Here is a 288,358-nt window from a genome sequence, read left to right on the forward strand (position 1 = left end):
CTTTGACTGACTCGCCAGGCATCTGTGCTGAAAACCTTGAAGTCCAGTGCCCAGCAGCAGCTCAGTCCAACCCAAGAGCACGACCTTCACCCCTGGGGGTTTCCAAGACCCAAGGAAAGGCCTGAACAGGCTGCTCTGATCCCAGAGCTGGCCCTGCCTTGGGCAAGGGCTTGGACTGGAGATATCCCAGGTTTACCTGCCACCTAAATTATCCACAGTGCTCTGAGAGCTTTTCTGAGTGCCAAGGATGGCAGTGGAGGCTGCTCCTGCACCTGGCTGTGGTGGGGACAGAGCTGGCTGGGTGCTGCGGGAAAGAGATGAGTTGATTCCTAAGGCATTTTATCTCAAGTGCAGTTGTCCTTCAACTGACAGGCATAGCCCAGGGCAGGGCAACCTGGGATGATTTTCCAACACTGGGCTATATTTGCCCTCTGTCTCTATTTATTGGTCTGTAAAAGACTGATAAATTATACTTGCCTGCATTAGAAGTGAAGGGTTATTATTAAATTGCTATATAATGTATCTTTAATGAGATATTTAAAAAGAAGGGCAGAGATAAGCTCAACATAAATGCAGGGTAGGAGTGTTTACTCCATCCCACAAATATTTGTGTTTTCGCCTGTCTACATCAAAGCCAACTGACACTGAGAAAATGAGAGCTACCAGCACAGCAACCCTGAGCCTGGGGCTTTCCAAATAGCCTGGTGGTGCCACCTGAAATCCTGCTGGGACAGGATCCCTCCAGAAAGCCCAGTACTGAAGGCATCCAGACTATGGGTGCTCAACCACATCAGAAAGGAGACCAGGCTGACGGAACAGCAAGAGGGCTGGATGCTGATCTGCACATGCAGGGCTCCCTGCCAGTGTCTGGGGACAAGTTTGAACATGAATCTATATCACACGTCCCTGAGCGAGGCTGAGCACTCCTCCCAGGCTGCTCACCACTGTGCGGTAGGGCAGAAGTGGAGCGAAGGACCAGGATGCCCATCCTGCAGCATGTGGAAACAACAGAATGGGATACCAACGCTGATTAGATCCTTTTCTCTTTCCTTAAAATTACAGATGTGGCAAATCTCTGTGTGGCACCCCACGTGAAAGATAACTGATCAATGAGCCAAGGCTGCACGCTGGGATGCTGATGTTATCCGCTATTTGTACTACTCGGAGCGATAACTTCAGAGGCTCACGTTCTTGATTCGCTGAGTTTGTAGCTGCATTACAAGTCTGTTCACGTTTTTCCAGTTAAACTAAATGACTATTATTTCCTCCTCCTCCCTCCCCCACCCGGCTGTTGTTGTTTAATTAACCATAACATGCTGCTCTTCAGTGGGTGTTTGTTTATAGCTAGATAAATGTCAGTAATATGCTGTAGTGTAAAGTCTTTTAACTGGGAATAGTCAATTTTTTTAACTACTACTACCACTGTAAATAGGAAAAGTTGCCTTAAAATCTATTTTTCTGATGACTTTTCTTAATATTTTAATTATTGTTTTAAAAGAAATGTGCAGTTCAAATTGGTTGTGAAACTTTAATCCCAAACTGAAACCATATGTGACAAGAAAAGAAGATTATGTGGATTTCTTGTAGCATTTTATCAAGAAGTTTAGTTCCTTAGAAATTCAGATCACATCTGCATTTCTCAGCTTTTTATTTTCCCTCTTTTACTTTCTTTTTAAGCCTCTGAGAAGACATAGGCAAAACAAGCTCATGCCCAGAAACAGACAGAGAATACAGATATAGGCTGATTACTTTGATTTCTGATACCTGTGTTCAGTTCCCCCAAGGTATGTTAAATATCTTGAATAACAAAGAATTTACTTTGCCAGAAGTGCCATTGGAGCACATCCAAAAGCCGGTCCCTAAGTGTTTTGCAATCATTTCTCCAAAACCATCTTTATTTTAATAGTCTTTCATGTAAGAAACACCTGAATTCACTTTGTGTTTGTGGAATGCCGTAGATAGTTGACAGACATTTGGGACACAAGGTATTCTAGCACATGCCCTTACCTGGTCAGGAGTAACAGTACAATGGAAGAGGTTTGGAGATTCCCCTTCCACTAGGTTGCAGAGACCTGGGACACAGATCCTGAGGGTGCAGCTTAGTCCAGTGTTTAGAATACAAATATTCCCGCTTAAAGAAAATTAAAAAATAAGAATAAAAAAAAAAAAAAGGAAGAAAAGGAGAAGAAAAAAACAAATAAGAGTGAGAAACAGAGAGGAAGGTTGAAAGCAATGGCAAAGACAGAATGGGATTATAATGGTCAAGGACACTGAACTACATTTTACCCTACGGTAAATCAATAGACTTCTCCAGGCTGCCCAAAGTGCTGCTGGCAGTCTTTCCCCATCACATACACTGCGCCTGTCTCCTGCGGCTCCCTGTTTGTGGCCAGGTCAAAAGCCAGGCTGAAAGCAGTCCTAGCCTGAAAAGCACCTCCAGAGGCAGCAGATTTGTCAGTCCGAATCCCAAGCTACATCATTTTATTCACAGTAATGGCAATGACTAGTTAGAAATCAGCCGGGGTGCGAGCGCGCATCGAGGGGGGCTGCTCTGCTGGGAATATGGCCCAGATGTGGCTGGGCTGCGGTGTCCCTGCCTGCAGCCTGGCAGCGGGGCTGCTCATCGCTACATCATGTAGGCTGTGTGCCTGAGAGCATGGCCAGGACAGGGCTGCAGCCAGACAAACCTCACGGGGATTGTTCCGATCTGAGCTGTGTTGGCAGGGTTGGTAGCTAGGTCGCGGATGAAGCATCTCCAAGTGCAGGCTTTCCAATGTTCCCTTTTTTCTCAACTTGTTAAAAAATTGAATTTTCTACCGTGCGTTTGTTCCTGTTGAGGAATGAAGGCAATTGCTACGTCTCCTTATAAGCTTTCAGCCTGTTTTGCTGTTGTTTTTTTTCTGTCTTACTAGGCAGTATTGAAGAACTGAGGAATATGGGCACCAAAATCAATTCGTCTGAACAAGACATCTCTAATTGTTCTGTAGTGCTTATCCAGGCTCATTCCCTCTCGTGAAAACATGCTGAGGGCATTTCTGCCTTGCTGAATGGCCACAGAGCAGCATCCTGTGACAACATTGCCGTGGGGTGCTATGGGGCCAGGCTGCCTCAAAGTTGGTTCAGGGACCTGCCGTGCTGTACCAAACTATGGGGTCTGGATCACCTTCTGGCTGCCTGAAAAGCTGCTATGTTTTGTGGATATTTTGTATTTTACATAAACATAACACTGTTCTACTAGTTGTAGATTAAATCTGGAAGATTTATTGTCTGCATTGTCTCCCCGAATCCCTATGCTGAGATTAGATATTTTCATCTTTTTTTTTGTCCCCAATCCCCATTTTATCAACAGAAGCCATAGATGTTCACCTTGGGGGAGACATTCTTTTTCTTAAAACCATAAAATTTAAATGGGGAAAAGAATGCAGAACAGCAAAAACAAGCTATCATTACTATCAGATGTCACAGGAAGAAAACATCACTTGCCCAGTGTCATTTGGAAAACATGTGGTATAGCTTGCTGTTCAATCCAAATCTATCATGTGATTTTCAGCTTTTCACAATAACCTTTTTCTTTGCCTTTTTTTGTTTGTTTGTTTGTTTGTTTTACTTGGTGGCAATCTGCATGTTTTGAAACTAGAGAGGAAAAGTATATTCGTGATTTATTTTATAATAGTATAGAGTCTGTAAATACAAGCTATTGCCTTCATGCACATTTATATTTATTGGCTGTATGAAGTTTAACATGTCCCAGATTATAGCTGTAGCAGCCACTGAGAATGATCTTGGTCCTAAAAAAGTGTGAAAAGTAGAAAGGCAAGAGCTGGCAGATAACACGCAAGGATTTCCATTGGGAAATACACTCTGTTTTCTATCACTTACTTCTATTGAAACTATCTCAGGCCAGAAAGAGTTGTTTTTCCAACATAATAATTTCTAGTCATTTTTGTTTTCATTGCATGAAAAAGCTCTGCTGAGACTAGGGAAATACCAGCAAACCCCACCGACAGCATTGCCCGAGCCTGGCTAAAGTACTCCCAAGTAAGAGGGAAGCCACCTCTGCTGCTCTCCTCCTCAGAAGCGCCGGCCGATTGCACTGCTCTGACCTCCTGGAGTCACCTCCATGAGTAACATACAGGCCAGAACCTGAGCTCCCTGACAGTTTTGTTATTTTTAGGTTAAGGAAGGTTTTTCTTTCTGGTAGCTACCATAGAATCATAGAATATCCCAAGTTGGAAGGGACCCATAACGATCATTGAGTCCAACTCCTGGCACCACACAGGTCTACCCAAAATTTTAGACCATGTGACTAAGTGCACAGTCCAAATGCTTCTTAAACTCCGACAGACTTGGTGCAGGGACTGCTTCCCTGGGGAGCCTGTTCCAGTGTGTGACCACCCTCTCAGTGAAGAACCTCTTCCTGATGTCTAGCCTAAGCCTCCCTTGCCTCAGCTTGACACCATTCCCACGGGTCCTATCGCTGGTCACTAAAGAGAATAGCCTGCCCCTCCACTGCCCCTCGTGAGGAAGCTGTAGGCCGCAATGAGGTCTCCCCTCAGCCTCCTCTTCTCCAGGCTGAACAGGCCCAGTGACCTCAGCCGCTCCTCATACGTCTTCCCCTCTAGGCCCTTCACCTTCTTCGTAGCCCTCCTCTGGACACTCTCCAACAGTTTTACATCCTTTTTGTACTGTGGTGCCCAGAACTGCACACAGTGCTCGAGGTGAGGCCGCACCAGCGCAGAGTAGAGCGGGACAATCACCTCCCTCGACCGACTAGCAATGCCGTGCTTGATGCACCCCAGGACACGGTTGGCCCTCCTCGCTGCCAGGGCACACTGCTGGCTCATGCTCTATCGACAGAGCAGGGGCTGATGAGTCTGAAGGCCATGCCATACACCAGATGTGCAACTTTCTAGCAAAAAGAATGCTCCACATTGTAGGAGATGAAATGCTACTACCATCCATGCCGCTGCTCACAGACATAAAGCTGCAAGGAAGATGGGGAAGAAAAAAAGTTGTTCTCATTGCAGGATGACAAAATCTGTTTCTCCCTCTTTTGTTGTTGTTGTTGTTGTTGTTGTTGTTGTTGCTGTTTGTGTAATGATTTAAGGCTGGGCAAAGGCATTTTACAAGGCGTTTGCCATGGGGTTGGGGCATACCTGCAACCAGCCCTTCTGCACCGCTGATGAATTACGAGTCACCATGCAAAGATGGTTGGGACTGAACAGACAAGCTGTGAGAGGACATCATCATGGGGACATGTTGTGGCAGAAGCTTCTGAAGATGATGACCCCCAAAAGAAGCAGAAGGTGAAGGCAAGGGTCTGGTCAAGGTGTCTGCCCTGCAATGGATGGTTTGTGGCCTCAAGCTCTTCTTTGTTCTTCTGTTTTCCACCTGAAAAAAAGGTGAAGACCAACCTGCATTTCATGGGAGCACTATGGCAGGAGCCATTTTGTGTCCTAAATTCCTCTGTCCCACCACATCCCAAAGCAAAGGAGGAAAAAAAAAAAAAAAAAAAAGGTTGAGTGCTCTCAATTCCAGTTTTTTTTTTCTTTTTTTTCTTACCAAAATAAGAATTTCATATGTATGAAACAAAATATTTTGTGTCCCTTTACAAAAATCAACTCAGATATCTTTTTAAAGTCATCTTATAAAGAAAGCAAAAAATAATTTGGAAGGTGTCTAAATGACTTTGCTTCTTGAAATTTTGCCTTTCCTACACTAGCCAAAGTTAAAGAAATATTCATTTGAAACCAAAATGCATTTTTGATGACCGAACTCCACACAGGAAAATGGAGAGTGATCCATTAAAAGGATTCAGATGGTAGGATAAGGAGTCTCATATGAATAATGTAGACAGATTGGTCTTTAAGAGACACATTACCTTCTAATTTTTGAAGCAGAGTTTCAGTCACTGAGTTATAGGATGAAATCTCTCTTTTCCCAGCATCTTTGTACCCATAAACAGGAGATTTATCCTCCCAAATGGTGAAGTGTCCTCCCAAGTGCTGCTCAATTTTAACATAAAGGACTCCCCATTAATATTTTGGGAGGAGAGTTAGTGGGTTTTTTTTGATATTGGGAGGAGAGTTAGTGTTTTATTGGATATCATGAGCTAAGAACATTAGCCAGGTGGGGCTTGGGAACAGACATGATATCTTTTATTAGACAAACTGGTACAGTTGGGAAAAATAAAAATGTTTTCTGGCACACACTGGCTGAAATGAAAGCAGCAAGTTTCAAAGTGAAATACAGAGTGGGAACAGTTGCTCTGAGTTTAACTGGTTGTCTTGGTGGTTAGGCTGTCTGAGAGAGAAGGTAAAAAGCAAGGAGTAAGGGAGGATTTTGGTACTAGGAAATGCAGCTAAGGACAGAGGAGGAAGAAGGAGTTACCACTTGTAGAGCCCAGAGGGGCTAAGGAGTGACTGCTGAGCTCTAATGTTTTCTGAAATCACAGCAATAGAGTGGTCTCTCAAGGAATCAAATACTTTTATCTTACAAGAAAGTACAAGAAACTATTGATTTTTTTTTCTTTTACATTTTTGGATTTCTTTTTCTTCTGTTTTCTGCCTTTCCTTAGCTTTCCTTCGCTTCTGTCAGGCCTTTCAAAGTACCGAAAATGAACGATGCCTACAAATTCTCCCCGGTGTTTAGAAAAGTTCTTATCCCTTCCTACCTCTTTCTCACCCATACCTCTTTAAAAACTCTCTGTTCCCAGAAACATTATTGGCACAAGGTAGAAATTTGGAAAAGAGAGAGAGCGAGAGAGTAGTTTTTAAATTAAATTTCTTTGAATAGTTTTGTTTTTTTTTTTTAGCAGCTGGAAAAATATATAATCAAAATAGTTGGTTTTAAGAGCTAAGCTAATGCTGCTATAAAAGTAGAAGTAGGGAGCTAAAGGCACTGATAGCAAAGAGAAGCACATGCATGTTTAGAGCCACATATGTGCACACTGGCTGTGTGTCTCACGTCTGACTCATCACCATCACGTTCCAGCACAGATCACTCACATGTGGGGCGGCATTTAATTAACCTTTCTTCTGGGGGCTGTTCTTTTATTGGAAGGTGAAATGACAATTATATAGGGTAAAGCCTACATGAAATTTCTCCCCCAGACTGGTTAGTCTGTCCAAATGACAGCAGCCCCCCTGTCCCTTGCTGCTGCAGTGACCCCAGCAACCAGGCAGGCTGGGGGCTGTGGACATAGCCCTGCACAGTGCCATGGCAGCACCAGGGGGACACATCTTCACACCATGTGCACGCACTAAAACACCCACGCACACGTGTGCTGCCATCTCTCATCTTCCATCCTGGCAGGGGGAGCGGATCCACTTGTCAGGCACATCGCTCTGCGAGCATCCCCACTCTGGTTCTGCGTGCCTAATCTGTCTTGTCGAATGGGCACTTCATAATTTTAAGTAAGGTCTGCTAACAGATACGATACTCTTTAGGAGGGATTCATGTACTCCATCACTTTTGAAGAAGAGGGTGCTGCTTAGTGTAAATAAGAGTGATGGTAGATGTTTTTTCAGACCTGTGCTGCTCATCTATTTGTTTACAGAAGCATCAATCTAAACTAGAGGACTTCGCTGATGGATGTAGCACAACCATGCCTGTCTATATGATACAAATTATATATGATACAGACTTTATTTAGCGTATATCTATTTTCTTTGGGCATGTTAGCTATGCTCTTCTCTTTATTTAAGGATTTAAATGAGAAGACAAATGAGTTTGGACAGTCCTGTGAGACTTTTCTGTTCTTAACTTTGGTTCTTGGCTCTGCCACAGATCTCTTATGTGACCTTGATCAAATTGCTTAACACCTCTGAAACGGGTTACTCTCTGTAAATTAGTGATAATAGATTTATCTCTGCTTTCACTTTCAGCTTCTATTTTAATTGGATGGGAAGTGTCCTCTGCTTACTTTGGTTCTGTATTTTACTCAGAAGCAGTGTTTAGAGTAATGTGAGCTGACTTCAGCTGAAGTCTTCGGTAGTCTTACACTACTAAGACTGGGGACTAGTCAGTTCAGTTTAAATGATGTAAATGACAAGTGCTTGAAAATTTGATATGAGTGACAATTACATTTTAATTCTCTTTGAGAAGGATTTTTTTTATGCATGCCTATTTTAATAAAAAATTGTAAATTCATGCATCTGCCTAAGCTGGAGAACTATTCGGGTTTGAAGTGCCAAATTTCTAAGAGGCTATTATCAATCACAGCCTTTCTGATCTTGCCAAAGCCAGACAGAAAAATCTCAGGAGTAACCCCTCTTTCATGAAATTTGTAGACCAGTTTTTCAGCCTCTAAGAGGTTATGGCAAACTGCATGTCTAGCAATAACTATTACCTCTGAGACTTTTATATAACTGCAGGAACTCACAGTGCTCCATTTGCTATTTTAGGAATAGTTTAGGGTCTTTCTTGGGTCATTAGTTGAGTTGTGAAATCATATAGTTTTTTGCAGTCACTTTATGTGTTTATATTACTGGGAAAAAAAATACTTGAAACCTCCTTTTCTTTTTCCTACATGACGGTGTTGCAGACTTGTTTAGTATCCTCAGTTGCTCAATAGTGAAGAGCCCAAAGGTCACTTTGACATGTGGAGCTAGACATGGAAAGGGCAGGATTTGAGTAATAATGAAGATTTCTTGTCTTGTTCAGAAATTTACTGCATGCATCTGTGCTTCTATCTGCAATATATTTTGCAATCAAAAATAAGGCTGAAATGCTTTTTTTTTTGGGGGGGGGGGGGGAGGAAAGCAGTGATAACTGCTTCCATATATTGCTTTTCATAAGCAGCTTGAGGTTGATATTATCTTTGTTCCCATGGACCTTCCTTATCTTATGGGATTAAATTTCTGACCCAGGCACCCTATTTCTTTTCCTTTACCCATGATTTCATCAGCTATTGATCTAATCAACATAATAATTATAATAACAACAACAATAAAATTTTCTTGTTGTTATATCCTAAAGAAAACCCTTAGAAAACCCTTAATGTTCATAGTTCTCCTGAGAAAGGGGAGTGCCCTGAGGCATTTAGGTTTCTCTTTGTCTGGAGGAATTAAAGATCAACATTTGTCAGGAATATGAGGATGTCTGTAGCTCTGCTTTGGTGCAGGGGAACTAAATGACCTCTCAAGACTCTTTCTAGTTCAATTTTCTGTCTCCACTACATAGCATTGCAATATGTCTAGAAAGAGCAGAAAAGAACCTGCATATAAATATCCCATTACAGTACTCTTTTTTCAATAACACTTGAAAGGTCATATTTGAAGGGAAAATCCCCATGCAACATGTAACTACTGTGTTGCTATTGATACATTAATCTCCTATATATTTTTTTAAAAGATAACAACAAAGAAAAAGAAGAAAAAAAAAGCAGATGTACAATAGTTGCATGAGGAACCTTGGAAATATGTTTCACCAAGGGCAGAAATTTAAGGATTTTGAAAAAAAGAAAAAAAAGAGTCTTACCCTGTAGAAGTACTTCATAGACAGGAAAACTCTATTTATGCTTGGAATCACCTGGAAGTACATGGAACCATTGAAGTATGGATAACAGGTGTGGGTCAATGGTCATAAAGCCAAACATGCAAAAGAACAAATGCATACAATTTCTTGTGTGCATACAAAGCAAAAGTTTCTCTCCTTTCAACCAGTGCTGCATGCTATAATATTTCTTCAGATGGTATAGCTGGGAGTAAGTCTAGCAGGCACTGCAGAATTGGTTGTCTCCATCTGCTCTTTCATCTCAGTGGTTAACCTTAATCTCAGAAATGCCCATTTTTTAATATTTTTTTTCCTAGTTTCAAATGAAAAATAATATTAGCCCTTAACTACCATGGTATGTAGCTACCTACAGAGATGATGGATTTCTTAAATAAATATAGAAGTCCATTCATTTATTAAAAAAACACTGGCTAAATTGAATAAACATTGATCATCTATTAATATTAAGAATGACGTGTCTTGCTAATGTTTTGGCTATGGATTGGCATCATTGTTTACTGACATTTCGAAACAGCATTGCAGAATGGATGATGCTCAAATCTGTATCTGAAAAACCCACCATAATCTTTCTGCAGAGAACTTCAGGGGTGAGGAAAACAGAAAAAGAAAGAATGAAGAGCTATAAGACGAGACTTGTGCAGCAAGTTCAGCAACTCATTTTACCTACTTTATATGCATTTTGTATAAATCAAAGGTCACACTTTGAGTCTATGTTAAATCATCAAATAGCTGCTTTCAAAATGTCAGCAATTCATTGCACAAATAGTCTGCCAAATAATAGTTAATCAAGTATAAATGGCATGCAGATTCTCATGTAAACTTTGGGAAAATTGTTAACCTCAGCTAAATGTAGATAATATTTTTCATGGAAGTCACTTCATACACTTGCCTTGGCTGATTTAGTCTGGGCATAGCTCTGCTGTAAATCATTTCAGAAATGTGGATTATACTGAAAAGACATGTTTGATCTTATTAACATAACTGTACCTTCTATCCTCTATCTGGGAGTTTCTTGCTACATAAAAGCAGCCTCTTCACAGATCCATGTCACGAGTTTAGAGAATAATTTGGGTCAAACCTGTAAAGAGAAAGTATTTGTGTAATGACCATAAGCCTGGATTTTCCCCCATATTTCACTGTAGGCAGAATGACATACAAAGGAGTTGACAGATTCTCCGGTTACTTCAAAACACAGCCCTTAAGCTCTTGACAAGACCAGCTTTCCTTTTTTCCCTTTTGCACTGAGATTAGCTGTTGTGCCACCTGTCCCCTTTCCTTCTTCCCTTTTTCTTGCCAGTGTGTCAGCTCCCTTCTCCTTCACTTCCCTACCACATCGGTTCTGTCAAGGCCACTTCATTTTCACTCAGTTTTCTTTATAGCCAGTTGCCCCCCCATCCCAGCCCAATTCAGCCCAGGGCTGAAGAGACATGTAAAGGGAAATCCAGCCACCCCTCCTCTTCAAGGATGCGGGATGAAGGCTGGATGAAAAGTATGGTGCTGAGCCATCTTTACCCACAGACCACGTCCCATTTCTTTTCTCATGACTGGATTTTTTTCTGAGGGAGAAAGAAAGATTAAGAATAGGCTTGGAGCTCACTTACTGGAAATGCCCATTGCTTTCTGGTGCAAAGGCAGCGGAGCATGGACTCGCCTTGATGCACTCATGGTGCTTGTTCTTTCTCTGACAGATATTCTGCTCTCTCAAGCCAACTTGCTTCATGCCTTTCTTTGCTTGGCAGCCCTGCCCAGTGCTATGTGTCTCCAATTCTCCATGCATGGCAAGCTTGTTTCTCACCATTTTAAGGAAAATTCCCTTGCGCTCTGTTGGGGTTTGGAGTCATAATGTCTTTTCAGTCCATTTTTCCTGTCACAGTTGTGCCCCATATCTGCACTGTGAACCTCTACCATGATTTATACATGGCCTAATTTATGGTCATTAGTTAGCTATCAGCACGAGCCACTTTTACTTCAGACCATGGCTCTGTGATGTAAGTGGTCAGGATCGAAGAGTTGCTGAGGTACATTATCCATGCTTTCTAGCACTTGAGATACAGTTCATCTCTTCTTGTTGATTGTAGGAACTTGCAGTGTGCTATGAGCTGTGTACAACTAACTAAATAAGTTCTGGCGTGTCTCTGGTTGTCCACATCACTTGCCCTTTCCCTTTCCCTGGCTTGCTCAGCCCTTGGATGAGGTCTCCTTCCCCTCTGTAGAGGTCAGGTGAGGGACCGGAGGTGGGGCTGAGCCAGGCCCTTCCTCTGGGTGCTGGGAGAGAGGAGGCCTGGTGCCCAGCTGGGGGCTGTTCAGGTGTCTGTGTTTGAGAGGGGATCACTTCACTACCATAGTGGCATTTCAGAGTGACAGACATTAGTAAAAGCAGAAGCAGAGGGGCTCAGGCGGTAGCTGGGTGCAGCAATGCCCTGGGGGGCTGCATGCCATCCCAGGCTGACAGGGGAAAGTTGGTCCTAGCTGTGTGCCAGGCAGAGCTGTCAGCTCGGGAAATGTGTCATGTGAGTGGTGTGTTTAGAGGCCATTTGCCCTCCTCAAGGCAGGTTCACCTTGACCAAGGCCATCCTGAGAGGTCTGGCCTGTTTAATTTAGGCCTCTTCTGTCCTTTCCAGGCCACCTGTACCAGTGCCTCTGTGTCAGTAATATCCTCTTCCTTGATGAAGTCTGACTGTCTTCCTTCCTGTCCCTGTGCTGCAGGCAGAGGACAGTATTTCCTCTCTAGAGGAACCTTGGATATATTTGAATATCATCTTATTTCCCCTCAGTCATTGCTGGACTAAATAACTTTAGTTCTTTCATCTGCCCACCCAGGTGACTCTTTTGGGGCAGTTTTTTTCTGCTCTCCTCTAATTTCTGCCCCCATTAATCTTGAAGCACAGTCCCCCCGGCCGGGTACAATACTCCAGCTGGGCTCTTACTGGAGCCAAGCACCCTAACTAGAGAGGTGCCAGTGTCTCTCTTGCACATGCACTGCCACGTGTCCAGCCCGGTATGTTTGCCTTCTCACACAGCAGTATGAGCACAGTCAGTTGTAATCCCCTGATCCTCTGCTGAGGGAACACTGCACACACATTTGTTCTCTGTAGGCAACTGGTTATTCATATGCTAGGGTGGTGCTTTACATTTGTCCTTAATGAATTGCATTCAACCGGTGTCATAGGAACTTTCCAACCTAGCAAGATCCCTCTGAATTATGACCGTGCCCTCCAGAGAGTTTGTTGATACTCCAGAGTTGGGCAACTCTGCAAATAAGTTTATTATCTTTCACCATTCACATTATTTATGGAAAAGGTGAATTGATAATAAAATGCTGAATATCCGTTTTGACATTTTGTTCAGCATCATACATTCCCAAAGAACTGGTTCCTTGGGATTGCAAAGGAGATGCAACCAGTCTTGCATCAGACATATAACCCATTAGGTGTATGAATGAGTTTGTTCTTCATTGACTAAAAATAATTTATCCATAAGCTTTTTGCCTGCTGTGCCACTGTGGCATACAAAAGTGGTTCAGTAATGTGTGTCATCTTGATGAACTTACAAAATGAATGTGTTGGTGTAAGTTTACCGTCTTTCTTAAAATCACATCATGTCATTATAAAAAATTTTGGACCCATTATCAGCTACTTTATCTTCAAGCATTTTTGTAGAACAGCTGAATATGTGCCATCCAGGCAGTCTGCATAGTGTAGAAACAATTTATATTTTACTTATCAGACTTAACAGTCCACCTCCCAGAAGTCTATTGAATTTCAATCCTATAAGATGTATTTCAAGTAATTAAAGTTGGTTAAGCCTTGCTGGAAATCAGTACTGGGTAGGAAAGGTATATGTCTATCCTGCAAAATAGTCACATGTAGAAACAAACAAGCTAAGCTGGTGTCTCTGCATAATTCAGCACAGTTTAGATATGTTAGCCCTAGCAGTAGTATAAAGATTTGAAATTGCCTCCAGTTGTGGTGCTAGTAAGTTCTATAGTGGCATGTGCATCCTTCTCCAGTGGCCCTGCTGAATGCCTTAAGTTTGCCTTCTTGGGTCCTTACCCCCAAAGGACAGTCCAAGAGCAAAAGCCTCTTCAGCCTCACTACTCTCTACTTTGCAGCAGGAAGTACCCTAAACTGCTGTTATGAATATTTGTTTTCAGGATGGTATTTCCTCCTGTGCTAGACCAGTGTGTTTTCCACTGTTTTTCCAGATTTTTCCAGCTTTTAAATTTTTTAAAAAGTCATCTGTGTAAGCTGGGTATATTGGTGATACCCTGGTAAGTATCTGCAGAGATAAAGCTGAAAGCAATATAAATAATTGTTTTTCTCCTGTTGAATGTCTCTTACTTAGCATTAGCTGTCATTAAAACCAATAGAAGGGATACAGACCAGAATGAGTTACATTTACTGAATTTAGCCTTTAGATAACTGTCAAATAGGTCGTGCTAATTAGGTGTTGCATTAAGACAATTTTGATTATGGCAACTGTCACTAAGGGCTGTTGTCAGGGATTGTCTTCCAGCTCATTTTTCTTTATAGGCAAGCATGTCTCAACATTAAAAATACCACTGTGCTGGCTCTTAGGTGTACAGCAAGCTTTGTGTGGGTTTGTAGAGATGTGGGTACTTTGCATGCTAAGAACAGAAACTGGAAAAGATAATTTAGACATCAATAATTGGACAAGTTTGCTGTCTTTAATTAAACAGTCAGATAAAGCTTTATATCTGACTTTATATCACTGCACTATCTGGGGGGCCTTCTAAATGGATTGCAGTTATTGTGCTCCAGATATACCCTGAAATGAGTAGATAACTTAGACATCTAGAGGATAACGAAGATTACCTTGCAGGGTTCAGTCTCTGACTGGGGTGATGTTTTTTATAGGAAGAAAGAGAGATAATAGTTTGGGAAGAGAAGGGACAGTAACAGCATGCTGGAAAAGCTTTTCTCACGCTTCAGAGACTCTCAGACTCTGATTTAATCATCACAGGAAGATTATTTAATCTATCATTAACCTGGGTTTAAGTTTTTAAAAAATAAGCACTCCATTTATTTTGAAAGGGGAGTTGGGAAAGCAGAAAACAAGCGTGTCTGTAAAGAAAGCTATCTTTTCTGGGTGACATCTTTTTGACAAGAGAAGCATCAGTCAAATGTATGGGAAACTTGATCCTTGTACTTTCTCTTCCCTCTCAGAAAAAGCAAAAACCACATCACTTTTGTTGTTCTTGTGAAGATGCAGATTCACCAGTGTGCACAATGACTTTTTAAATGACTGGCAGCCTGCTCAACTCCTCCGAGTGGGAAATCCTCTGGGAGGATTTGCAGGATACAGATGTCCTCTCCATCCTTCTGCCCCTGCCTGTGAGGGACCGATACCCAGCCTCCGTGAGCAGGCCATTAATCTGACATGCAATCTGATTGAATGAAAGGGTAAATCCCTGTTGGATAACAAAATGCTAGATTAGCAGTTAGCAAACCTTGTGATTAGAGAGATTAACTGCTAAAGACATCATTCTTTCAGATGTAAAGCCTCCATTTTCATTTAGAGTTGGTAGTCCATGAAAAACTACTGTGCTAGCAATTAAGAAACTGTAAACGTGCTGACCTGCAGAAGGGTGAATGAAACCTAAGGTAACTTTGGTAGCAGTATTTCTTGCTGTTTCCTTGTTAGGCACCCCATTTTTCTTCCTCTGGGCATTTAAAGCTGTGTCCTCTCAAGAGACACTGTTTTCTTTGAAGAGAATGTGATTCAGTGTTGGCTACAAGGAGCAGAATTCATTCTTTTTGTCATTAGGTTTGTTTCGTTAGGTATGGGACAACAGCTTTAAAGCAAGGACGTGCAAATGGCTGCAAAGATCAAAGGCTTCCCCACAATTTTCTGAGCTGCCTCCTGGAAATCTACCACCGGACATTAAAGGTTACAGTGGTCTCCCCTAGTGGCACTTGCAAACTCTATAATTTAAAAAATAATCATTGAAATATGATATGCACTTTAATAGGCACCATTAAATTAGTCGGCTAGTTTAATTCAATATGGACATGATATTTAGTTTATGCTTTGAGATGGCAAGCAGGAGCTTTACAAAACATACTATACATTTTTTTTTTCAACAGTGCTGCATCTCTTTCTAAGTGTCAGTGGAGAGTCCAGTGTTCTTCTGCTCTAAGCACATCTGCATAAAACCTGAAAATCTGATAAGTACCAAATGGAAAGGGAATACCAGTATTTTGTCAAAACCTGAAATGAAAGCTTTTGGGGATACTAGTGTTTATATCAAATTCCCTTTCTTCTCAGAATAAAGATGATTAAAAATGAAAAGAGGAAATGCAGATTAGGAAAAAAAACATAGGAAATGTATTACGGATACATTTAACAGGTAGCTTTAAATGTGATCTCTCACATTTCTCCCTTTCCAGAGACATGATAGGTAAGTAATTAGAGTTAAGCTAAATCATACAAAGAGGTGTCCTTTTGGGGTTAAAATAAATAAATAAATAAATATCTTGATTTAAGCAACTGCTTTTGAATATTCTGCTAGGATCAAACTGCATCTTTGGGCATCCAAATCCTTTAAAAAATGTGGCTCATACTTGATGCAATGAAGGGAGACTCACTAGATTACCTTCCATGCTCAGACCCGCTGAAACTAACACATCTTTTCCCCTGCGCAAACAGGAAGACTTAACGTTCCATACAGTGTGACTAAAGCCCTCTGGACAACACTCAGAGTAGTTTCTCTAGTCGGTATTTTCAGCAGTCTGGTGCTTTGTGCATGAGTAAAAGCCCACGGGAGGAAGTTTCAACCCCATCTGTGGATAATTCATTAAAAATTTTCCATTCTTGCTGCTTGGGAATGAAGGAGCTCGCTACCAGCTTGCCAGAACAAAGCTTTCAAAGTCTTTGTCACTTCCATTGTCATCCTGCACCAAACAGAAACCCATCTCCCTGCAACATGTTTTTTCTCCCTCCACTTGTGCTAGTTTGCTGCACCCCTTCAGAAGGTTAAAATATCATCCACAGTGCTCTCATCTGGTCCTGCCTCGCTGGTTTTTTAGATCAGAATATTTCTTTAGCCTTGTAGTTTCCAGGAAGAGATGGTAGGCAGCTCAAATATAAAAATCCATGTTTGCTTTTAGGATATCTTAATTAATCACTTGAAAACACCTGAACACTTTTGCAGCAGCGTTGTTTTTTCTCACAATTTTCAGAAACAATATGGTGCTTTTCTGGGGGTAGAAGATTTTCAGCAGAAAACCAAGCACCAAAACCACAAAAAAGGATGTGGCAGCTTTGCATGCTGTTGCTTTGTAGAAAACTCAACGTTGGAAAAAAATAATAAATAAATCCAGGCCTCTTACAGTGTCTCCGTTAGTATATACTTTGTAAGTAAAGGAGTATGATGTCAGTTGTGGGCAGAACACAAAGGAGGTATAATGAGTCAACTTATGAGTAACTGGGTTATGTGAATTGTTCATCAGTCTGGATAACAACTCACCAGGCTGGAGCTCACTTGCAAGTAGACGGCAGACCAGCTAGCCTTGTAAATGTGTGCCATCTTATTCTGCAAAGCTCAGTAACATCCCAGCTTTTAGCACTTTATCCATTCCTGGTAATTCCCCTTATAGTTTTCAAGATGAGGAGTCCCCCCTTCTGTAAATATTTTTGGGCTATTGATAGAAAAATTCTCATTTGATCTTGGAGGTCTTTTCCCACCTTAATGACTCTATGGTTCCTGTAGCAGGATTTTTTCCAGCTGTAGTTTGTATAAATGCAGTTTGCTGATTGGGTTGCCCCAAATTGGCTAAAATTTGTGGGTGCTGTCCCCTTGGAGGGCCTCTGCCCTGAGCTATGTTAATCTGGGGAGAGCTCCAGGCTTCCTGAGAGTCTGGCTTCTGGAAAATATACCCAAGCCCCCCTTTGCTTTTGAAAATCTTGGCTAAAGATGAGTAACGCATAAAGCAATGTGGGTCTTTGTGAAGCAAAAAACTAACTGCTTCCAAGCAGTACCTTATCTGAAACCACTGGGGAGTGGAGAAGTGTTTTGGGCTGCTGCACACTTGTATGCGTTTCAGAGAGGACGAGCACAGCGTTATCTGGTTCAGGTGTTTCTGTAATTGTGATTCATTAGGATAACACACAGCGTTCAGTGTCTAGCACCTGCGTGCTCCTGCTGGGCTGGTGTCAGTGCTCTCTGCTGTGATATGAAATGTACGGCTCTACTGGCTAGTTCAAGATATTTTTCTCCTCTAGTAGTCTCCTTTCAATGTATTTCTTCACCTCTGCTGCTCTGAAGGTGCAGTTGCAAGTAGCCTTTAAATGATCCGGGAGCACAAGCAGAGTGCTGAGCTTTATCCATCCTCCCAGAGAGGGATTGCCCACATGTTCCCAATGGCACATGACTGTCCCTCTCTTACCGAGGAGCCATTTCTCCTCCACTGTGAGGGAAGGGGAGGAATAAGGGCACTCAGCCCAGCTTGCCACAGGGTGACAACTATAAAAGGTGCATAAGGGCTAGACATTTTTTAAGGTGGCTTTCTGTGTTTGAAAGCTTATAGGGAGGATGGAGGAGTGAGGTGCCTGCTCCTTCTCTTGGCACTTGTAGGACTGATATGTGCTCGGCGTTACACACTGTGGGTGAGCATCCTTATTTGCTGTATTCACAGCTACCTGCAAGAGCAGATGCAGTGCCCAGGGCTCAATGGGCAATTTGTGGAATTTGAGGTCTTTATATCTGCGGTTTTCATTATTCAGAGTCAGGCTGGAAACCCAGCTTTCCCCCAGACCTCAGCTTGTCTGAGCTGAAAGCTGCTACATGTGTAAGGTTGCCCCATGTTACCAGCTCCAAGGGGCTGGGCACATCGTGAATGGTTGGCCCAGGCATGGGTCTCATCTCCCAGGCTGTGCAACTGCTGTCAAAATCTAGAAATGCAAGGGTGAGCTTCGTGTTTTCACACTGATAGCTAGATAACGATTGTGCTAATGATAACAAAGCTTGAATTGGGGGAGGTTACAAGAGGCAAATGGGAATCAGAATGCATCAGCAGGAAAAAAATATGCATCTCTATCAATCGATTGAGTTGAAATAAAATTGCAGTTGTTTGACAGCTGTAAGTGATTTATCTTTAAATAGCAGCAGCTCTGATCCCTGAGAAATCGTGACTCCTGCAAACCTGGCAGAGAGTAATTAGGGGACAAGCTCAGCAGTCAATAAATGCCCCATGGGATTACATGTTCACAGCAGACCCACAAGATGCAGTCCTCTGATAAAGGATTCAAAAGGTAATAAGCTGATCCTCATTTGTTTTGCAGTAGCTTATCAATCATAATATTGGGCTGGGTCCTGTGCACACAACTTAAACAGTTGCTTACATATTTCCAATATTATTTCTTTTCCACTGAGCATGCCTTCCCACTTTCTCAAGAAAGTTGATGGATGTTAAATTACCCTTACTAAGACCACAGACTGGTGGTGGGTAGTGATATGGGAAAGATCACTTGACATTAAAACAAGGCCATTTCTGGAGTGAAACACATTAAAGCTATTCAACAGCATCAGTCTATATTGTATTTCTCTTTTATAAACAATGAGGATGTATGCCTGCTGCTGCCAAGACAGAGATCTGATGAGGATATTTGCTTTCCTAGTGGATAATCTCTAATCAGGCTTCCCTTGTACTGCATGCTGCCATGCAGGAAAATAAGCAGGAAAAAGTATTTGTTGGGATATGGTGAAAAGGTCACAGTAATCATATTTGCTACCATGTCGATATTTAAGATTGCCCTGTGCTCGTCCCCTCTCCCTCAGGACAAAATAACTTTCTCAGTCATGGCATGAATTTACAAGCAGCATCTGAAGCCAAGGAAAATGTTTCTAGTGACACAGGTTCTTTAAAAAGGTATTTTTTGTTTGTTTGTTTTATACAGAAAACGAGAAGAGCAGTATGGCTGTGAATGGACTGTTTGTGCCTGTATGTGGAGCTGGGACCTGTCTGTGAGTGGCATTCGAGCAGCCTAACCAGTGACCTGAAGATGTTTTTGAGGAGGGTGGAAAAGGTCACAGCTCCAAATGAGAAGAGCACTTGGCTGAATCCTTAAATACCACTGGGATTTAAACGGATCCCTAAGCCTCTTCCCCAGCTGCAATTTTAACTTGCTGAAATATCAAATATTCTGTTGAATCAAGGTGAGAGATGTGGTGGTCTCAAGCTCCTGTGCATGTGTCCTTCAGGTCCAGAGGTGGAGCCAGGACAAGATCACCACTGGCCTGAGTCAGGAGCAAACACTGAGAGCAGGTGTCCCTCAAATTCCTTCACTGTCTCGTGTTAATCCTTTCTGTAGTTTCTCAAAAGAAAGCCAATTAGTGATGGAGTAACAGGCCATGACAGTAGTGCCATAAGAAGGTCAAGAGAGGAAACAGAGCAAGGGGTTGGGTGAGTGGTCTGTAAGTGCTTGGAGGTTTGGGGGAGCCCACATCTCATCAGGTAGTTCACACCTCAAATCCACCCAGGCTTTGAGGAAAACTTATACTGGAGGAGACTTTATAACCCATCATAAACCTGCATTCCAGGAGATGGAAGGGAAGGGCACAGGCACACATAGTGATGTGTTGCTTCATGAAATCATGGCAGGCTAGTTAGCTCCTTTACTGTAACTATAGTTTGTTAAGCTGCCATCCGAGATTAACACAGAAACTTCCTGATACACTGACTCTTTCAAGCTACTAAAAAGGAAAAAAAGGAAATTAAAGGATTAAATATGCTCTATTTATTGTTTCCCCACTACCACATATTTCTTCACAGACAGCAAAGACAATCTCTCTTTTTTTTTTTCCCCACCATCTTTTTTAAGGGGTGGGCCACAAGTGGAAAAGATGAAATTTAAAAGCAACTAACCAAAATACTGTCTCTTGGTTTCAAGAAAACATGAGTGTTTTTTTTTTTTTTTTTTCAGATGGAAGTTGGAATTCTTTAACCTCAAGATCTAAGGCACAGAAGAGTGTTCCTTAAAAAAAAAAAAAAAAAAAGGCCTGATCATAAATCTGTTATCACTTTGAACCTATTCATTTAAAAATATCTTAGCTAAAGGCTGTGGATGGCAGAGTGATAGAGTTACTCAGACTGAAAAATAATAACTTGCTTTTCAATCATGTTATTAGGACATTACTGGTGGTCTGAAGAGCCTGCTTGTAACCTGAAGATGACATAAATAAAAGAAACTACCTTCAGAAGGATGAAGACACCTTATCATAAGATCCTCTGTGAGCTCTCAGGGCCAGGGGCTGTTTTTCTTAACTATTGCTTATCAACCCAACATGTTACTGCAGTAGGCAACAGACCAAGGTTCCCAAAAGCAAGAATTGATTTGAGAGTTTTCTACTGTTGTCACTGAAAAAGAGACTATTCTCCTTGCTTTCTCAGGGGCTGACTGCTCTGAACCCTCTGAGACAAACTCAGGGAGGACAGATACAGTCCAGGGGAAATGCTGGAAAACAACAATAATAATTCCTGTCTTCAGCAGAAGGAGAAGAATAATCTAAGGAGTTTGGGGCCAGGCAGCTTAACTCCAGGTGCCTGGCAAACACTGGCTTATACTTCATAAATAATTGGTTGGAAATGAGCAAGAGTTAATATGAATGTGTCAATCCTAAATCTTGTTAATCTGACGAATTTCCTTTAGCAGTCTAAGGGGCCCTGTGGGTGAGGGAAGGGCTTCTCCATCTCAGTTTTAATAAGCCTTTGATTCTGTCCTGTGTGACATTTTCATAAACAAGTAGGGCAATAGGCCAGATGACATATTCTGTCTGGTAGCCAGGAGTGCAAAACTGTCCTATTAACTGTCAGAGCCTCCCTGTCAAAATAGGAGGGGGATCTTCAGGCGTCTGTCCAGCATATCTGGGTCTTCTTTAAGGTTGGTCTTTAGTCAGTGTATTTGCTAAATCTGCAGGTACCACCAAGCTGGTTAAGGCAAAAAGCATGGCTGGGGACAAATTGATCTTGACAAACTGAAACAGTGGGGAAACTTTTTTTTTTTTTTTTTTTTTTTTAAAAAGTGCAATTGCAAATGGGCATGGCCCTATACTTGTGCTGAAATCATCACTGCCTGTATTGCAGAGGGCTCACTCGCTTTACCCAGTTCAAGCAAGGCAAACCTCATCACAAGGTGTGAGCAATGGTGCTGCCTTCAAGGAACATGAAAGAGTTTTTCTGCCCAGCTTCACACGGGTAAGACTTTAGGTGGAAGAGCACATCTAGTTTTGTGCATTCTGTTTTGAGAAGGATATGGACTAAGAGAGCATTGGGCAAAGCAATGGTAATAGTGTGAGTTTTAGAAAAACTGACCCCTGTGAAAAGGCTAAGTGAACAGAGGTGTCTTCTAGCCTATAGTAATAATATCAAAATGTATCACTTCTGAAGTAGGGCTTTAGTAAGAAATACCATTTTCTTTCAGATTGACCTTGCCATGCAAGATCACCAGGGGCTGCACAGGGCAATGGTGTGAGGCAAAAGTGGAAGAGGGATTTCTGCACTCAACAGTTTCCATGTTACTTTCTGCTTTTGCAGAGTAAATGGCCATGGATACAAGGCAAAAGTAATCAGTGGTAAGCAGTATGTTCCCTGGGGGAATACAAGAAGGACAATAAAACTTAACACTTTGCTGAAGCACCTGCGTAATGAACATCACCACAATTAGAAGCAAACACTGTTGACATGACTGGGGCTCACCCAGTCCCACATGCTGTGCAGAAAAGCAGTCAGTGGCTCCGGTCCTCTGGTTCCCCTTTTCCAGCCTTGCATTATGACTAGGGATGGTTGTAGTGTTGGGACCACCCTGGGCAGACCATACCCTTACTCAACCCAGCATTTGGATGGCAAGGTTCTGCTGCCCATCCACAAGGCACAAGGGGACCCATCCCCTACACCCACCCTCATCCCTTGCAGGGCATGTATGGGAGCACCTGAATTTCTCAGGTTTTCTTCTGCAGGCAGCCTCAGAGCTAAGCAGCTGGCACTAAAAAAAGCCCCAGGAGCAACAGAATTAATTGCAAGGAAAACATAATAAATATAAACGTACTTCACCTTACTCTAATATAGCACTGCTATATGGAGGAAGGATGGGGGAACCTGCTGCTAATGCATCAGTGCTCCTAAGACAGATTTTTTTCATTAAAAAAAAAAGAAAAAAAGACTTAATTTCTTCTTCGCAGCTAAAACGTTTTGCTGGTGCCCCAAGCTGCAAAAATGGCTTCAAGTCCTGAGCATTCACTGTATCTCTGTCAGATGTGTTATCTTTCTGGTCAAGGTTTGTTAGAAATTGGATATTGTGGGCTCTAATTTCTAAAGTGATTTTTATTTTGAAGTCAAGAATCAATTTATTGGTATTGGAGCTGGAAAATACAGCACCATGACAATCTCAGGGTTGCCTTCACCTGTTCACTGATAATTACCTTTGTGACTTTATTTTTGCCTTTTGAACATCTAGCACCCGGAGACACAGCATTACCAAATAATCTCATTTTAAAATAAATGAAAAAGGAAGAAGATAAGGGAAAAACAAGTTTGTCACAGATGAGAACCTGAAGAGTGTTCTTTACAACATCAGGTAAAAGTAAAAATAACTCACTGTATATACCTTAGTATTAAATACATTTTTGTACTCATTGTTTATGAGTTAATTGTATGAATTTTTATTTTGGTTGTCTAGACCCCAGTTTCTAAACAAGTGTGCTTAGTAGAACTGCAATCTTTTCTTCAAAAGAAATAAAAAGATTCCACTCCCAGATTATTGGAAAAAAGATCCCTGTCTCTTGTTTGTTTATTTATTTAGAAAGCACATACAGCGATGCATGGGGAGGGGAAGAGAGATGCAAAACAGGTGAGCATACAAATCCATCTCAGAAGAAATAGTGAGACACTTCCCAGGTGATTAGTAGTACATCAGTCTATGTGAGCATTTAAACTGTTGTACCTCTAGATTAAAAAAAAGAAACCACAGAGAATTTCTGAAGAACAAGGTAAATGTCTATATTTCAGAAATCCCACCACAATCAACTTGTAGGCAACAAAGTTTTTGTTCTGTTTTTGTTCCTGATTTTTCCTCCGAAGGGTCTCTCCTGCTCACGCTATGGTTTCTTTCCTCAGTGTCCTCCTCTGGTGACAAGTAAGGATACTTGTGAATGAAGACTTCCCCTTAGTTCTTGACCTTTTCTTTAACTTCTTCTGATGCTTGAGTGAAATGCCAAGCTCCTCCATTATAGCATTGAAAGAAAGACACTGGTGGAACATGAAAATTGCATTAGACACTTTTCATTGAAGACAGAGTTTGACCATACCCTCTAACCAAATTGTGGCTCTTAGAAACAAGGACCTCATCTCTTACAGGCAGGATCAGAAAGCTTCTCCAGTGAATTCTGCCAGCCTTTTTTAAGTCTCTAATGTATAGTAGGTGAAGTCTATAAGTCAGTTTTCTTGCCTAACTTGACTTCCACTGAAATTAATTTAACTTTGGTTTAGCTAAAGCTGATTACGAATGCTGCTGAAATTCTACACAGATGCCTTTGTGATATTTCGGTGGCTTCACATCATAAAACTTATCCTTTTTTTCAGCAGGTAAATTTCCTCCTGACCTTAAAAGCAAAAAGAGTTTCTTTTTAAAATCCTTAGCCACCCCTAGATTATGAATACTAAAGAAGAAAAACAAATATTTCCTTGTGGTTTAATTATTTTCTCTTCATGAAATTAATAAGCAATTCCAAAATACAGCACATTCCACAATACTTTTTCCTCTTTGGAAAGAATCTTTTTCAAATATTGTGTATCAGAGAAAGAAGAGAAATTACCACAAGAATGAGGTAGCTGAATAGTTTAGAAAGCAAAGAGAAATCTTTTTTTCTTTCCACTATTACAACATTAACAAAAACATTTTGGATAAATGGAAAAATCAGTTAAAATCTATTGCTGGGATAATTACTTGTAACACAAAAAGCACAAAGAATCTTTTAAGTGGAAGTATCTAGTAAGGCAAAAGATTGTTCCATGCAAATATGTATAAATAGATTATTTATACATAAAATGAAGTGATGGTAGCAGTGTGAAACAAAGCTATAGCCACCTTACCTCCACCACACTAAATAAATCCTCCTACAGGACCCTTTCTAGAACAGTAGAATTGCTCAGTTTTAACACAGCTGGCTAAAAAAACAGTTCAACAGTCCTTGTCAACAAATGAGAGCAACAGCACACAGACACGGTTCTTTGCATCGAATACAAATTCCCTTCTACGATGATACCAATGCAAGGAGAGTAGTGTTCAGTCCTTAACCACTAATAACTCAATGGTGATCTCAGCTATGCAGGCTGATTAAAAAAAAAAAAAAATGGAGAAGAGAGAGAAAAGGGTAAAAAATTGATATGTTATTGAAGAGGAGAAGATCCAGGCTTTCTACCATCCAGCTGAATTCCAGTGGAATATTTGCAAATGCAAAAGAGAGTATGAGGGTAACCTGGATAAAGGTTAGGTCATTTGTGTAAGGTAGCAAAGGGATTCCTGAGTAGTGAACTCCACACACTGTGCTTCTTCCTGTCAAGTAGAAACCCTCTGGGCGGAGTGTGTATCCTTGATTCTGCACATGAGACCAACACATCTGTGCATCAGTGTGTCTGTGGTTTAAATGTATATGATCATGCAGGCATCATCATGTCCATTTGTGGGATGAGCTGCATACAGACATATGCTTTTTCTTTGAGATGCTTAATTTTTGCTCATCTGACGTTCTTAAGTATACAAGAATCAAACTACTATAGATTCATGCCAGACCCAAAGTGTAAAAGGCATGGTCTGGGACACTGTGCTACTTTATTTATATATATATATTTCATATTAATATCTGGTAATAGACAGGACTTTACTGGTGCAATTATAATTTAAATAGCTCCTTTGGCAATGTAATATACGAATTCCAGTGTTACTGGAGTTAGAGTCAAGTGTCTGCTGCAGCCTCATGCCCTCTGGAAGCAGCAGGTGAATGAAGCAGGTATCATCCTAATACAGAATTATTTGTGTATTGCTTCAGGCTTTCTTTAGAGCATAGCACCACTTATTTCCAAACTAAAAAAAAGTATATGCTCTAACTAGATGATTTAGCATGTATAATTTATCTCTACTGTTTTAGTTTTAACTGAGCTTTCAACATCTAAATTACGAAGTGATTCCAGAACTCCATGGCAAATGAGGAAGGGACCATATTAATAATTTGTAGGATTGATCAGGCTTATTTTTCTTTTCCTGTTGTTCGTACCAAGTTGTATGCTGTGTATGTGCTGCTGCATTGTGCATGCAGGGATTGTTTCTGTAGAAGAAAGAGTACACTTTACTGCCTTGTTAATATGCCTATATTTGAATTTTCCAAATGGATTTGTATTATTCAGACTATGTAATGATCATAATGTCTTTTAATTTCATATCACCAAAATAGTCCCATGAAGATCATTTTACATTTGCACATAGATATTTGAAACATATAACTGACATTCTATATATGAAGTTTTTAACTTCTGAGGATATGAACTGTGAAGTGCTCAACTGGTTCCACTTTCAACTCTGCTTTGAAATTCTAAAAATTATTTTCGAGATACAAGCTTTTTAATAGAAATATTACTAGAAATAGTTCAATAGTTCAAGTTCATTTTTAGGACTAGGTCTGATGTTTAGATTGTGTCTCTAAGAATTGAACTTTTGCCTAAAGGTTCATTGGTACCAGCTGCACTTAAAACTGAATGTAAAAACATTACTACTCTTGTGTTTCCTGCAAACTGATCATGTTTATTCACCCAACAAAGTATGGAACTAGGTCATTTAAAAATCTGAAAGGCTCTGTCTGTTGAGACTCTCTCCTCTCCCGTCCTGACAGTACAAGTCCCCAGTGGGCCGATCCCACTGTCCAAAAGTAGTCCAAGAGTAGTCAAAACACATGCTCAACACATGTAGGAATGGGCTCAGCCATCCTACAGAAACAGCAGTCTGGGAGAGGGGAAGGAGGACAGTTTACAGTGACAGCTCCCTGAGTCTTACATCTTGTAGATCCTCTTCCTGGCTTCATAAAAGCACAAAAGCAGATTTACTTTTACTGTTATATTACACTTAGTTTTGAGGGACTTAAAACACCATTGATATGAGTTTTGTCAAGCTGAAGCAATGAATTAAAGATAGATTTAAGATCTTGTACTGATCTGTCAAAGATATTCCAAAGGTTATGGTCATAATTGCAAGTCTGATCAACTTTATGCGTATTCTTCTACCTGAAATCCTGCCACCTTTGAGTAAACCTGCTGGAGGTGGCAAAGAGAATTAAAAGCCTGGGATACACAGGGCCATTTAAAAGAGCAATCTGAGACAATACTTTGAACTTTCAGGGGTTTGGTTAATCGTTCAGAAGGGCAGTTATAACATGAGCTTTCTTTTGAGCCCTGGAAACATAGCTCAAAATCCTGTTTATCTCCAAGCTTGTTCATACAATCAGGAAACTGAACAGATGTTTGAAAACTGGGATTCCCCTGAACTCTTCAAGCAGCAGAGAACTGTGATACAGAGTGAGTACAAACTCAGCCAAAGTGCCTTAGGAGTGACTTGAACTTGAACTTGAACTTGAACTTGAGTGAATTGTGGACAAGATACACTATCTGTAGGGACTCCCAAGATGGCCCTCTGAATAACACTGTGTCTGCTGTACAATTGCAGTAGCCTTTAAAAAGGGGATGGTGACATTCAAATTTCATTTGAAAGGGTAATATATTGTTCTTTTAATCTCATATTCAGATAGCCAGACCAAAAGGGCTTCTTTAAAGAGCTGCTTTTTTTTTTTTTTTTTTAATACATGCTGTTAAGTCCACTTTAGAGAGCTCTCTGAGAATGAGGGTGAAGTAGGAACACAGCAATACATTTAAAAACAGAGTAATATGTTTAACATTATGCTTTTTGTCAGCTTGACTTTCTTATTCTAGCAGTGCCAAACTGCTGCAGCACATGGCTTGTGAGGGTTAAAGAAAATCCTTTAAAAACAGAATGAATTTGGGCCTCTTTGTGCTTTGAGACTCTTCCTTTTTGCCCTTTGGTCACTTTCAGCAGGATGTAGTAGCTTGTTCAAGAAGGTCTCAAATCTTTCCTTCCACTTCCATACAGAAGACTGTATTAAGTGTCAGGATAATTCTAAATTCATTATTTAAAGAATAACATAAAATAAGCTAGAAATGACTGAAAAAAGTTCTGTAGTTAGGCTTTATCAGTCTGCTGCTTATGTTGCGGGGCTACCGCTGGGGACAAAACTTTTCTATTGCTTTTTAACACCTTGTGGAAAAAACCAAAAACAAACAAAAAAAGCGAAACAAAATAGCCAAACAAACAAACAAAAAACAGCGTGCTGTGCTGGAGATCTGAAAACTATGGATGTCAGAGGATGTAGCCTAAATTTTATTTTGGGAGAGCACCTGACCAGCTCAGACACAGAGGAAGAAGAACAGGATTTTTCTCCTGCTGTGCCTTCCCCAGCATGAAACACCTATACCTGGGACACTGACATATGTCTTCTGCTGAAGGAAAAGTGATTTGCTTTTTCCTAGTGCACTGAAGAAAAAATATCCAAAATAGTTTCTCCTAGTGAGTAAACTGCTGTTGCAGCACATTAAGAATCTGTTTGAGTATTCTATCACTGATGGCTAATTGCATGAGGAGATCACTAAATGAAGGATTTTGAACTGTCAGAGTTCATTGAACAATGACTGTCAGAACAATATCACAATAATCCATGGATTAATTTAACTGTTCCTCAGTTACATAAACTGCTCATCAGTTTCCTGTTTACAAGAAAAAAATCAGTAAAGCTGCTTGCTGATATCAGAAACTGTCTTATGCAAACAGGGCTGCCCAGTGAAGGCACAGCTGGCCACAGTTGTGTTTGGAGGTGGGGTTACAGCCTGCAAATGGATGGGCTCAGGTTGGTGTTTGAAGAGGAGAGAGTATTTATAGACTTAACAACTGCACAAAAAATTATTTTTTGCAAGAACCTAGACAGGGATTTTTTTCCTTCTCCCCCTTCTCCCCCTTTGTTCCAAAAAAGCTAAAGATTTGAAGCTTCAAAGCTTTGATCCAAGAGAGATGGAACAAGGACATGAAACCATGGCAGTACTTTGAGGAAATATCAGTCCAGATGCGTAAATCATTACTGGTGTTCTTGTTCTAGCTCTGCGGTGCAGGTACATTACTAATCCACCCTGATCCTAGCTCTCTGAAATGGTGATCATACATCACACTGCCTTTGTTTCTCTTTCTTCTCCTGTCTCATCCTTTCTCCCTCCTCTCTCCCTGCATCTTTGTCTAATTGGATTGCAGACTGTGTGATGAGGGCAGCAACTGGCACTAAATAAAGGTAGGCACATTGATCCCAGCCAAATCAACCTGGCAATGGACTGGGACTCGCTTATTCATGGCCTCTTTGCTTTCAAAGGTTGGTGGCTTCTATGTGTCAAAGCGTGTGCTGTTTTTTTTTGTTGTTGTTGTTTGTTTGTTTGTTTATTTTTTTTGGAGATCTGGGCAAACACCAACCATGTGAAGTTTAACAAAAGCAAGTGCCGGGTCCTGCACCTGGGACGGGGCAACCCTGGCTATACATACAGAACGGGTGATGAGACACTGGGGAGCAGCCTCACAGAGAGGGATCTGGGGGTTGTGCTTGACAGCAAGTTGAATATGAGTCAGCAGTGTGCCCTGGCAGCCAGGAGGGCCAACCGTGTCCTGGGGTGCATCAAGCACAGCATTGTTATTCGGATGAGGGAAGTGATTGTCCCGCTCTACTCTGCGCTGGTGCGGCCTCACCTCGAGCACTGTGTGCAGCTCTGGGCACCACAGCACAAAAAGGACATTAAACTGTTGGAGAGTGTCCAGAGGAGGGCGACGAAGATGGTGAAGGGCCTAGAGGGGAAGACATATGAGGAGCGGCTGAAGTCACTGGGCCTGTTCAGCCTGAAGAAGAGGAGGCTGAGCGGGGACCTCATCGCGGCTTACAGCTTCCTCACGAGGGGGAGTGGAGAGGCAGGTGACCTATTCTCCGTTATCACCAGTGACAGGACCCATGGGAACGGTGTCAGGCTGAGGCAGGGGAAGTTTAGGCTGGACATCAGGAAGAGGTTCTTCACCAAAAGGGTGGTTGCACACTGGAACAGGCTCCCCAGGGAAGTAGTCACTGCACCAAGCCTGTCTGAATTTAAGAAGAGATTGGACTGTGCACTTAGTCACATGCTCTAAACTTTTGGGCAGACCTGTGCGGTACCAAGAGTTGGACTTGATGATCCTTATGGGTCCCTTCCAACTTGGGATATTCTATGATTCTATGATTCTATGGTTTTCTTTTCAGATATTATTTTGAATAGTCTGGGAGCTCTGAGCAAATTGCAGCAATAGCAAAATAAAAAATACTATAAAACAACATATGGGTATATGTTTATAGCCATTTTTCTCCCCATATATTTCTGGTTTAAGCTTTCCTTGTACTGCAGTGCCAGAGCTGATGGAGTCTGCTGTGGCTCATCCATCACAGGCAGAGCTGTTAACTCAGTGTTGACACATAGCCTGGAGAGGATCTGGTCTGACCATCAGGTCCTGGGAGCAGTTGCAAGGTTGCAAATGAGGAAGATGCAATGGTAACAATCTGTGTTTGTAAAAGGAGTACTGTTTTGTGGCCAGATTTCAAAGTTTAACAGCTGTAGATGCTGAGTTTTTTAAGGCTTCATCACTTTTCAAAACTTATTACGTCTTTGCCCACAGGTGCCATGCACTTCACAGGAGATGCCATGGGCTGTGGCTTCACTGAACTTCACTGTTAACGTGAAGGCACCTAACTTTTTCTAGAGCCATGGCAAACCTTGTAAAAGCTGTATTTACAAGTGTAGATTTATTAGTTCCCAGATGGCATGCCTCCTCTTCACCACTTCAACTGCTGGTGTAACTGCTAAGGAGCAAGTCAGGCTTTTTAATAACTTTATGGTAGTTAGATATGAAGCCCTATTTGGGAAAGGAGGAGTTGCTTTGTAGTGCCCACCAGCAAGCTGAAGTCTGTGAGGTTGCCTGTGGGGACACCTACATGGGGAAAATGATCACTTTTACTAACAATGTGACTATTTCCTTGACAGGTGTGAAAATATTTACCCAAAAAGTGACAGAAAGTTTCAGAATTCTGCATTCATTTAAACAGTGATTAGAAAAATAGTAGAAACTGCAACACCAAGGAGTTTTTGTGCAGAGCAATGATGAAGATAAGCCCATTAGTAATTTTCCTTCCTGAGAATTCAGAACGGGTTTAAATTAGTTTTAAGCTTCTTCAACTGGGAAACTGCAGACATGAGTGCATTTTTTTTTTTTAAATCAGGGATAAGGAAGATCTAATTCAGGTCTTCAATTCTAGGAAGGTTCATTTTATGAAGAGCCAAAGTTTTCAAGGCTCTATTCAAACAAGTTAAAATTCCAGATTGAGCAAGACAAATTCTTGCAGCATCTGGAGTAGAACATAAATACTCATGTACACAGATGAACACTGGCAGAGAAGAGGTGGTATAGCCTAGCCATGAGCATCTTCATCAAAAACCAAACAATCAAAAAAAAAACAACCTTGAGCCTACTGCCACTATAAATAGTGCTGACTAAAAATTGTAAAATGAATGGGAGGAAAACACAGGTCACTGTATGCACCGGCTTTTCTTGGGAGCCAGGTGCAAGATTCAAGAGGAGAGCAGAGCTTTGCTGGAGCACTTTGGTGATTGAGCATGAAGGCATCCACTCAAACAAGTTTTCTAATTGCAGCAGAGCCCAGAAATGGCCCCTCAATAAAACAGATCATTAAGTTGTTTGACAAGGAGGAACTGCAGTGTGCAAGAAAACATAAAGTAGGTGTGAGGGGTAGAAAATGAATTCATGAAACTAGAGGTAAGCCAGGATTTAATGAAATTCAGATAAAACGTAATTGAGTTTTGAAAATGTGGTTGTTTGCCATGGTTCATGACATCCTACGAGCTGGCATTTCTCTATATTTTGTGTATCTATCCCAAATTGTTGTCATATACTTTTCTGTGGCAAAAACAGATCCAGTTTCCAGCAGATCTCCTCCTGCTGGGACAGCCCCCACACAAGCGGAGGACTGGAGGAAATCAAATTGATATCCTTCCAGGATATAGTAAAACATCCAGTACCAGCTTCCTATAAAACAGCTTCCTTCTCTGTTTCAATATGCAAAACAATGCCAAGCTATACAGTTCAATATAAATTGTTATCATGATTTTTACTGGCAGTTATGTCATAAAGGACTTCCCTATGTCACAAAGCCTTACAACAATGAACATCACGAATTGCTCAAGCCAAGTCAACAGTTATGCTATGAAAGGTATATGCTAGAAGTGCCTGAGGGTGCTTTTGCTGAATATGTTCTTAAATGTTAATGGTTACATGGCATAAAATTTAACTGATAGATATGATCTTGTGCTATGATAGTTACTAGGAGGTTTTGTCTAATGAATTTTAAATGGATGAATTAAAATTCATTAAATATTGACACTGGAAAAAATATATGCCAACTAAAAATCTCCGGCTGTTTATAATAGGGGTTCAGGAAGTTAATGGAGCCTGCAGGTTATTTTCTGAGGTTTATAGAGAAGTGTCTGTCCCACTTGCTGAACGCTTCAGCACAGACCAAGGAAAACATTTCTCCATGCTTTCAGTAATGAGACTGTCATGAGTTTACTCAAGTTCTGTTGAAAATGAAAGAGAGGTAAATAATTTTTCTTACCTGAAAAAGGCAAATTACCCCATGAAATGACAAGATGACAATTGTCATATTTCTTAAAAACTGCTACAGTCTGTTGCTCTCACCCTTCTTTGTAGGTGTAATTATTTTCTGTGATATGCATTTAAACTGCCCAAATTTCCAGGACTTTCACAATTTGCATTAGATAAGCTTATCTCCTGCTGAAGTGAGAGGCACTTTGAAGACATTAACTACGTGTTGGTGAGTACAACCTTTGTCATTATGTGCACTGTTTAAGTTTAATGTTTTCATTGGACACACCTTTTTTCTTTCCTGACTATACAGTGTGAATTGAGGGCTGAGTTCGAATCCCTCGTTCCTCTCGGATTAACTTGCCACAGTCTAACTCCGTAGATAAGGTGGTGCCAGAGGTGGAGTTGGACGGATGGGTTTGCTTACACTGTAGTCCGTAAAAGAAACAAAAGGCCTTGCATGCAAGAAAAAAAAAATGGAGAAAATGAATAAATGAAAGAAGTAAAATTAAAAACAGACATGAGAATGAGATTCAAAACTGTTTAAATCAAAAGAGATTCTATTTATGGAAACAGAAAAGTCATAGATTGTATGCAACTCATGCTGTGGATTAGCTTAGTGATAACATACACTGTATAGAATTTTCCATATAAGCTTCTTATATCAGCAGAATAAAAATAAGACAGAGTGAGAGAAATCAAAAAGTAACACTGAAATTCACAGTATTCTCCTCCTGTTCCCCAGGATAAATCTGTGAAAGTCATATGATGTTGTCATGTTAACTCACTTGAAGATTTTTGTTATTGTAATCAGTGACACATTGCTGTGAAACAGTAGTAGAGTTCCACCATATACAGAAACTGTACATGTACTCATGTATCCATGAACATTTTTTTATTCACCCAACAAATTGCTAATTAAATTAACAGTCCAGCATGATGTAAAGCTTTAGGTCTATTTTAATTATGACTTCAGGTATACGTTGCCTTTTCCAGACTCCTCAAGATTTTCTAAAGTATTCTGCACTATATTAATACTTCTACTAAACATTTTAACTGCAATAGTTCTCCAAAACTTATTTGAATAATAAAAAAGTTCCGTGGTCTTGAATCAAATTAAGATCTCAATATATTCTTTACACATTTTGTGGTAAAACTGTTCTATAGAGCTAATGTGTTAATCAGAAAGCTACAATGTGTGCAAAAAGCATCCATCATCTCTATCTGATTTACTTCAAAACAGGAACACCTTGATTACTAAGGCCTGAAGAATTGCCCCACGTGCTGCTTCTGCTGTTCATTATATGGTGCCATTGCCTTTGGTGAGGGCTTACTCAGGTGCACACAGAGAAGTCTGCACAGTCAGGAGCTTCCTTCTTCTGCAGCATACTGTGAAGACCAAGTCCACTGACACTGGCATTAGGTCCCACGGACCCTCAGTCTGTGTCAGTTGGAAAGTGAAGATGCCTGGTAGGATTCAGCTCACTTTTTTCCAGCTGTCTGAACAGCAGGCATGTAAACTTAGCTTTGTGTGACCCCATAGCGGCAGCAAGGAGCTAGAGGCATGGCTGCACAGTGCTTCATTCCACCCAGAACCTGATGTCTGCAAGTGAGGCACTGTCCTCTCAAGGCCCTCAGCCCTGGCTGCTTGATGTGACTCCGGTGTCAATCCCTCTCATGGCCCAGCATCAAAACAATGTAAATCGCATCTCTGAGACTGAGTTCAAAGTGTTCTCCTTCTCATCCCTGCTGCCTTCGTTAAGGTTACTTTTCTTGACAGATATTTCTGGCTTTTATATTATCATCCTTGTAGGACTACACCTTGGATGGAGAGGATGAACTGCCCACTGAAAAGGTCATGCCTTTCCCATCTGAGTGGAAACTGAGCTTAACAACTCATTTAGAAGTAGATGACTGATAACTAGAAACCTGAAGTTAGGGGATATGAACCCACCTCTTGGTGACTGCCACAGGGGCCACCAAGCCTGCAGAGCAATGTGACCCTCATCCCTATGATATGTCGAGTTGAAATGAACAGGATATTAACGTCTTTAGCAGTTGAGCCAAACAGGACTAAAATAGGGTCTAGGACATGGCCAGCAGCATACCAGGACCAGGGAAGGCAGCCAGAGGGAAAGGGTTAGCAGAATAGACTGTGAGTGACTGCCCATGTCTTGTTTCTTTTACAGTGTTTGGTGGCCCAGAAAATGGGTGTTTACATATTATTTTAATGATTGATTCTGTTTCCCAAACTGCTGTAATATTCAAAGCACAATTTATACACAACACTTTCTTTGTTTTCCCTCTGACCTTTCAAATTGCTTGTTACACTTCAGTGGAGCTATATCCAGAATTTCTTTGGCTCCATAATCTTACCTTGCTGTGGCATCCATCACCTTTCAGCAGGTTTCCCTGCTCTGAAGTGTATGCACAGAGTGTGTAAACCTCTGGCTGTGAAAGAAATGCTTTCTAGAGCAAGAGAAAAATTACACTGGGGATTTGGAAGTACATTCCTGTTGTTACTCAAAGGGCTGATGCTAATGCTAAAAAATAAAAAAATAACATAAAATAAATAAAAAAATCCACTTGCATTTTATTCCTTTCTAAGGTAATTTATACTTGAAATCTTAAAGATCATGCAGAAACTGCTTGATAAATTAATTGCTCTTGTTCTACATTGCCATACTAAGCAGCACTATTTGGACTACGGATGAGGTACTTCCCTATTCTTATTAATAAATTATTTGTCTTTAGTGCTAGAAACACATGGTGAGAGTTCAGCAATACAAGAACTGCACTCCCGCAAAGAGACTCATAATGCAGTCACCTCCACATCTGCAAACCCCAGCCTCCCAGGAACATAAGCAAACTGGAAAAGGATGACTCACCTGCTCAATATCACTGTTTTTCCTTGATTTATATATAAATTCACCAATGGCTACGAACACTGAAAGAACAAGCCCTGCAGCGAGCACTATGAAGATGCCCCCAATATTCTCCACCCCGAGAGCACTGGCTTCTTTGCTGTCCTCCTCAGGGCAGCCATTGCCTCGCCACCACTTTTCTTTCATCATGTGGAGCTTCCCCTCCTCCTGGAGCTGGAGGATGGCAATGGTGATCTTGTCCCTGTAAGGAGACCCTGCAAGGTAAGAGCAAGACCCGTCAGTGCTGGTTGTAGCAAAGGGAGGAAGGCAGGGAGGAAGCATGTTGCTGCTATCTATCTGCAGAAAAACAGCTTCCTTATCACAAGACCAATTATTCCAGCTAGAAGGTCTTGGTTTCTCTTCAGCTGGAAGGGGAAAGAGAACTATGTGTTGGTATCTGCCCTAGGAAAACAGAAGGCTCCTTTGGTGTGGTTGTTTGTTTGGGAATTCATGATAATTTCTAGGGTCTCCTGCTGAGGTTTATTCAAGCCTTGGCAGTGGGTTTTCTTGCTAAATAATCCCTCTATATCATGTTTGAATATTGCTTTGAGCATCCTTTGAGACTTTCCACTTTGTATCTCTTCTATTTACTTCAACATCTGTTTATTTTTCCTACTGCATGTAAAATGAGTAGCTGCCTAAGAAAACACACCATCAGTCACATATATTCTCTTCTCATTTATACCTGCATATGCCCACAACTCCAATTCAGCTTATAAGAACACAAGCTGGCCTAGCCTTTTATTTCTGTGACTTGCAACAATATTGGCATTGAAAGCTGAAAATAGCAACTATTTAATGCTTTTTATTTTCAGGCCAACAGCTTGCTAAATGATGCATCTTCAGGCTCAACAGCATTAATGGCTCTGTACAGTATCTGGCAAATGGCAGGGTCACATTGGGTAGTTCAATCTGTTTAGGTTTGCTTCTCATGCGCTGTTCTGGCTGTCCACCTTCCAAAATCTCTGTTGCCTGTGATTCATTTCAGCCAGAAGCTCTTTCAGATGCACAAGTCTGTAGCCCCAAAGGGGGAAAACGGGAGAGATTTTCCCTTCAGCCTGCTTTTGCAGCAGAGCATAGTTAAGGGGAAATTGCTACCAATTAACTTTTTCCATGCTGCCAGTAGCTGAAGTTATCAACAATGATAGCAGCAATCCTTTATTAATTATAATAGATAAGCAAAAGTTGGTTTTCACATTGTGAGGAAGACTTTTGTTTACGGGACGAGGATATTATGATAGCAAGCAGGAGAGGGTTACAAGAAAGGCAGTTTGGTTCTAAATATATATGTATATATGTATATATGTATATATATATACACACACATGCACCCAAACCCTGCCATGCTGTATTCACTGAAATTGGAATGTTTTAGTGTCTGGGCTGAAATACAGGCAATGTGGCCAATCTCTCATCCATGTACCTAACTGCCATCCACCCTTTCCTCTCCTTTAGCACATTAGTGAGACTATTCCTTGTAGCTGCAATTTCACAGGTGCATATTAAAGCCATTGCAATTCTTGATCTGATCAAGATAAACAAACTTTAAGGCAGAAGGCTTGCCAGGGTTTCAGCGGTAGCAGGTTGCATGTAGGTGTGGACATTTGTGGAAAGTGTGGAAAATCTCACGAGGCACCACTTTTGTGTCTTCATGCATCTAAATAGCCTTGGAAATTTGGCCTCAGCTTCACCTTTCCTACACTGTTGTGCAGGACACTATTAACACTAATTGTACCATGAATGCAAGTCTCTGTCTCTCTTTCCATTTCCTCTAGCCCGCAGCATTGTCTGAGGAGCGTCAGTGTGAAAAACATGGCAGCTCCTCAGTTGTTGCGCCAACACTCAGCTATTTTTCAGTGTATCCTACTGCCAACAATAGGACATGCTGTGACCACAGATGCCAAGAGACATGTGTCAGATTATACAACGTCCATCTGGGAAGCCAGCACTCAGCAGCCACTGCTTTGGGTAGCCAGCTTTGAAAGGAAAATATACTGGCTGTAAGAATGGATGACTTCTATGCATGCTATTAAAGAACCAAAAATAAGCACAACAGAAAATGAAACTGAAACACCTTCAAAAATGTCTAACACAGAGAAGTGAATTATTACCACTGAAAACAGGAACGCCTCCCAGAAGGAAAAGCAGAATTGTTTCTACCTTAGAAGTGGTTTGTTGCCCTGATGGCTGGAGTTTGTTATATTGTAGGACTCATCTATTTTCCCTCGACTGAAAGGACAGAGCTGTTAGGCAAAGTGAAGCATCCTGAGTCACAGCACAGGATTTGTGGGGATGTTCATTCTTCCTTGTGATGTTTTTGTTGCCAGCAGGATTATCACAATTCATCCTGAGGGTAACAGGTACATCTATATTTCTATGCGTGCTTTTAAAGTTTGTCAAGTGTGCCTGAAGTGCTGGATTGGTGGTGTTTTATCAGTGAGCACTAAAACTGCACACAAATCCATCTCAACACCTCTTTGAATATTCAGTACATCATTTATGGCCACTGAGCTATTAACAACCTACCTCTCAGGCCAAGAAATACATCCATCTACTTTCTTAGCAGGCTCCCAAGTAACTGGTAATAGCTTTCGTGTCAGAATTACTTGCATCAGCACTTGGAGTGATGCTGGAAGTAATACCTATCCTGATACCTAAAACAGCATTGCTTTCTTCAGCCAGATTCCTCCCAGGGTGACATTTTGCACAGCTTTTGTTTAGAGGTGCCTCTGTTACAGCCGTGCTTCCAGGCTCACCATCAACCATCGCTGCAGATTTTCCATCAGTAATGTTCTTAGCCAAGGATCTAAAGAAAACCCTCGTCCCTGTGACCCATGTGCTCAGTAATAAACACAAATAGAGATGTTTGTTGATACACCTGAATCCTGATCATCCTACCTCAGCAAAATGGAGAAGGAAGACAGAATATATCTGTATTTTTTTTTTTTTCACTTGCAGAGGTTGCTCTGATAAATAAGGTGAAATTCCCTGTGGATTCATAGACGAATTGTTTCCTTGGGAACCAAGTGTTGATGGTATTCAGCTCATTCACTGGAAATTTTGGAGTGTAAGGCGTACTTTGGCTGCTGCAAACTATAGCCACGTGGTTGCATATTCTCCTGAAGGAACGAATGCAGACTCAGACTTGCTGAAACTTTGGTGTTAAGGATCACAGACAAGTCTTGTTTTCCATACAGCTTCATGCTATGGGAGAATAACAGGCTTTGGGGTCTATGTGAATATTAGAAAGGTCTCCACGGCTTCATTTGTCTATGAAATTAACTTCTTGAAATTTTAAAATGCCTGATGATACCGCATTATTGCTTGGAGGTTTGTTTTTTTTTGATTTTTTGCTGGTTTTCCTTAAGAAAAAAAAATTAAGGCACATTTATCATACAAGAAACATCTTATAAATATATTTCACAGCTGTATTTCCAATGGATGCACTCTCTCTTAGGATTACCATCTGTTCCAATTATTCTGTCATTGTTCTTGGTTTCAAGTGTGGCAGCTTTATATCTGCAATGAAACTCTTGCCATGCATTTGTCTTTATTTGGGGATATTTTAGCTTTTGTACTATTTTCCTCAGGGAGAAAGGCTGTTCTCACACAGACAGCGTGGAAGAATATACTTAAAATATTATCTGTATGATAATCTGAGGTGCCCAGCAGCATAAGGAACCACATTTCAAAGTGCAGTGTTTTTCCTCTCTTATTTATATCTGATCTGCCAAGCAACTGATGGACCAAATACTTCACCTGTTATACCTGTATAACATAGTAAATTCTCCTGAAGCCAATAGAATTGCATAGCTATTAGCAGAGTGTGGCATGGTAAATGTATATAGGAGCAGTATGGAGAGGTATATCATAGAAGAAAAAGATCCGTCTGCATAGTACCAGTTATTCACAAGAACCTAGAGTAAAATAAAAACAAAAACAATACAAAACAATCTAAAACCAAACCAAAACAAACAAAACAAAATACAAACCTGACACTTTCTAATTCTCTACAGTTGGAAAATTCTTGAAAAGGACACTGGATATGCTAGAAAAGGTCTGCTGGAAAGAGTTCCCAGAGACTGAGAATCTCTGCTTAGTTTGAAACACTGAAGTCCCTGGTGCAGATGCAGAACTTTTCAATTGCTTTTCATTGTACTCATATATTGATTCACAAAACGGAACAGAACTCAGTCTCCCATCACGTAGCTTTCTTGCAGATGCGTATGTTGGATGTAACATTTATTATGCCCACTACCATTTTCCCAGAGACACTACCTGACTCCTCAAAGTAAGATGAAATTCGGTAGAACAACTTGGACCTCGAGCAGCACAGGAACACCCTGTTTGTAACACTTGGGATGCTCCATAAGGCAAGCAGGCTACTTAACTTTGCTCTGCAGTTGTAGCCTGCACTGCTATGTTCTCTCCTGCCTGCGGAGTCTGCTTGCAGACAAGTGGAGGCAAGAGGAGGTATTTTGCCTTAAAGGAAGCTCCTGGGGCCTCTTTTGCTGAGAAAATTTTCTAAGGTACTAGGGCATAATTCAGATGGCCATCAATGCGTTTGAATAGGACATTGCTGGGTGTGTTCCACAGCACCTGTGCTGGAAAGCATCTTACCAATAGGGGTTCCCACGCCGTAGCCTTTCGAGTCGATAAGCCCCCCAATCTGGGTGAGGTTGCAGTTTCTCTGGGTCACGTACTCGATGCTGGTTGACTCCATCAGCAGCGCGTAGTCCGTTGTGAGCACACGCTGGATTCCCTCGTCGTTGTTCTTCACCAGCGCTGTCTGCTGCCTGCTGCTCATGAACGCCCACATCTTCTCATACGTGGATATCTTGGATTTCTAAGGAGGGAAAACGAGGACATAGAATCATATCAGCATCCAGATTACACTTGTAAAATTTTCCTCTGCCTTTTGTTGTGAATGATGCCAATAGCTTATCTTGAATGAAAGGGAATTTGTAGAATGGTTTTCCTTCCCGCAGCCTTTTTCTCTTGCTGTGTTTTATGCTGAGAAATCTTTTTTTTTTTTTTTTTTGCGCTTCCTTTGCAGTGCCAGGAACTTCATTACTGGCACAACTGTGAAGTGCTTTGAAGTTTTTTGGGCTAATGCTGTTACATGGATTACAGCAAATGACTACACAGAGCCCAGCTAAATTAGTGCAGCTGGATACTGTTGCACTCAGAAGCAGTGTTTCTGCCTGTCAGGGCAAATGCACTGTTCCAAAAGCCTGATGATGAATAAAGTACTGCCTCTTCTGTATTGATATCATTTGCCTAGAAATCATGTACTTCAAGGATAAAGCCTGAGAAAAAAACCCAAAGCGACTTCTGAGTAAACTTCTGCTTTCAGCTTCCCACTGCAATCAGCCTTAAGGACCTAATCCTTCTCCCACTGAAGTTTAGGAGGATTTTTACCACTGGCCTCAGTAGGAGCATACACGTGGCCTGTGTCAATACCCAGCTGGAGAGGGAAGAGGGAGGCCAGCAGCCCCAGCCACCTCCACTTAGTGCTGTGCATCCCTTTCCCCACTCCTCTCCCTGTGCTATGGGAGCACCCTGCAGGGAAGGACTGTTGAAGGGGATGGAAAGACAAACTGAACCTGCTTAGGGACTTCTCAGGGGTGCTGTGCCTGCTGCCCTCAAGATGTGCTATCTACAACCCAAAAACCTTCAAGCTAGTGCTAACACAATTAAGCCTCCCTCTTCCCCTGTATGCTGTCCAAAACCTCTGAGCACACAATGCCACTTTTGGATGAAATACCATGTTAGGCCTACGGGCAGTTGGACCATCAGACACTGTTTGTCTCAAGATGGCATAGTCAACCATTGCTGAACTACACTGTGCCACAACCTAGCATGAGCCAGCCACCCACAAAACAACTTTGAGATGTACATACAAGCCCCTATACACTTATGCTCTCCCAGTGCTAGGGGAGCATATCCTCCCCTCCTTCATGGGCCCTATCTGTGGTTTGTAGCCATCAGAGCTGATTTTAGGCTCAAAATGTGGAGACCCTAAGTGCTCATTACAGACAGGTGTCTGGGGGATTCCTGTGAGAAGCTGATTTTCTGGTTCTCTGAGCTTTAAATGTTAACTCGCTTTTCCTGTGAATTCAATACCTGTGAATTTCACCTAAATTTCACCCAAGTTTGTTAAGCCACTGGATACCACTACACTTTGAATATAGTTAAGTGGCCCTTTACAAGAAGAAGCCATTTGTACTGCTCAGCTGGGAACACTTTTTGAAATTGATGATACATTTATGCAGTAGATTGAATCCAATATTGAATTTACTGGAAAGATGTATTCCTTATTCAGATGAGTTTGAAAAAAAGATCTCAGCTTCTCAACTTACTGACTTGCTTTTTTTTTTTTTTTCAGGACATATAATGTGCTGTACTCTGGCCTTTGGATTCTCATTGATTTCAGTGGAAACATGTCTGCACATCAGCAGGTAGGAGCTGGCAAGACTTGCAATGTGAGATTAAGATCTATTATCACAGAAGGGCAAGAAAGCAATGGAAGATATATAGACGTGTTGGAAACAGAGCAGGACAGCACTCTGGAGAAATATGTTCTTGTCGTGATTTGCAGGTGTGAAACATCTTGCCTCCATTTAGATTTTGCCTAAATTTGGACATTCACACGTGGTGAATGCTGCCTGAGCTCTCACTGCTTTGTCTGCCTGGAGCCCCATCACCTCTCTGGGGTGCTCCTTAGCTCTCCATGCCCTGTTTTCAGGGTATTTTCCTCTGCTATGGTCAGGTTTGTCAGACCAGTGGCTCCAGGATTAGCATACAGGGAGGAGGCTGACTCCAGGGCTCCTTCAAAGCCAGGACTCTTGTCTCCCAGAAGTAATTTCAGTTGGTTTTGTTTTCATTCCTACTACTACCTGGTTAGAAGGCATAGCCACTGCAGCAAATTTCTTGAAACTATTGCCTCTCTAGTAAGATGTTGTCTAGGGAGACTATTCACAACAGGGATACTAGCGTAAGGCATTTAGAATTAGTGGAAAACCACAGCTGTTTGTATTGGCATTATAAGCAAGACTAAATAAAAAGAGCCATGCAAGTTTGTATAAGCACAAGCACAGTTTTCAGAAAAGCCATGGAAATACTTTGCTTTTCTCACATGATTGCTAACCTGCATCCCATCCAGTAAACACCTTGTGTGAAGTCTCGTTGCAGGGGCTTGCCTCTGCCACTTCAAGCAGAAAATCTTAGACCAAAGTTCTTCAGAGTTTACTTTGTGCCTGGATCACTTGATGCTTTCAGAAATCCCTTTTCTGTGTGTGTCATGTGCAGACTTGAAAATCAGCCCCATCTGATCATGTACTACGTGTCAGGCACTGTGTCCTTTCTCTCTCCTCTGTGGTGAGGCGCGGACAGCGTGTAATGGTTTTGCTTTAAAAAAAGCGTTGTTCTGAAGGAGTCTATTGTTTCTCATTACATGCCTTAAGTACTAGGTAAAGCTCAGGGGTGAGTCAAATCCTGGAATATAGGAAGCACTCACTTCTATGGCACATCTTTGCTGCCATTAACCTAGTGGCAATGCTGCTCCCTCTCCCTTTCCCTTTCCCTCTCCCTTTCCCCTTCCCTTTCCCACAGAAACCCTTACTCCTGCCATTTCCTCATTCTGAATATTGGGTTTTACATCTTCCCAGGTCTCTCGCTGCTGTGTGTGTGTGCTTGCTTAGCTCCAGAAGTATGTGCATTGTTTTACAGGACAAAGGAGGCAAAGTCATGCCCTCACAGGGCACAGTCTTCCTTTTGCATACATAAGTATCCATAGTATTTATTGTTCAAAGGCCCACACTGTGATATTTTTGAAGTTTTGGCCAGTGTAAGGAAATCATAATATTGTGAGGGTCTTGAAAGGCTTCTATAATAAAAATAACAGCATTTTTATATAGCATTGTATGCTCACAAGTGTGTCACTGGTTTACAAGTGTATTAAACTGTATTTTCCATGCATCTTTCACTATGTCACCTTCACTTTGCTAGCTTATCCATCTCCATTCTGTAAAAAAAAAGTGTCCTTTCACTTGTGTTTGTGTACACACATATTTCAGGCACAAATAAGCTAGCATGTATTGCCTATAAATATTTAATCACCTTGTCTGAAACGTTATTGTTATTAAATTTAAGGGGTTTGCATTCTTTTAAGCCTACATATTTTACTCATAAGGATTAATTGTGAAACAAAAGAAAACAAAACACAAGAGTGTTGGAAAAAGCTCTAGAAATTTGTTTTGAACTTCTTGTAATGAAATTACAAATTATTTCCACTGAAAGATCATGGAAGCAACAGGTTTTGAAGATTTCTGTCTTTGGTGCTGAATCTGACTTCAGAATAACAATGATGTTGTGTGTCTTTAGGCAGTGAGGAGCTCTTAGACCAAGGGAATGTCCCAGAGCACTCCACAGGCTGCTTCCTGCTGCCTTGCATTCTTTACTGGGGTCCTTATGTATTTTCCAGGAATATCTCAAGATGGGTTTCCCAGCATATCTTAACAGAAATGTCAGCTCATCCTTTCAAGAACTGACTGTAATGAGGCTCTGAAAAGTACTGTATTTTGTGCCTTTCTTTCAGCACAGAACATTTCTGCTCAGCACGGAGAGCCATTACAGGAGGAGTTCACCCCTGACAGCTCCGTCAGGGATAGCCTACCATCAGCTCTACTACATAATTGAAATGACCTCGGTGAACACTGCTAGTTTTGAGAGATGACCCAAATACTGTAGCCAAGATCCCTTTTGTGCGTGTGGAAATGCTCACTTTGCCTCAGGTGGGAACATGAGGGGTTGCAGTTAAAGCAGGGCAGGGAGATGCAGACTGGAGTACCAGGGGAGAGGGCTCTTAGCTCAGGGGTTGAGGCTTCTCATGCAGACACGAGTGTTACTTTGTCCCACATGCTTCTTACTGGGGTGTCTCATCCTCAAAGGCACCACATATTTGACTGTCTATAAACATCAATCTCAGATGTTACAGTGAAAAGCACGATACCAATTCATTCAGTGTTTAACTTCCCTGCTGAGACTACCGATGAAGCTGCTAATTAATTCTAATTGTCACAGGATTTTTGTGCATATATCCTATATTTATAGCTTGTTGGCTTTTACGTTGACATTTTATGAGATTAACCCATTTTGTATGTAATTAATACTAATAATGAGAAAAAAGAAAAAAAAACATTTATCTTTAAAGCAATTAGCCACAGAAAATGACCTTTTACTTACGATGTGTTTATGTGCATACGTGGCCCGTATATTAATATTATACATGTTGACCATGAACCATTTTAAGAAAGGGACAAACCAGCTTGCATTTTGACTACCTGCAGTAATTTTCCAGTGCATATGTGACCTTCGGAATCGATCTTAGCCAAGTGCTTGTAAGAAGCTGAGGTCCTGCCTTGACAAACAACCCAGGGGATAACATCCCCAGAACCGTGCCCTGGTTCCCTTCAGTTTCTCCTATCAAAGGCATGGGTCTACCCCCTCACAGCCAAAGGCCACTAATCGGCCGCAAGTTGGTCTGACCACTCAGAGATGGCTGATGTCATCTTACCTTGAAGAAGGTCATTGTGGATCCATCTCTAACAGCCCCGTACTCTATCTTGGTTTGTTTTGCCAGATCGTCAGCTGAATCGATGGGGGATTCCATCCTCTCTACTGTCAGGAAGGCAGCCAGGTTGGCAGTATAAGATGAGATTATGATTAAGGTGAAAAACCACCATATTCCTCCAACTATTCTGGTGGAAAGAGCTTTGGGCATCAGCTCTGATCCTGTTACAATATTATCAAAACAATCATATTAAAATGATGCTTAGAGATACCTTTCCTGATACGAAAGACTATTTTTAGGCACAGAATGCTTTTATGAGCCATAATACAATAAAATGATTTAAACAGTAATCTCACAGATGCACATCTAACATTTATAATGATAACACACTGTGAAGGGGATGTATGCCATGATACACGACAAATGGAATTATCCTTGGGTCTAAACCCCATTACCTCTCTGAGCTAACGTGCAGTGGGCCATTAACCTTTTACATCCCTAACAAGTTGTATTAGTATTTTTTATCTGCTTCCTGAATTCCTCTTTGCCAGAATACTGCAATTGATATTTTCAACCCGAGCTCTTTAGCAGAAACCTGTTCTACTTATAAGCTGTCTAGGAAAAACGCCTTACAAGAGACAGATGTCTGGTGTTCCTCCTATCCACATACCTAAATAGAAACAGGGCAATCAATATGGTTCCAGTGAATTTATAAGCCTGTGTGAACCTGAGCTCAAAATGCAGAACACGTCTTGCTACAAACATGTGATTTACGTTTTAAAATTCAGAGGGTGAATGGAACTACCCTTTGGATGTACAGGGCAATGCAAAGTTTTGGACACTGTATTTAACACTAATTATGGCTGAAAAGGTTTTAGCAGATCTGCCTGCATGTCACGCCAACAAGTACCAAAGTGATCTGCCATAGTCATAAAAATCTCACAGAAGAGCATGTTCCCAGATTGGGTGTTAAGTGCACTTAAATGGCGTCTTAGCAGCTCAAACCAAATGTAAGCAACATAGGTACTCAGATTTCCAAACATTCTTGTGTAAGCTTTATGCTTTTTTTTTTTTGCTTTTTTTTTTTTTTTCTCTAGAGGTCTCTCCACTGAACTTAGCTTGTTATGGTGGGATTTGGGATATAGTTCACTTAGACATCCACGTGAATACTTTTGACTTCAAACTTAAGCATTGGCATAATTATTTTGTTGATGAAGGATGGACTTAAAAAATTACTCCAGTGTTTGACATAACAAACACTTCTACTACCAGAAAAACATGTTGATAATATGTTATCTCTCTACAACTAATAGATGATTTCTGTAAGAAATTTAAGCAGGTTACAGAGAATATTTTCAGACTTTGCTGAAACTCTGAATGTGACTTCTGGGGCAAAGACTGAAAGCTTAACAACTTTCCAAACAGCTAGCAAACAGATTTAACTCAGCTTTGTAAACAAGTAGACATGTCTCTTAAAGGTCAATGCTGAGCATAGCCCTAGGGTTTCAGTAGGCTGACAGAATTGCCAAACTGCAAGAGCAGATGCTCTGCCTGTGCAGCCCTGGTGCTGCACGGATTTCAAATTAGGTCAGCATTCTAAAAGCAAAAGCTCTCACTTAAAATTTGAGGCCAAATCTACCCATTTCAAAAGCTGTAGCACTGTCTGGGTTTATGTTTGTGTACTTTCCTTGTTTTTCAGATAAGTCTTTTTTTTTTTTTTTTTTTTTTTTAAAAACCGTGAAATCTTTTTCTTCTTGCATTGCTGCTTTCAGGAAAGGTGTGTGTTTAGTTATAAGCTGGAGTTGACCTGCAAAGGCTGGCTTCTAGGAGAGCTGATCCAGGTTATCCTGAAGGTTTAATTTTTTTAAAGCTTATGCAGCTACTCACGTGCAAATGCTACGCTTGGGCCCTGATGCAACACCTAGCTCCAATGTATACAGACACATAATGCATAATAGCCAGCTACCTTGCAGAGATCCTAATAAGCAACCACGAAATCTGCCACCATGTGCAGCCATATGGCAGCACAAGTGGGTAGGCGGAGAAGCCCTGTATGTTGAATCTGTGGGGTGAGATGCCAAACCTCCTGTGATTTTCCCTACCAAAATGTTATTTGTGGAGAAGCAGCAAAATACATTCAGTTCAATTAAGCTCAAGATTCCCAGCCTATTAATTATGCAGTGTGCTTCGATTTTGTTTCTGGGAGGTGCTGAGCACACTCTGCTCCCAGCTGAACCAATCAGGCCCGGCATCTCTTTTGATCAGTCCCATGATTATTTCAGTGTTCACCTTTCTGAGGGCCCTGACTGCAGCAAAGAGCATTAGTACATGCTTCATGCCCCCTTCACCCCAAGCGCTCTCCTGAACTGGGTGCTGCTGCTCTGCCCATCGTCTGGCTGGAGAGGGGCTCTGGCAGATAATTTGCCTTCCTGAAAGCAGTGGTTTCTCTGAATGAATTTGATGGAATGTGCCCTGTTTGGATGCTTTCAGAGTATGCATAACATGTCTGAGACTTTCAGGGGGAAAAAACAGTGGAAAAAACATCTAAATAGAAATGTTGCTAGCAAGACTGAGGGTCGGGGACAATACTTGCTGAAGTCTCTCTAGTGCCTTTTTATGGCAGACATGACAGCCAATCCTGATCCAGACTTTGCTCACGCTCTGTAGAAAAGAGAAAGTCTGATCATCACATTTTAAAATTTAATAACAAGTGGCTTCCAATCAAGCATGGCAAGCAGCTGCTGTCAACAAGAAAGAGTGTAACAGTAGATGCAGAGTCTCACAACCATTCACTTCATGTTCAAGCTCTTCACATTAACAATGATGCACTTACAGTCACACGCACCACAAGTTTGTACATGGAAACATTTGTGTTGCCTTACAAATGTTTTTTTCTTTCTTTCTCTCTTTCTTTCTCTCATTTGTTTTGTTTTTAGGCTTCTTGAAAGACAAGCAGAGTCTGGTTGGGGCTGACTGTCATGTACCCAAGGTAGTGGTAACGAGCAGACACTGCATCCCACAGTTTGCTGTGGATGATGGTAAACTCCAAAAAAAGGCAGTACATTGAAACACATAATCCTGGGGCACTTTCACACACACGGCAGTCACAGTTAGGTACACACACCTGCCTGATACTGTAAAACCTCAGCCTGTGTTTCACTGATCACTTGGAAGGACAATAAAACAAAAAAGCAAAACAGAAGAGCTCCTCCTTCACGCAGCTGCCTTCAAAGCCATGTCTGTGAGGAAGCTCCATAACCTGTCAATGCATTGGTGCACCAATAAAAGCAAGGGTATCCTAGGTACAAGACAAACTTTACTCTCTACCATGTCTAGTAAATCCTCCTAATGGCTCTTTTACTGCTACTCATGTCTGTTAAAGAGGGAAGAATAAACTGTACCTGGATGAGTGTAGAGATGGTTTTACATTCCTTACTTAAATGTTTAGGAATTTAATACCGAAGCAATCTGGGATTTCTTCTGGATTGCCTTTTTGGTTGTTGTCGTGGGGTGGGTTTTTTTGTTCAGCATTGATTCAACTGGAAATGTTTGTCAGAAAATATTTTCATCCCTTTCAGTGGACCCCAGTTTTGGTGAACAGTGATTTAATTGGAAACCTTGGAATATACATGCCATAACCAAATGTGATTAGTACGCATATCTGTTTTACTTCGCATATGGAGTGAGCTTCACTGCCCTTCCTTGTCAATTGAGTATAATGTCAGCTGTTTCCAAAATCATCAGCAACAGGGACTTGTGACTGTGTTAAGTTAATGCTTCTAGGGTTGGATGCGTTTACAGAAGGATGGGACTCATACCTGCAGAAAAGCCATAAAAAAAATGTTTGGTTTTGGTTTTAAACAAAGCGTTTGACAAGTGCCAACAAACTTAACAATCCTTCTGAAGAAAGAGCATCATCTTTTTGGTTTGGCAGTGAAAATAATTTTCGTAGGCTGTTACTGTTTCTACTGGGATGGAGCCCAATTGAGAAGATATTTTCCTGTTGCCAAACCTCTAAAATCAACAGACTCAACTTCAGCACAAAGAACATCATATCCTTCTAGTGAATATTTTCTATTTTAGCTCCAGCAGCTCCGATGCGGCCCTGTCCGCTTGCCTCTCTCCCGGATGTTTCCTCTCCTTGCTCCTGCTGCAGCCCTATTTGTGGACTCTGCAGGTTCCCCTCCTCTGCCTTCTTCCAGATCCAGAGACTTGTTGCTTTCTTCCTTTCCTACATCACCTGGGTTCTGAGATAGGGTTTTACAGTATAAGTTGTAATTACAGAGGGTGGAGTTTACCAGCACAGAAGCCCTTGAGCAGACTGTGGGACGTGTGCAATAACGAAGTGTAACCGGTGTACCTTGCTGCATGAGAGCTCCAACTCCAAACCAGAAACTATTTAGTAAAGTAAAATTGTTTTCCACCACATCTGAGTCTGGGTTGCACGGGTGGGGGTTATACCATTCATAGGGTGTAAACCTGTGGCAGTTAACAGAAACAATCTGTAAACATCAAGTAGAGTACACACAGTGGCAGCAGACCTGCTGAACAACACACAAAATGAGGAGATTAATGAAGAAAACACAAGAAAAGGAAACCTTAGTGGAAAGGCTGTCCGCGGGACGTCTAGCAGCTGCCTCACGCAAGATGTGGAGCAGCACTGCCACGCCAGAAGCAGTTTCCACAGCCTTGCTGTTAGCACAGGGACTGCGTCCTTACTCCTGCTGCTCTTTGGTTACTGCCCTCATGGCTGGGGCTGCTGGAACGGCCCAAATCCCCCAGGGCTTTGCTGCCCGTGCCACTCCCAGGCAGACGTTTGAAGGGGTGGGGACGGCTGGAAGCCCTCTTGCTGCTGCATGGCAAGGCATTTGGAGAACAATGAAGGAGGAGCACCCTCTCAAGGCAACCCGTTTTAGCTGCCGGTGGTCAAGACACTCGATGCTGAATGCCTTCACCCTTCACGAAGCTGCCCTGGCAGCAGGGAAAAAAGCTGGCGGTGGCTGGAAGACATGGGGGAGCGGCTGCAGCGCCTGAAAGCCACAGGGCCATGCTGTCAGCAGTGTGTGGGAAGAATTACGCAGGCGATTGCCTTGAACAGAGGAATTCTGCTCTATTCCCCATGCACCGTGCCACAAATGGAAATCGTACCCCTTCTGGTCTGCAAAACACTTGGCAGAGTTACTTTAAAGACCGTTCCTCCCCAAGGTACCTTGCCTGCTGTTGCTTCCCACTGCTGCATGGCTTGCTACATACTTTCTCATGAAGTTTATGAATATAGTTTTAATTGACAATGTCATGCCAATACATTTTAATTACTGTTTCAACAATATAATTAAGCACTGAATTTACGCACGGTTGCAAGCAGAGTGCCTTGCTCAGCTGAAGTAATGAACTCTGATAGTAATGAACCCGCTAATTGAAACAGTATGTAGCTTAGGATGCCGTTAGCTGAACAATATTACCATTACTAGTACCACAGTGGTTAAAAATTATAACAAAAGACGCAGTTTTCGGATTCAAGATACAACAGTTCTGCATATACCAGTTAGAAGAAAAACAATCACCAAGTTATATGTTTCAGAAAGTCTTTCAGTAGCAATGAAATGGTTCCCAGCGCAGTTTGTGCACATGTGGGTAAACACACCCTGAACAAGAGACTCAGCATTAAGAAATGTACACAGCCTGGACACCCAACAGACAGGAAAGTGAAGCAGTCCCACGCTGTGAGTTCAACCACAGGTATGGGAGTGCTACTACGGGACAGTAAGAAGATGTACGAACAGCTCTGTGGGACCTGACTGGGAAGCCCAAAGCTGGGATGGGACAAACATCTCCATCACACATGGTTTGATTTTTGGGTGGTCCTGTGTGGAGCCAGGAGCTGGACTTGATGATCCCTGTGGATCCCTTCCAACTCAGTATGTCTATGATTCTATGATACCACAGCCACTGAAACAGACAAACTGCAGTTGTTGGAAAGTGGCAATGAGATTCTGGCAGCAAAACTCTTTCTGCTAGACTGGAAAGATTTTTTATCACAACGGATATATATTTTAACATGGCACTAGGGCTTATATTACTTTTCCACCTTAAAATAAAAGCTGGTTTTCTTCTTGTGTTTCTATTGCTGTGCTAAGCTCCAAGAAGAGAATGGGTTACAGTTCCACTCTGTGTCAGCGCTCACTCAGGTCTTCTGTTTACCTGGTCATTTACCTTTAGTTTTCTCCAGTTTTCAGTGGTAGCTACACTGAGGTTTCTGCTATGGATGAGATGTTCAAGCTTACCTAAGCACCTTTTTCTATAGGTCACGTGCAAACTTATTCACCTTGTATGACTGATGGTTATCTCAGCTGCCTAGTTCTAACATCATTGACATCAACAGCACAGTGGGTATGACATTAGCAATAAGCAGAAATGTTGGCAGTAAATGCCTTCTTCATTCACTGCCAGTATACTTGGGAAAAGAGCTTTGTCAGTCTGTAACCTTTAGCAGTGACAAAAACTTCAGTGTTTGAATTTCAGAATTAATGTAACAATGACAAGGCTGCATGATTCTCAAAGAGAAACAAGAAATGGTTCAGCTGCTGAAAAATCTGAAGAAAAATAACAGCAAAATTACCCCAGTCCATGAAAATTATTCCAAGTTTTTGTCTTCTGCGAAATTATGTCAAAATACCAATAACTGTTTAATTTGCTATGGCATTGTTAAAGTGGTTGATTCCAGAGATTCTTAAAAAATATATATCTTTTGTTTTTTACTGAAAACCAGATTGCCAAATATTTACTGACACATTTGTCAAATCTTACAGAAATCATGGCATATCTGAAGACATGAACAGTCCTAGATGTGGACATTAAGGATGGCTTAGCTTCTTGGAGTAAATTAAAATGTATAAACTCTGGAGTAAATTAAGACCACATGTGAGCACAGTTTCATGTATTTCTTCAGCCTATATAGTCATGATCTAACTAGGCACTGGTTTTCAGCATAAGTTAAAAAAAATAATAATATTTCAGAAAAGTGCATAAATTCAGAAAATTATCTTAACTATTTTGCTTAACTAGCATGTTCTCCTCTTTCCCTAGAATAGGGGTAAGTTAAGAGGGTGATATACAAGCTTGATATATTTAAGTTGTTGCAAGTCGGGTTTTGTGTATTGTTGCAAGTCGGCTGTGTACTATAAATGTTAGTGGATCTATACCTTTAACGACATTTAAGCCTTTTAGCCACATTTGACAAATAGGTAGAGGCTTTAAAGGTTATTATGCTCTGCAAGTTTTGTGAAATGTTGCAGCGGTAGCCCCACTAGGGGAGAAGCTGCAAGATGATCTCCCAGCATGTTCCACAGCAATTAATGCACATAGGAAAGATCTCCTACAAATCCTTCAGCTGCAGGGAAAGTAAACAAGCAAACAAACACACTTCAATTGGTGATCACGATCCACCATGAGACACAGATCTGTAGGGAAATCAGGCTTCATTAGTTACACAGCTCCTGGAACTACTGCCTTTTAGAAAGGTTTAGGAAACAAAACATAGCACAGTTACACAGGCCAAAGCTACGGATTTACCCAAACACTGCACTGTGGTTTGGAGCAATATTTAGCAGCCAGGAGAATAAGGCAGACAGGTTTCACAGCTGATGATCTGTGAGCACTGTGCATTTCCATTCGGTTTATTCCTGGCCATGCATCTGCGTGTAGGCAGCTCTGCAAGCAGGCGAGGGACCCCGATGCTTATTTACTCTTGCAGCCTTGATGCTGTTTTTCATTTTTATTTTTTATTTTTTATTTAAAAAAAAAAAAAAGAAAACAGAAGAGCTGAGGATAACTTGGGTTTTGTTTTCCCTTCTGCCTGTTCTGAGGTGGAGAGGACTGTGGTATGTTTTCAGTCTCGGCACACAACTGCAGAAAAGTCAATCTGTCATGGTTGAGCAGATTTAATATTAGTCATGAGTGAGATCATGATTTGCGTACAGTAAGAGCAGTTATTTATGGTACAGTGAGCCACTGCGAGAGCTTGTGGGAAGCCATGACTAATTGTGTACAGTCTCGTTACTGCTAGGGAGGGATGAACTCTCTCTTTTACCAGGGGCCAACACTAATAAGTTAACCTATGACCTCTCCTACTCAAATTCCCTCCTCCCTCTTCATGTTCTCAGAAACTTAAAGGAAAAAGTAAATCCCACAAACTTCTGTACTTTGGCACTGGTATAGAAGCATGAAAACAAGTGAAGCTTTCACATAGGTTGACCTCCTGGAGCTAGGTTTGTTCAGTAGACCACACAGAAATGTATGCCTGAGGCCAACCACTCTCAGCTGAACTGCTCCTGTGAATAAAGGTTTTAAAGGGTGTGTCTTTTGATTACAAAAAAAAAAAAAAGAGGAGTAAACTGTAGAAAAAGCAGCAAGAGCTCCACTTGACTTGGCTCACACGCATGTGGAAGTCAGGCAGAATGTATCAGAATTAATGATTCAGATTACTATGATTTTTGTCATGTTTGAATCAGGGTTATGGATGCATATTTTGGAAAATATACATTATTGCTGATTCTTTAAAGTAGAATGTCATCATTTGCAATAAAAACTGTAGCATTTCCATGTTACCTTTGCTGTGATGGGAAAGGGTTCTATTTCAATGATACACAACTACAGTTCTTATATTTCATAGTATAAATATTTTCTCAGACCATTTTCCCATGTTAACGTGTAACACATTGCTGTATATGCGAAACAATGCATAATGGAAGTGGAGGAAGCATTAGGGATCCTTAGTAAAATGCTCCAAAACATGAATCTCTGTGAAGTACTAATAAAAATATCTATGTTTTAAATTGTGAAAAGGAAAAAAAATGAAGGATATGATGAGATCAAGTAAACAGAGTTGAAAATGAAATTCCGATGCCATTATTTGAAGAAAGTGACAATAACTATGCCAGTTCACAGAGCCCACAGTTATTGAAGAGTATAGAAAAAAAAATATGCCTCAAATGACCAATTTCCTCTGACAAGTTTCTCAGTTCATCTTCTTTCATGCTTGGTTTTCCCTTGCTCAAAATAACACAGCAACTGACTCCAAAACCATGGTCCATGGTCTCTGAGGCCAAGACATGTGGCTTGTAGCTGGCTTGTGAAACCATATCAGTTGTCTAGAATTTTTAAGGCAAAGTTTGATGTTAAGGGTGAAGAGTGCTCTGCTGTGGTCCACTTGTTGAGAAAATGTGGCACACCTGCTTTTGAGATCATCATGAGCTTTAGGATCTTTTGGAAAAGTAGTGTGTATGTGCTTTTTTCCTACTGTTTTGGCATTGGGACTTCACTGGGAACCTGTCACTGACAGTCAGGCTGCACCTCAGGACAGTGCTGGGAGAGAGCCTTGGTTATGCACCACCTTGCAGATTGTCCCCTTGGGATCCCAGGCATGGTATCTTGTGTTTCCAAAGGGAAGTGAGCTGAGCTAATTAGCATCCATCAGCAACAATATGCTCACAACCTCTCTCCTACCTTTTATATGTACTGTTAGTAGGAAAAAAAAAAAAAAAAGTGCTTACATACGAGTAATATCAACTGTTTTTCAACATGTAGTTAGCGTGCTGAGGTGCTGTGCTCTGACAGAGGAAGGCTGACACATTTCATCAGATATTTCTCTCCATTCTGCCCTTAAGGAAAGTTAAATCTCATCACATTGCAATATATAAAAGTGATAGCAGTGTTGATGTGAAAATACCAAGAGACCTTCTAGAACATTATGTTTTAGGGCTGGATAAAATCCTTAGAACAGTATTATACTATAGCTACTTTGCAAAACCAATGTAACACCTGTGAGATGAGAGGTAGTGGATGCATCTGAAACTATGTGTTTGTCTTACCTTGCAATGACAAAGAGGACACAACTGACTCCAAGGCAGGCTAGGAGAACATACATCCAAATATCAGGAGAAAGAGGGTTTAAAAATGAGAAAACACCAGGGTTTGTGCCATTGGGCTTCCGGTACAAGATACTGATTCCCAGCGTCATGAAGGGCTTGGAAAAATCAATTACTTTCTCTCTTACATAGGTAATAGTGAGAGGAGCAACTGCCAGATCAGCTTTCTGAAAACACAAAGGGGAAAATACTCATTCTTTGTCATGTTTTCATGCATACACAATACTATTCCTTCCATTTCTTCCCCTGAGTAATAAAGCTAAACCCAAACTGACTATAAATACAAACTGCGCAACAAAACTTAACAGTGCTAGGGTATTACTGGGTACCTGACATCCTTTTTCTGCAGGTGAGGGATCCTCGTGGCTTTTGTGTGTGGAAGGTCTGACCAGGGTCAGGGGGCTTGGTCCTCTGGGGGGCTCAGCCCTGTGGGGCTCTGTCCCCAAGGAGGACTACATTCACAGACCAGAGGCTGCCGCAGGGCCGAGTTGAGTTCTGCCTTTGCATCTGGAGCTTGTAGCCAGGGGTGACAGGATCCGTGTGAGCTCAGTGCCCATTGCCCCCCAACACCCAGGTACGGCTAGTTCAGACGTAATGCCGTGACCTCCTACTCTAGCAAGAGCAGACAGAGCAGTGGCTCTAAAAAACTGTAGACTAGTGCGAACATCTCATGTGGGCTGGCTTCACATAAAACACTGTAGGTGAAAGGAGAATAAAGAATGATTCAATCTTACATGATCTATGAGCTCTTTGACCATCCCATTCCACTCTCCTTTGTCATTCTGGGCTCCATATTTACCGTCAGAAACTAGTTTGACCTCATAGATGAAGCCCAAAATATTTGACAGCTCCTTTAGCAAATCCAGGCAATAACCCTCGAATCTGTCATTTCCGTACAAGGGCTTGTCAGACTTCTTGTACATAACATAGGGATCTTCCTACAGAAAAACACAGCAGATGTAGCAACAGAAATGAAGTTTGTTTCAGATTATATCAGTTTCTTTAAATTATGTGATTATTTTATTAATGGATTGCAATTAGTTGGATACCAGTAATTTATGATGTCCATTAAAAGCTGCTCTAGGTGTGTTAACAAATTCACCGAATCAATTAGTGATAACCATAAGGGCCCTAATTGTTAGTGGAACAGACCATTTACAGCTCCCATGGGCTTTAATTAAGGTAGTGCTTAGCAGCCTGAAAATAAGATCCAAGATTTGTACTCTAGGTTGTCCCACCCTGAGGGACAGGAAGGAATATTGGAGAAGAAGCCTAAATACCAGGAAAAGAATCATAAGCAGAACCTAAAATTTTATATTCTACAAGAAATAAATCTCTATTGAAAAAATCTCTAATGTGTAATATAGCTGTGAGCTGATCAGGTACTTACAGGAGAAAACGAAGAACAGCATAGGTAGATTGCAAATTACTTAGTTGCTTTTCTTTTTAAAGGATTTTTTGTAGAAGACAGTCTGGGCAAGCACATTGCTGCAAGTTAGTGCAGCAAAAGACCTCTGGCAACAGAAGAGGAGGGTAGAGGGAGCCTTTGAGCTCTTTCCCTTCCCCTGAGGAGTTAGGCAGAAAAATTGAAAAAAAGAAAAAAAAAAAAAAAAAAGGGGGTGGGGTGGGGTCGTTATTGGCCAGGGAGAACATATGAGCAAAACAACTGGATGAACACCCATTTCCACATTTTCTGTTCATCGTAGGAAGGACATATCTCAATCTGTCTGTCTACTGTTTGCTGCTTTCTTTCATTCCTCTTCATCTCACTTTCAGTAAACAGAAAAGATGTATAAATAGTGACTACAAAACCGAGCATCTGTGTATGTTAATTCTTTTGGGAAGAATAGTATGCAGGGTGCACCTCTGGAATTTTGACATAAGCGAAACAGTTTTGGAGACAAAGGTTCCCCAGAGTCTTTCATTGGCAGTGGGGGTATTTTGAGTCCACGTTATGGATGGATAAAAAATTATGCTGGTTCTGAGTCTATAGCCAGAAATTAGTTTGAAAACAGAGTAGTTTACCAAAACATGTCTTAGTATGGAGGAAATCAGCAGTGAAGACACATCAGCCATGCCTGCAACCTGCTCCATGGATGGAGAACCACGTAGACTTACCAAAATGGTTGTGACAATCAGCGTCCGGTTAGCCAAGGAGTCGGTGATGTTGGTCGACCTGTCCTTGTTGCTGTCCGTCATGTTAAGGCCGCTGTAGGAGTTCCAGACGCCGATCTACACAGAACAGAGTGGGTGAGAGCCTGCCTGTCCGTGGCACGCTGGCTGGGGGAAATACAGGGTTTCCCTAAATGCTCACAGCCTGGGAAGAGTGCATTGGCTCTAGTCACCACAAAAAGAGACACCAGAAGTACAAGATGCTAGAGAAGGGAAACAGCTGTAGATCTGAATAAGGCAACGACATCGAATGGTTGATTGTCACATTTAGAAAACACAGGGAACGTACTGCTCTTTCAAAAGCAGGCTGAAATTGTTTAGCTGTAAGAGTATAAGGCATGTCAATACAGTGGTGTACTAGCCAATTTGCTACAAAAGTGGAATATGTTGACTTCCTTTCCTGCTAAAAAATGTCAAATGTCTATTTTTATGGATTTTTTGCTTTGTAAATGGTAGAGTTGAAACATAAACCTAGACCTCTCTTTTCCAATGCAACAGATTAAAAGCTTGAATAAATATGTTGAAGCAGATTGATGGATGCACTGGCCTTTTGGTTCTGCTGTGCCTTCACCAGGTTTAGTAAAGATTATTCTGTCATTTCTTATTACTATATATGACAGAGTGAACAAGGTGAAGTCATTTCACCTACTGATCAGTATTTGCTCAGTAAATATAAGCGACCAAAGGCAAAACCAATTTTTGATTCTTTTCTAGCTCCAAAGATAGTGAAGAATTGTGGCATTTAATGCCAAATCTGAAGCCTAAAGGCATGATTTCAGTGGATCTGGATCTATACCTTATGATGGCAGAAATTACAACCATGGAGTTGATCTATTCAAATAAATATCTACTTAACATCAATGCAGTCTGAAAGCATTTTTTTTTTTAATTTGGTGTACATATACTGTGTGGTTGAGGGCTGGTGTGAGAAAACCTCAGGCAAGTAGCTTGCTCAGTTTGGTTTGTATTTTGGACATTTGTGGAGAGCACCAGATGGGTGGCTTGGGGGACTGGTATTGTCCATTCACAGAACTGTCTGCGTTGCTGTGCCACTCTGTCAGTAGGTTTCAGCTCTACCTGGGAGGAATCAACTTTCAGATCCTCCCTTCTAGGACTGCCAGCAAAGCTGCCAAGTGAGTCTAAGAAAAAACCTGTTGACTTGTCCTGTGTACTGAAGGTCTGTAACCGCCATCAGATTCTCAGTCACCAGACCCATGCAGGACCCTTTTTCTGTGGCTCTTAACTGATGCAGAGACAGACCCACCTTTGTACCAAACCCAGCAGATTAATTTGTGCCTGCTGATAGTCAATTCAGGGTAATAACTGTATAATGTCATACAAATTTTGGGTTTGTGTCCATGGGTGCCATTGCTCTTGTGTTTCATATACGTTTTCTCCAAAATATGCTTAATGGGGATAGTCGTGCCATTTTTTTATTTTTTTTATTTTTACTTTTTGAAGAGTTAATCAGGCATTCCCTTTGTTTCCAAAATTAGATCAGGTTGAGAAACTGATCTGGAAACTATACACAGAATAAGATGTTGGATATTATGATAGTCTGTGCCAGGAATATAGTAAATAACCAGTGTCCTTGAATTTGCACCACAGTGGCCCAGTTAATCAAAAGCCGTTCTGCTCATTGTTACTGACTTGATTCACTTTTATCAGCTGGCAGCATGGAAGAGGAGAACAACCATGAAGAACATGTAACAACACAGTCACAGGGCATACAAAATACACCAGGAGACCACTCTACATCTGAAGATAAGGATGACACTACAGGTCAACCTTGATTAGAGCAATGGAAGAGGTCGGAGGGGCACTGGAAGAATGAGGTCAAGGTAGTACATCACTATGGTGAATCCAGGAGATTTATTGCAGTTTAGTGACAAGTCTGAGAGGTGTCACATGCCCTTCTCAGCAAGCCTGTGTTTTGAACCAATTGTAATTTGGTTTAAATCAATTCAGCATAACACGAAGTGCCTAGAATCAAAAGCCAGATCAGTTCAATCGCGTTCTGCACGTCAGGTAGGATGATCTATTCACCAGTAATGAGGGAAATTGAGCCCTTTGTGCCTTTGCCTGATTCACTGATATTAAAACAAGGTTATTAAGTACGTCCTTTATAAGAACAAGAAAAGAGTGCTGTAGGATGCTTTACACTGGTCTACTCTGTAGCATTAAAAAACACAAAACCAGAACCTTTTTAATTGTGTGTGTGGGAGGGGTGGGAAATAATAAGAGCTGTGCAAAAGATATACAAAAATATAATTCTAAGTGCTATAAGAAATTTTCAACTTGTGAATCCAAAACACTTTCAACGTGGTAAATGCAGTTGTTATCTTCTCCTTACAGAATAGCAAGTGTGTAGTACAGAAAACTGTGGGTTGTACCTCCAGCAGGGAACAGCACATGGAGCTGGTCTGATTCCCACTTCGGTGCCTTATCCACCAGACAGAGACATCCTATGTTAAAAGAGGACTGAGATTCCTGAGGTGCTTTATAAACAAGCTTAGTTCCAATTCCCATATGTTAGTGAATGACAGCATCCACTTAATCAACTATATTATTTTCTGTAAGGAGCTAATAACACACCCGTCAAAATTTTGAGTCAACAATGCTAGAACATTGCCCGCACAGTACACATTCTGTGGAAGGAAAAAAATAATGAAAGAAATAAAAAAAAAAGCCTGCACATTAAAACAGTCCTGCTGCTGATGCTCATAAACATTTGAAATGGTACAAATTTACAAGTCATGGTAAATCTTAGGTGAATCAGGAAGGATAGCAAATAAGAAAAGGAGAGATTTTGCTGCAGCCAGGAGCCTCTGCTCAAAGAGGGAAAAGGCACAGCTCCCAAGAAATAGCATAACAATTATGATGAAAGAAGATTTTGATGAAAAAGCTGAATCCTGCCAAAGATTATTTAGAGTTATAGTGTTTCAAGTTGGGACAATACTTAGCCTACTACAAAAATTCACATTCTCGGATAGACTATTGTCTCTAAACTGCAATTTGAGAGTCACCATCAAAACCCAAAGGATAAGTCTGATGACCCAACCCAAAGGTTTTTGCATCACCTGTCTGTGTACAAACCTTCTTCCACACTTTATATAAATGATTAGAAACCTCGCCAGCAGCCTTGGTATAGAGAAAAATAAACAAAGTGCTTCATTAAAAATGAAGAGAACCAGTCTGGAGAGCTGTGTGGGAGCAATTGCATTTACAGTCTCAATTAACCTGTCAGCAATTATTATGCAGAGTCAAGCCAGTGTACACAGAGCACAGGACAACACAGCCTTGGGCTGACGCAAGCTGGTGATGTTACCCACATTGGGGATTTTTGGACACCTGCACCAGCCTCCTCCTGCAATGCCTGTCGGAGCCTGTGCTGGCTGGCTGAGAGCTGGGGCAAGGCCATCCCACTTCCCTTCAGGACACCCCGAGCCCCCCTGTTGTCCAACACGGTCCCTGGCTGGCGGTGTTGGGGCATGTTTTCCTGAACTTCCTTAAGTAATGTGAACTTTTTTTGTCTTTTGTTTGAAAGCAGAACCAGTTTCTGAGATGGCATCGTGCAGAACTTACTATTTTTAAACAAAGATAATGCAGCTAATTTAGTCTCCTGTTCAGCACAACTTATGATAAGCAGTTAGGGATGTGAGGGCAAAAGAACTGGTCATGTTCAAAAACATGAAGGACTTTTAACATCTCAACTATTTTTGAGGCTATTACTCAAACATCTGCTCTTCTCTCTCCCTTGTGTCACACCTGTTAAAAGCAGTACACGTAAATCTAAGTTTTATACGTATATATACATATATGCATACATGTATATAATCTTACCACACTAAGTTACAGTGGCAAGAAGAGAAGATAACGTGCACTTAGAAGCCATTCAGATAATTAGCACCAGTTTCAAGTTCCTATCCAATGTCTCAAAATGCAAGATAGACATTGTAAAACAATCTTAGTAGCTCTGTTTAAGTAATCTTGACAGTGTATTTTAGCCCAACCACAGGAAATACAAGCTGAGGAGAATAGACTTTCCTATGCCACTGCCAAATCAGCTTCCCATCATTATGTTACAAAAGATCTGGTTACCTTTTCTGTTCCTTCTTCTTTGAGACTAATAATGTCCAAATCAAAATCCTTTCGTAAGCCATCAGTTTTGTTGAAGGTTATGCGCCCTGTCAGGCCATCCCACCGTGCCTGTGTAAATACAAAAAAAACACCTTTCCATGTAATGGTTAGTAAGAACTACTCGAAAACCGTGACAAATATTGTATTTCAAATTAGTCATAGCATTCAAGCACTTATAAATGCTTTTTAAAAAATATGCTGCTTTGTTACTTTGATTAAAAATAGCTTCTTCAATTTTTTGTCACCCAGTTTCTCTTCAATATATTTTATATTTTATAATCAGGCACAAGTTTTTGACAGTTTATATATATTGATTTGTATATGTATTGTATACTGTAGATAAAGAAAATCCACTGAAAAGAAAGAATGAAGTATGTATTACATGTGCCCGATGACAGAGCAGTTTTGCATTGCATAAGAGTTCACCAAGAAAGTTAGAAATGTTTGTCCAAACTTTGGGGCTGAATCTTGGAGTAAAGCAATCTAAATCTACCAGCCTCTCTGAAATGATCCTGCTTACCCCAGCCCAGGATCTTTTAAGTTTTCCATGAGGAAGGGTTAATCAATGGCGACTGCTGCTGAATGGGATCCCTGGGAGGTCTTCCATGAAGGAAGGCTGGTAAATATCCCAAATCACCAAAGCTTTCTAAATACTTTAGTTATGCATTTCATAGTCTTGATGTTGTCTCTGCTACTCAGGGAGTCCAGAAACCTGGATTTTTCCAGGAAGAGATAAATTAATGAAGGGCTTTTGTCATTCTTCTTCAGTTTCTTGGACAGTATATGGTTAAATCTCCCCCATCAGCAGTGGACTCCTAATATCCTTGGACTGCTGAATTGTTTCACTAATCCCTACTCAGTTTGCATTACCAGTGAAGAAGGCCCAAGTTCCCAAGTAAGCAAATGAGGCGTATCATTTCTAATAGAAATACTGCCACTGCCTGTGCTCACAGATGCTGATGGCATGAAGAGGATGACTCTAAAAGCAGGCTTTCAGGAAAAATTCACACAGTCACAGAGAGCTAATAAACACTTTGTAGTGTAACATACACACAAGTCTTATGTATGGATTTGAATTATAGCACAGAAATTACACATGACTAGTTCTGGTCCAGATAGCATTTTACTGTTCTGTCGTAACAAAGTGAATTTATATTTTCCTTATTTTAAACATTAGCATCAGGAGTAAATTAAAGTGGTGGTCTTTGTACTTCAGCCTGTAAAGCTATGATGTTTCCCTGTGCTGTGGAATGCTTCTTCAGTGTGGCAGGATCAATGTCCAGAACTAACTTCTTCTGCAATTGAAGTTTTCTGTTATCTTGTAGGCTTCCCAGCAAGCTCACTTTCTTTTAACTGAGATCTATCTGTCTCTCACATAGTCCCCCTTTTTCCCCAGAGCTGATGCGTATCTACAAAGGAAAGAAAGTGATGGATTTCAAGCTCAAGATTATTTTTATAATCTATTTTTGGGACGTCCTATGTTAGATTAAATTCCTCAAAGGTAAAAGAAAAGCTGATAATAAACGATGAGATAATTTTTTCATGTGTGTCAACTATATAATTCTTAAATTACAAGTTTTTTCCGCTGCATATTGTTATTTGCTTCATTTAATTTGTTACAGAGAAGTGACATAAGGAAAGATGCAATAAAAATCATCAGATTTACAGAACAGCATCTCCTCTTCTTGTTAAATCTAAATTCTAGTTCTGAGTCTCTAGGATTTAATCTCAGAGGCTGAAGCACTATATGTACTTGTCTCAGACAAGTCTTGAACCTAGACGAATCTAGAATTTTGTGTAAATAGGTAGGATTTCTAAATGTGGTTAAGTAATGTAAGAGTACAAAACCATGAGGGGAATGAACTTTCTATGAGACTTTCCACCCTAATGACATGGGAACATGAAAATCTCAGCTATAAACAGTGAAACACTTGTGGATTTTGTATGCTGTTATGATAAAGATAGCAGGAGGGTAGACATAGGAATGCATTTTGTTATATAATATCTCTTCTCCACTCTTTATTACTCTGACATGGCCCTCATCTCCTATTCGCAAAGACGGAACGTTTTAAAAAATATGGTCTTTAGTGATCAATTCCTCCTTGGAGGGCAATTTGCTTCTGTGAAATGCTCACACTTATCGATTACATATCTGAAGCTCCGCTTCTCTGCTAAAGTGATATGATCTTGAATAAAGGAATAAAGTAGCTAATACATTATGTTTGGAAATGGTATCAGAAGCCTAAATCTCAGTTCTATATGGTGAAATGTGACTTTTGAAAAAGGTGTCAGGTGGCCAAGAAGGCCAACAACATCCTGGCTTGTATAAGAAGCAGTGTGGCCAGCAGGGCTAGGGAAGTGATTGTCCCCCTGTACTCAGCTCTGGTGAGGCCGCACCTCGAGTACTGTGTTCAGTTTTGGGCCCCTCGCTACAGGAAGGAAATGGAGGTGCTCGAGAGGGTCCAGACAAGGCAACGAAGCTGTTGAGGGGTCTGGAGAACAAGTCTTATGAGGAGCGGCTGAGGGAGCTGGGCTTGTTCAGCCTGGAGAAGAGGAGGCTCAGGGGAGACCTTATCGCTCTCTATAGGTACCTTAAAGGAGGCTGTAGCGAGGTGGGGGTTGGTCTGTTCTCCCACGTGCCTGGTGACAGGACGAGGGGGAATGGGCTAAAGTTGCACCAGGGGAGGTTTAGGTTGGATATTTGGAAGAACTTCTTTACTGAAAGGGTTGTTAGGCATTGGAATGGGCTGCCCAGGGAGGTGGTTGAGTCACCATCCCTGGAGGTCTTTAAAAGACGTTTAGATGTAGAGCTTAGCGATATGGTTTAGTGGAGGACTTGTTAGTGATAGGTCAGAGGTTGGACTAGATGATCTTGGAGGTCTCTTCCAACCTAGACAATTCTGTGATTCTGTGATTCTGTTTTTACATATTTCTATCCCCGTATAAAACAAATGGAATCAAAAGATGTTACGAGCTGCATAGATGTATGCTTAAATTTCAAGGTAGTAGGTAAGTGCATACAGCCTTCATCTACCTTAAGTGCCAGTTATGTCATTAAATAATGACACAGATGCGACCTAAATTATAAACAGGAGTCAGAGAGTGTTTCTCAGAAGAGTTAATCTTCAATGTTGAAGGTGTTCTTCAGACCCTGTTTTGTGAGGTACAGCCCTCAAATAGCATTTAAATTCTATTCTTTTTAAAAGCGCATTTATTTTATTTATTCTAAATAAAAGCAAGACATTTGGCTTTGAGTCCATTTAGCGTAATTTAGTTTCAGACTTTGAGACAGCTGTGGTGCCTCTACGTACATGTCCAGATAGATAGGTGATGTTTCTTCCCTGACCAGAAAATCAAGTTTTCTCCAAGAGCTGCTGGGAAGGATGAGCTAAGAACTTGCAGTAGATTCTAGGCCTTCTGCAGTCTACGACAAAACTTCCCAGCTGTTAATATGGTTTGCCTCCTATAGCACACTTGCCTGATGTATGCAAACGAACTGAAATGTATCATTGCTAGGAAAATATATTTGTATGCCACTTCTAGGTGCCTGACAGGTAAATTGAGGATACGAGTGCCTATTAGTCATCATGTTCTGGCAAACAGAATGAGCAGCAGTTGCACAGTTCTCAGATGCAATTAATGACCAGAAATGAAGCAGAACTTTCTGAATAGTCAGAAACCACATGACTATTGAACACAGCAATGAGAATTCATACTTTTATATGCAAGATTTATAGCAATTTTAATGTTTCTAGTGTCACTCCATGTTAAATGTTACAGGATATAATAAAAATTGAATCGGAACCTAATCATGTAATTCATCAAAAGAAATTGCTTTTTTTCACTCTGTCCTTGCTTTAATATTGGAGGAACTAAGGGCACAATTTGATACTCTTACAGAGAGAATGTATTTTTGTTTCGTTGGTATAATTTTGAGTATACCCTGCAGCTTAATTAAAAAACGTGATTTTCAGTAGCTTTCATTTGTAACATCCTTTTGCTTGTCTTTATCCTGCTTTGTAAAGGTTGCAGGCTGCCTCTGACAAGAGAACAGTGATGAGATGCTGCTCATTCAGCAGTTTGGTTTGCAGGAGTAGACCAGTACAATGTTCAAAATAAGACCTCTCTGTCTTCAATACTGTATTTTATCAGATAATTATAGTTCCTACTGCTGAGATGTAAATATTTGATGACTTCTTCCTGCTTATTAAACAAAATGGGGACTTAATCCAATATACTGGTTTCAACTATCCATTGAGAAGCAAATTGTACAGGACCTTCAGCTATTCAGACACTTTCTTTCCAAACATTGAAAAGACAGTAGATAGAAGAGATTACAGATAAATCTTCAGTCCTCTCTGAAGGCTGTCAGGTACCTGATACGGCAAAACTACACAAAGAAACCTAACTAAAACTGTGAAATTTTCTATTTCTATTTATTTACTTTAAAAGATTAAGATTGCAGGTTAACTACAAAACAACGTCTGGGTTAAGTGTACAAATCACAGTATTGGTTTCTATATAAATATACTGATGGAAAATTGTAATAACTGTAAAATGAAGCTGACTCAGCTTCTGAGAGCAAACACTCCAGAAGCTTGCTATCTATTCACACTACCGTCATATGGTCTTTATATTAATTTCCCCTTCATCATCTTGAGTTAATGACTATAACAGCCTATATCATAATGCATAGTGTGTATAATGCATGGACTGAATAAATATCCAGCTTTATGATATAGCCATAATGGGACATCGCCAATTTTTTATAGCAGATACTGTATTGCAGTACTGCACACAATAAATATCAATCTTTCTCAGACAAATTGATTGCCTTTTTATTATCTATTTGTTTTTTCCTACTCAATAGATGTTTACCAAATATTTTAGTTAACTGTTTATCTGCCTACGGCGTATTTACTCTTTCCAAGTCCAGTGTTGAAATAATAGCTACTGGTTAATTATGTTTCAGATTAGATAATTTTGATTTTTTTCAAGGTCATTTTAAAGTGTTCAAAGCATCCTGATAATACAAAAATGCAAAGGCACGATTGTTTTAACTTTTTAAACTATTATGTTTAATAATGTTTAATAATGTGCATCCATTTTTTCCTTTCTATTAATAATCCATTTATTCCAATGACCTGTGAAATAAAACAGTTTTTCTGAACCTGTTCTTTTGTAATTAATCAAGCAATCTCTTTTGAGTTTCAGACTCAAGTTCTAACCTTTTAATATGATTTAATTTCAAGTTTAAATACTGAAACTGTTCAGAAAATAAGATTCCCCCCCCATTTCAAAGATATCTCTGGAACTAATGTTAGAAGAAAGTATCTGAGACACATATATGCACCCCATAAATGCAAATAAAACTGTGACTATATCACTTACAAAATATGTGTACATAATACATGTACAATAAATTGTATAAGGAGAAACAATTATAACAAATTTTGAACTATGTAGACAAAGGAAGTTGATAAAACTTCTGAGTGAAAAGCTATTTTAGCACAGTATTACTGCAGAAAATTATCTGTTCTGTTTTTCAGCTCCAAAAAAACTGCGTAATTCCATTGTCTTTGTGCAAAATATTCTGACACTTTGCATCTGCCACTGAAACCTGAATTATTGTTTAATATGAAATTATATTAAATATACGATAAATAACATCGTATGTGAACATTATCTTTGGATACAAATGTGGTGCTAAATGACAGCCTTTTTCATTCAAAAGACTTACTGATTCATCCAGGCACATAAAAAGACTACTTTTTATTTCTCAAGTATTTTATTATTTCTCAAGTAATTGACTTGAGAAATTCCCACAAATTCCCACAGTAGACAATGGACCATATTTAGATATTTAGGTATTTATTATCCGAAACAGGCTCTGTATTCTCTCTCTCTCTCTCTCTCTCTCTCTCTCTCGCTCTCGCTCTCTCCTCTTGCTGTTCATGTATAACAAGCTTTTTGAAACCTTATCTTAAAGGCATGCAATCAGTAGAGTTTTTCTATGCATTTAATGGGAGCTTGGAACAGGAATTGATTAGTTGGACTCTTCAGTATCAGAGAAGTACATTCAGAAGCCAGAGTGAAGTCCAGTAAAAGATATGGATATTACCCTATCTACTTAGTTTTGTCAATGGAATTACCTTGAGCCTTGGTTGGTAGCTTTCCCAACTATCTTAAAGGTAACCTACAAAGGCAAATAATTGAACTGCATTTTTATGCTGAATATATAGTCCAAGAATACTTGTATTTTTATAAATTTTGGCATTGTTTGGTGTATATTTATTATTATAAGTTTCTAGGCAAAAATTAATATCTGTTACTGATTTAATGTACATTTCTAAATAACTGCAGTTATGAAGTAGAAGGTATTAGCTGAATTCACTATCATGTAATTGTTTAGAAAACAATAACAACTTACTGGCAATCATCTGGCCTGGAATTCAGGAAGAGAATATACTTGTTTTCAACTCCACAAATTATGTTTGCTCATTTACCTTTGCACAGTGGCAGAGATGTGCTAGCAACTTAGTCTTTTTGGACCTATACATACTCCAGAATAACTGTGTAAGGTGTTTGGACTACAATTAGGAAATTCTTTTCAGTTCTGTGCTGGTCTACCAAAATGAGGCTCTTGAAAGCAAATCAGTTCTGTGTTGAAGAGACACAGAACTTCATATTATATTATAATTTCCTTTAGCCACCATCTCACTAGAACATTTTACCTCAGATAAACATTATCAAAGTACAGTGAGTGAGGGTGTAGCAGCCTCTGTACATAGTGACACCATGCCGTTTCAGGTACAGCATCCTTCAGATTTTAACAACAGGTGGCAGATGAGTACATACAGGGATCTCAAAGACATATCAAGATTACTAGAGTGATAGACCTGTTGTGCTTGGTCAGTATTACTTGTTTATAAAGAAAGTGAAAAACTACTTTAGCTATGAACTGCTAATCCAAAATGTCTGATGAGGACTATTGTGCTAACTGCCATCCAAATGCAGAGGTGGATGATGGTGTCTCCTCCAATGGGTCTTAGACTTATTAACAGAGCGGATTCTGATCGTTACAGAATCATTGTTGATGACTAATGCACATATACATAGCATATGAATTGTGTTGCTTGATGGCAAGAGACGAGGTCGTGAGTGAGCTCCTTTTCTCATGTTTTTTCCCTACTTGAAACTTACACTTCTGGACTACAAAATCAGATATCTGAAAAATTTGTAAAACAGTAGGTTTAAGTACATCTAGATTGTGGCCATGTACTGACAATACTACAGCTCGCTTTTCTACAACTAAATCTTCCAACTCAGTAAATAACATAGCCACAATGTCCTAATCAAAATGCTAATGACAAGGAAAAAATTCCTTTAATTCTCTTGTTGTTTCTTTCCTTTTGGAGGAGAAAGCTTCTGCTTTATTAGAATTGCAGAAACAGTTGATAGATTTAAGAGATTGTGCTATTGCTACTAGTTACAGTGGAAATCATAATAAATGTGCTCTGAGCCACACATCAACTTATCAGCTCTTACAATTAATCCTCTTTTTAAAAGAGATTCTTAAGGATTAAGGAATATAGTGAGTTAGTGTATGACTTTTCTATTTCCAAATCCAGCATAACAGATGTAATAAAAAGAGTTTCAGCATTCACCATTACAGGGTTTTATCTGCCCCACTGAAAATCAAGATGTTTCATAGTCTCATTACTCCAGGACTGATACTATCCTGGGCTTCTAATAAACAGCACTGATGAAAAAGAGGAGGTGTAGGGAGGCTTGTTCTTAGGAAGGTGTTTAGGCAGCTATTATAAGGTTGAGCACACCCCTGTCTTGAAACAGGAAAGAGAAATAGTGGGTGAATAGAGAAGGAGGATTTCTTAGGGAAGAAAGGCTTTTCTGTGAACTGCTCAAGAGTGCTTGTTTCCAGAGCAGTGGTTGAGCTTAATGACTTTCAGGTAATCACACTAAAGGCTTTTGGTGTTACAGATTTGATAAGTAAACCCTGAATACTTGAAGATGACAGTTCAGGTGGATTCATTTCAGAGCATATGTTTGAAACGCCTTTGAGTTCCTTTAAAGCTTACACTTACCAGATTGCTTTATAGTAACAGAGGTGAGGGAGTGGTGTTGAAGGATCAGAAGGAAAGGTTAAACCTTGTCATGTATTCTTCCTAGTGTATTTTATGCTACACAAATATGACTGCTGCTGAAGTGGCTGGGTGGGTTATGAACTTGGAAAACAGCTTTACACTATTCTGTTAATGGGGAATGGGACTGTGTTGTAATAGATACTGTTTGTATAAGCAAGACAGTATAGAGACATCATGTTCCACATAGCTAACAGACTAAATACATTAACTAGACAAGAGCTGTCATCCATCTTGTACAGAGTAGAATCTCAGCATTTCCAGCTAGAGGGCTTCTTCACCTAGATTTCAGGCCCTGTCACTTTTGTTTTGGAATGAGGTGATAGCTACAAGTGCAGATAGTGAACAGCCTGATCATGTCAGCCTACAAAGCAGTGACCTGCTTTGCCCTCTCAGGTAATGGAGGCACAGTTTTGGAACTGGCCAGAAAAGATTTGCTCATGGTTGCAGAGGCCACAGCAGAGCCAGGAAACAAAGCCAGAGCTTCAGTGTTCCCACCCAGCATCTTGTGTGGGAAACATCCTCCCTGACTGCACTGTTGTACTATTACAGTGACATTAATCCACTGGACTACAGAGATGACAAGGAACCCATGGGGACTTCACATGGTGCAAAGCTCTGTGTCATTTCCACCTGGGATAACAGCACACGAGTGCTGGCAAATATGTGAATGAGTGAGTAGGAGTATGCGTGGTTGAGGAACAGATCATTTTAATGAGTGTACACTGCTCCAAAATCTAAACCATCTGCATTTAACAGTTTTCTTGTAAAGTCATTGGAGTAAAGACTGTGCATAGTGAATTGCTCAATGGTGGCATGGCTAGGGTTCTTGGGAGCTTTTCCAATACAAATAATTATAATAAAGTTTAGGCCATGCACTAACACTTAAATGCAAATATCAGTGTGGAATAAATGAAGTGTATTTTTAGTAGACTATAACATATAAAATCTGTTCTGAAAAAAATGATTTTGTGTAGCAAATATAAAAATACACTCCATATATTCAGATAAAAACACTTTGTAGGAATTCTTTCTCACTGTTTTTAAACAAATCTACTTTCTACATAATATTTGACAAAGTAAAAATTGAATGGAAGAGAATATACATAATCTTTTTGTCAGATTTCTTGTTTTCATTCTAAACATTGCAGTATCAGAGCCTTGCCGATAATTTTTATCTATTCATTATGTATTTATTCTTACTATGCAAGCTGTAGGACCATTATTTTGCTATTTATGTGTGCACAGATCACTGCATAAATTTTAAACTTGAAATTTGATTTCAGAATATGAATCTCTGTTGGCATTAATCTCAGCCATACATTATCTTCATGGAAAGCTGACCTTTATTTTCTCATAAATCATCATGGGATGGAAGTCTAGCAGTTGTTTTGTTTGCTCTTTCAATTAAGAGTTTCCAGTTCAAAGTAACAGAAAGCAGTAGGCTTATATCAGAAATGCATAACTTAATTTATGGGCAAGACGTAAGTTTTTAAAAAGTAAACAAAAGAAAAATATTTATTTTAATGAGAGTGGATCAAATCCTACCACCAAATTATCTGGTGTCCTGCTAAACTAAATAACTGCTTTTCTTTGGATTAACTAAATATTGGAGCATTAGAGCCCAGAGATAACTGCCACCCATATGTTAGAGATGATATATTTTATCTTAACACTGAAACACAATGAAAAAGATGCAACAGAACAGATACTAGTTTATGTTTTGGAGTTGAAATATTGTTGTCTTTCCTAAGTCATGTGAATAGAGATTTCTGTGCATCAGAAAGGTCAGGTGACTGACACACAGACTTTTCTTCAGGCAGTAAGGGAGATGTTGGGTTCTTGGGTCTCTTAACACCCACAGTCTTGTGGTGCATGACTATAAATTTTTAGCAACATGAAAATGCTCCATGTTGAATTTCATAGCAATAAATGTTAATTAAAAAAAAAAAAATGTATTTTCTTCTCTTGTAAAATGTTTTGTGTTTCTTTGTTTGGAGATGCTTCAAATTTTAGCCAAAAATAATGATGAATATTTCCCCAAAGGGATTGCTTTCCTTTCTGTCTTAATTTGAAGTCATACTATTTCTGTAATGAAAAATCTTCAATTTCTTCTTCCAATGATGTTCAACATTTGTTTTAGATTTAGTTAGTTATTATCAAGAATTCCCTGAAAATTACATCCTGTGATTTGATACCAATTAATCAAGACTCTGACTGTTCCAGTCCTCTCAAAATGCTGATCAGCTCATCAGACTTGGGCAAAATCAATCTGCATGTGGTGGTGCCATCTTCAATTCACTTAGTTTTGGCTTCAGTTCCCTCCATAGGAGCTTCCAAGAAAATCTAGTAGTCCTGAGGATGTTTCCTTCCCCCTTACCAAGAGAAAAACAAACCAACAGGATGTCATCTGCACCAGCGGATCAGAATGAGTGCATAGTTGCCTCGTAGCGCACAGTTGCCACCCATCTATAGTGCTGGGTAAACGTTGTAGAGTTCAGAGATCTCAAGGAGATAAACTTTCAAATATCCATGTGCTGACTAAAAAACACAATATCTCAGACCTGCAAAACTGCACTAAATATGTGAGAAAATAGGCTTACTGCTGCTTTTTTTGGTCGTAGATCAGTCTGGTGTAGAATAAGCATGTATATAACAGATACCTAGGAACAGAAGGAAGTTTCTTTTTTTTTTTTTTTTTTTGTACAATTTCAGCACAGGTGAGGTGGATATGTAGCTTATTTTGTAGGGAAGTATTGGCTAGTGGCTAACGTTCTGAAACATCTTCACTCAGAAGAATTATTACAAACAAGTTTAGCCAGAGGCTTGCAAGATACTTGGACGTGGTAGTCCTCGTATGACCAAGTCCTCCTATCTTTTTGATTTCCATGGACATTACTTTACATGAAGAATTGGTTTAGCTCAAGAATCCTCTTTTACTTGTGGTGCAGGACTTAGCTGCTCCACAGCTCATTTTGTGGTGGCTGGGAAGTATAATGCCTGCTTGTTACCAGCTTCCTAACTATGCTGATGGAAAGGCCTCTCTCTCTGCAGACCATGGCTGTCATTTGCTTAAATGCCTTGAGTTTGGATTACAGGAGTGATATTATTCTGTATATAAGTACTTTTTTCTTCTTTTTGTAAGAAAGAAGCAGAAAATTAAAATATTTACAGCCAATGTAACCAGAATGCAGAGTACAACGCTCTGAGTTATTGTCATGGTTTCAAAAAACAGGCAAAATTACAACCTAAGTAGGTAAAGATGGTCTTGTTGGATAGCTTCATTTCTTGATGCTGAGCCAGTTACTGTCCTCTTGTACAGGGAAGGACTGGATACATTACTATTATTTATTAATTTTACTGTTGAAGCAGAGCGTCATCCACAGACCAGAGTCTCATAATGCTAGATACTTTAAAAACTATACAATGTGTTCAACACTTACAGTATCTTTTCCCTGTAAAAATAACTTAAATTAAGCCCTCATTATAGGTTTTTAAGAAGGAAAAGCGATGCAAGCTTCTTCAGGGACTTAATGTTACTAATCTTTGTCTTTGCTGCAGATCAGAGACCGTCTATGAGACATACCATATATTACCTGAAGAAACAAGAATCATCTAGAAGAAAAACTTATAAATTCCAATGAAAAAGTTTATTGAGCTTAAAACCATTTGAGTTATATTGGTTTTCCAATCTAGCTGGGACATCTTTGCTCAGGAAAATTATTATAAATAAGTTTATCCATAGGCTTGAAAATCATACAGTTATGGTAGTCCTTCTATGACCAAGTCTAACTATCTTGTTTCTTTCTGTGATCATTATGCTAGCCTACATAATGAATTCATTGAGCTCAGAAGACTGTCAAGAATCGTCTTTTTACAATGTGTTATTGGTGATGGTGGTGTTTTTAATAATGTAATATCACCAAAAGAAGTCTGTTTTTAATTGTTTTATTTATAATATAGATGGATTTCTCTCACTCCTGGTATCTACTGACCAGACATGCTTGAAACATATCTTGTCAACAACATAACATAAGGTCAAATGTAGATGTAAATGCTTCAGATTTCTTTTAATCTTTGAGATTTGTGTGTGTGATTCTGTTTGAAGGGATTTAATAAAGTCATTCAAGATAAAGTCTGCATCTCTATGTTCTGAAATTCTTCTCAATACAGTTGTTCTTGTAATTGTTACTGGATTTCAGTGAAGGGAATGCACATTGGTTTACATGATAATTGAATAAAAATCAATAGGTAGTTGTTATTCTGGAGCTTATCTCATGATTTAAAGGGGAACTGATCATTTAATTATGAACACCTGTTTCATGTTTACACACATGGTCACTTAGGAAAGGTGGAATCATGCTTTCTCTTTTTCTTCCCTTCATGAAGAGAGAATAACATCATTTTTCTTTCTGGGCTTGCGAAAGATGGTACTCCCTGCAAACACTTCCACAAGGGCTAAAATATTAAAATATCATATATATATCAATGACATTAGGTCACTGAGGGAGACAAGCTTCTGACAAGGATTTACTTTTCATTAAAAAGATCTTCATGAGCTATTGTAGAACAGTCTTGATCCCAGACAGGGTATTTTATGTATAACAGCCTCCTTCATGGGAACTAGCTGATGACCTCTCTGACCTCAAAGCCATCCTCAGGGCTGGGTGACTTTGAGCAGGCTTACTTTTCCATGCAATTTTCCAAATTGTTCCTACAATCAGCATTAGTTCATAAGATCTTTAAAGAGTAGAAGAATACTCTTTCTGTCACTGTAATTGATTATCCTGTAGTTTCAGACATTTTTTTCTAGTGCTTTTCTCCTATAGTCCTACTAGTAGCACTGTAAGTCTTGGTCATTAGGGAAAATAGGCAGTGGTTCTGGTACTGCTCTTGCCTGGTATACTTGCCTGAAGTCCTAAGAACAAGAGAGGACTATTATCACATTAAATTAGCTGTCTTTTGATTTTACGTACTCTGAAAATTCAGAAATGGACTCCAATGGGCATGCATTTCGACCAACACCAATCAGAAGAAGATATTTTGCCCTAGGATATCCACTTTCCTACTGCTTTCTGGAAGAAGATAACTTGTGTACCTGAAGACCAGGTATGACATGTGCTTTGATTATCCAACAGGACAGTGACAACCTTAAAAAATTTAATTTGTCCTCTGGACAGTGAAGAGAGAAGCATCTTACCAGCTCTTATACAAGACAGATGATTTCCACCTTATTTTCTGCTTGTGTCCAGAAGGGTTCTGAGGTCCTCTCTGTTACCATCAGCCTAGCATTTTATAGCATGGGATCATAAAGCAAATGATATGACTGCAGTGCTTATCAACACCAAGTCATAATGAAACAAACAAAACAAAACAAAACAAAAACAAATCACACCAGGGAGCCTCTGAAGTTCATGCTAAGCTCTAACACCTGAACTACTCCTTGCATGCAACTTCATTGTCTGAATGTTATTTACTGGGACTGTGGCATGGAACATTTGTCTTTAGGTCAGTCTGTGAAATGGCTTCAACTACTGTCAGTGCCACGTAACAAAATAATATAATTAAATTGAATTTATGTGGGCCCAAACTATTCTTCCGCCTGCTTGATGTTTTTCTCCATGCCTATTCACTTGATTCCTAATTTATACAGTTCATCCCTCCTTGTTGAGCAAACCGTATCCTAACATGAACAAGGAACATATAATTGCATTTGCTATTTAGTTTCCAACACCTGTTATAGCCTTTAAGGGAAATGTAATATTGTGTTATTAAACCTTATCATGTAATTTTAATAACCATCTTTTGGACTAGAACAGAAACAGAAAGATAAGACCCTTGGAGTGTTTAAATCAGTGTTTTACTGACCATGAAAGACACTATCTGCACAACAATCACTGATTAGCTTACATATCTCACTCCATGCAAGAGAAGCCAGCTGTACATGATAAATGTGAACTGTATAACCATTTAACATTAAGCTTTGAATGGGATCTGCTGAGATTCATCCAGTGTTTTTGGTCAAAGGACTTCTGGCTTAGGATTCAGGACCCTTATACTATATTTTCAATCTCACCCAAAATAGGTAGGACACCACTGTAGAAATATACAGGTGCATTCACTGTTTACAAAATCTTTTGCTGATTTTCAATATGATTTTTTTGTTGTTGTTGTTGTTTGTTTTTTTAATGTACCAGAAATTGTATGAATAGCACTGCTACCTCATTTAGCTTGAGATTAAGAAGTACAAGAGCAAAAGTTGCTGCTTAGATCAAATCATAGGGGAGGGAGGAAGGGAGAGAGAAGTTCATCCTCCGAGATCTTTTTCTCATCTTCTGCTCCTGCTTACAGTCATCCCTCCTCCTCCCCAGAGGGTGAGCTGGATACGGCATGGCTGAGATCAGTGTGAGGGAATGAGCTTTACTGGTGCTGTCTCCCTGTCTCCTGTGACTGTTCCCTCGATCTGTGTCACAGGCTGGGAAGTATTCCAAAGTTTCCTTAATTCTAAGTCAGGTGTCTGAGCACTGGGGTGACACTTGTTTTTTTTTTCTTTGTACTTTCAAGAAGAGAAGCTTACAAGTAAAACTTAAAATCCATAAAACTGTGTGTGGAGAGTACTGTGTCAATACGTTTCACTGCTTTCTGTGTAGGTGAATGCCCACATTGTAGCCTGCCTATGACAATTCTGAATTTTTTCCTTGGTTTTGGAGGAAGTGACAACAGTTCTTCTACATGTTCTGTAACTGCCACATGTCCTGCCTTTCAGATTGTTCTGATAATATTCCTAGGTTAAGTCATATGTCCTGACATGCTGCCACCACTTACCTTGTGCCGCAACCTACAGGTCCTGTTCTACCTACCCACATGCTAATGAATTTGGCTTTGACAGGAATCCCATTGTCATGGACAAAAAAAGAGAGGAAAGATTAAACAGATCTAGGAAACTTCAGATAATTTCTCATTTTTATTTCTATACTGTGCTCTAAAGGAAAAGTTTCCATTTAAGACTCATAATAAAGACTGGATATTGTGTTATTGGGTGTACTGATCAAACAGTCTGCAGAACAGCCAGGCTTAAGTGGTGAACCAACTCACCTTTCTTTCAATTTCTAGAATGCTTGTTGTTAGTTTTAGAAGTTAGACATCCATAATAAACATTAACCAAGCAAAATCTATGTGAACTCTTACATCATATTAGTCTGAGATTTTATCATTTTAGGGTTTAGTAGCTTGTTTTTTTGAAAGACCAGAGTTGCCACTAAAATGCAGGTCACAACCTTGTTTCTGTAAGTCAACATTTCTCTGCTAGGAAGGTCAAGAAAAATTGAGTGTCTGGGTGCCAGAAATCAGACGATAGCATATGACAAAGGCACAGGAGCAGTAACACAAGCCAGTGTGGTTAAAGAACAGAGGAAGGATTATGATAGCCATAAGCAGATGGTCTACACTTACCTCTTTTATCAGATTCATAAATCTGGGTCCAAAACGCCACGGCTTGTGTCTGTGACACTGTAGGGAGCTGACAGTCATTTGGGAGGCACGCTGGGAGGCCACTGCTACCATGTAAACAGCATCGTACATCAGAGCTGCTTCAGTCTGTGTGGAAAAAAAAAAAAAGAAAAAAAAAAAAAGAAAAAAGAAAGAAAAAAAAGAAAGAAAGAAAGAAAGAAACAGAAAGGCTTTCTTTAAAGTACATCTATGTGTCCAGTCCCTGCTTTTCTCTACTGATAACCATTCTCCTGGGCTGCTAGTATGGAAGAGGCCTCTGTTTCCTTGTTTCATTCCTGGGTGCTCCATGGAGATCTGAGCTATAACAAAACTTGGTAATTTTTTGTTTGTTTTGGGTTTTTTTGGTTGTTTTTTGTTTTTCCAGCTCATATTACTTTAAGAGTATTTCCAGATGCACACAGGGAGGAAAACACGGGAAGGAGCCTGCAGATAGCTGTGTGTCATGGTGAGCATTTTTAACAAGCCTAAGGTGATACACAGCCCAGGTCCTGGCTTTCCAGGGAAATCAGTCCCACCAAGCACCAGGTAAGTATTCCAAAGGTATCTATCATTCCTAAGTGTCTACTGCCCTCAGGGATCCCAGCTTTTGGCTCAAATGGGTGAAATGGCCCTACTGAGCTTTGGCTATAGCAATTCCTCTGCCACACCTGGCATGACACCTTAGAGAGAGGTGACTTGTCATTTTGAGGTGCCTTGGTAATAAAGTTGAACTCCTACATCTAACTTATAGTTGTCTAAGACAGGGCAGATGAATACACCCCTAAGATACCAAAATATTACTACAATCACCAGATGCTTGTTATGTTTTTTTTGTTTGTTTGTTTTTTGGTTTTTTTTTGAGAATGGTTTTAGTGGTTTAAAATCATGCCCAGTAAGCCTCAGACTAATATCAATCACCTTATCAGCCTTTGCCACTGGGAAGTTTTAGAAAAATCTCACCTTCACCTGCATTGCGTTTCAGTGCTCTGGTGTGTGAGGTGGAAATGTCTGTGTTTAACTTAATGCACAGGGACTGTAAAAATGAAGTGCTTACATTTCTTGAAAAACTACTGAATAATTAAGGAAGGATCTTAAAAAAAGGCAGTAACTGGAGATGAGAAAAACTGGACTCATTTATATGAACTGCAAAGCTAATCCATTTTTATTCCTTTCCCCTGCAATTCCCTTGGGAAATTAATAGATTTGATTCTTTGTCTGTTTCATTTACCTAAGTACATTACGACAGCATCAGTCCTATCAGCATTGGAAGAGTTTGCTGGCAATCAAATGTGATCTGAATTTATCAACTAATCTTAATGTACTGCAGATGAGGAATCGCTCTTGAAACACCAGTCAGGATCTGCCCGGAACAATGCTCCCACAACCCAAGCTAATTGAAAATCTTATAAATGGCGAGGCAAGCAGGAAGAGATAGCAACAATTGTTCTCAGTGTCAAGAATCTTAAAACAGATACTTGATACAAACAGACACAGTGATTAAAGGCCTGATCCAAAATCCCTCCAAGTCAGTGGGAAGATTTCAATTAATGTCAGTGGACTTGAGATCATTTTTTTTTTGGTAGATGGGAGAGTTGTTCAGGATTGAATATTACATGGGTGCGGAAGTCCATGTTGGTCTGTGTCCAAGGCCTAGTGGCTCTGGAGATGCTTGTTGAAAACATTTCAGTGCATACCTCACTTTGCATTACCATCTGGGACCACCGTTGCTGTTACTTGATGACATGGTGCATCCTGTGTGGTTGGTATGTTGGGCAGCACTGCCGGAGTTGGCAGTTGGAATTTCATATGACTTGTTAGTTATCCATCCTGCCAAGCAGCAACTGAGAGGTTAGGTTATATTATCTCCAGCACTCATTTGTTTCTGCTCTCATTCTTGTTATGTTTTAGGGCTTGGGGTAGCATTGAGGAACAAAAGGTCACCCCATTTTCTGAAGCAAAGTGCCTATATGTTGACACCTGTGCTTGTACTTAAGAAGAAAGGGACTAAGAGCTAGGAATTTGTCTTTCTGATTTTCATATTCTGTTTAACTTACTGCAAAGAAATTCAAAGGTCTTCTTAGAACAACTATGCCTCTGTGTGTAATTTGTGCATAAAGAGGGACATGAACTCAAGACTGCCTGGGTCATGCTCTGCTGACCTCCCACAAGCTGAGATCAGGGTGAAAAATACAGCATGAATCTGAACGAAGAAAATCTGAAATAACAATAGGACATGTAATCCTGATCTCCTTATAATGTGCAGCTTGTCATAGCCTTATTGTCTAATGAAATATAGCAGTACTGCAGCTCTCCATCAAACTGAATAAGCAGAACTTGCTATGAATATTTAAATGATCACATCCAACTAGGAAGATGCTTTCCTTGGTATTCATGCTGTTTCAGAGCATCAAGGACACTAAGGTATTATAGAGATGCAAAGGAGGGGTTAAGACTCTAGCAAGGACTTAGTTTTTCCTAAAATCCTAGTTTTATAGCTAGGTGAATGCAGGTGAATAGCTAGATGTGAATAGCTACTCTTTCACGTCTTGTCTATTTACATCAGAAGCTCCCAGAGAAACTTTCCTCCCCTGCTTTAGATATCAGTGAGCAAAATAACACTACTGAAAAAGCTCTTTTTTTTTTTTTTTTTGAAATGCTAGATAGCACACATAATGTATTTCTCTTCAGGATGTCAGGACGCTTCAGAATTTCCCCTGCAATCATCTGCAATAAAGTCTACTTCATATCACCTCTAATACCATCCAGTATATAAGACACATTATCTTACACTGCAAAAAGATGGCAACCCCTTACTCCACAAACCAGGATGGAGTCACCCAGTCTGTGTAATTGTTCCTATTCTCTCCTTTGGTTCATAGGGGAGTGGTAGGGAGGAAATCCTGATTTCCTGGCTTGACGATACCTTTCATTTATCCTTAAATTATATCTTAAAAGACAGAGTTGCTGTAGATGATGGAAATGAAGGGAAAGGGCACTTTTACAATTTAGAAATGCTATTAACTGTCCACATGTACAATATCTTTCCCTGCAGGTCATAAATCCTATACCTGCTCTGAAAGTTTTTGTTTCCTGTTATGTTCTACACTCCATCCAGAACATTAATGGAGAAATGAGGTGGCAGTATATATGTTCAACAACAAAAAGATGAATGGTGTAAGCTGGACAGCCCTGTGATGGAGAACTGTTATTCATCTCCAGAGCTTCCCAGCAGTGGCTTGCCACATGGGGAAGTACAACACTGGTTAATGGGGCAAATGCACTCCTGTGTAGAAGCACATGAAAAGAAATCTGTTTTGGGGATTCTGTTTTTCAACATTTGCATTATGAATGGAAATGCTGGTGAGATTGGTTCACCTCCGCTAGTACAGAGTTGTAAAGTGTGCTGTAGACACCACTGCATCATAGCAGTCATTCACTTACTGTCATCATGCCATCAAGCAGTCCAGTCTCTGGTTTTGGTGGTGCCTGCAGACGCTCCATTGACCATTTCTCAATGACTGATGAAACCTGGGGATTCTCAATGTTGAGCAGGCGAAACCCTGTCATATTTACTCCACTGTATCTGTAGGGTTCCAGGTCTAATGCAAATAGATCCTAAATCATCATTAAGAAAACAAACAAAACCAGATGTAGCATTTTTAAAGCAAGATGTTTGGAAGGTACAATTAGGCCAAAACTGTATTTGAGTTTTCAATCCAAAGCTTAAGTGCTGTTTTTTTTTTTTTTCCCATGTGGACTCTCTGCTTGCCCTCAAAACCTAGTCACGACCGCTTCAGTTATAAATCTGAATAAACCAAAGCTGTGTGAAATTTATGACAAACCACATATCTGCTTTGTTGGAATGTAAAAATCAGTCCCCCACGACAACATTATTTTGCAACCAACCCGCACAACGCTATCTAATTTTAATTTATAACAGTCCTCCAGCAGCACTACAGCTCTGTCAAACCAACACGAGGAATTAGTTGGCTAACGTCGGGCTTATTTCTCAACTCGGGGAAGGAAAATTCCAAGAGATGTTGAGAGCAATAGTTTTTCTGCTTATGAACCCCATTTTTCTCCTGCCTTGCCTGCTTCAGGTGACTCGCTGCCAGTATGCCTAATGGACACGTCGGGCCAGAGCGCAGTAACTCCATGCACTGCAGTGCTTGGTGTTTACAGGGCTGGGAAATAATGGATATTCTAAATGGCATAATTGTGTGGCACATACTGCTGCTAGATTTATCAAGCAGTGGGAAGATGCTAACTGCTTTTCAAAGCCTGAAGGCTGGTTTTTCAAAACAAATTTTTGTTGATCCCGGCAAGCCAGTAAAATGACAAATGTGGTGGTCATGGTTTAATACCACAGTAGCCATGAAAATGTCAGCATTTACAATACCACAATGCTGAGATACCACCAACACCGCTTACTGCTTGTTCTAATGTATGCTCCATGCTACTTCATGTATATTGCTTTTCTTGGTCACCATTTTATTTTAGATTCATTGCTATTGCATAAAACAGTATGGTCCACAGTAAACACTAAATTTTCACATTTTCCGTGGTGTTAAAATGGGCTCAAAAGAGAGCTCTTTCAAACTACTACTTCAAGTTCCAAACAGTTTGAGAGTCTTTTCTGACTAATGAATTGACTCTTGGATTCAGAATAAATTTTCACTTCCACATAAAATTTTATATGGAATGGAAATAAAGATTAAGCTGATGCACATGAACTGACATAATCCAAACTAGGATTGTTCCAGCAATATTGGCTCTTGGCTGTCTTTCTAGTTTGCCATGTGAATAGATCTTAAGCATGGATTAAGTTATACATGGTATATATGTTAAAATATAGGAATAATGTGTCTGAAATGAATATCCATAGATTTGTACCGTAAAAGAAAATTTAATGTTTTTCTTTTCTTATCATATTTCCCAAGTGAAATTATAAATATGGATTTTTTTGGTGTTTTTTGTTTTCTATATATATGAGTAAAGTCAACAATTTAGCTATGAACCTGTATTTATCCGACATGTGCTAAGACAAAGTACACATCTTAACCCCTGAATTACTGTCTTCTTTTTACATCGTACTCAACAAAAATAGCTTGGAGGGACGGGGTCAATGCAGTAGACTGTGGTGGTCTTCAACTAGCTAATAATTAGGTGATGCTTTTTAAGCTAGGTAGAGAGAGACTGAAGGGCAAGCTCACATGCTGTGCTAGATGGGGGCTGTACCCCACTGCCTGCAGAAGCTTTGACCTCAGCACCACCTCAAAACTTTAACCTTGTGATGCCTGAGGAGTGTTAGTACTCATTCTCCAGAGGATTCCTTGAGTAATTGCAATAAAAACACCGAGGGAAAGGCTTTAGCTGGCTTTTCTGCAACATAGAAATTTCCCCCCAAAATTTTCAGTGTTTCTTACCAGTGTTGTAAAAAAGTAGTGGTAGTATTCAGTCATCATTCCCATGGAGAGAATCTGTTGAAAAAGATTAAAAGGTGAGTGTGCTTTACACTAGATGCTTTCAGTATACTCCACTGTCTTCTGAAAAGCATGGATTAATCTGGAACAATACATTACAGGTTATAAATCTTGATTACAACTACATTTTTCTTCAGGAGCAAAAAATAAGATATTTGTATGTTAATGACGTTTTTATCACCTCTGCTCAGGAAAGAGATTAAAGATTGCAAAACTTCTAGGACAAGAAAAATGACTGGTGATAATGAGGAGCTGATTTTTTAAAAGTGAAATTCTTTAGTCTGCATTTTAGAAGTGTTAAAAGGAAATTTACTAGCAGACAATGGAATTTATAGGGAAAAGTGCTTAGGTGCATTATTTTTATTCTACATTACCATGTGAGAACAAGACACTTGGTGAGTGCTCACTGAAGTAAACCAGAAACAAAGAAAAGAAGAAAACTTCTTTAAATGCCTTTTGTTCCACCTGGGTAATTCAGGTCTGCGGGAAGTTGTCAAAATCGCTAGTAGGAAAGGATTTCTGTTCCGGAATAATTTTCCAGAGTCAGACGTTTTTAAGCTCTGCAAGGTAAGGTGGTAAGGATGGCATTTAAATACAAACTGACTGACCACCCTGGGCAGAAAAAGAGGAAGATTTTCTTCCCAGCCCTCACATTGCAGTGGTGCTTTAAGGAAACTTCTAGAGGGATATGTTTTTGCTCCAGCCCCTCTCCAAAAATTGTTGAAAATGCTTACATAAGACACCCCTGATCACATGTACCGGGATGCTCTACAGTTCCAGCACAGCATCACCTGTGCTTGTCGCCACACCCACGCACACTGTTACTGTGACGTAAACATTTTGCCTTCTCTGGGATTGTGTGAAGTGGAGGAATAACTGTGAACTAGGAAACTAGTGGAAAATTCATCGTCGTGACAGAAACATGGGCAAAGGTTAAGTGTTATTCAGTCTGGATCAGAGTAATGTAAGCACGTACTATTAATACTGTTTTAGAATACTTTCAGCAGTGCCTGAATAGCTACTTGAAAGACAGGGGAAAATAATATGATTTGGCTTGCCAATATTCTTTCATAGCAAAAGCCTCTGAAAATCAGTTGTGTGATTGTGTATGGAAATTCCTTACATAAAGAAAGGGAAGAACCTGAACCTTCTAAGCTGCAGAAGATAATAATCAGTGTTAATCACAAACAACCAATCCATTTCCAGCCACTAAAAATCAAGCCAGAAGGCAAGTATTTTATTGAAACACTCCATTGAATTTACATGTCAAAATTGCTTTTTTTATTTCTTATTTTATTAATCCTCTTCTCTTCCATTTCTTAGAGTTATTTTATTACCTGTAAAAATGAGCACTCTAGCAATCATGAAGAGTGATGTTCCTTCCCTATTTATGCACAGAAAATGATATATGGTAGCATCAACATAAACTTCTGCATGCTGTGTTTCCCAGCTGATTTGACTGGACTCAGTTCTGCTCCCTGAAGCAGCTGGATTTCTGTGACTATGGTCCCTGCTGTGGGAAGGAGGTGTCAGGCAGGATTTTTATGATGCAGGTTTCTTTTTAGCTGAAACTGTACTGAAATAACCCAATTACTTCATATGGGGCACAGAGCAGCAGCTCGGTAATAATGATTCACGTGTGGTTTGAACCCAGGTAAACCTCTGGATACCCAAATTTAGCTGGTCCTCTACAGGAAGTTCATAGTTAGTTCATGGTGTTACATTATTATGAAAGCAAGATTATATTAATAAATGTAACAAGGGAGGATCCAAATACACAGATTTAAATTATTGATTCATTAGAGTTTTAATTCTAACCTGAGATACAAAATCTGACATAAAGTCATTGCACTTCTGTTATCAGAATGTGTAATCTCCAATCTGCCTGTGTAGAAATAGTAAGACAACAGAGGACCAGGACAATGCCAAGCGATATAATGCCTTAAAATACAATTTTAAGTTAACTAGAAGTATATATTAGCTAGAAAGATTACGAAGTGTGTAGCAGGGGGGTTTCGGAAGCATTACTTAGCTTGTGCTGCTGCAGCTACACTGCTCCTGGGTACGCAGCTAGTTAATCCAAGGTAGCCGAGTTATTACTTGCCTCATACAGCCAAGGGCAGTAGCCTGAGAGAGAGGAGTGTTTGTCTCCTGAACACATTTTTGATTAAAACATTTTTTGAAAATATTGATTCCCAAATAATGCAAGATAAACTGAGCTGGCAGGACACATACACATGCCTGTGAATAATAATGATTTCAAAAATCATGCTGCAGGACTGCATTTGAAAACAAAACAGAACCAGAATGCTTGAAAAACAAGGGCAACTGCATGTAAAAAATGGGATTTGACCAGCAATGTTACCTGCCATAACTAAGATGCAGTTTCACGGTGACCAGTGGTGGAAGGGTGTCCTGGATTTGGCATGGACCTGACACCAAGCGTGCCGTGAGAGAAGCTTGCTGAAGCTCTTCCTTCTAAAGAAAGTATTGCAACCACCCAGAAAAGCTTAACCAACATGCCATTTTTGTACTTTCTGTATTAATAATGACTCAATTAAGATGTGAAACTACAGATGGCTGGAAGGGAGCTCATAAGTGGCACACATGCAATAATAATGTCCTTTTCTGGCTAAGGAATCAGCACTGATGCTGGATCTGTCCCAGGCTGGCCTCTGATTTGCCGCTGATCTCTGGCCTCTCATTTAGCACTGGTCACATGAACAGGCTTCACTGGTTGTCCTCCCCTCTAACACTCGTTAACAATGATAATTAGTTAACAGGTACATAGCACTTCACTGTGACTTGCGAATTAGATTTGTAGACTGACCTAAGTAGGGTGCTTTTTATTCACAGATATGAAAGGATTTGCAATAATAATTTATTTCTCTTCTAGCGTAGCATCGTTGCTAAGTAAAATTTCCAGTGAATGGATGGATTTTATAATAGTGTCAAATGCCCACTCTAAAAGATGGTATTAGGAAGACAGAAAATGAAAGCATGTTAAAGCAACAGCAAGAGGAATGTTGGGTATCGTGCTGAAGACCCCAAAGCAGTGCCTTAATGACTCAGATGCTCCCATTAGTGTAATTAGAAAAGTTGCACTTGTGTGCTCTCAGCAGCAAGGACTCATTTAACACTGCAGATATAGGGACTGCAGCTTGTAGGAACTACCGTGAAACAGACAGTAGTAAAAGCATGGTAGGAGCAAAGATCCCTTTCAGGTTGGGACACCTGAATAACCTGGCAAAGCAGCTGCACAGGCTACTACCACAGAGCAAGCGCCCTCCCCACTGCAGAAAATGTGAACAGCCCAGAAGAGAAAAGGGAAGTCCACGATCTGGATAGGCTGGACCGATGGGCTGAGGTCAACTGCATGAAGTTCAACAAGGCCAAGTGCTGGGTCCTGCATCTGGGGCGTAACAACCCCAAGCAGCGCTACAGGCTGGGAGATGAGTGGTTGGAAAGCTGCCTGGCAGAGAAGGACCTGGGAGTACTGGTTGATAGGCAGCTGAATATGAGCCAGCAGCATGCTCAGGTGGCCAAGAAGGCCAACAGCATCCTGGCTTGTATAAGAAGCAGTGTGGCCAGCAGGGCTAGGGAAGTGATTGTCCCCCTGTACTCGGCTCTGGTGAGGCCGCACCTCGAGTACTGTGTTCAGTTTTGGGCCCCTCGCTACAGGAAGGACATGGAGGTGCTCGAGAGAGTCCAGAGAAGGGCAACAAAGCTGGTGAGGGGTCTGGAGAACAAGTCTTACAAGGAGCGGCTGAGGGAGCTGGGGTTGTTTAGCCTGGAGAAGAGGAGGCTCAGGGGCGACCTCATCGCTCTCTACAGTTACCTTAAAGGAGGCTGTAGCGAGGTGGGGGTTGGTCTATTCTCCCACGTGCCTGGTGACAGGACGAGGGGGAATGGGCGAAAGTTGCACCAGGGGAGGTTTAGGTTGGGTGTTAGGAAGAACTTCTTTACTGAAAGGGTTGTTAGGCATTGGAATGGGCTGCCCAGGGAGGTGGTGGAGTCACCATCCCTGGAGGTCTTTAAAAGACATTTAGATGTAGCCCTTAGTGATATGGTTTAGTGTAGGACTTGCTAGTGTTAGGGCTGAGGTTGGACTAGATGATCTTGGAGGTCTCTTCCAACCTAGACGATTCTGTGATTCTGTGAACGAGATTGGGTTTTGTGTATATAGCTGTCCATAAGAAACTAGAATGGAATTTCATTACATATTCCTATTTAAGTAACATTGTGTGCAATTAGTTAAATAATTATGCATCTGATAATAATGTCCTATTTAAATAATAACAGCTTTTACTTGCTGTGGAACTTAGATGAATGTAAATTAGTGAAACCAGGATAGAATACTCTGCATTCTCCTTGCAGATCTCCTTCCCATCCAGCCCTGTATAAAATCTGTTCTTCAGCCAAACCCAGATATGGGTTGCTGTGGCAAATGAGATAAAGAGACTTCCATCTCTATCCATTTCAAATAGGGTGTTTGCACTTATGTGTAGCAGACCTGTGTTTTTAGCTGTTCATGAACTGCATCATGAATCTGAACAAGCATCGGTGATCAAAATATATATGTCAAGTGGACAGAGGCTGTATCAAAATATAATCTCATATGTCTGTAAATTTCTTTGGGTTCCTTGTTCTTGGCTTGCATTATATCTCATCTCTAACCTCTGTTCTTTCATCTTGTGAAAAAAAAAATCTCCTCATTTAGAGCTAGTCTCAGTCTTCCTTCAAGATGGGCTGTAACCAGACTAATGGAACCGCATCAGATACTTCACTTACTTTCACTTAGCATTTTCCTCAGTCATGCTATTATTCAATTTCATGAACATTAAATGAATGCATTTCATTATCCAATTAATTAGTACTACCACTATTTTCTAGGATCAGCAAGATACGCCATGATGAATAAAAGTCCCTCTGCCTCCTAGCCTCTAAAATGTTCAACATAAAAGCACTGTGCTTACTGTGCTTTCCTGGACTTCACACAGGCAGCTTTAATTGTTCATGACTTAGCTCACTGGAAACCTTCCATGTAACCTATGTCACACTCATCCACAGCAGCAATCCAGCTTGAAGTGGTAAAAAGTTCCTCCAACATAGACATGAGTCACATCAAGAAACAAGACATACATTTACTAGTATTGGAGACCAGGTGTAAAAAAAAGGCCCATAGGAATAGGACAGAGTGAAAGTGTTGGCCCAGGGGCCCAAAAAGCTGTGGCTGTCTCCTTATGCTTCCTGAAGAGATCCTGGAGAGCCAGGGCAGTGACATTGCCTTTGAAGCTTCGGTGTGGACATAGTCTCACAGTACAGACTGAAAACACCCCATCACTTTGAAAATCCACTTGAATTTGCATCACCCATTGAAGCTTACAAGGCAACAAAGAACTACATGTGCAAGAAGTATGGGTGGTACTGCAAATAGTTTAGCTTTCATCTAGATAGCATGGCTAACAAGAAATGAGAAACAGAAGTTTCAGAAAAGATGATGTGAGAGAGAGGAGAACCGGTGAGATGAATATCGAATACCTCTCTGCTTCTCACACTGGGGCGTGGGGGTCATCTGGGAGGATCTGCCACAAGTATTCCTCCAGCAGCAGTGAGAACAGAGATAATCCTGCCTTTTCATAGCAGATAGTAGGCTTCAGCCTCCCTGACAAGCTACAGGAAGGAGCATACTCAAGAACTGAAATTTTATATTCTCACATTTATTATTGTACATGGAATGTATACTATGATGACAGTTTTTGCACTACTGTAAGAACCAAATTAGTTATTTTGCTCTTTGTCACATAGGGAAAGTGAACACAGAAGTCTTTATAAAATGTTTTATGAGTGTCTTAAACCTGATTAAATATACTTCACATTTCATAAAATTTATTTTAAAGGTGTGGAGGAGGGAGTAGATAATTTAAAGCTAGTAGCAACATAATTTATGAGACATGCGTTTGCCTAACAGTAAAATCTATGCCAACTATTGGTGCATTAGAAGAGTAAATTGAAGGTTAACCTTAACAACTTAACCTCTTGAACAAAGTTCCTCATACAAAAAGACCAAATCAACCCAAATACAGTAAGTGCACAACATACTGGAAGATTTGCACACAAGACAGATCGCTGTTTGCAATAACTAGAATTAACTGACTTGTGCGATTGCTTACCTAGTCTAGAACAGCACTAGATCTCTGTCCACGGAATATTTCAGGTGAGTGTTGCAAACACCAAGTTTTTCCCTAAGAAATTGTTTCTAAATTCCTCGTGTAATTGATTCAGTCCTGTTGGTCTTAAGCATATTTGGAGAGTGCTTTATTATCTCACGTTCTCAGTGATGCCTGTTATGAGGCTTGGAAAGGCAGGAGATGCTATGCACCCTTGCAGCAGGGTAGGACAGGCACAGTTTAAAACAACCTGGGTGGCTCCTACAGAGCTTGAGCAGATCCTGAGCTGGGTCTTTTGAGATCAAAATTCTACCCTTAGAAACCTCAGCTGCACTTAGCTCCTGCTTTCAGCACCTGACTCCCTACTAGATCTTGCTGCTTGTCAGAACATTTGTTCAATCTTTATGAATTTTAAAGCTCCAGCAACCAATATTTTCAAATAGGCTATGGGAGTGACAGACCAGCTAAAACTTTTTCCGTCAGCTCTGCTGGTGCAGTGCATCTTGTTTGAAAACTCTGCTGGTGTAATGTTTTGGCTCAAGTAATTTCAGATACCTTGATGCTTGTGGGATGGGTCACTTTGGGCAGCAGATGTGCTGGTTTGGGAGGTTACCTGTCTGCCTGGTACCAGCAACAGAGACGGAAACCTCCTTTAGCCACTGTGCACCAGTCACATGAAGTTACTAGCCCTCAAGAGGGAATATGTAGGGAAAAAAAAAAGTAACTATTGAAAAAGTAATTAATAATCACCATTTCTGCTTACTCCTTCCAGATGTGGATGATGGAAGGGCCAGGTCTCATTAAGCTGGTCAGGGACTGTGAAAGCCTGGGCTCTCTGCAGCATGTCAGAGAGAAGGGAAAATGTGTGAGATTAGGGAATAGGTTATTCAGCGGCTTGCAGGCTTTGTATTTTGTTTAAATTAGGTTATTGATTCTCCTGTTCTTGTGCACAAGGAAGAAGTGTGGTTCGGTGGCATTTTAGTTGAAGCTATAAATAAGGAAAAGATAGTCCCATTTAAGAGAAGAAGTCTGTCTTTTGTGCTGGTTTGTAAACAAAACTCAAAGGAGGCAAGTGAAGAGGTCACCTCCCCATGTCCCAAACCTGGTAATGCAACTGGTCCAGGCAGCTCCATGCTGCCATACGCAGCTCCATAAGCTGACACTTTCAGGACATAAATTTCTGATATGCTAATCCTTTCACTCCCAGGAAGAGCTTTTGTGTATCCCTTGTCCCCCTGTCCCAGCAAACAAGCTGTGCCACAGCTGGTGCTCACACACACTGCTCCTTGGAGAGCACTTGGTGCTGAGCTGTAGCTTGGAGGCAGGGAAGAGGTGGCCTTTTGTCTCTTCCCCAGCCTAGGTGAGGCTTGGAGGAGGTGAGGGATGCTGCCTACCTGGGGTGGGGGGTGTCCAAAGGAGATGGAGCCAATGCTGGTAATGAGGCTTGGACCCTTGGGCTTGGAGGGGGGAGATGCAGACCTTTGTGCAAAGCTCTGGGGTGAAGCTGGGCAGACTTGGAGGGTGAGCAGGATGCAGGATCCTTGTGTTTCACAAATGATGGGGGGTCACGTGCCAGTGTGACCCTGGTGCAGTTTTAATCTGTGAAATATTCCCACCCCAACCGGCTACACATTTCCACCACCCTAATTTATCTTCTGTATGGGCTACCAAGCATTTACTACATTACTGTAAATACAGTGCTCAGACAAGAAGTTGTTGCTTTGGGGACTGCTTTAGGTGACTGTTGGCTCTGATTTCTACTCCTATCAGAAATCTTACAGAATTTAATGATGGTATGTGTTTTTTGCTGCTAACATTAAAGAGTTTTCTTAAAACATTTTCTGTAGTATTCTCTTTAATATATTGTTCTCATTCAGTGTAAAATTATATAGAGGTTTCTGTGTGCAGTGATGAGAATATGAACCATGGTACTTCAGGTGGCTGACCTAAAAACAGATGATCCACACATGAATTCAGAGCCCTCCACACCTTTGCATTTCACAGCTGCCTTTGGCAGTGAGGAACATCAACACCTGAGTTACTGCTGCCATCAACTAGATACAGCCACTGAAGTATCTCATATGAAAGACATTTTCCCTTTCTTTCTCGCGTATATTTATGATGCTTCCTTTCCTGCAGCTTTGACCTACAGGTGTACCTCCCTTAATTTTCCTGTTCTCTTCCACACTGCCATTCACCATCCTTCTCTGGGCTCTTAAGGCACTGGAGAGCATTATCTGTATTTGCAGCCTGTCAGTTGTCTCCCCTGATCCATTTCCCACACAAACTGTTCTGCCACTTTGCCCTGTCTTAGTGCATCTTTTAGCACTTCCTCTTCTTCTTTTGACACTAAGGTTATTTTAATATTTTTTTTTCTTTTCTTTTTTTTTTTTTTTACACTCAGTCTGGTACATTTGAAGCTCTGTGCCTCCTGCAGTGTGCCAGACATCTGCACTTTCTTCTTGCAGATCCCTGAAAATCCATGCTGTCAGTTTAACCCTTCCCCCACAAATCACATTTGGGAGCAGCTTGTTCCTGCTGTCATGTTGTAATGCTTTTGGATGTCCCTCCAGCGAGCAGAGCGAGGGGACAGCAGCTCTCCTGCCCACCCCTCTTCTCACATAGTGCTGCATGTTGCAGTGTGCTCCCCGTCAGGTGAGAGAGCAGCTATGTGATTGCACACCCTGCCCTTGCTCTTTCCTCAGGTTTCCAACATCATGCCTACATCTGGCCCTGTTGTAAATATATAACTTGCATGAAGAAAACCCTAAAACATAGTACGGATCAACTTTCCTGACTGCAATAAATTCAGCCCTACTGGCTCACAGGAACTTGTGTGCCTGCTCTCAGCTGTGTTGCTCAACTGACTTAGGACACCACCCTGCAAGTCTGTATTGACAGCACCAAGAGTCTCCAGCATGGAGACGATGGTTTCAGGCTCTGCAGACAAACACATCCAGTAAGTTGGCTTACCCACTTTGACACATAATGCTACTCTACATAACATAAATATTTCAGCAATGGGATGGAAGCATTAGGTCCCAACTTTTATGGGACAGTGCATCCTTGAGCATTTAGATCAGTGGAACTTCTCCTGATGGTCTCCTGTGATTAGTGTTTCCCATTAGACCAAGTAACAATAACAACCAAAAAATAAATTAAAAAAAGTCCAAAACTACAACTGCAGCAAAAAAGGTAAACACAGTTCCCAATACATTACTTGCTTGGTATTATTGTCTATAGGTCAATGAATTGCAGAAGCTGGTGCTTTAGACTTTGATTGTCTGGAAAAATATAGTAAGTGACAACAGCAAATACTAATTTGCACCACTCTTTGTGTGCCCCTGGTAATGTCCCAACCCATTAACATCAGGCTTTGTGGTGCTTGTCCTTGCCTTGTGTGACTATCCAGCTCTAGCATTTAGGTCAGGGCTATGGAAACTTTGAACAATAGCCTCCTTCCTGTTTTAAAGTACACATTTTTCCTCCGTTAATGTCTCCACTCCATCTTCTTGCTGTACCAGAGTTTGAAATGTAATGAGGTGGTGCCAGTAGACCACATATTGCTTTGTTACGGGCATGTGAATTCAGAGCTGTGCTATTCTCTGCAGTGGATTAATGCCCTGTTGTTACAGTAGTCAGCACTGAACTTGATGTGCAGCCTCTGAAGAGGCAATAGCTCGATGTGAGCCACTCTCTAAGCACTCCAAATGGGTCTCTTTCTTTTTCTTTTTTTTTGTGGGGGAAGGCATACAAACTGTATTGATTAAACTAAGACAACCTAAAATAAATGCAACAATCTTCCTAGTCAAGCAGAACCTGAAGTATGAAACAGAAATGCATATTTCCTTCTGCTGGATATTTACGGGCTTCTCTTCAGACATCAATACTGCTCCTGGTTCTTGTGGTTCTGTGAAGCCCTGAAATCTTGTTGAGTGCTCAGAAATTGCTGCACATTTTCTAGCAGCTTCTGTCCCTGATATTAACTAGTCTATGGCTGAACTGAAAACTGATTCAATTTTAGTGTTTCCCACAAAATAAAAACCAGATAGGCTGATGACTTTCAGGATACAAAATGAATGTTGTGTGTTTTCACTCCCTTCCCCTTACCTGCTTAAGGATTTCTGCTGCTGTTTCGTGTGAGCAATCAAATATCACGTAGAACTCCTTGCCCTTCTTCATCTCCTTGAGTAAAGGCCTGGCATCTTTATTCCCAGAGGGCAGTTGACGGATTTTGATTTTAATGTTGTATCTAGAAGGGGCTTTGATGAGCTCTTGCAGTCGAATTAGACCTGAAAAATGATATGCAATTATACAACTAACCATTATGTGCAGTGAGTATTTATTGTCACTTAAAAAGGGTCTCTTATCAGTCCTAACATGTTTCACATATCTAAAGGATAAGTTGTTAACCTCATATTTTCCAGCTTCTGACTGATATAGTTATAGATTTTCCTTTTCATGACTACACTTCGCCTCAGCATCTAAATACTCTGAAATGTGTTTGGAATTTGTTGACTCTAGGATATGTTTTTATTGATGCAATATTGATACTGTACATTGCAAAAAATGATATAATTCTTCTTTGCTGGCAGCTAATTATTATTTCAATATTAAACAAGAACATAGAATTGAGAAAACCTCCTTACTATCTTTCCTGGCTAATATAAGGCATGAGCAAATGAGGAGAGACTGAGGGAGAAAAAGGCAATGTTGCTCTAAGTGAGCAACAAGTTGTTAACCTGAGCTAGTGATTAACCTGAGTGCCACTTAACAATAATTATTCTTAATAGGCATCCATATGGCTTTCATTGTCCTCATTTCAGCATACGTTGCAATACCCTAGAGAGGGGAACTTTATTTTTTCCTTATCATCAGTTTAGAGACAAAAAGCTCGAGGACATAGTGAAATTAAATGACTTGCTTAAGGTCACTCAGCAAGTCTGAGATCTTCTAAAGAATTGAAATACTTTGAGATCTAACTCTATATCTGTAAACACAAGAACATGATTTCTAAGACTATGTCTTCAGCTGGTAGAAATCTACAGGGCTTATTTGAAGTTAGTGGAGCTCAACCAGCTGAAGATTTGTCCAAGTATTTAAACACAGTGCAATTCTACTAGCTAATTTAGCACTCCTATGTAATTTGTACTGCCTCCAAAAACAAAGTAAGATAGTTAAGAGTTCTTTGAGGTGTGTGATTACGATTTCTTTCTCATTACCCATGAACTTAATTTTCCCACAAAAAAAAAAAAAGCCCATGATCTCCTGCTGAGTGAAAGTAAAAGGCTGCCTTAAAAATCTCTATAGGGAGAGAGAATATGAGCAAGAAGCATTCCTTAAACAAAAAACAAATGATTAATATGAAAAAAGTCATTGCTCTCTTGCTGGGTGTGGGTATATATTTGTCTTGTGCATGAATGTCCTTGCCGGAATGACCCAATGGTACATATAAGGCAAGGTGAAGGATCACTATTTTTTCTGAGGTTATCGAGTTATTGCTATGTTGGCTATTGGCCGTTGGCTTTCACTGTTGATTTTCACTCAATTTATTGGCAATGGTTTTAGAAAAAAACAGTCTTTTTCTCTTCCTGCAATACTGGATCTGTTCTTTGGATGTCTTCAAGTATCAACAATCAATACAGAATATTAAGCATTATGACTTCTTAGTTAAGAGTCCCAGGATGGAAACATTTACACGAATTGCACCTTTTAGATTCAGCATTCAGTATCCAGCTGACAACTGGGTTTGTTTTTTTCTGAGAGAGTTCCAAGGAAGAAGAGAGTCTCTGCATTAAAAATGCTACAGTTTGAACTCTTAGTTTGTAAATGCATTCTTTTAAAGATCAACCCCTCACTGAGACAGGGAATCCCTAATCAGCCCCACACTAGAATACTTACCAGTTTCAAGCTGTGATACTGGTTCCACAAACAGGAAGCGAAATGTGACTCAGTACCAAGAACTGAGAAACTACCTCCTGGTGACTTCTTAACTTCTGATGAAGTGAACAGCTTTCCAAAAGCCATAGGAGTGGAAGCACAACTGCGCCTTAAGAGATCTTTCTCTTCTATATTCTGGGGAAAGCTGCTGTAAGAATGCCAAACTGAACTATCACAGGCACTCTCTCACAGAATTTATCCATGTACTTACATTAGCAGAAGCACATAGCACATGACTTGCAGCACACCTGTACTACTTACCTGTGCTGTCTTCATATACTACTGTTACTATTCTCCAGTTGTAGTATAGTACAAGATCCAAAACTGCTCTGCTGATGGCTGCATAGTCTGGGTAGAGGTTGATATAAAAGGCGTCCTTGTGATCCACTGTAGGGTGTTTCCATCGGGTCTGAATATGTGGGACTTCGAGTGCGTTACAAATGGACTGCACAGCGCTGACGGAGGAGCTATGGGAAGGTCCAAAGAGGGCAGCTACACCAAGAGCGAGCTGATCACATGCTGTGGGGAGAAGAGGGAGGGGAGGAAGAAGCTGCTGGTCAGCAAAAGCAGGAAACTCGCAAGGCATTTGCCAAGATAATTTATTCTCCATCCATTCTTATGATTTGAAAGTGGCAACGGGTAACCATGTTGCTCCAAGACCCACTTGGAAATGGTCCCTGAAAATGGTGTTACTGATTAGCAATATATCCTAGAACCAGTTTCCTGCTTATAAAAAAACAAACAAACAAAAACCTTCTCTGTCTATTGCCTTCAAACTGCATTGATTCCCAAATTGCCTTTCTCTGAATGGCATTATCCTGGAGAAACCAGGAGCTTTCTGACTATGGGCTTGCCAAAGGGATGTCACATGAATTAAGTTTCATGGCAGTGTGTCAGGGAATATGTTCATGGAATCACAACAGACACCATACAGATTCCCCCCATGACTGGCAAACTACTATCAATGTGAGTTGCTTTAATTTCAGGCTACTGAAGTAATATAAACAGTAAACGCCAATATGATTCATGGCGCTCCATAATCGGTGTTTACAGAAGAAGCGGTAAAGCCTAAAGGCCTCAGTAACAACACAGAAAAATAAAGATCCAACATCACTGATATTTTAATACCTTTCCAAATCAGTCAAATGCTAGTATCAACAAAGGCTTCTTTCCCATTGTGCCTGTATCTCATCCAATGTGGTTAGTATTTCCAGCAAAAGAATCCCTTCTGTAGGCATCTTTTTATTTTTCTTCCCCTGCCATGTCTTTTCAGGCTAACTGACATAAGATGAAGTAATTTTAACTACCTTTGTCCATTCGTAAAATGTACCGTAAATGTTTCTAATAAGGTATTTATGGACTGGGACAAACCTCTGCACAGAGTTGCAATGCTGTACTCTTTGTAAGGTAGTTCTTTGTGGAAAATCTAGAAATTACTGCTGTTGGATGAAATACTAAGTATCTGAACACCCACAATGAGCAGAGATATTTTAAATTAATATTTAGTCTCTGGTAGTAATAGAATGTGACAGAAAATCAATTATTTTCTGTTTTCAGTCTACAAATGGGTGTTTTACAGACAGCATAAAATGCACAGGCTTTCAAGGTTTAATTCAGAAGCTTTCTGAAAGGATAACAGGTTTTAATGTGAAATTGCATAAATAATATCAATAATTCATGCAGAGAAGAAATTACTATTGTCTGCATGGATCCCTTGTGCTTTAGTGTGTAGAATTACAAAAATATTTGTAATGAACTCCTTCCTACAGATTAAATGGTGAAGACACTGAAGTATTTTCACAATAGTCACAGAAGAGATTCTCACTATAGAGGGAATCTAAAATCCTCTCTGGAGGTCTGGATTATATGGATTAAAAATGCAGAGTATTTGATTTTTGATAGCATACAATTCCAGCATATATTTGATATTTGAAAAAAAAAAAAAGGCAAAAAAAGCAATAAACAGAAATTAAAGCTACCCTTGATGTTCTTTGAAATTTTTTTTTTTTCACAATCTTCAGTAAGAAACTAAAGTACTGTGAGGAGAATTTAGTAACTTAGACATTTAAAAAACAAAAGCTTAACAGTGTTCTAACATGATTCATGATGTGAAGCACATTAATTTTCAGCCTTCATTTGCCTTATAGCAAACATATCTTTTAACTTAGACCAAACATATCTTGTACTTTTTACAGAAAGAGATATTATAATGAACTGCAAAACACATCTGCAAAGTCTTGGTGATTTATGGGTCTTTTCCCAAACTTGTTTGCATAGATTGTGTGCACACCATATAATTCCAGGAACCAGACTGCTGAATATAAAATTTTAGCAAACTTCAATGTTGCCTCCTAGAGGTGAAGAAATACACTGTGCCTAAGAAAAGTTGTGTGTTTTTCCCCCTTTCTGTTTACATTTGCAAGTAAATTAGATGCAAATAATTGGACCATACTTTTTCCTCCAGGAAAAATAAATAATACGCAAAAAATTCCAAACTTGTCCACTCCATGTCTTACTTATAACAGAGAAATTGTACTTCTGTCTAACCCACTGAAGTGTTAATATTTCAGGACTGGGGCACTACTGACCTCTGCTCTTTAAGGTACAATAAAAATCATTTGTTATGAATAATGGATAACTGTGTGCATGTGCTAATTATGGGTTGTGACATCCCACTGTGCTCCCTGTTAGGCAGTGATCATTTTCTGCAGAATTCCAGGTGGCAAATCTATTTTTTGGAAAGAAAAACTGGTTGGACCTGCCTCCTTCCATCTGGGGCTCTTAGCATGCAGACAGGATGTAGGTGTTTTATCAGAACTAGATGACAAGACCAACTCCAGTTTGATTCTCTTTGAAACATAATTTTTATGTTACTGTTTGTATACACATATTACAATTGGAACAGAAGATCAGGCAGTGGCAAGGTAGTATAGAACATGTATGTTTGACACAGTAATTGAGATAATTACCTCTTCTCGAGGCTTCAAAGCTATCAAAAAGGTTAATTCTCTGAATGTCATAGGTTAATGTCGTATTAGGCATCAGAGTTCTGTTTCTATTAATGTTGGTGACTGCAAACTTGAAAGCCAATTCTTCAATATTAACAGGTTCATTTTCCACAGTTTCAAAGATCCCTCCTGTTGATACAGAGATAAATGAGAAGTATTATTCACCTCTTCATCACTGTACATAAAAAAGAGAAAAATAAATTATGAGCAACAATAAGCTGACTGTTCATAAAGGAAAACAGTTTAAATTGCTGTTAAAAGCAAAAGCACATTGGACCATTAGTTTTTATCTACAATGTCACTGTAGGTTAACTCAGTATTATGAATGCTGGTTAGACAAACATCTGTGAAAGACGATACATGTTTATCATTCAGGCTTTCTGTAGTAAAATGTTTAAATGCTTGCAAAAACTTCTGTCAAGTTCCCAACTAAAAGCAGTAGTCATATTCATTGGTCTTGTTCCCCCTGCTCAGTGTAATCTATGTTTAGAGATGAAACTTGGATGTGTTGGAGATATTTTCTGAAGTGTTTCTACAAATCTTGACAGTACAAGTTCCACATTCAAAAGTGATATGTAGTTTGAGTAGAAATGGACCGAAAATTTCCTCTCAAGGTCTTTGCCTTAAGAGGGCTTTTTTATTATTATTTACATGTTACCAACAAATGTTGGCCATTTCTCAGTTTTCTTGGAGACAGGTGAATATTTTTGCTTTATCAAAGTTCATTGCTGTACAAGTTGAACTTGTTGATATAAAACAGCTGAGCCACATGCTACTCCCAGAGAAGATTCTGCCTCTGTGCCAGTGATAAGTGATGTCTCCTGTGATGTAGTGCCTACCAGTACCATCATGACACTGCTTTAGAAATCCCCTTGCAAGGGCAGTGCTGCATTTAGCATAATTGCTCTCAACTTCCTATTGTTCCTCTAAACTCTTCCTTTAACATCTGTTCTGAACTATTTGAACAATGAGGTGTCCCAGCCCTTCTGTGCAGTTTCAGTTGGGTAACTGCTATTTGAGCTCTGCTCAATTTGTCAAAACTTATTTTCTACCATTCAAACTGAGATTATATATATTTCTTGTTCCTTGTTAAAACAAGTGATATCAATAAGAACTTTAACATGAAAGTAAGTTTTCCAGAAGAGGACCTGTAAAGAATGAATTTTAGTTTTGGAGGCACTATGAATTACTTTGGCATGTATTCTGAGATGGGAAAGGTGCCTGCCTGTGTTTCAAGTCAACAGACCATCCCACTTATACTGGGATGTCTACTCCCTCTAGCCTCTAGAGACTATATTATGCCAACAACATATTCAGCCTATCTAGGAGCACTGGGATTTGATGAATGCATAACAAACATAGCTAATTTGAAAAAAAATAGCTCCTTTAAACAGCAATCTCCAGCTTCAGTACTTGATTTTGCAAGTATAATTTACTCATTTAGTGCAAGTCACTAGAGAATACTTTGGATTTCTCAGTTACATATTTTCACATTTCCCCATGTGAAATTTGAGCCCTAGATATCGCTTTATATTTTCCGAGCATCAGAATATATTCAGCTAATGTGCTGCAATCTCTTGCAATTTTGATGTCACCAGTGTAGGAATAGTGCAGTCATTAGCTGATAATCAGGAAATGGAAACACAGTGGAATTAAAACCTGTTTTGAATTTTAACTCGGCAATGAAAACACTGGAGACTATCAAACCCAAGCTGGCAATGTAATCTCTAGCTACTCTTGAATACGCAGCATTATTTCTCAAAACCATACGTAACAGCACCTTAACATGACTTAAGCAATTCTACCAACTTAACCAATTTCCTCATTTACTAAATGGATTTCAGACTTTCATTTTAGTTAGATAGAACTTTCAGAGCCTATAATTCCTCATGACAATGATGATCCCAACAAGCTTACTTCTTTTCTGATTCAATAAAATTTACTTTCCTTCCTTTCATCTATGGAAGACAAGTGTTTTCAGTTGGCAATAATGTCAGTTTGTTCTTAGGCCAGCAAGATACACCTGTTGTGTTTTGCTTGGACCCCTACTAGGATTAGCAGAACATTGTTTCATAAGGCAAGGTGGAATCCACCGAGTATAATCAATAGCCTGAGATAACTTTTTAATTAGACAGTTGATGTTAGCAAAAAATCTTTTCCATCATGGAAACTATTACTGTGCTGTGCTTTTTCGTTTTGTTTGCTTGCTTGCTTGTTTGCTTGTTTAGCTTAAAATATCTTTTTTCAAATACCATGAGATAGTCTTCATGTCCTATGCATACGCATAAATGCAAACATTTTCTCATTTTAGGACTAGGACTTTTTCCAGACCTCTAATCAGTTGTCTATTAAATTGAGATTAATTTTAATTGATGTATATGCAGGAGCTATTTATACTTCATTAGCAGAAATTTGCAGAATTTTTGCTTGGTCCCCTTAAAAAAAGAGTTGAAATTCACTGGGCAGAGGGAAGAAGTGGAAGGAAAGGAGAAGTGATGGATAGAGTGAAAGTTTTGCTAAGCAAACTAATCAAAACAGCATATGCACCATTGTGTATACTTCAAATGTATTCAGATATGTCTCTCTGACAGTCAGCTGTACAACCAATATGTTGGTACCCTTTCAACACATTTTCCAGGTTTCTTTTGTGCATGTTAACATATCAGTAACGCACTTGCAGAGAACTTTGGTTTCATGTTATACTGCAACCTGTGCCAGTGCCTCACTGCCCTCACAGTAACAGGTTTCTTCCTAGTATCTAATCTAAATACATGCTCTTTCAGTTTAAAGCCATTACTCCTTGTCTTCTCACTACACTCCCTGACAAAGAGTCCTTCCCCGGCTTTCCTGTAGGCCCCCTTTAGGTACTGGCAGGCCGCTGTAAGGTCTCCCTGGAGCCTTCTCTTCTCCACACTGAACAACCTCAGCTCCCTCAGCCTGTCTTCACAGGAGAGGTGCTCCAGCCCCCTGATCATCTTCGTGGCCCCCTCTGGACTCATTCTAATACTTCCATGTCCTTCTTGTGCTGTGTGCCCCAGAGCTGTATACAGTACTCCCCTACTCCCTAAGACCAGAGGGAGAGAGCCACCTCCCTCGACCTACCAGCTCCAATTCTTTTGGTGGAGCCCAGGATATAGTTGGTTTTCTGGGCTGAAAAATGCACATGGCTGGCTCATATTCAGTTTTTCATCCACTAATATGCCCAAATCCTTTCCCACAGGGCTCTCCTTCAGCCATTCTTTTAGCTGAACTAGAGATGTTAAACAAGGTGCCATTTAGAGTCTCTGAAGATAGTGCTCCCCTTCTCCACCCCTGTGATAGGGAAATTATGAGACCACTTGCATCATTCTCCAAGCCAATAGATGTTTATTTGACTATATGTTCTCTTGGTTAATCCTTGAATTAAGCACAAAGAGAGAGGCCCTGCTGCCCATGAACAAAGTCTGTGAGATAGTTTATGGAGGAAATCATTGTTTGTTGTGAGTGAAGTTTGGGAAAACCTTGAACTACTACTTATTTGAGCCTGATTTTTCTGTTGGGACCTATGGGTATAAAAAGAGCTGAATCAATCTAAAAATTTGCATCACAAACAAGGCAGCAAATACAATCTGGCTGTTTCATTCTGTTGTGTTTTCATCCATGTACTCTTAATGAAATCCAGCAATTTAGTAAATAGTTTCTTTTCTCTCATGTTCTGCTGATGACTTACAGTCAAGCTCAGAATATATTGTAAGGTCCAGGTTAAAAGAGAAATAGCAGAGTAAGTGACAAGTTTGACGAAGAATCCATTTGTCAGATGATTCATTTAAATCAAGTAATTACTGTACAACACTTTAAAAACAAATTAACCAAAGGTTCTACAAGGGAAGGGAAAAAAATCAATGTTAACTCAAGATATAAATGATGTTCCAGAAATGAGGCTATTACTGCTAAGCACAAAAACAAGCACTGGTTTTCAAGGTGGGCCACTGGTAGCACATACATTGGACAAAGCTTGGGTTTTGAGTTCTCCCTTTCACCTCCCTCCTCTCCTCCCCAGTAGCTCCCCAGGATATGCTCTGCTGCAGCTTTGGCCAACCGAAGGCTGCTTAGCCCCGGGCAGTGGTGGGCCTGTCCTTTCTTCAAGGGTAGTTGGGCACTGGAACAGGCTCCCCAGGCTCCTCCCCAAGCCTGAAGGAGTTCAAGAAGTGTTTGGACGATGCTCTCAGACACATGGTCTCATTTTTGGGTGGTCCTGTGAGGAGCCAGGTGTTGGACTCAATGATCCTTGTGGGTCCCTTCCAACTTGGGTTATTCTATGATTTGACAGTTCTGCAGCAGTGCCATGTTTGCTGCCATGATGTGCAGTTTCAGACCATTGGATCAGCTGAAAGCTGAGTACCCCACATCAGGTGAGTGCAGGATCTATAGGGGTTGCTCTGGTTCTTATGTTAAAACCTCCCAGGTGCTGTGCCAGTAGATATGGCTGAGGAGTGTTCCTGTGCTCTGGTCCCACATGCCCTGTTGCTTGCAGGCTGCAGAGTGGCAAAGCCAGATGTACATTACCCAATCCTACTGCATTCAGGGAGTAACTCGCCATCAGCCACACGTGAGCATATCAGTGGGAGAACCCAGCAGTCATGTTCATTTAACAGATAATCCTGCTTCAGTGCACAACATGTGTGAAAAAAAAACCTTTTCCTTTCTGCATTTACTTTACGAAGTGACATCTCAGAGGCTGAAAAAAAAAGCTATTTTTTTCCCCTACTTTTAATTTAGCCGTGGAAAGTAAGAGAAAAATTACTACTTTGCTAATGTTGCTCTGACAGAAATGAGATCTGAGCCACATGAGTGACTCCTCTTCAGAAAACAGCAAGGGATGCAAGTCAAACTGACAAATATGACAAAGCATCAGCGCCATTCATCCTTTGAAACAAACAAAAAAACAAACAAACAAAAAAAAACCTACAGCAAGTAAAATGTCAAAAATATAAAAGCACACCTCAGTAGGCACCTGAAAAAGCAGCTTCAGTCCTGAGCAAGCAAATGTTTCATTTAACAGGGTCATCACGGACTGAAAGAGTTTTAGAAAAGGTCATGGCTGAATCAATTTCCATATCTCTGAATGGGTATCAACATTTTGCTTCAAGACAAGGCACAGCTCAAAAGATTGTTATTGGGAAAAAATCTCTATCCCCACTTTAAAACCAGTCATAAACAGCAACAGCTAAAAATTGTTGACCTTTCTGATGTCAGTTATCAACCTAGTCTTTTTTTAGCTGGGTTTCCTCAATGCAGAATATCTCACTAACAAATTTCAGTTCCAATACCAGGGATCTAGTATACTCTTTTAGCTGTATGAACACAGAATTGCCTGAGTAGACATAAAGGAAATTCTGTGATTTCAGTCAGTGGTATTATTTGATGCTTTCAAAGTTAAATGCTAACTTCTCAAAACATATATTTTTTTATAGCTGTATCCTGCTTGTAGAGATTTTCCTTACCTATTCCATAGCTAACATAAGAACAATGCTTTTTTTTCCTTTATTTTTTTTTTTTTAATTTTGTACTCCCTATTAAATTACTGCAGAAAGCCACTTGGATTGGAGGTAGGCTTGCAGAGAAAAACAGTCCTAATAGCCTGCAAAACAGAGGTGTGAAAATACAACTGTTTTTTGAAGGTGGTCTATATTACCCTCTGACACCTAAGGGAGAATAAAGAGGAAAAACATGTTCTGCCCTTAAACCAGCCTGAAACCCAGCGGTTGCCATGGACATGCCAAAAGAGCAGTTATTTTTCAAATTTAGATCTTTCTCTGGAACATTCTTATGTTCATTATCTTGTTACAAAAACTTCAGATTTCCCAATTAAACTTTCTGTGAGTCTCTCCAGCTCACTGGTGGCTGCATGAGGCAAGTTTATGGCAGGTCTCTGCCCATGCTTACATACTGTAGTGTAGTAACCTCCTTGCGTCCCTTACCCTCACCTCTGTGTTTTATTTCCACACAGTAGTTAACCTCCTTTGCACAGCATGTATCAGCTATTGAACCACTCTCCAGATATTTTTTAATTCTTTATCACTAAAGTAATTCCTTCTGCTTTTTGACCAGTGAAAAATGCTGGCATTGGACGTAAGTCGTGTTTGTATTGTTAAAACTGAGAAAAGAGAGAGCTGCTGAACACTAGATACAATATTCAAGGACCATAGGTAAAGCTACCAGACACAATGAGATTTAAAAAATATATCACTGAGATTTTTATTTGCTGACAGCTTTTCATCCCTTAGCATACCACCTCTGTCCTACATCCAGCAGTTCCAGCAACTTAAGGAGAGTAGCACAGCTACTCATACATACACGATTCCAGTAGTAAGCATATTAATACTAATTCAAAGTATCTGGGTATTATGACAAATTAAAGTGAGAGACAGGAGTTTAAAAACCTCAGAAGCCATACGTAGTTTATGTTCTTATTCAGGTTCTACATTCAAATGGCAAAAGAAGGCTATTTGAAAACAAACATGCTGACCATGTAGTGAAAACTGTTTGAAATATTAAAAGGTACAATCAAATAAGAAAGGAAAAATATAGTTAGCAACTAAGATTTTCTTTATAAAGACACAGGAATTTTTCTCTTGGGAAAAAAAAAAGTTTTTTATTTTTATAGTTCTCTCCAATTAAGTATAAAACTACATTTCTACATGGCTGATATCCAAGTGTCCTTTCCTTACTCAGAGGATATCCTAGTTTCATAGACTGAGCATGACGTGCACCTTCTCGTCTGCCTGGGGAGATGTTTGTTGCACAAGAGGACACACCGAATCAGCGATGTTGAGGCACATGGCCCACTGGAAGTCACTGCTCCATCCCTGAGGCTTTGAGACACTGACAGCTTTCAACGGCGTCCTAGTGCCACGACGTGCAGGTGGTTTGGTAGCAGGATTTCCAGAAACATCTGAACACCTACCTCCCAGAGGGACTAATGCTTCGAGAAGCCTCCCCTCTTTTTCTCAGCACTGTCTGAACACCATGAGGTCCGTGAGACCTCATTAAAACCCACCTGTCTCCCACTGAAGAGAAATGAGAGTTAAAATCCTAATAACTGTGCAGCTACATGTCACTGGCTTCCTGAAAGAGAAGCTGTTGCTGATGCCAAGTTAACGTAGGAGATTCATAAAGCCAGATTAACATACAGTTTGCCCTTGCTCTCAGTCGATACGGACACGGACTCACACCACTCTGCTGTCTGAATGGCTATGGGCTAGCGCACACCTCTGACTCTCAGTGGGGCTGGTGGAGTGGTAGGGCTATAGATGCTATCCCGAAATGGAGCTAGGCGAAGCAGTACTTATAAAGAATTTTCCTGCAAATAATGTCCACTTACACAGTTAAAGAGGGTGCTGCTGGGACTGAAAGCACTTGCTGCTAGAAAACACCCCAAGTGTTTTTCTCCATCCTTGCCGACTTCTCCTATGCCACAAGGAGCCTGACTGAGAGCCAGTGCAAGTGTGCTCATCACAGAGCTAAGTCTGGGCATTCATCTTACAGGGAAAGAATAACCAAATGGGTTATTACTTGCAGGTTTACCTTTAGCAGACAGTTTAACAGTATCTTTCTTTTTAAAGTTAGCTCACCAACTGCGTAAGATTAGGCCAGAAATTGGATATTACCTCCAATTTATACATGACCTAAAAACTGCTCTGTTATATGTGTGAATTAAAAACAGAAAAAAGTTTCTCAGGAAATAATCATCAACAATCACAATCCTATAACCAACAATAATTGCATTTTACGTTCACAAATCCAGGCTGAAATGGGCTTACTCCCCTAGGTTTTAATGGAATTAAATGCATGGGTTTTGCATTCAGCTCACAGAATATAAACTAAACACATTAGCATTCTTCGCACGGGTGAATTTAGCCTTGCAACAGGGACCTTTGAGTTAGGCAGCTATTATCATCCTCATTTTACAGACAGTGAAGCTGAGAGCTTGAGTGACTTTTCTGCCATCACTCCCTCTTCAATCTGTTCAAACACTGCCTTGGAAGTCCTCCACGCATTGCTCTTTCCTTCAGCCTCTTCCCTCCCTTTTGGAAGCCCCAGTCCTTACCTCAGCATTTGCCATCTTTGCATCCACCCAGCTTGTTTTTCTGCCCATCACGCCTTTGATTTCTTTCTATACCCTGCCAAATGTCACAGCCATCTCACTGACTGTGCCTGATCCTGGATTTGGAACATGATCTCTGAAACCTTTCATCCTTCCGTAGCCGCCTCCTTTTGGGATGCACTTCAAACAACACTTGAAGCCCATACCTTTTCCCCACTCCACCTTCATTGTTTCCAGCAATCCAAATCAAAAATAAAAGAAGAGACAGTGGGCACAAAAGGCAAATACCACGCTCTGGTCTTCACCAGGATTACTTGCGTCCCTTACCCTCACCTCTGTGTTTATTTTCTCTGCTGTCTCTGTAGATAGCAAGCATCTCCAGACTACAAAAAATCTTCAACTCAGCAGAATAAATTGGAGCAGGGATGGTTTTTGGTGGTGGGGGTGAAGGTTATATTTTCCTTTCCAGGTCTGTGATGCAGGACTGAGAAACTGAAACTTGGGACAAGTTCATGACCTGCAGCCTTCTGAAGAAGGAAGGAAAAAGGAGCAACCAAAGTGTCAAAGTCAGCAAATGTGAGGATCAGATTTATTTTTTGAGGTTAGATATTATTATTTTTTTAGAAAGGTCACTGAATATTTGACAAATTGATGGTCCTAGGTTCAAAACTGCACAACTGAAATCCACTTCTGGGCCCATGTTTAGGACCTGAGTGAATTCCTGCAGCTTCTGTGGAGACTTTGCTACCGGCTTTAACAAGAGGCGGGATATGGTTTGTCAGGCTTTGAAGTCTGATTCAAAATTGGATTGATTTAGACTGAACCCTCACAGAGACTCAGCCTTTCTGTTATATTCATGCAACATGGTCAGTGCTTTAGTTGCACGGCGATTAAAGTGGTAGAAACCACATTTCAGTTTCAGCCCTTGCACAGACAGGTGCAAGTGCTCTGAGTGCAGCAGAGCCACCAACACTCATGTCAGGTCGAGATGCAGAACTCCCAGCAAACAAGACCTGATTAAAGACTGAGATGAAGGGTGCAAAGAAGGGAAAGGATCTTAAATAGATAATGCTAAAACATTCCTCTATCCAAGACATTCTCTACAAGAGATGGGGACAGGTTTTTATAATTGTCCTCACACTAGTGAGCTACTGCATTCACCTATGCTTTTATCCTTTGGAAAGCAAAGGGATAAATATATGTACGTGTGTGTGTACATATATAAAAAGTTGAGCTTATTAAGATACAAAGATCTGCCTTTTCCAATGGGATGTGTCTGAGTGCAACTTGTGAGTGTGGAGATATTTCCCAAAGGCTCAATTGGCATGATTCATGTTAAAGAATTTCAAAGTAATGAACTTTTTCTATTTTTACAGGGAAAAAACTGGTTGACCTGATTTACGCATCTCGTGCAATACAGCAGCAGTACTAGCAAGAAACCAAAGGATCATTTCAGAAGTGCAAATTCTTTATTTGATGGTAGTTTAAAAATGATTGTCTTGCTGCCTGTATTTTATTGTTTTTACTTGATGCAGAGGCTAGTCAGCAGGCACTAAAAATGTAGGATAATACATATGTTATTCACATTGTTTGTTATTCTTCCTCCCACAGAACCATACCTGCATGGGTGAACCAGCTATCTGTGCATTGTAGCATTAATTTCGAATGAGAGAAAAACAGGAGAGGGAGAAAATTGGTTCTAATTACCCAGTTGCACACGCAACATTGGGTCCCATCTGATGCTATTTTTGGTCTTGCAGCAAGGGGAAGAGAGTAAGAATTGTTTCCCTTCTCTTCTTGAAGCTAGAATTAGGCAGATGAGCCTCACAGAGAACGGGCTTTGATTTTGTGTGAGATGTTTTCCCCAGGAGCAGTGCACCTGGAAAGGGCACAGAAAGAAGTGCATGCAGGTTTATAGCACCCCACTTTCCCACTGCACATGTGCACCATCAAGTCTGCTGTGCTGAGCACAGGTGGTACGCTGCATGTTGTGAAAGTACACAGAAAATCAAGCCTCCACCTTCAACAGAGACGTATTTTAATCATGAAGTATGTTATGAGTTGAGCTGCTCTTTTCAGGACTCCCTAATATCTGCCAGACTCATGCTGCAGGGAGATGTGCTGACAGCAGGACAATGAAGAAGGCCTCACCCAGCGAGGTGGGTGCTTCAAGTGGATGTTTTAGCTCAGTGTGATCACTGCCAAAATGCTTGTAATGATGGTTCGGAATATAAAGTAATGAAGATTCCTGTAATTAATTCCTTTAATTAATGAGATGAGATGATGGGTTTGTTAACTATGCATTGACCATAGCTCTGTAGCTGGATCCATTCATAGTTTTTGCTGTCATCCTTCTGCTTCCTGATTTTTGTGGGGAAACAAAACAAAACAAAACAAAACAAACAAAAAAAAACACTCCAGGACTCTAGGACTCTACAGAAACTGTGATTTATTTTTTATTTTTTTAGGGCTCCCAGCAGCAAAGTAGCAAACTGTTAGTCTTTCCCTCTGTCATTTGTTCAGCAAAAATAAGACTTTGCTGAAGAAAGTAAACGTTTCTACCAATTTCAATAGGTTTTAATCAAATTCTCTCACGGCTGAGCATCTCTCCCACTAGGCTGTAACAATTTAAATACTCCCAATGGAAGAGAAACTTACTTTCTGGTGTCTTTTTAAATTTTTCAGAGCACTAGTTCACAGATATGGTTTTCCTACGTATTTGCCTGGGTCAGAGGATTTCCCTTTCAGATATCCTGTCACATTAATTGCTGATCATGTGCTGGACTACAAAATGCATCTGAAAATGAAAAGGGATGGAAAGACAACATGAAAGTAGAGAGGAGAGACAGATTACAAAGAGGAAAAAAAAGTTTATATTAAAGAATAGAAGAAGAGGGAAATAATTTCACAGAAATATCAGTAGATGAGGATAATGGGAAGAAAGTTGACTGAAAGAAGGGCTAAAAGACTGATGGCCTTGAGCTGCAGAACTTGCTGGAAGTTTTTCCTTACTGATTTTAGTTGGAGCTACCTTAAAACTATTAGAAAGCTTAAAAAATATAGTCAGATTTGTTGCAAATACAAAGTAATTGTACTTTATGTTTGAGGAAAACCAGGAGTAACTGCTCCAAATAGAGCAACAGAGACCCTATCTAAAACAATGGCAAAGAAAATTGATTTCAGAGGGTTTTTGCCACATGCTTTCATGTAGGTACCTGCTTATAACAGGAAGCACATCTGTGTAAAAAGTGCTTCGCCACCTTCCTTTGCATTTGCTACAAGATCTTGCACTTCCCAGAAAGCAGCAATCAATACAGCATGTACTGCCACTTCACTTTATTTTTCTGCACTCTGACAGCAGCTGACCCATAGAAAGATGTATAGCTTCATTTGGCTGAATCCCTGAAGAGTTTAGTTACTGTAGCTGGAGAGCAGTCCTGAGCTGTGAGGATACAGTTTTGCCATGAAGAAATTGTGAGTTTGTATATGCAGTGACACTACTTAAGGATTAGCCATTTTTTCTCAAGCTCTTATGCAGAAATAGAAAATCAGATTTCAAAATCCTAGACTGTTCTTTGAAATAAGTGTTATTCAGTAAACAGCCCTTTATGTATAAACATCAGGTTTATATCTTTAAAAAATATATTTTTCTTTTTGTGAGTGCCCATTAAGCACTATTATTTGTAAGATGCTTATGAAAGTAAGGTCTTTAACAAAGCTGAAGAAATCTGAGCTTATCCTGAAAAAGCATGGATAAACTCAGATCACGGACTGTCCAAAAGTACATCTTTTCCAGAACGGAAGTGGTGGTGTGGTGGAGGGAGTTTAAAGTTAGTGGGGAAAACATTTTGCACTCTAACTTCAGTTAATCGCTCTTCTCTTTCTGAAATACAGCTGTTAAAATTCCCCTAAAGGCAGTGCTAGCTATTGATCCAGAAATGATTGACATGGGTTTCTCTGGTGGGGTATGTCAAGGAGCCCACAGCTTAGCAAGCTACAGCAGAGATATCCCCTTGGAGGCTATTACGGACACTGTGTTTTTAAAAAGAACATCCTAACACAGTGGATCAAGAATTTAAATGTTAAAGATACAAAGATTACATTAGCTTTTGTTGTTACACACTGCACATTCAGTAACAGTGAATTTTGGCTTTGTTTCCTTCTGATACACAACAACCAGGGTAGACTAGTCTGAGGCTGAAGTTGGTTCTCTCACTCTGGAGACAAGAATTAAAATAATTACTCTAAAATGGAGAGGACTTTACTTGTGACAGTCAGCACCTTTCCCTTCTCCCATGGTGGCCAAAGGTCCACTGGGACTTTTCACTAACCCTGCCAAAATCTCAGCCCATGACTGGAGCCCGTGGCCCCACCAGTTCAGGCAGTCAATGTGGTCAATGGGGTAACACCAGCCAGAAAACAAGAAACCTGCTGCAGTTCTGGTGTGTTTATCCTTCCTTTATCCTTCACGTCTTCCTGATTCAGCTTCAAAAGCCCATCAGGCAGCATTTGGGAACTTCTTGACACTGTATTCTTCTGGCCACATCTCTGATCCTGTAAGATGTAGGTCCCTAGCAGAGTAGGAAGGGGGTCAGTGCGGAAAAGCTGCTGTTCCCTCACTTATCCCCCAGCACAGCCTCTCACTTGCAACATCATAAACTGTGGCCCCAGGATTGCTGCTGTTTTTCCCTATGGTCTGCTTGAGCACTATGTAGGTGCAAACAGCTGTTGGCCCAACAGCCATTTAAATACCACTGTTCCAGAGATGGAGAATTGAGCCAAGTATGCTCAGTCCTGATCAGAAAGAAATGATGGCATTTCTTGTAACACTTCAGCAAAGGGAAGCATCAGCTATGTTTTATAGCTATTGGATAAAGGTAGATGCTGAGAATCCAGAAGACATGCATTAATAAAACATAGCCAGCTTGGCACACTGCTTGCTGAGCTCGTCTTGGCTTATAGGGGAGCTATGTAACATGTCTATTAGGAAGAGATTATACTGTGGAAGAGCTTTTGAACTCCTCCTCTGAAAAAAAAAAAAAATGTTAAGGAACTCCAGCCCATAAAGCCCCTCTCTGAACAGAGTATGTTCAGGCCACGGCTAGCCTGGAAGAGTTTTCCCAAGCCTCTTTTACTGATCTTTCATACAAATGAGACTTTTGCAATAGGACTGGAAAACTTGCATTCTTCTAGAAAGAGTGGAAAAATACAGGTAAGACTGCAATCAGCTATTCAGACCACATTATGTATTTAATTAAGAAAATATGAATGCAAGGTTTAAAACTATAACATTAAAAAAAAAAAAAGAAGACATGATTAAAATGATTTTCAGTAAAATAAATAAGACCTTCCATCCCTTAGTCTTTTATTGAAGTAGAGGACCAAATATAAAACCAAATGTCACCAGGTTTCCCACAGCATAAATTGTTTTGACCCTTTTGGAGCTCCAATCACACACTGGAATGGGGCCCTTCCCTGACTGTCCCCCATGCTTTGTGAGATGCCAGAAAGATGAAATGAGCAGATTTTACTCAGGGTTTATCTGTTATTCCTTAAACTTTACAGAAATATATTTTTTCTCCATCCTTCTGGATTATTCAGTCTCTCTCTTACTAAGATTAATGTAGTTTCATCTTTAAATACCCAAGTATCAAAAGGAACACATAGAAAATGAGCCGACAGTTTTCTCAACAAGATATTATTATATTGCAGCCTCAGCATAGCAGGTGCTTTAAAGAAAAATATCAGGATACATTTTCAGTCTTGTAAAGTAAAACGTCTAAGTAGGCTCATCTAAGATTACATCTTTAAGGATGGAGTTGCAGATTTTGTAACCAATCCACTCTTACATGTAATGTTTAATCAGCACCTGCGCTTTGAGTTGCCATATTTCTTTATAATAATGATGGTTGGCTCTTGAAAAGACACTTAGTTGAGGTGCCTGCAATTTAAAGCTTTCTTGGTAATTATCAATCTGGAACATTTCTATTCATGAAACTACTGAGGGCCATTTGTGTCTGAAAAATATCTTATTCTCATCTACATTTGCAAATGTTAAAATAACAAGTGTAAACAGAGTACATCTGCACCTGATCACAACTTTATGAAATGTTAAATTATGCAACTTCAGTGGAAATTTGGAATGGGAACCTGAACTGGAGCTACTAACAACTAGAGGAACACTGTTTTCTTGTAAGGGCTTTTGTTTTTTTTTTCCCCTCAGAACTTATACTCTTCAAAAACCCCTGTTCTCACAAGACTGATTTGAAAATGCTTAGAATGTGCGGAGGAAACTAAGCATTCCCAGTAGTGTTGAGCCTTCAGTTGGAGATGGGTTTGAAATATATGTTTTTGAAATTCCTGTGCATAATGGGGCCTAAATTAAATGGGATATAAGAGCCTTAACTTCAGAAATTCTTGCACTAGGGAACTTTCCATGTTGTATCACCACTTTTCTCAATACTGAATGTCCAGATATGTTCTTTGAATTCAAACTTTTCATTTCTATGATTTCATTTGTACATCAATCTGTGAATTTCAGAGGCCCCCACTCAAATTAGTCACAAAAGCTGTTAAAGTGGTATCTTTTATGTAAACCAAATTCACGATGTGTTGGCAAATTTCAGGATACCTAACCCAGCAATCTTCTAACTAGATAAAACCCTAACATGAAATGCTTAGCAATTGCATCAATTGCATACATAGAAATGCTTATTGCACCAGCAATCATTCTCAGGCATTCCAGTGCTGAGGCTTACTAGCTGATTCTTAGGGATAAATTCAGTATAAAACTGAGTGGAAAAAACTGTAGCAGCTACATATGTTTCTCTTTCTTGTTTCTTATCCACAGTGTTTTGAATTTTTCTCTGTGTTTCAAGAACTATGTGCAATGAATATGATTTGTACGAATGGAGTCTGTGAAAGGCTCCTAAAATTCCTAAAAAACAAACCAAACAAAAACCAAACAACAACTAAAAAAAAAAAAAAGAAAAACTCAAATGTGTTTACATCCGTGCTTATCAAAAAGTTTTAAATGAAAATTCAGAACGTATTCCACTTTATACTTGGTTGCAAATGAAATTGCTGTAGCATGACTGCACACAATGATCCTTGGATTTTTACCACAAAGCTGAAGTAGTCTGCTCTTGCATTAGAAAAGATTTCAGTAGCAATAATTTGGCTGAAATAACATGAAGACATGAGAAGTGCATTGGGCATTATTGGTTTCCTGTAAAAGATATGTAATCTTTATGCAGATTTTTCTATCTTGAACAGATTTCCTTGTTATGTGCAATGAGTATGTTAGCAGTTATGCACACTTAAAATTGTGCCGCTCTGAAAATACACTTTTAGATTCTATCTCTCATTGGTTGTTCCATTCAACATTGGGTCTGTGCAGGACTATATTCCTTCTTTTTTTTTTTTTTTAATTTCTTTTCCTGATCTAGCATTACCTATTGTAGGCAAACAATATGATTGAAGCCAAAGTCCATTGACTTCTCTAAGCCATGGATCAAGCCCAAAGTTTTCCAGAAAATTTCTTATAGGCACTGTTAAGGCATTACGTACTCCATGTCCTCACGGATAACCACTCAGTAAGCTTCAATGGGAACAGCTTCATCGGAAATTATTAACTTGTTAGTTAGATATTTTAGTTATTATAGATAATACAGTTATTACTTGTAGTTGTATTATACTTGGTTGCAATTATCAGTTATTGATAGAAAAGTTAGATATGCACTTTTTGAAAGGTGGGGGGAAATTTGGTTGTGGAGAATTTTACAAATGCATTAGTCACATTAAAATTGAAGTATAATATTAAATGATCTAGAAAAAAAAATAAAGGAAAGAAAAAGACTATTCACTGAAAAACTGGAAACTACATCTTTGGGCTCCTGAAGTGAATATCATGGTTACTAAATCATTCCTCAGATGCTCACTATATAAAAGCTGAGGCTACTAGGTATAGCTATTATGTGGGTTTTTTTAGACTCATAATTTCATTGTTAGAAGTTATGACGAAAAGTCCATAAAATAACCTTGCTATGAAGAGGAAACTGTAATTACTTATAATTAGCACAGTGTGTAAAGTATGGCTTGAAACCCATTACCATCAATCAGAAGAAAAACTTCAGTTTCAAAGTAAAATTACAACTTCAGCTCAGGAGAGATTAAATTTATTTTTCCTTGCTAGGTGATTCACTTTTCCTTTCTGCATATAAAACTTCCTATACTTTGTGTTATTTGGAGTTCTCTTGGCATTTTCTACATCTGAAAGGTCTTCCATTTTTTAGAAGTTATATGTTAGACCTGTTTCAAAGTGACATCGAGGCTAGTCTTTCCCTTAAAATCAAACACTGAGCTCCTCATGTCGCGCATTTACAAACCCCTGGATGGATTTCCATAACAACAGACCTGAGATTGTTTCAGGTTGCTGGAGCTGTTTCACGCCTGCTGGAGCTGGTGAAAGAGAACTGCCTGAACAGGCAACTCCACCAGCTCTTGTTAGGCATGAGCTGTCTCTAAAAGAAATATTGAGCTAAGGTTTTCAGAAAATTAATTTAATTTAAGAAGGATTTCTAAGGGGAATACAACAGGTCTTGAGGAAAGCAGGGTAGAAAGCAGTGGCCGACTAAAAGGGCTTTGGATTTAGGGCATCCTTGTCCTGCAGATTGTCATATACACTCTTCAGATTCAGGGAGACACTGTGAATATTCTCTCAGTGTATGTGATTCTTGTCCCACTGATGTGAATACAACTTTTTTGCCCATATTCAATGAAACCAGTATTTAATCAATATGCCCATTCCTTTGTATTATCATGTTGGTTTTAGTAACTCAAGAAATAAAATACTAAGGCCAAACCCTGCTATTTAAACTCTTGCTGGCTGGTGCAGATGTGTCAAAGAGGTTCCTTTGGCTTATTATATTGACATACTACTTTTCCTTTGTGCTTTGTTTAGTTATTTTGTGCCTACAAAATGCTGGTGCCTGCTGGGCATGACTCTGATATCAGTATCTATGAAGTGTCTCAGGCTACTTCTGTTCACATTCCCAAATGGCTTTCTTTCAACATACACTAAAGATAATAAGTGAACCAGGCTCATTGATTGTTGTATTTAAAGATGCATTTGGTGCAATCATAGAGAAGCCTCCAGTTATTCTTTTCCCTAACACTCACACCTGAAATATCCCCAGTCCATGTGCTACCTGGGGATGGACAAGTCTCCAAAGACCAAGGTGCCCATAGGAAGTTTCGTATGATATGAATCACAGAGACAGAGGGAGATTGGTTTCTCTTTTTTTTTTTCCTTCTCTCTTTTCTCCCCACTCCCCAAACCCCCAGAGATGTGACAATTGACAGGGCGTATGATTTTAGAAAACAGAGACAGTTTTAAAGACCATAAGCCAGAACACCTACTCTTTGGCAGATTGTAATTTATTCAGATCAACACTGAGTGCCTTTCTGAAAGATGTGGCACAGTCCTGTAGAAGTTAATGGGCTCCATTCTGAGGTAAGAGTATGAAATTCTGCTCCTTTTTATGGTGGAATTAGGTGTGGATTATCTAATGATCCCACCTGGCATGAAACTTTGTGAAATTCTGAAGGTAGTAATAAATCATAGTGGAGATCTCGAACAAGAGGTGGGTTGTTTGTATGTGGCAGGAAAGCTTTCTTTCACAGTTACATATGCCACAACAAACTGGATAAGAGAATTGCATGCACGTGTGGTTTTTGCTTGGTGACAAGGCAAATGTTGCTTCTAACTATGTATGTTTTCTGTGAGATACTGAACATTGAAAAATGGTCAAATTAACAACCTCAATACATTTTCTATGTAAATTAAATGCTATGTAGATGACACTTGTAGTGATTATAGCTCTCTATGTGACATATGTTTAATGATTTAGATTGGCTCCTGTTGAGAGGGATTTAATTTAAGGTACTTATGGTATTGGGCTCAAATTATTTGCAAGAGTTGATTGAAGCTTATGTTTTACCCTGCAGCTTGTGTTCAGCTAAGGATCATCTACTGAGTACATTTCATTTATCTCTTGCAGGATCTAAACTGTGGGGTTTTGCCACACTTTGCTCTCTCCATATATATTGCTTAACCAGTTTCCAGCACTATCAGCCATTGTTGTAAAATCAGATGTGAGAACAAAATTGCTGAACTCTTCTATTTGATTTTTTTTTAAATGCAGTTTTTAAGTCTTCCTCATCTATTTCCCTTGGCAACAGGTTTTAGGTGTTCTGTTTCCCATTAAAATTGGCAAGAATTGGTCATCCAACTCCTCAACAGGCTTTTAAAGCCTCCACTTTTCTGTCTATCTGTATCATTGATCATCAATGAACCGCAGACCGTAGGAACCTTTGGATTCAGAACTGCCACCATCAAGTTTGATAGCAGTTTAAACTTAATCTGTGGTATGCAGTTACCACTAACCATCCCTGTGCATTGACATATTATCTCCCCATGTTGACAAACTCTACTGATCAGTGTATTGCAACCATGTGCTCTCCATTGAACATCTGCAGATGCACATGTACGTCTCTTGCTGGAGTGACATGGGAGATGAGTGCACAGCTTTCACTGAAGTTGTTTGGGTGTGAAAGCATGATTTTGATTCAATATGTAAAGGCCTTCCATTAACTTTTTTGGCCTTTGTATTGGACCCTTAGCACTCACTTGCCTGGCCCTTATTAACAGTAATGATTGTTAAATCCAGGGGGAGGGTGGGGAATGCAGACTGCAGATGAGAGTAAATAATCAAAATGGATGTGTAATTTCCCTGTAGCACAATGCCAGCTGGCTTAGAAAAGGCAGAGGACAACTGAAGCAATGGTTATTTCATTACTGCTTGAAAACTGGATGTCTGATGATACTCTTTCTGATTTGTCAGGTAGTAGGCTATTTGGTTCTGGTTTCTAGGATCTCTGTGTGGAGGAGTGGATTAGTCCTTCAGGACTCTCTCGTGCAGGATCTCAAAACACCCAAAGGACATTTGGATGTGTAAAATCTTTTAATGCATCAGAAAAAATCCAGTTGATGTCTACTTGTATTCAAAGAACCTGTTAGGGTGTACAGTACAGTGATGGCACAGGGGACAATGCAGTACAGAAACTCAATCAGCTGCACTGCACAGTGTTGACCAAATTGTGGCCATAATGTTTGGAACACTTTACATCTCAGCTGTGTGTTGTTTGTGCCAGAAAGCCTGTTTCCTTTAATACCTGGTCCATAAAGAGAATATCTGCACAACTTTCTAGCCCAGAAAGATTCTGAAAATATCCTTTTCCACAGAAAATGTGTATTAGAGCTAACTCAAGCCCTGTGCATCATGTAAAGCCTCTACAGATAGTTTGCAGGACTGGCACTAGCCCATTTCAGAGAAGTACAATTCCCATAACTAAAGCCATCACCAGAATCTGAGCCCATGTACCAATAAACGTTCCACTAAATGAAGAACTAGGACACTTCTCTCCCGGCTGGAAGCTAGGTATACATGTCTTCTGGGCATATTTCATTTCTTAAAGGCAGTGCAGGTATGTCCAGCAGATTTAAAATATGGGTTGAATACTCAGTGAAACCTTAAGAGAAAGACTGTGATTTAGGAGAGTATTAAATAGAAATTCACTAAATAAGTTTGGGAGGAGAAAAAACACTAAGCATTTTTAAGGAGATGAGTTAGAATAATTTGCTAAATAATTTTCTCACTGCATGTGAAATTCTACACTTTTCAGTGTGTGGATATCTTGTATACCTACATTTTGATTTTTCTTTGCTCCCTAATTATGATTACATTTCCCTTTCCCAAAATATGGAGTATTTCCTGACTCACACCCTTGAATTTATATTCACTGTAGCAAATACAATCTTTGAAATATTAAATTGTTTTATGTAGTTGAATGACAGTCTATAGCTTTATGGTGTTAATTATCAATCAAAAAAAAGGGGGGGGGGAAATTGTTCAATTAATTAGCTTTCCTAATCAGTTAAATAAGCAAAAATGTTTAATTTCTTAGGAAAACCCAAACTCTTTTTATTTTAGAAGGACATGAAGTTGCGATGCATAGCTCTCTTTAAGTCTGGGTCAAGGAAGGAAGAACTGCAGTATATCAGGTCTGCGTGTTAGGTTTGATTTACCAGAAGGGAAGTGACCGTGCTGCGATTCAAACATCATTGATAGGAGAAAAGAGCCTGCTGGCCTCAGTGGGCTTGCATTCATCATGGCACCTCCAGGACAGCCATTTGCAGAAACACCCTGCTGGGGAGTCTGGAGGCACCTGTGTAAGTGATGCTGTTCTGCTCAGTCCTGTTCCTAGAAAAGTAACCTGTAGTTACTTGGGCACAGCCACAGATTTCTGATGTGTATGAAGACAATAGAAGTCTCAGGAAATAATACTGCAAGTTTGTAAAACTGAAGTGTCAATTGCATATAAATAGCAAGTGTATAATAAATTATCCCATTAAATTAAGAAGATATCTTTCTCAGATCATTTTGCTAAATACGTAAACCACAAACATGCTAGCTTCCAGACTATTATTAAATACGTATGCAAATCAGTAGTGCTGAATCCAAACTCCATCTCCCTAAAACAGACCAAACACAAACTATAGAAAAGAGGTTTGTGTTTGGATGTGGATATGAAAATCTGAATCTTACTTCTCCTATTCATAGTGGAGTTCTGACTTTTACCTAGGAGCAAAGTTCAGGTACAGACTCGGATCTGAGCATAGACGTGAATTGAAAAGAAGGTATAAGGATATATAACTGTTTATGAAAAGGACTTTTATTTTTTATCATTGCTTCTCTTCAGATTGTTTGGAGGATGAAGGATGTACAACAAATACAAAATTGCCATGTCAGGAATGCAGTTGCTAGTCTGTTGAGACAGCACATACATTGCCCATAATCATGGGATATTCTACTTTTTAATCTCTGTGCTCATACAGTTAATTCTGCCAAAAAATAATACCAGTTGAGCTTGACAGGATTTCAACATGTGGTTTTAGCATGCCAAGAAATGATTTCTTAAATTTGTCCTTCATGAACTCTAACAGATGTTTTTTCTCTATTGCAGCTACATTTTTGTCATATACATTATTTTGTGAGCAAAGGTAGATTAAAGGTATGAATTCTAGAAAAGGCAGTAAAAATGTGCTATTAGTTATTTAGAATTTAGAATCTAGAAGTTATTTAGAATTTAGAATCTAGTTATTTAGAATTCATTTTTATTCAATAAAGTTTCAGCAGTTGGCTGAATAAGCTTATTATTATAAAAAAATGCTGTTGGTATGCTACATTTCATTCAATGTGTGAGCATTTGCAAAAATGAAAAGCAAGAGAAAATGGAAGAAAATTAAGAAGAAAAAGATCACTGGAATTTTTCTGTCTGAGAAATTTCTGTTTCCTTAATTCTTAGTCGGTTCTGTTTTGTTTTGTTTTGTTTATTCTTCAAGTGTGATCTGATTGGTTTATTAGAGCATGAGTTGGATAATTGTAGATGTGTCTATACCTTTAAAATCTTGTGTGGTAACTAGACATTTTTTAAATACCAAATTGTCACAGATAGCACGTACTCAAGAAGTCTGGGGGGATAAAACAGCAGAAAGGAAAAGTAGTTGAGCCGCTAACAAAATATGCAGTTTCTCATTAGTGTAGGAATCATCACCAGAAGACTCAGGGGTAGCAAATGCTGCTGTACTAGTTTTTAGAAGAAGGTGCTTGGGACTGATTTTGAGGATCACTGACAAATTTGCTTCCTGGAACACCGACTGAAATGATAAATTACAATATGGAAATTATAAAATGGCTGATGGAAATAACCCAAATTATGAATATTTTTGATTTTTTTTTACTAATTAAATTAATTAAATTAATTCTTGCTATTCAGAAAAGGCACCTCAAAGCCGTTGTGAACACTTCTCTGAAAACACTGGTGCAGCATGCAGCACAGATCTAAAAGGCAAGTAGTGTGAAGAGTTTTAGAGAAGCAATAAAGACCAAACCAGACAGCAGTCTCCCAGCAGGGCATACATTCATGCTGTGGTGCCCAGAGGAGTGCTGCGCACTCAGCCGCGATGCTGCGAGCCCTGTGCTGAGCAGCAAAAATGGAAGTTCCTCCCTATTTGGCTGAGATTCTCTGCACCTGCTTGTTGGACAGACCTGGGAAGTGATAACAAGCCTTTTCTTAGCTTTGAGACTCGGGGTCTTCCTATGTTAGAGGTTGCTTTCATTCTGCCCTGTACACCTGCAGCTGGGGAAACGTGGCTGGGGGAGGCGTGAAGCGTGTGTGGCCGCACTGGGTGTGACGCCATCTCCAACTCTGCACCGTGGGCACAGGGGCTGTGGCGATGCCTGCCAGCTGGAAACAAATGGGTGGGCTCTTTGCCAGCTGCTGGGGTGCTGCGGCCGCACCTCCCACCAACACATATACCCCAAAGGCAGAGGGAAAGGGAAAAGAGGAGGAGGAGGAAGAGGTCATAGGGAGATGAAGAAGGGAAAGGGAAAGAAGGGAAAGGGAAAGGGAAAGGGAAAGGGAAAGGGAAAGGGAAAGGGAAAGGGAAAGGGAAAGGGAAAGGGAAAGGGAAAGGGAAAGGGAAAGGGAAAGGGAAAGGGAAAGGGAAAGGGAAAGGGAAAGGGAAAGGGAAAGGGAAAGGGAAAGACATCCTCAGAAGCCTTGTCCTGAGGAGGACAGAGCTGCACAAGCCCTCTTTCCCATTTTTGGGTGTGAATGGGTCACACTTGTTGCTGCCTAAGAGTTCTTCTTATTACTGCAAATAGCTCCTCTTGAAAGCTGTGTGTGGAGTCCACACGTTTCATCATGTCCATCTCATCAGGATGTGAGAAAAACTATTTCTACTTGCCTAATGTGGCAAGTGCTTTATTTCAGCAGTGATCTTTTTAACTCTTCTAAGGCTGTGTACCCTCTGAATGACCGGCTTCCTTGTTTAAGGCATTTTTTTTGTAATAAAAAGGAAGGACGGAAGGAAGGAAGGAAGGAAGGAAGGAAGGAAGGAAGGAAGGAAGGAAGGAAGGAAGGAAGGAAGGAAGGAAGGAAGGAAGGAAGGAAGGAAGGAAGGAAGGAAGGAAGGAAGGAAAGAAGGAAACTCTTTCTCTGAAGGTCCTAAGAAATGTTTGTAAATGTTTTAGTGTGGAGGTTGTGCATTTGTTAGAAAAAAAAAAAAAGGCTAAAATTAATTTCATAGTGTTTTTGTTTTGGAAGAAATCTTACCATATACCCTACATAAAGCAAAATGAGTTCAGAAAATGTTGACATGAATTTTATCTAAATTCCTCTATGGCACTCCTCAAATCCAATTTAAAAAAATATATTATTTTTTTTTTCAAAAGCAGTGTGAACATGAATTCATTTTTTTACTCTTTTTATTGTTTTTCACTGAAAATGGAGAGATGTGAGAACTATCTGAAAATCTGTGGGGTGCTCTTTTTATGTTATCAGAATTACTTTTTAGTAAGAAAATACAAACTTACTTACAAAATAAGCCTGAATCACACTTTACTCAACATTTAAACTTAACGACTGAAGTCCTGGCTCATGGAGGTTTTGTTATTGACATTCGAATGAGTAAAAAGTTTATATGTAGTTTCTGAAGAAATGTTGTCTTTGTCTCATTATGCTAAGATGTATAAACCCATGCACATGACTGATCCTACTGAGCTCAACAGGACTAAGGTTAACACTAAGCCAGTGCATGCTTCTTTCCTCCGTAGGTGTTATAGAGCTAAAATATTCTAATCCTGGTATAAGAGATTTCATGCAGATGGATACACAGCATGGGTCTCCAAACCTCAGAAGTACATGCGTGTGTAAAATCTTTTTTTTTTTTTTCTAAATAGAAGAAAAACAGTTTTCTTACTTTTTTTTCAGGTCTGCGCTTGAGAAAATCTTTATAAGGTGTTATTAACAAGAACCTGATGAGGCTCCCAGTTCAATGGAAATAATAATCTACATTAAAAAGTGAGCATTTGGAAAGTTATATCTGACTGTAGCTTCACTGCAGGAGATTACACTTTGCAGAACACTGACTGCAGATGTGAGATTAGGAAGGAGATTGATAAAGAAAACAACTACTTCATTCAAAACAGAAAAGGGAACCCAAAAGAGACAATAAGAGTTTTGGAATTAGGTTTTTCAAATACAGATGATAACTGGACAAGAAGGGTTGCAAATACACCTGAAAATGCAGTGATAGGTTCAATTGGAGGCTGTCCTCCTTGCCATGCATATGCAATGACACTCGCTCACTACACTTTGCCCAGAGTCTCAGTTTTGAGCCACTGCTGTCCGGAAGAAAAAGCAGAGAGGCTGGATGTTTGCTTGGTTGTTTGTTTTCTATTTTTAAATCATAGCAAAGCTTTTAGTATTACAAGCATTTTTTTTATTTTTTTGGACTGCATATGTTCTCTTGATGCCTCAGTGATCAAAGGGCGCTTGTACAAAATAAGAACATTTCACTAAAGAAGGCAGCTGCTTTGACAGAAATTTACAGTCACCATTAAGATCTTTAAAAACAACAACAAAGTGGAACACCAAGAAAGCAAGTTCACACTGAGGTAAACCATATGGGGCTTTTAAGGGGTAAAGCAACCTTTCTGGGGATTTGCTGTGCTTCTTGCTGTGTCCAGAAGGTATAATGCTACCAGAAATGCAGGCAGTGTCTTAATCTCCTTGAGGGCATCATATTTTCCATATTTCCATATAACTTACCATTATAGCAGCATTATGATTTTTTGCAAAAAAGTTTTGCAGTTTCCCACCTTATGAATATTGCTGATGCAAATTCACACCAAAGAGGAAAATGACGTGGAGAAACTACTGCACTGCTTTTTATTTAAAACACAGCATTGGTTTGCTTTGATGTCCTGTTAGTGACACTGCTTTCTCCCCTTAGCACATGAAATTTTATTATTGGTACTAAAAAAAAAAAAGCAAAACAACAAAAAACACAGAGAGAAAATGCAGATAGATCTGGATGACTTCATTTTCCGGAGGTACAGCATATGCATGCCAGCAGGGATGCCGGTTTGGCAGCACCCCATCCCAGAGCCTTCCCTCCCGGCATTAGCTCAGGCCATGTGTGCTTCATCATGGGGCATATGTCCTTACACGATGACCCACAGTCACACAGGTAGCTTCCCCTGACTTTTCCTGACCGTATTGTTTTGTGTTTTTAACTACTGCGCCTTTGCCACCCTCCTCGTGCCCTGCTGCTGTGCGTGCATGTGTGCCCCACTCAGTGGGCATTTGGCAAAGGGCACACTCAGCCTCAGCATGGCCTAACTAGCCAAAATAGTTTGAAAGGGTACAAGAAAGCCTTTGCAGATCAAGCTGCAACTCTATTCAATTTATGTCAACATAAAATGAAAAACAAAAAACAAAACTCATGTCTTGGCAACAGGGCTAGTGCTAACTGCTCACAGATGTAAAAATGTGAGAAACCAGCCTGTGTGGCTGACCACTAGGCTGCAATCATCTTGCTGACAGATCACACTGAATGCCTTTTTCCTTCCCCTTCATCTGTTTTTGCTGCTGTTAGTGTGATGCGAGATCTTCCAGAAATATGCAAGGCACAACGCTGAGCGTGTGGGCATGGGGCAAAGGGCGCAGCAGCATCTGCCCCCTTTGCTCTTGCCCAGGAGAGCACTGCCAGCTGCCCTTCTCAGCCCTGTCTCCAGCACCCAGTGTGATACAGCCTTGGGTGCTGCGGTCAATAACCGAGAGCTACATGCCCTGCTGGTACAAATTCACATGGCTAGAGTAGTTTCACCAGCAGACCACTTGGCATTACATCCTTTGCACACTCCCGGTGAAACAAGACACTTGAGCTTCTCTCTGAGGACAAGGAGGCTCAAACAAGCCCTCTGTCCACCTTTCATTCATTTCCATCCATCCTCACAAATAAATGAAGCTGGCCAAGCAGAGGTGATTCAGATGTGGAGCAAAGAGAAGGAAGGCTTCAGCAGAAATCAGCTGTGTGCCTGCAGGTAGCCAGGGTTCATTATCTCAGATGCTCACAGAACAACATCTGGGAGGACAGCTATGAATATTACTTTCTTCCAGTATTCCTGGTTTCTTCTTGACTGTTCTTCCTTCACTGTCAGCTTCAAGTGCTCAGGTGGCTCTGCTGTGGCTGGTGCCAACACACTTCTGTTGGTCCTTTGCCTGAAGCACTCTGTGGGTCTGAAGGCTCCATCTGAACTGGTAACCACATATATATGTGTACATATTTCTCTTTTCAGGACAATTTTCTGCTGTTTTTCTTCATAACTCTTTGACTTCACTGCTTTAATAAAATTATCTCACGTTCTGAAACATTTGGATAATGAATTGAGTGATACAGCTGTCAGCTCTTTGTTACTCAGCTGACCAGCTGTCACACTGAGAACTGTCTTTTGCAATTGGTAGCCATTGTTTTTGATGTTTAATTCCCTTATTTCATCAAAAGGCTTTCTTTGAAAAGAATATTTGAATCATGCATGTGTTGGAGATGGTTTCTTGTAGCTAGATCATCTGCTAGAAACAACTGGGGTCTCTTGATTAATTTTTTTTTTTTAAGAAAGCAATATTTTTTATTTATTTTTTCATTTGGGGATTTTTGTTATGAAAGTTATTCCTTTGCATTATTCAGACTTGGTGATAATTAATTGAAAATTCCCAAGTCCATAATAGCACATCATGTGCAATATTTCCATTGTGCTGAAATGGTGTAGAGACACAGGGCACCACGTGCTGAATTCCCCTTCCCCTTCCAGCAAGGGGGGGCAGAAGGCAGCAGGAGGCCTTTCATCTTCATTAGAATTTAATAGGCAGTAGCAGCTGACTGCCACTGGTGTCTTACGATAACTCTCTAAGAGAGAGTGTTTCTTCCACAAGAGTGCTAAAATCATTCAAAGTTCATGGATGAGAGATGGGAAGACTTTTTAAAAAACTGCAGATAATAAAAAGGTATTAGGAATGTAAGAATCTAGCAAATCTTCAACAGACTTTGCTAACATGGACACAGAGTTTGATATTTCCTTTTTTTTTTATTTTCAAACAACATTAGAAGTTACTCCTAAGCTCCAGTAAATATAGGGATATGCAAGCTCTGCCCTACATGGGGTAAGCTATGATCTACATATGTTCATAGCAGTGAACAGAACCATTTCACCAGGGTGAGGACCTGTAGATGGCATTACGAGTATTATATTGAAGTTAAAACTTGTTGCAAATTAGCATTCAGAAATTCTCCCAAAAAGACTGGTTTTGTATTCTCCTCCAGCAAACTGGGCAGAAAAGAAAAGAAGAATCAGTTTCACTTATGGGGATCAGACCTACATTTCAGAGCTGGCTATAGATATAAAAAACTATGTATTCTTAAGTGTTCCAGGATTTGCTGGTTGCTTGTTCTGTATCAAGCAGCAAGATTATGAGAAACATTTGGAAAAAAGAGGAAATCACTAAGTCAAGGCTTTGTGCTCTTTTTATCTTTTTACCTGGGATGACAAGACTGAATTGAATAATGTCCATGCAAAAAGAAGGTGAGTACTGCCACAGTCCTGAAGGGTCCATACCAGCTCCTCAGCCCATGAGTCAGAGGGAGAAGGTTCCACAAGGTTTGGGGGCAGGCAGTGGAGACCCAGCTTGCACCTGGCGGACCTAAGCAGCCCAGTGCCTAGCTGTCCTGTCGTGGCTGTGGGGAGCACCCACAGACAAGATGCCTGTGGGCAAGTAATGTATATCCATGAGAGAGGCATCCAACCTCCCTCCTCGGGGTTTCAGGACCTCTTGGAGAACACCCCAAGCCATCTGCTCTGATCTCAGAGCTGGCCCTGCTTGGGGCAGGGGGCTGGACTGGAGTTCTGGGGGCTCTTTTGACCTGAATTATTCTATAATCCTATGAAAATCTGTATAGTTTTTTTTTTTTTTTTTTTTTTTTTTTTTTTTTCCCCTGGGGCAGAAGCTAGCCAGCACAGTTTTCAGAGGTGTCTTTTATCTGAAAAAATGCAGTTATCCCCTTCCAGAGTATTGCATAGGCTCTTCTCTGATTTTTACATGTACACACATCCATCTGGTGATAAAAAGGGGTGTTTGACCGGTCTCTTAATATGAGAGCATTTATGCCAAATTTTGTCTGACCTGTGCTGGGAAGCTGCCTCTGCATTTCTCTGCAGTACTCATCACCTCCCCCTTTGAAACTGGTAGCATGTAAGGAGTAAGCAGAAAGAGCAAAATAGTTTTTGCAGATTAGTTACTCGCAAATATATTCTTTGAGGATCTGTCCCAGTGCACATCTCAGCTCTGAAAAGGCAATATATATTTTGCATATTTCATTTATTCCATCTTTTTCTTTTGCATTGTGGCTAGCTTTTGATTTTCATGAAGGCTGATCTTCTCGTTTCTAATATGAGGAAGAGTGTAGGAAAGTGGGAAGGACTGCAGCGACTCATTTCCTTTTACAGATTCAAATATTGACCTCCATATTTGTCTGCTCCATCTATTTGCATTGCATTTTTGGACAAAAATTGTGAGCTTTGCATTTAAGTGGGTGTTTTTCTGTAGCAGCAAACTGTCCTGGAGCAGCCCTGTGGTGCACCAGTGTAGTGCAGACAGGCTGCCCAGGCTTGGACTCACCATACACATCCAAGAAGCCTTGCAAGGTCTTATCCTCATATCCTCCATAAAACTACTCACAGCAAGTCGGTGCCTATCCATGGCTAGTTCCCCACTTATTTATTTAAAGCATTGCCAACAGACATTGCTTTGCTTTCCTTTAAAGGCCTACAGTTTTACAGAAATATTGATGACTAAAACTCATTATAATTAAACTCCTTAAAATTGCTGGGTAACTGGCTGTCCTGGTACTGTGTGCATATGTACAGAATATTTTCTGATATTAATAAGCCACTGTATCTGAAATCCCACCGTATACAACTGACTGACAAGAGTAATGATGAAACTGAAGCTGTGATATGCTCCCAAGGGAATCGTTTTAGGCACAAAGCAGGAACTAACCTTCAATAATATTTATGCATGTCATCCATTATTACAGAAGTTAAATACTATGGAAATCCAGTGCCAGAGAAAAGCAGGCTTAGGGGACTCGGTGCAGCTTTGATACAAACAGGAGAAAGTCCCTTTGCCTCTTTAGTGCTGAAATTGCTTTTACACCATAAGTTGGCCTATATTAACCAATATGCCAGATGGATACAGGAAATGCCTTAGATTTTATGACGCTTTACAACTTGCAAATTACCCAAACCCATTTTCTTTAAATTATTCAGGACATTAAGACCCCAATTTTCAGAATTAGCCTCCAATTCTGTACCCGCAAATAATTACAGGTACAACTTACAGCAAACAGATGCAAGGGCATTTTTTGATATGTGGACCTCTGACTAAATGATTACCCCACAAAAGGACGTCTATGTGTTGTCAAATGTTCCCAGAGTAATCTGTCTCTGGCAAATTGCTTCCATGAAATTGAAGCCTGAGCTGAAGTCCCCTCAAAAACCCAAAGTTTAAAAGTAATTATACGATCACTGTATATCTTTGTGGGGAACAGCTTTAAAAATCTTTAAAATCTTTCTTTAAAGATGTGCTTTATAGTTATCATCATTTCCCTGGGGTCTGCTGCACTGGAAAACTTACTTTCCATCACCTAAAAATGTCAGTGTGATGCCTTCGGTACACATAAGAAAGATAGATCTTCCTTAATGTTGTTATAAAAACTATTTTCATGTTCCAGCATTTGGATTTATGAAGCACAGTGTATATGTGTTATACATTTTTTTAAAGTAGTAGACTTAGGAAAGTAAATAGGGCTACTATTAAGGAAAAAAATATAAATAAAAGGAATGATGTTAAAGGAGGCAAAGCGTCAGGGATTTTATAAGGCTTCATTTCCACTCTTCTCCACAGACTTGAGACAGCTTACATCTAAATACCACGAGTATTAGGGTGAAGAGGTTATTTAGATTAATTCCAAATATCTGCTTACACTGAGCCATGTCTAAAGCAGTGTGCCCTCTGGAACCTGTGGGCATGTGTATGTGAGCAGATGTTGCGGCAGAGTTTCTGAACTAATAAAGCTGAGTCTTATACACAAAAATCTGCAAGTAATTTTTATTATCTATTACTACTTTAGTGTGTTACCTCCCTCCCTACAACTGGCTATTAAAAGCGTGGTTATTTGATCTTTGCTTCAGATGCCCATTACTGCAATTTTGAGCTCTAGTCAGATTTCTAACGATTTTGGTGAGGAAATCATTCCATTTAGAACTGGAAGTTAAATATCTGCTGAAAGAAAGAGTGACTAATTCTACCTTGGCAGTCACGGCACGCACCTCAGCAGTACAAAACCTGTGAACCTAGCATATTTTTCTGAAATGCCATCTAAAGCCAGCCTCAGTGAAAAAATGTTCCTGTGTACCAGTGAAAAAAACACCAATTTGACAGAGATTTTAATAGATGATAGCAGGTGGGGAAAGACAGAATTAGAAAAAGTGTGCCTGGTAGTTCGGAGACTTATTCACCATGAGAGTGAGGCTCTGGTGCCTTCAGCAGATGGAGCAGGGCCTACGACTCTAGACTTACCCCTCTGTACTAAATGCTCCTACCAGTGCCAGTTTCATCATAAAGTTTCACAAGAAAAGGTTTTGTCAAGAACTTCTGAAACAAAATGTTTATCACTGCCACCAAACCATCTGGCAATTCAAGAAATGACAAGATTCAGATTTCTTAGTCATGACCCACTGGACCAGGGCTATTCCCAGTTCTGCTCATAGATTTGTCCTTTGTGTTTGTGTGGTTTTGGTAGTAGATACAGAATATTTCATGGTCGGCCATTTTTGTAACCTTGAACAGTCCCAGGTAAGTGATTAGGGCAACCAGACATCCCACCCTATCTTATGAGCCAACCAGGTTTAGTGCCTGCTGCCCTGACCGTGTTACTCACCTGGAAATGCCCATCCTCTCTTTCTGCATAGGAGGAGAGACAGTTTGCACCTACTTCAAAGTGACAATGTTTCACGTGCCAAGGAAACTGAAACACAAAGTTAATGCTTTTTTCTCTGCACTGTGCAGCCACCATATAGCTGGAAAACTTGCCAGAGCTGTTAATTCTCTTGGAGAAAAATGAAAGGTGATTTTTTTTTTAAATGTAAATTTTTACATTCTTAATCATGCTGATGAGTAAGTATACAGCCAGTGAGTTACTAAGGTAGCAAGAGGATGCTTCCTACGAAACACTGAAGAGCAGAGATATTGCCTACACAGAGCAATGCAGCATTCGGTCAGATTTGGAAAAAGGTTCCCTGGTCAAAATCACCCTGTATTTTCTGACAGCTCCCCTTTACTGATGTCTGTGAACTTCTCATAATGTCCAAGAACCAGCTTTATGGACTACTTAACTTATAAAAATAATAAATTTATTTCCTACTGAACTTCCATTCTGAAACTTGGCTTCTGTCTTTGCTTTCGAATTGGGTGACTTCATTTCTCCAGAGAGCTTTGCAGCTACCATGAAATTTAATGCAAATATCATGGTAATGATAAAGAGATTGTAGCATACATATACACAAGATTGCATAATGGCACACACCACAGACGTACCATGCATTTGCTAAGACAAGTTATCATAGTGCAGGATTTAGTGAATGGATTCTAACTGCAGTATCTGTACGGAATATTTGGAGTGGGACTTAGCTGACATTTTTCACCATGTCTTCCATTTGGTACATCTACAGAATGCCAGACAGGAGAAACTTCTGGGAATCAGTTCTGAAATCAATATAAAATGTGTGAAATAAGTGGAAATTCCATCTAGAAAGGAGAAGGAATTAATGTTTTATTCAAACTTAAAAAAGAAATAAAAATTAAATCACAGTCTAAACTTTCTTCAAAGTAAAAGTTCCAGAAAGCTCATACTGACTGAGAACATAAATGGAAAGTATATATGAGAACATGCAAATATGGTGAAGTTACAGTTCCTACTGCAGGGTTGCCTACTCCTGTGAGCAAGAAAATAGTGTGCCACTGTGGTCCAGACGCACTGTTGCCATCTCTTGAAAAGGTGAAGAAAATCTGACTTCAGTAGGAGATGACTGACAGACAATGTCTTTAGTCTTTTTGATGACTATGAACTCTGCCTCTCTGTCTCTAATGAAGGTAAAAACTGAGAACCTCACAGAGGTGATGTGGTCATACAAGCCTCTGCCATGGTGGAAAGTAGCTCTTACCCCATAATGTCTCAAAGTCAGCTTGTTAAATAGAAATTAATGCTCTTCTTTCAGCTGTTCTAAATTTAGACTGGACAGAACATGAGAAAAAGGAAAGAGTTTTCTAAGGCATGTGTGAACCCTTGCTTTGAAATCCAATTTTTCATAAATTCATGTTGGATCTAATTTTGTACACTTTTACCCAAACCTCCCCCAAAGGCAGGATGAGCTCAAAGAGAGCAGGATGTGCCCCTTGGTAATGTAATGAGATGAAGCACCATAACAAAGAGCATGTCTTGAAACCTGACAGTTATTGACAACAAAAGCTATAAGCACTTAAAAAAAGCAATACTGGAACACCCCAACAAACAGCGTGTAGCAGTCCCACAGAGGCAACTCATGAACTCAGTCACATTCTGTTGGCTCATGTAGTGGCCAGATGCTCCTTCCTATTCCTAAAGCTGAAGAGAGTAAGACTGGTGGGAGAAAGAGGAATAGGACCCACTCCTTATCTCCCCCAGAAGCAGGTATGACTGACTATAGCTTCAGAAGACAAGATGAAGCCAAGGCAGCAGACTGCCATGTTTCCCTTGCAAAAATTGTAGCCACCCTTTTCTTGTGTGCTCTCTCTGACTTGTGTCCTTTGAACTCATTTCCAGACTAATTGCCCATTGGGGGTGGCTTTGGCAGCTCACCTGTGGCACCAGACCTCCAGTTCTCTCAGCCTAGTCAGAACATGTGGGGATATAGCATTACCCTTTGCAAAAGAAGAAGGAGTTAGGCATCACTTAGGTCAATGGGGCATACATAAGCCCATGTGCCCAGACTGGCTACACCTCATTGTGCTAGGAGAGCTGCATGATGCTGTTGCAAGGCCTCCTTCTGCTATCCTGAAAATGTTGTGGTGATTGGGAAGGTTTCCAGTAAGTGAGAAGAAGGTAAACGTCACACACATCTCTGAGAAGGGCAAGAGGGATCCAGAAGGAACTGCAAGCTGGTCAGCTTCACCATAGTCTCTGGGAAGGTTACAGAACAAATCTTTCTGGAAGTCATTCTCAGCCATGTGAGGGATGTGAAGGTGGCTGCGAGCAGCGAAAAATGAACTCCTTCCTTTCACAAGCCCCTAGCACAAGGCAAAACAGCTGGCTCAAAGTAGCTGGGGAGTGAGATACTTGGGCTTCTAGGTGAAGGCTTCTACGTTTTACCCTGTCAGATTGTGTTTATGGCCATAACATCCGTGTGGCAGGCATATGTCTCTCTGCAGTGAGGTTGCTGCTCTATTTTCTGCATAGCCGTAGCATGCTGAGTGAAGGTGCTAGCTTTCTGCTGTGAAGTAGGGCAGGGGTAAGGCTTTTAACAGCAGGTTTTATTCTTGTAACTTCAGTCTTTCCCTGCAAAGGTCATAAAGCACACATAAAATATTTTATTTTTGCAAATACGCTAAAGCTGTCACATAATCATTGCCTGCTTTTTACTCCCTGACAGGGCAGCTGTTCTAGTTATGGGAAAAGCACATGAGGAGAACTGTGGAATATTAACAAACCATAAAATTCTAGTGACAAAAAAAAAATGAAGGAAATTGAAACTTTTTTTGTTCTAGCAATGGTGTAGACTGTGTTATATAATTACAGTGAAACTAGGTAATGCTGTTTTACATGAATATCTAAATGAACAACAGTAACAACATTCTGCTGAGAACTTTCCACAGTAACAAATTCTGCTGGTTATTTTCTCATAAACATTACTTCTAGCCCCATTTATCAGACAGATGTTCCTATGCAAACTAACAGGCAAACTAACAGTGTCCCAGTTAGGGTTTTTTATTATTACTATTATGATAATTTTCCAGACATTCTTCAAACATATAAAGACATGCCAAGGAGACAGAAACCACGAAACACCATTTACACCACTGGACTATCAGTGGAGTAGCAACATAAATAACAGCAGTAAAATAAAATCTCTTCCCTAAATCAGTTTAACCCTTCACTAATATTTAAACAAACATATTGACAATGACAAGTGCATTGTGCAACAGGGAAAAAGCTTTTTGTGGGGTCTCTGCACCTGAACAGGACATGTCCTGAAAGTGCGGACATGTCCTGAAAGTGAGGAAAGATGATTTCAGACAGAACTGTTCAGACAGGACAGTTAACGTATAAGAGGTTAAAGCCTCATCTGCTCTTAAAATAAGTAAGACCAATGCAGTTTGTGTAAGCCACCTGAACAGCTAAACCATGTCACTCCAGGGACTATGCTACATGTGAAAATGTGTGACAGGTCACACTGACATCTCCTCACCCTAAGCATGTGATAAAGGCTCATGTTTTCGTAAAGAGAGGGATCAAATGAGTGCTGGTATATCTGACTGTGTATTTTGTGGTTACTAGTCCATTTTCTGCTTTCATAGATGGATGGAGAAGTAAGAAAGATGTTGCCCTGTGGTCTACGGATGAATGTTGCAATAAACATGCTCCACCTACCTTTACTGAGTAGTGCTTGCAATGGATCAAAGCACACTTGTCTTCAGTTTACCCATGTAATATACATGGAAGAAAGTTTGCCACATTAGTCCGAGATAGTTTCATACATTATAATTTCACATATGACTTACAGTGTTATGAAGAGAAGGAGAAGACCAAAGTTCAGTGCTGGAATCTTGGAACAGCTAGTGGATACCACATCTCACAAAACACTTGCATGAACTTGTGCATGGACCAAAACATGGTGTTAATGACTACTGAGTTTTATTTAATGGGAGTTCAACAAGATACAGTAGATCAGGATTTTCTGTGTCTGTCTGCTTCCAGGCATTAGATAATCTTGTCTGTGTAAACTTCAGGAAGGTCAGAAGCTGATTTAGCAGCCTTATCTTTCTGGAAAGGAAACCTTATTCTCAGAGGTGTAATACAAGCACTCATGTAGATAACAAACTATTGAACCTTTCCTGGGAAATCATGAGTGTGATCCTGCCTAGTTTTTCAAGAGCTGAAAGCCAATTCCAAGTTCCTGTCTTTAAGTTTCTATTCCTCAGCCATGCAAACAGTTTTATATTTTCTAACACAGTCCCTGTTTCAGTCCCACTTGTCTCCTCCCCCTTGTCGTGAGTACCCATTAATTTGTTCTCCTGTGCTGGCTCTTTCTTTCCTGGTGCAGTTATGTTTTAATACAGATGAAGAGATCCTTATCATAGTATCCAAAAGCAGTAGGCACTTTTGATGATAGTACAGAAATATAAGATTTGATCTTTATTAGTATTTCTGTCATCTTTCAGACCTTTCTTCTTCTGCCCCCTATGACCTCCCTTCTAGATGGCCTCTACACATACTGCTGAAAATTGCCTGTTCCCAGTTAAGATGAACAAGTATTTCTGTAAATTCTAAATTCTCTGAGAAACACTGATTCAAAAGAGGGCTATTATATCTCCAAGGCACTGTCCAGCCCCCTCACCATGCAATTTTCAGTGCCTAAGCAAGCTCTGGCCCTTCTTGCTCGTTTCCACTCGCAGACTGCCTTGTGCTCAGCATAGCTGGGTGTGCGGCCACATGGTGAATCAGATGAGGAAACAGACCCAGCTGGAGAACTATTTCATCAAACTGTGATCCTTCAGGACAAATCAGTCCTCCACCCAGTTCTCTGTGGAACCACACAAACAACTGTGCAGGAGCAACAAAGGGCTGGCCTGGGGTGCCAGTGGGTGAGGAGGGCACAGAGGGTTCAGGCTGGCCTCAGCAATAATTGCCAGCAGAAAAAAAAAAAAAAAAAAGAAAAAAAGAAAAAAAGGAAAAACAACAACAACAACAAAACACCTGCAGCAATCAGTTGTTTTGTTCCCTGCATCCATCAGTGATTTCCCCTCCCTTGCTTACCAAGCAGTTTGTTTTTGTTTGGTGAAAAGGAAGCAAATGGATTGATTTGGTCTCAGATTAAAACTAAATGACTGTTGCCCAGTAAAGAAATCTCTAAAGAGATTCAATTAGTAGGTACCTGGGATAGGAATACACAGCATGGAGAGCATTGCAGTTAAATATCTGCTCCCATCACAGTGTTCTTTCAGATGCAGGACTAACAAAGTTTGGTATGAATTGGTCATCAGAAGCTAAACAAGTACATCTCTATCAACACTGCTCTCAGCCAGTTTTCCTCCTTTATTGTCTCAGGTTTCCACACAAAGATGTAAAGATTATATAAAAGAAATACTGTGTGAAGACTGATAGCACTGAGAGATTTTGAAGATACAAATAGATGTTTCTTTGCTATCAGCAATACACTGAGCTTCTTAAGAAGCATTTATTAATAGCTTTAAAATTACTGCAACACCACTATTACCACACTGCACCTGGGGTTATGTTGGTAGTTATGGATCTTGTTTCTAGGGGCTTGTATTAGATCTTGAAAACATGACCACAACTAGAATCAGATGGCATTCTTATCCAATATTATTTTAATAAGCAACTATAGATATATATTCTCTCCTAAAAATAGATAACCTTTAAGGAGGGCATGGAACATCTATGTTCTATCTATTTCTCAAATCCTGAATTAGACTAACTGTTGGATTTCAAGGGCATAATTTCAGCTATTGATGTAGACTGGTGGATTCTAATTTAGCCATAATTTAATCAATATCAGACATAATTCCCTTGCTTAAAAAGTTATTAAAATTTTAATAAAACCAAGGAGACGCTAGGACAAAGTATATTAAGATGGCATAAAAGTTGTGCATACATATTAATTTAAAGACAGACTAGATGTTAATTATAATGTCTTAACATTTCCAAATATGAACATTTTAAGATTCTTTTAGAATGCAATCTCAATTCTGAATGCAATAGATTTCAAATGCATAGTACCAAGAGAGGTCTACCCCTCTCCCCCCAAGTTGTTCTTTTATGGAACTGATGTATATAAGTGCTGAAGGTACACATATATGAGTTGTTCTCGCATGTTACATGGTACATGTTTCTGTGTGTTACTGGTACTGACACACAAGATCTAATACAGGTCTCACCTCTATGTATTGGTGTTGAGTGTGTGCAATGTAATCTATACACCTTCAGTAACTGATGCAGAGTGAGCTGAAAGAAACAATGTTATCTGGAAGTCCAGTGTTTAAGTTGCTCATCAAACAAAAGTTCTAAGTAAGTTTTTCAGTCTTGTTGAGTCTGGGTGTAAGGGTTTTTTGTTTTGTTGGTTGTTTTTTGGGGGGTGGAGTGTTTTTTTATTTGCTTGGTTTTAATTTCTTTCCATTCTCCATCTATCAAAGCAAGCCATTATGATAACATATAGTTCGTGTCTGCTACCAGTTTGCAGAATCTGCAAACAGTCATTTATAGCCATGAGATACATGTGAGAAATTGGAAACTGGCTTCTTTCATTTCCAAGTAGATTTAACCTTCAACAAAATCCTAGCATGCATGCAGCTCATTTTCTACAAATTTGTTAAGAATTTGGTCTTTCTTCTACTGAACAATCAAACTAAGATTTTCCCTTAAGTCCTTGAGTGCCTGTGTGTATACAGCTATTTTATTAGTTAATTTTCCAGTGTAGTAGTTGACATGCTCCTGGATTGCTTTGAGAGAGTGCAGAGTATTTGCACTAATATAAATAAATGAAGAATCTTTTCTGGCCTATCTGCACAGGGGTGTCTCACAAGCAGGTATTATTCAGGGTAATTGCAGTTCGATAAGGCTTTTTGGTTTAACTCTACATCGCAAATATATGTTTTCATACATGTCTTTGGGGTATTTTGTCTGTTGAATCTTGTGTAGCTCAAAAATAAGATTAAATTTGCTAAGGAAAATAACGACGTTAAAAATGTAAACATATTCACAATGTGTATAGTGAAATTCCTTTTATTCATCCAGACCTACAGCAGCAAAAGAAATGAATCAGAAGCAGTACAGTAAAGTCTGTACTGGATCAAAAAAAAGTCTGGATGGATCAAGAACCTCTTGACTTCAGACCACATTATTAGAGGCCCTGTCATCTGCAGCTTTTCACAGGTCTACATGGAGTGTGTTGGTGGGTCACAGATAGGCTTTGTACTACAAAACTCCTTGCAGTTGACTCCTTCCTCTGCCAATTTGAGTGGAAAACATAGAGGGCTGCAAAACTGCTAAGCTGAACTAGAGTGGTGTTGCAGAGCCTGTCTTCACACAGTGACATCCACGTGTGCTGGCAGGGTGGCTTTAGAAAGTTTTCATGTATAAAATCAGTGGTAAGCTACATGGTTTCAGTTCAGATGTGCAGGTTCTGTGTAGAACAGATGCACAAATGGAAGTATAAACAGCTTTGGAGAGAGAAGGCCAGATTGATCCTTATGGGTCCCTTCCAACTCTGGATATTCTATGATTTCATTGGTAATAATGTATTTCAGAAAGTATGAGCAGTTAGCCTGCACTGAAAACCTTTTCAAACACTAACCAATATCACATGGTTCAAATGGTTCAGAGGAAAGTAGGGGAATTCTAAAATACAACTGACGATGAAAATATTATTGTACTTCTATACATCTGTATGATGTTGCATTATCCTATATAATGCTCCAGTACAGCTGGAAAGCATAGAACAAGCAATGTTAGGAGAAAACCTAGTCCTAAGAAAGCTTCTGGTGAAATGTGGTGTTTCTGACCTTCCTTCCCACTGTTTAATCAGATCTATCAGACTGGCAGACCCTGCAGCATCTTTGTTTTATGACAACATTGGGATCTGATCAATGGCATGATGAAGTAAAAGGAACTTTATGCAAAAGGAATGAATAGGGACTCTAGACTGGCCTTTCTCCTATTGATTATTTCAGATGCCTTTGTTCCCTGCTTGATCTCTCTTTGCTGCTAAATTGCTATGAATATGTTTAGGCATGATTCACCTGGTGCTCAGTATATCACCCCATGGACAGTTATTCTTTGGTGTGGTTATCCTGCACCAGAGGGTGTAGGCTTCCCTACCGCCCCTCAGCTCATCCCCAACTTCAGCAAAGGGACCAACCAGCTCGGGGCTGAGACCTGGTTTGATTGCAACCAGTTATGCTGATGCGCTAATCTCATGGTGGTAGTAGACTGTTAATGAGAGCAATATAGAGAAGAGAAACACAGGGACAGCTGTGCTGGCTCCGACCAAAGAGCAGGCTCTCCTGCTATCTCATCACCAACAGTGGCAAACTGGTTATTTAGGAAACAGCACGAAGTATGAGGGAAGCATATAACAGCTTTATTCCCTGCATAGTCAGTGTCTATGTGTCTTTAGCTCACTCAGTTCTAGAGCCAGAGGTGATGTCTGGGCTTTTAGTAGGCTTCACTGGAGTACTCTACCAGGATTTTTCCAAAGCCTTTTTGAACCTATGAAAGGCCATTGGCTTCCTCTATGCCCTGTGGCAAGGAGTTTCACAGTTTAACTACAAGTTGTGCCAGGAACCACTTTACATTGCTGTTATAATTTTGGCCTTTGCTAGTTTCATTTCATGCCCCTTAGTCCTTACGTTCAGAAAGGCTGTGAACGCTCATTCCTGATTCACCTTCCCCACTGCACTGATGATTTCACAGCCCTTTGTCTCAGCCTGAGCATCTTTTCATGCAGGCTCTATACGCTTTCCTGTCATGCTTCAAGATATTTTTATTGCCCTCATCTGAACCTGCCCTATTCCTGAAAAAAACAGGCAATGCTCTCACAAATAACAGGCTGTCAGACTTTCAAATATGCCTCTCAATTAGTATGTGCATACATTTTGCACATGCTCGGATCAAATGACCTTTGTAAATGTGGCTTGCCAATACAGTTGCTTGCATATTTCCAACACTGCTCTCTGAACATTATTTGGCTTGTTAATCCCGCTCCCAAGAGTCACCCTTTTGGTGAGCTCCTGTCACATAAATACTCGGTTGAGTCTGATCTCACTGTGGCAAATGCGCAGAATGCAAACAAACCAAAACCAAACCCCAGAAGTGATACAAACTCTTGAACTCTTACTTGAAATAACTACTATATACATATATCTGTATGTGGTCTATGCTTTGTGGTTTCTTTAGTCTGTTTTCTTTCAGCGAAGGCTATGGCTACTGTCAAAAATAGGAACATTCTCAATAAATCACTTCTGCAGTTATCAAATGTCTTTGGATTCATTTCAGCATTTAATCACCCACAAAAGCTGGTTTTTGCCTCATATGTTTCTGCATCCTTTAATCACAAAGGAATTAACTGCCAAATCCTGTTTTGTTTTTTTGTTTTATTTTTTTAATGTATTCATTTCATATACTGAGACTAGGAATGAGGTTGTTTGTTGTTGTTGTTGTTGTTGTTGTTGTTTTTCGATGAAGCTACCCACAATTCTCCACCCTAAGTGAAAATTATTTTTCATTCAGATTGGATCAAGAGGATCGCTGCCCTCTCCCCTCCATCCCTGCACAGCCTGCCTTCCTTCCTCATTCTGTGCTTCCTTTCAATGAACCGTCCTTAATGAAAACTTTTTGTCTCTGTTCAGCTCCCTCTACACTCACTTCTCAAACAAATAAGGTTGCTGCTGGGGCTTTGAAGACAGATAGAGATTCACAAAAAACTTGTAGTTTTTTTTCAGGGACAGATTCAGTAGCGCTTTCCTCTGAAATGATCTGCTGCCGGGGATTACCAGCTAATGCACCTGGAACTACATTAGTTTGTTCGGGCTCTTGGTTTATCTGAAAAACATTTTCCAGTAATCTTATGTACACCATCTGGCTAAACATCCTGCTAGGAGCCAGCCGCTGAGCGGAGAAGGAAGCTCTCTCTTCCCCCAGGCCGTTGCTAAGCAGCTCAAGTAGGAACAACCGAGCCATTGATGCCTTCTTCTGCGCCAACCTGCGGCTGGACACATCCCCCAGCCCCTTCTGGGGCATGGACAAGCAGCCACCACTCTCAAATAAGCTACCGGGAATTTTTATTCCCATCCCCTCCAACTATCAAGCCAGCGTACTTTCTTTGTCTTTTTTTTTTTTTTTCTCCCTATAGTGATTATTTTTAGTGATCAGGGTGCATTGTCCTTAACCACAGCAAGTCTTGGGTTCCCCCTAAAACTAGACGTGGCAGCTGGGGACAAATGGAAGAATGCTCCATGGCTGTCTGGGTGCTGCCTCTGCACGGCTCCTGCCCGCGCACGCACGGGACCTCACCGCCTGCTTCAGAGCAGTCAAGTTGACCGGTGAATTCCTGCCAGCAGCTTCCCACTGAAATGAATTCTGCCGAGATCTTGCTCATTAATCTCTGGCATGCTGCAGGTGCATTTATTAACGCAAGAGCCCCATGTTCAAATGCTGTGATCCTTCCTGACACATTAAGCCATTTTTAATTTGCTCTCATCATCTCCAGACTCTCTAGTAGGCATGAGATAACTCTGGGGTCCTAAACAAGCTTCAGCGCTTTAGGTAGAAAGCAGGTGAGTTATTAATCTTATGCAAATGCCTGTTTAATTTTCAGGGATCTTGGCACTCTTGTAAGTGCTGGAAGTCATGGACTATAAAGAGAAAAGGTAATTTCCTGTTTGTTTAATTGATCTTCTGTAACTTTTCTCCTGGCTGGTAAAGCTAGGTAATGGAATTTGCAATGTATAATCATTATTAGAAGTGCCAGTATGACATTTGATTAATCCAGTCTATTTAGGCTTAATAATACATACTTGACTTATGTTCTGGAAGCAAAATTGCCTGCTACTTCCCCTCCTGCTTTCTAAATATATTTATAAATATCCCCAATGTTATTATACATGGACTTAACTTCTTCATGCATTATTACTACTAAGTGATAACTCCCCCGAATGTATGCTTCATCAACAACAGCATGTTTTTTCTAAGCTTTCTACCAACAGGAAACATTTGGTCTACGCAATGTCCAAAAATTCCCTTAAACAACCGGTGCCTATCTCACTTCCATTCAGGTCGAGGAAGGTCAACTCTGGCCACTTCTCAACTGGCAGGTTTCCAGGAGAAACCCAGAGCATGGTGATGACTCAGGAACCAGCACTGCTCTCATTCAGCATGGAATCAATTTTCTGCAGTGCTAGTTCTTGGATAAAACAGAAAATAACAGTACTTCTGACGGTTTGAGGAAAATAAAGGCCACCTGTCACTTCTTTTCAGTGCAGGACTGTTACACCCAAACCCAGGGCCGGATCCAATTCATGAAAGATGTTTTCTCTCCACCCACACCTTCCTGTGTCATTTCTATTAGATACGGCTTCTTTTTGCTCTCCACAGCCCAAGCCACTGCTAAAAATTATTGTATATTATGACAGGTATTGCTTTAACTCAGCAATGAACAAAGATATTTCCTCTTACAAAGTACTTTGGAGTGAAAACAATATTCTTAAAGTAAGGTACAACCATTGCAAGTGATGCACAAGCATTTTGTAAGATTTGGGTTACTTTACAGAACTATTTTGTAATTGTGCTAAAGAAATTATTCTATTTCTGGTTTCATTTCACTTTATGATAATTGCTGTAACTTCTATTTCTATCATAGTAATATTAAGTGCAATCATATCCATTTAATTTTATCATTTATGTTCCACTGCAGTGATCAAAATAGGCAGCCTACTACTTCATGTTACCATTCGTTACACCTTACTAAATCAGGCATCCAAATAAATGTAATTGTTGTAAATACACGTGAAATGGTACATTTTATGCTGCAAAGTGTTATGAAAAAGCTTTTAAAGTAGAGTATTTTCAAGGTAAAAAACGGTGGTTCCTTACGTTTTATTTGTACTTGTTCTGTGCTTCATAGTCTGAATTTCATTTGTAAGTCAAAACTGTAAGGAATATATGATGTTACTGAGCTTTAAAAATAAATAAAGTGTTATTCTGTAGTAGGTTTCAAAAGAGGTTTTATTCACATAGGTTGCATTTAAATGCTTCTCACTATATGTCTTTTGGGGATAGGACTACCTGCAAAGACAACATTGAAACAAAACAAACATTGGGAGGACTGATTTGAAACCAAACCAGGACTGATTTTTAAACCAAAAAATGTTATTTAAAGCAAAGTATCTCTGGAAACCTAGGATCTGACTGGTAGACCAGAACTATTTGCTTATTTGCTTTTTAATGGGAGGTGTGCAAGCATCAAGTACAACAGCTGAGAGATTCTCCTGAGGGGACCCTGCGGAGATGCTAGAGCATGGCTGGGCAGAAGCAATCTGAATCCCTGCCCTCAGAGGTACAGCTGAGACATGGCCCTGCACCATGCCAAAGTGCAAGTTTTGGAGAGCCCGAGGAGAGCTCCTGCCTTCCTCTTTTGTCAGTGCTGTCATAATTTATGAGCCTACCTCAGTTTTGAAAACGCTAAAACGAACATTCTTCAAAACTTTTCTCTGCCAAAACCATTGACCTGAATGTACTAACAATTTTTTTAATTATTATTTTTTTCTGAAGCTTTGTTTTCCAATGAGTAAGTGATTCATCCTTTCCTTCCTTCTTCCTGACAATCTTGTCCTTTGTCTGCAGCTCTTACAAAATGAACCTCTAATTCTGTTTTATGCAATCAGTAGCCAGATGGTGGCTGGACAAGAAGCAGCCTGATTTACCTCAGCGTGGTACTAAACTTCCCCAGCTGCTACTGAGAGAGAGCATTCCCTTTTGAATGAAGTGTGGTTTGTGGGGCTCACAATAAAGTGGGAAACTTGCTGTAGATAGGTGTTTATGGAGAAATACATCTTTTTTTTTCACTTGACTATACTTCCATAAGCAAGGAAAATGAAATCTTGGGATGCATCTGTTAAGCTCTATCCCCTAGAGAGTAACATATTGATGTCCTTGCACAATGTATCGGTGAGGGTCCACCAGGAAGACAGCACACAGTTCTCATCACCTATATTCCAAAAGGATGTGCAGAGTTTTCCCACCAGGATGCTCAGGAAGTGGAAAATCCATCTTCTGAGTGGAGAATAGATGAGAAAGGCTGGATCACAGACCAAAAGAATAGCAGCAAAGGAATAACGTTTCTCTTTCTAAAACAAAATTTTGGTGGCATGAAGACGTCTAAAATACAGGGAGGGAAAGGCTGAAGGACACAACTGGCACATAGACAAGTGAATATGAAGCAGTCATGAATAAATCAAAGACAGCAAAGGAAATGAGGTTGTGGAGCGGGCTCTCATCCTGACAGGCTCGCTCTTGCTCACAGATTAAATGACAAGTTCTTAGAGGGTTGTGGAGAAAAAAAAAAAAAAAGGGAAAGAAAAACTCTCACCTCCTCCCCCACAAAAAGATTTTGGTTAAGACAGGGTGAGGGAGAGAGGGAGAAGAAAGGAGTGACTGCTCAGGATTCCCAGCCACTCTTCAGGGGAAGAGAAGCTGCATTTATATGGTCTCATCATTCAGCTGGAAATGACAGGCAATGATTTTCAGGCTCTTCCCTCTCCTTTTGGTGACTGTTTAAAAACTGTTTGTGTTGGTTTGGGGGTATTTTATTATACAGAAAATAGGTATGTTTGACAAGCCTTAAATATGAATTGCTGCTGTGCTGCATGAAATATCTGATAGTAGACACATTTCCAAACAGTGTTTTGCTGTGATGCCTGTGCTTGTTTCTGCTGAGAAGTTTTCCCTCTCTAGTTTGTTTATCATTATTATATCTCGTCTTGCCTGATGCATTCAATGGTTCGTAAATACAACTTTCATTCTGCAGTTAACAGTCTTGTGGATTTTAATAAATTGCCCTCCAGTCATGCTGCATTTTCCTTCTGCAGAGTGAGCCTTCTCTTCTGCACACAGAAGTACTTATTACACATTCTGTTTTGCAGCGTAAACCTGGGGAAGGTGAATCTTAAAGCACCCTGCTAATGAGCTGAGACCTGCCTTACTCTGTGCACTGCACAGGCAAGAATAAAGCCTTTCTTTTTTTCTACATCCTACCTTTCTGGATAACAGTGCTACCAAAGTATTGCACATACAATATCCCTGTAATTCCATTCTATTAAATTCACTTTACCAGTTTAATAGTCCTCCTTATGAAAATGCTGAACTCAGTCATTGAATGCATTTTGATTCTCTGAACCAGCTCTTGGTATCTCTGCAGTACATTGCTTCAATTGAAATTGGAACACCAGATTTTTAAAAGATTTTTCTTGAAAACTGAGGTACTTAATCTTATTCTGAGAAAGTAAATATTGGTTAATTGAAGTTTAAGCTTGCAAAAAGATTAGAGACATTTAATTAGTCTAAATTATATATCATGCTGTAATATAGTAAATTAGATTAGACAAGCTTAACGTTTCAACATTACATTAATGACTGCATACATTTTATTAATATTATAATCTTTAATCTTAGATCCCTTAAGATACTAATAATTCTCTAACCCATCAGTGACTTTAACATTCCTATTTAAAATCATAATCACTTCTAAGATTTTAAATTTAACTGTATGATACAGGAAGTTGCTATGTATCAGGAAAAGACAAAATACATATAGTTCAGAATGTGAGATTTCCTTTAAACTTTTGGATTAATGAAGCATCTGTTTTGCATTAATGATTAACTAGGACCAGCCACAATGGTTTCTTTTTTGATTTAACTTAAAAGACTGCTTTGTTCAAATTTAGCTTATTCTCCCCCAAAAGATGGGCTTGGCAGAGCTAGGTAGCTGTTACTGCCATGTCATCACTTCAAATTTGCAGAACACACTGCCTTGAAAGAAGCTTGCGGTGATAACATGTAAACAAACAAGGTAAAATAATTCAGTTACACACATTCAAGTGATGGCAGAGCTTGCGATGGGTGCATGGCCACCATTTTGACATTGGGATTTCTTCATTCATGCCCAGAAAGGCTAGAGCTGAAGTAGCACAAGAAGAACGGAAAGATGTGTATGGGAGTATCAGTTACTAGTTGTTTCTCACAGACTGAGACTAGCACAGCCTGAGTGAATCAGAGATCTTCATCTTTGATCTTCACTTCAGTGTCAGGTTTTGGAGAGAGACGTCAGTATTACCATGGCACACCACACCCCAGAGACATTCCCCCAAACCATTCACTTTCACAGGGACACATCCAAGCTTCCACCTTCGATAGACAAGTGCATTATGGAAGATCTCATTTTCACAGTTTCACGCCAGTTCTTGCTGTAGCTCACCAGCAGAGCATTGCAGTGATACGGGATACAGTGGCTCTTTCTGGCTCATCTGAGCCCATGGGCTGAGATTTACATATTTAATGGATTATTTAGCCTGTTGTATCCAACCCATGAGCAAGACTCCAGAGCACTCCTTCAGAGGAACTAAATACCCTGGGCTATGTGATTTGGATCAAGAGCCTTTGGTTCAGCAGTTAAAGACCAGCTCATGTTAAAAGCTGTTACCAGCAGGTGATGGCTGACCAGCCTCATGTACCCTCAAAAGCCAGATTCAAAGCTGTAACACTGGCTGCCCTATTCTTAATCCTGAAGTCTAAGGCAGCCTGGAGGCGTGCTGGGAAGTTTGTCTAGTTACAGGGGGCTGGGACTGCTCTGAAGAGTTGTGTCTCCAAGGCTAAATTTCAGTATCTCTCACCAGCACTATGTTCCTTCAGAAAGCAATAGCTTTAGCTTTGCCTTAAAATATTATCTCACTTCAGAGCTTCAGTTTGTAAGGATACTTTTGTCTGGTTTCCTAAAATGCATTTCCTCATGTTCTACTTTAATCTGTTTCGTCTAGGTGCTTATGTGTAAGAAGAAAGCCCCTGACACTGTGCACACACCTCAGTGAGGGAACTGGAGAGAAGCATGTGGGAGTGAGAAAACTCAGGAAAAGCAGAGAATGGTATGTGCTTGAGGGACATTTTAGTACAAGAGGAATAGGAAGAAGAATGGGCAAAACCTATTTTCCTAAGAGCAAAATCAAAGCATTAGTAGATTTAAATGTGAAAAGCGAAATAAAGATGTGAATGTTTCAGCCATTCTGATTTGTACAGTTTCATCCCCTCATTTGCTGTTTTGCCACTTTGCTGTGCAAGTAGAACTATGGAAATTCCATGGTTTTATTCTCATAATTATCTACCGATAAAGAAAAAAAGAAGATTGGGCAAGGTCCAGTTTTGTAGCCTTCCTGATGAGCTGTGTAGCATCAAGAAGACATCACACAGCAGCAGACAATATAAGAAGTCCTATTCACAGCACATTATGTAAGAGACCTCCTTAATACTGTGGAACACAAAAACATTTACTGCTTGGTTGCTTTATGATAGCTCCTCGAGTTACTCACGGGAATCATGCTTATATACTGTTTGCTATTTATTGCTGTCTTTACTTGTCATTTCAATGCTAAACTTCCCAATCAAAATCAGAATTAGCCCTATGCTTTCATGATTTACTTCAGAATTTTGGTTCCCAGTATGCCTGGCTGAATATTAAAATGAAACAGAAGATTGAATGCATACACACAAGACACAATCAGAATTTCTTCTGTCTCATGGAATCCACAAAGGACAGTCAATAAGTAATTTGGAACTGAAAATGTACATACTTGCAGATTTTTTCCCATTTCAGGCACATTTTCTTAATTATACTAATTTGTCAAATATATCTTCATTTTTACAAGAAGTTTCTTTTTCAAACATTTGTTAAAAGAAAGATAATTGCAACTGGAAAGCAGAAAAATGAAAAGAACTTTAATTATGCATTATAATAACAAATGTGTTCTAGTTCAGGTGAGCCAGACCAATTACATATGATTAGTGAATGGAAACAATTGATGCTTCTGCATTTTCATTTGGGTCTCCTGACCTTTTATGGTGAACACGCTACTATCTGTCTTCCCCTGCTGCTCAAGACAGACCAAATATTTTAATTTATAGAGCCATTTGGAAAAATTATTTCAGTCTCCTTAGAGACAAGTTTTACTGAATTTCATCGGTATTTACTCCATTCCCACAAAAGGGAGGAATGCTTCTTTGTAGCTCTTATTAAATTGCATATGGTCTAAATCTGAAAAACAGCTATTAGGCTAGTACTGCCTTTCTTCATATCACATTTTGCATCACTCTGTAAAAAAACAAAGATAAATTGAAATGTATATTTAAATTCTACTTAGAAATTAGATGAAATTGAATAAACATTAGTGTTCACTAAAATTTAAATCTGCATGTACACAACTATGGTTAACTCCAAACTTTGCCAGTATTTGGCTCTGAAGTGAAGACCACTATGACCTTAGTGATCCAGCTGAACCTCTAGGCTCTCCTGCACTACTCACTGCATGAATTGTTTGAGAGAAACCAACAACTTTATAATCCAGTCAGAGAAAAAGTAGGAGGTATGGAACATAATGAAAACCCAAAGACCAAAGGAATTATTGAAATCAAATGGCATTTCTTTCAGCTTGGCTTAGATGCGATTCTCCTGAGACGCTGACCCATGTCTGGTTCTGCTGGATCTCATGGCTATAGAGCCATAACTGCAGCTCCTCAACACAGATGTTCAAAATTTTGTAATAGAATATGACTGCAATGTTGCCAGCTTGAAGAACTTACTGAGCATTTATTGTCCAGAAAATGTTTCAAAAGGCAAAGCAAAAAGTGCACTTTTTGAAAGGACACATAAGGTGATAAGGCATTCGATTTCTTGTGGTAATGTTGACATAACGTAAGAAAAAGTAATTAGAACTCCTACTAAAAAGTAAGTTGCCTTTAATACATCCTTCTTTTTCCTTTGACTGTGACATGTGATTTCTGATGTTTACTTTTGCTTAGTGCTTCTGAATAGCTCTTTAATCCAATGCCTGAATCATTTGGGATGCTACGCTTCAGAATTCCTTCTTTAGTAGAGACATATAAGAGATTCAGCATGTGAAAGTAAATCACCAGAAGCTCTAGTAACTAAAATACTTATTTTACTGAAATCTTAGTTTAATATAAATGTTGGTAAGAAAATGTGAATCTGTTCCAAATGGGATATGAAAATGGACCAAAAGCGTGTAATTGTTGTGTCCCCCTTACTTCATATGGTATTTTTCTTCAAAATATTTTCTTCTACCAGAAGGCTCAGCCAAGTCTCTGAGAGTGTAGCTGGGTCCTTCCCAGCATCAGCAGAAAGATATTCTGCAGGTAATGTAATATCCTGTAACTCCATTACTTTCAGACTGTGCCTTTGGAGAAACCTATGCAAACTCCCTCAAATCTAATGAGGCTGTACATCACTGGATTCCCTTTGAAGGTAATAGGGTTGCATAAAGTGACCTCAGGGCATAATTTGGCTACTTATAATGATGATGAGTGAGAGAAAAGAAACCCCCTTAAGTCTCAGAATCCACAGAGGACCAGAGGTTAGCACAGGAAAGTGCAGTTTTATTCTGGGTACCTCTGACACAGCATCAGGGTGGCACAGTAAGTACATCTCCCTACAGTGAATCTTGGTCACGTCTTCTCTGGGCAAAGCTTCATTTTGAGTCTACTTATGTTATCAGAGAATTAATAACAATTTAATTTATAATCAAATTAACTGCAATCATCTTTATTAAGAAAAGAAACCCTCTCAAACTCTCAAACTTACAAGGAGGATGTGTGTGGAGGACACAGCAGAGGTGTACCCACTAGAAAACGTGGAAAAGACTATGCATCTGAGAGCCCAGCCTTTTTTTTTTTTTTTTTTTCACAAACATCTGTAGATATAATCAATGATACCACCTCTCACAGCCAGTGAGACCAAATGAGCTGGAAAGAGGAGAGGATGAATGGAAGAAAAATCCTGCAGGTTTTCCTGGCCTTTTTCTCTTACACTCCTCAAGGGTGTTTGCACAGAAACCTGTGTTTTCATTCCAGATATCTGCAGTGTAAGAACATTAAGCATTACTTTCTCAGTTGCAACTGATAAAATGATTTCCTGAATAACCAGTGAACGCTGCGTTTTATCCTATGCAATTGAGATGATACTGATTAATATTTTCATACCAGCAAGCTTGGGGTTTAGCAGAGATTAAAGGGTAATTGTCCCTCATGCATGTTTCGCATTCACTTGCAACTAGAATTAATTGAAGCAAAATTGTCTACACAAATTTTCAGCACAAAATGACGACTCATTAAATCGTTGTATGTGAAAGCATGAAGAGAAATCAATAAGGATACAAAGCATATGGCAGTAAGAAAAACCAAACAGAAATGTGTGTTATTTATTTATGGGCAGGGGCAGGAGAGGGGGCAGTTTTTAAAATGTCCATTGACCAACTCTACTGCTATTTTTCTTTCCTATTTAATGTTCTGCTTTCTTCCTTTGCCTGATGCAAACTAGTAGCAGCCATCTCCTCAGACAGTGATGGTCCCACAAATGCTAGTAGAGCTGAGTTGCTCACTATCTCCAGATGTATACTTCTCAGAAACCATATTAGGTAATTGCTATATACAATAGTATACATCTTAATTCCCTTGAAAATAGTATTTATCACATTATGACTCCCATCAAGGTGTCTAGAGGTCACTCTTACCAGGTCTCCTCCACAAAACTTGCTCTCTCTATGTTCAAGAAGCAACACCGCTCCTTCCACCCCTTGCCATTTTAAGCTTTTCAGTGTACATAGGTGGTACAGTCTGGTGGTCTGCATCATTCCTTAGGAGACAGTTTGAGATGCTACTAAGAGCTTTAATCATGATTGGGCATCATCTCCTCAAAAACGACTTCTCTAGCTCAGAAATCCTGTACCGTAGTCTGGCATCTGAAGCACACTTATCCTCATTCAGTCTCTTCTTTACTAGTTTCCCATGAAAAGACTTTTTCACTTCAACCAATCAAGTAGTTTGAGCAGTTCTGAAGGTCAGTCAGAGGTACAGGAAAAATCAGTATTTCCTTTATGTAGTGTAAGTGCACACAGAGAAGTGGTTTCTGCCCCCAAAACTTGTATCCTGAGTAGTCAAAAGTGAATAACAAAACTAAATGACCAGCCTTTATAGAGCATCTCAAATCTTAACCCATGCAACACTTTCTCTGAAAAACCAGAACAGTCCTTCAATTTCTTTTTCACTTACAATGCACTTAATCCCATTTTCTCTATAATTGCTTGCTGAAATGGAAATCAGAGCCTAGCATTAAAAGTACATTCTGTTGGCACACTGGACTGTGCAGAACTGAGAGATAGGTAGCCACCCCATCCCAGCTTTGCTTGGAGCTCATCTCCACACAGAGGGCCCACAAAGGCCCCGCGCGCATCTAAAATCCCACCAGCGTCCTATTTTGAGGCTTTACGTTTTGTTCTGTACATTATTTCAAACAGCACAGTACGCCAGAATGTGGCAACTGCCTCCAAATACAGGGCAAACAAAGTATCCTATCTTTAACATGCCCTAGAACTGGTGACATTTAAAGGCTGTGTAGAATTTAATACAAAAGAGTTCAGTGAGCTTAACAGATGTTAAATAGCATGTCCTTTCTCTGAGAATAGATACAACCTTTGCAAGACATAAATATTTGTTACAGTGAAAGATAATTAATTATTACTCCCTTTACCCAGGAATTTCTTCAGATATCTGTCATTCACCCGTTCTCTTCATGTTCTTGAGAGGGGGAAGGCAGATTATGCCCTATAACATGAAGGCTAGGATGGAGACCCAGATTTAACTCCTCCCACTAGTAGGAAAGATGTCAAAGGTTTGAGGCTAGTCGTCCCTCAAAACTGCACACAGTTGGCAGATTCTGCTTGTGAAAATCCCCAAAAAGCTGGGGTTCCTGCTCAAGAAGCATTGGGGTACCAGGTAATGAATTGCCAACAACAGAGGCCACAGTACACCAGACATAGCAGCATCCATGTCTACAAAAACCAGAGCAGGTTCAGGTTTGGAGCACTGTGCCTCTCTCTGTCATACCACTGTACCTGTTCTACCTTCCTATGGCCTCAGGATGAAACAAGCTTTAACTTGTGTGAAAAACAGACCCTGGTGTACATTTCTTGTTATGCCTTCACATGATCCAGCTACCCACTGGCATAAATCTGCTTGAGGGAAGGAAGGCTCCACAGAAGGATCTGGATAGGCTGGATCAACGGGCCAAGTCCAATTGCGTGACATTCAAGACAGGTAAATGCCAGCTCCTGCATCTGGGTCATAACAACCCCACACAGTGGTAGGGGCTTGGGGCAGAGCATCTGGGAAGCTGCCCAGCAGAAAAGGACCTGGGGGTGCTGGTCAACAGCTGGCTGAACATGAGCCAGCATTGTGCCCAGGTGACCAAGAAGGCCAATGGCACCCTGGCTTGTATCAGAAATAGTGTGGCCAGCAGGACCAGGGAAGCTTATACACAGCACCAGTGAGACTGCACCTCAAGTACTGTGTTCAGTTTTGGGGCCCTCACTACAGGAAGGACATTGAGGTGCTCAAGAGTGTGCAGAGAAGAGCAATGAAGCTGATGAAGGGACTAAAAAATAAAATTTATGAGGAGTGGCTGAGGGAACCGCTGGAGTCCTCATCCTTGGAGGTATTTAAGAGAGGTAGGGTCATGGAACTGCAGCACATAGTCTGGTGATGGGACTTGGTAGGTCATGTTGATGGACTTCATGATTTTGAAGGTCTTTTCAAAACTAGATGACTCTATCATTCTATTCTATGCTTCAATGAAACTGAAACAAATTATGGTTAACCCAACTTCCTTGGTTGAAGTTATAAACTTCACAAGAATTATACATTGAGAAAAGGTAACTCACATAGTCAGCAGTACCAATTCCATTTCAAATTATTCTACCTGATATATTATGTGAGAAGTTAGCCATTATCTAGCTGCACACCAATAGTGATTATTTATTCATTTGGAAATACATCTCTTCCCAGACTGAAAAGTACTGCTTTTCCCTGAGCTGGAGCCTGCACAAAGAAGGCAATTTACGCATTCCAGAGAAAGCCTACACTGAACATCCCTACAATCTGTTTAAAATTCATCACCTGAGCAGCACGAGTCTTGTCTTCTTGAGAAGACAAAACTAAAATCAGATGAGGAATACTGCAGCAAAAGTTTTAGCGTGTGTTAGTGTTTCACTTGTAAATTGAGGTATTTTTCAGTTTTACTTTCTCAGCTATTTCAGATTCCATTGTGCTGCAGTCTGATATGGTAGATAATTCATCAGCCTGTATGTCTTTTATTATTATTACTGTTACCAAAAAAAAAAAACAACACTTGAGTTTAGGAGAAACAAAACAATAATTTTGCAATATTGTCACAGCACACTGGGTTAGAATATAATAAACCTTGTTATTATGATCTGGGAATAGCAACGAATCACAAAGCATGGTGCGCAAAAGCACTCATTCAAAAAACTGAAGGTTTAAAAAATACATAGATAAAATGAAATTTCAAATGAAATGAGAGACTCAGAAAATGCATTTTCCAGCAAATGAGTGTTTTGGGTCAAAACTGGGATCTGTTCCTATGGCCTCCTACTGTGAGCCCAAGCCCTGGGTCCTTATCTTACACCAATATGTAATGACTGTGTGGGAGATCAACATCGAGGTGTACGTTGGAATTTAAATGCACTGACAGTCTGATGGTCCTAAGTCTTGTAATATATAAACATGATCAGGTGACCCAAGCAAACAGCTTTAGCTCAACAGTTTTCTGCTTTGCTGCAGCTTGCAGACAGCAACTACTCCCAGAGCCAACTGCACGTCTTCACTTAGGTAATGCCTTTGACCCCAGCAGGTCAGGCTGCTAGAGCTTGCAGGACAGAGCTGTCAGGGTGTTTACTGATTTATGATTTGGTAACGCTAAATTACTGGTTTGAAGGGTTTGGATCTTTGCTGGAGGCAAGTGGTTTTTTTTAAGCTAGAGGAGAAACTGTCTACCAGACTAGTTCTTTGGACTACAAGGTCTAAACTGGGCATTGCAGAGCTACATTGTCCTTATTCTCCACTACAGCAGTACCACTGAATGGCATTTCACTCGGCCTAAATGATGAGTTTGCCACCCAAGCAGAAATACAATGAGCTGATGCAGATGAATTTCCGAAGCGCGTGAGGACCTCTCTGCCATGGAAGGCTGCCGGGTAGCACTCCACAGAGTACGCTGTCAGATATGAATTATGCATTGACACTTCACTCCCACATCATTATACCTTTCATTCTGCTGTGTGTGCACAGATAGGATTGATTCACACATCATACACTGTAACGTTCATAATGGGCAAAGGCTGGAAACGTTTGCATAGTGAGGAAAAGGAACATGAATAAGTACACATTTGGTATAACCTTATTAGTAGTTGGTCGTCTAGTTTCTAATGGGGCATGAAATGCCATCAGAAAGCTTTTTGCTTTTATCAAAATATTCCCTATTTAGGTAATAATTCAGAAGTAGGCACTTGGGGCCTGATGCAAACTGTCTACTTGCATATGGTCTAGCAAAAGTGAAAAAAAACAACATGTTGTGAATTTTGAATATACTGCTTTCCAGAACAATGTTTTGTAACAGCCCTGCCAAACATTCAGAACCATCATTTAAGACATCTTGCAGTACAGAGTGATCTCATCCATGCAGTAAATTAATCAGAACAGAAATGTTGCATATCAGCAGTGTCATTATGTGACTGTAACACAGTGCATTGTTCTTCAGAAAAGAATAGACACTGAAAAGTAATCTGCCTATTTTTTGCTTCATGATGTTACATTTCTCAGCCAATCTTTTGTGTCTTCACCTTCACACTCAAGAGAGGATCCAAAATACTTATCAGGCATGTTGCCACAAATTCCTGAATGAGACGTTAAGCCAGGATTAATGATCAATTTTCCTCTATCAATCCACCTAAAATTGGATCAGTCTGAAAATCTCAATAAAGTAACACAAAGGTTTAGAAGGGACTTCCTACATAGAAAAGAGCAGCTTCTGCATGAGGATATCTATCCATCACTCTTTAAGGATATAATTAATTAGTTTGGCTTGGACTCTATCACTACCTCTCCTATTCACTCCAGGATTGTGAGGAAAAACAAAAAAACAACAACAACAAAAAAAAAAAACACAAACAAACCAATTCTGGAAACAAAATTTATATTCTGTATACACTCTTGTCCACAAAGACTTTCACTGTCACAATGGAAGGATGCAAAGAAAAGAGTGATTACTGAATCCTGTCCTTCAGAGAATTGTTAATGAAAACACATCAATGATTCCAAAGCAGGAGCTTAGATTCATACCCAAATTCTCCTCAAGTATATTGATATAGTTACTTTCCACCTAACAAAGTCACATATAGTTTCAGAACAAAAATGATTTGCACTTTTAAGTTTTCAAAAAATAATATTAGAGTTATTAGGTGCAAAGATTTCTGTGGCCTTTTGGTTAGGCCCATAACACTCCAGGAAATGTTTAATCATTTCAGAGTTTGCATCTACTCAAAACTCTCCACATATTCAGCTTTCTAGAGTCCTGACTTTTACATTTCAATTCCATTCACATTTGAAGTGGTGCAGGAATAGTTCAGATCACGAACACGAGTTTAAGGTAGTTCAAAAATAATTACGTTTTAATTAATTCTGGTAATTCAGAAGTTGTTTTTAATTTTTCTTTTATTTTTAAGTATGATGTCAAATCATGAATTTATTAACCCAGAAATATTCCTTATCTTGACACTACAGTAAACAATGGATTTTTTAGATTTAATTTGTATTTTGGGGGTCAATAGGATTTTTGAATACAGACAGATCTGATATTGTACATTTCAATTTTCCACTTTTTGTAGTAAACACAGGGTAAGAAAAACTGCAATATATTGAGATGCCTGTGATAAGAATATAAGACTGAATTTGTGGCTTATTCATTTTTTCATCTTCCTTAGAGAAAGGAATAAAATCAGATAAGAATTACATATGAGAAAACAAAAAATCATTTGGTCACTATTTTCATTTTTGTTCAAAAAAATACAGAGCAAAATCCCTGTGATTTTGCATTTCTGCTGCAGGTTTCACAAAACCAGATCAGACAACAAAGCATCAGCCAAACTTTTAGATGCAGAAATAGGTTCACATTAAGCAAGTGGAGAATTCGCAGCGTTGAACTTCAGGCATCTAATTAAGGTATTTAAATTAGTTTAAGGTAATAAAGTCAATGGAAAGAGGTAGGTACCTAACTGGAGAAGAGGGAATTGCCCTCTGGAGAAATGCCTCCACTGGCACTGCATTCCGTGGGTCTCTAATCTAGACACCAAAGTTCAGTGCTCAAAGTTAACTAATGTGAATATTCCATCTCTCTAAGACAGCAATCATGGCAAAATACTACAGGATAATATGTTAAGGAAGAATTATATTACTTTTTACTTTTATCAATGTTTTTCATGGCGGTCCACTTAAAGCAGAGACAGTGGTGCTGCTAATAGATGAATGGTGCCTACTGAAACGAATACATTTTCAACTCTGTCTTGCAGGTAGAGCTGGTAAAAAGCATTCCAAAGAAGATTTTTTCAGTGAGCTGCAGTAGTGTAATCAAATCCCAACTTCCCACAGCAGGATGGTGAGTTTGGCCCCAATAAGGCATTCCAGTTGCATACACTATGATGCTCACATTTCCTGTAGAGATGCTGCACATGTTTTTGCTTTGCTGAATTTTAAGCCTCCATGAAGCACATGATCCATCCATATTTCAAAGGGGATCTCCCATGAATGCACAAACAGAGAAACCTGTCAAATGCATTTGTTGGGTGGCACTGTGATACACACCTCATCTGGCTTGTAATGATGTGGCTATGGCCCATACAAGGGGACGCTGTGAGCACTCTTCCCTGCACCTTTGCTCCTGCTAGGGTACAGGGCTTAAAGCTACACAGCTGCAGCAGTGCACGGGGTCACCCTAAAGGAGAGTGACTCCTTAGAGTACTAATCACATTTCCCTTAATTTGGACTCAGAAGAAATTCACTAATGTGGAAGAGTCAATTTTGAAAGAAGTGTGTACAGTGTACAAAGAAAGACAGAGTGAGCATGGGTATTCGCTCTGCATAATCATTTCTTAGCCATGTTATTATTCCAATTTCCCTAAATTAATAATATTACATCTCTGGAAAGAAAACTAAGAGAAGGTTTATGTATCTTCAGGTACTTTCATACACTAATCTTCTCATGTTTTTGCAAGTATGCACACTGAAATTGAGGAAAAGTCTGATTTCTCAGAAGGGCTTTTTATGTTAGATACACATCTATATAATTATGTTCTGGATTCAAGCTTTTTCCCCAGGTGTTCGCCAGCTCCATACTAATAACTGTTAAATGATAGAAAACGTCTTTACAAAACGCCTCGCTCAAAAATGAGAGGGACTTTGGCCTGCACAGCCTTGCCTTTCTGCACCAGCTCCCTCTATAATATCCCTGATATGCTCCCTCTGGCAGCTCCGCTCTGCTCCGCTGTGCACTGGAGGCATTGGCCGCAGGATGGGCAGTGGGCTCGCAGAGCTGGCTGCGAGGGGCAGGAGTCCCTGCCGGAGGTAAGGCCTGGTGCACCTTTTTCATCTGCACCGCTCTGCATGGATTGTTTTGGCGGGTAAAGGAAATTTATTATCTTGAGCACTTAGGGCAGTGATTAGAACTGTATTAAATGGCACTTGGAAGCCAACAGACTGAGCAGGCAGAAACGGGTCTGTGGTGCTGAGACGGGGAGAGTACTACAATTGTACATGAGGAAGTAAAATTCAACCAGAATTGGAAAACGAGGAAATGGATACGATAACGAAGAGTCAGTGTAATGAAAGTGTCATGATAGGTGAGATGGAAGAAACAAAAGCAAAGAAAATAGAGAAGTAAAGCTGGAAAAAGGATATTAAATCCTTTCTCTAAGAAGCACATCTAATTCTTATACAAAGGACCATGCTACAGTGATCACAGAGCACTGTCTAACAGGCAAGTGGGTGTAATTAAATAGCACTAAAAATCTACTGACTATCCCAAAGGAAAATTAATTCCTTAAAATAGATTGCACCTTTGGAAAGAACTGGACACACATCACAGAATATGTCAACGATGCCATTACCTCCACTGCTAGTTAAGTAAGCTGCCAGGTTTACAAAGGCTTTGTGCCTAAAGAAAAGCAAAGATCAGGAGAATATGGCAAAATTTATTATACAACTCTCTCATACAAAAACAAAATGGTTTTCAAACTGAGGATAAAAATATATTAAATAACATTTCATACATAAAATACCATGGTGTCCAGGTGTGCTGGGGCAAGAAAAAAGGGGAACACACTACTGAGGTGGCTTTGATAGACCTAGGAAGTTACCCAGCTCACCGGTACAGAATTTCCATGACGCTCTGGGTTCCTTGCATAGCTCTCCAGAGCAGCTCATTAGCGGAAAACAATTAATGTTTTCACATGTCCTATTTATACGTAGATATCATTTTGCCGAATATTAACTTGGGTTTGCGGCCTACTAAGGGAAGCCTGAAGCTTTCATAATCTGAAATATGAGACATGCCAAGGAAACCAAACAATTTGTAAGATTCAGTCTATGGATCAGTTAGACAACTTCAAGCAGAAGCAGGATACAACCCACAACCCCAAGCAAAATCATGCATCCCTTAGAAATCCCATCATGATACCAAGGAAATGTAAATCTCAAATGTGACAGAAAATTTCATTCTCATTCATTCACAGCAACGTATCTTTGCATAGCTTCAAGCATAGCCACAAAATGTATTATTCTCCATTTGAAAATAAAAATAAAAATCCATTTCTGCATCCTACATTGCCACATGTGTGAACACGCCACAAATATTCAACAGCTGCATCTCAAAAGAGTTGTGGCAGTAATCCACAAGACTACTTTATTGTTTTTTCTTAGACAACAGTTTTAAGGGACCCTTCTGTCAGGCACACCCTCTCCAGGGACAAGGTGAGTATGGCTGGCAGAGGAAACCGAAGGAGCTACCAACGTCCCTGAAGCTGATCAGGATGTCGGAGGGACCATCATGGCCAGCTCAGCTTATTCCAGTTGGGAGTTGGTGCTTTTGAATGTGAGCAACTCTGGAAACCATTGATTTTACCAGACTCACTTTCCTATGATGCTCAGCTCGCCCAAAAAGAGAAGTAAAAAGAATCTTTTGCCAGAGGTTGTTGTTTTTTTTAACAAGCTGAGTCTACTCAGAGGTTTGCTTGGAGTGAAGTGACTAACTTCATTCTGTGTATCTGAGAAGAATTTTCACCCATGTAAAAATGCTAGTTCTGTGTAACAGTGTACGTAGCCAAAATGCAACAACAACAACAAATAAAACAAAACACAGTAAAGAGTAAAGAGATTAATTTCTGCTCAAACACCACATCTGTTTAGAAAAATCCAGACTTGAATATAAGCACAAAACGCAACTTGAAGTCATTTTCCAATGTGCGAGCCATTAAGTCAAATGCATACTTATATAAAAAACAACAACAACAAACAAACAAAAAAAAAACACAGCTCTACAGAGAATTAAGTTGTATTGGCTACTTAAAACAACTCAGTCTGGTCTGGTGGCATTCTTCATATTTCTCATGCAAGAAGGAAAAAAAAAATGACTACAATTCTCCATGGACAACATCCAGTTACAATTTTTTCATCAGGGTTTCACAGCATTGATCTTGACAAATGAATCCTGTCAAATTGTCTTTTTTCCCATAAACTTCCTTTGTGATCAGTTTTGCTCTTAAGGCTGGTCCAGTCCCTAAGAAAATGCCCCACTGGATCACAGTTATCCCCATCAGATAATAGTGTAGTTTATCCTTAAATTTCCCTTGATCCGTGAATCAAAGAAAAAAAAAAAAAAAAGAGGTAAAATGGAAACCAAACTAGCAAAGGCACAATTTATTTCTTTGGAAATAAAACACATAACAAATTCTGCTTTTATCAGATAAATGCTCCCAGGGCAGAATACCTGTATCTGTGAAAAACCTTATTTTATTCTGAGGACAGTAGATTTGTGTTCACCTCTAAGCACACAACAACAAAAAAATTCAAAAAAAAGGAAAAATTCCACCTCGTGGAGTGAATTTTTATGACCACACAGACTTTAGCATCGAGACAGATGGCAACGGGTCAGCTATCAACCCACCTAGGTTGCCATTTTTCAGGAAAATTACAATGTCCCACTCTTCCTTCTTAATAAACAGTCACAAATAGTCATTTATGGCTCCTACAGGAACTTTTAAAAAGTAGACAGCTAGGACTGGGGCACAGGCAGAGCTTGTTTTGGGATCCACTTCTTCCCTATGCTATTCTCATTAACAGGAAACAGTCACCAAATTACCTGATTTGCACACAGCTCTCATGTGAGCTCGTTCTTCTCGCCATTCCATGGATTTTTCTTTGAAAAATTATTAACCTTATCACAGTCAACTTAAAAAGAATTGCTATTTCAGCGTGTAAACATGTGACAGGCCAGATGTTGCTGAGCCATCCAGTGCAGACTTCACGTTTTTCCCAGTGCCTGAGGAAATCTCAGGCCCAAATCTCTGGGATGCTGGCCAGGGGAAGACTTGGAAGAATTTAGTATTTCTGCTATGTGTTACATTTGTCTGCCTCATAATACTCAAGCCATTCTTAAAAACACCTTTTTTTTTTTTTTTTCTGGCAAGTCTGGCTTGAGTTTCTCTGTAAGCAAGCATTACCTTGGAACCGTGTCTGCATCCTTCAGACAGTTGTTGTTTCACTCCCTTAAACCACAGTGAACAAATATTTAAATGGCTCGTCTGTATTGCAGTGAAGTTTTATCTAATTAGAGGAGGGAAGGAAGCTATTCTCTGTAGGCCTGCTAAATATTTTATTTGTATGACTGTTTGTTTATTCATTTATTTATTCATAATTTGAGAGAATTTTGTTGCTCTGTATATAGACAGGTTCTGGGGGACATGCATTTGCACACTGCAAAAGCACTGACAGCATGCTTCTCTGAAGTTTCTCATCTCATAGTTTCTGCACAGTGGTCTCGTTTGTGCACCAAGCAAGTGGTGCACATCGTTCCAAGCCTGAATGACTGACACCTCCTGAAAACCTTTAGTTTTCCATCCGTGTGCCTTCCCACACAAAATAGAATGAAAACAAAGCTGATAAGAAAAAAGCTATAAAGGGCTGTATAACCCACAAGATTGAAATACACATATAAAGGTTTAATCTTTTAAGCATAAGTAAAACTTCCAACTGGATCATTTCTTCAGCTTCTGTATGGCTAAATGAAAGCAAGTAGGAAGGGAGCAGGAAACGGCACACTGCGAGATGGCACTTAAAATTAGCTTCCTGGGACAATTAAGATCACATCACCTGGGGAAAAACTGCTCTGATACTCAAATTTCACTAAATTTTCAATATGCAAGGGCTCCCAGTGAATTCTGAACATATATTAGGAAATACATAAAGTAAGGAAGCACAAAGTGTCCAAAACAGCATTTCACATTGTGTCAAAAAAAAAAAAATGGACAAAGGAGGTGTTTTTTTGTTTTTTGTTTTTTTTTAATAATCCCCTAAACTTGAAAACCTATGAAAAGCCTCTCAGACCAGTGACATGAATGAAGGCAGACAGAATGGTTTATGTCCTCCCTTCCACCGAGAGCTCCCTGTTGGAACAGGTTAGGGGAGAAATTAATCTGAACTTGTATGGCAGCATGGATGCTCTAGTGCATGCTCCGCTGCAGAGGCCCTGACATCTGCCTAGCTGCTGAGCAGCGGCTGCACTACAGGGCACTCCCGGATGCATCCCACTCAGCTGCACATTCCCAAGAAATTTCCCATTTTGGAGGGGCTGAGTGTGATGACTCTGCACCACCCTGGGGCAGTCCAGATTTGTACTTGCTTTAACAAGTAAGCGCAGGGAGAATTCAGCACTCTCAGTACCACTTTTAAGGATGTGTACTCTGTCCAGGATTTTTTTTCCTTCTGCTTCCTGTGCACATCCAAAAATATGATTGTCACTGACAGGGCTTTTATTTAGAGCCTGATGATTAAGTAACCATTTTAAGAACCAATTGGTTGTGATGCTAAGTTACACATTTCTGTCTCTTTTGACTCATTTATGACAAATCTCTTCTATTTATTTTACAGAAAGGAGGGCTATATTGGATTCAGAGTCTGGTCTCTGGCTCACTGTTCTTCCACTATGTAGTATTATAATCAACTCAAGGAATCTAAAATTAAAATTAAAAATGTCTTCTTTCTATTTTGGCCTTCATTTACCTCCTACCAAACTTGACAGAAACATCTAAGAGATTACAGGTTATTGTTACTGGTTCCCATTATAGCAGACAAGGCTGAACTAGATCTAAATCCCACCTGCTGAACTACCCTCCAGTCCCCTGGGGATTGGAGCCCATCCTGGGGCTCCAGCCTATCCCTGCTTTATGGCACTGTGTACAACATGACTCCCCAGCGATGTATTTTCTTTCTGCATCTGACTTTATCACAACCAGTGTGCAATTTTTCACCTTTCCTTCGACTGCTTTTACTGTCACTTTTGTCCTCATCCATAACATACAGTCATGCATCCTCCTCTTCAGGACCAGCTGTGAGGATGATGCTGATGATGTTTGCACTCCTATAATTTTTGCCCAAGCTTCCATTAAAAGTTGTGTTTTGAAATGTCACAACTGGCCTTGTTTTTGTTCTGTTATTAGCACAACTGGGGATTGTTGGATTACCAAGGAAGGATAGTTGCCAAATAAAATGTTCGGCACAGAGCCTGTGAGTGACAGATCCACTATGAAATTAAAATTTGGAGTACACAAGCCTATAACATATCCTATTTACAAGAGAGGGCACACTGTGTGTATACATACTTTGTTCAGTAGTGACGGCGCTGCTGCTGCTGTTAGGTGTTGAGTGAAAAGATTTGTAGGGAGCGGGTATGCTACAGCTCAGAGCATGTGTTTGGACTTAATATCCTGATTGTCCCCAGTCACCAGATTTTTGCTTGCATCCCTGAGCAGTTCTGGGCCACACAAGCTGCATTGCATCTGGATGAAGCCAAACCAGAAAGCATGGTCCAGAAGTGAAGTCTAACGCAAGCCTACCACTAGCAGGCATCTTGTGAGAGCACTGGAGCTCAGCCACCATAGATGCCTGCAGCCACTCGAGTGGGGCTGTCTACTGTTGTAGTCAATGGATCTACAGCACCTTCTGCTAATGTTGGGAGAGCCTCGTGCCCAGACACATCTAAAGACACCATACTGAAAGATAGAATAACCTCTCAGAGCTAAATGTCTATGTCCTCAGACCTGTATTATTTTTACCTGATTATGAGGACAAGATGCTCATCACAGAAACAAGATTTTGCATTTTTGTTTTTTCCGTGCAAAATGAACTGCTTGATCTAGGTCGTAAAAGGTTATTGCTATTTACTATAGTTATAAACTAAGCAACTTCACAATGTTCTTCCCTATAACAGATTACTCCATGATATCATGGGTCGAGGCCACTTAGTGATAAGTGATCCTCTCAATTTATATTGATTTGTAGTTTTTATACTATCAAGTGCATATAAACTTGATGCTTTAGAATTTCACTCCTATTTCAAATCCCATTTCACATTTGCTTCTTTGGGAAAAAGTGTACTTGTATAGCACCTTGCACTATAGACATCCTGTCAGGGCACGTCTACATAGCTATTAAGCATCTCTATTGGCTTTCCAAGACAGCTGAATAAAAGCAAGGACTGGAGTCAAACCTGTGGAGCCATGCTAGCGCTCCCTTGACACAGCACGTTACGCTGGGCTGTGTTCTCCAATGATTCATTTAAGCCTTCTTTGGACTGAGCTGGCTCCGCTTGCCTGTAGACATCCAAGTACGTATGTCCTTACAAGCCTCTGGGGACTCCCACGGGTAAATGTCGCATGCTGCATATTTCTCAGAGTTCTGAAAAACTAGATTTCCAGGAAAGTGAAAAGCAGGAATAGCGAAGGTAATTTTCATTCAAGTAATCCTGGGTTATTTGAATTTGGCATACAACAGTGAATTTCTCCAGTTTGTTCATATTCCTCAGGGTTGCTTCTTGGTGAAATGTGCAACTTTCAGTCTGGGCAAAAATAAGAAAAAAAAACTCTTACTCAATTACTGGTGCCTACCTATGACTATATTTTTCCTTTTCTCTTTGAGAAAAGAAAGGAGTATTGGCAGGTGCAAAGTGGCTGTAAAAAGCGTTTTAAAGACTCTTCGTCTCTGCGGGGGTGTCTCTCTCTTGGGAACAGGCACGTAATCTATTGTCGTGATCTCAGGAGTCCTACAGTGTACATCTTTCTGTCCTGCTATTAACCCCCCCCAAAAAAAACTAAATCCAATTAGCTCTTCTTGACACAGCTTTAGATAAATTTATATATTTATAGGATTGCTTTTTTCTTTTTTTTTTTTTTTTTTAATGAAAAATGGATTCTCAGCAGAGCTGTAGTTGCTAGAATTTCTGAACTGGAAGGAAAAACAATGGGACTAGTAAAAATAAATGTTGCTGTATGCACCAATAGGGCTGAACAACCAGGAAAGACCTCTGGCACATCTCCAAGCACCTGGTCAGATGTGGAACTTATCTTTCGCCCTTTGCAGTAACGCATACCTGGAAAAAACTCACTTTTCCAGTACAGAGTCTTGCTTTGCATCTGCTGATGCACTGAGGACAGAGAACTAGCAGAGAGAAATATTTAGAAGTGCTTGACATGAGCCTAACCTTACTCCAATGAAGTTTGAGGCTTTACCGTCAAGAACATTTGGTGCAATCAAGCCAAATTACAGCACTTTTGTAAATCCCACACTGAAGATACAAGTACTTGGTTATACTGTGCCCAGCATAGCAGCTCCCTGGTTTGTAATGCAATGAAGCACAACACCTGTTTTAAAGAAAATGCTGAAAACAGTTGCTGCTTGCAAGCAGAAAACCCATTTCAATGGGCATGAGATATATAACACAAATGGGAACAGACAAGGGTGACTGCAATGTGGGCACAAATAACTAGACCCCTGTTTTTTGCAGCACAAAGATTAGACGACATGTAAGACACCAAGGGTACACCTTTCTCTTTCTTAAGTTTCACAGATAGCTTTCCTATTTCAAATAAGACAGTGGACCCTGCTCTCTGCGGTTGCTCATGCGTATCTCTGACTTGTACACACACACACAATTTCTGAACTTAAAGAAAACTGGCATTTGCATCCTTGGTGCAGTAAGCCATGTCTCTGTTTAAAAGCCCACAGGATCATTTAGATCAGTGTGTGTTTTACTTTCAGATCTGAACACAGCCCCAGGGAAACATCCTAGCCTTTCCAGACAAGATCAGAGAGCATGTCCCTGTGTCTATTTATACGGGTGCTTATTTTGCTGTTGCATAAAATACATATCATTACCTGTGGACAAATATAGCTAGCAAGGGTCTTTCTTTTCTGTCTCATAGCGTGACCAAAACCATTCTACAGCACAGGACAATTGAGATAACTCCAGACAATAAGGTGCTGAATAAAAGGTGGAAGGTTGTTTTCAAAGAAACTCTCGTCTAGCAGGGGGCATAGCCCACTTTCAGAAAAGTTAACTTTATGTAGGATGGAAGGCCTGATGTTATACTTGATGTTATAATCTACATATGGGAAATTACCATTTCCTTTATACCAGTGCCTACACACAAGTCAATACCTATCTATAGCTGTACCACTGGAGGCTAACATCATAGGCTTTCTATATGAGAAAAGTTAAGCTTTGATCTGTACAAGAAAATGCCCTCCAGAGGCAGAGGGCAGAGTGCTATAAAAATCATGCTTGGGTGACCTCAGAGTGCCATGTCAAAAAAAAATACAATGCCACAGCAGGGTTTTACAGGAGAGAGCTCACCTCTGCGGGGCAGTTTGGGAAATAGGATGGCTTTTTTTGGGAGATCAGAAGATGCTGATCCTCTCAGGGCATCCTTTTCTGACAAAAGGGAGAGGGCAGAAGCAAAAGCACAGATGCATGCTCCAAGCTGTGAAATTCCTACCACTGTTGCTTAACCTTCACAACTTTCCTCTCAGGACAAAAATTTCCCAGCAGGATGCCTCCAGAGGGAAAGGCAATCATTCTTCCTTCTCTTAGCCGTTTCTTTCCTTTTCCCTCAACAAACAGCACCTTGTTTAACTGCAACTAAAACTTGGATTTGACTGCTAATACTAAGGGGAATAAAGACTGTCTCACCGCTCAGGCTCTACCTTTGGGGATGGGACTCCTAACAGATGGAACTGCACAGAGAAAATGGGATGCAGATACAGCAAACAGCAAGAGTGCTACAGGCAGATGATTATCCTCTCCAGTTTATCCTTTTCATGTTTATGGATAAAAGAAGATACTCAGTAAAATTTGAAATGGAGAAAAGAAAATGCTGCTTGATACAAAGAATAATTAACTTGCAGAATGTGTTGCTACAAGGTGATACTGAGAACAGAGAGGTCAGTGGGATTCAAGAAAAGATGAAACACACGGAGAACGAGAACAGCTGTGATTACATTAAATAAGATTAAATGCAGAATTCATGCATGGTAGTAGTAGGTGAAACACGAGAGGAGAAGAAGCTGGGAGAGAGTTTTCTTGAGGGATAACATTCCATAATTCTCCTTTACGGGGTTTCTGATTTCTCCCTTTCAAACCTGTAACACCAGACACTGCCTGACATTGAAAACCAGAATGAAAAAGCTCCAAACATGCTTATACTGTAATTCCTCTCATTTATGTAATGATTTCTGGGAAGTGCCTGTTCTACAGCAATAAACGGTCCAATTGTTGAGCTAAAACTGCATATCTGTGTTTACCTGGGTAAAATTAACCTTCTGTTTCCAAGCTGCTTACATCCATGAGTTTCACAAGACTCGGGGACAGCGTGCAGCCCTGAGTCCATACTACGTTACCTCACTCTCCCACCAAAGACCCCCTAACAGGAACAACACCTGCTTAAACCTTCTCTTCATGTACACTGATAAATTACAAAACACCACTAGCTCACACAGAGTAGGGAGAGCTCTCTAATAAATCCACAAACCTCCTTTAATTTAACATCTGGGTCTCCAAGTGGCATTCTAATATCGGTTTTGTGATCTGTGGAAAGTAAACTCCAACTGTTCACTGGACCGGGCATAAACTATGTCTGGCAATTTCACAATTTGGTGGATAAATACTTGTGCCTGGGCAAAAATAAAACAACAGATTCTGACTCCGAGGGGAAGCCCATTTGCTGTGATTTATATACTTACTGCAGTGGATAAACACTAATGCCATCATGATTGCCCGTTGTAAAAATCCTGTCATCTGCAGCAACCTGTCTTTTCCATTGGGGCCAACTGTGCTGTCTGACGATAAGCAATAAAGCTCTGGAAGGTGACTGTAAAAGTAACAGGCTGTCAGCAGCAGTCAGAGTTGTCATTGTTTTGTCACTGCCAGATATTTGAATTTTTAAGACTTACACAACCAGAAAACTTGCTGCCTTTCTCCCAGCTTGCTTGATTTTTCTTATCCTGCCAGAAATACTGAACATTTTGAGTCTTAACTTAATACAAAGGCATCCCTAATGAAAGAAAAATGAATAAATCTTTATTGTCCATTAGCTGCAAATACATTTTTATAGTGTCTTGGTAGTTTTATAAGCACATCCATATGACTAGCTAGATTTCTTAGTTCATACTGCAGTGCTCCTTCTAGTTTGGGGCACAGCACAATACACCAGGATAAGAGAAGTGTATTTGGGAATTTCATGACAGTTTTTGCAATAAACCCTGCATTCTATAATCTCTTAAGAATGTTGCATGCTGGAAAGTACTTCAGTTTAACTAGAAAACATGCCTAAATGCAGTTCCACATACTTAAGATTATCATCAACCTGCCAATTCACTCTTATCTTAGATAAGATTTTTTCATTCCATTTCCTTTTCTTTATCCTCCTTGTGTCTTCGGTGCTTGAGCTCGTGATGACAGGAGATAGCAGGACTGCAGTAAAGAGCTATTGTAGCAGAACTCCAATCACTGAATCTCATAAAAGCGATCACCTTTATAAGGCAAGTCTGTTAGCTTCTGAAGCAGCCTCCAGCTTCAATTTTGAGGGCTGTGAGGGCAGAGGAAAGGAGCACACATTGAATAACAGTGACAGGTAGGAACTTGGAGGGCTGTAAGCTACCTTACTATGTCAGCAAAAGCCTACAGTGAAACAGTATGGTACTGCTTCAGAAGGTCTGCCATCCCTGTTATCATATATGGTCCATAAGTATAAACTCTATCACCATACGCAGGAATCACCATACAAATTATCGCCTGCTTACCTAACATTTCTGTGTCCTTCCTGCATATTGTAGCAGTCTGAGTCACTGAGAAAACAGCACACAAGCCCCAGCTCCTCTTCCACCACCACCTTAAAGGACATCATTTCCTGCAGTGGCTCTCTGCTGTCTTTGCAAAGGCTTTTTTTCTTCCTTCAGATTCAAACATATGAACATTTGAAGGAATGTTTATGAAGATACCTGTGAATATTCTGCATTGTAAAGGGCTTTTACAGTAAGATGAAAAATTCTCTTTGATTTTGTGCTTTACTCACTATCCATACCATAACAGAAAGGGGTAAATTTTGAGATGTGTGAAGGATGTAGATCACACTTTTTTAATAATAAACATCAGTGTACTTCTGAACTTCCTGTGCTGCTTGATTTCTTGAAACATGTTTCCCTCTAATGAAGAGAAAGCTGAGCTATACTGATGGGCCTGATATTCCAAAAATTGCTATCAAAGCTTTTGCCTTTGATGTCTGTCTGCATCCTGATTGCACTGTCTCCCAGGCTAGAGAGGAAGGAAAGATACTGATGACATAAAGCTGCATGGCTTGAATGGAATTAGCATAGCACCTTAATCCACTCTTGCCCCACAAGGAAAACAAATCTCCCCAGATCTAACCTTTCACAAAAGCACAGGCTTCGCTGCAATAGCAGCGTCAATTTGGTTTTGATTACACAGCTTCACAGAGCGTAGAATGGGGAAATCTGCATTTTTGCTATCTCAGCTATAATCTAGTTCGTGGGTTCAGAAATAAGATATATCTGATTCCTTAAGCCAAAAAATCTAAGTCCCTTTTCCAGCCAGATTTTCTAAGGAAATGAGGTTTGCAAAATGATGCTCTCTGCTCTTCTGTTTCAGTCTTGCTAACACCAGTAAGTAAACCACTGGCCAGCTCTGGCCAAGTTTGACAGTTGAGAGAGGTCTTAAAGTTATGCAGGTCCTACAAATTTTGTGACAAACAGTTTGAGGATTGCTGGAAGTGGCCTCACTGAGAGTGGAGCTCAACAATTACCTGCAGGTTTGGTCTGATGTCTGTGTGTCTCTTGGAGACAGCTCTACTGCCTCTTGGCAGCTAGTAGTTTGGGCGGTAGGTGTCTGGACATGGAGAAGAAAAAGAACTACAGGTGCTGCTGTGCGGAGGCTCTCAAGAAGGAACAAGAAAGGCAACTGAGGTTATAGTGACTACAGGATGGGGAGAAGCAGAAAACAATTCTGGGGTTCATTAGATCATCAAACACATTTTTTCCTGGATCCTTCTAAATAAGTGTCTTTCTTTCTTTTCTCTCTCTTTTTTTTCTTTCTTTTTCTTTTCCTTTCTTTTTTCTTTTCTTTTTTCCTCCTTTCTCTTTCTCTTTTTCTTTTCCTTCACTTTCTCTCTATCTCTTTTCTCTTTCTCTCTTTTTTCTCCTCTTTCTTTCTTCTTCTCTTTCTATTTTTCTCTTCTTTCTCCCTTCTTTTACTTGCAATATACAATTAGCGTGTCTCAGAATAATTGCAGCATCATTATCTAGCAAAAGGGATCTAGCAGTCACATTTCATTCTTTAGTATGGAATACAAACAAACTGAACAGATCCAGATCCTTGGATGATATAAGTCTATGTGGCTTTTGGAGGTCAGGGAACTCTTCAGATTTTTATCAGACTGCACCCAAAGTACTGCTGTATATTTTGAGATGTGTAGGAAAAAAAAAATATAATCAGTAAACGATAACTATGTTGCAACTTTGTATTTTATTTGTTCACAGTTATCTCTCATTTCTTTGAGCAACACATTCCAGAGTCCATCAAATACATCATGGAGACTGGCAGGAGCTAATTCATCCAAACATACAGAATGCACAATTCCTAGTAGCTGTAGGAGGGACAGGATGACCTTTTTTCACCTTTAAATACTCAGGCAGAATCACAGTCCAAGGAGGACACAGATACCCCCGTAAGATCCTATGTGTGAATACAGACCAGAATTCTAACTTTGTAGCACACTATTTGTGGTCTTTCTATTTCACCAAATGGAAATTTCATCAACGGAAACCTGCCAGGCTTCCTGCAGTTCTTGAGTCAAGAGCAGGTTTCACAGATATGGGGGTTGCCTGTTGCCTCCATTCACAGAGAGCTCAGTGACAGCAACAGGGACCATGTGTCCTGTGGAGACAGATATATTACCCCATGGCTTACCTGCAAAGCTGATCAGTTTGGGTTCCTTCTCCCTAAATCACTTTTTATAAACAGTTTTGCCAGATTACGTTTAAATGCAACTCTTTTAATCAGGTTACTCAGTACACTACAAGCAAGATTATAAGATGGATGCCGTTATTGCATTACCGATTTTTATCTCCATTGATTCTTCTGTATTTTTCATGAATCACCCTATTGAAAATGTGGCAGGTTTATGTCAGTCACGACAGGACTGTAACAATATTAGCTCTACCATGCATTCAGCATGACACCAGAATTGTATCATACTTGACCTTATTTGATATATTCGTGTACTGATTCAGAAGCTAAGCTGTACAGAGAAGGGAAGGCTCTTTCTAAGAAGACATTCCTCTATATAAATTGAGGTTTGTGCTTTTAGTGTTTGCTGTGCTAGCTCCAGTCACATGACTGTATGTAAATAATTATGCTATTTCTAGAAATGGTGGCTAGAAGACATTCCAGGTCTCTTCTTATTCAAGCCTGTTTATAGCACATCAGTAGCTGGAATAATTTACACCTGACTACATCTCTTTTTACTATAAACCAGTGATTTTTGACATTCTTTCTATGCCTCTGCTTTGGTAAGATCAAGCAGGGCAGAGAAGGAAACCTTTCCTAAAGTGGGAGATCTCAATAAAATCAGCAGCTGGAGGAAAAGGAAATAGGAGGAGGACTTTTACCATTGATTTCCTCAAACTAATGAAATCCAGAACTTCATTTGCAATTTGGATGAACGATAGTAAATTGTCCAACTGTTCTCTCCTGTCAGAATCATACACTTGCCAGAATTTCATCAGTATAAACTGGAACAGTTTTATTGACTTTGGGAGAAACAGAGCTAAAATAGCTTCTGGGTCATATTTTTTCTGAGACCAAGTGATCTCTCACTTAAAGGACTGAGGATCAGGAGAGATAATTTTGTACCCTGTTTTCTCATAGATTTTTCATAAGAACTCATAGATAAAAGCTTGGTTTTCAAAGAAGTTTCACAGTTTTATCTGCTGAAGATAGGCAGCTTAAAGCTCATGTCAAATCAAACTTCCTGGAGAAGCTGTCTGTGCGCTCACTGGGCTTTACCTGTTGCCCATGAAGTTCATAATAAATTGACTACTATGGCAGAGGGATTGAGTTTTGAATCTTTGAGAAAGGCTGTGCCCTCTTCCTTCAGGCACAGCCAAAAGTAGGAAGTGATTTTAAATGTGCCGTATGCTAAAGGAGCTTGTCATCACTACTTTATTTACTAGGAATCAATATTTTAATTATAAGCTTTTTTTCCAATGGGTTAAATTTGAAGTATGGCTGACCATCATCTTTTTGCATCCTGCCTGTTTTAACTTACAGAAATAATGAAGGAGCAGACTTGCCCATACTAATATTCCAAAATGTGAAACTGAATATGTTAAATATTTCCCCTAAAATGCTTCTTTGATTTTTGTTAATTCTGCAGTACAGATTAATTCAGCAGTGATAAGAAGATGTAAAAAAGTGACAATTTGACATGAGCAGGAACTGTATTACATTCAGATTTTTCCTGTGTATTTGGAATTATTGGTCAACAACCAGTGAAGAGACTGCATTAATTGAAATGTATATTCATGTTAATTATAAAGTAACATAAATCACTGCATCATTCTAAGAATTTTAATAAAATACGCTCTTGATATTGCAAATAGCTGAGCTGCAAATACAAAAGCCAGGAATTCCAGCATTGATTACAGCTTCCTAGGAAATACAGTTCTGCATCTTTTAAACTTAGTTATTTAAATTATATAAAAATCCCATTTCTTGCTGTGCAAACACAGTCAACTGGTATCAATGAGCAGCTCAGTCTCCCACCTACAAAACTCCAGCCCTTACAACAGCAGTTAAAAGCCACTGGAGAGAAATAGCTTCACAACAGTCATTTTAGATGCCGCTAAAAATGAGCAATTCCAATATATATGTCATGGAAATAATACTTATCAGTTTTTCTCCATACCAGTTGTGGTGGGCTGACCTTGGCCAGTTGCAAGTTGCCCACCCAGCTGCTTTCTGACTCCCTCTCCTCAACAGCACAAGAGGACAAGATAAGACAAAAAAGCTCACGGGTCAAGATAAAGACAGGGATATCAAATACCAGTTACCATCACAGGCAAAACAGACTCAACTTGGGGAAGATTAATTTAATTTATTGCCAGTAGATTTGGACAGTGAGAAACACAAATTAAAACAACACCTTTCCCCTAACTTCTCCTTTCTCCAGCGTGGGCTCTCCACAGGCTGCAGGGGCATCTCTGCTTGGGTACCTGGGACACCTCCTGTCCTCCTCTTTCTCCTCCTGCTCTCCCCTGGGTGTCTGCAGGGCCATTCCTCACACCGCTCCCCTCACCACCCCCTGCCATGCGGTGTTTGCCCTCTCTTCCCCAGGCTGTCCCCAGGGTGCCATCATCTTGGCTGCTGCGCTGACCACGCATAATAACAATTTAGCACTCACAGAAATACTCAGGATAAAGACTCACGCAATGGCTTCCGGGAATTAACTTTGTGAAAAGAAAGAAAAAGTGTGATCTCAGCACCCTTATTGGGTGCTTATGGACTTGCAGAAATGAATTAGTACATAAGTGATCATAGGACAGTAGTTGGTGTATTAATTATTCTGGATTTATAAACAAGAATTATCTTTTCCCTCATCACTCTTTCTCATTATCTTGCTGTGCGAAGTATTTCAATACGCTATGGAAACCTGGGCTGACTTTTGCTTACGTAAAGTAGTCTGTGAAACACCCTGATTAACACAGAAGAAGTAATCTGCACAGGGAAACACCCCCATCTAATGCAAAGAACCAGAGGGCATAAAGCATACAGCTGTCTAATTAGTAGAAAACACTTTCCTTTCTTTCCTCTGACTCCATGCTAAACTGCAGCGCTCCTAGAAAGGCTGAGTGAGACCTATGCTGCCACCCTGTCTGTCTCTGTTGATGGAGGGTTTGACATGGTGGACGGGGCCTCGACACACTCACTTGGATGATGCTGCCTGCAGTAGTCCCAGGCGTGCTTGTGACCACTCTTTTCTCTTCAGCCTAAGGAAAATGCTGATGCTCCTCCATGTACTGCTCCTGAAAGAAGGGGAGTGCAGCTGCCACAGGGGGAAGAAGAGAGGTGCCAAACTACTGTGTCTCCCCTCCACGAAGGTGACCAGGGCAACATACAAGAGAGGCCATGGGGAACCACGATGCTGGTGGTACTGTTCTTCCTGCACTGGTTAATGTCCTCTGGCCCCATGTAGTGTCTAATCATGTAGCAATCATGTAGCAATTCTGAGCAAACAGCGTTTGGGGCAGCTGCAATGTCTGGCTTTTGTGTGCATGTGTGCATGCATACGACACAATTCATAAGAGGAAACGGGACTAAATTCACCCTTTTATACAGAGGCAATAGAACTGTTTTCAACACTTGATCCTGTTGGTACTATGCTGCTTTAAAGGAGGCACCCACTCATCTTCCTCCCAGGGGCCTGTGTTAGGCACAGAAGGAAGGAAATACATGAGATCTCCCCACTTCGAAAGAGCTAAGAGAAAGAAGAGGGCTTGAAGCCAGGAATTCAGCCTGATAGAGGCATGTGTCTGAGTAAAACAGCAGTCCAAAAGTATTTCACTTAGAAGCCGCAGGCAACCGTTTTTGTTTTTTTTAAACACGTCTGTATATCATACCTACATTGTACAACTACAGAAGGTCTAGATGAGATGGCGTAGATGAGAGGATAAACATCTCTAGCTGATTTTCCTTCATGACTGATCTGGTGTCAAGATGACAGCATAAGGATTACAGTTTCCCAGACCAATTGCTGTTCAGGGCACATCCCACACACATTCCATCTGCAGATGCTTTCTAATGTCAGTACACGGATCACCAACAGGACTTGGTCCCCAGGGAACAGCCTGGCACCCTAGTAGAAAAATAGAAAGGCTTGGGCAGTAAAGTGTGCAGTGAGCCACGCTGATGCAGGACAGATTCTTCATTTCAAAAAGAAAAATCTGCATTCTTCAGAAAAAAGTGTTCAAAAATTTAATCTTCATTCAGTTCAATGGAGCAGCTTTATAATTTACAGCAGCAGATAAAGCTAGAAGATGTAATGTGAAATATCTGAAGCAGTTCTTCTCCTGTATTAAAATGCACCTTGGGCAACAGAGCTTTAACTTCTCGTAACATATGTTTCTAGCAGATAAGTAAACAATTTGGACGTGAAATGAAAATTTTCAAGACAGTTACAGTCAAAAAAGCATCAACTCATATTAGACTTCAGCTACAGTGTCCCACTGATAAGTTTTTGGGGTGGTTTGGCATAGTTAAAAGCAAGCAGCTTTGGAAGAATAAAAAGCTTTTTGTGTACAAGTTGTTGGATCAGAGATAGAGAGAAAAAAAAAAAAAAGACATCATTTTACATCAAAATTCTGAAAGTGGCCTTGGCGGCAGGATTGAACCATAACCTGGAGCATGTGGCCAGGGTAAAGCTGTCAGACAGGGGAAGCAGAAACAAAAGGAGCAAGGCTTGGAAGTTTAAAGGCTCCTGCACAGACAAGCAATCCACTTGCACTGAACTGCATTGACATTTGGCTTCCTTACAACCACAGGCTCCCTTGGCTTTGTGGACAAAACCTTTACGTGGTTACGTGGGGCTTTGTGTATGGCAGCAAGCTGTGAGTGAGTGCCGAAGTCATCCTTATACCACCACTGTGACAGCTTAGCATAGATCACAAAATAGCAAATCATCCCGAGTAAAGTTCAGTGCAGGCCCAGACCAAAGGGTTTCTTTTCAAAGTCCCCCTACATGCTGGCTCATATACTCGAATACTACGCTTTTCTTTGAAGCAAGCTCCCTCTCTGCCCAGATCTCTGCCACCGGGCTTTGGGATGTGTGTTACAGACAAGGATGCTGTGTGTCCTTACAGGGACTTTCCTTGAACTGTTTCCAAATGGAGAAGGAGGAAACCTTGTACTTCTCCTTTCTGCACTACTTGGCCATTAGCAGGCAAACAACTGGAAAATTGTTCGAGGAAGAACAAATGCCCCTCTTTAGTGGTCTTACTTGAGCACACAGAGCTCTCATGAAGGAAAGGCATATTGCTGTAATGATCACAGTATTTCACCGTGTAAAATGTCAGGATAAGAATTGTCCATGTTGACTTGTCCAAGCAGGTCTGTTTTAGACAAACCAGACTGCACTCCCACAGCTGTCAGTACTGCTGCTGCCACCATCCTGTCACCACACCTCAAATTCCCAAGGTCCTTAACCAGACAGCAGACCTGAAACTTTGACCATCCAGACCAGGCCTACATGGCTGGCCAGGATGATGCTGGCTGATCGTTTAGGCACTCTAAGTGCTTCATACCCAGCAAAAGCGAGAGACCTTTCCCAGAGGGGAGCTCTGTCTCACCTTTTGTAAGCATTGCCAATAAGACCTTGTAGCATTTGTCAGTAAGAAAGGACTCCTGACATTGTCCACTACACAACTGTGTCTCTAGCTGTTTATAACATTGCCAAATATTAGTCATTTGAAGTGACATTTCCCATATCCTGCATCAGTCTGAACACAGGAGGTTTTAGCTGTTCTTGAGAGTAACAAATTTTTTTTTGTTTTCATTTTTCTTCTGATTTACAAATATTCTGATAATCATTTCATTGAGAATATCTTCATGCAGGGACTTAAAATTTGATGGTCTAGTGCTATTAATGCAGACACAGTCAGTGGTGGTGTTTTACCAATGGACAGACCTTACCTGTCTGCACTGTGAGCATTTTGCCCTCATTTGCAGGAATGAACCTGTCCCTTTTCTCTTATGGTGCCTGGAGACCTATGAGCCAGAAGACTGTGCTGCCCCTTTGCAGTGCTGCCAGCCAGCCTCTTGGCTTTTCGTCAACAGACACTTAGGAAAAACACTAGAAGAAGCCTGTCTAGTTCTTCTCTAGGGCTGGGTCTGTAGAACAGCCACCTCTACTGGCGATGGGTGGCACAGGTCTCTATACAGCGTCACAGAGCTCCTGCACCACCAGTCGTGTTTGCCATGCCCACTGGCCATCAAGGGAATGTTTCTGGGTTTTCTGCTTGTTTGTTACAGTCGTAGAAAATTATACCAGAAGATTTTTTTTTTATATATAAACATATAAAATTATAAGGTGAAAACCAAGAAGATGAGAAATATTGAACAACTTCAAAAACCCATCTTTTGTTACCTAACTACGTACTTTATTCTACAGGATTTCTGCCTCATTTACTACATTCTTTTACTAAAGTCTTTTACATTTAATATTTTTAAACATGGATGAATGAATTGGGGGCATAAAATTCTATTAGCTAAACAATTTTGTTTAGCATGAGCACTGCTTATCATGCAAAATACATTTGAACAATCATAAGGGAACAGCAGTGAGTCTATGTCCTTCTTGAAGCCTGTATATTTACTCATTTTTCTCCCATTCTAACAGAGTATCAAAGATCATCTGTTCAATTTAAGTAATTTCCTATGCTTTCTCTGAAGCCTAAAATGAATAAAAGCATTCAAAATCAAAACATGAGAATATTTTAAACAGAAATTATAATTGTATTTGTCTCCAAATTGCAGTGAAGAATTCTTATGTGGCCTCTTACTAGCTTCTTTAATAGCTCTCCAATATCTTATTACTAAATTATTTTATGTGGACAGCAAACGTGCGATACACAAGAGATTGCTTAAGTTATTCATCATGCATTTTGATTCATTGGCCAATCTGACAGTGACTGACAGTCTCTGGAAAAGTATAGTACAGCCAAAAACCTGACCTAACTTTTAAACAGCTTTCTCTGTGATACCAACATAATCAAATAGAGTTTTACATATGTCATGCTGTTGCTGCAGCAACCTGGCCTCCTCTCCTCTGACTACTGATAGGAGTCTCTAAGCTTGATATGGCCTCAGATGTCTTGAGACTAATCTCTTGGGACCATTCCAGAGAAATACAGATTAATTTGCAGTTCCTCAAAAATGAAGTAACTATTTCACATAAACTACTTTTCACATTCCATCAAGTCTGAGCTTCCTATTCATAACCTTTACAAAAATGACTAGTTTGGCACAGCGCCCCCAAGACATTTAGGAGAAAGCAGTTTGCGTGGCAGGAAGGAGGATTAAAATGGCTTTGGCTTCTCTTGTATATTTCTTGAAGGTAAGGAGAGAAAAGGTTATTTTTCAGAAAGCAAAAGGTGCACTTTTTGGTGTTTTTTTTTTCTTTTTCTTCCCAATGTTAACGTCTTAATGCATCTAATTTTCAGTTCTTCATATCTTTGTCAGGGATGAGATCAAGAAAATAAAAGCAAATAACTATAAGCACTGAGATGTGTATTTCCTGAAGCCAGATGTAATCCCTTGCTAGAATGGCTGTAGATTTTATAAGAACATCTGAATATTTGATAAAGGCTTGACCAGTTTTGATCATAGAGTGGTTTGGGTCTATATCACTGTATACGGCTCAAATGCCATATAAGGGGGTGAAAAATTGAAATTGTACTGTATCCTAAAAGTGTCCATCCTTTGCTAAGACTTATCATGTCTTATTTTCAGAAGAACACCACTCTGCTGAGCAGATGCAAAGGCAGAGGCTGGAGAGGATATGACAAACCATGCTGAAAAGATGCTAAGAAATGTAACCAGTGAAAAGGCACTTAAGATGGACATGGACACTGGTGACCTCTGAGGGGCTTCTGGCTGAGGTCAGATACAGCGCCTAATATTTGCTCTCTACCTAAACTGGGACAGGTCAACAAATGCTCTGCTTCTTCAGAGAATCCACCGGTGTCAGGGTGGTCTGTGCTGTTTACTTTATACTGCATATCCAGGGCTAAGCTCCAAGTGTATGCTAACAGGACAGGACATAAAACACGACTTCTCATTGCTACCTATAATTTTTTTAGTTAAATACACTTAGGCCTCCATAGCAACACTTAGCACTTTGTACTACTAATTTCCAGAGATCTATGCATACGTTCACCTAATATACAAACTTTAAGAAAATGTCAAAGTTGTAATGCAGTGGATGAAGGTCTAAGGTGGTGGCACTCAAGAGACCTGGATTCACTCCCAGCTTTGCCACAAGTTTGCCAGCAAAACACTTCAGCTGTCTGGCCTTGACTTCCCCAACCATGAAATCAAACTACCTGTAATAAGCTCTGTGAGGTACTCTGAGCTCTAGTGCCTGGAAGATCGCAAGGTTATTATTATTCATGACAATACTTGTTGAAATGCAATACAGTTAATACTACACGAATTATGGCAGTAATGAAACTAGCCCAATTCCACCTTTCATTGCATGGTAGGCCCCATAAACATCAATTTCCATGGATTTGCCTCCAAATTATATGAGCCCAAAATATAAGGTACATGCAGCTTTTCTTCTCAGTACCATCTTGCAGAATCATGCTAAACCCAATTTATATAATACCCCTTTCCCTAAGAATAGCACAATTCATAGAAGTTGTTCATCATTTAAGTGTTCTATTACACTACAATATACTGCAGTAGTGTTAAAGTAGCTATAATGGTCTGAAGATACAAGTAAGACAAAGTCTGTAAAGAGAAGTAGCCTTTCTTAGCCTCTTTGTTTAGAGGCATAGCTGTGCAACCAGATATGTGGGTTGCTCTTGCTATTCACTGTTGGAGAGCAGAGAGTTAGAAACCTACTTCATGCTTCTGCATGTGCTTTCATGGACCATGAAGGCCAAAGCTCTCAGACAGGAGAAGATACTTGGCATTAAAGAAATATGCAGCTAAAGTAATACTTACAATATGTTAGGCTGACGTACAGACTGCTATTAACTGCAGAAACAGCAGTAGCAGATTAGGCAAGCCTAATTAATCACCTGGGAATCCGGCCTGCACGCTGAGGACATTAATGACACATCTCTCCCTGGGAGGTGAAGGGGAGGTGATCTTTAGCAGAAATGAGTGGCAGCAAGGGCAGTATAAACATCCCGGCAGGACTCTGCTCCATCACACATCCCAGGGGAAGTGGAAAATAAACTTGTATCTTCAAATATTGTTTCTTCTTTTCTTATAGCTACCTAATGTTATTCTTTTAAAATAGGTTTTTTTTTTTCCCCAAATCCTTTGATTCACAGCATACACTAGCGTCTCTCCTGCTTATTCTGTCCAAACCATTTAGAACTGAAAAGCCTGTATTACTTACAGGGCAGTGAATGTTTTTATACTTTAGCATGTCTGATCTTTTTAAAAGTGTGCTTTAAAAAATGTTCTTTGTATGCTAAAATCACTGTGATGCAAAATCACAGTGATTTTAAGGTCTCAGTGGTGTACCACTGAATTCAGGGAGGGCTCTGTTCTTTCTCCATCTGACAGACAAAGCAAAGCCTCACATCTGTGATAATACTTCTAGCAAAAGTATTGTTTGGGTGTAACGGATAAGGGAAGTTCTGCTGCCCCTTCATATTTATGCAGAACAATGAGTTTTTCACACTTGCTCACTCTAAACAAGTTCTGCTCCTTATTTCCTGAAATACTCCTCTGGCTGTCACTTCCACCTACTCAGCATTTCACCAGGGCCTCCATGCCAGTTAGCAATATGGAAGGATAGCTGGTTTTGAACCCTAGCCAGAATCAATGTGCTGGAAACATAATTTTCCTTGAAATAGACAAAGTTTGCATGGGCAGATCCAATGGCAGCATGTGGGAGCAGTTTCAATGCTACCAGAATTTATAACACTCATCTTTTAAATTTTTGGTGTTACAATCTGAAAGCTCACAGACACAAACAACTAGAAGGTGTGATTGCGAAGAGGATGATGGACCAAAGAAAAGAAGCTCAAAACTGAGCCTTTGAGACCATTTCCTGTTCTTTGACCATACTGCCATGCTGTATCACTCATTTATGTTTCCCAATTTTTGTGCCACCCTAATTTAGCGTGCAGGTACAGGGGATGCTGTAAAAATAATACAAGGAACCTTCTGCACTGCCAGATAAAAACAAAAAGAAGATATTTTAACAGCCCAATCAGATACACACTCTTCTGGTTGAAATGAAAAGGATGCTTATTTGGAATAATGAAACAGTTTTAATTTTGAATTGTGATTTTTCTCAGTGAGAACAAATATATCACTCGAAAGCTAATTATTTTCTAGGTAATACTGAATCACCTTCAGCAGAAAGAGAAAGAAAGAGAGAGGTAAGGGTAATAACATTCCCACTGTAAAGCTTTCCCGTAATCATAAACTCATTATTGCAACCTAAAACCTAAAGTCAACAAAAACTAGGACAAACTGGGCTTGCAGGTTACAGATCCAAAGCTGTAGAGTAAAACTAATCAGTTCTTAGATAGGATTTTTTTTTTTTATTGCAGTACAATCTATAGTCTAGTTGGTCAAATCAAGCCCTTCTGAGAAAAGAAGATTAGAGGCAGTTGTTTAAAATATTGTCAGAAGGGGGGGAAGACGGACAGACAGGATTTAAGCTTTATTACTGACCAGGATATACAAAACAGACTATAATGAAAAAACAGTATTGAGATTGTACTTGTGGTCTGAATAGAAAATGTTAAGTGAAGACAGGGCCATATGGAGGAGCTTATAGCTACAGCAAGAACTGATGCTAAGGCAAATGTCCCCTGAATATGTAAAATTAGGTTGTGGGAAGGATGCAGGTGTAATCAAAAAATCGATTACACCTGAAGAGGAATAAGATCTTAGGCAAGAAAGGAAAATAAAAGAAATTTTATTTTATTTACAAGGATTGTTCTTCTTCCAGTGGTCACTGCACTGTGCATGAATGTGAAGAATTACTAGGCTAAGTGTCAATCATTTTGCATAAACAAAATATTTGATGAAAAATACTTATCCTTCGGCAAAATTTCATCAATTTCGTTGCTGTGAAGATTTCATCCTTTATTTTACTGAAGTCCTAACTGTCTGAACTGATGCACATGTGCTATATAAATGCATTTGAAGCCTTGGTGAACCACAGCAGGATGTCCTATTTATCCGCCCACACAGAGTTCACTGCAGCACTACAGACATACTTTGTCCGTTAGGATACACCTTGCATAAGTTAAGAGAATATAACAAATTATTACAGCACAGATATCAATGACCTGGCTGTTTTCCATTTCATTTTCCTGTAACCCACTTGACTTTTGACAAAGATAGCTACATCAAATGTGCCATAGCTAATCACCTATCTTCCAAGATGTGAAATGCAGCAGTAATGCACCTTTGTGGCATATTTTTTTTATTGTTTTTCATCTCCCTCAGTACTATCTGAAGCCTCCTAGCTCTGGTCTCAGGACCATTTTTTTTTGCTTTTCTCCTTCATCCTCTACTGACAAGTGTTCCAGGACAGAAGCAACTCATGTTCGGAGTTTTTGTTAATACAGCTGTGAGTGGTTGGCTGCCTGCTGCATAATCGTCAAGCCGCAGCATTCTATGCTATTTGAAGACTATAATTTATGCTTTTACAGCTCATCTATTTCATGCTAAAGCAGATATTTAGGACTTAGGTATACTCTGACAACAGAGACACATACTGCCAGTTTTCTGGAAAATGAACCTCTCTTCTACAGTCTTCTTCACATATTGAACAGCACTTCACTCCATCCCAGCAATAACAATTTTCTAGCAATGCCACAGACATCCATCAAGTGCTGCTTTTGAGGTACCAGGAACTGGTGGTTTAACAGCCACAGTTACACCACGTTTCTCACCCTAACACTAGTAAGTTGCACACACTCAGTGACCACCATTGCCCAGCTCCATCCAGTAATGCTCTGGAGAACAGATTGTCAGAAAACAAGGACAACACGACATGTAGACCTGATTTTGTCTGATCCTACCTATCAATAGGATGGGTGGTAAGTAGGCAGGGCAGTTGGGGAATTATGAGTGTTTCATCCCTCTAATATATTAAGTATGTCTAAACAGCTCTCCAGGCAATTTAAACCAGCATAGCTCCCCTGAGTTCAATAAAAGGATGCCAATTTACATCAGCTGAGCACTGGCTTCATGACTTTTTAATATTCCCCAGTGGAGCAACCCAGTATGGCCAAAATCTTTCAGAATACAAAAGCCTGGAAAGACAATGGTACAGAACCCAAAGTAATTCACTCCTCTGCATCATCAAACCTAAATGGCAGAACACAAACAAATTGCCAATGGGATTTTGATTTTAAAAATTTAGGTTGCAACCATGCAAATCATAATGCAGTCAAGTATTTTCCCTGAGATCACTGTATGCATCGAGGCCACCGAGCTCCATTGACATTTCTGTGCCCAAGTACAGCTTCGCTAGAGTGCCCTGCTAAGGTGATAGCAATACATTTTTCTTCCACCTCTTTTTGGCTATTTTTGACTTGATTAACTATTTAGAGCACATGAGCAAAGTGTTGCACTGTCTCACACTTTGTGAGTACTGTCAAATCCAGCAAGGAGAGAGATGCATAAAGACTGATGTTTGGACATTTTGGTAGCAATCCTTTAGAAGCACTTGTAGCACAGTAGTCTTCTGTTAAGTGCAGAATGAGGAAATTCGAGCAAATCATACTGTAGAGAAATGATGAGCCTCTGAGGATTTGGGATCTGGTGAACAAGATGAGGTTAATGCCTTCTTGTGATATAAAATGCAGTCACACTTCCTACAACATTATGGAACAGAATAACTTCTACACACCTGTTAAGTTTTTTGTTTGTTTGTTTAATTAGCATTTTTAATGATGGTAAAATATGACAGAACTTTCTAAATACAGTTTTTGCCATGTCACACTGAGGAAGCTCAAATATGTATTAATATCATTCCCTTCACAACCCTGCACAAATAAAATCTTGAAAAAGGTTGACAAAATGTAGCAAATTCGCGGTGAAATTAATTAGGTTTTTGTCTTTATCATTCTCACAGTGTTGGAATGCTGAACTCACATAGGAAAAACCTCCCAGCTCTAGCCCTGCTTGGGGAAATATAGACAGATATTTTCAAATCTATATTGAAAATTTCAACTTATTAGAAAAACCCTATTTTGCAGGTTAGGTTGATTTCTGTTTCTGTTTTAAATCTATATTTCTCAATTGGAGAGAAATATTGTGGGGCTCGACTTGCATCTTTGAAAACACAACTCGCTAAGCCACTGGGAATTTTGCTGAAGTAAGGAATAAATCAGTGCAGAGCATGAACCTGTATTCAAATATTCCATTTAACTACAGAAACACACAGAATATTATGGAAAATTACTTCTGATGAAATAGATACTCTTCAGTTGATACCAACTAATGCTATTTCTATGAAACCTAAAAATTACTCATTTGTTCATTTTCAGGAATTGTTCATTTTAGAGATTAATTCTAAGATCTGTCCAAGTGTAACTTCCTACATGTATCTGTTGAAAAGTGCCACATTCTCTTTTTAATTAACTTCAGTGATATATTAATAACTCGTATAGTTTCTCAACTATTCGTGACGTCTAATCCAGAGCACAACTCAAATGACTACTATTTATAAATTACCATGCGATAGCGCTGAAGTATATTCCTATAGCCTAGTTAGAAGGTTAAGTTGTAATGGCCCAAAGGACATACGCTAAGAAGCAAGAAAGCTCTGCATCCAGTGTTAACATCAGATTTTGTTGCTGTTGAGATTTCAGTGCTTTTGAGGCTGTTTCTGCAACTCAGTGCCTGCTTGTCTTAATTTGTATTCTCCCTTCTCTTATTTGAGCTCGTTCATTTTAAGCAAGTGGTACAAGTAGGATAGGCCAGAAGGTTAGGTTGACTCAATGTAAAAACCAGAAATTCCTTGGTATTAAATGAAAAATATTAGGGTCATGAACTTTAAATACACCTTTATATAATGTAGTCTAGTGGGTTATGGGTAGATAAAGATGGTATTTCCTTGGACAGCTCAATTAGTTCATATATCAAGGAAAAAGCTTTTTAGCATTAATGTGAAAGAAATATTCAGTAAGACACTAAAATTCAAGTACTGTACTACCAGAAACTGAAAACTCTATCTTATCTCAAATTCCACTATTTTGTCCTACTGAATCAGTTTTACTGTTCATATTGCCGCCCCTCATTTTCTTGTTTAGAGGACTAGAAAAGTAATCATCATCTAGATGCTCAGAAATAGCCAGAATTTCTATCGCTTGCATGTCCCTTCTCAACTAATTAAATACCAGCAAAAGAATCCATTCATTTGTATTATAAGCCAACAAAATCACAAAAATCCAAAAGCTCCCTAACAGTGGAAAATGCAATTAAACTACCAGTGTATTAATTCAGGCAGCAAACTGCAGCACCATTGTAAAGCAGTGCTTTCCTTTCCTTAATTAACTAAAACAAGACGAAGAAAATCTGATGGCTTAATAGCATTTTCTTCACTCAGAAATGCTTTGGGATGATTTTATTATGTTATCACCAAGAGCGCTGAGGGAGTTATTTCCAGTACTTCTGTTTGTCACCTCGAAGAGTGACACACTCCATGGAGAAACTTGCCCCTGTTAACGGATGTGAAGGATTAATATTTTATGACACCATTACTTTATAGGCAGGGTAACTATAGTAATAAGAGTACATTTCATATTTTATGCATTCACAACCACGTAACACAAGGAGGATTCATTCTCCGGCAGCATCTCTTTGGTTGTGTATTTGTTGCTGTGAATGAAAGCTGAGCAGCTTGCCACTCTTGTTATTGTTTATAGTGTAGCAGAAGTAGCAGACCATAATCAGTATCAGGGTACCACCACCGCACGCCCTGTCGGAGTGAATCTGCACTGGAGTGACACACACATCTCGCAGGAGAGAGCCTGCAAGCCGTGCAGAGAAATTTTCGGGAAAAGCAATGTGGGCAACTGCCTGGGCGCCTCGCTAGACCGAACATAAGAGGCAATGCAAGTTATGCAATGGGGAGGTTGACAGGGGGAGGAGTGCACACCCTAAATCTCTGCCTGGGTCCCTGCAATGCCGACACCAGCTGGGAAGCCAAGGTTTCACTCTGCATGGAGCAAAGCATTCGGGCTACGTTCAGGCAAACATGTTTCTCTTTAAACTCTGCAATGCTCCACTTTCTTCAGAGGCTACTCCTGGTAAAGCCAAGTGAGTTAAGGCAGCCTAGCAGCAGCAATTATGCCAAGCGTATTGCCAAAGCATCCTGCTACAGCATGCATCCAAGTTATCTGAGCAGGTTTTACTTTCTCCCCCAAGTTTCACTGGCCCTCAATCTCCTGCTCAGTGAGAGCACACAGCTCGGCGTTTCATGTGCTGCGTGCATGTACGCAGCCATTCCCCCCAGCTCCAAATGGGGCACGGCTCCATGGGCAGCAGTGAGCGGAGAAAGCAGCAAACTTCAGCTGCACCCCATGAGAAAAAAATAAGAAGTGAGAGCATGCTGAATGTGAGCAGCTATGTACATACAGCTTTTCAGCTGCAAGTTGCCGAGTGCCTTCAGATTTTCTTTTTTTTCTTTTTTTTCTTTTTTTTTCTCCCCCCTTGCCTTTGCTCATCACTTTGAGGGACTGTGCCCCTTAATTTTTCTAAAAGCTTCCGTGATCAGCTCCCTTGCACTCTAAACCTAGGAGTCGTCTCCCACTTGATTTCTAAAGGAGCACTCGTGAGGAAAGCCGAGCAGGGTTAACGCTTGCAGGTCAACAGGCATCAATCTCCTGCTTCGCGAAGGACTCTGCCTTCACCGGTGCATCTTCCCGGGTGGCTTCTCTTCTCTTTGCTAGCTCCGTGCTCGGTGCTCGCCAAGCCGGAGAGGGGCAGGCAGGGCAACAGAAGCGCAACAGCTTCTGCCCACAGCTTTTCCGCAGTTTTCCCTAACCCCTAACTCCGGCGATACTTTGCATTCACCGTCTCACTTGACTGACACAAGAAACCCACTGTCGGGAGAGAGGCTTCCTGTGAACCGAGCCTTGTTTCCATGGTGCGGGGTTTTCAACTTAAAAATAAATCCCTGTTTTCTGGGGCTCACACGTATGTACGGCACTTGTGGAGCGCTCCCCCCCGCGCCAGGGTTAGGGGCCGGGACCAAAGGAGGGCAAACCCACATCCCCAGAGCGGGACGGGGGCTGGGGAAAACGCCGCCAGGTCGCGCTTCGCCTCTCCCGGCTGCCGACCCGAGCCGGGGATCCCCCGCTCCCTTTTCGGGGCGCGTTTTGGGGCCGCCGAAGCGCACCGCCGGCTCTCTCCCCGCCGTCCCGAGCGGGTGGGCAGCGGCCCCGCCTCGCCCCCAGCCCCAGCCCCGTTCCCGGCCGTCCCCCCGCTCCCCTCCGCGCCGCAAAACTTTCCGAAGCGGCCGAGCCCCGATGAGGGGGGTCCGTGGGGGCACCCCCGGGGCCGGACGGGGGGCACCCCTCGGGAGATGCAGGGAGGCACCGCGCAGAGCCTGGGGAGGGGGGGGACGCGCAGGGGAAGCGGCTGGCAGCCCCCGGGCGGCACTCACCGATCCGCAGCACTTGCTGGCCGCTCCGGGGCAGCCCCGCCGAGGCGCACAGCAGCACGAAGAGGAGCCCCCCGCCGCCGCCACCGCCACCGCCACCCGGGGCCGGGCGCCGGGGCCACCGCGGGCCGAGGGCGCTCGCCATCCTCCGCGCCCGCCTCAGTTCATGCCGGGCTCCGCGGGTGCGGGGCGAGGGCGGCCACCCCCTGCCACCCCCGGCCACCCCCGGTTATCCCCGGTTACCCCCGGCGGGGCCGGCTGCGCGCCGCCGCCGCCGCTCCTCGCCGCCCGCCCATGGTGCGGAGGCTCCGCGCCCGCGCTCCCGCCGCTGCCCTCGCCCCCCGCCGCCGCCGGGAGGGGAGGGGAGGGGAAGGGCTGGGAAGGGAGGGGAAGGGAGGGGGAGGCTCCTCCCGCGGGGCGGGGCGGCTCCGGAGAGGACACGCGGGGACGCGGACACACGGACGCACGGACACACGGATGGAGGCGGGAGGCATCCTGTGTGCGCGCAGCTCCCTTTCGGGGTCCGGGTGTGGGATAAGGGGATGGAGCGCAATGTCTGGCGGTCGCTTGCAAGACCATTAGAGGGACACGTCCTCGCCGCGCATCTCCCCCGGTGTGGCAGGAGCCTCAGCAAGGGGGCTGCGGGGCTGCGCGCCCGGGGTCGGGACTTGGCAAAGTCCCACCTGTGAAGACAAGGCCGGTTTGGACGGCTGGGCACAGGGCTCATAACGCTTCCCATGCTTGACTTAGCCGGCAGATCACTTCTCCACTGCGACTCGATGTTCTCAAGTTGTTTTTGAGATCTGCTTTAAAGGTTTAAAGTCAAAATGCTTCACTGCGAAATAAACATATGGGTCCTGAGCTAATCTGAAAACAACAACAACAAAAAAAATCATAATAGGAGAATGACTCCCACCTAGCAACAGAACTAAAACTGCATAGCTGAGATCCAAAATTGAAATGATTTAAATTTGTTTATTTTGTATTCCTCTCCAGTCTGTCTAACAATTGTTCCAGAAATTGACTCCTCAGAGGAGTCGCAGCACGTGCTGAACTGCAATGGAAATGCAAGCGTCTGCGTTCCACCTCCCCGTCAGCCTCAAAGGTTTCCTGAAAAGCCTGCCTCTACCGTTTGCAGAGTAACTCGGTGCTTGTTCAGAACTTCTCACCACTGAGATGCCCAGCCGGCATACTAGCTAGTGCACCACTTTGCATTTCTTTTTACACACATCTCCAAGATGCGGGATGTGCCCTAACATAGGATGAGAGAGGAGCTCAGCCTGCACCCTTTCCTGTCTAGCACCCATCACACCAGATAAAGGTGACAATTACATTAAATCACTCATGTAGTTAATAACTATAGCATAGGCTCTCATGTAGGCAACAGAAAGGGAACCCATCAGACCACTCTGGGCTGCACTGAATGGCTCTGTAACTTTTCGGCACTATTTTATAATCTATCATCCCCTTTCAAATTGCTATTCACAAGAGAAGGAGCACATCACCTAATCTGAGAAAATCTCAGTGACTGAGAAGTGGCTGACAACAGCTGCACATCAGGTACACATCCACCCACTACAAAACCAGCCAGTAGGGGTAGCACTGACTGGACTGGCAGGTTTGATTTTCAGCCACAATGGCATGGCTAATAACAGGGATATAAAAGCAGGTGCCAATTCCAGAGGGAAATCATACTAATTCCAGTTTACTAAGAAATGGTACTTTTCTGAAGGAAAACAAATAAATAAATTATTTCGTAAGGAATGTGTACGTACTGATACTTCCCAAATCACTTGTCCTCAGTGTAAATAGGTTCCTGCAAAAAGTCAAAGACAACTCAGCATTCATTGCAGTGAGATAGGAAGTCAACCAGAACCATATGGTTTTGAAAATACCACTGGTTTTAGACTGTTGTTGAAGTTCCTAAGAGCACAGGCTGAGCAGAATGGGAAAAATAAGAGCATGATAATGACTGTGAGAGGGTGGCAGAGGTTTGCTGATGTGTGGTGCCAGTGGGAGAAACATAAACAGCTCAAAGTCTGATAACCCCTTGAGGCAGGAGAGGCTCATAGTGAACTGGAAATAGGTGCTAGTTTCTACTTCAGGGTGCAGTTCAACATTACCTGGATTGTTTTCCACGACTTCATACAAAAAGAGCGATTGCCTTTAAAAAGATGCCAACAAATATGGAAAAAAAAATCAAATTGGCTCTTATTCGGCAAACACCAGCCAAATTTTAAAATGAGAAATAGTCTGTTTGCTATTGTGAAATACCTTTCCTGCCCAGTTTTCTGTTTTTATTTGTGTATATGACCCCTGAGTCCTGTGTTGGCCTGAGCAAATGTGGAATGGAAGGTTGTATTTTCAGAATTATTCACAGGAAAGCTGAGGGGCAGGGGCAGGGTCTTGAGCCTCCCTTTTTGAGATTTAAAATATTTCCTCTTCCCAAGATAGCTCTAAATATATATATATATATATTAGATTGAGAAAGGGACCATTTTGAAATGCAAAAGGACAGAAAAAGTTTTAAACTAACTGAAATTGCCCTGGAAATATCATTCAGGTTTCTAATTTCTAGCCCATACATCTCTTCTGTTGCTTGCCAAGTAGTAAGCCACCCAGTAAATTCTATCCAACAAAATCATGGCATGCTTTACAGGGAATGTTGTTTTATTTCTGGATGATATTTTAAAATTAGAAGTCTCGATAGAGTTCATTTTGCAGGTCTCCAGTTATTGATATCCCAGGATCATTAATCTCTTTTTGGACTTTATTCAGAGAGAGTAGGACAGGGGATCCTAGGTCTCTGGCCAACCTTTTTTTCCCCCAGTTAAGCAGGTTTGAAAGCTCAGGGCATTAGCATGTGAGCAGTTACTCAGCTACCACATTTGCTTACTCATTCATTGCATTGCCAATGTTTAGATGAATTTATTAGTAAGATGTGTTGGAACACCTTGAAAGTGAAAGGTGCCTTGTATAATCAGGGTCTGTTCTGATCGCATAGCATATTATAAATAGTAAGATGGAGTTCTTTACACAGGAATTTGGGGGCTTTATTCCTGTTCACAAGATCAAATTCCAGACTGATATAATGTGTGATTATTATGCAATTTGCTGTTCAAATAATGCAGTGTGGCCGATAGCTAAAACCACTTCTAATGTCAGGGCCTCAAGACTGAATCTGAGAATGTAAACCATCTCCCTCACGTTTTGCATCCATTTTAGAATTCTAGTTTTGAATTAGGATGTCAGTCAAAATAACAGTACTCACAATATCTGTGTGCAAACTTGTAGGAAAGGCTCACCTGGAAAATTTCTCAATTTCTTGGTCAAGTCCTGAGGAATTTTGGCAGTGTTGTGTTACAGTCCTGTTCCCTCAGGACTTCAAGCAGACCTTACCCAGTCTATACCACTTTCTTTCTGAGTGCAGACCACAGACTGCAGTTAGCAATCATTGTGGGGAAGCTGTGTTTTCCTCATTTGTCTCCCAATACCCCTCTACCATCACGCAGTACAAGATTCGAAAATAGATTGTAGAATATCACAGTAGTAAAAGCTCCAAACGGAAACATAATAAATCAGACTTCCCCAAGTCTTTCACAACCTACATGCAACACCTGATAACACAAAAATTGATGGCATCATCTAAAAAATAACCACAGCAAATCAGCATTCTGCTTTTCAAACAAATAGCTGTGATCTTCAAAAAATATTTCACTTTGAGTGTGCCTTAGAACAAGGCTGAAGCAGAAGGGTAAAAGAAGAGACAAGAACATTCCTTTCTTGTCCTTTCTCTTTCCACTTGCTCAAACATTTTCTTTCAAAATCATTTGCAAAATAAATATCACTCCGAAGGAGACAGGATCTGAAAACCTAAATGATTTGTCAAGTTATTCATCTTTGGAGCCCCGTCATCTGTTGAGTCTCCTTCCGTGACAGGCTTGGGCCTGGCTGCTCCGATGTCGTTTTGATGTTCCCTGCCTCTTTGCATGTTCTTTCATGTCTGACCATCAGGCCAGGATCGGTGCTGCCCCTTCACAGAGACCTCGCCTCACTGAGCTGCTGTCATCACAGTGAAATTGTGGCATGTGCCTGAGAAGCTGAGGAGAGGAGAGGAGAGGAGAGGAGAGGAGAGGAGAGGAGAGGAGAGGAGAGGAGAGGAGAGGAGAGGAGAGGAGAGGAGAGGAGAGGAGAGGAGAGGAGAGGAGAGGAGAGGAGAGGAGAGGAGAGGAGAGGAGAGGAGAGGAGAGGAGAGGAGAGGAGAGGAGAGGAGAGGAGAGGAGAGGAGAGGAGAGGAGAGGAGAGGAGAGGAGAGGAGAGGAGAAACATTTCCACCTCTTGACTGACTGGGAACACACAAAGAGCACGCCCCGGGCATCCCTGCAGCCAGAGGCAACACAAATAACCTTTATGGCCTCTGAGGGTGCCATTTCCCGTAAAGAACAGCTATAGCAGGGAAGCTGCTGCTGAGACCTGAGGAAGGAGGCATGATGAGACACATTTGATCTGTAGAGCAGGGCTGGTGGATATGAGTGATGGAACACTGTGCAGGTGTGGGCAGGAGGGAGAGACCTGTTTGAGGGGAATCATTCCAGATCCCCCTGGCCTGCCCTCAATTTTGCTTCACGTGAAGTCAACAGAGATGATTTTTTAGAATCTTTTTTCCTCCCTCTTTAACAATGTTACCAAACCACCACTGAATTTCACATAAGGGAGGAGGTTAAATTACTTTTTAAACTTAAAAACATCAAGGCATGAGTATCTGTGCTGAAGCATCATAATACATAGGACAGTTAATATAAATTATTCCCCCCAATGAAAATAGCACCATGATTACAGCAAGTTAACGCATCACACTTTAAAAGCTCCTTTTAGTTCAAGTGTTTTCTTTATTTATGTTTCCAAACCCATAAATGCAGTTCTCCCCTTTCCAAACTCTTTTCGCTAAAAACACTAGAGAGAATCTCTTAACAAACTAACATTGATCCACTCCATTGAACTGGCCCAACATTAATCTGCAAAACTGCTTTTCCCTGAGCAGTAGATACTTTTATCCACCATACTATTTAGCTAAAAGACATAAATAAGCTGAAACTCAAATGCAACCCACTGAAAATCTTTCTCAGCCAAAGACTTATTACATTTTTTTCTCCAATAAATGATATACTAGAGACATCTTGAAAAAGAAAGCTTCTGCTGTATATATTTAGAGCATGGTGGCACATCTTCTCTGGAAGAAGAGACTTTTATCAAACTCTGCTTCATTGCATTAACAGAAATATAGAAATTTACACTAAAATGAATGGAGTCAGTGTGTGAGCTTCCAATATTTGACCAAGAGCAATACTTCTACCCTAAGAAGCTATTGAAAATGTTCTTTTCATATTTCTTTTTCACAGAAGAAAAAAAAAAAAAACTTTCAGCAGATAGTGCCGAGGGGAGAAGAGTTAATACTATTTTTTATTAAACTGCATTGTGTCATATTTACAGTTTCCCCAGTGTATATTTCTCTTTTCTGCCATTGAGTTAATATTAATTATGAGTAAGTTGATGGGGTAAATTAATGACTGTTCCAAATCTCTACCTAGTATTATTAAAATATGTCTTGACTCACATTTTCCACATTTATTTCAAAAGAGTGGTTTAAATGTCAAAAAGAGAGTATTTCACTTTAATATTGTAGTACCCTAGCACTGATTAAATCAACTGGGACCTGAGGGAGGAAGAATATTATGATCCTGCTATTTTCTGCCCTTTTCTTCTTGGATTGACAAGAGCAGGAGAATGAGTTCCCTGGATTCTCCAGAGATGTATTTTTCCTGCTCCAACACAATCAGCAACACAAGAATGGACAGAATGGCTTCTCCTTGCCCTCCCAGGGACTCCAGCAGATATTTCACCTCCTTCTACCAGCTGGGGCAACCCTGGCATGTGAGGTGCCTCCCTGCTTCAGCAGATCCTAGAGAACGCAAACTTCTGGTGTCCCTTAGAAATGTCTTGATGCTTTCAACAAGTGACTGTCTCCATTGTACACCTCAGTCCCATTCCAGACCCAGATGCTTTCTATTCCCAGGGCAGCTGGAGTAGTAGCAAGGAATGCCAAGAGCAGTTCTGGCATTTGTAGGCCCTTTTCCACTCATCCACAGATACGAGTCAGGATTTTGGAAAAGATTCTCCGTTGCTTAAGAAATAATGTAAGTTTGCCTATAACAAGGAAAGTTTCATTTTAAAGATGTATGATTTATATTGTGATCACTCATATCATAATTTATGCAGCACCTGGCAAAATTAAATTCAGAGATGCAGGTTTTTCTTTTAAAGCTCTACACCCTAAGGATCACAGATGTTGTGTTTATTCTGTGAATATTTTGTCATTTACTTGACATTTGTATGATCTATTTTATATATCCACATATAATTAAAAATGGCATGGTATGTGTGACTAAATACGTATATATATATATATGTAAAGGATTTTGACTATGTGTGTAGATAAATAGCTTTATATACACATACTTATCAGGTCAATTTTAAAACCTACTTAGAAGATTTTAATATCTGTATATGACATGCTTGGTATCTATACATGATAATATATGCATATATGTTATACAGATACATACTTCAATCATCTAAGTCACTGGGTCTTCTTTATTTATATTTAAAGTTTCTTTGGTGGCAATGCACAGCACTTTCAGCCCAGATGGGGGTTCCACTGTCACAGGGCACACATGCAGGCGGTGCTGGAAATGAAGCAGTGTGCAGCTCTGTGCCATGCCAGCACTGCTCAGAACTCCGCAATCATGTATTAGCAGACTTTCATCTCCTCTCCCTGTGTGTGCGAGGAATTGGTTGAATACAGAATTGCTTCTGCTGCTTCCCCTCTTCAATCACTATCCACAGGGAGATCCTCTCCCCTCTATGAAGAGCTTATATTAGAAAAAGTAGACAGATGAGCAGGAAGGCAGGCACATCAGGACAGCATGGTCAAGGCAAACACGAAAAAGCATCTTTTTTTTTATGTTGATCATGTTTAATTTTTATTATGGGTGTAAGAGTTAGTGGCAATACTGGAAAAATGAATTAGGGTACAAGTATCAAGGGAAGGGGAAGAGTAGAAGGAAGCCTATTAAGAATGAAAGATGGAGAGGAGAAATGGAAGTCCTGGAAGGAAAGATGAAGAAAGAAGACAGGCAAGTGAGGCTGGAGTGGAGACATTAAGAAGCAGACAAGAAATATTTAAAGTTCATATATCTTGGAAACAGCATTCTCGGATGGATGCAATCCAAAGATCAAGTAGACCCTGAAATAGGCACAGAGAGGCTGGCATGTGGCAGATGGAGGGGAAGGATTTTGTTATTTGGGGGCTGAAGAGGGAGCTTTCATTAGCAGTCCCCATTTGTACTTTCCATGGCACAGCTCTGTGGTGAAATGTGAGAACCCACCTGGGCCTCTCTCTATAATATATCCCTCGAGAACTTTGTTAGTATTGATAAATACTGCCCATTGCTGGGTTTTCAGCAAGGCCAGATTTCCACTTTAAGGCAAGTGTCTACAGACAGGCAGCACTGCTGCAGCACTGAGTCTTGAGTGGTCCTGCAGAATTTATTTATTTTTTTTTGATTCCTCCAGTTCAGATCAGGCTTATCAGTATGTACTTGTGTATGTGTACTTTTATACTTTTACACAGACATATGAGATGAGCACCCTGCAGCCACCTCAGGCTGCCCTTAGATGATATGACCCAGTGCTGCTCCCAGCTCCCACCTCTCAACCCACAGCGTTGCAGAGATCTGGCCTGGAGGGTGCTGTAGGTGCAGTGTGCAATGGGGAGGACATATCTCTGGGCAAGATGTATGGGAAAAGCACGCTAACATGCCTCTGTGGCTCCTTTGTCACCGAGGCTGTTCCATGTAAAGACACCTTTGTGTCATTCCGATGTGGAATATCACTAACGCAGTGCTCTGCTCAGGCCAATTTACTGCATTTCTTATTAGTGCATAAAACCTGGGGCAGTGCAGTGCGGCCAGGACCTCGTATCCATGTGTCTGATAATGAGTTGTGTGAGCCGGCCCATATGTCTCGTTGTTGATAGATTGTACAGTGCAGATATTTACCCTAATGCTGACAGTAAATTGAACAGACAATGACTGGAGCTTGCTTTTGGCTGGTCCTCCCCTTGCAGCTAACATCACATTGGTCTTGCTGGGATTGAGATTGAACATTTCATTTCCAGCTGTGTCCAGCTCCTTGGGGGGCTGCCCATTTCATTGACTTTGGGGTTTGGATCAAGTTCTTTCATATTCTGGTGTTTGAAGTAAGCCTCATATATAATATACTTCCTATAATTACTAAAGGAATTATGCATGAAAACAATTCCAGTATTAAATGCAATCAAGTTAAAGAGAAACGTTCTTTCTGAGTTAGCCTGAAGTTCCTATGTACAAAGAAATTGCATTACTTGAAAACCTATGCCTTAATATGATATTCATTTACGGTTGTTTTAATAACCCAAAGCCTACACAAATTGCATTTCCATAAACAACTTGGATATATTTTTTAAGTCACTCTCCTTTGCAGTGTTCAAATTAAACTGCTGGATTGCATCTATAAACCAATTTCTTGCATGTTTTGCTTTTTGTCTCTCATATAGCTAATGATGCTGAAGACCTTGGTATTGGCAGTACACTGTGAGCTAAAAACAGTCACATTCTCCACATTCTCCACTGCTGTCTGGGTTGTTTTGTCCTGATTCCTGACTAATTCACATTCTGTCCACTCTATTGTGTTGCTGCATGAATGCTCTCTGCAACTAGCTGATGACTATCCCATTATTTGACCTAGTAGAAGCACTTTACTGCCTTTTCTGTAGGAAACAGAAGAGGATAATACACCTCAACCAAAATCCTTCAGTTTTCTGTGTTCTGTCAAGAAATTAGGGCTGGCATCGCTGGTTGCTAAAATGTCCCTTTGGAGAAACTACTATATATAACAAGACTCAAGTTGGCTCTAAGCATACTTTTTTTTCCCTCTCTAGCTATGACACTGCTAGCTATGTAAATCAAAGCCAGGGTCAGGAGAAGATGATCATACCTGAAACAATGATGTTGTAATTGAGAAATTCTCTGTCAGCCTTCCGAGATCTCTTTTGACTTGTGGTTCTTAATTAGCCTGAACTACAGGTAATTGAAACAGTCCAGTTGATGTAGGGCAGCTTCTATATCTGTGACCATGATACGTAGTGTAGTGTTTTTTAGGAATGAATACACTTAGACAAGCTGACAAATTAATCAAAATAGTTATTTTTACTGCTTTGGATTATTTAAGGTTTCCTTCACACTAATTCTTGATTTTTTCCTACTTATGTAATCTAAACACTGCTGTGAATATGCTGATTTTCTCACCATGGTAGTTTTTTTCTTTTTTCTTTTTTTCCTTTTTTTTTTTTTTTCAGTTAATTCTGGCTTTACCTATTTGACCAAAGAGGAAAGAATACTTATAAACAACAGAAAGAAGACACTATAAACAAAATATTGAAGAAAATGCCAGGGAAAGGCTCGTTATTTTGCACCCCTAAGTGGATATATTTGCAAGCCTCCCTGACTATTCATATTGGCAGTATTAAAATTCTATATAGAACTTAGGACAAGATAATTCAGTATAGCTCCATATGTCTTTACTGGTACTATGCCAACTTATGCCAATGAGGACACAGACCGTTTTGGGCTACCACCCGACTGCATTTTAAAACAGTGTGTATCTGGAGTTGTATTAAATGACAGCAAGGGAATATTAAATCTTCCAAATTAATGGAGTTTTCCCATTTGATTTAAGACTTTAGTATTACAAGCCAAAACAGCTTGAAATCCAGACATAATGACTTGAAATCAATCAGATTTTTATCCTAAACTACACTACAGTCCGGGGACCCAAAAATCCTACCTCTCTCACTGGAGAAGTGCCATTAAAAATACTGAGCTAGTGTTATCCCCTTGCTGCAGTGAGGAGTATTTTCAGGCTCCTTAATATAATACTAAAGTTTAGCAGAAATATCCATGGAGCAATAAAACTGCCTGAGTAAATACATCTTACACCACTACCAATGAGGTATTTGCTTTTGTGGATTTGGGATTAAATTGGTGGCACTGGACTCAAAAAATCTCATTTTCTCAGATTAGATATAGTGCAGAAAGCATGCAGAGGCCAAAATCTTCACTTATTCTTTTGATATTTTTATAATCAGGATCCTCAGCTGGTGTTTACTAAAGTATATTTTAACTTCAGTGGAGCTGGCTTTATTCTGAGAGTGGCTCATTAATGCACACATATTCCCTGATACTACTTATGGCTGCATTATCTCCAGTACATAGTTTTTATTAGCTTTACTAATTTTTTTTATAACTTTGCTGGACTATCTTCATGTGTAGATGTCTTATGGAAAACTGACTGAAAACATCCACAAAAGGGAATGAAAAAAATGGCATGGTTAACCTATTCTAACATGTCCTCCAAGTGTCCACTTATGACAATCACCTTGAATTTCCTGAAGGAATAAAAGCAGCTTTGGAAGAACGGGGGCAGACTAATAGATCGAGGCTAACCTTTGTGGCCATCCCTAGAACCAAAGCACAGAACATGCGTGGTTCCTGATGTTGTTGGAGACTTTCAGTCCCAAAGCATTACCTCTCCAAGAAAAAGCACCTGCAAGTTTTCCAGTGTTCCAGGGCACAAGCAAATCTGTAAAAGTGTCAGGTCTTCATCATTAAGACTGCTTGTATCTCAGGTAGACTTATACCACATAAAAGCAGATCAGGTTTTTTTTTTCCACATGTGGAATTTTCAGAGCTTTTAACTGAAAACTTTCCTTCAGAGAAATGTTAGTCAAAAAAAAAAAAAAAATAAAGTACTTAAATAACATACCGTCTTACTTCCATGTTTCCACGTTTGTTTCCTTCTGACTTTCAAAAACTTTTATTTTTAATTGCATAATTAAGAAAAATTTGAAACAAATTTTAGGGTGTGGGTTTCCCATTCATAGCAGTGTAGCATCTGTACCTCTAAATCAGAGGATCGCTGAGGCTGGAAGGCATCTCTTGGCATGACCTGGCCCAACACAACTGCTCAAGCAGGGTCACCTCCAGGGATGGAAACTTCAGAAGCTCTCTGGGCAACCTGTGCTGGTATTGGACCACCCTTACAGTAAAAGAGGTCTTTTCTTATGTTCAGAAGCCATATCGCAAATGAGAAGCCATCTGAAGCCATGTGATAGTGGTAGTTGACTTTCTTCTGAGACGTATGGAGGCACCCATTTGCCAACCTGACACACTCTCTATAGAGGTGTTCTGCTTACCAGAGACTTGTATCAGGGTTGTAATCAAGAGACTACCAAGCCTTGTACAGCCCACTGACTATTATCCACTGCTGTTGTTTCATGTGGACACCAATGATGCAGCCAGGAGCAGTCTGAGGAGTATCAAGAGGTGTTACAGAGCACTGGGAGAGGCAGTAAGGGACTCAGGAGCACAGGTAGCTTTTTCATCTGTCCTGCCAGCCAAAGGGAAGGGGATTGAAAGGGCCATTCAAATCCAGCAAATCGACAGATGGTTACAGGACTGGTGCCACAGACAGGGCTCCAGCTACTTAGATTGTGGGACTTGCTTTGAGAAACTTGATCTGCTGGGGTCCACCTGTCAGAGAAGAGGAAGAGCATCTTTGATCATAGGCTTGCCAAGCTGGTGAAGAGGGCTTTAAACTAAAGGTGCCAGGGGAGGGGAAAGGGGAACCTCAATCCATACCACTATTAGCAGTTTGATGCCAGTGAAAACAACAGGTGCCCAGAGCTTGGAGAAGGGTCATGGTTCAGCCGGAGAGTGAGCCCAAGAAAGCTAGTTAATATTCTAGGATGACCGCTTTCAAACTCAGGAGCAATGCATCCCAGCAAAGAAGAATTCAAGCAAAAACACCAGGAGGACTGCATGGATGAGCAAGGAGCTCTTGGCCAAATTCAAGCAGAAAAAGGGAGCCTACAGAGGGTGGAAGCAAGGACAGGTAGCCTGGGAGGAAAACAGAGAAATCATCCAGGCAGCCAAGGGTCAGGCTAGGAAAGCCAAAGCCCCAGTGGAATTAAATCTGGCTACGGACATCAAGTGCACCAAGAAAGACTTCTATAACTATGTCAGTGATAAAAGGAAGACTAAGGGAAAATGTGGACCCTCTTCAGAAGGAAATGAGAGACCTGGCTACATGGGGTATGGAGAACGCTGAAGTACTCAATGACTGTTTTACTTCAGTCTTCACTAGCACGAACTCTAACTGAGTCACAGAAGGCAAAGCAGAAACTGGGAGAATGAAGAACCGCCCACTGTAGAAGATCAGGTTTGAGACCAGTCTAAGGAACCTGTAGGTCCACAAGTCCATGGGACCTGATGAGATGCATCCAAGGGTCCTGAGGAATCTGAAGGATAACTTTGCTAAGCCATTATCTATCATATTTGAGAAATCATGGCTGTCAGGTGAAGTTCCCACTGACTGGAGAAGGGGAAACATAACCCCCATGTTTAAAAAAGGAAAAAAAGGAAGACCCAGGGAACCACTGGTCAGTCAGTCTCACCTCTGTGCCCTGCAAGATCATGGAGCCTCTTTATTTTCCTCTTCTAGAAGTAAACTATGCTTTATATTCTAGGAGGAAACTGTGCTTTATTTTCCTGTTCTAGGAGGAAACTATGCTAAAGCACATAGAAAATAAAGAAGTGACTGGGGACAGCCAATGTGGCTTTTGCAATAAAGGCAAATTTGCCTGAGAAATTTGGTGGCCTTCTTCAATGGGTTTACAGTGTTGGTGGATAAGGGAAAAGCAGCTGACATCACCTTCTTAGACTTGTGCAAAGTGTTTAACACTGTCCTGCACAACATCTTTGTCTCTAAATCAGAGAGACACGAATTAGACAGATGGACCAGTTGGTGGACAACAAATTGGCTGGATGGTTGCACTTAAAGAGGTGCTGTCAACAGCTCGATGTCCAGGTGGAGACCAGCAATGAGTGGCATTTCTCAGGAGTCAGTACTGGGACTAGTGCCATTTGGCATATTTGTCAGTAGCATAGATGGTGAAATTGAGTGCATGCTCACCTCATCTTGGTGCTGATGACACCAAGCTGTGTGGTGCTGTCAACAAGCTGGAGGGAGGGAAGGGGTGACAGGTTTGAGAGGTGGGCCCATGCAAACCTCATAAACCTCAAAACCTTAAAATATATATATTTTTTGAGCTTTGTTGAGCTCAGAACATTTGCTCTCATCTCATAGCTGGTTCATTCTCTGTGATTTTCTTACGTTTGCATTAATCCATACTGACCGGTTATTGCTCTTGGTTTAACCAAAAAAAAAAATCATGGAAAGCATTTATATTAAAAGACTAAAACTGGAGCAATGTCTATTCTTATCTTTACAGACCAACTGTCTTGTGTAAAATTTGACTTTTAGGGACTTCTGTTCCTCTGTTAACTACAGAGAATTACAAGGAACAACAATTCCCTGTCCTAAGCGTACACCGAGACAAATTTAGAGACTTTGAATGTGAACACAAGAGAGTTTGACATGCTTTTGAAGTCAAATTAAGGAAATGATTATGAGAACAGCTGCCAAGGGTTGGACTGCAGGTTCGTGAGCCCTATATCCTGCCTGTCTCTCAGCAAGACCACAGCAGATCCACAGGGGAGAAACGTGAGAGGAGGCACACATGAGGAAGATGTTGGCCCGTCCATTCCCTCACCTCCCATCCCAGCTCTTCCCACATGTGGACCAGGCACTTCTCACTGCAGCTGTGCCAAACTCAGTGGACTTGTGAAGATTTAATCCAGTGTGAAGCCAACTCTTTGACACTGTCCATGTATGTATGCTTCACACAGGTATGTTACTTCTATCACAGCTACAGAAACAAGTCAAGGGTCGTGATGTTTTCTAGAAAAAAAATGTAGGTGTGAAAGATTTCTTTCTGCCTTGGAGGAATAGGCTGTCTGAATGTTGTACACAGCCTCAGATCATCCTGTTAATACTTTAGTTCTGGAAAAAAAGGCAGAGATGTATCTTTCATCTCACCTCCAGCCCAAGCACATCAGAAGTCCACCTAAATTAACAGGTTTTAACTTCATTAAGCCTGTTACAAAGAAATAGGTTTGTATTTCAAAGACCACCAGTCTCCTGACTTTTTTTCCAAATGTAGTGCAATTCTAGCAGACTCCAGAATCTGTTCATTATTTGTAGGTGGTGAAGAAAACTGAACTCAGAGGAGCAATCTGAGAAAGAAGAGTATTCCTCATGGTGCCTGAGGCTTGCCAACCTCCTTATAAACACATAAAAAGGAAAAGCAGACTGGTTGACAAGGACATGGGGAAAAAAAAGCAATCAGATATCACATATACCAAAGAAATTCACTGGATAAAATAGTGCAGAATACACAAAATAAGTATAAAATATTTATCTCCTTTAATCTTTTCTAATCATAGTAATTTTAGTTAAAATTTTCCAGGAAGACATGTGATGTTTAAAATTCATTGTAGTGTGGTGATTCTCTATTTTAAATTAAAGAAAAGAACTACAGCTCAGATTCTGGCTTGGCATATCCCTTACTAAATATATAACTTATTGTATAACATCTATGCAAAATTTTACTTTTATTTTTCAAATCAATTTCCATAACTTTAAACAGGAATTCAGTGAACCCTGAAAATTGATTTTAGCACTAATGATGGTCCAGTACTGATACTAATAGTTGTATTGATTAATATTTTCCATAATAATTCTCTGAACGTTAATTCTTAGGACTTGACTAAATTTCAAAAGATGCCATGCTTGTTTTGTTGTTGTTGTTGTTGGTTGTTTGTTTGTTTTCCAACACATTTTCTGAAAAGTTAGCAAGAAGCAGTCTGGCTATTTCCAAGAGAAAACAAAAAAACAAACAAACAATATATTTTCCTGATGTTATAAAACAACAGACAAACATCACAAATCTTTCTTTGAAGAGCTTATTCATGTTTCAGAGGACAAATTTTGCAGCACTGAAATAAAACTTAGTCTCATCTATCTACCATGGAAAAAGAGGGAAGGCACTGATTTTGCATGCAGACCTGTAATGTCCATGATCTCATGACCTTTAGACAAGCCCTAATAATCTGATGGATTGTTGTTTCACCAATAAGTTGTAGATAAATGGGAGACAAACTGAAGTTTTAGGTGGAAAAAAAAAGTGTTTGGATATTGAACTTCAAAATAAAATACTGGGCCACTTGATGTGAGTATCAGTAGAAGAGAAATGGACCTCCAAAATTGCTGGGCGGTTAGAATCTCTTTTGCATGAGAAAATTTGCTGTTTGTCTACATATACGGGCCACAGATTTAAATGTGCATCTTTTTTCTTCTACTATGTCAGGAGAGGAAACTTTAAACTAGGTTTCAATGCTGTAGTCCAGTATCATTTATCAGACTCTCCTCCACTGGCTGAAAATGTGGGTTTCTCTAACTCCAGTAGCTCTTGTCAGGATCAGGACTCTTGTCAGGGCTGTTCAGGAAGCTGTTTTCTGTATCAGATACAGAACAAGGTACATTGGATCCAAACAGTGAATTAGATTTTCTTCTACTGTATTTTAAATCCTATCCCCACTTTTCCAGGTAGTACAACCACAGTCCTCAAGGAAAGTATAAAGTTCCCTCTTCTGCCTCACTTGCTCTGCACATGGTGTCTAACACAAAAGCTGGTGGGAAACCATTGCATTAATGGTTTATCTCCTGTTTACTTAACTACTTAGCCACTTTTCTGATGACAGCTACTCATATTCTACCATTTATTGCTCACAAAGATCGCCCATTCAGTAATATGCTGTTAAGCATTTTCTGTAGGAAAGTCAAATAGCTATGAAAATGCTACCTGTATGGCAGCTTGGCTAAATGCAAAGTTCAAGTAAATGTATTCACAGACTGCTGTTTTCTGTCCATCATGCTGAGAGACCACCCCACTGCCTATTCTTGCTGTGCTGCTCCCGTATATGTGATTATTCTGGCTTTTCTTGGGCTAGTTACTAAGACACTTTACATCTTGTTACTAAGGGTGTGTTGTTTCCTTAACAGAAAGTATTACTGTTTAATCTCTTTTCTTAAATTCTGAAGGTTCAGATATCCTAATCTATTCTCAGTTTCACAGTTTGATGACAATTTTTTAGAACTGAGCAGTAGAATGTGTGGCCAGAATTCATATTTTTCGCTATCAATTTTTGAAGCACCACCTACGCAATGTTTTCATATTTACCCCCAAGGCTGGTACTGTTTTTGACATGGCCTTATGATTAGTCAAACATTATTTTCAGCCTGACTTCTTAATGAAAAAAATCTAAGCATGTCCAGAGTCCCAGTTTAGCTTTTGTCAAACCCATTATATTCACACTTAACATCCTGAGAGCTACCTTCATTGGCACTGGAGTTAGAGGCTTCTGTCTTGATTCAGTTGTAAACCCCATTTCTCATTTTCTTGGTCCATCCAAAGGAAGTTTGGAGTGGTAACTCCATTATCTTGTCTCAAAAACTAGCCCTTACCCTTTCCCAGTGAAAACACTACAGGACATTTCATGTTCTTATCTGAATAACCTGCCAATTAAAATAACCTATGACTTTTTAAATAAATAAGCCTATTTTAATCCCAAACTATATTAGAAAACCAAGCTTTCTGCTGACACACACACAAAAAAACCCTGTTTTGCTTGTGGCAGCAAGACTGTCCCCTTTGAATCTGGATGCTATTGCAATTAACTTGTTGTCTTCTCAGATATAAAAGGTACTTGTAAACCAACACTGAACTCTGTCTTTGTGAGTATAACAGTACTTTGCCCTTATGCAAAATACCTTTAGAACAAAACAGAATATGTTACTTTCATCTAAATGTCAAAAGAAGTATTTTATTTCTCAAAAGTTATCACTTGCTATATGCCATAGAAGTACTAGAGATAAGAGGTAATTCATGTTCTGTTAGCCAAGCGAAATTCCCATTGCAGGAGGAAAAGGTTCAAAGTACTATGTTATAGTATTTATTGCAGCGCACTTAGATGCCAGTGGCAGCTGGCATTGTAAGAGATTAAGACAATGAAGAAATGTTGGCATTTATCATATAACCTCAGTAAAATATTGCATTCTGCAATTTATTTTGCACTCTCCTCCTTGATGGAAGACCATGGCCCTCCAAAATGTGGTCATTTATAACAGTGAATTATGCTCAAATGGTGTTAGGCCTTTCTTACAATGCTTCCAAAAGAGAACTGAATCTTTACTGACATTTAGCAAAATTAACAATAATCTTGAAAAATCTGAACCATAGAAAAGCCATAGGAAAAAGAGGGTCAAATGTCAACAGCAGTGCTGTATTCACAGAAACAGCCTTGCTAAAAGCCAGGAAAGCATCCCAGTGGTGGGTAGTACTCCACAGGAATAATGCTATCAGGATGGCTGTCCCACTGAGAAAGTAAGAGCAAGGAGGAGCCACAGAAGCGGTTGCATATTTATGGTAGCTGAATCATTCAAGTGTCATAAATGGTACTGGTCAACCCTGACTTTGGCTGAGGTGGCCATGGCAGAAGAGAGGACAAAGATGACTTGAGGTCAGAGAGGTACTCCTTGGGATGCCACCTGTGCTCTGTGCTGCTTCCTGCCACCACCAGCTGGCTGTGCAGGGAATACCTGCCATTTAACATCATGTGTTCTGCATAAAATTGCTATAACACGCCAGAAAAGTTGATGCCACACTTCAACTGCAAGAATAAAAGTTGTTCTAATTAAGTCTCTTGATATTTGAGTCTTTTAATAGTCTTTTAATAAATATTGTCGTATCTTGTAATCAGATTGATGACAAGTTAATTTACCACTGTGAAGATTTTGGCTGAGAGTGGATCTTTGGACTGAAATAGAATTAAAAAAAAAAGCATGGAGCTGAGGCAGGACTATAGATGTGTCTTTCATACTGAACAACACGTGTCATTGACCTTAAAAAGTCTGAACGAAGAAGTAGTTTCCCTCTGCAGTCAACAGAAATGTATTCTTCCAGGGGACAGTTTAAAGCAGGAGACTGTTCTCACCAAAGAAGGAGCCTAGGATATGAGCTTAGTAATTAAGCACCTAAAGTTAGTCATGACCAGCAGCCACAAAGTGTGCCTACTGGTTTAAGTTAAGCCATTAATTCTACTTCAGCCTATCATCAAAATGACAATCAGAAGAAATAACATCTGCACGAGGCACAGCCATGCGCTCTTGGTCCAGTGGATCTTCGTCATCCTTAAGCCCTGTTTTACATGAAAGAGCACAGTCACAAATTAAACTTACATATTCCTCTTCAGCATGCGTACGCGATGTTCATCTGTCCTTGTGGGAGTCAGCATTCGAGATAATATACATGCATTGTAATACCTCTGAATATGTTTATTTAAAGTCAGCCACTGCAAGATGTTATGCTAATACTGCACAGAATGACGTAAATTAGGATGAATTGACTAAGTCCTCAGATCTTATTGCCAGGAGCACCCTCTACAGAGAAGCATCAATAGAAAGTGTTATTTTATTGTTACTAAGATGTGTCAGTCAAATTCAGAGTCCCATGTTCAGGCTCCACATAAATATGTGTTAAGAAACAATACCTGTCCAAAAGAGCTTACAGAGCGGGGCAAGAAAGACTTATCATAATAAAGGGTACTTTTATTTTAGTTTTCTCTAACAGAAAATAGAGCATACAGGGATTAAGTATATATACCTGGCACCAAATTGGAAGGAACCCCCCAGGAAAGCCAAAATCCAAACCAAACATCTGACTCCACATTAGTGATTTAAGTCTTTCTCTTGTACATGACTAGCTGGCATCATGTCAAACACTGCATACTGCTTTTTACTTTGGGGAAGCAAATTTCTCTAGCATCAGCACAACCTTAATTGTCATATCATGTGTCTCTACTCTTAAAATACATGATTTATAGCAATTGCCTTTTCAAAGTCCACCCTTAAAACAATTTTCATAAACATTTAAAGCTTTTCAGGTGTAGCATGATGAACGATATTTCTCTGGGGGAAAAAACGTGTGAATTGTTAGTAGTATCGCTGTTATGAATTCAATACCTTCACTGTTAATAAATCAGGTATTTTCACAAGGAATGAAAAATATTATAATTATAATATTATTATATAAACAATATATATTATATATTAAATATTATATATAATAATATATAAATAATATATAGAAATATATTTATATATAAATATATACATATGTAAATATGTATAGATAATATATATATAATATAATATAATATAATATAATATAATATAATATAATATAATATAATATAATATAATATAATATAATATAATATAATATAATATAATTGTATGATATATATTATAATTATAATAAAATATGCTGAAGAATAAAAGTGTAATGAGTCATTTAATTTTATCATGAGAATACAAATGCACTAAGTGTCTGAAGTACACACAATTCTCATTACATGTCCTTCAGTTTGCTGCTCCTCTGAATTCTTGAACACAGTAATACTTAAAATGAAAGCAGAAAAATCAATGAAATATATTATTCCTGATGAACCATGTTATTGTAATGATTTGGTATATTTTACTCATTATAGTTTTCTCAATTTGAATTGTAGAAGGGGAGGGAAGAGTAGTAAACAGGAGGAAAAGGCAGAAGGGAATACTGTCACAGACAGATATTACCAGAATTTGTTTCAGTCGAAGACATTCTTTAAAGCTGAACTTCAGTAGATTTGTATGCATTAAAATGAATTTTATCTGCATGTCATAATTACTTGCTTTCATTTCAATTATGTTCTTTTGAAGTGTTAAAATGGCAGTTGTGCCCTCTGCAGTGTTAGTCTTCTGACTTAGACCAAAATCCAAACAGATTTGGAATGAAGCTGTTTTTGCTGACTTCTCCTAGGCCTATATGGTGCTCAGCTAGATACGTCTGCTGGGGTTCTATTCTAACTGAATAGTTTGGGGACATGTAATTAAGTTGTGTTAACTGTTTGCTGATGTAGTCACTTTACCAGATGAAGAAGATACCAATAAACCTAGATAGTATAAATATATAACATTTAAATAGCTAGATGGAAGAAATTAAAGCCTTCTGCTTAATAGGCCAATCAGGCTTTTAATTATGCAGGAGTCTATAGCAAATGAATTCAGTTGGTCTAACAGAGATATATACGTTTTTAGGGCGAGAACACAAAACTATGTATGCAATAGCTTAAGCACATAGGGAAGAGGTCCTCATCCATATGTGTAGCTCCCAGTGTACCTGGGGCACTTAAAACCTGCTATTTCACTCATTCACTCCAAAGCAATTTGAAAAGAGGGTATATAGGCCAAAATAATGCATTGGTAGCTAAAGAACTCCTGAGCCAGACTGTAAGCTACACGAGCCTAGGAACTTTGCTTCCCCAGCATTTTCTTTCAGGGAATAGACAATATTTGCATTGCTGTATCTAGCCTCTTTTCTTCACATGCTGAGAAAACATATATTAGAATACTTAGCATGTGCTCAATAAATAGCTTCCAAAATGGATATTAACTGGCAGTTTGGGATTGCCTTCTTTTGGGAGAATACGTTTGCTGGAGAGTTTGATTTTGATTAGTTTTCTCCTTAGGCTGTTTATCCTACTTGTATTCACAGTGTCTTATTTCTGTAGCATATGATCATCACTTGGCCATGCAGTGTCAAAACCTTGCTCCGTTCATATTAGTTCTAGAGGGTCTCTCAGATACCAGCATAGGTGGAATGAAAAGCAGAATAGGGTTTTTGCAGAGTTTGTAACTGTTCTGTGGTACCTGTGACCTAGAAAGTGAGTTTCAATGGTCACATTTTCTTTCTTCCTATTTCACTTCAGTGTGAGCATCTCTTTTTTACTCTCCACTGTATGTCATGGCTGCAAAGGGCTACAGTAGCTGTATACATGCTTTCAGTTTCAGCTTGAACAAGAACACTGATCACATGAATTCAATGAACTCGGTACTCAGTCCACAGCCTGGCTGTCTGCTGGTAAAGTTCATTGCAGGCTTACTTTTTGAAGGTGATGTTTCCTAGTTAAAAATAATAGCTTTCAGAAATACAGGTTTAACTACCAAGAAATGAAATGGGAGAACAAAACCCAACTCCATTCCCAAGCAGAGAATTTAGAAGAGAAAGAGTACTTCCATTAGACATTGGGCAGTGCCTCGTGGGACGTTTTCATTTTGGGAAAAGGGAAAAGGATGTGATAACTGCAATACTGAAGGATGATGCCTATTGATAGACAATAAGGCTGGTATGTCTCTGCTAGGTTTACTTCTGTAAGGCTGACTTCTCTCAATTTTGTGTAAAATGTAGAGAAAATTCTCTTCCTACATCTCCAAATACCAGCTTCAGTAACCTCATAGCAATTACCTGGACTTTCATAAGGACATACTGGCTCACTTTCCATCACAAAATGTTCATTCTGCTCAGATTTGGTGGATTGTTACAGTTCGGTAATCTTAATCCCAGAATGGAAGGTAATTTTTACAATAGATAGGGACCATTCTGTGGCACTGTGTTTCACCTCCATTGATTTTAGTTTCTGCAGGCCAAGCAGTTTTTTTCTCCCTGACTCAAACTCCTCATCTTTTACATAAAATATGCATTGTTCCATGCCAGTGACAGAATCTGTTGAAGAGCCATGGAAATCCTATCCATCAACTCTGCAGGAACCAGCTCTGTCTGGCCATCAATCTTCACACTTTCTGACTGGAAAAGGATGCTGTCTGATCTGAGAACTGACTCAAAGAAGGGCCTTTAATGTTTGGTTCACTTTCCTCAGGAAGGAACACTGCCTTGAAAGAGAGGACAGAAGCCGTGGGGAAAATCATAGGAAATAAATGTTACTGACAACACCTGGCTGAACTAAGTGGTGTTTTAAAGGGAGTGTGCTCTCTGGCTGCACATATCCTTCTTTCTTCCTAAACTTCCACACTCTGCTGTGCTGATATTTATTCAGACAGTGCTATGGTTGCCACAGGGGAGTCCTAAGGTGACGAAAAGGTAAGAGGAATACTGGGTACTCCAAACGAGAGGTGAAATATAAGGCAATAAAAGGCTTCAGGTTTCTTTTGGTTGGTTGGTTGATTTTTGTGTATGTGTGTATTAATCCTATCTGATAAATGAAGACCTTCTAGCCAGAATTATAACTGAGCTGGGTTTGTTTATACTTTGGAAAGCAGTAAGAGAAGCTCCCTGCTCAAGGTGATGCTAGGGAAACCCAGCAGGTCCTCGGAGGATGTGACCAAGACTGTCACATGGGAGTTTCTTGCACCTGCTGGAAGAGGGCACGAAGGCTGATCCACCACCTGTCTTTGGTACACATGCATGCAGAGCAATCGTATTTGACATTTTCTTTCCATTCAGGAAAGTCATTGCCATACAGTTCTTCCTAATTTTTCACCTGTGTTCTTTAGTAAGGTGAACAAGATTAGAACAGATTGTAAAAAAAAAAAAAAAAAAATCATTTTAAAATGGCTTTTATACCTTTGGCTTACCTTTAAATGACCTAAATACTAATAGAGGACAAAATCAGCTTTGTAATTGGAGGTCCTCCCCCTTTCTTCACTAGGGTGACTAATTTCTGTCTTTTTTGTCTCGAGTGTAGTCAATGCAGTAGCTATTAGAGTTTAGTTAATGCCAGTTTTTTGCCTACATCTACTTTTTTTTTTTTTTAAAGTGTGACTATTATTCTGGTTCCTGCAGCACCGTAGGTGAGCATGGCCCTTTGCAGGCAAATGAAAAGACCATCTCATTCTCTTCAGAGCTTAGCATTTAAGTTCAAATCTCCAATTCTTATTTTCAGACCAGTATTATGCCATGCAGAGCAAAGAGGTGACCGTGGACTCTTTTTCCTGCAGAGATATATTATATGTTGCAGTGACGTCCCTATATTTTCTTGAACAGCTTGAGAGAAAAGTGACACATTCAAACTGCACTTGCAGATATCTCACAATTTAAAATAAATTCTAGGCATTCATGAGGAATTGTGGTTACTTCATTCATCTAGGCTACAAGATGTCTTAATGAGAGGCTATTTTAAGAGGCAGCATGGCCGTGGAGGAAGGTTTGAGAGGTGCAAAAGAATGAATGGAAGGAGAATGGGTGCTCTGAATAATGGAACAGATGAAAACTGAGACATACATCCATAATTAGTGGGATTACACTCAGGATGAATATTGCTTTGTTTTTCTACACTCATGTAAATTCATTATGTGCTGTATGCATATAAAGCTAGCAATTAATTGGATACTCTATCATCAAGTATTGTTTGTAATACAAAGGTTGTATTCTAAAGAAAATAAATCTAAACTTATTAGATGCTACAAAAATGCTCCCTTGCAGTGCATTCACATTTTGAAAACAAAAGGAACAAAGTATATCCATCATTTCCCTGTCTCCACTGAACTTTTCTGACAGATGTTAATGCAGACAGTCTACATGTATTTTACAAGGACCCCCAAAACATCCTGCTCACAAACTGTGCCTCTGCCATTGCATTTCCATGAGCGACTGTGATTTGGATTGCTTATTCCTGATGCATTAACACTGTTCTTTGCTAACTAATAACCTTAGCGATGAATCTCAGACTTTTTAATGGGCTCTAATGACCCTTATGGGAAAATTCCAGTTTTGATCTCTTTAGTAACTACAAATGCAAATATAAGTCCCTCTCAGTTAACAGCTTGTTATGCTTAAGAAGTAAAGAGCACCGGAAATTATTATGGCCCATATGTTACTAAAAGGGTTTGATGTAGATTAGTGGCTTATGTAACGGGTGGGTCTAACCCACATTGGGCTTAATTTAGGGGGTTTTCTCTTTTTTAAAGAAAAGGCTTGTTTCCTAATGATATACTTGACTACTAATTTAATTTACAGTTTGTTGCTCTTAGGCACAATCAGCATACATTGGAATAAACATTTAAAGCCCCTTACAAAACAATTTGTTGCTTTTGCCATTATTCTTTTTGCTTTTTGAGTAGTGTTCTTGTTTTTCCTGATGAAATCGTCTAGTTAGGTTTGAATTGGAATTACAGAAAATGCAAATTAAAACAATGAGTAACAATCTGCAGTCTTCTGGGGGGAATGAAAACAACTTCAAGGAAGTTCAACAATGATGGAAATTTGTCGAGACCTGGTCTAAACAAAGGCCAGAAGATAGCTCCAGACATACAAAGAAAATTTAGTCAATGTCAATGGTATAGAATAGCACAAGTGGACAGTTACATACCATAGTTGGTAAACAAACAAAACAAACAAAAAAGTTGATGTTCGTGATGAGTTCTAAATTTATCACTAAAAAACTTTCAAAATTTCAAATTTTTAAAATGTGGTTTTTTTGTGTGTGTGATTTGTGTTTCCCAATAAACATTAACATTATTTCAGTGCTGCATCTTAAAAAATGTAGGTTGTATCTAGACACTCAACACAGTTTTTCAGAGAAGACATATGTTCGCTTGTGATGTGTCAGTATTTTATTGCCAACTTGATGTGCTCTGGGGCAGTTCTAAAATGCTGAGCTGTTTTAGAAACAGTTCCAAATTAAATCAGAGATGTACAGAGATTCAGCTTCTCTGAAAGGCAATTTAAAATAACAATAAAAAGGAAAAAAAACTCATCCATCTTTTTTTAACCAGGTATTAGCCTCATTGTTAATTTGAAATGAATCTAAATGATTCACAAGACATTTCTTTCCTCCACAGAATTCATATTAATACATTCTCATTATCTCTTTATACATGTACTAACTTGGGTTTTACCACCGTTATGACTAATTTACTAGTAAGGAAATTGGGGCTTTTTGTTTGTGATTTCTGAATTTCTCCTTCCTGGGATGTCTTTTAACAAAAACAAACAAACAAACCCTGTATTTAATCATGTATCACTCCCTCTCACACTGGTATCAAGACTACTTTAGGGAACAGGCTACCTACAACAGTTAGCAGGTTAGCAGTTTCATATCTAAATTCCTTTAGCATTTTTTTCCTCATAGATGAAGGCCTTTATTACCTCAGACTGCTAATACAGTGGCCCTCATGAGAAGGTTGCAAATCTCTGAAAGCTTCTCCAGAATGTATAATTCCTGATGCCAACAATTAACTTGCCTATTTCCCCAATACAGATACAACTCCCACTTCTGAAAATATATTTATTTTACTCTTACACTGAACTGTTAATCATTCTTGCTTTAGGGGGTTAATTTTGCTTGTTTTGTTTTGGTTGGTTGGTTTGTTGGTTGGGTTTTTGTTAGTTTGCCTTTTTTCTCTGAAAATCATTTTAATTTTTTATTCCCAGCATGGAATATGGTGATGTCCTGAAGCAGTCTTCAGGTTACCTGCAAACATTTTACCCAGTTAGCAGTTCCTTTTAATTTCCTCTCAGTAAAATTCTTTACTTGATTATAGTTTCACACCTTATGTTATTACTGCGAATTTGTGTTTTGACCTTTCAGACCTAGAAGAAGTCAAATTTGCATACTTTAAGGCTCTTTTACCAAGGAGAACTTCAGTGGCTGCATCTTAAACAGGTTATATGGTCTGCTTGAAACTAAATCAAGAATATTTTTTTCTTTGTGGATTTTCTGACCAATTAATTAAAGAAGCAAACATTTAGAGTATTTAAAATAATATTTTCTGCTACTTGCCTTATTATGACAGTCTATCTGGAAGACACGAAGTCTTTGGGATTTCTAATCTGGTAGCCTCTTGGTCTTCTTACTACACTATCGCCTTTGTCCCACCTTGGTGGAATGCTCAGTATGACTGTATTCTTTCTGCAGTGGCAAAGAACTAAAGCCCAGAGGGAGTCTGTAATAATGGTTCACACAGATAGAATACTTAGTTTCCCAGTTTCTCCATCTTTACTGGTTCAGAGCTGTAACACTAATACAAGCAAACACATTTATTCGGTCTTAGCTGGCTCACCAATTTCTGTGTATGTTCTGAAATGGGGATTTACTTGTTAAAGATGCACTTTGCTATTGTTTTGCTGCATTTTACATTTCCATTCTATCCTTTATTTGAGGATATAACAGTTTTGTACTTCATCCCTGTGAAATACACCATCCTGAACAATGTGTTCTTTTCACATTTCTTGACTTCTCCCAGTCTTAGCTTAAAAATTCCCCCTTACCTTTTTAATTTTAGTTATCAGTTATCAGGTTCAGATTTGGATTACACAGACTCTGTCCGCAGAGTAATAAATCAGACAGTAATAAATCTTAGCTGTCTTTCCCTGCAGCGTGTTTTCAATGAAGCAATGAGTCTCTACCTCTCCATCTGCTGCCATGTGTGAGCTTGCTAAGCTTGAACTTCTCTTCCTACCTATGCTTAGATTTCGTCTCCACATCTCTTCTGACCATCACAACACTGTTGACATTTATCCCGATTGTTTTTGAAGAGATCAGTTATGTGCTTCAAGAGGTCTGCCACTTTTGTCCTTGACAGATGAGAGTGGGTCTTCTCTTTATGTAAGAGCCATTATAGTGATCACAAGATTAGATATTTATATGTCAGATAATTGCAACCCTTCATACTATTCACCAGATACTGAAAAGTTGTATGACAGTCCAAATGAGGCAAATGCAAAGTAAAAGCAGCTTTAACAGGGACAGTTTCTTCCCATGTGTTTTCATATACCTATGTGACTATAAATGCAAGTACACAAAGTAATCAGTTTCAAAATAGCCAGGAAATGATCTTGGAATCAGTGTTGGAAATATGTTGAAAAAGTCAATTTTCTGCTCAGCTGTGGTCTTTAAGAACTGTTTAAAAAGATGAAGAAAATAGACATCATTGTGTCACTGAAAATATAAACAGTTCACCCAATATCTTGAATATTGTGTGCCAACCCTGTCAGGCCTGTCACCTCAGGAGTATGAAACCAGACTAGACAACTTGAGGTGAAAGGAGGTAGAGTAGGGAAGGACGTCTAAAGAAGGAGAGGCTGAACAGGGTAGGACATTTTAGTTCAGAAAAGAGGCAATAGCAAAGAGAGCAGAAAACATGAACAGCAGGAAGAAGGTAAATGGGGGATAATCTTCTCTTACTTCCATAAACATAGAAGCTATCACTCACCAAAGGAAATTACCAGGTGACATGTTAAGGCAAGAAAAAAAAAATCACTTTTCCACAAAACGCACAAACTGTGGCAGGCATTCATGGGTTATGACTGGGCAAATTCAGAGAGGAAGTGGCAGCAATGTCAAACATGAATCTCAAATGACAACCTCTGGCTGAAGAAATCCCTAAAATGCAGATTGCTGAAAACAGAGAGCGCAAACTGCAGGGAATAACACTCTCCACTTGCTATAATATTGTTTCCTTGAGCAAGTACTTCTGATCACATCAGAAACAACAGAAGGGGTAGGAAGATTTTTGGTCTGATGCGGTACAGTTGGTCTTACAAGGTCCTTTAAGACTGAAGCCATCCAGAGGAATGAACATTGAAATTGAGGATCCAGATCTTGGCATCTCTCTATTATAACGCTGGCCAAATGCACTTGGGTTTTATTGTTTTCCTTTCACTACTTTCTATACACTACAGTATTATTCTATGACAACACAAGTAGTAAACAAGCTTCTAACTGCTTGTACAGATTACAGCTTTTATGACAAAAATATTTTCCATCTGGAAATGAGTTTTAATATTCTAGATAGAAGAAATATCCTGTGTGTAAATCTTTCTCTTGTAGATGTTGCTGCTATAGACACAACTTTATGTGATTGAAACAAGTGATTTAAGATTATACCATACTTGCAATCAACTACCAAATGTGTTTGTCGGACATACAGTTGAGACAAAGAGGAATGCAATGTGTTCTACCCACAACGAACCATAAATAACAAAAAAAGCATAACATAAGACAGAAAAGATTGTACAGTATTTTTGTGGACTTGTTTGCAATATCTGAATCAAAAGTGTGTTCCTGAAATGGTTTAGCATTGACCTGAAACCAATTTTTATATACTTTTGATTAATCTCTTGTTGCAGTTACACAAACAACAGATATATATCAATTGTACGTGTAAATGTGGAGGGAACTCTGAGAAGCCATGTGCTAAGAACTAGTTAGCTTGCATACTGAAGATATAGACAAGAATACTATATATTTCAAGGGCACTAGATCAAGAAGGGATTCTTAAATTTAACAGGAAGGAGAAATTATGATGCCTTGAAGTTTGATTATAACAGAAAGGGGATATTAAAGTTCCAGAGCTCAGGAGAATTTCAACTTGGCAGAAAAGGGCCTGGGGGTCCTGGCAGACATCAAGCTGAACATGAGCCAGCAATGTGCCTTTGCCACAAAGAAGGCAAATGGTGTCCTAAGCTGCATTAGCCAAAGTGTTGCTATCAGGGTGACGAAGGTGATCCTTCCCTTCTACTCAACACTAATGAGGACACACATGGAGTGCTGGGTCCAGTTCTGGGACCCCCAGTACAAGAGAGAAATCGGGCTTCTAGAGAGAGTCCAGGGAAGGGCCACAAAGGTGATGAAGGGACTGGAACATCAGCCCTATGAGGAAAGGCTGAGAGAGGTGGGGCTCTTTAGCCCAGAGAAGAGCAGGCTCAGGGGAGATTTATTGATGGAACTAGATGATCTTTAAGGTCTCTTCCAACCCAAGCCATTATATGATCAATATGATTCTATGAAATAACTGAAAGGAAAGTACAGAGAAGATGGAGCCAGGCTTTTTTCAGTGGTTCCAGATGACAGGACAAGAGGCAACGGGCACAAACTGGAACAAGGGAGGCTCCATCTGAACATCAGGAAACACTTTTCTACTGTGAAGATGATGGAGCACTGTCACAGGTTGCCCATAGAGGTTGTGGAGTCTTCCTCCTTGGAGACATTCAAAAGTTAACTGGATGTGGTCCTGGGCATTCTGCTGTATGTTTCCCTGCTTGAGTCAGCAGGGGTTAGACCAGATGACCTCCAGAGGTCCTTTCCAACCTCAGCTATTCTGTGATTCTGTGATTCATGGCATCATCAAGACCAACGCAGAGTAAGATTAAAGCAGAGTAGAATGACTTGTGTTCCTAGAGCAAAGGGGCAACACAGAAACAATATGTGGCTTCATGAAATTTGGGGTTATAAACACACACACACAAAAAAAAAAAGGGGGGTTATAAACACAACCATAGGCTGTGAATGGAAAAGCAGAAATGCAAAGAGACCCCTTCAAGATTTCAGAGCAAAAGGCTACAAAAATAAGTTGCTATTAGGTAAGAAATGAACGCAAACACTTAATGTAAAAGTAAAAATACAGTTGGGAATTGTCATAGAGCAGGAGGTAGTGGACTCTTTAGGAGGTGTCGCTACATCTTTTTTTCAGTGATTGTCCTCACAATTACTCCTGGGAGTAAAGGAATACCTTGATCTCTGTGCCCAGCCACTTGGCATCATTTCCGAAACTGGCATGCATTCGCTTTCCATCTCCCTTTCTGCTCTGCTTAGGGAGTCCTAAGTCCTAATGGAAGCTGCTATTCACATTATTTTGGAAGCTTTGATCATGAGTTATTTATGCTAACAGTTGCTCTTATCAGCTATGGCAGCTAAGCTTGCATGTAATGTGATCATACATGAAGTCTTTGGACACTGACTGAAGGAATGAATGCTCCTTCAGAAAAATTCTATACTTTGCTGGAAAATTAGCACAACTCCATCAGCCTTAAAGAAGTATACCAGTTTTCCCTGGCTGCAGAACTCCCACTGTTTGTCCAGGGATGCAGTGTGACAATTTCCCATCATTACCAGCATGGTGGAGCTATTTGGAGCTGGAGCAGGCTAGAGGTTACCAGCTCTCCCCAGCAACGCAAGTATCATCAAGCAATGCTAGGCACTACTTATCTATCTTGATAGCACACTAGTACCTGCTAAGTGTGTCTCAGAGCCCATTGGTAATTCTGGAGTTCAATCATTCAAGAACATTTAGAAAACAAGCACACCTGAACATTTAAATGATGATCAGGTACCCTGTTACCCATTCAAAAATATACTTTTCTATCTGAAACTAGCTAAAAATATATATTTTTTAAAAACTTAGTGACCTAGAACAAACACAATACATCCAAAGAAAGTACTTCATTAAAAAAAAAAAAAAAAAGTTTTAAAATAAAAACGAGTTTTACAGCCTTCTTTATAGACGTGAGAAAATGAAGAGGTACATTTTTTGAAAAGGGAAAAATATTAAAGTTTTTTTTTTTTTTTCTGAAATTAAATTCTTTGAGAAATAGCAGCTGTACTCAAGCTAGCAAGAACACACTGAGCAGTACCTTCCCCTGCCAGGAGCCAATATTCTCTTTGAATTCACCCCACCTGGGATTTTAGCCATGTTACTGACATTAGTTTTCTAATGTGACTAACCCACCTATGTGGGTTTATCCCCCTGATGCAAGACCCCACAGTGCTAAAATAAGATTACAGTTTCCTTATTTCTTCTAGTAAATCTGGTTTGTAAAACATTTTAGGCGCCTCTGAGCTGAGTAGGGCTTGCAAGTTGTTTAAATTCACTGCAACAGTAAGCTTGCTGGCACTGATGCTGCTCTCCTGACTGTCATTCATCTTCTCTGCTAGGTCCCTTATAGTTCATAAAATATTCCATATATTCCATTTCACATGTAGAAAAGGAAAGAAAAGGAACTTTAATCTTCCGTTTTGTTTAAAATACATAAGCAGGGGGGTTTTGTTTGGTTTGGTTCTGGTGGTTTTTTTGTTTTGGTAGTGGTGGTGGTTGTTTATTTGCTTGTTTGTTTGTTTGTTTGTTTTTCAGCTGTTAACTACATCCCAGTTTGGAAATGAGAAAATTGGGCTGCAACAGATTGATTGAGTTTGTTTTCCACTATACTGGGTCCAAACTGGGAGCTGTTGATTTTGTCTGGGAAGGTACTGTTGAAGTCAAGCTGGAAAACAAACTGATTAACAGTTAAAATGAAAGAGCTGCACAAGGAGAGGAGACAATGGCTTTGCACAGCTGGAGAAGCAGAAACCTCCTCTGGGATTTTGGGAACCAGCAGGATGCGGCTAGAAGAACCTGATAAAACAGACATGAGGTTAGACTGGGATCTGCTTCCTGGTAGGTCACAGGCCTGGTCACAAACACACCTTGTAAAAACCTCAGATATACTCCACTGCTGCACATGGGCCCTTACTGCCACGTCTCTGGTGAGCAGTTTTATCTCCAAGCACACCCTTGGGGCTTGCCTTGAACAAGGGGAATCCATGGGGTCCAGTCAGTTGTCAGTGCCCACCACGAGTTAATAAATGCATTGATGTACCAGCAGTGAAAGCCTGCAAGTATGGCAATGCCTTGTTTTTGGGAGGCAGTACAGAGGGTCTGTGCATGCTAATCTCCCCCTGATGCACACCCTACAACGGTCTCTGATGGGCAAGGTGTCCATCTGCAAACCAAAGTCTGCACTGCAGCTGCCAGTTCAATTTGTTTCTTGTCAATAAAGCAGCGGAGCCACCAGGGCTCTGCATTGCTCTCTAGTAATGAAGCTTAAATTAATGCCAATATTAGTTCCTCGTTCAACAAAGAAAAAAAAGACAGCCCAAAAACAAAGAAGAAGAAAAAACAAACCATGTGCAATAGACAGAGCTGTGTTCCCACTGATTTATTTTTTTTTATAAACGGAATTACCTTCTCTTTGGGGTTTCATTAAATAAGAGCCCCCTAAAGCTTGTTTCTTCATAGTTTGGAGTTTTTAAATCAGGATTTGAAATTCTCAGTTGATGAAGCAGCTGATGAATTTCTTGGCAGCCTTGTCCAAGGATGTATTTTGTGTCAGGTCTGGTTTTTTTCTTACGTATAGCATTTGGTACCCTCCTTGACTTGCCTGAATGCCTCACGACAAATTTAATTATTCCTTTCAAATGTGTGCAGCCAGCTAGATTCCTCTGGATCTCATGTGTATAGTTTAATGATACATTTATTAGCATGAAAATATCAACAAAAATTGACTGACTCAGGCAAACTATTTATTGTTTTGTGTAGTTCTCCCCAAGAATAAAATGCGCTTTCAGGAGTTAGATAGACAACCTGACAAAACTCTTGCCTGTTGAAGCCAACGAGTATTATACTGTTAAATGGCTATGGGCAGGATTTTACTGGCAGTTTTGTGCTGCGAGTCACCTCATGGCAGGCTCCCAGATTGACTTCAGGCAGTGGCAATGCATGGGTTTACCCCAGCTGACAGCCTGGCTGCTCCATTTCACACTCTACAAACAACCTGTGCCTGCTCAGTAATGTATGCAAGCATGTACTTAGAGTTAAGCCTGTACTTAAATGTTTGCTGAAGTGGGCTTCAAAGCACAAAAAATGGATATAGCTTCCTCTTCTAACTACCCTTATTTAAATAATTTAATCTACTATTTTGCATGCTTTTAGGGAAATGATGCTACGAAGAGCTCTGATTACCTGCTGTCAGTGAGCTGCGTGACTTTTTCTAGCTCAGAAACAAAAGCTAACAGTTAAATGCTGCTTCACTGAAAGCAATTACTTTAATGCATTGTCTAAGTGCTCATATAAAAGATACAATTAATAAAAATGCATTGACTCAAGTGCTCTTATGCACAATGTCCGTATTCCTTCAGGCTAACAGGTAGGAAAGGCTATGTTCTGAAACAGATTTCAGTTTTCTTGCCAATGACTATTTCTACCAGTTACTGTCTTTTGCTTGCAATTAGTGCTACAGAAGATACCAATATTTTTGTCACAGAATGCTGAGTGACATCTTTTCCCCGGAGTGCCATCTTGTAACTTACATCAAGCACAACTATATGCTTTTTTTAGTCTGAATTTAAACAGCCTAATGATGGGTTTTAGTCATTACTATAGTGGAAGTTGTGGGCAAATGTGGAAATGGTGTGATCAACACTTTGAGTTCACTTTGATCACTGCTGAAAGACTGTTAGTTGCTTTTTACTAACATGCCTGAAAGAAATTTTCTGACTTTGCTGTGGCTTGTTTTCCTTCTAGCTAGTTCTAAAGGAATTGGTTGATTTTCTTTCTTTCACCCTCCTAAAAGCCACAGTCTAACTCTTCCAATATGCTTTTTTAGAGATTCTATATTTGGATGTTTGGAGAATTGAATTTGGGACTTTTTTGTTTTTTGTTTTTCAATTGGAGAAACTCAGACAAATCAGGTGCTGAAAAGAGCCCCAAAGAGTTACAAATAAGATCTCAAAGGCTGCAGGTTGCTTTAGAAGTCCCTTGCATCTCTAGTTCACCATTCACCTGCAGTCTCCCCAGTCTCCACTTACCTACGGCAGCATTCCCACTGTCATCTTTCTTCTACTGCTTCAAATGCTGTAGCATGTAATTTTAAATTTAAAACATCTCTATCTCTACCCAAGACTCCTGCATGAAATTAGAATTTAAATATGGAAATTGTTAGCTTGACAGCTTTAGCCAAGCTAATGAACCTTGAGCTCAGTATTTTCTGTCTTCTATCTCATATTATTTAGGAAATGCTCACAATGATACACAATGTCATTTATAAAAAGAGAGCTCTTCCATGCTAGTTGCCAAATATCCATGTGCATGCAAAGGCAGGCCTTGTGCCAAGCAAGGTATCACTGTAATCATTCTCAACTCTCTATTTTCACTACTTGCATGCGGTTAGTAATATCTGCACTTACTCCACATCACAGTACCATCACCAGCTGTGCAAAAAAAATCTTCCAATACTTTTAAAAGCAGAAAATAGGTGCCTGTCCTTTCCCTCTTTTCTTTCAAAGTCTATCTGGACTACTAAGCCTACCGTGTAACAAATCACTAATGCTGATTAGAGAAATCTTCCCTGTAAATGAAGAGAATGCCTCTATCGGTAAAGCAGTAAGAAGAAAATACGCTTTGGCAATTGAAGGAATAGACTGGCTTTGCAACCATTCAATTTCTCAGTGAGCACATTAGACAGTTTCAAGTTTCTCTTCTGTCAATGCTAGACGTTGAACGCAATATGCATCCGCAGCAAACTGTATATATATATATCAGTCATCAGTGACCAGGTCTGTGTAAGAAAGGAACATTGCAACCTGAAATAGAAATAATGTCTAGATCACATTTTTACTTTGTGTTTTAAGGATATTTCCCTTTGTAGTACATTACAAGACAAACTGTACTAAATGCCTTTCTGCTTCCCTAGAGTACTGCTTGCTTAATCTAGGGCTATGATTGATAAAGCTGTGAAATACACAGTCTATACCTGTGACCAGACCAATATGTACATGCAGACAACATTATTTCAGATTGCAGACTCAAACTTTGAGGAATAGCCTTGGGCCCTGCCTTAGGACTCCCTCTGTAGTTGCTTTGATATGACAAATGTAGTCATACATGGACTGATATATAAAAACAAAAAGAACAGGGAGAAGAGGAAAAAAAAATACCTAGTCAGTGTTGAGCATGATAGAGTGATTTAAAATGAGACATCAGCCCAAATTCCTTCATGGTCCCAGTGGCAGGAGTTCCGCTGTTGAAGAGATTACACAGTGCAAAACAGGGTTTTCCCTCCATGCACGCTTGAGCAGCTTGCTCCTGTATTCCTAGGGGAGAGTATGCTTTTGATTCCTGAGGGATACTACCTCTTGAGTTAGGTGGGTCTGTTAGAAGATCAACCAAAAATGAAAAAGTGGCTTCCTTCCACCGAAATTCCTGAAGCAGGTTGACAGTGACAATGTCTTTGACTGTGGCGTAAGCTCTGTCTGTTCTGAATAGATATTTGCTTGTCTCAGGTCTAGGGAGCCTAAGCACTACTTGTTTGAGATGCATTTGCCTTCTAGCTGTTGTATCCTGAATTTATGACTGCATAAGGAATTTGCAGGACTCGTTACCACAATAAATACAAAAGGTGTCAAAATAATGTATTTCATTTGTAAAAGTTTAAAATGAGAAAAATTTAAATTACAGCCAGAGAATGCTTTGGTCCCTCTCCAATATTTTTGCACATAAATATAAAGGTCGGCAAATGGATCTTGCTTTTCCATGGAGACTACAACAACTCTTGATTTAGTAAACCACAAAATTCAATACATTTAAGTTAACAATTACTTAATTCATCATAGCATTTTAATGACTCAGTGTTTACTTTGATTTAAAGTTGTTTTTAAAATTATCTCCGTTCCCTTTTATTCAGGTAGAAGAGATAATCCACTCTGGCATGAAGCATGTGGTGTTAAATAGATCTAAAAAGGCCATAAGACTCTTAAAAAAAATAGCACTCTGGAAGATTCATTTCACTGATCTTGTACCTGATAGTAAGATTCCAGAATGTCATTCAAATTATCAATGTACAAAGGGCATGAGCAGCCTGGTCCTGCAAGGTTCCAAGCCCTCTCAGAAAGGAGCCGTTGCTATCTCCTGTGTTCATGGCCAGGGAATGTCTGGTAGACACAGGCACTCTGCCTGAAAGCCAAGGTTAGCAAGGGATAAGCTCTGGAAATAGGTGTGAGACAATTTAAGATGAGTAATTTGGGTACCAGTCCCTCCAGACAAGCACACCCCATGGGAAGAGCTCGCTGCAGGAGGCAACCTTGCACGCTCCTGACCAGCCCAAGGTGAAACCGCAAAGGAATCAATTTACTTGTTCAAAGTGGTTAACACAATCGATTCCTTTTTGGCAGCCCTGAATGTCATTTGGGCAGCTCAGATTTCTTTTTCCAAGTACTGCTTACCCTGAGTATAGCCAAACCCCTCTAGATTTCTCCATTATTTTTTTAAAAAGTTTTCTTTTTTTGTGCTTTGTTTTGTTTGTTTGTTTGTTTGTTTTTATTCTTGGTTTAAGACCCTCCCTTTATTTCATCTGGTTTTGGAGAAAATAACAAAGTTCTGAGGTGCTGTTTCGGATTATATGTGTTTTACTTTCCCCTGATCCTCTCTGCCCTATCAGTGTTATATAACATATAATATATTAAGTACCTAAAAACTAACTGTGAAAATTCACTAAGGAGGAAAGAGAACTGGGCACCCATATCTTATTGACTCTGATCAATGAGAAGTTCCTGAAGACAAAAGTCTTTAATTAATCTACAAACGAAATGTGATGTAGGAGACACTGCAATCAAAATCTTTTGCCTATTAAGACCAATATCTTCAAATATGGCCTAAAAACAGGGTACCTCACTTTTGTGTTTCCAATCTCTTGGCAGTATCTGATTTTCAGATGTGGAAAAAATATCCATGGTCTGCACAAAATTAACTGGAGTTTTGGGAGATCCAGGCTACAGAATGTCTGGATTTTCATATCTGAAAAGATACAGAAAAGAGGGAAATACGAAATTTCTATGTTTGTCCCAATAGGTGTAATGTATCCTCACTAAGATTGCCTGAGATAGGGCCAACTATACTTTTTGCTTTCAAGATATGATGTATATGTAATCTCCATTACAGTGAGAAGGACTGCTTGCTCACTCATAATCATACGACTTCTCTTTTAAAATAACAGATAAGTACTGATTTGTCAGATATTATATTTGTAACTGCGTCTCAGGCTTTTAAATAGAAAATGCCAGCTATGGGCTGGTTTGAATAAGAAATCATGCTGGAGTGCAGTTCTCAGGTCTAGGTGCACTGTTACTCTTCCATTAGCAGATTCAGGTAAGATCATGCATCATGTGAGTGAAGGCTCTCAAGAATTCCTAACATATATACAAGACCTTGTTGCTTTAAACTCTACAGTTGCATTAACATGTCACCAATATGCATCAAAATCAAAGACCCGGGCACTTCTGTACCCAGCAGCACTCAGCATGTTCTATAAAACTATTAAAAATATGACCTTAGAAAATTGGGTTAAATGCTGCAAATTTGATTCCTGAAATCAGCCCAAGATACCAGTTCTGACTGTCTCCTAACTTCTTTAGGAAGTGAATGGATTCTTTTCAGATTTGTATCTCAATTTTATTGAGTCTGATTTAGACTGTGTCCTTATTTTCTGGGACAAAGTTTTGTCCTACTGCATGAAATTGTAGACACTTAATTAACAACTGGAAAATGGAGTTAATCTGACTTAATAGCTGATAAGGATCTCCAGCCTATTGTCAGATCCTTTTGCTTTCAGAATTCCTTTGCAAATGTAACATATAATACAAAAGAAAGAAAAAAAAAAAAAAGCAGACTTTTTTTCAAAACTCTGAATTACCAATGATTTTTTTACATCTGCATTTGTGTTCTTCCTAAAATTCTCCTTATCATTTTACCCTTATATATCTATAAATATTCCTTAGACAAACCAGAGCAACTAATTGCATAAAAAGGAAGTAAAAAGATGGATACTGCCCCATTCCATTTCAAGTAAGTTCAGCCTTTGATATACTACGTAATCAGAGGTGAAAAACATGGTAGGATATTACTTTTTGAAAGCTGCTTCAAGCTGACTACTCTTTCATTTTGGTTTTTAAAATGTTGTATCTATTGTTTAGGTACCAAAGGTGGTATTTAAAACAAATACCTTCAGCTAAACTCTGGGTGCAATATATACGAAAATGTGTAAAGGAGGATATCCTCTTCATCTCAGTCTTTTCATGGCAAAAATTCTCTTTGCTCAAATGGGGCCAAAGTTTCCAGTGTCCTAATTATAGAACCTATCACTATTTTGCGGCAAGCCTGGCCTATTGAAATAGCAGTCAAAAGAGAAAAGTTATCCATAGTAATCTATAGGGGGAAAAAATCACCTGTTCTGACATTTATAGTCCAAGTGCTTTCTTAATTTCGGTGCAGCAGATCACTGTCCCTCCAGGGAGTGGGAGCAGCTGGGGTTTTGGGGACCAGCCATCGGATGTCAGTGTTGAGCTGCTCGGATCCAGCGACATGGCGAGCTCACCAACAGGCAGCGCAAAACTCTTGGTTATCGCAGGTCTCTTGTTTTTTAGTTTCAGGTAGTTTATCACAGAGCTCAGCCTGGAGGCAAAGCTGTTTGTCACCCTGTGCATGTGCACATCTGTGCGTATTTGTTTGGATTTTGATGACATAGGGAATGCCAGCCCCATGGACTCACCACGCGTGCCTTTGGCTCAAGACTGCGCCCAGTTCTTTCTGGTAATATTCATGGTTTCTTCTTAACAGGCAAAACTAGTTTGATATTGCTGATCCTGGAGATATCAAGAGTTTTCTGTCTAAAATTAGCAACATTTTTCCATTAATAAGCATTTACTTTTCCATGTAAGCAAGATTGCAGAACTGCAGCACATCTATGCATATGCAAAAAGAAAATAGAGTTAATCAAGCAACAGAAAAACTTTTTATTTCCTGAGTCATGTTTTCTTTCTATCTAGCAGTAGCTTTCAAGGACATATCTAACACAAAAAAAAAAAAAATCTAAGCAGGTAATGAGAAAGTGGAAAACTTGCAAAATGAGTAGAAGTTGCTTAAAATAAGTGGGTGGCTGGATCAGCAAATCCAGTAGCTAGTATGGGCCAGAATTGCTGCATAATCTGCATAAGGATTTATATTGCTTTCTTTAAGTAATGGCTTGTCTCTGAGAAGGAACATGATTTTTCCTCATGGCTAACCACTCCCTGAGAAAAGACATATTTGTCACATCCCATGATCAGCATTTAGCAAAAATGAAAAATTTGTTGTCCTTCTTTTGAAAATATTAGGTCTTCAGCAAGCCTATGAGGCTTTTTTTGTGTATACTGATAATAAAACACCTAATCTTGGTATGCAGCCACACCTGAAGTTTTCTACTGCCCAACAAGGGCAGACAGAGCAAGACATACATAAGGATGTGAATTTAAAAGTGGAAAGACACTTCAGGGAAATGAAGGGATAACCTACAATTTTAAACTACCAGTTTTAGAGAAATAAATGATAGAGTGGTAATTTCAACATTATCACCTTTTTGTCATGTTCAAAGGATGTAAAATTTCCTTTGTGACCTAGGCCACTCCATTGGTTTTGCTTCTGCTACATGTGTGACAACAGAAACCTTGGTGATGACATTATTGGCTTCACTACAACAGCAGCCAGTGTCCCCAGATGGGGCTCCGGTTGCCCATCTGCAGGGTGCTATGAAGGTTCAAAACAGTAAAAGTCATTCCATTCAGCTTTGTTTTCAATTGCAGGAAAATTCATTTAACGAACAGCATTATGAAATGCATAATGAAAAATTTGTTCACTTTGTTCACTTCTAGGAAAATCTGGCAGCATTTGTTTTCCGGGCATCTTTACAGACAGTGCTTTTAAATACATGCTGATTTCAGTTCTCATTTTGTCCCTCCTTCTTGCCACATCCTGAAGTTAGGTGTGGTAGCTTTGACTCATTCCTCTCCGTAAGAAATTGGGGCAGCACAAAGAGTAAAAGGAGCAAGGAGGGACAGTTGGTGGGCAATTGGTGGCTGTGGAGGGGATCTGACAGCTATACAGAAGGGAAGATGTCTCTTTTTAGGTTTTACCCTCTTTTTATTAAAAAGTGAGAGACTTGTGTAAATTTAAATAAATAAATACATACACACGTGAATACCATTTATGCATTAGGAAAAACAATTCGATTTGTTTGAAGGAAAAAACAAACTTTCCACTTCCCTGTTTAAAGGTAACTACAGAGAACAGCTCATCCTTTGCTAACAACACAACCGACAAGCACATCGCTCTCTGGTGAGAGCATATGGAAAGGGTGCACTGGCCACAAGTGTGGATGCAATTAATGAAGTCCTTCTATCACTATACAATAGCCAGTAGCATACAATTAGCAACACTTTTCCATAGGCACCAGTGAGAAGGGTCTCTGGTGGCCCACACATTAGTGAACAGTTACCAAACAGTCAAATCCTGGCTCTGCAGCACCATGTTAGGAGGAATGTCGCAGTCCAAAGTCCACCATGTGTTGCAGGGGCACAGCGATACCTCCCACAGGTGTTCTGCTGAAAAGGACAAAACAGTTTTGAAGCACCACTTGGCATCCCTCAACCGCTTAGTGTCTCCTTACCCAAATCAGCCTGTCTTGTCTACTGCCTGCTATCCATAGCTGCTGTAAATGAACACTTTCCAGGTAATTTACAATTGCATATAAACAACTCCAGAAGACACATAAAAGCTTCCAGTTTTAACCATCTTGCTGGTAGTCCTCTAGATATTTTAACAAAGATCTCTCGGTAGTTTTGCTCTCTTGGTTGCTAAGAGAGGACTTTTTCAAGGGATGTTTTTTGCAGGGATTTTCTTCCCCAGTTCCGTCTCCCAGTTGCTTTAATCTGTGAAAAGGTGTTTCTCTCTAGAACTTTTATTTACTCTAGTACTAAGCAATGGTGAAAATCACCTGGCTTTATAATAGGTTTTTGCCAGCTGTAAAATCTTATCTTGGAAGTTGTTAGGTGACCATTTGATACATTCATTCTATTTCCAAAAGTATCATGTCATGTCACCTAATCTGCAGATTAGCTTAATGTTGCCCTGTTATGTTTGGTTATTTAACTCTGGATGGTCTTTCAATAGTCCATGCGTGTTACACCACTATGAAGATTTCCAGTTTGTGTTCATTTCTCATTTCTGCCTTCACAAAACACTCCTGTTTTTCTGCGCGCTCTGAATGAAAATTTGGTAATAAGCTAGTAACAAAGACAATGCGTCACAAGAGGAAGATAAATAGCTTGCCTCAAAAATGATTGAGGACAAAATAAAGCTTTAATCACCATTAATCCACATGTTTACAAAGGTGTAAATTGCATTAAACCAAAAGGTCTCCTCTCTCAGGCTAAGCCTACTTTTGCTTATTTGCTTAGTATGTTTCTAATTTCCTAGGCATTGTCTTCAGTGGACACTACAAGAAGGTGATGGTCTGAGCAGGTGCATTCTAACCCCACCAGATCTTTCCTGGATGGACAGAGTGTGCTGCCTTATTCTCCAGTGTTGACCTCAGAGAGCAGATTATCTGTGTTCAGCAAAGACAAATGGATTGTTATCATCGTGAAATGCAGTTTCTGCACATTGGCAGATAATTCAGTTAATGTTATGGCCTGTGTGAGGAATCAGGATTTTATCGAGCCTTTTGGTATGCTTGGTGATACAGCTCGTTAGTGCTTCTGAAACCTTTAGAGCCATTCTAACATCCTTGGGTTACAACAGTTATCTGCTCACCACCCATCAGGTGATAAGCAGTAATTGTCCATGTTTATGGCCTTAGCCTGCCCCGCTTGTGACTTGAAGCTGTTGTGCACAGGCTAAACCTAGTGTTGTTCACCTCATAATTAGTGCCAGGTCTGTAACTGGGGCAGCTGGCTGGGAATAATGGTCAGAAGTAGGCTGTACTTATACCTCAATGAAAAGGCATATGTATTGAGGCAGGTGATTAGCTTGGTGAAGAGAGACTAGTCCAAAAAGCATCTTAGTACTGCTAGTAAGAGTGGGCACAGTAGATGCGAGTATTTTTCTGCTTTTTAACTGTGTTTGTAGTCTAACTAGCTAAGTTGCAGGGAAGAGAAAGCAAGAGAGGTAGGTAGAGAAAAGAAGAAAGCAAAGAAGGAAGGAAAAAAAAAGCTTAGGTTAGGAAGAAGTTTTCAATTTGCTGCTGGGCTTTGGGAGATGGTGTTTTTTGCTGTTGATGTATGTTTTGTGGTTTTGTGGTTTGTTTGTTTTTTTTTCCGTTTCATTTGGACTATATGGAAGGTGCAGTATAATTAACAAGATCAAAAAGAACGATGACATGTGGGTTGGCACTGGCTGTCCAGGGTTTGGGGACACCTCCTGTAAGATTTCACTTGTCCCTTGGAGGACACAGGTAGAAACCATTGTTAACAATTGCAGTTAATTATTAACCGTAGAAAATCCAAAACAAGAAAGACTGAGATTTACTCCAGGACTGCCCTGCTGAGTGTTAAGTTGTGAAATTCAGTTTTTCCAAAGGAGGCAAAGAAGCTGCTTTACCCAAGGCTCTAGGGAATAAGACTTTAGCAATTCTGCATGTCTCTTCCATCAGCTACCTGGTCTGAGCAGGGCTCAGTTAAAGCCAGGAACTGCACTACAGAACAGCACAGAAACTATGGGCCATATGAACTAAATAGGTGTCTAACTGGCGTGTAGTACAGTTTTGAGTTATTTTAACAGGACTGGCTCTTTGATTGTTCAGATGAACAGAGGCTTTCATTTTTAAGCTGTACTGTTTTGCCTCACTGCTTCAGGTAACAGCTATTGCTCCTTTTTCTCCCAAAATGCAAAGGATCCTTGTGTTCATTTGTATATAATAGTTTCCTCCAGCTCTCCAAGGAGGCTTGCAGACTAGAGCCTGACGACCCAGTACCCCTTTTAGATACCAGCATGCTGACAGCTTCAAGTTTTTATCTCATCCTTGTATTTGAGCACCTCCTATTCTTCAGTACCTTTATCCTCATAGCACTAACATCCCAGTCTAAAATCAAACATCTCTTGCCTTTGAAGTTAGCCCTTTTGTGGAGGTAGATATCTGCAACCTGCCTAACACTGCCTATGAGCTCAGCAGATGACCAGGGGTCTGTCTGAATCTGACCCTCCAGGTCTGAAGCACCTGTCCTGAAGAGTGGCTGCTGCTCCCCATGTAGCACAGACTCCTGCTCCAGGGCCTGAAAGGCTGCAGTTTCCATCAACTTCAGCAGGATTCAGGAGTGCTCCTCACCTCTGGGAATCACATGTATAGTGTTACCTGCTTTGGAAAACTGGGGTATCTACGTGCTTGTATGTTAACAGTCTCCACACAAACCATATGCTCATATTTCTGAGTGCATGCAGAGACTTGCAAACAGATTAATAAATTTTATGATAACCATAAATTCTCAGCTTTTGCTTACTTGGAAATGCTTGAAATTTGCTGCTGTGAATCTGCTGAGGAGCTGCGGCAGCCAGTTAGACGGTGAGGGCTTTACCGCTTGAGGAAAGTGAAAATCAAAATGTTAAATAATTATAGCCTCTTGCAGTCATACACTCTGCAGACAGAGTTCTGACAGCAACATATCGTCCTTTTCTTGCCTGATTTGTATCCTGAGCAGTCTAGGTTATTCCCTGCAAAACAGTAACGTGCTTTGCTTTGTTTTCTGCCTCGGTATACTGCAGCATTTCCTGCCTTGCCATCACCAATGACAGGGTGCAGGTTCTTCTGAGCTGCTTATCAAGCTGTAGAAGGCCAGAGATGGTGAGATAATGCTGTGGTCACAGGGGAGAAAGGAAGATTAAGAGGAACCACCTCTTCACAGTGATGGTGCATGGTCCAGGTTCCCACAGCCTGCTTCTCCCTGAGTATTCAGTAGCTCATCAGGCAGGAGGAAAGGGCAAATTATACTCTCCTCGTGAGTATCTGAAAGATATCTAGCCATTAAATTTATTCTTAAGACATACTGAGCTTGAACAGAGCCTTTTCAGACTTCTAACACATTCTACAATTGTGTGTGTAATGATTTTACCACCAGCTCCACGGCTATTCCTCAATTCCACGTACACTCACTGCAGAGGTTTTGCAGAAGGCAGTGGGGGAATATACTGATGAAAAATAGCTTTAAAAATGCAGGCCTTAAGCCCCAAAATTTAAAGGGGAATATGTTATCTCTCAGAAGGATGTTTGTTAGCTATAAAACAGAATTATGGCAAACAAGTCTAGGTCAGCCCCTGAATGCAACCTAGGATCATTCCCCCTCTCCACATTCTTGAATAGGTCTGACAGATCTTGATTAGTTCTAGGAAAGAAAAGTGGTGTGCACACACCAAGGCATTACCATATCATCTATAAATGCAATAATACAGAGAAGATACAGCATTGGAAGAGACAGTTAGGAAACCCAGGATGTTCAAATTCTTTTTCCTTGGGGAATGTGACTGAAGAGAAGGGAACTTCTGCATATTCAAGAGTTTCATCCAACCGAGTTTCTGAATACCCTGGAAACCTCTTGGGAACATGGCAACCTCCATTGTACTTGCGGGCTTTTTATTTGAAGTGCAAAAACCCCACCTGTACTGTATGAAAATCACTTTCATTTTGAGCAAATATAAAATTACATTTCAGAATTATATTTTAGTTTTGGCTCAGATACTTTACTGTTTATTAAAACAATCTTACAATCTGCTTTTCTGCAGAGGTGTGAAATCAGTACAGTGAGTGATGCCCGAGACATTCCCTTCCAATTATGTTCAACTATAAGAGTCAATTGCTATAAGACATTTCATTATTCAATGACTATTTTCATGGATGTGATTTAAATTATACCAAAGGTTTTTAATTAAAGTCACCCTTGTCATGCAAATATTTAATTTGCATTGATATATTTTTAGCTATAAACCACTGTCTTGAAGCTTGGAGAAGACTCTTTAAAATTCATAAGACTATTTTAATACAATACCGACACTGTGTTATTTGTGACATGAGATATCTGTCAGTCATTCATTATCTGCCTGGCTGGTGAGATTGTAAAAGTGAAATTCTAGCTTAGAATGTTTCAGAACAGCACAGGTTTCTGTCAGGCTTGTATTAGCCTCAGTTAGGAATGAATAAAAATAACTGTTTATAACAGTGGGGTTGCAAAGTCTGGAAAATTTTCACAAGTCATATGGTCATATATGTGCTTCTCAGAGGCTTAGCTTTTGAAGTCACCTGTCTGTAGGAAAAGCTGAGTTGTTTTTTTGTTGGTGGTGGTGGTGATGGTTTTTGTTTGTTTTTGGTTGTTTTTGGTTTTTTTGTTTGTTGTTTAATTTTCTGAAGAAGAATTCTTGTTCTAGCCATCAGCATTACAAATAAATGCTTTAATATGAAATCTCTCAGGGATGAGAATAATAATAATAATAAAAAAAGAGAGTCAAAATAACTTGATATGTGCATCTTTCTTTTAATTTTGTTATTTCTTTCCCTCCAGAAGTGACATAGCACTGAACTGGGTTACGAAGAGAAGCTGTAGAATATCCATCATATCCATCCTTCAAGACATGGTCAGAGAAAGCCCCCTGACCTCATCTAGTCCTGTGTTGAGTGGGAAGCTGTACTAGCTGGCCTCTGGAGGTCCATTCCAGCCAACATTCCTAAAATGTTATGATTTGAAAGTCAACTTCACAATTGTCATAACCTTGAGGTTTCCCACATACTAAAAATCACTATTTCTTTGCCTCTAGAAACTGAAGAATTAGGTGTCCAAATAATGTCACTGCAGATGAGAGACCTTTGTACATTTCCAGGTATTTAGTTGGATTAGCTAGGGAATTGATCAGACAGGAAAAGACTGCTCTTAATTTCACACTCTTTCATGCAATTTACCATTCTTACATAGCTCTTATTTATATTCCTCCTCCTCTGACTGAAACTGTGCTATGCTTTGCAAGAAAGAAAGACAAAACATTGTACTTCAAAAGCCCTTGTGTTGGCATCTAGTTCTTGGGACATCCAAGGATGCCCATTGCAACTTAGCATTATGGAAGTACATGTTGTAGCAGTTTCCCTGGAGGTGCAAATGCGTGTATCATTAGTATCATGTTAACTAGTAGCATCAGCAACCTTTGCCACCTGCCTCTTCATTTCTTTCCTGTCTCATTTAGGAAGGGCTTTATAAATGACCTTCTGCAAGAGTGAAACCAGCCACTTATTCCTACCTTTTGTTTCCTCTATTTTTCAGCTGATCTCCAGACATACAGTCTTCGCCTCCCATTCTGTAGCTGCTTGGCTTCTCAAAAAGCTGCTGGCAAGGCAACTTTTTCCCTTTGTAAATCTGTGCCAGCCTCATCAGCAGGCTGTTCTTGGTATATGTGCTCACCAGCTCTTTCTGAGGCCAAAAGATTTGTAAGGCCTGACTTCCCTTTGCCAAAGCTCTGCTGATTTTTCCCAATACTCTATGTTTATTTATTCACCCACTGTTTCATTCTAGTCTAGCATGACCAGGCTGCCCGGTGGAGGTATCAGGCTTTTTGATCACAACTCTTTCTTACATGAGGTCTCGCTAGCCACCCTGCAGTTCTGTGATATGGAGACAGTCTCATGCAAGCAGTTTCCCATCACACTTTCATCATTAAGTTCCTTAGAAACTCCAGCTGGTCCAAGAGATTTGTGGCTCCTTATTTCATCAGTCTTATTTCTGATTTTGTCCAACGTTTTCATTTGAGGCAGAACCTCTGGTGCATCCCCTTTAAAGAAGCCTTTCAATGTGGGAATACCCTTGTTTCCCCATGATAAACAGATACAGAAAGATCTCATACAATCATCATTTCATTGTTCTGATTGTTCTGCTTTTTCCTTATCTTCCTTGAGCTTCCATTCCTTTTGTGCCTTTGTTGTTTACTAGATCTTCATATTTTCTGGCAAATATCCTACATCTGCTGTGTCTGGAAAAAAAAGAGAAAGAAAAAAGAAAAAAGAAAAAAAAAAGAAAAAAAAAACACGCTTTTTTGCAATTCTTTTTTATGATATTTTTACAGTTGACCTGCCAAAGTTTAGGATCCTTTATTTCTCTGCTCAGGTCACAACTTCACAATTCACTGGCTGTCCTATTCATGTTAATTTTGCAGAATGCCTAATACATCCAGGTTTGTGACTTTCCAGGGCTTTAGAGGTCATTCATTGCTGTTCCAGGGCAACTTGAAACCATAGCACTTCCTTATTTTATGAGCACCAGAGGGTCAGCGAAGAAAATAAGTAGTTCTCTGAGTAGCCAACTTAATGAAGCCTGCTTCCAGATGAACCGCTGTGAAGTGGTTGTATTTCCTGGGACTTAAAAGTACTGGCCCTCATCAAAAAGCTTCCCACAGCTGGAGTATTCATAAGGCCACTTCTTTTAATATGGATTTTCTGTTGTGTAATAATTGAGTTTACGCTGCTACCTTTCTCATAAAAAACAGTTTTAACAAGACTTGCCCTCTGCACCCAGCTTCTCACGTTTACAAAACTCAAAACCCTTTTCTGTTAAATTTACTTGAAATTGGAAAATAGGGACAATATTTTTTATGTGAGAACAACAGATAGGTTTGTATGGATAGCACAACCACAGAGTCCTAATTTCTACAAGAATAGAGGCGGAAAACTGTCCGTCAAATAAAAACAGCGAACATAGGAAGAGGAAGTGATGAGTCCTGTGGCTGATTTAGCAACTGGTACCTTAGTATTCCCGCACCAGTTTTCACCAAGAAGAAATCTTCCCCGTGTCATGTTTTTGTTGTGCATTCAGAAAGCCCAGACAAAGTGTCTTGATATCAGACAGCAGCCCACACACAGGACCCAGCCCTTTGTCCAGACAGCTCACCTCCAGCCTGCTGCAGAGCACTGCCCAGTTGTGTCCCTTAGCCATGGCTGCTCAAAATGGTTTCAACATGAAAACCAGGTTTACTGGCCACCTCGTCTAGTACTTGCTGGTGTTTGACCTCCCTAGCTGTTCCTCTGCCCTTGCAGGCAAGTGTGCATTGCAGCTGCCCAAGGGCCCCAGAGACACCTTCTCATGGTACAGCATCCTCAGGGGTAGAGGGAAAGTAAAATATTGCACCTTAGAGCCACTGGAGATAGGGTGCTGCCTCTGCTCCAACGCAATCCCTCTTCCCCTTTCCTCTAATTAGGTCGTGCTACCCAGCCAGTAAGTCTGAGCCTGCCTGCAGCTGCTGTGCTTTGCAAAGTGGCGATGGAGGACTACTTAGATAGAAAGCCTATGCAGATTAAATTACGCAAATTAAAACTAGTGGAAAGATAATTGCATCTCAACAGCCTTTCCTCCCTCATTCACCACCCTTTAACCTCTCCTTCAGGTCATAGGGTAGAGATAACGATTAGGCATCTGTTGTGCCTTGGACCATAGTAGCCTTGCCTTTACTTCTGTATGCAAGTGTCTCCCTTACCTCATGTGCTCCCTCTCTGTAAGCTCATGTGCCCCTTTTCCGTTGTATCCAGTATCCCTCATGTGAAACCTCAACTGTAAACATTTGGGGCTGAAACTGTCTCTTTGTTACACTTTTAGAGAATAAGGAGAAATGGGTAGTGGCATTTAGACTGCTGCAAAATAATAAAAAAATAATAATAAAAAAAAGGATAATAAACCCAAAGGCTCATCAGTTGTTCTGCAGTGTTGGGAAAGTTCCTCCCTGAATCCTCTGTGACTCATTCCATTTAATGTTGGTTTTGTACATCATGTTTGATAAGTTCTACGTAAGTAAAAATGAAATCTGTGGCAAAAAGGAGGTATAAATCATTCATAAGACAGTTACAACTGTGTGTCATTTTAGCTTCTTCTTGCTGAGACTTAGTTTTTCTAACTATGTATGCAAAAGACACCCCCTGAAGTCCTTAATAGCACCACACTGATTTTTCTTATGGTGTAGCTGGTCTCACAGAGGCTGATTTTACATCAAATATACTACATCTGCGCTAAAGACAATTATATAATAAACCAATGGATGAAGTAGATTGAATTAGAAGCAAGCTGACAATCTGCATATAGCTTCTTTTAAAAGTTAAATGGAGCAACAAAGACAGTAAATGCCTAAGACAGAAACCTATGCTGCTTTTCATTTTCCTGCAAAGAATGCTGATAAGGGCTTTTCTGGAGTGTGGCTAGGCTTATAAGCAAAAACACTGTTACAGCTTTTGGCTCTGAAATAGCAGTTAGAGAAATCCAAGAGAGATTTCAGAACATGCTTCTGTTGAGTTCAGTGATTATTTTTTTCCTGTCAGCTTTAATATTGTCTACCTGTTTCAAGTGCATGTCCGATTAAACACACAGAATACGCAAGATAAAGGCCCTGGTTGCAGACATGCCTTCCTTTGCAATGCAGACATTGGTCCTTTTTCTCTGGTCAAAAAATAGTCTGCCTACAGAACTGAAGGCTCGCAGTAGAGAAGGAATGCTTATTCCAAGCTCTGCTCCAGAAATTCTGCGTTAGTGTAAGGAAACTGGTCCTTCTCTTTCTCTATGATGTGATTCTGACTTTGTTCTCTTCCACTACTGCCTTTTTTAGCTGTTCTCATGGTCTTTGAAACAAGTACATGTAATAGACTTGGAAAAAAAAAAAAAGAAAAAAAAAAAAGTTGTTTCAAGCAGTACTTTAGGAAATAGAAAGCCAGCAACAATGCTGTTTTTTGCCTTTTTTTTGATGTCTACTAGCAAGACATAGATTTCCAAGAGAAAAACAGTAGCACCCTTTGCTCTAATCAAGGTTTAATTGAGTCTGCACTGTCAGTCAGAAAAAGGGCTGAAGGAAAGAAAACAGGATTTGAGAGAGTAGCGTTGGAGAACCACAATTTAGTAACTTCCAGAGGTTGCCAGCTGGGTGACAGAAGTGCTGCTGAGCTCTTTTTAAAACAAGCTTTTCTAATTACTAACGTTTCTGGTTTCCCTAATTATGTGCTCATTGTTCTATAAAGAACTAAGCATTTTTTTAGCATTCCAACTAAGAAATCATAATATGCTAGTAATACAGCAATAAAACAACATATAATCTGGCTCCAGCAACAGCTGATGTCTCCCCCTGTGCCAGCCTGGACCCCTTCTGCCTCTCCAGATAGAGAACATGATCCTTCACTTTTTCTCTTTTTAATGCAGCTCACAGCATCTTCCGATGAACCAGTCAGCAGGTTTTGTTCCTCCTCTTCTTTCAGACTTCTATTCCCTAATAACAGTGGAGGTAAAATGACATATATTTTAAACAAATCAGTACTTTTGTTTTTTAGCATAGAGCAAGAGAAGCTTTTCTTTTCAGAAAAAGGCAACGGGAACGTTTTGTTTACTTGTAACTTATGTGCCTCTGGAACGCCATAGGAGTGCAGTTTGGGAAAAATGAGAAGTTAAAAATTTGTACTTGAAGACCATCTATGCTGGAACAGGACTTGTTCAACTGTTCCACCAGCCCTGCACACATATCTCAGCCACCACTCTTTGGTTGGAATTAACAGCTTAGCAGCTAACTCACATGACACTCCTTGCCATTTTGCTTAGCACTGAATCCCACATCTTCCACAAACCTCCAAACCAGAGTCCCTACAGGGATCTGTGAAAACATATTGATTTTGGTGACCACTGGTACTCTTTGACTCAATTCTAGTATAATATGGCCCTGCACTGTGGATCAATGTGACCTTTTGAAAATGAGTATCAAACATTTGTTTTTAGAAGTTACTGTGTTTGCTTTAGAATATCATCATCCAGTTTGTACTGCTAATGTATTGTGGTCACTGCACACTCAATGAAGTCAATAATTGCTTGCTATACATCCAAACCTTTCAAAAATATTGTACTTTTCAGAGAGTATCTATAGTACGTCTGTTATTGCTTGCAAAACTGACTTCAATGAGCTCTCAATAACCGTGTATGCCTTTGGAATAATAATTTGATTTTTTCTTCTCATGGAGATATGGCAATGAGTCAAAATCATTCTGAAATGTAAACCCATTGATTACTGTTTTTTCATTCTCAAAGCCTTGCTTTGTTTTTCTTTTATTTGAGAGGCTTATAGCTTGTGGAAGACTTTTATCAAATGTACTTCATGTAAATTGAATATAACCAGTGATTTGCTACTGACATTTTTTACATCTGGAGTTACAGCTTTTCCTCCAACGTTTGTCTCCCTTTGCCACCTAATCCTGCTGTAATCTAGTATCTTCTATGTCAAACGAATGGTAGCAATGAAATTTGTCACAAATCCATGAGTCTGAGTTTCTAGTTCTCCTTACCTTTAGTGTAAAAGCTCACTTTGGGGTAAGTTAAGGGACTTAATATTTCAGTTTTTCATTGTCATATACACAAATATATGACAGGTATTCTTCATTTCTCAAGAGCATTTATTTTAGATTGATGGTAGTTTTCCTGGTGGAACAGAAGGATGCCAATACTTGGTTGTTTTGCCTACAGAAGAAAGACTTTTTGGAAAATGTGACGTGTACAGTGTTTCTTAGAGATAGTCAACCTCTCTTCCATGGGAGCTTCCTCCAGGTGGAGTGAGGATATTCTGTCTCATCTGCTATAATCTTTCTGCTGGTCTTCATGTTCTGTATTTTCCCAGGTATCTGCAAATGACATTGTGACTCCTGCATCAAAAAATATGTTTGTTTGTTTGTTTGTTTGATGGACCTCATGCTTTGTCTGTTAATCCACACTCAACATATTCAGTAGGGAGTACTCGGCTCTGGTGAACACAGTGCTCGGCTCGGCTCTGAACACAGTGAACTGTGTTCAGTTTTGGACCTCTCACTACAGGAAGGACATGGAGGTGTTTGAGCGAGTCCAGACAAGGGCAACGAAGCTGTTGAGGGGTCTGGAGAACAAGTCTTATGAGGAGCGGCTGAGGGAGCTGGGCTTGTTCAGCCTGGAGAAGAGGAGGCTCAGGGGCGACCTTATCGCTCTCTACAGTTACCTTAAAGGAGGCTGTAGCGAGGTGGGGGTTGGTCTATTCTCCCACGTGCCTGGTGACAGGACGAGGGGGAATGGGCTAAAGTTGCACCAGGGGAGGTTTAGGTTGGATATTAGGAAGAACTTCTTTACCGAAAGGGTTGTTAGGCATTGGAATGGGCTGCCCAGGGAAGTGGTTCAGGCACCATCCCTGGAGGTCTTTAAAAGACGTTTAGATGTAGAGCTTAGTGATACGGTTTAGTGGAGGACTTGTTAGTGTTAGGTCAGAGGTTGGACTCGGTGATCTTGGAGGTCTCTTCCAACCTAGATGATTCTGTGATTCTGTGATTCTGAGTAGATTCATTATTACTACTTTAAGAAACTACCACTGCCAAACCACTTTTTTGATGTTTTTACTGCCTTTATGAACTGTAAATGGGGGTAGATATTTCTTACAGAGCTGAGAAATCACCCCTGAGTGATGTCTTCCAGATGGACGGTACAGAGGATCCTGACTCTAGCTGTGACCAGGTCCCAGGGCGAGCTCTTTCTCCTCAGAGAGGCAAGGTCTTGCCTTCGTATCAAGTGTAGGGGCAGTTCTGGCTGTTTCCTCCAGAGGCACATGCTGGAGCTAATCACCCTTCCTGCCAAGTCTACTTTGCTTTGAATTTCAATTGTTGGCACGTATACAACAGCCACACTAGGAGATTAAGAGTTTAGACTAGCATCACAGTCCAAGCCATACACAGGGCACAGCTGTGGGCCAGTATACCTGCAGCAGCCCAAACCATGGAGGGAGGAGACAGCTGCCCTCTGGACCAATCCAAAGCATGGCCATCATCTTCTCCCTCAGCCTTGAAGTACAGTGAATTCCAGTAATCCCTCCCAGAGGTTGCAAATTGCAGGATTATTAAGGGTTTCTACTCCTGGCAGAGGGAAGACATTTTTTTTCTTGCAAGCTACAAGTGAAAAAAAAAAAAAAAGATCCTTTTTTTTAGAGTTTTTGTGTTAAGCTGGTTGTCCATGTTTTCTTCTAATCCTAGAGAGAAACAGAAGTAGTGGGCAAAACAGCATTAAGCAACATTTGATAAACACACATAAAGTTTTTTATAGACAGGGTATCTGCTGCCAGATCCAAATAATATACCTTCACACTATACAACATTTATATACAACTGGTGTGAATCAGTGTGGTCCCACTAACGCTCTAGAGCTGGGTAACACTGGGTCACTAGCAAAGAGTGACCTTACTAGGTGTCCTCCCTAAAGAAATATGCCTAAAATGCCCATTCACTCTAAGGTATCACTGAGCAGAGCACTGTACCATGGAGAAAAGCACAGTGACAAGTGGGAAGGCAATATCCTTTAAGAACTTGGCTGATTTCCCTGAGTTTTGCACAGATTGTGCCCACTCCAAATAGAATTATTCTGGTCAGGGTGATTATAAAAAGAAAATAAAACAGTTCTCCCATTGCACTTTTGTTTCCTCAAATTGAGGATTTTTTTCCGGATCTTTTGCTAGAACTTCAATTTCAGTGCAATACTGATAGTACAAAATTAACCTCATACTTCTGCGTGGACAGGCTGCATGGAGGTTTCTTCTTGGGCAGAAAAATGGAGGCCTGGTGGTAAACTGATGAATCATCAGCATATCAGACAGGAGATTTCTAAATTATTATTGTGAGTTCATAACAAATATTTTTTAAATATGCTTTTTCCTGGTGTCTTGGCATGTCCAAATCTGAGTATGCCAAGAGTCATAAGCAACACTCTTTGGCTTCCTCTGTGGCAATAAGGGAAATGTAACCTACACAATGGCCAGCCATGGTAGAGTTATCACTGGAACATTGTGTGCAATAATTGTTAATTCTCAGGATTTAGAAGCTGAAATATTTTTAACAGTTGCTTTGTTGACCCAAGAATGGTGCAGGGTGATATAGTACAATCCATTATAAAATGTCATTATCAACCTGTTGCAAATAGATCTATCTCTGCTTTGGCAGAGGTCTGTTGCATCTCCTGTAGTTATACATGCTTTCCAGGAATTTCCTGAGAATCAGCCTATGATTGTAACAGACATGGCTTCCAAATCTATTTCAAGTCTTCATCATTCATTTTGGTCATAATATGGCTATAAATAAATCTGGGCTATGATAATTATATAAAAGGTATCAAAGCAACATTAAATAACTTCTTCTTTACTTCTTTAACCCAGCCCTACTCTCCAGCTCCAAACAGCAGAAGTTATTGGCACATTTTGTATGATATTAACACTGTGCTCGATTTAAAGCCTTTGAAGTTGACAGAAAGATTACCAGGGCTTTCATTCTGACCTTGACCAAGAAGGTAAACGCTAGCAGTTGTGCATGGGTAGAGAAAGATGAATAGCATGTGGGTTAGAATTTGGAGGCAGTACTTCTAGGAAACAGCACTTTACCTCCTCACTTAATCCCAGGGAGAAATGTTGGCCCTGTTGAAATTACTGGCAGTTTTGGTGCTGGTCTGAATGTGACCTGTTTTGCCTTCCTTACCTGCACCTTGTGCAAACCGTTCTTTGAGAGGTTCTAGAAGTTGTCTTGGATGAAAAGCTAGGGTTTTAAAGAGAAACAATGCAAATAAACATCGTTACTGTGGCAGAAATTTCCCTTTTGTAGAGGCTCTGAACAATCTGCTCTCCCCCTCACCCATATTCGTCCATAACATAGATGCTACGATACAGTGGTCAATCCCAGACATCAGCCTGAGTGTTGTTCTTATGGAGGGATTTTAGATGGATATTCATCCAACAAAAACACAGAAAATATTTGGCTGCCTTTGTAAAGCAGACGGTAATTCCAAGCCATTTGAGCTTCTATCTTCAATAGCTGTCATACCCAATTCCACTTGAATATATCACATATACAGATATATACATGCATATATGTCTTGTTCATGAACCCTCCTCTAATCTTGCTTCATATTTTCTTTGTTACTAAAAAGTTCCTGTTGCAAAGTTGTACAAAATATACCATAAATACTTATTGAGGTGATGATGAATTTGCTCTTGAAGATGACTCAGTATTCCACGGAGCTTCTTTTTATTTTGGTTAATTTTGAAAGTGCTGGAAAGAATGCTACAGTTAACCAATGGGATCATTTTGAAAAAGGCCACTTATATATTTGGTACTTCTCTTAAGTGCTCATACTTGCACTTTAATGAGACAATAATTCAATTTCAAAGTAGCTAAACAATGAAGCCAGAGGTTTATAGCATATCCCATGGTGGGAAATAGAGTCAGTTATCCTACCACTGAGAAGAGTTGTAATGCAGTGAGTTTTAAAAACAGGAATAGAGAAACTGCACTTCACTGGGGTGTTTTAACTTCCTAGTGTTCTGAAATAAACAGCATTACAGTCACAGCACTGAGAAATGAGATGGTGACTGCATTCCTCACCCTTCTGGAAGTGCAGTGCTGTAGGATCTTGATGAAGTTTTTTGCATCCCCCAGTCCAGAAGATGCATAAGACAGTGACAACAAAAACACTGGAATTCACTGTTTTCCACAGTTCACCCAAAGGCTGGTATAATGTGGGAAGGAGCATCCCCTTCTTGGGTGCCCAGAGGACACACAGAAGGAGCTGGCCTTCTGTAGGTGGCTCAGCCCCACAAGAGGGTGAGCTGCCACCAGACATGCATGTGTAGCATCTTGGGCCATGGATTTCCAGGAGCTATCACAGATGCCTATCTGCCTGCTCTCTGGGCTCACACAGCCTGAACTGTCACCATGTCAGGGATGTCAGGGGTGTCTGAAAGACATTTTTGTGTCTGATGGATGGTATGTGCACAGCTTAGTTAAACTAGCCTACAACTTCCACAGAAGTAGAGTCTGGACTGAGACATCCTTAAAGCCAGTCCAACTGGCTTTCACCCACAGAAGACACTAACAAGGATAAATGCAGAGTCTTCTTAGCAGCTTGGTCTGCTGAAGTTCAAGCTGCTCTACAGTATGAGAAATGATGGAAAAGTAGGAAATGATCAATTTAGGTCTATCCACCTATCCACAAATGCCAATTACAAGAAAGGCATTTTCCCTGACAGGTAATGAGGGGTTGACATGTTGTCTCTCTCTCTCTCGCTGTAAACACATAACTTTAAGCCTCCCATCTGAGGGAAAACATTATTCCTCTGTACTTTCCTTGGAAATGGAAAGTACTTGACAAAGGTAAATATATTCTACTAGAGGAAATATTTCACTGTGTTATAACTCTCCCTAATTATAGCTGTGTATCTGCTAGACAAGATGCCATACAGGACAGCTGGTGTTGGTCCTGTCAGCATCAACTAATTTCCCATCTGGTATTGCTACATAAAGCACCTTTCACTGGCCCTGTTGCCTGTAAAAACACTGCTCCTATCCCTTAATATGGGGTTTTTAATATACTTTGCTTTAACTGAGATGTTCTGAAAGACATGTAAAACCAGGGATCCCATCTACTCGGAATTTCCAAGGGCCCTTTTTAGAATGCAGATTTTTCCGTGCATCCTGTGGTTAAATAATTAATTCTGACTTTTCCCCATATTGTAGAGCTCTTTGTTAAGTGAATATTGCATTTCTCCTCAAGGTGGATTTATTTCATTGGTACTGCCTGTATATCACTTGCAAAGCACTTAGATATCCTTCAGGGTAAAATGTACTGCATTCTGTTTTATTTCATATCATGTCCTTGCCTGGATCCTTGAAAGTTTTTTATTACTTGGCATATGTTGGTTGTTTTTTTCTTTCTTTCTTTCTATTTTTTTTCCACAATCAGTTTAAATGTAATGTGTCCCTTGTCCAAGTTAATTACTTGGTTGGGTTAATGACTCATTGCTTCAGGCACTTGAGTAGGGATCATAGCTAGTCATTAACGCATTGGCTATTTTATTGCCACTAAGCTGAAGTTTTGCTCCAAAACCTAGACTCCAAAGTGGTTACCTTCATCAGAATCAGGTGAAGGTAGAAGATCTATTCAAAGATGGTTTCTTATGCAAAACTACCACTGAATTCAGAAGCTGTCGGATTAGGTGTTTAGCAAACTTGACAGCTGAGAGTTAAGGGAATTGTATCAGATTAATATCAACGTGACAGAGGGCCAAATCCACTATAGACAATCAGATCAGCCTGTTTGGCATGGTATCTGCTGGCTGGAGAGCAGAAAATGAGCCCCCTGAAACAATCATAGAATCTCTGAGGACACTTAAAGTTACATCAGAATACATTTTTGGGGTGAAAAAACATAAAACTCAGAAATCATAAAAAGCCTAGTCAACCTGACCTGGAATACTGAGAAGAAATTGAGCAAGAGTTTTGAAAGCTGTGGTCCTGTCTATCTGTGGGAAGCAGGCATTACATTTGTTTTGGGAGACAGATGCCCATCCATCACTGCAATTCTCTGTAGGAGTGAACAGAAAATCCCCTTCAGCACCTTTGAAAATCCCCATCTGTTTTAAAAAATAGATGTCACTGACCACCGGAGGCATTTCTTCCTTTGAGAACAAGAAGCAGAAGGAGAGAGGAAGTGGAAGGCTCATGGGCAAGTTTCATTATGATGCTAATTATAAACTCCTCTTCTGAGCTGGTTAGCACTTATTTCGATTAGCTGATGATCAAGACCACTTTCTGTCAGAATGTTGGCAGTTCTGGTGAAATGAAATACTTTTCTCATGCAGCTCTGCTCCCCTCCTTGGGTAAGCCAGTTCTTTGCAAGCCTGAATGCATCTCTGTTTGTATACAAGTCTCCCAAAGGCAATGTTTGTTTTCTTTGTTTCAGTAGACAGAGGAATTGGTTCTCTCATGTTTTATTCATGAAAGTATATCTTGTGAATGTGGCCTCCAATATGTATTAGAGGCAAAAAATATCACTAACAGTAACGCCTGAAAGAATCTTTACTTGTGTAACAAATGGACACACAAATTAAATTACCACTGGTAATGCATGCCCACTCCATAATTGTAGCCCGGGTTGGAATGCTGCTGAAGCAATTATCTTAGTTCAGAATTGCAAATCAGGAGTTCGTTTTAATCAGGAAAGTAGGACATCTCATCTTAAACAAAGACAGTAGTGCAGGTCTGTAACATGTCTGACAAATTACTGTCAGGTTGGCAGAATGTATCAAATTACCCTCTCCTGACACCCAGCCTTAAAATGAACCTCTAGCTAAGCACTCCTTTTCTTTGTTCATTCCCAGCAGCTGTATTTGGTTGCAGAACTGCTAATTAGCACAAATATTTTGCTTTATTTTCTCATTTATGACTTTGTCATTCCACCTAGATACAGCCCTTATATTTACCTGCAAAAATGATTAAAGACAATGGGAAGTGATTATTCAGCTGGTGATATCCTATTTGTTATAATTTAATCACATCAACACTGAAATGTTTAGAAGCCACTGCAGGGTGGTAGCTGAACTGATCTAAGCAGGTGCACTGAAGCACCACAGTAGTTCCTCTTTCCCAAAGCAAATGGATGTTGAGCCTCACAGTTCCACTGTGTGGATCTGGAAATCAGTCTTAGACATGGATTAACACCAGTAGTACAAGCCACTGCTTCTTCAGCAGATGTGTGGCTCAGTCTGACTTCATCACTGTACTGAGAGCAACAAGCCATGGATCAAAGATGGTTTCAAATTCTTGGACTCTCAGCTAGGAGAAACGCTCATCCAATGACTTTTGGTGAGAGGTTGGCTCTGACCCCCGCTGCTGCCTCACCAGGCTCTGGGGCAGTGCATGATGTTATCCCCTCACACCTGGTTGCTCCTCTCTTGCAGATGACCGCTTGGTAGCACAACAGATCATGTCCCAGTGCCCCAGTCACTCCAGTTCTGCTGGCTTCAACTCAGGTGTTGAATTAGTTAAGGTGGCCCAGACATGCACACAAATTCCCACCGGTGGACTCAGTCCCAAAGGCATCGACCTGCAGCAGAGGATCTGGGCAGATGGGTGGGAGCTCATCCACCTGAGACCTAGCTCCCAAGTGTCATTTGTATCACTGAAAATCTCTCCTAAATCACTTTTATTAATGAGTTCAGCTCTCCATGTTGTTTTGACGTGACTGAAAGCTTGACTCAAGATCTTATATTGACAAATTACTATTTCATAACAAGTAAGACATATTTTTATGTCAACACACTGAAAAGAAATCCAGTTTTTAACAAAATAAGGTTGGTGTCAAACTGTAAATGACATTCTACTTTCCAACTAAGCTTAAGTAATCTGATCTGACTGAAGATTTATTTATTTCTTACCACCATTCACATTCTTTATGAATATGAAATAGCTTGCATAGAAAACAGAGCCTTCTATTTTGCAGGAACCAGAGTGGTTTTTGGAGGTCACTAAGGAAGGCAAAACTGGTTTTTATTTTCATTGTGTTGTTAACATGTCCCTAGCCACAAGTTTCAGCCAACAGTTTCATGGAAAATTAAACCCTGCTAGAAACTAGGAACTGTCTACTCTGTGTCATGCACACGCAGAATTCAGGAAAATACTTATGAGCTGAGGAAATGTGAGAAGTTCAGAACAGGGATGTCTTCTCAGCTGTAAAAATAGCGTTATTAACAAGCACTATCATAAGAGAAAGAATAAAGTGCAGCTATCATTTCTCCTGAGGCTTCGTACATGTCCTCCTAACTTCTCAATGCTTTCCAAATATCTCACCTTTTGATATCAGAACTTAAAAATTTTAAATTCCCAGTAGAAGTAAGTTTTTAATAGGTCTTTGACTAAGAATTTCCATTCCCCAAACTCAGCAAGGACTGAGTTAGCTGCACAGTGCACAGGCAATAGATATCTATTTCTTACCTGTTCTCCTGAAGTGGTTTAATACTAATGATATAACATTTCATCAGATTTACCAACCCCCCCAAAAAATCCTGACAGGCCCAAGCAGGTCCAAGAAGCAACCACAAGAGAAATAACTTTTCCTGTCTTTCTCTCCTCAGGCAACGGAGCAGCTGTAGATCTACTCTTCCATGAAGTTTTGTTCAGCTCCAGAGTCACAACAGAATTAAATAATATAAAAGTTCCTCGTTTCTTTGTTAGACAGGAGTAATGTTGGACAAAACAACAGAAAAAAAAAAAGAAAAAGATCGAGAACTAATCAAAGGACATAGTTTCAAATATTCTTGGATTACTTATGCTGGAGATTACACACATGGCCTCCAGGAATCAAAACCTATAAGAACTGTAAATTCCTTTAAGGAAGGGAATAGGTCTTTTTATTATAGTTATGTGTCTATATGCAAATGCATATGCATATATATCTATATGAATTTAGTATGGCAACTATTAGGAATTAGTTGAAAGTCTAGCTTTTTTTGATCTTAAAATCCATTGAGTCAGCAGATTATGGAAAAATCTCAAATTCTTCCTAACTTAAAACACTATTTCGGATTTTATGATATCAGTGCAGAGTTCATGAACAAAAACCTAAGGACCTTAAGATGCAGAACGCATAAATAAAACTAAGCCAGTCATTTTCTTTTAGAATATGATTTAAAGCCAATTCTGATTAATTCTGTGGCAGTGACAAATAATTCTGCAAGTTCTGGTGCAGGCAAGTTTGTGTCAAGTCCCAGGCTTTGATCCACACACTTCAAAACCCACCATATTTAACACTACCAACAATGTCTGCTTCTTTAATTCAATTTAACGTCAAGACTTTCAAAGTAAGACACTCAAATACCATGCTGTTCTTCATCTCTCTGATAATAAATGCACAAAAGAAAGAAGTTGAGGTTCAGTCACCTGAGAAATAGTCAACACAGAGTAAATGACTTCTTCATCCTCTCCAAGTGAAAAGCTAGTGATGAGCTATACCTCTTTTACTCCGTGTTGATGTTTCTTTAGCCACATTACCTGTACAAACTTGTATAAATGAGGGATAAGTTTTGCAGTGACATGGGCACATGCAGGTGTAGTTCTCAGTGGATTAACATGATGAAATCTGGGCTGTTCAGTCTCTCCCAGCCCTCCAGCCTTCCCTTGTGCCAGCACTCACGTCAACGTAACCACAGGGTGAGCCATTTCAAGACAGCTGATCTGGCCGAAAGCTGATAATTCTTTTTTGCTGGATTAACTTCAGCGTTAGCTATCAGCTCAGTGATCTTCCTGAACTGGCTCACCATGGGGCCACAAAAGAGCTTTTGACAGCACCTTGCCATGTGACCAATTTATCTGTATTATAACAACACACCTTGAGCATGTTTTCTTATTTTGTTGGCCTTCATAATTCCTTGCAACTGTTTTCTACCATATGTCATAAATAAATGCATTTGTTTGCATTTTCCCTACCCTATTTAAGATTCTTTTTCAGGCAACTGGGTTAAAAAAAAAAAAAGTGTTTTTCATTCCAGGAAAGAAGGCAAAAAGACACTTTATGAATTTCTATAGTTTCCCAAAGCAACAAAAGCATAGCAGAGTATATCCTATTGCAGCTGCAGGGCAAGCTAGTATCACAGAGGCCAGGAAAGTCAGAATCATTTTTCAGTGACCAGTGGTAATTGCCTGGCATGCAATACAGCCATAGGACGCATGCTTAAGTGCTGGGGCTCTGGGGACTACGCCACACAAAACAGATATTTTAGGAATCCGCATTTGTCAAAGAAAGCAAGTGCTCTCCAGGGGACAAGGGGACACATCATCTCTGATTATGGGAAAAGGAAATTTTGAAGAAGGGCTGAAAGGCAAAGATATTCTGGAAGGGCAATCAGATAGCAAGAGAGAAATAAAAGAGATGTCTAGGTGAAATGCCAGCAGCACGACTCCAATAGTTTAAGTGTACAGAATACCACAGGTTTTCTGAATCTTTAGATGAGAACCAACCAGCACAGGACTTGTGCTATCTAGAGCTGCTTAGTGTAGAGCCACAGGGCATAGACATTGCTCTAAAACTTCCTTCATCATGCTGGCATGTATTCATTCTACTTAGGTTATATAATACTTGTTTTAGTGGGGATGCTTTGGGTCATGACACAACCTGCTAGTCCGAGCTCTCAAGTGAAAGAAAAGGAATAATAGGACCTGTTGAGTGCAAGCCTTGCTGGTAGACCACACACTAGAACCTGATCTCCTACTGTTTGTGTGGGAAAGATGTGGTGTTTGATTTTATTTCCCCAGCAGTGTTGCTGCCAGGCCTTCTTTAACATGCTGGGACAGAGAAGACTCAGAAAAATAGTTAACTCCCAACCATGTCAGTGGGGCTTCTAGCACAGATGGAGCAAAATACCTGTTTAAAGATTAGAAAAATGTATTTTAAGGAAGAAAATAGTCTAAGAAAAAGGTCGTCCTGCACACATTTCTTTATGAAATGTGCAAAACAGACAGAAGTGTATTTAATCATACAGACCTACTCAACAATCATTTATTAATCCATGATTAAAATATGTCTCTTCACTTGAAAGCCCTTGTAATAACTGCAGTATTTATGTTATCTTGTCGCAATCACCTTCCTAGCTGAATGATGAAGATGGAACAAAGCTGAATATGTCTGTGGCCTAGATTATACTTACTAAATTATAACTTTCCTAGTGGGCCAAATTCTTCTTTCTTGTCAAGATCCCAAAGTCATGGAGATGAGTTTGAGATTTTAACACATGGGAAAATAATTTTAAGAACCGTTTTACATACAAAAGGGTCTACCCTTTGGGTTTCCTAGAATACAGTTAGCAAGGTTACCTAGATACATACATGTCAAATTCAGATATAAAATGTGTATTGTATAATCATAATCACATTTACTGATTTCTCCTTAGCAGAAATTTCTCTCAGTCTTTGATCCCCTGTGCCAAGCAGGTGATTACAGAGCTAGCTAGCAATTTCTCTCTCTTACAGCCTCCCCGGTTGTAATTGCTGGTGGCAATTTTTGGACATCCATGCAGTAGGGTCAAATATATCCTTTTAGAAATCATAAAGCTTTCCTGGAAATAGATTTCTAGGCTAAGCAATACCATCTGATTGAATTTTCCACTTTTTTATTACATAATAAACCTGAAAGTTTCCATCATATAGAAAGCAGACAAAGGAAAGGACCTCTTTATCCATGAAGTATCCTTTCACAGCTCATGAAAAAATTTTCCTCCAAGAGACACGCATTTGGCAAGTATGCCAACTCCACTAATTTCCATAAAGCTATGTTGATTTATGCTCCTGGACACCCTCCGGGTGTCTAATGTGGACGGAGCCTGTTTTTACCTGCGTGACTGTGAGAGTCATACACCCACTGCCAGCAATTTGGGGTTTGGGGTGAGAAAACCACTATAGATACAACTGCACATGTAAAGACAACTTGAAATCACTCTTTGGTACATCGTATAGGAAAGGCTATTGACTTTCTTTCTGGATAGCTCTGACTGCTCCTTAAGACAACATCCCTCCTTTTTTCCAAATTTTGGCATTTAACTCCCTAAATTCATTCATTTCCAACACTTTTATGCCTGCCTCTGATGATTATTCTCCACAGCCACTGTCAGAGGCTGTCCAGTATTAATCTTCCCTGCTGTAACTAGACCTGATTTTTACTTTGGCATTCTGTAGTGAAATACAAGCAAAACTTACATTTTTTGAAGCACTGAAAGGGACCCCTATTGTGACCTTATCACTAAAATGTTAAAAAGTTCTTCTGCTCCAAGAAAACTAAAAACTGCTGATTTACATATTAATAGACCTTTTATGCTTAGGAAAATAACAAATGCAATCTTTGCCCAGATGCAGAGAATTAATTACAGCAATAGAAAGTATCCCGTGAAATATACAAAGCAAGCTCTGAATATTCTGAAAGAATATTTTTATGTGAAATTTCAGTATATACTATAATACTACAGGAAGAGTGATTTTTTTTCTGTTTGTTGCAGGGTTTTAGGGTAACAGAGACTAGGTAGATATTAGTATGTGCTGTCCACTCAAGACACTGTACCAAAGCAGATACAAAACAGATTAAATAGATACAAAGAAGGCTACTAAGCCTGCACAGCTGAGCTCTTTATCCATCTGAAAAGTTGGAAATCTGTAAAAGAGTTCACTACTGGCAAATAAACAGCCCAGTTCAAGGAGAATCAACATACTCCAGAAGGTAAATAACTTATTGAATCTGTTGTGGCTGCAGAACAAATAGGGGAGATACCTGCCTCCGAGCTACTGCTTGCCAGCAGCATAGATAAGGCAATGTCAGAGACAGAGAGCTGCTGCTGGAAAGACATGAAGCAGAAGTGATCGTTTAAACTGCAACAAGTCACCAGGACCAGAGATTTCAGCTAAGTGCTCTGCAGCAAATCGAGAGTCCTGAAAACTGGGGATTAGTCAGTGTTCCTTCATCCAGAATATTAAAAACCAGGTGGCATTTCCGCATGTTCAGTTAGATTTGATGAATAGGTAATTAAAGTGAGAGACATGAAACATCTATTTATCTCTTCATCTATATTCTTAAACTGTTGCTTCATCACTGTATTATTTAACAAGAACATCCTCTGCTAGACAAACCTGTGCGACTCTGTGAATGTATACCCACACTTCCCGGATTGTTAGAATTCTTTGAGCTAATAGAGACACAACAGAAGGACAATCTTTTATGATGTATTTGTGCTTTTCAGAAGCACTTAATAAAACCACTGACAGGACGCTACTGGTGAGCATAGGTAGTTATACTATACACTCACACATACTCACGTGTAGCTCCATCAGGAGCTGGCAGCTGGTCAAGATGTAAAATGCAAAACGTTGATGAAGACTTTTCAACATTGGCTGGACCTATACAGTCCAATGAGAAACATCAAGCTCCTGTGCAGCACCACAAATACTATTGCTGTGTATTGGCTTTACTGAGTTTTGAAAAAGGCCCTACATCGCTGATTTGCATATATATTTAAGTCCCAGGCATACACATGCAGAGTGTGAATCATTTCTTCTTCAGTGAGCCACTTTGCTGCTGCACATCATCCCCTGGACCATCGAATTCCCAGCCACCTGCAGAACCTTTGTTAGATCCTATTAACTACCTCCATGTTGGAAATAGCTTGTCTCTCCCTACACTTTTATTTTTGATACTGTTTTGATAGTTCCTAGTTATCCATTTTGAGCATAGCTGAGTGGTCTGATCTTATGGCTGAGAACTAAATATTTCTTAGCCTCATCCCCTGTATGGTACAAACCTTTCAGGTTTCACTGGGCTGATGGAGCTGACAGTGTGCATATAAGGAATCTGGCCCTGGAAGTTCTAGCACTGTTTTGCTTCCTGGGTCTTGAAACATAGGAAATCACTGTGGCATCAATTGAGTCAGGCATGCAAGAAGTTAGCAAAGGCAAGCATGTGCTTGCATGCATTGCATAACTAGGGCCTTAAAATTTCTTCTGTCTATAAAACCAGAATCATACACCTTCCCAGCTGAACAGAAAATGCAGAAAACCCTTTACATAATATGTGGACAATGATTTAAAGACACACACACAAAAATAAAATAAAATGTGGAAGTGCTAATTTCTAGTAGCCTCACCCTCTCCTTCTCATATGGTCTAGACAGCCATGTTTCCCAGCACAGACTCCTCTCATTTGGGTGCTTGTAGTGTTTCTGAAGTCTGGCTGTTATTTGCTAGAAAACACTATGTATGTGTTGACATTTCAAGTGCAAGTACTGTAATTCTTATTACAGTGTTCCAAATGCCACTAGCGCTGTTTTTCTGCACTCTCTAAACCTTCCAGCCTCCCTCTGCTCAGTCATTATCCTTTTAAAATAGGTTTTTGCTTTTCTCTGTCCTTACCCACTCATAATTATTCCTTCTATCTATATCATATATCCTAACCTTCACACCCGGCTTTTATTTTTATGTATGGATTTCAGTAAAGTCTAAGGCATCCTCTAATAGTTCTGTTAGAAGATACTTTGCAGAAATAAATTGTTCTGTGCAACTAATCTGATCACCCGGTTTGTCACAAAAGAAAAGTGCAGAGTAATCTAAGAATACTTGGTTTTCCTGAATAAATAGCTGCACTGGGAATTTGGGGAACCTAAGATTCGTGACTTAACAACAGAGAGACAATATATATTTTAAATCTTAATAATTACAGTAGATATAAAAATAAATATTCAAATGTATAAATAAAATGTGGGTGTGGGGGGGTTTAGCTAAAAAGGGACGGGGAATTCATCTCTTTTATTCAACAAAAACTCCAGTACATTGAATGTTGAATTTTGTTTTCAGTTGTTTTTAAGATTGATTGATTTAGGCCTCATTATACTTCTTGTGGCTAGCAATTTCATTATCGCCACTGCTAAACATGCTTTTGAAAAAAATAAATTCTGAAGGGAGGGTGTCAAGAGAATGGAGCCGGTCGCTTTTCAGTTATGCCCAGCAACAGGACAAGAGGCAACGGGCACAAACTGAAGCACAGGAAGTTCCACCTCAATATGAGGGGGCAATTCTTTACTCTGAGGGTGACAGAGCACTGGCACAGGTTGCCCAGCGAGGTTGTGGAGTCTCCTTCTCTGGAAATTTTCAAAACCTATCTGGATGCCATCCTGCGCAATGTGCTCTAGGGGATCCTGCTTGGCAGGGGGGTTGGACTAGATGATCTTCAGAGGTCCCTTCCAACCTTGGCCATTCTGTGATTCTGTGAAATAACAATTTGAATTCATTCATCTACTTGCATGGTTCCTGTTTTTGCAATTAGCTTGAAAAATAAAACAACTCTGTACTTGTAAAATTTAATTATTATCCATTATAAAAGGTAAGAGCTTTTCATACTTTGAATATTACATGGAATGGTATGAATATTTGAAAGAGATTATTTTTTCTATCCTTCCCTCAGGTCACCTCACCTTTCCTCACTTAATTAAAGATCAATTAATAATTTTGTACAGAATTGAAAGAAAAAAAGAAAATTAAACATTCTAGAGTAGCACAAAACCAGCATTTTTGCTGTTCTGGAATCACGTTCTTGAACAGTTTTTATCCCAACTGAAGTTTTCATTATTAATCCTGCTACTAACTTGATCTTTCTATTTTAATAAAGTGGTGTGAGATTTCTTATGCATTTTTTAAAAAAGCTTTATTTGTCATCATTTCTTCTTTGACAGTAGCATTAGGTCATCAAGTTCTAGACAAATCATGCCTTTATAAAAGCCATAAAGCCACTGAGATTTCTCCCGAAGAAATCGTGCACAATAAAACAAAAGCCCAGTCATTTCTATTTCTGCGTTTCTTTCTCTTAATTCAGAATATTAGTAATAATTTCTAAAGTGCTATTGCATTGATTTCCTGGAGCAGCACTGCTCTGCTAGTAAAACAAGATGCATAATCAAAAGCATTACATTATTTCAACATGTAGATACCACTATTTTATTCTGCTGATGCCAACTGATAATTTTTTACATAACCAACTGCATACAGTCACAGACACACAATGTAAAATGAAAGTTGAATAATAAATACAGGGAAATATTATTTAAAATGTGATGGGAAGATTAAAAAGCTTAGATGTGAGAGTTTTACATTATGATGTTGGAAAGATTTCTACAACACTGACATTAAAGAAGAATCAATTCTTATTAACTCAATTAGAAAAGGAAAAGACCACAGCAATAACCATTACTAATCTAGCTACTGTGCAAAAGATTAGTTTTTGTTGTCTGCTGGTTTGGAAGTTGAAGTTAAATAACTAGGCAATTCCCACAGCAGTGCTAGAAACCACATATCTATCATATAAATAACGTAGGAAAATATGTTAGCATCAAACCTCATTAAAAACACATTTTCAACTCTTCTCATGAACATGAGTTTTCTGCAGTTATTCTTTCTGTCTGTCCAGCTCCCACAGTAGCTCAAGTGAGTAACTCTGGCCTGGGCAGCAGATGGCTGGTGGGGGGCTGACTGTGCCCAGCTCTGCATCCGTGGTCTCCCACCAACTGGAAAACGACTGGCAGCTTGCACTGCCTGTGGTAGCCCTTAACACAAGCTACCGTAAGTGAAATAGTACAGTAACGTGAATGAAACCTGGATTCATAAAGTCCCCTACTGACAGGACAACATACTTTAAAAAATCCCAAAATGTATCTTATAGGGAGGGGTGGATTTGCAGCTGTTAATTAGGGAAATAAATACACAGTGAGTAAAATGTACTTGAGTATGTTCTCATCTTTGTTAAATCTTGATGTTTAGCAACATTAATTCTACCAATGACATAACAGATTGTGTAATCTGGAAACACTTTTTAAATAATGGCAAATAATTTCAGTGTACATAGCCACCATGTCTCTATCATGTGAGTGTATGTGCAGATGTGCATGCATGAGGAGTTGGTGGACTGTTCCAGAAATGCCAAGGAGAAAGAACACCCAAACCCAAATTTTGACAGGCAGTTTTCAGGGTGTTATTCATCTCTATATGAAACTCCGAACAACTCAGCAAACATCTCCAGGAATGCTGACAGCTGATCCCAGACAAACATAACTGACCCTGACATGTCTGATATTTAAAAGATCTATTGGACATAACATGAACCTTTCGATTGACTTCAACAAATTTTGAACTTTACCCTCACTCCTAACTCATGAGTGTACTAAAACAACTTGAACATTTATATCCAAAGTCTTGTATCCCTATGCTATTTGGTTTAATAAAAAATCTTATCTCTAACTTCAAGCCTTTACTTCACTCCAAAAGCTTTTAAGAGTGTTTTGGCTCTCCACGTGAAATGGTATTGGTCTGAAATGATGTGCTGGTACTGTAAGGCCAGCTGAGTCATGGGTTTACAAACAGAGCATTACAAAGGAATGCTCAGTTTCTCTGGAAGGATAATTTGTTACTGGCAGCGCTCAAAGAAAGATTAGCATGTAAGTAGCTCTTGACAGTGGAGCATTTCCAAACTGTGGGATGTCAAACACATTTTTGGGTGGCACACAAACCAGGTAATGGGTGCGGTGAGCCCAAACACCAGGGAGAGGAAGTAGCCACTGCTCTGCCCAGAGACAGATCAGTGTTTTTTGTTGCCTATGTTAACCAACACTTCATCACCCTGTACACATCCCTCAGCAATTTGTCTCTTAATCCACAAACTTCATTTCCTGGTAATTACTTTGATAATCACTGTATTTTCCTGCTTGAAGAGACATGCACAAAAATAGATTTGGGAAATGGGGGCAAACACTGGTAGAGAGAAGGCACATACTAACACAGCACCATGGACATGTGAAAACCTGGACTCCATGAGATCTTCAAGCCCCGACACAGAGCCACTGCATTACACTATTATGGCTGGGGAATGTCAGCCATGCATGCACCAACAGGCTCCACATCTTCCACTCCACCCAGCGTCAGGCTGCTGGTGCCCAAGGCCAGCTCCAGTATGGTGCTGCCACATGACCTGCCTGCACCCTTGCCTACCTCCAGTGCCACCCTTGCCCTGGGGGCTGCTGTCCCAGCTGGGCTTAGTGGTGGCTGAACGGTGTCCAGCCCCAGCAGCATCCCCATCCCAGGTCAGGTCACCTCTCTGGGCTGAGGGCTGGTGGGCAGGAAGGGCACTGCACCACCTTGACAGCCCCATGGCCATCCCCCACCACTGTACTCAGCAGGAAAATTTCTGTGGGGTTACATGTGGGTGCAGGTACCTAGGTGCTGGCAGTGGGGTGCTGCAGGGCTGCTGTATGAGAGGAGGCATGGGCTGCACCATGCTGGACACAGCCAGTTCCAACCGGCTCTAAGGGCCCCACCGCATGGCACTAAGATGGTGGTGCCTCGGGGACAGCCTGGGGAAGAGAGGGCAAACACCACACAGCAAGGAGCAGTGAGGGGAATGGTGTGAGAAATGGCCCTGTAGACACCCAGGGGAGAGGAGGAAGGGGGCAGGAGGTGCCCCAGGCAACCGAACAAAGATGGCCCTGCAGCCTGTGGCAAGCTGACACTGGAGTATATAACCACAGGGCAGGCTGTGGAGGACCCCATTCCAGAGGGGGTGGATGTGCCATGAAGGAAGCTGTGGCCTGTGGAGAACCCATATTGAAGCGGGGAATGAGTGTGAGGAGGCAGGGTGAGTCTTGCAGCCAGACAATGTCAGCCCATCACACAAGTGCCTGTGGGCACCTTCATGCAAGGGGATGAGAGTGTTGCTCCTTTATAGCCGTGCAAAGCCCTGCCATCATGTGTCCTCTATCCTGGGACTGCAGGCAGGAGCTTAACACCAGCATTGTCCTTCCTCACATCTCCACTTGCGTGGCTGCAGCAGCCACCAGCTTGGAGCAGTAAGAGCTTGCGGCTGGCATTTTGGATGTGCCAATGGGCGACATGCTGGGCCTTGAGAGACCAGGACTCAGGCTAACCTGTGAAACTTGGCCTCACAAAAAGTACTTAGTTAACAACATTCTTTTCTTCAACACGTGGAGTTAATGTTGCCAATTTTTGACTAAATTCAGGATGAATGTGACAGTATGCGAGGCAATGTTTGTTGGGGCCTAGAGATTATTTTCTATCTCCCAGCACCATCTGGCATTACAGTGGAAACTCTGAATGAATAAACATTGCTTATCATTCTGTCAGTCACTCATCCATTGGATAGAAGCTGAAACACTAATGTACTAGCATCATCATCTTTGTCATTTGGCAATCAGGGACTACTTCACGGTAACGAGACAAAGACCACAGATTAAGGTCCATAGCAGAAATGGGCAACAGAGATTTAGCAAGTTTAATGCATTATTCAGTTTGACAGAACAGAACTTGATGGGTTTGTGGTTTCTATTTTTTGTGTCTTTTTTTTTTTTTTTTTTTGCACACAGGTGCTGGATTTGTCAGTTAAATTGTGAGCTCTGTTGTTGTTATTAGAGGAAGTGAGGTGTCAACAAAAAAGGGAATGCTGGAGAGAACTGCATGCTAAATTCATTTCTAGTAATGGATACACAGGTAGTGTTTGTTTATTATTGAGGCAACAGAAGTAGGATGATCAGTTCAAACATCTTGAGGCAATTCTGTCAGTTCCCTCCTCAGAGCACAGAGCTGCCTCCGGATTCTCCAGCTCTGCTTCCCTTGTCACAGCAGCAATCACTACAACTCGAGCGGTGAGCACTCCTGGATAACAGGCAGATCCAGAATTCTTGATTAAAATGACACTTCTTCTTAAAACTCATCTTACCAGCAAGATTTCTTCTGGTTTGTAGGGCCTACATGAAGGAGGCATTTTGAAGAAAAATGTCACTTTGATACAAAATCTCTGCAGGAGCACACACGTGCCACTGGGCTTCCTACTTGAATTGGATGGTAACAGCAAGTAAAAGCACAGTAAAGTTTACTTTTCTATAATGCCTCAAACTTCACACTGTTCAGGTGATGGTATATTCAAGTGAGGAGACTTTTAGAAGGGACAGGTAAATGACAGGATAAAAGAATAAAAAGCCTAATGGTAAAAGTAGCTCACTCTGTCATTTTTAAAGGACTGGAAGTGTAGGGATAAGATTCTCGGGTAGCCTTTTGTATTCTGCTTTTCTTTTGGTACAGACAGAAGAGTTCAATATAGTATTTTCCCTTTTCCCTTTAATTGTTTTTAAAATGATGCTGTTGGTTATATTGTCAGTGAGGACACACCGGTGTCCTTCCATTCTGATACCTGGAACTGAACAGACCCTCTGGTGCTGACTCTGTGGGTGCACGTGGCTTGTTAGCACTGATATTACAACCCTTTCCCTAGCCAGTTCTGTTCCTTGATGTTGAAAAAAAAAAAAAAAGAAATCTTTGTGCTTTTGAATATTTTTGGTTTGTCCTCATTGACAGCTGGAACATTTTCTGCAAGGGGCAACTGAACACAATAAGCACTGTCACAGATCTTTTCTGCTGAAAATGTCCTACTTATCAGGGTATTTTTTGTTTTCTTTTTCTTTTTGTTTCTTAAAGTAGTCATAAAATGTCATAGTAGTCTTACTTGGACTCTGAAACTCAAATCAGGTTACCAAAGCGTTCAAGTCAGAGAACATTTCTGTACCAGAGAAAAAGTAAAGGAAGTGTTTATTTGGTAGGTCAGCTCTGTCCCAGTTTTCAAAGCTGATGTAGGACTCAAGGAAAGACAAGAGGAAAGACCTCTTGTGCCTTTTTCAAAGGGACAGTTATAGTCAATCAGAAGGACACAATCAAGATCCCATTTCTGACTTTCTGAGTCTTGTTGATTTTCAGGGCAGTTGTAACATTTTTTAACATAAACTTGTTTAGTGATAATGCTCTTTCCACAGAGGTTTGTCTCTGCATATCAGAACTGATGACTGCATGCATTCATTTGTCTCAAAACCCATCCGATTCATCTTTCTGTTATAATGAAATGTTTTGCTAAGCCATCACTTTTTGCAATAAATATGTTCCCTTGGCTGCATCTTAGTGGGGGATTATTTGCTCCACAATCTTTTCATCTCAGAGATGAATATATATTTCGGGACCAGCTTTTGAAATATTGACTTGCTTCAGGAAACTTCTTATAAGCAAGTCTTGGAAGTCAGCACTAAATCAGTTTTGTGTATTTTATTTCCCAAGGAATCAGACCCACTTTGTTTATTATCTACTAAAAACTAACACATAATGTAAAAACAAGACTGAATCAGAAAAGGACATTGTAAAAATACTGAAGCTTTCTTTTCCTGCAATAGGGAAATACAATCATTCCCTTTAATACAAAAAAAAAAAAAAAAAAGCAACCTGAAAGCTTCATATATTTATTTCAAATACATAGCCAAATATCAGCTATTCAGTTCTATTTTCAAAGCCATTTTATCCTGCGGTTACAAAATATTAAAGTATATGATAGCATCAGGATATTAAACTAGATATTTAACCACAATATTTAATCAACTGTTATTAACAAATAGGGCAGGCCTGAAGTTTCTGACAGTTGTGCCTAGAGGAATGTGAACATAATACCACCAAAGCAAAGTTTGCCGCCTCCACTCCTCAATGGAAGCAGAGCTGCACCACATGAAATCCTGACACAATGTTTTAGTAATTCCTAGCCCACCCACATCAAATGACACCCACATGTTAGGCCTTTTCTTCTGAGACAAAAGTCCTGTTAATAGCCCTTACTCATGCCCTGCTTCCTCTTGGTCCTCCAGCACGTAGTGTGTAACCAGTGCTCTGTTTTCACAGCCCTACTGCACTAAGTAGAGTGGAGAAGTGGCTGTTTCCCTAAATGTCTTCACCGCAGTACACGTGTTTCTGAGCATCTTTACTCTCATCCACATCACACAAGGAGGAGACATTCAGACATTTAAATAAGCACCAAGAGTTACTGTAGACACAGGGAGTTACCTGAGATCAGCTCTGTCTGGATGTAACCCAGAAGGGGCAGAAGCTCTTCTGGAGCAGCAGCCAGAGGCTAGAAAATGCCACCTTGGGCACTAGAGACGTGTGCAAGATCCTCCATCACCCCCTCAAGCCCAGATCTTGCTGACTGATACCCTCAGATAACTCATGAACAGCAACAGTTTATTTTTGAAGCTCACCCACGGTTTTTGTTTGTTTTGTTTTGTTTTGTTTTGTTTTGTTTTGTTTTGTTTTGTTAAAGAACTTAGAACTTCCTTTTCTTTCTAACACCTCCAAACTGCAGCTTCCAGCTAGTCAGTTCTGAGCGTCACAGTTTGTGAAAAGGGGAAAAGGAAGGAGAAAAACTCTGTCTCCTTTAACAGATGCAAATGCACCCATGCAGTTTACTTAAAAAAATGCGTTCCTCACATACAGAGGTAAAATATTATGTAATCATTTTATGGGTTTTCCCCACACTGGCATCCCCTACAATGGAATTTCTATTCTGTTCAAAGGCAGAAAGTTAACCACTGTGTTGCATCTCTTGCAAGTTAGCTTCTCATGAGAAATTTGTTCCTGTATCAAATTCAGAGATTTTAGTGCCACAGGCTCTTAAACATATGTGGGTGAGTGTAAAGCGCTAAATCACATCACTGGAAATTGCCATTTGTGTCAATAAAATCCCACACATCCAAACAGCAGCCCGGCCTAGCTGTACAGTTGGAATCAAGGTCAGATTCCAAACACACACAAGTACATTTTTGTCTGAGATCAGAGATTTTGTCTGAGCTCATCTTTAGGTCAACTGGCATAAGAAAAAGATGGAGTAGTTTGCAGCCATCAGGTGTTAATATTAGACATAAAAAGCTCAGGTTTTTTTGAAATGAATGCCAAATGCTCAAATAGAGCAGTTTCATCTTTAAATTCTTTGAAAATAATGTTACTACTGTAAATGGCACACCCAGTTCAAATTTGATTTCTAGATCATCCCACTGATAGTGGAAGCATTCAGGATCCTTTAATTAATGTTGTAGAAAACTGCACTTTATTACATCTTAAGCACTTGTATCTACATAAAGTGGCATTATATTGCATACATCGTTATTTAAATCCATTACCTACATATAAGTATGTATCAAATTTGCATTGCAAATGTCTTTGTCCTCTGCTGGGTTAATCACAAATGTCAGATCTAAATCAATCAAAAATCTGAAACTCTGGCTCACAAACCAAACATTTATTAAACAAAATACGTATTATAGGACACAAATACAATAAAATATCAGGTGAAGTTCTTCAGGGTAGTATAAACTATAACCAAAGTCAGAAGAATAATTCCATTGAAATGAGCTGTCTGGTCCAATGAGAGCTGCTGTGACAGGTACTGTGTGTACCACAAATATGGTAGCAGCAGCAGCTATGAGGCAACATTAAAATACGTACTTTAGCACCAGAAAATCTATTTACAAATGTTCTCTTAAAGGCTTATCTGGAATTAATAAGTGCTGATTTGACAGTTCAAGTGATGAGCAGGATACTTTAAGCCTGTTTCCTGGTGACTAGAAAATTCCCACTAAAAGATGGTTTGCCGTAAGTGTAAATGAACATTAGCTAGTATGTATAATGAATATCCATGTTTGATGGCACTGTTTCATTTAGGTTCATCCAAAGTCAAGTTTTGACTTTTTTAAAGGCTTTTTTAATTAAATGCAGCTTTCCACGTTCTTCAGATTGAACAGTCGAATGAATATATAGAGGCATTGCTCTGCACAACTTGAAAAGTCATTAAACTTGGTTTTCAGATACCAGTCAAAGACATAGAAAAGGAACAAACTGTCTACCCGTGTCATTAAATTATCAATGAAATGGTACTATCTATTACTACTGTGTGAAGAACAAGAAAAATTGTTTTTAAATGGAACTTCTTTGGTCACATCAATATTGTGATATGCATGCATTCAAAAGCAGGTTCTGAGTTTTCAACTGTGAAAAAAAGAATAGCTGCAAATACTGTTGGATTCTGCACATTGGACAGACAAGCATCAGACTGCTTGGCTCATGCTTTAAAGTGAGTCTTGCAAACACAGAGCAGTCAGAACAACATTGGGGCTTGGCTTTTGTGAGCATGATGGAAGATATAGGCAGGAACTCTTGATCCCCCAATGGGCAAGTGGGGATTGCACATTTACATTTGCCTGGCTTGTTTAATTATACTTGACTTTATCACAGTGCTTTAAAGTGCATAAAGACAGGTAGTCTGTCCTGAATTTTATAGAAGAGGAGATGCTATCTATAGAACAGGAGAAACCATTAAAGATGGAAAGTACTAGGCAACGGGAAGCTAATACATTCATGACAAAGGCTGGTGAAGTGAATAAAAAATTTATTATTCCACGAGATGGATTCTGTGCCCTGCAGAAGAGGTAAGAAGGATACATCAACTCTGCAAGCATCTGTGAAACACATAGTCAATCATGAAGATCTCTAACAGGGGAGCATGAACATTTGTGTGCTGATATTGAAGATAAGATCACTGGGGGCTTCTCCAGTCATTCAGCAACTGCTTCCACCGTGCTGCCAACTCCATGCTTCTCATCACTGTCCAGGGACAGTCCTGACAAAGACTTTACCTTAGAATAAATGCACTGATCCCCTTGCATGTCACAGGTTTAGGGGAGGGCAAAGGTACTATTGCACAATAGGTGCCTGCCTTCCAGCCCAGCCATACTCTGTTAGTCTTCTGTGAGAGGCTCCTAGCTGCTGCTGTTCCCATGCCAGTTTTCATTCCTATAAAATAGTGAGATTTTTCTTCTGGCTGAGGTCTAACATAATGTCCGTGTAATAACATTTCCGGTAATCATGTTAGAGAGCAGATATGTATGTTAATAGTAAATAGTAAATTAAAAAGTTGTTCCTCCACTACAGACTCACAGTTTAGTTAGGTACTGAATTGATCAGTACATATAAACGTGCTAAGCAGAAAGATCACAGGTAGCAGCTACACATATGCCTGCATGCTTACGGATGGCCCTTCTGCAGAGCCAGGTTTGTGCGATCTGTTGGGGGAAAGTGATGGATACCTGGATTTTGGGGATTTACCAGCCCAGCACCAGAAACCACAGTACATTGCTCCCGCAGCGATGAGAAGTGCAGCGCTCACCCAGCCCACATAGAGAGCAGCTCCCAGTTCTCGTTTCAGTGGTGTAGGGACTTTTGGATTATAGAAGTCACGAATGATGCTGCCACCAGTCCAGGACACGGGGATCAGAATGAGGATGCCCGTCAGGAGAAAGGCAATTCCAGCTACCAGGATGAAGATACTGATGCTCTGGGGATTCTCCTTGGTCCTGCGAGTGTACTTCACACCAACAATGGCCAACAAAAAGGCAATGATTGACAGGAGCACCGCAATGCACATGAGGGCTCTGAATGCCTCTAATGGTGGGGGGAGAGCCAGGATAGATTTGTAGAATTTGCACTGCAGCCTGATGCCCATCTGACTGACGCAGTTCATCCACAGTCCTTCCCAGATAGTCTCAAACACCACGATGTTACTCTCAATGTGGGCAGAAACTCTCCATTGTGGCATAATTGTAGCTGCCAAAGTCCCGACCATGCCCACACCTCCGAATATTAGCCCGGTGATTTGTAATGCACAGCAAGCCATGCTCCTTCTGAAAAAAAGGCACCTCAAGCAAGGTGGCCTAGCGAGTCTTCCAAAATCACTCTTTCGCAGAAGAATTATGAAGCCTGAGAGACAATACTTTCTCCAGTAGCTTCCTCATACAGCAAGTTGGGTTTTTTTAAGAGCAGCTCTCCCCAGTCGGAGGTTCACACAGGTGGAAATCCATTTCTGACTGGCTAGAGGGAGCTGCTATTTATTTGCTTTGAAATCCCCTCCAACTAGTGCACCTACCCATCAAGCCTAACAAGTTTCCAGCCAATGGGGAACTAGGGAGGGGTTGATTTTACTGCTTTTCATATTGTGTCAGTAGTGATGTTATAATCAAGTAAGTGCCAGGGATTCAATTAAAGGCACCTAATTGCAGGGCTAATCATTTCCTAACTGCAAGGTTGCAGCTATGTTGAAATCCAGTACAGAAAGTCTGAACTTCCGTCTGCTAAAATATTATATAAAATAGGTCATTACGGTTGTTCTTATGACAAAAGCTAATCTTAGTCTTGGTGTGGGGCTTACCTTCTAAGTACTATAACCCTGGGAAAACATCTGATTTTTTTATTATTTTTTTTTTATTTTAAATCAAGCTGGGAAGTAGTTGGTGTAGCTCTTTAATGTAGATTCCTCATTTTGATCAAACACAAAAGTATAATCATGATATTAGACAGGTACAGGAAAGTCAAGTATTGCAATCAACATCAAAGCTTTACTCTACCAGCTGCATAATTTACAAGAATGGCAAAATAGCTGGCAGGGTTTCACAGCTTCTTCTTCTGAATCCAGGAGTAAGATCACTGTTAGGAAATAATCCTCTATGAGAATCTCTCCCTGTTAGGACAGTATTAGGATAGTGTTGTTACTATGTTCTGTACTAATAATCTTCTCCAGGTAACAGTTGTACAATTCGAAAAGGGTGAGCTTTTCTTTCAGTATATAATGTACATTGAAAGTCAGAGATCCCTCCCATAAGCATTTATCTTGGCCTGTACAGAGAGCTACAAGTCTGGACAAAAATGCACACCAAAGACTGATTTGCCTTGGGCAAGTTAGGAATAACTGCTTCATTATGATTTTTTTTAACTTTCTTCTCCCTACCTGGAGATAATAGTATATGATGACACCTCATAGGTGTTATTAAAATAGAGGTGTTTCTGGTTACCCCAGCTCTTTGAACCAATAGGGCTAGTTAAAAAACGTGTAGGCTATAGACAATGAAGGCCTCTAGAAGTGCTATCCAAGAAAGACGCACTCTTAGATTGCTTGTTGGTTGTTGTGCTGTGGGCTGTGTGTGTTTAGAAATTTCAGACTTTGACTTTGATGGAATTCATTTAGTTACAGCCTTAGGTGTAACGTATTCAAAGCAAAAGCTAAAACCCAGGGAAAAGTGAATTGCCCATCTAAAGCATTCACAGCCTACAAAATCCCCTTCTTCCTATAATCACTAGCTGAAAGGAAGGACTGCCAGGCAGTGTGAGTTATATAGTATAACGTTACATGTCCATGTGGAAAATACTCCCAAGGGCTCTGGCTAATTCTTTTTTTGTCTTCAAGTCTGCCAGCATGAATCTGGGCAGAAAAAAATGTCCTCAGCTAAGATGTCAAATTTAACCTTTAGAAATCAAATATGTTCTTGGACTTGTTCTTATAGAGATGAATATTGCATCACTCTTCTGCTTACGCAAAAAAAGAATGGTGTTGAAGAAAAGATAAGGGTTTTTTTTGACGCCGTAAAGATAAAATAGCAGAGATGAAATCCAAAGTCATAGATGGCTACCTGTCTAAAAGAAACTCCTTCATCTGGCAGGAGACTGCTCTCTTAGAAGCAGACTGTCTGCACACTAGACCTGTGCTATTTAATTTGAGTCCAGTCTCCATTTAGCTTGTAGAACATTTTTACCTCTAAATTATCAAAACTGAATTTTGATTTGTTATTTTAATGTCAAAAAATAGAAAATCTTTTATGGAAAAACCTTCTCGAAGCTAGCATTTAATTTTTATTTATTGTTTTTCCAACAGAAAAAACCCTTCATGTAACATTTTCAGGCAGCCAGCTCTTGAAGGTATACGCAGCTGGAGAACTGACCATGCCTAATGCCCTGAATCTGTTTATCTGACTGCCTTATCTAGCAAGATTGCTCTGAAATCATTTTTCCTTATATGACTCTGGGAGGGTCAGCTGTTGAGGTCATGCATAAAATTACACTCTGAGGCAGTCAGGGCACGGTTTGTATAGAAAATAAACTGCTCCCAAAAATACTATAAAAATGCATCATATGCTGGTTGTGTAAGAATACATCCAGAGAGTGCTAAACAGTTGAGTGTTTTTTGACCTCTAATTGGCAGTAGTACCTACGGTGAGTGACATCCGGATGTAGGTGTCAGGCAGGAACACCCAGGCTACGATGCTCCCTGTACTGTCCGGTGGCAGAATGGTTCTTGTTATTGAAACCTGAGGGGAAGAAAGCAGGAAAAGAAAATGAATAAATGACAGTTTTGAAACCTGAAGATACATTTCAGAAATGAAAATGAGCCACAAGAGACAGGCTGGAAAATAAAACCAAAAAAACAGTACCAGTATCTTGGAAACTCATGAGGAATGGAAAAACTTATCAACCTGTTAAATGCCAAGGAGTCCCTGGACTTGCTGATCACCAGAAGATCTGTATTTTGCAGCAGAGCCCTGTGTTTGATCAGCCTGGAGGGAGCTCTTATTTGTATACCCTAGAGAGCTGTACCTCCATTTAAAGGCTCACCCCATCTCTGAGAAAGAAATTCACTCACAAAATCACTCTCAAAAGCAGACATCTCTGAAAGTAGAACTTAAATACGTGCTTACATGGTGGGTATGACAGACACAATGGCTTTAGAGTCAGATGAGCAGAAATAAAAGGAAAACCCCTTTTCTGCCTGTCTAGACCTCAGAAGTCTCACCATGCTCTGTGTATCATCCGTGAATATCTTCTGGGTATCATCCTGTCATGCTACTGGCATGCTTACCTGCCTCAAGATGAGAGCACCAGTTCTTATGCAAACATGTCCACCCCAAGATTTGCCTTCAAAGAAGAAAGACAATGGAGGAAGCATGTAGGCTTTACATTTAATCTTCCTCTGGATGTCTGTTCAGATTTACATCTTCTCTTCCCCTCAAATCAGGAAGTTCATTTGAGTCTTCTCCTGAGGGAGTATCTTACATTCCCTCCCTAGCTTTTAAAATGATGATGCCACTTGAAAAATAGGAAGTAGAGCATCTCCAGTCCAGAAGATTAACAGAACCTGTCAATGATCCCCAGTGCTTAATTAATTATAGGCATCAATAATGTAAACATTTCATTGCCTCCTAGAAACCAGGTTTCATTTCTCTGTGTATATCTTCTACATACATTGAATTTTACAGTCCTTATACATATACAAACACCTATACATAGTGTGTATGTGTGTATATGTATCATCATGAGTTCATGTCAAGAATAGGTTGGTTATGTTACAGGCTAATGAACTAAATTTAAGGTTCAGCAACATTCTTTGAACAGGCAAATATATAGGTTTATCAAAAGCACACTTTAGTGATTATTAAGAGTTACAGCTAAGTCTCTTAACCTCCCAGAGGCTTTAGCTGTCCAGTAAGGCTGCAAACCTGCCTAACATCAGCTGCAGAGCCTGGCAATGGGGAGTCCACCGAGCAGTGGCTCTACGGTCCCTCTGCATCCTGTCACCTTGGCCAGAGGTGCTGTGTGAAGCCACGCAGACTTCAGTCATCCTTTACATGCAAAATGTGCATCAAACATACAACAGGTAGGGTTAGGATTGTCTGCAGATCGTTTGTTTTGGAAACACATGTGAATAGCATCAGTTTTATGGCAGCCTGTTTGTGGCTGCCACCGGGCAATTCACTACATGCTGGGGTGACCTGTTTGTTTTCAACTCCTTACAAAAGCTGACCACACATTTAAGGTAGTGTGTCCATTGATTTCTATGGTATTTTGATTCACTACTGTATTTCCAGCCTACCAGTGAAGCAAAAATTACTTTAATTCTGTTTTAATTTAATGGACCGAAGCCAATGGAGACCTTTTTTTGTAAGTGCTTGCTTTAATAATGCTGCCTGCACGTACGTTAAAAGATGAAGCCACATCTCCTTCCCCCTTTCATCAAGACTGACACATTTTGGAGTGAGAGGAACATCTGCTCAGTGTAGCCTGGAGAAGGATTTCCTCCAGACACATAAAAGGCACTGTACTTGGGGTGTCGACCTCTAACTCTAGCTTTGAGGCAACCCATGTCTGACAGCTGAATCAAAAAGAACTACTTTGGTTTCAGTCATTTTCCTCAGCATGCCTGAAATCCACAGCCTGACAGAACTGCCAAAGGCTTAATGATATTCCATGTCTGAGGAAGCCTGACTCGTGGACACTGTGAATGAACTTGAGTTCTGTATAATAAAACCCCTCAGTAATAAAATATTAAATACTCCTCTGAGTATTTAATCCATCTAAATTGCTTCAGGCTTTACAAGGTATTTGTCACCTCAGTAGTTATGTACAGGGAGCAGCCATCATGATGGAAATAGAACATGCCAGAAAATATGCGATCTTACTCGGCTGCTTAATGACAGGACCTCAGAGCACTCCTCTAGAAAATATTTGGGGAGCATTTGATTGCTTGATTCACATTAGGCTGTTGGAAATGTAACAGTGGCAAATTCCCAAGACAGTATTGATTGTTTTCATAAGGGGTAGCAGCAGGGTATACAGTTAGGCTATTACTGGATGAAGCACAGGAGAACTCTTTTATTTAAATGATTTACTGTGATGGAATGGAATAGGATAAGTTATATTGTGGCAGCAATGGCTTAAAGATAGATGAGAGGCAAAGTTGGTGGAAAGAGGTTGTAGCTTTTATTAGGCTACCTAATGCAGTTAGAAACAATCTCTCAGGCTCAGGATCCCAAGAAAGCTTGCTTTTGGAGCACAGCATAACAATACATCCTTGAACTAACTTTCCAGTAGCCAGGTGGTGCAGCAAACTAAAAAAGTCACAGACTTCTGAAAACAGGGCTTTTTATTCCAGCTTTCTCCATAATTTGGGCTCCTGCCTGTCCAGCGTATATAATAGAGTCATCCCATGTATATATAGCCCTTTCTTTTTCACAGAATCACAGAATCACAGAATCGTCTAGGTTGGAAGAGACCACCAAGATCACCAAGTCCAACCTCTGACCTAACACTAACAAGTCCTCCACTAAGCCCTATCCCTAAGTTCAACACCTAAACATCTCTTAAAGACCTCCAGGGATGGTGACTCAACCACCTCCCTGGGCAGCCCATTCCAATGCCTAACAACCCTTTCGGTAAAGAAGTTCTTCCTAACATCCAACCTAAACCTCCCCTGGTGCAACTTCAGCCCATTCCCCCTCGTCCTGTCACCAGGCACGTGGGAGAATAGACCAACCCCCACCTCGCTACAGCCTCCTTTAAGGTACCTATAGAGAGCGATAAGGTCACCCCTGAGCCTCCTCTTTTTGCCCTCTCAAAAAGCCTACCTTCTGAATGTTAATAACCACATTGGTAATTTCCACCCTCCAAAATAAACCCTAGCACCACGAGTTCCACCACCCCTAGCCCCAACCCTGTGTGCCCAGTGACATCCCCAAACCTGGCATCTCAACCCACAGCACTGTCACCCTCTACCCCCAACCCATCTCCTTTCTCTCTCAGCCCAAATCCAGAGCCCTTTATTGAACATCTGTGCTTCTGGCCAGGATGTTCCTATGGCTCCAGCCTCCGTATGATTCCCAGAGGAGTCACCTCTTCTCTGGGACATCCTGGCTCATTTTCCCCAGCTGACAAGCTGGGTGTCCACTAGGAAGGAGCAGCACAGCCCCGTACTGTCAGGTCTGCATAGCTGGCACTGTTCATCTCCCGATTTAGCTCATTTCCCTTCCAACAGAGGGAGAGGAGGGAATGCAGAGGAGAAGTGAAGCTCTGCCCAGCCAACCAGCTGTTCCTGTGCTCACCCTTCCTGGAAGTCATTAATCACTCTGGATTTGTGCTGGCACAGAGGCCAAAGCAGGAGCATTTTGCAGGAAGCAATTAATTTTTGTCACATGCTCTCAGAACACCCTCTCCAGCATGGTGAATCGTGGCAGCTCCAAGGATGCGCCACAGTCACTGCATTTTTGCACACTGATACATCTTCCAGGGGACGGTGTGTCCCTGCCCAGTAACAGCCCACTGCCTGCAAGGGGCACACATTGGGACAATACAGCTCTGCTCCTAATCACAGCGTACTATGTAGTCAGTCAAAAAATGAACGTCTTTGTCCATGATCAAGCAGTATCTGCTTCTATTCCAGGTCTGAAATGTGTAGTTATCTCTGCTGTCAAAACATAGAGTGATTCATGTAGTATTACTGCACACAGTGCAATGCTTCAGAAGCAGAAGAGTCTAATAACTATTTCTATCAGCCACGTGTTGGGAGTTAAGAGCCTGGAAGTTAGGCAAAGGAAAGGAAAAGAGACAGAAAATAGTCTGGTGCAGTCTGACTTAAAAACAGCTATAAAATGGAGGGGAGGAAAAGGCCTTAGCAAACGTGATGCTTTTAGGTTGGAATGGAGCTCACATTGTGAGGCAGGAAATGGTATGTGAAGGATCATTAGGACGAAAGGGTCTGTGTCCCTGCAGAAGACCATCTTCAATGAGGTGAAAATGCCTGGAGCGCTGGAGGAGAACTACTCCTCTAATCCTGATCATATTCTTCTTTATTAATTAGACTGAGCAGCCTGGGGACATGATTGTGGATGAGGTTTCAAAATTCCTTAGGAAGTGTCTGGAATATGAATCCCATGGGAAAGAAAGAGAGGGACTTGTAGAACTCCATACTCAGCTGGATGAATAACTCCACAGAGAAGATATTTGGTAGAACAGAACAGAAAAAGTAACTGACCAGCAAAGAAAATGAATCTAAGAGGCCAGAAAATGTAAGGAGAAAATGAGAGTCAATAAAAGTCAATCCAGGTTAGACTTTACAAAAGTAAAATAGGAAAAGGTGCTACAGGCATACGAATAATGCAGAACAGCAAGGGAAGAGGCATGCTAGGCTGTATGAGTCTAAGAAAGGTCATTAGTCCCCCTTCTTTGAATTTAAGTTGCAACAAGGATATAGAAGGAGAGCATAATGGAATTGCTATTCACGGTAGGCAACAAATTTCAAATCTTTATGAGCATAAACTGAAAAGAGAGCAATTTCCACTGAAGGAAATTCAACGCGTACAATTCCAAATCTTGTAGCTAGGGCTGTTAGTGTGTGTTTCAAATCAGGAGTGATATTGTGTGCCTGGAGAACAGCGAAACTAAGGGAATGAGCAGGGAGGTGAAAAACAATGCACAACCAGACACACATTAGTCAGAATCTAATAGTATAATATGATTTAAAATCCATTATGAAGAAAAGAATAAATACCTGGAAGTAAATGGGAAATTAAATAAAATGCAACACAGACTTAACAAAAACAGATTCATTTTTGTTTGATAACATCTTCTAGAAAATAGAAGTTGAGAAAATCTAATCCATTTGGATCTTGTTAAAGCATCTGAAACAGAGGTGGGAAATTAACAGAGACACTGAAGGGATGGAGTAGAGTAAAAATAATATAATGTGGATACAGAAGCCATGAGTGAGTAAAACAACAAAAGAATATGTAGGAAGGAAAACTGGATGTTGCTTTCTGCTACTGGTGGAGCCAGGGATTTCTCTGGGGTGTCATCTTATCCTCAGGTATCCAGTGGTAAAGGAGGAACTGCAGCAAGGAAATTTGCATTAGACTCCCAGTTGGTCAATGCACTGTCAATAATTAAGTCCCACCACACAGGAAAGCTGGAGAACTTGAGGCCTGGAATAACAGAAATGAAATGCACTTAATGTATTCAAGAAAGATATTTGCTTGTTTTTGTGAATAATATACCCTAGGTTATGATAGTCTGCAATAATTGTATTCACTGTGCTCAGCAGTGGCAAGGCATCCCCTGGATACTTTGTCCAGTTTGGGCCATTAAAGAAAGAGGGGGGACAGCCAAAAACAATCAGGGGAGATAAACAAGAATGAGGAGAGATTTAACAAACATGCCAGTGAGGAAAGAATTAGAGATGATAAAGTTAAGCAAGAGGTGTTCAAGAGGCCAGATGGTAACAGTCCTGAAACACAGAAGAGACTGCCTTCTTTAGAGGAAAGCAGAAGTCTGTTTTCTATGCCTGCTGCCGGTGGGACAGGAAATCATGGAGCAGCCTTAGCCTGCAGTGGGCACATTTAGCTTAAGCATCATGAAAAACTTTTTTAATGAAAATGATAGTTAAGCACTGGGATAGATTGCTAAGGACTTTGCAGTGTAGCCATCTCTAGAAGTTTTTGTTGTATAAACATCTCTCAGGAACAATTTTGGCAGATCTATTCCCGGAGAAGAACACTGGACTGTTTCATGACTCTTACCTGTTTTGGAGTGAGCTTCATTCACACTGTCTTCTCCTCCTATTTGCCCTCTTTGCCCACCCTATATGGGTCTCCTCCCACTAATGAAGGGAACTGATGATGGGACTCCAAGCTGTACCCAGGTAAACTAGTTGTTTAGCCAGCCTTCTCCTAATTCTTCAAGTAATGCATATTATAGGACTGCCATGGCCTAGATCCCTTAGTTGTCAGTTCCTTGCTAAGGCTTAAAAGGAAAATGTTGTGGCCACCGGCTCCACGGGGCAGTGGGACGAGTGAGGAGGCAACATGGTGAGCAATAGGGTCAGCTTGCTTTGCTGCCTGGGGACTGCCTCATGGTGGAGAAGCAGGGAGAGCCCAAGGGCTGTAAGCATCCAGACTGCAAAAGATAGGGGGAACTGGCTGAGGGGCTCAGTTCAGGTTCTCAACCCTGCTCTGCAACGCAAGATTGTGGCAGTGGGGAACATGCCCCCGTCAGGACCATGAGAACTGGATGGGACCTTCACAGGGCTGGAGTCACCTACACTGCCCTTCTTTCAGGTTAGCAGGAAGGGGGAGCTGTGCATCGTGCTCAGAAAGCCCACTGTACCTGCTGTGTGGAGTCCAACTATGATCCTTGGTGAAGGTCTCAAGCCCCAGACAAAGATACCGTGAGTACTGGAGGCTGGAAGTGGGGAGAGTAACCCTGACACTGTTGGCTTTGCTGGCATCATTGTCTGCTGGCCCAGGTTTTCTGCTGCTGTGTAGGCACCTGTCTCTGATGGTGGCAGTAGCAGATCTCCATATGTTTCCAGGCCAGCACAGTAAGGCCATTCATATATTTCACTATTTCACAGGCCATTCAAGACAAGAGCTCAGCCACAGTCAGGCTCTGTTATGGCACAGCTTTGCCTGCACAAACTGCTCCTGAAAGGACAGCTCTGCTGCCACCTGTATGTTCACCACCTCACTGTCTATCCCTAATGAAAGCAGTGCCTAGAAATGCAGGTAGCAGCTCTATCTCCTAGACTTCCACAACAGTTGCAGCAGCTGGAGGAGAGTTTCAGAAGAGGCTCATTATAAGTGAAAGCCTAGCTGCTGAATCACAGAGCAGTGATTGAAATCTTGAACCTTCACTCACCTGAGTTAAATGAAGCATTACTCTCCTCTGACCTGCAAGTTTTGCAGTCATTTACAAAGTGCCCAGTGGACCTGGCAAGGCTCCACATCGCTTTCACATTGCAGGAATGCATACACGCACCCTACGTGCAGGACAAAGGTGAACAAGCAAGACACCCTGGCTTTCACTTACAGAGGCAAAGCACCGTATTTCTCCCCAGAATTTCATTTGTTTGTAAGCAAGAAAATTAATTCCAAGTTACAGGATTCAATATTTGGAAGTTTACTGTTGCAGACAGTTGATTTGAGCTTGGATGTACTGCCTCGTATGGCACCCTCTGCTCAGACCACTTAGGGTTCATTTAACACACAAATCTGGAGGCCAGCTCCATTTAGAAGCAAAGCTTTAATTTCAGTGCTCTTGAAGATACGGTATGAAGGTAAGATACAATTTAAAGGAAATGGCTGGATATGCAGAGGAGCTACTTACAGGGGATACGTGTTTATTGTAATAGGTGAACTGTTTGTAGCATATATAGACTCTCTAAGGGAGATCTGTGAAATCTTTTAGAGTCCTACTCACCGTCCATGATACTTGTGTTCCTCTTTGTTCTAGGGATACTTTTGGAGGTCTTCTTATAGTCTTCATGCATCTTCTTTTGCATTTGTACAACTACCTCATTGTGTGCTTTACCAGGAACAGACAACGCTATCTGATGTAGGGCCAGTGTTCAATATGCACAGGGCTTTTACAGAGTTGTCGTCCTTATCTCACTTTCCACTGAAGCTTTCCTCAAACATGTAGATTAATACTATATGAATCACTCCACGTTTTAACAGCAGAGATAACTACAGTGCACCAGTACATACACGTAGTAGTCTGAGTAAGATTTTTCGTCTACCCTTTAGAGGGCTGATTTCAGCAGGTGACTATTACAGACATTGCTATAGAGCCTTGTGTTCAAGCTGCGGGTCCCATGTAGGATATTCACAACATGCTGCTAACAACAGGATTGCTCTTCCACTCTTGTCTCAAAAAAAAAAAAAATAGACTGGACTTGGGTATAAGCATTAATGAAGGCATACAAAGGAAATATAGCCACACACTGCTATATTACAGAAAGGTCATGCTCATTATACATATACATATGTAGAAATAATTTGCTTAAAAATAAGGAAGAAAAATAAAGTTACATACAGAGGCACATCTTAATATGCACATTATAAACACTATGAAAAGAGTTTCAGATTTAGCACACTTTTTTTTCTAGCTTGTTCAGAATTGCATTTTATGAAGTTATTTTAAGAATTTGATTCCAAATTTTCAAGTAGTAATAGCTTAAAGAATTTACTAGAGAACTACAGATCACATCATAAACTTTTTAAAAAATATTTTAAATCGTCAATCAAAGCAATCAGAGCAAGAATGTTGTTCTCCATTAAACACCACAAATTGAATCATGTAATCAGTTAAGTCAAAGGCAAAATTCCATCGATTTCCACAGGTTTGGGGTTACAAAATTCTATTAAAAATATTACCACTATTGATTAATTTTGGTCATTTATTAAATTAGTTTGTATGGAACTATGCTTATTTTTCAGTAGACTTGGTTTCATTACATTGTTCTCTATCACGGTTGTGTGATCTTATTAAAAATATTGTTGAGGTTGTTCTAATGTGAACTGTGAGAAAATGCTGTTTATGTTCTTTATGCCTATAAACCATGCTGGTATGAGTGGGTTTTAGTAAAAATATGGGCCTGACTGACCCAAATATCGTTTTTTAAAAATATCTATATCACCGTATCCTGTGGCAGGCAGCCAACTCAGTGTTTGTGATCTATGCAATATTGCAAAATGTGGTGAGCCACAAGGAGTTTGCAAGGGAATACTGCTGCTTCTAAAAAGAAGGATGTGAATGAGTTTGGCCTGTACCGATTACGAAAGAAATTGTCACTTTCACCAAAAAGATTATATTTTGGATGAATATAGAGCTATGTTTATTCTCTGAAATAAGGGATATTTTTCATGTATTTCAGCTTACCTTCCTCTGATGAATAAATTCTTCATGCAACCCTCCATTAAACCTACAGTAAATCAATCTGCTTGTGAATGCTTTCCTTTTAAACCATCATCATCTTGTCTTTATTCACTGTTATCCCCTCTTTCCCAGGAAAGAAAAAAAAAAAAAAAACCCTGAACCAGCTCTTTGACTCCCCTCTTATTTTCAATAGGCCAGTACTTCATATCACAGTGGAACTTTAAGCCCCTTATTTCTGTTTTCTGCATAAAATGCAAACAAAAACAAAGCCACACAACCCCAAAGCTACCCTAAGTACAAGGTACCATTGAAATAGCATTCAACAGTCACCGTGCTGTCCTTACAGCTGTGCGTGCTAAAGCACTAGCCCCAGCAAAGCCCAGTGGGGGTAACACCAGCTCCAAAATGCAGCAGCAGTTACGGGACAGGAGGTAACACCAGCTTTCTAGCTGTCCTTTCCTGTGAACACTGTACATCCAGACAGACTGAATACTTAAAAAATAAAACACTTAAAAAATAAAACACTTAAAAATACTTAAAAAATAAACAAAACAAAAGAAAAAAAAAAAGAAAATGAAAGAAAATAAAAAAAAGAAAAGGCAGGAGGCATCTAGACGTACTGACTCCTGGAGTATGAGCTTTCGGTGGTCCTGTGCAGATGCTGGGTGTGCAGCAGGTGGTGGGGAGGTGCGGAGTAGCCGTAGCTCCTGGATTTCTCACAGCAGTGGCAAAAGCAGCAGAATATGGCTCCGGCTGTCAAGAGGCAGAAGGCAGCCACCCAGCCCAGGTAGAGAGCCTCACCAAGCTCCCTTTTCTGTGCAACATTGACAGCGGGGTTGTAGAAGTCCCTGATGATGGTGTTGGCAACCCAGCAGACTGGAATGAGCGTGACGGCACCCGAGAGGATGAAGAGGAGCCCAGCCGTCAAGAGAATATAGCCCTTGGCCGGCCAGCTGCTCTGCCTGCACCGCGTGCACTTCATCCCAACAACAGCAACCAGGAACGCCAGGAAGGAGAGCGCTGACCCGGCACACATCAGCCCTCTGGATGCCTGCAGGTCCGGAGAGAGGGCCAGCACGGAGTCGTAGACCTTGCACTGCATCCTGATGTTGGCTTGCCTGATGCAGTGCATCCACAGGCCTTCCCAGATGGTCTCGAACACGATGATGTTGTGCTCGATGAAGGCAGACACCCTCCACTGAGGCATACCTGTGACTGTGAATGTCCCGATCATGCCAATGCCACCGACGAGCAGCCCCGCAATCTGCAAAGCCCCACTAACCATGCTGTCTTTGAGAGGTGTGCACCACCCAGCAGGTTCACCGAGCCAGGCGCACACTGACGGCAAAAAAATAAATTAAAAAAAATAGCAATTTTGTCCAAAAGTAGCTGTTCCTTGTGCGAAGAAAGTTTCAGAGTCAGGCTGCCCAACCTTAAATCAACTTAAACCTGGCACGCGCTACCTGGGACTTGGCTGCGCCTTCGTCGCCTTTATAATTCCCCTGCCACCACTGACTCAAAGAGGCAGACCAAACGATCAAGTGGAACAGCTTTCCAAAGCAAGAGACAGGACGGGGTGTGAGTAAACCAGCAAGAGCCATTTATAATACGTGCACCGTCTGAGGAAAGTACATTTGCATTGAAGTTGCTTATTAAAAAAAAAAAAAAAAAGACTGGTCTGTGCAGGGAGACCGTGTGTGCACCGGTGCCGTCAGTGAGGCTGTTACACTGAACGCACAGGAAATTTCTGCCTCTGAGCCCTGCTCAGCTCAGGTTCCTGCAGGAGTGGTGGCAGCGGGCCAGGAGGAAAGCAGAGCCGCCCACCCTGCCACAGGGCCTCTGCTTGCAAAAGTGCTCTTGTGCCGGAGCCTGGAGGGGAGTGCTGCGGTGAGAGGATCAAGGAACAAAGCAAATCAAAAGGATAAAGTGACTCTGAACCTGAAACGGATGGCTCCGTGGAGGATAGTCAAAGCTGCAAAGAACCATTTAAGAGTTAGAAAGGAACAATGAGAGACCTCAGTCCTGCTAATACCTGTCTACATATATAGCTTCATACATATCTATTGCTCTACAGAGTGTATGGGGATAGCTTCTGGAGATATCCACATACAACCTGTTACAGCTATCCTTGTACAAACAAATGCTTTAGAAAAACATCATTAAAAAACAAGTATAAGTTAAACATAATAATTATGGGAATAATAACAGGTAAACGGTTTGTTCAAGAATTCTTGGGTGAACCGTAGACAATCTTGGAAAATGATAGGTGTGGAAATTTGTGAAAGTCAAAGCAACAGAAACTACAGTCAAAAATCTAGAAAAAAAATCAAACATAACAGCTGTTTCTTTATACAAATTCATACAGCTAGGAACATATGCATGAAATATTCAGCTTGATCTCTAGATGTGTCTTAACATGAAAAAATAAAAAAATTAGGCATAAACTAAGATCTTTTCTTATAAACTAGTATACTCCATATGTTAAGACAAGAACTAATTTGTTTATACTGTAATAGATCAATTTAGAATATAATTAGATAGATAATAAAATACTAGTCTGCTGCTATTCATTTGAACTTTCTTCCCTCTATTTCTTTCCTTGCCATTTTATATCTTCAAAAGCTGAAATTAAATCAAAATAAATAAATAAATAAAAATAGAGCAGTGCAGTGCTAAATATGCCAGCTTGTTGGCTTATCAAAGGTAGGGAAAAGATAAAAGTCCCTCTTACATGTAATATTTCATACTCCCTAAGCGTGTTTCTGTGTTAGTGCATAGAAGTATGGTTAGGAGGCAGACAAAAGTAAGAAGCACTCTACAAATCCTTCCATATTCAGTTTGGATTTCATAACCACCTGCTTTTCCAACCTCTGCAGCAGGCTGCTGCTTATAAAGACATGCTGGAAGGGTGAAGGTAGGCATCCTCTCCTTTTCTTTCTGGTCCCCTGAGCCCTGATTTGTGGTCAGGCAACTTTTCATTATGCCCTTTTGGTTTCGTTCCTATCTCTGAAATCAAACCTGCTATCTCCATGCCTCTCCTATTGCAAAGGCACCGAATGCCTTGCTCTGAACAGTGCAGTTTGTCTGATGGCAGCACCTAAAGCATTTTCCTGGACGAGAAGCCAAACAGAGGTCTGCTTTTTGGGTTTGTTCCTGCAGCATGAGAGGCCCTGGATTTGTGTAGCCGAAATCACAACTTGATGCTTCGCATGCTGCCAACTAGTCCTGTCATACTGACCCGTAAGTGATGGGGGTCTGGGTACAGGACTTTAGGAAAAGTGAGCAGGGAGAAACTCTTGAATAGTCTGAGCCATAGAAACAGGTAATAATAGTTCTCTGGAAGCCATCAAATCACACCCATGCTTGAAGCTGTGCTCTTCAAAGCCATGAGGCTAAGGTCCCTTTCAGTCATCAGAAAACTACCACTGTTTTCCTGGGGGAAGAAGGTGGTTAAGTCCAGTTACCCCAAGGGTGAGACAAGATAGATTTTGAGGAGGTTATAAATGTTCAATATTTTGACACTGCAAAAACGGATTTGGTATATTAAACATATAACTATGTAAATATCATCACATGGCTTTGCAGCCCCGTGGCTGCCACTCAGACAGCAAAGAAAAAGCTAGAGTCTGTAGCAGAACAAATAAACAAGCACTTTAATAACATACCAGTAAGTAAGCACAAATATGAGACAAGCAGCAGGACTGATTCTTCTTAAAGACTACTGAAGTTCTAATTTACAGGACATGGAAAATAATTAGCTGAGCAAATATAATTTAACCACGTTATTGATTAATTTACAAAACCATTAAAGCTCCTATATAAATTCATGGCAAGATTGTGTCTGTGCCAAGGATTCAGTACTTGCACATTGTTAGGAGGATTAAATTTTAGTGCCTTATCTTGCTTAAAACCATTTCCGAAAGGAAATGTGGGGAAATCTTTTTGAGCATTATGGAATGCATCTGCTTGTCTACAATAAAAACACAGGAAGGGGGGCAAGAATCTCACTGTTTGTTCTTGCCTGTATTCAAACATGCCATTTTAATACAGCGAAATATCAGAAATACCTGTGATTTTACCATGGGCCAAAGGGTCCGATCCATTTTGTTTTAAAACAAATACATACATCTATCATTTTACCATTTTCCTTTCTCCTCGCCTCGCCTCGCCTCGCCTCCCCCTTTTTTCTTCACTATCTTAAGGAATTAATATCCACACACTCAATACCAAGCTTTTCTGTGTGATCTGTGTAGTTCCCAGCTCTGTATTCCCAGCTCTGCCTTCTTGCCCTTTCTCCTCTCCGGAGTGGGTGAGTAAGCCAGCTGCAGGCACTCCTCATTCTGTGTTTTGGTGAGTAACAAAGACCTAAAGCAATTACAGCACTCCATGAGCAGAAAATGGGTAACGTTTCAGCACTGGGCTTGGTTTGTCTGTTAACTTCAAACAAACAGGACCTCAGAATGATTTGTTTCTTTGTCTCTTCATCACTTTGATAGCACCTTTCTCCAATAAATCCCCTTGCGTGGGAGCAAGAAGGGATTTCTCACCCTTCTTACATGGCTTTTCTTCTGAAAGTTACTCACACTTTGGGAAGGAGATGAAGTGAGGAGATAACCCTGTGATTAGCTCAGCTGCCACTTAGCACCATTTCTCACAGTTTCTCTGGGAACCCACTACTCCCTACAGGAGCAGCACAGCCCCCAAGTCCCTGTCATGACCCATTTTCAGCCACTAAAGGTGTTATGGAATAAAACACACCAAGAAAATATGTTTTGAGCATAATGTCCTTCCTCTTCCTGAGAAAATAGCAAGTGTTTTAATTCCAGAATTGTGAAGTGCTAAGAGCAATTGCTGATGCTGAGGGGGAGGTGGGAAGAGGGGGAAGAATGGTTGCTCAGCACCTCAGAAAATTTCACCCTGCATCAGTAACACGTTGCAAAGAATCCTGATTATTGATACTCTTATGGAAAACAGAAAAGTGTTGATGTTGGACGAGTTGTTCAGCATTTTCTTTCTTGGAAGGCTATTATTACTGTGTCAGTGGATATGCACTACTCTATGGCTCGCCCCAGGTACATCTGACATTTATTTTGCTCCAAGATCTTTTACCTAATGCAGCAGAACATGAAAAGCCAGTTCAGCATATCTATTCCAGACAGAAACAATCACATACATTCATAATCAGCTTCACTGAAGAGCCACTTCTTTTCAACTGAGGTAGCTTTTACTTCTGTACCATCTCTCTCCCCATCACTTGCTGCTAACAAGAGACCATTGTCTAGATAGCAAATGGCATAATCACAGAAATGCAAAAAGTAATAATCCTTGGCTGGTAATGTAACAGCATTGCAGATAGTTGGTCTGTGAAATATTTTTGCCTAATATCCCAAATAACTTTACACATTTGGTTCTCTTGCTCCCCACGCTTTAAATCCCATATATAAAATCCATGACAATGTGATGATGTTCCCCTCGGATTAACATGCGGTGCAGAAATTTCAATTTCCCTGCTTTTAACTGCTGTTTGTTTTGTGAAGTGTTAATGCAGAAAATTTGCCTAACTTGGAACTGGGGCATATGGGATTTGGACATGCAGAATCGTGAAAAATAGTATTTCTGAAGATACTCAATGCCAAGAGAGCATCAGAGGCAACGACTTCTTATGCTACCTTCCTCGGTACACCTTTAGAAACAGCAGAAACATCACGGAGAGCTGGGTACCTGAACAAAGAACTGACCTATTGATGAATCTTCATAACCTATTGATGAATCTTCATAAGAATAAACAGCAGAGAATGCTAAACTAAAGAAAGGGATGGAAAACCAACCGCTTAGTGCCATGAAAAAACGGACTAGGTAAAGTTCACAGGTAGATGTCAGAGAATCATTCTGCGCTAAGACAGATTGGCCCTGAGGAGGTTATAGGACATTTCTGGCCCCAGATTCTTGCACTTGATGCTGAGATCTTCCATCCTCAGGAAAGGATCACACCAGGAAGGTGACTTCTGCCTTGAAATACCTAGCTTACGCTCACTGAAACCCTTCTGCTGTGAAATGAGTAGGAACTTGAAGTATTTTGCATGAAGTAATTTTTTTCTTCCATGCAGAAAGAGAAGTGATCATGTATATGAAGGCCTGGGATTAATATAACTTCAGTGTTTTAAGAAAAAGTTATGTGATTGACGTATTTGAAAGAAAACTTAAATCTCAGTTTATCCCATTCAGATGGTAGCCTCAGTCACATTCTCTAGCATCTCCTGCAATCAGACTACAATTTACAGGTGCCAGACCTTCTTTGAAATGAAATGTAGCATAAGTTGACTGATTAAAATTTCCATGTGTCCAGTCAAAACCTATAATTTGTGGCATTTCTGCTCCAGCCCAGTTGAAGCATCACCATATTACATTTAATTTTCTATTCTAAAAGCTCCCCAGGCTTCTATTTTTAGCATTCCTGACATTGTTGCTGCAAAGGGCTGCCCATCCTGAATCATAAGACTTTCACAAGTGTGACATGATAGTTCATTAAAGATAAAAACTATTGGCCAACGCTTGTCTTCTGTTGTATCCCAGATGCCTCAGCAACTGTGGCAGGATTTCACAGGTGGAACTAAGAACAAAACTTTAGTTTTACCTGCTTACATAGAATCTATGTTGAGAGTTGTGCAGAGGAAATGTTCAGGGGAGATAAGGATTGTTTTCAACCTAATTAATAATGTTTTGGTGCAGTAAGAGCGTTGTGGTAATAACATATATATTGTAGACACAGTTTAGCATTTTTGAGACATAACAGTAAAGTTGCAGTTATTTGTAGTAACCTAAGGGGAGAGAAGGAAGAGGGGACTCAGGCAAGCAAAACCACGAATTTAAAGCACATGCTGTGTGTGAAGTCAGAAGAATGCTGAAGGAGGAGTGTTGTTTCTTTGGTGTAGCAGTTAAGCTACAGCCCACAAAATCTGCACATCCTTGCACAAGAGGTAAGGATGCTGTGTCAAGACCTCGCACAAAAATAAACAGCATATGCTACCTGATTCTAGTTTTCTGTTTTCTTGAAAGGTGTCCTCACTCTTTTTCTTGATTTTCCTTTTTTGTTCTAGCTAAAAAATTCTGGGCTCAGAAATCTCAGAAAATTTTTAACATGTTTTTGCCTCTGCGATAGCTTACCTGGCTTTATCACTGATGGATTATTGTGGCTGAGCAAAACGACATCTTCAAAAACATATCATAGCAGTCTGGCGTGATTTCTGGAAACAGAACAGACAAAATAGTAACACAATAAATATCCTCAAGCAGGCCAAATGAAGCACTATAGCTTTAGTCTTTGTATGTCAGTCCCAGTAACGTGATACACGCGTCGTGCCAGAAGCCAGCAGCTGGCAGGTTTTCGGAGCGCTCCCACAAATCTTTCGAGGCACAGCCTGGTGCTGCTGGCGTTGCTGCTCCCTTCAGCAGCTGTGCCTGCGCTCTCTTCGGCCTCAGATGCCGCAGCATTGACTCAAATCCAGACCTTACCTCTTCTTCCATGCTAAGCCCACCCAGATGCCCAGCTGTGCTCCGGTGTTAATAAGCCCTTCCCCTCCCTGTACAGCCTCCACGGTGTGTTTCTGATGGTAGGAAAGACAACATAAATATGCAAGCTGCTTTACAAACAAAGCCCCTTGAGCCTGCAATAGCGTTGCAGATCACGGAGTCCACTGCTACGCAGCGTATGCCTGCTGCAAGCTCCCACCCGCCACGTTTCATAAATCGCCATGAGCCCTGGGATGAGTGAGATGACGGAGGCACCTGCTACTGGCAAACATTTTCCACTCACTCCTTACCCCAGCCAAGGTCCCACCTTGCAGGGGTAGGAAGGATGGAGCTGATGCTTCCATGCATAGGAACCCATCACCTGTGAAAATGGAAGGCAGCAACCATTTTTCTGTCTTTTATGTGAATGCAGCATGATCAGGAATTAGTACAGCTCAGGAATTCAGTCTTAGGAACATTTATAAGAGCACAGTCATGGTTGTTTTGAGTGCTGGCCCAGGGGAACAAACTTAGATTCATATTCTAAATACCCTTCGTGTGTGGGTGCAAGCCACCTGGAGGCACTTTCTGAAGTTCCAAGGGGATAAAGCTTTCTCTTTGTAAACATCATAACTGTCAGTAGAGAGCTAGAAAAAGGCATCTAAAGCAGGTATATATAACTAAAAAGCCTTTAAAGTCTGAAAGAAGGATCAAAACAGTATATAAAGAGTGATTTCAAAGTTTTCTCCCTTATCCACTTCTTCCTCAATTTGATTGTGAAGCCACACTTCCCAGTTTATTTCTGAGTTAAAACTTCCTCTTTTATTGATAGTTCCCCTTGTTCATCAGCTTTCCGCTGCTGCATCTGTAAATAACTTGGGCCAGGGGTAGCCAATATTTGTGCAGAACAGGCTTTCCCATGTAGGACCCCACCTGAAGCCTGTAAGAGACCTGCTCGTGGAGGAACATCAACACCAACACACTTAATGATGCCGAAATACTTCAAGATCAAGGCAATGTGTACCAGCTGCAATGTTATCACAGATCAATATCCTATTAAATTAGTTGGGGTGCTGCACAATAAATCTTCACAAATTCACCAAGAAATACCTATATGACTAAATGAAACAACCTCTTGATGAAACAGGTGAGTGGAGGCAATAAAAAGGAAGAACTTTCTTAACTGTTAAGTATTATTCATAGTATTTAAGCAAATGTGCAAGAAGTTGTTCAAAGGACATTTTAGCCAAACAGTGCTCATCATATTCAACACAAAGTTGTTTGCTCAACGAAAGGCATAAAGGCAAAAAGAAAAGGTAAGATGCGGTTTGGGGCTAGCAGAACAACTGAAAACAAGGACAAGGAAGAGAAGAGAAAGAAGGCAAACTGCGGAGGCTGATGTGCGCTGAGCTGTTAGTTTTTTCACTTGACCCAAAGAGAGGAATTGTGGCTGCTTACAAGCCTTGGCTCCTGGGGGATGCAGCTCCTTAGCTTCCCATCCCCTTACCTGTCCATACCCTTTTCCCTTTCTGACAAAACTGCAGGTACATACCGAAACAGTCATTCAGACCATTTATCTGTGGCCCCTGTATCCCATGTATGCATGCTGACTGCTCAATTCTGAGTGCTTCCCATCTCCCCCATTCCCTGCTCTGGCTGCTCCCTACATACCAAGGTGGAAAGGACACTCTGCCGAGGTGGGGGTCTGTGCCCAAATCCGTCTTTGTTTCCTCTTAGTGCAAGTCAGACTGATGATGTTACAGAACATCCACTAACAGGACTTTAGCAAAGCACAATGTATCTGCACATTTGGTGATGGCTTTCGTATTTGTTTGCAGCCTTCCTAACTGTGCCTTTTAGATCATTACCTTCTCCCAGATTTGTGCTAAAAGCTTATGCCAGCGAGCTCACATTTGAATTTGGTCTATTAAAATGTAAGCCATCAGATGGCACATGTTCAGCTGGCGCTCTGCACTTATACTTTCATGAAAGTACTGAACAAAAATACTTTTCAGAGATACAGCAATCATCCTGAAACATTATCAGTACTATGACACTGCATCCCCTCAGATAAGTTAAATTTATCCTCATTGGGAAAATGTTCAATTTTCCCCTGCATTTCTTTGTTTGGCTCTATGACCTGTTCTTGTGGAGTGTGAGATTGGGATGCACACATGGAATGCAAGAAGAGCTGGGTGCAATTCTTTCAAGGACAATATTTTTCAGTCCAAGCAGAGTTTGGCTTTTAACAACAGCATATGCTGCAGCAAATGTTCTTTTCTGTCGATGTTATTCATTATCAGAAGAAATTTCCAAATGAAATATTTAAACAATGACAGAAATTCTAAATATTTAATTTAGAACTCTAACCAATGAAAGTATGTTTAAAAAAAAGTTGTTAAATAAAAACCCAGCATTTTTCTCCATTTCATCTATTTAGAAACCCAAAAATTTTTTCTCTGCACACCAAGAAGTATTATTGAATTGAATTTTATATTAAAATTCCTATGGAAAACAACAACAACAACAACAACAAATTCAAAAGGAAACTATTTAAAATATATATTTCTCTATCTATTTCCTAAAGGTCCTAAAGGTCTATTTCCTAAAGGTCCTTTTTTCAAATAGGTAAGAAGTTTCCCATACACTGTGTTCCCCCACTTCACATATGCACACACACTTTTTTTCTCCCCTTTAGAAAGGCAGACTGTACAAGCTGCTGTCCCTTGGCTACATCTACTAAAGGAAAAGGAAAGCCAGTAACACAGTGCCACAGCCATGTCCCTGCCTCGGGCAGCAGACCTGACAGAGAAAGCAAAAGACTTGTGCCTGAAACTATGGAACATTTATAGAATTCTGGGCCCCAACTAGGCATATGCATCTCCTGGACTATAAGAAGAAGAAAAAAGCAGTACTGATCTAAGCTCTGCCCCTGGCACAGGACTGTGGAGAATTCACAAAGTAAGCCTTGAATTGGTTTCAGCCACCCAGAGCCACCTGCAGCCCCAGAGCTTTGCAGGTGCCCACGGGAGCTGCTTCAGCCCCAGAGCAGTGATATTCAGGTGCTCACACAGGCATAAAGAGAAAAGGGATGAATGAACCCAGACCAATATAACTTTGGTAGAGTGAACATACCAACCAGAGTCCCGGGAGATGAAGGGGAAGGATTTCTCAATACATCCATTGCCATCCCAGGGGTGAGTTTCTGCCCTCAGTCTTGTATGGATTCACTCTGTCAGCTGCTGTTTCTCACCCCATCCAGCCAGGGATACAAGGATGAGTCCTTAGGTTATCATCCAAGGTCTAGATTAGGATTTATCTGCCCTATACACTATACCACAGCACAGAGACACAGGAGCTCCAAACCAGGTTGGGTGTTCCAGCAGTTCCAGGTGAGATGATGGCTGCCTGGGCTAGCAGAACAACTGCTAGCAGAACAAAGCTGCTTCTTCTGCTGAGCACACAAAATTATCTCCCCACAGCCTGCCAATCTGCAGGCTACGTACACACTTCAGGGCATGCACCCCTTTATATATATTGACAGATTAAGAGACCATACAGTATTGCAGCATTTAATAATACAATATTTCTCATAGATTCTTAAGTCCACCCTTGGAAACATGCAGAGCAAGGGAGCTGTGTAAGACCACAGTCAGTAACTGCTCACCCCTTCTAATCAATACCAAAACAGAAAAATATGACTTATTACAGACATAAACAATCCCTTAAATGTGCATTTCAGCAATATTTAAGTGATAGCAGTCTGTCTAGCTGCTTCACACAGTTCTCACCTCAGTAGTATCTGAGCATCTCCCAGTTTATTGCTATAATGTTAGGCACCCCTCAATTAAGAGTGACAATACCTAGCACTTGTCAACAGCCCTTGCCATCTGGTAAGCACATTACACTTATTAATTAAGCTTCATGATATTCATCAGATCTAGGTTCCTAAATACGGTATGGTTACCTCTGTTCAGTGACAAAAAGCCACTAATGTGGTTACAGCTCTCCAGTGATCAGAAAATGTATGTGGTTCATGCCCCAAAATTTCAATATTCTGTTATATCATGGTTCTCATCCTTTTCAAGGACTGAAAAGGCTCTTTTCTTCTGTGCTTTCCTGAAATACATACCTGCATTGTCAGCATTTCCAGCTCATTTTCCCTTCCCGTTAAATCATCAGCAATTTAGAAGCCATTAGGATATAAAACTTGCTTACTGGCTGCCTGGTCTCTGAACACGTCGGTGAAACAGACTCTCAAGCACGCACACGAGGGTAGGGAGCAGGGCCCTGCCACTCTTAAAAATTTCTGCTAATCCAGCTTCAAAATGCCACGTGCTACCTGTAAATCAGTCAGTGGCTGCTGAGCTCCTTCCTTACGGACCTGGGCATAAGGTGCACGTGAAGAGCAGGACTGTACATGTCTGTAAGCAACAGCAGACATCTCCTGAGAAATTAGTGAGCCAAAAGGTCCGCACACAAGTCAGCCAGCAAACGTGCGGTACAGTCTGCTGGGACACGCACTTGGTAACAGCCCAGTTCCTCCTGAACAAGGTGCAAGCACAGATAACCTGAACCAGTCAGGGCAAGCTCAGAGGGCATGACTCGTTTCCTGCCTCTCTGCACAAAAGCATTGGTGGAATCTGATGTTTTTGTTCCCATTGCTTTGGTTTTGGTGAAAAGAGGAAAAAAATCATAGGAATCATGATTTGGAATACTTCCCCTGATTGCTGCAAGGCACCCAGCAGCTTCAGGACCATTCAAGGTTACATGTTGGCCCATTTGGAGAAGTCAGCCTTGAAAAGAGATAAGTCTTTCCTTTTATCTAAGACAAAATAACATTCCCTTATAATCCCAAAGATAGGAGGCTCGAGAGCGCGTCTGCAACAGTGATTTAAAGCAACCTTTTGACTTTGTTCTGAAAGAGCCTGGAAGGCCTCATGCAGTCACTTACAGCTGTTCCTGGCGTCCTGCTGCGGCCTGAGCTTCCTGTACCATAGCTAGGAGGCTAGCTGGAGCATGGAAGGACAGAGCCGAGCCGCCTCTGCCAAGGAAGGGACAGGGTGAGATGAAGGGCAGAGCTGAGAGGAAAGCCCCAGAGCGTGAGCCTGCCTGTTCTTGCAGCCCCTGGGCAAGGAGCCCAGCAGCTCCCTCCAGCTCTGGGACCTGGCACCACTGGAGTCATCACGGGAGGGAACTGACCATTCCCACCACCCCACTGATGGCCACCGCCAGCTCTGCCAACTCCTGTCCTCCAGACAAAACCTCCAGTGCTTTTTTCTGCTTGGCCCGGCAGCAGAAAGGTGTTGGCCTGTGGTTTTCCCCACTGCAGTCCTTAACCCACAGCCAAAAGCTGCCCTGTGCCAGGCTGTTTGGCGGGCAGGTGTCCTGGAGGTCCATCAGCTCAAGGCCATGCTAGCTTGGATGAGCTGGTGGGCCTTGGGGTATCGCAGGGCCTTTGCCAGCTCAAGGCCACCCAATTTCTGGGTTCTGTGTCTTTGGGAAAGACTGGCTTAAGACATCAGTAAATACCTTCAGGGTCTGTTCTACGCCCGTTGAACTACGTTGTGTACTTCTGCCTGTTAGGTTAAACAAGGCTTTTAAGTCAAGTTCTTTGAATCTGTTTTGGTTAATTGGCTCTAAAATCTCTAGTAACTGCACCCATCTGTAATATAAAATATATATGTGTATATATATATATATACATGTGTATATATACACTACCATTTAATACAAAATAAAATTAGTATCAGGGTTCTTGGAAGGTGTTTTACTGCAGTTGTAAAAAATACTGTTAGCTTTTAAATTGGACCGTCAGATTAGTGTATTACAAATAACAGCTCCTATGCCTTGAAATGTTACATCCCAAATATTACAGCAATTTACTATCAAATAAAAATGATAAGGTCACTTCTTCTGGCAACATTGACCAACAAATTCTGTTCAAATTATTTAAAAAGTGCTATCCAAACATCACTTTCTTACACAGTTAAAAGAAGAATTATTTGTCTTTTATCTATAAAACCTTACACAAAACCACTAGTCTTGGCTTCCATCCAAAAAATTAAAGATGTGATAGGTAATGACTGAAAAAGTAGCAAAAACCTGCCTGTTCCCAGTGACACTGGTGGTAAATTCTCATTTTTGCAGTCGATACCAAAGAAGGAAGAGATGCCATTCAAAGGGACCTGGACAGGCTGGAGAAGTGGGCCCGTGTGAACTGCATTAGGTTCAACAAGTCCAAGTGCAAGGTGCTGCACCTGGGTCGGGGCAATCCCAGACATGAGCACAGACTGGGAGAAGAACTCATTGAGAGCAGCCCTGCAGAGAAGGACTTGGGGGCTCTGGTAGACAAAAAGCTCAACATGAGCCAGCAGTGTGCACTTGCAGCCCAGAAGGCCAGCTACATCCTGTGCTGCATCAGCAGAGAAGTGACCAGCAGGTCCAGGGAGGTGATTGTCCCCCTCTGCTCTGCCTTTGTGAGGCCCCACCTGGAGTGCTGCATCCAAGTCTGGGGCCCCCAGACCAAGAAAGATGTTGATCTGCTATAGTGGGTCCTGAGGAGGGCCACGAAGATGATCAGAGGGCTGGAGCACCTCTCCTGTGAAGAAAGACTGAGAGAGCTGGGGCTGTTCAGCCTGGAGAAGAGAAGGCTCTGGGGTGACCTTATTGTGGCTTTTCAGTACTTAAAGAGGGCTTATAAAAAAGGTGGAGAAGGACTTTTTGCTCAGTCGGATAATGACAGGACAAGGGTAACATTTTTAAACTGAAAGAAAGTAGGTTTAGATTAGATATAAGGAAGTAATTCTTCAGTTTGAGAGTGGTGAGGAACTGGAACAGGTTGCCCAGAGAAGCTGTGGATGTCTCATTCCTGGAGGTGTTCAAGACCAGGTTAGATGAGGACCTGGGCAACCTGATCTCAGGGGTGGCGTCCCTGCCTATGGCAGGGGGCTTGGAGTTAAATGATCCTTAACGTCCCTTCCAACCTGAGGCATTCTATGATTCTATGATTTTCTTGTTTTGGAATTTCTGCAATAAATGTATGATACACAAGATGTTAATCCAAAATTTGCCCACTATAGGAAAAGAGTATACAGTTATGAATCTTTTTTGTTAAAAACCAAGGCAGGTCAGAATTCTTTGTAATGGTACTTTCTTCAGTGCCGTCCTCACTAAGGGATAGGCACCACACGTAGGAGACTGAAGGAGACTGAAAACTCAAACGTGATGTAGATAGATAAAGGAGAATGAGAAATATGTGTAAGAACTCAGTGTGAAGACAAACATACTTTTTTTAGTTAATCCCTTCCCTTCCCTCCTCTGCAGCATCCCAAATAATCCTTATCTAAATATTTTATTCTGGAACTATGTTGTCTCTTATCTTCTTACTCTATGCTTTTGTATTTGATCTTAATCTTCTTCTGTTTAGCTTGTACCAGCCTCTGGCCCTTTCACATTCAAGAATTTTCTTTCTGCAGAAATTTCCCATTAGGAGTAGAAAAAAATATAAGAGTTTCTGTGGGTAAATAACATAAGATCTAATGTTATTTGTGGAAAAAATATATGGCTATCTTAGCATGAATTCATTTTCCTAAAACTTAAAGACAAGTCACGTCATTTCTTTCTTGTAACGATATCTTCCATAGGGTGGAGGCATGCTGAAGGCAGTGCAATGAAATTACAACAATTTACAATATTGCAACACATCAGAACTCCAACCTCATGTCTCAGGAGTGTGCCTCCAGCTCCCATAAACAGCTCTGGAGTTCTTTGGAGGAAACATTTACTTTATAATTTCCCCACAAACTAGAAAGTCAACATCAGCTATAGTGTTGTGAAATTATTCCCCACTCACAAAAGCAGCTGTGAAAGAACATTATCATTACAGACCTCAAACACACTTTTTTTTTTTTTGGTTACAAATTCTCATTTAAGATTGTCACTGAATATTAATTCTCATTAACTCAAAATACCACTGAATGTGCATTCAATCATAAATTCCTTGTCAGCCAATCAAGATGTCCTATTTTCTATAGCCACTTGAGTTTCTTCTGGTAGACAAGGAACACCTTTTCATAGCTAGTCTGAATTTTGATAGTAATTCAACCCTGGGCCTTTCAGAGCAAAATCAGAAACTTAGTTCTTGTGGTTTCTCTTCTCTGCTCTAAGACCATTGCCAAGACAGACTGTATACAGAATTGGCATTCCTCTTCCTCACCGATTTCAGAGCAGGGGTTGAGATAAATAAATCTAAGCATAAAAAGAAAAAGCTTTTCTTTACCAAATATGTATTTACTCTGACCTTATCATGTACACAAAAGCTGGACCTGGACTATATCTCCACTGACAAAAAGCTGCAACTGCAGAGCACGTAGGGAAGCCAGCAGTACGTTGACCCGTCTGCAACAGGTAACAAACGAAATGCAAGGACGGACTTTAGAGGAACCTTGAGTTCAGTCTTCAAACTTATCCTGAAGTCTGAGCCACTGACAAGCCATTACTGCTGTTGCTTTTAGTAACTAAG

The 288,358-nt window shown here is 40.3% G+C and overlaps 2 protein-coding genes and 1 long non-coding RNA gene across 13 annotated transcripts in view; 1 reads left to right on the plus strand and 2 right to left on the minus strand.

Moving 5' to 3' along the window:
• The first annotated feature begins 18,492 nt into the window (after positions 1–18,492).
• Positions 18,493–21,947, plus strand: LOC310879910. Its single transcript, XR_014571225.1, has 3 exons — positions 18,493–18,789; positions 19,435–19,693; positions 20,461–21,947. It is a non-coding gene; the product is annotated as an uncharacterized lncRNA (long non-coding RNA).
• Positions 21,948–23,292: 1,345 nt separating this feature from the next.
• GRIK1 (glutamate ionotropic receptor kainate type subunit 1) lies at positions 23,293–184,730 on the minus strand. 7 transcript variants are annotated; one of them, XM_083794778.1, is made up of 18 exons: positions 184,428–184,721; positions 97,271–97,438; positions 94,563–94,820; positions 92,472–92,653; positions 82,135–82,188; positions 80,150–80,323; positions 76,673–76,816; positions 61,020–61,127; positions 60,015–60,059; positions 56,865–56,978; positions 55,481–55,684; positions 54,690–54,913; positions 49,181–49,299; positions 44,824–45,041; positions 39,867–40,092; positions 35,211–35,461; positions 32,612–32,777; positions 23,644–23,780 (listed from the first exon to the last, which is right to left on the minus strand). In XM_083794778.1, the coding sequence occupies exons 1-17, from the start codon at positions 184,567–184,569 to the stop codon at positions 32,628–32,630; spliced, it is 2,781 nt and encodes a 926-aa protein (XP_083650904.1). In that variant the 5' UTR covers positions 184,570–184,721; the 3' UTR covers positions 23,644–23,780; positions 32,612–32,627. The 7 variants fall into 7 exon arrangements, 4 of the variants coding, with proteins under 4 accessions (XP_083650903.1, XP_083650901.1, XP_083650904.1 ...); XM_083794777.1 differs by lacking the exon at positions 32,612–32,777 and having other exon boundaries at positions 23,293–23,780; positions 184,428–184,720; XM_083794776.1 differs by lacking the exon at positions 60,015–60,059 and having other exon boundaries at positions 184,428–184,719.
• Positions 184,731–267,219: 82,489 nt separating this feature from the next.
• Positions 267,220–288,358, minus strand: part of LOC310883562 (claudin-8-like) — a 22,747-nt gene continuing 1,608 nt past the window's right edge. The window contains exons 1-4 of one of the 5 annotated variants that reach the window (XR_014573599.1): positions 283,967–284,389; positions 279,490–279,569; positions 270,868–274,297; positions 267,220–268,595 (exon numbers count right to left, since the gene is read on the minus strand). Coding sequence is in view for 4 of the 5 variants with exons in the window: in XM_083804139.1 (XP_083660265.1) it covers positions 272,936–273,610 (675 nt within the window). In the remaining variant the exon portion in view is untranslated. Of the gene's footprint in view, positions 268,596–270,767; positions 274,298–279,489; positions 279,570–281,505; positions 283,171–283,966; positions 284,390–288,358 lie in introns of those variants that run through there. The other 4 variants (XM_083804139.1, XM_083804137.1, XM_083804138.1 and 1 more) reach the window with 4 other exon arrangements.

The sequence above is a fragment of the Anser anser genome, assembly GCF_964211835.1.
Source record: "Anser anser genome assembly, chromosome: 1".
NCBI classification, from domain to species: domain Eukaryota; kingdom Metazoa; phylum Chordata; class Aves; order Anseriformes; family Anatidae; genus Anser; species Anser anser.

What these genes read in the sequence shown, in the direction of transcription:
- GRIK1 (XM_083794777.1), bottom strand. Translation starts at nt 184,569, where the DNA reads ATGGCGAGCGCCCTCGGCCCGCGGTGGCCCCGGCGCCCGGCCCCGGGT. An exon ending in CAGCAGAAATCCTTAAGCAG is followed by an intron (nt 82,189 to 92,471) that starts GTAAGGGGAAGG and finishes CTTTTTCAACAG; the next exon opens with ATTCTCTCCATGGGAATGAT. An exon ending in AAAACAGTGATATTGAGCAG is followed by an intron (nt 23,781 to 35,210) that starts GTGAGTCATCCT and finishes ATGTTCCACCAG; the next exon opens with TGTCTTTCTTTCAATGCTAT.